Source organism: Sciurus carolinensis, chromosome 10 (assembly GCF_902686445.1).
Source record: "Sciurus carolinensis chromosome 10, mSciCar1.2, whole genome shotgun sequence".
In the NCBI taxonomy this organism is placed as follows: Eukaryota; Metazoa; Chordata; class Mammalia; order Rodentia; family Sciuridae; genus Sciurus; species Sciurus carolinensis.
Genome location: NC_062222.1, coordinates 105,726,484 through 106,014,841, shown reverse-complemented (window position 1 = coordinate 106,014,841; position 288,358 = coordinate 105,726,484). Strand labels below are relative to the sequence as shown.

General features: G+C 36.9%; 1 protein-coding gene across 1 annotated transcript; it reads left to right on the top strand.

Annotated features, from left to right (window-relative positions):
- Nucleotides 1-98,697: 98,697 nt before the first annotated feature.
- Grxcr1 (glutaredoxin and cysteine rich domain containing 1) lies at nt 98,698-213,492 on the top strand. The gene is made up of 4 exons (XM_047565651.1): nt 98,698-99,081; nt 168,183-168,425; nt 203,143-203,208; nt 213,313-213,492. The coding sequence occupies exons 1-4, from the start codon at nt 98,698-98,700 to the stop codon at nt 213,490-213,492; spliced, it is 873 nt and encodes a 290-aa protein (XP_047421607.1).
- Nucleotides 213,493-288,358: the final 74,866 nt, after the last annotated feature.

The window sequence follows — 288,358 nt, the reverse complement described above, 5'->3', positions numbered from 1 at the left end:
CTTAGAAGATGGAAAGATCTCCCATGTTCTTGGATAGGCAGAACTAATATTGTCAAAATGGCCATACTACCAAAAGTGCTATACAGATTCAATGTAGTTCCAGTTAAAATCCCAATGATGTACCTTACAGAAATAGAGCAAGCAATTATGAAATTCATCTGAACAATAAGAAACCCAGAATAGCTAAAGCAATCCTTAAAAGGAAGAGTGAAGCAGGGGGTATGGCAATACCAGACCTTCAACTATACTACAAAGCAATAGTAACAAAAACAGCATGGTATTGGTACCAAAATAGACACGTAGATTAATGGTACAGAATAGAAGACATGGACACAAGCCCAAGTAAATACAATGTTCTCATACTAGACAAAGGGGCCAAAAATATGCAATGGAGAAAAGATAGCCTCTTCAACAAATGGTGCTGGGAAAACTGGAAATCCATATGCAACAGAATGAAACTAAACCCCTATGTCTCACCCTGCACAAAAATCAACTCAAAATGGATCAAGGACCTCTGAATCAGACCAGAGACCCTGCATCTTATAGAAGAAAAAGTAGGACCAAATCTTCAACATATCAGCTTAGTATCAGACTTCCTTAACAGGACTCCCATAGTACAAGAAATAAAAGCAAGAGTCAACAACTGGGATAGATTCAAACTAAATAGCTTTCTCTCAGCAAAGGAAACTATCAGTAATGCGAAGAGAGAGCCTACAGAGTGTGAGAAAATCTTTGCCACTCACACTTCAGATAGAGCACTATCTCTATTTAGATATTTCCAGAATATATAAAGAACTCAAAAACTCTACACCAAGAATACAAATAATCCCATCAACAAATAGGGTAAGGAAATGAACAGACACTTCACAGAAGAAGATCTACAAGTAATCAACAGATATATGAAAAAATGTTCACCATCTTTAGTAATAAGAGAAATGCAAATCAAAACTACCCTAAGATTCCATCTCACCCCAATTAGAATGGCGATTATCAAGAATACTAGCAACAATAGGTGTTGTCAAGGATGTGGGGAGAATGGTACACTCATACATTGCTGGTGGGGCTGCAAATTAGTGCAGTCACTCTGGACAGAAGTGTGGAGATTCCTTAGAAAACTTAGTATGGAACCACCATTTGACCCAGCTATCCTACTCCTTGACCTATACCCAAAGGACTTAAAATCAGCATACTATAGAGATACACGCCACATCAATGTTAATAGCTGCTCAATTCACAATAGCCAGATTGTGGAACCAACCTAGATGCCCTTAAATTGGTGAATGGATAAAGAAACTGTGGTATATATATACAATGGAATATTACTCAGCCACAAAGAATGATAAAATTATGGCATTTTCAGGCAAATGGATGAAATTGGAGAATACCATGGTAAGTGAGATAAGCCAATCTCAAAAAACCAAAGAACGAATGATCTCGCTGATAAGCGGATGATGACACATAATGGGGGGTTGGAGGGGGGCACGAATGGAGGAAGGAGGGAATGTATAGAAGGATAAGAGGGTGGGAGGTGTGGGAAGGGAAGAAAAAAATAACAGAATGATTCAAAAATTATTACCCTATGTAAATGTATGATTACACAAATGGTGTGCCTCTACTTCATGTACAAACAGAGAAACAAGATGTATCCCATTTGTTTACAATAAAAATTAATTTAAAAAATAAATGAGTGATAGGAATTCTAACAGAGTAGAGAAAAGAGACTGGGAAAGGAAGACTGAAGGGAAAATGGGAGATGGTGAACTGAAATTGAATTTTATGGATACATGATTTTGTCAGGGTGATCCCAGCTACTATGTATAACTGTAAAGCTCTAGTAAAAAAAAAGAACTACTATATAATCCAGCAATTCCACTACTGGGTATATGTTCAAATTAAATAAAATCAGTATAGCAAAGAGACATCTGCACTCGCAGTTTATTGCAACTCTATTCATAATTGCCAAAAAATGGAAAATCGATGTCTGTCAACTGATGAGTCGATAAAGAAAGTGTGGTTTGCATACACAATGGAATACTATTTGGCCATGAAACAATGAAAACCTGTTCTTTGGGACAACATGGAGATCATTATGTAAAAGTGAAAAAAAAATGACTTGGAAATATTCCACATATGTGGAATCTGTAAAAGGTGATATAGAAATTGATAGTAGAATGGGGGTTACCAGACACTAGCAGAATAGGGTAGGAGGGGATGAAGAAAGGTTGATTAAAAGGTATCTTGTTGTAGTTAGATGGGAGTGAGAATTTTTGGTGTGCTTAAGGTGACTAAAGATGGTATTTGTGTACTGTTGAACTTAAACAGTAGAACAAAGGATTTTGAATGTTTTCACCATGAAGAATTGATAGATGTTTTAGGAGGTAGATACGTTTAACCTGATTACACAATGTATATGTGTATTGAAACATTACATGGTACCTCACGAACATGCACAATTTTAATGTGTTTTAATGTATCAGATAAAAATGAATTTAATTTAAAAAATGAATAAAAATTCTAAAAGGAAGGGACAAAGGATGTCATAGGTTGAAACAACATACATTATGGTTGTCTACTTACCAACAGTATAATTGGCAAGTTACCCAAATTTTCTGTTGAATTACTCAGTTTTCTTATTATAAAGTGGTGACAATAATTTTTTGTACTTTGTTGGATTACTGTGAATGCTAAATTACATAACAATTTCAGGTGTATAACAATTGCTTAATGACTATTAGGCATTGCAAGGCAAACACTCTATAACTGAGCTCCATTCTCAGCCCTTTATATTTTACTTTGGAGATGGTGTTGTTAAATTGCTGACATTGACCTTGAACTGTTAATCCTCCTGTCACTGTTCCTGAGTAGCTGGGATTATAGGCCTGAACCACCACACCTGCTTTAATTTCTAGTCTTTTTTTTTTTTTTTGAACACACATTTGCTGCTTTACATCCTCACAGTATCCTGTTAGGGAACGGTAATGGATGTTAGTGCCCTTGTTTTATAAATAAGAAAAACTGGTCTTAGGAAAAGTTGTCCAAAAGCCAAAGCCTGGTGTCTTTCCAATTCCCACATGCTTCCTTCCGTAGAGTGCAGCCTGTCACCAGATTAGTATCAGTTTAGGAAAAAAACAAAGCAAAACAAACAAGGAACAACATTGAAAAAATGTTTTCTTCTGTGATAAATTGATAGATCTAGATAACATTGAGAGAAAACTTACACAGCAATAGGATTGTTGGCTCCCTGCTTGGCTGCAGGTTAGTGTGACTCTTGAATATATTTTCTAGAAGCAGATGTCCCAATGAACGCTCACAGGATGGCATCTGCAGTGTAATGCGGTTCTGTAATCTTATAGTTTTTTTGCAGAGGGGTTCAAATTTTAAAATTGTGTTCTGAAAATACAGCTTTGATATAGTTAACCTGTTAATAAAATGTGAGAGTACAACAAAACAACCTGTCATACACCATGGAATTTTCCAAAGCAGTTCACTACTATGTGTGTGGGCAGACGAGCGTTTGTCTTCCCTCTCAGCTTGACACCTAGACTCCTACGCATAAGGTGGGCCAGGCTGTTTGATAACAAGCATGATTTTTCGACCTGATAGTTTTCCTGTCTCTGCAAGGTGTCTTCCCTGCCATGGTGAATACTTACCCAGTCTAGGAAGCTGAAGCTCTTCTCAGAAAGCGGTAGGAAGCTAGCATTGTCCAGCTTCCCATGGATGGGGCACATTTTATTTTTTTTTCCTGCTCTTTCTGGGGAAAGCAGAAGTGCTTGTAGTAAATAGTCAGCATTCTCCAACTGTGTGCTGAAAACAAGCAAGGAAGGACCAGAAACCATATTTAATTTACTTTAGGACCTATGGAGTGATTTCTTGTGAATTTTTATGATTCATTATGCTTCTTTTATAAAGCATCTGAAGTCGATTTTGAAAACTGCCTATATTACTAAATATCTGTTGATACCTCCAGGCTGCTTGGTTCTACAGCATTCTCTTCTGCACACATTTTTTGCTGCCTTTGCCTGTGAGCTCTTAGCACTGGAGTCTGCCTCCTGTGAGACTGTGGACTCCAATGAGAGCTACTAATTATATCACATCCATTTTTTGCATCCTCAGTGCTTTTCAAAGTGCAACCTATGGACCAAGAGCATTGACGCCACCAGGGACTTTGTCAGGTGTAGAATGTCAGACTTCGTGAATCAGAATGAATAACTCAATAAGATCTGTGGGTGCTTGGAGGCACACCTAAAATTGAGCAACACAGCTCTCCAGCAGTCTTCCCATGGTGCATGTTAGATAGCAATGAAGATAGTAAAGCATAATAAAGCCTGTGAGGTAGATAATTATTGATGGAATCCTCTTCACTGCGATTTCTCCCTCCCCCAGCACTCTTTAATGACCTCAGAGAGTGGAAGCAATTCAACGCTTAAATTTCCAGAGATAGATACAGTTGATCATTTCAGAATCTACTTGCTCAACTTGGAAAAAATAAATTTGAGTAAGTCATGAGTTAGTGGCAAGGGATGGGGAAAGAGAGGTGCTGCACATCAAATTCGGGTTTGTGATTATCATCATGAGCTTCAAGAAGTAGTAGGAGTTCTAAGGCACCAGCTCATTCACTTGTTTCATTAATCAAGTTTTTGCTCATGCTTTATTCACCAAATAAATTACATCACAAAATACACACATCTTAGTTCATGTGCTGTTATCAAAATACTAAGCCTGGGTAATTTATAAAACATGTAAATGTGTTTTTCAGTTTTGCAGGATGGGACATGAGTATAATAGTGCTAGTAAGTTTATCATATCCTCTGAAGGGGAGGAAAGCTGTGCCCTCACATGGTGGATACTGAGGAGAAAAGGCAAGGAGATGGACACTGTGAAGACTCTCCTTTATGGGTCTTCATGCCATTCACATGGGGAAGAGTCTTCAAGACCTAATCACCCAGCTTTTATTACTACCATACTGACCATTAAGTTTCTTTCAACCTCTGAATTTTTGAGGGGACACATTCAAACCATACCAATACACAAAATATACATGTAAAACCATCTCACCCACCTCCACAAACAAAGTTAAAAACACGTTGTTAAGCCATGCATGATATCATAAAGGAATGGATTAATCACTGTTAATTTGTTATATGTATGGCATAATAATTGGATTTAAAATTTTAATTATAGCACAATAGGAAGTGACTTTAACAGTTGAATTTTGCTAGTGGTCCTTTCTCTGTTTCTCAAATTTTTATGTAAGTGACTGGCTATTTTGTTTTCCCACAGGGTTAATTCTGGCGATTGTTCTGATTGTATGAACTCAAAGTTTTGTTTCTTTTTTTTTATTATTATTATTGTATACAAATGGGATAAATATTGTTTCTCTATTTGTACATGGAGTCAAGGCATACCATTTGTGTAATCATAGGTTTACATAGGGCAATGATGTTTGATTCATTATTTTTTTCCCTTCCCCCCACCCTTCCCACCCCTCTTTTCCCTCTATACAGTCCTTCTTTCCTTCATTCTTACCACACTCCTTATCCCTAACCCTAAACCTAACCCTAACCCTAATGCTAACCCCTCCCACCCCCCATTATATGTCCTCATCTGCTTATCAGCGAGATCATTTGTCCTTTAGTTTTTTGAGATTGGCTTATCTCACTTAGCATGATATTCTCCAATTTCATCCATTTGCCTGAAAATGCCATAATTTTATCATTCTTCATTGCGGAGTAATATTCCATTGTATATATATGTCACAGTTCTTTATCCATTCATCAACTGAAGGGCATCTAGGTTGGTTCCTCAATCTGGCTATGGTGAATTGAGCAGCAATGAACATTGATGTGGCTATATCTCTGTAGTATGCTGATTTTAAGTCCTTTGGGTATAGGCCAAGGAGTGGGATAGCTGGGTCAAATGGTGGTTCCATTCCAAGCTTTCTGAGGAATCTCCATACTGCTTTCCAGAGTGGCTGCACTAATTTGCAACCCTACCAGCGATGTATGAGTGTTCCTTTTTCACCACATCCTCGCCAACACCTATTGTTGCTTGTGTTCTTGATAATCGCCATTCTAATTGGGGTGAGATGGAATCTTAGGGTAGTTTTGATTTGCATTTCCCTTATTACTAGAGATGTTGAACATTTTTTCATATATCTGTTGATTGCTTGTACATCTTCTGTGAAGTGTCTGTTCATTTCCTTAGCCCATTTGTTGATTGTATTATTTGTATTCTTGGTGTAGAGTATTTGAGTTCTTTATATATTCTGAAAATTAGTGCTCTATCTGAAGTATGAGTGGCAAAGATTTTCTCCCATTCTGTAGGCTCTCTCTTCACATTACTGATAGTTTCCTTTGCTGAGAGAAAACTTTTTAGTTTGAATCTATCCCAGTTGTTGATTCTTGCTTTTATTTCTTGTACTATGGGAGTCCTGTTAAGGAAGTCTGATCCTAAGCCAACATGTTGAAGATTTGGACCTACTTTTTCTTCTATAAGATGCAGGGTCTCTGGTCTGATTCTGAGGTCCTTGATCCATTTTGAGTTGAGTTTTGTGCAGGGTGAGAGATAGGGGTTTAATTTCATTCTGTTGCATATGGATTTCCAGTTTTCCCAGCACCATTTGTTGAAGAGGCTATCTTTTCTCCATTGCATATTTTTGGCCCCTTTGTCTAGTATGAGAAAATTGTATTTATTTGAGTTTGTGTCCATGTCCTCTATTCTGTATCATTGATCTACCTGTCTATTTTGGTGCCAATACCATGCCGTTTTTGTTACTATTGCTTTGTAGTAGAGTTGAAGATCTGGTATTGTGATATCCCCTGCTTCGCTCTTTCTGCTAAGGATTGCTTTAGCTATTCTGGGTTTCTTATTCTTCCAGATGAATTTCATGATTGCTTGCTCTATTTCCGTAAGGTACGTCATTGGGATTTTAATTGAATTGCATTGAATCTGTATAGCACTTTTGGTAGTATGGCCATTTTGACAATATTAGTTCTGCCTATCCAAGAACATGGGAGATCTTTCCATCTTCTAAGGTTTTCTTTAATTTCTTTCTTTAGTGTTCTGTAGTTCTCATTGTAGAGGTCTTTCACCTCTTTTTTTAGATTGATTCCCAAAAAGGTACACTCATACATTGTTGGTGGGGTTGCAAATTAATGCAGCCACTCTGGAAAGCAGTACGGAGATTCCTCAGAAAACTTGAAATGGACCCACCATTTGACCCAGCTATCCCACTCCTTGGCCTATACCCAAAGGACTTAAAATCAGCATACTACAGAGATGCAGTCACATCAATGTTAATAGCTGCTCAATTCACAATAGCCAGATTGTGGAACCAACCTAGATGTCCTTCAATTGATGAATGGATAAAGAAACTGGTATATATATACACAATGGAATATTACTCAGCCATAAAGAATGATAAAATTATGGCATTTTCAGGCAAATGGATGAAATTGGAGAATACCATGCTAAGTGAGATAAGCCAATCTCAAAAAACCAAAGGGCAAATGATCTTGCTGATAAACGGATGATGACACATAATAGGGGGTGGGAGGGGTTAGTGTTAGGGTTAGGGTTAGTGAGGGGGACAAGAATGGAGGAAGGAAGGACTGTATAAAGGGAAAAGAGGGGTGGGAGGGGTGGGGGGAGGGAAAAAATAACAGAATGAATCAAACAACATTACCCTATGTAAATGTATGATTACACAAATGGTATGCCTTTACTCCATGTACAAACAGAGAAACAACATGTATCCCATTTGTTTACAATAAAAAACAAGAATGTCATTTGATAGACTATGACATAGAACACTACAGAATCAAATATTTATCTCTGTTTTAACTTCATTCACTCCTTCTCTAATACTCTTCTTATATAGATCCAAATTTCTTTTTTAAAATTTTTATTGGTGTATGAGAATTTTACAGAAAATATGCTTTATTGTGGACAATTCATAATGCCAATAACATAATTTGATCAATTTCATTCCTCAGGAACTTTGCCCTCCCCTCTCCTCTTCCTCCCCCTGAATCCCTTCCTATACCCTACTGGTCTCTTATATTCTCATGTATCTTTTTTGTATGTAGAAGAATATGATTTAGATTCCTTTTCAAAAAAAAAAATAACTTATTTTAGTTGGGTTGCGTTCTGTTCAATATTTTGTAGCGAGCACTGTAGTAGGAGTTGGGCATACAAAGGTGAGTTTGACCCTCACCTTTGTGAGAGTTTGTGCTCTCGAGGAACTTGTGGATTGGTGAGCTAGACAAACACACAGGCAGAACATTTCAGAAGAATAATTGTTACAATAGAAGAATATTCTGGATACTCTGGGTCCAGGAGGGGCATTTTATAATTGAAGAAGAGTTAGGAAAGTCTCCCCTTGGGAAGTGATCCTCGAACTATGTTTTGATTGAGCGGTGGCATGTTAAGGAAAGAAATAGCTGCTAGAAACACTTTTTAAGTAGAAGGCATAGCAGAACTAAAACTGCTGATGGATGGTGGAAGCAGCATGGTCGTTTGGGAACTTTGCCACGAAGCAAATTATAATGTAGGAGAGGCAGACAATGAAACTGGACAGAAAAGCTGGAATTGCAATATGAAAGTCTGTGGAAAACAATTGAAACTCACCATACTTAAATTGTCTATAGACAAATGATGCCATGAATTGTACGTTAGAAACAAAATTCATTGGCTCAAAAGAAAAATGCGCTCATTTTCCAACTTATTGTGAAATATTTGCTCTTTCTCATTAGAGCATGTTGAGTTTCCTTAATGGGGGATGGCTGTAGGGGTATATCCTGTCACAGTGTGCCGGGCAAGGAGGCATGGACATTGTGGGCAAGAGGTAATCCAATTAGCATCTGAACCAACACTGTGTTTGTAAAGGGGTATTATTTTGTGTGGACCACGGTGACTTAGACATTCATGACTATAAAGGTGAGAGTGGTCAGCTGACCTATGGAAAATGAAACAAGCAGATTTGCTATGCAGAAACTATCAACAATTCATTGCATCTTTACAGCAATGGATATCAGAAGGAGGTATATTACCACTGTTTATTACATCTCATGATGTAATAATGGTGATATACCTCTACTTTTTTCTTGGCAAAGGAAATAATTTATACTAAGAATTAAACTGTATGAGGGTGAACAAGTGTTAAGTTTTTATTTCTTGTTGAGTTAAAACAACATTTAAACACACAGTGGGAACTCAATAACTATTTGAAACATTAGTGTATGATCTAATTCATTAATCTGCATCTGGTTAGACTGGTTTTCTTTGCAATGGCTTATTAAGTAGATTTTGTCATTGATAAAAATAATGAAAACTATAGGGAATAATTACCGTAGGGGTCTGGAGGTGAGAGGCATCTTCTAAAGATGGTCTCTGATAGGCCAGAGAACTCATTCTCTATTAGGTAAAGTAAGACCATCGTGCATTAAATTTGAATTGAAAATAAAATATAAAGTGTTAATAGGAATTCTGGGAAATTATCTAGGTGTTCTGAAAATTATATAAAATAAGTTGAAAGTTGAAACATGCTTATTGATAAAATCCCCAAACTACAGAGATCTGGTAATAAACCTTGTATGGTACAAGTTTGGTTGAAGAATAGACCAATAATAGGTCATTAGGAACCAAAAAGAGGGCTCAGATTTGGCTCATGTGTACATGCCACCTAAGTGGATTTACTGTCTGGTTAAGAATCATACATTTCAGGGTCCCTTATTTGCTGGCAGAAGAGCTCTTCCAGGATATCCATATGATTATATATTTTAATGAAATTCTCAAGAGTAAGATATTTTTGTTGTAATTAGTTAAGACCTCTGGCTTCTACCACTCTGACCCCCTGCCTCCAAGTACACTTCCCTTTTGTCTCTCTCTCTCTCTTTCTTTTTTTTTTTTTTTTTTTTTTGTCTCTTGATACTAGAATAACTATGGACAATTTTGGAATCCAGCTAACAGAAAATTGAGTTGGGAATGTGTCATTTTCATTGAAATTTGGGAAATGCACAAAGAATCTGAAGACACAAGTTAGAGAAGAAAAAAAATAAAAAGGTAACAATCGTGTCAAGATACTCAAATAATTGGTAATTAGAGAATCAAAAATTAATGAGATATCTCTGTTGTAATGATTACCCCTTGCCAGTTGGATAATGACAAATATTGGCAGGAATATGGGGGTTTAGGGGTCCTCATGACCCGGTGGGAGTATAGCCTGTGTATTCATTTTGGAGATTATTATCTTCTTTAATAAAACTAAAGGTACTTGTTCCATATAGCCCAAGAATAATTGTGTGTGTGTGTGTGTGTGTGTGTGTGTGTGTGTGTGTGAGAGAGAGAGAGAGAGAGAGAGAGAGAGAGAGAGAGAGAGAGAGAGAGACACACTAAGGATTGAACTCAGGGGCACTCTACCACTGAGCTACATCCCCAGTCTTTTAAATATTTTAATTTTGAGATGGGGTCTCACTAAATTGTGGAGACTGGTCTTAAACTTGCTATTCTTCTGTTTCAGCCTAAGAACAATGTTTTTGATTACGTATCCAAATGAAATTCTCATATATAAACATGTTGATTGCAATGTTATTTCTGGAAGCAGAGAAGTGAGGCAAACTGGTTGCCTATCAGTATCAAAGAGTATAAATAAAATGGAGTGGTATTCAGCAGTTGGAAGTAATGCTGTACTCTCATAACAATAAGAATGGGTCTTAAAAACAGGACTGAAAGAAATCAGTGGGAAACAGGATATTGATGTAAATATGCAACACTTAAGAAAAAACTGAAAGCAAATGCATGTGCTTACATGATCCCAGAACAACATGTGTGCTACAAGAATGCACCAAAATAAAAGAGCTAAATCTTAATCACTGTGAAAGGATTAACAAATAAATCTGCAACTTGGTTAATCAAACTCTCTTTTTACCTGAGGCAATTCTGACTTTACCAAGACTACTTTGTTATCAAAAGAAGACATAAAGTGGTCAATAGATATGTGAAAAAAAAAAAAAAAAAACCCAAAACTCAACATCACTAATCATCAGGGAAATGCAAATAAAAAACACAAAAGACAAAAGAAAAATGTAGGCCATTTCAGGCAGTCTCTCTAGGTTAGCCCTTAATGTAAGTGATATCTTAGACTAGCTTTCAGTTCTGGGCTGATTTGGGTGGATGAAGCTTTCCTTCCTTTTGGCAGAGATATGAGCTTCAGTGCTATTAACAGCTAGCATGGTAAATAATGAAAAGTAAAGGGAAAGGATATGTAGAATTTCTTGGATATGGGTCATCTCTTTTTTTACCTCCTAACTTTCCTAAAATGAGTGTGTATTTCCTGTGTGTAATAAACTACATTTCAAAAACAAATGAGAGAGAGAGAGAGAGAGAGAGAGAGAGAGATTGAGAGAGAGAGAGAGAGAGAGAGAGAGAGAGAGAGATTGAGAGAGAGAGAGAGAGAGAGAGAGAGAGAGAGAGAGAGAGAGAGAGAGAGAGAGGGAGAGAGAGAGAGATATCGAGCGAGAAGATACAGATTTGGTACCACAGTATCTTGGGCTTCTATTTAAGTGTGAATTTTAAATCAAACCAATCTGGCCAAAAGGAGTAACTACAGTAAGATTTGAAGTTCCCATTTGACTGAACCCAGAATACTTGTGCAAAGTCTTGAAGACTTGAGAGCTTGACAAGTTTTGAGATCTGCAAGGATTATAATAAACTATAAGTTTGGTAAGGGGGTGCTGAAGAAGTTAATAGGCATTGTAAGAAAGGAATGAGGAATATTGAAGCATTTATGCAATAAATTGCTACTGAGTGGGGCACAAAGACTGGTATGAGAGTGTATATCAACAAGAACTAGAGATGTCAGTTATGAACTCAAGTAGTGTTGATGAGGAACATGACTGTGGACAGCAGAGAAGGTGTTTGCAGATTGAATCCACAGTACTGGAAGGACAGTTCGATGGGAAGCTGAGAGGAACGAGTTAGAGATGGCTCTCCTGTTTGTGGTTTGGCTGTCTTGGAGGAAGATGGTGAGGAGATTTTCTACTGTAGCGTTCTTAATCAACGTGCAAACTCTACTGGATTACTAGTCAGAAACCACTGCCACTCTAAATTCCACTGGGTATTGCAACAGTAGCATTTTTAAGTCTGGCCGGTTAATTGAGAAGTGGATCAGGCAGTCTGTATTGGAGCTAAATGTTTATGTATCCAATGTGTCCTTCCCTCTACACAGGAAATAATACCCAAGCCTCTGTGTTTAATTAAAATCTTCATATTCTCTAATGCTTTATTTTTATTTGCTCTCACACTGCAATAAGGTTTTAGTTTCCAAATTCTAGAGTCTACTTGGCATTTATAATCTTGCAATGCAAACACACTTCAATTTAAGACCATTCATCTTCAACTCCAAATGGATATATAAGTTAGCTCTGACTTGGTGTATATACTGGCTTTCTCTGTGTCCTAATACTGATGATTTAATAAAATCTTCAAAATGATCTTTATTGCTTGCTTGGAAATTAAAATAGCTCTTGAGGTGTTTTCCTTCCGGCTAAACCAGAAGTGGGAGAATGTTTAAATAATAGATTTTCCTGAGGCCCAGGATCTCCACAAGTCTCATAAATAAGCTCTCTGCCTTCCCAGGGATGACTGGCATCAATTTTACACAGTGGTGAACACATGTGGGGACAAGATCTTTTGTGATTTTCAGAATCATTTGCACCTGCATTAATTGACTTGAGGCTTTTACTTTAACTACCTGTTCCTCCACCCGAGAACTGTTCGTCCCTGCATAATGCATATTCCTACACTTCACTGCAAATGTTTGTTACTTGGCTTAGCCAGATGGAAAGTCATACAGTGGCTATGGTTATTGTCTAGAAAAGAGATAGCTTTTCTTCGCATGTCTCTAATGTCTAATCTCTTACTATTCTTCAAATAGTGCAACAGCAAAGTGAGTCATATATCTGGACAAATGTACAGGATGACAGGAGTATGAAATCCAAGAAAATTTTTGATGACTTTTCAAGTATTGGGACAAATACATATTTTAATTTATTGTGGTGTGCCCAGAGGTTAGTTTTATGGAATTTACAGAATTTACTATGGTCCATAACTTACTGGGCTCTAGCACTGATGGTTGATTTACTGTTCTTTCAGTTACCTAATTAGAATAAATCATTCATAGTTTTTCCTGATAAATGACCTAGTTATCATGCTAATCATAATGATCTAAGTCTTCAATGTTTTCTAAAGCATCCTGCCTAATGGGGTTATTAAATACATGTATAATCATGACCTTATAAAATTCAGAGGTGTTCTTTGACAGACTTTTTTTTATACTTAGACTTTTAGCAACATCAAATGTAAGATATTTCTTGCCTTGAACTCAATTAATTTCTTAAATGTCATTTTCTTTTCCTAACATAAAACTGTGAAGTACTGTAATAATAAAACAGCAATCAATTTCATTAGTAAGACCAAGAAGTGAAATAGAATTTCATACCTGGGCTTGCTTTTAAGGACTTTGACTTCAATATGCGCATTTTTCTATATGGTGCAGGAATTCTCTTAAAAGGTGAAACAAGTAAAGTAACTGATAGTCATTGCTATATGGTCAAATCTTAAATGTTCATTGGAGAAGCAATTGTGCTAGAGATTAACCCATTATGTGCAAGGTTCATGTATCTAGGACACCTGTAAGAACTTGAGAAATTTTTATAGGTATCCTATATATAAGACAATGGGACATAATTGGTAAACTATTCACACTAGAGACATCTTTCCCCTGCTTTTTGAACTACTTTGTTGATAGTCTCCAGCCCAAATCATTACAATTGGATATGTATTGAATTTGTGGAATAATTAAGAAGAATTAATATCTTTGTAGTGTTAAGTCATCTTATTGAAGAAAACAGAATATTATAGTCATCTAGGATGAACTTTAGTAGTTTTTATGTTTTCTCAGTAAAGTTATTGTGTTTTCTTGCTTAATTTATAGATACTTTACATATTTTTTCCTTTTTTTTTTTACTACTTTTGTATTTCCTTATTAATTATTGTTGGAGCAGGTTAACACTTGATTTTTTAAAAATTGTTATGTCCAACTACATTCCTGAACTTTTAAATTTCTTCCTTATTTCTGATTGCTTTATCAGACAATAATTCTGTAGTTTTATTAAGAGATGCTGATATCACATGAAAAATGATCATTTTTCTTTTTTTAAGTTGTTTTTTCTTTTTAGCGTCATGGTGACACTGGGTATTGTTCCAACAATGGAACAATTGCTGCACAGTTTCTGACAGAAGAAAGCTGCTCAGTATATGACAACCAGAAAGCAGAGAAAAAGAAGGGGCCAGGGACAAGATATAGTCCCCAAAGGCATGCCCCAGTGACCTACCTCCTCCCGCCATGCTCCCCCTGCCTATAGTTTCCTCCACCTCTCAGCACACCATTCAACTATCAATGGATTAATCTGCTGATAAGGTCAGAGCCCTCATGACCTAATCACCTTCTCAAAAACCTCACCTCTGAACTCTGCTGCTTTGGGGTCAAAGTTTCAACACATGAGTCTTTGGGAACACTTCATATCCAAAAACACCCATGGTATTTCCTTGTTTTAATTTTTCATTCCTCTGATGACATATAATGTGGAACATCTTTTTACTTGCTTATTTGGCATCTGTATATGTTTTCTATGAGATGTCCATTTAAGTCTTTGACTCATTTTTTAGTTGTATTTTTTTCTGAGTTTTAAGTTCTTTGCATATTTTGGATTACAGTCTTTATTAGTAAAGTTTCTGTTGCTGTGATAAAATACCCAAGAAAAATTTGGCCCAAGATTTATTTTGGCTCATGGTTTCAGAGGTTTCATCCATGCTTGACTGGATTCTCTGTGGTGAGGTATATACCATGGCGGAAAAGCATGGAAGAGCAAAGCTGCTCACCTCATTGTTGGGGGCTGTGCCGGTCAGAACGGCGCCTGATCCCACCGGCAGTGAGGACGCGCACTCAGGTGATTTATCACTGGCCGTATTCAGTTAAGTCCACGCGCACAACTCGTGCACAGGTGTTCCCGAGCACACCTGCTTGGGCCTGCTCGTTTTAACCCTTGCCGTGATGGGGCAGCTGGCTCCTCGCCTGATTGCAACTGGCAGGGCCCGCCCTCTGCCTCCTGGAGGGAATATAAGCGGGCAGTGGGCAGAGGCGCGACAGTAAGAGCAGCAGCGAGTAAGGAGGGAAAGTAAGGCGCCACAGTAAGAGCAGCAGCTAGCAGAAAGCAGAGAAGCCATTAGCAGAAAGGAAGAAGAAGAAGCGGAGAGCAGATAGGAGCAGTGAGTAGGGGCAGCGGTGGAAGGCAGATCACAGAGTGGAGAATTGAGAACACACCTCTAGACGCACCCTTAGTTCACAGGATGCAGGACGCACCTTTAAGAAGAAGCAGCAGAACTAAGAAGATAAGATTTCTGAAAGTGTAGTCTCTCTCTCTTAAGCAAAGTCTCTCTCTCTCTCTCTCTCTCAAAGCAAGCAAACCTCATTTCCTCTATCCTCTATAAACAAGCAAGCAAGTAAGGAAGCAGCTCAGAAATAGAAGTGGCTCAGTTTCCAGTCCACCACCCATAAAGACCCGCACAAATTGTTGCTGCAGGTGGTGACAAATACCCGCAGATTTGTCACCGCAAAGAGCCAGTGACACCTCATGGCAACCAGAAGGAGACAAAATAAAAGATGGGGTCAGAGACCAAGTATAGTCTTCGAAGGCATGCCCTCAATAACCTGCTTTCACCACTTAGGCCTTACCTTTTAAAGTTTCTATCACTTCCTGGTTTAGTTAGCTTTTTCATCACTGTGACCAAAACAGCTGATCAGAACAAATTAGAGGAGGGAAAGTTTATTTGGGGCTCCTGATTTTAGAAGTCTCAGTTCATAGATGATTGAATCTATTGCTCAGGGCCCAAGGTAAGGCAGAACGTCATGGGGGAAGAATCCAACAGAGGAGGAAAACTGCTCAGTTCACAGTGAAGGCAGGAAGAAGGGAGAGATGGAAGTGAAGGGGCCACAGGGAGGGTGCAACTTTCTAGGACACACTCCCAGTAACCCATGACCCCCAGTCATACCCCACCTGCTTAGAGTTACCATCCAGTCAGTCCATTCATACTAGGATGGACTAATTAGGTTACAACTCTCATGAGCCAATCATTTTTATCTCTGAGCATCACTACATTAATGGGAACTTTTGGGAGGACACCTTATACACAAACCATAATGCTTTTCAATAGCACCATCATCTGGGAACTGAGCCTTCAACACATGAACTTTGCGGGGGGGCGTTTAAGATCCAAACCACAATAAAGCCCATTATCAGATGTATTCTGCAAGTATTTTCTCCCAGTCTGTGGCTTGCCTTTTTATTCTCTTGACAGTGTCTTTTACATAAAAGAAAAATTTGGAGACTGAAGCAGTAGTATTCTCAGTTTGAGGTCAGCTTGAGCAATTTATTGAGACTATTTCAAAACAAAATAAATAAATAAAAAGGACTTGAGATGTAGCTCAGTGGTAGAGTACCTCTGGATTCTATCTCCAGTACTGAAAACAAGTTTAATCTTAATGAATTCAATTTATCAGTTCTTTTTCATGTATTGTAAATTTGGTGCCATATAAAAAAGTTATCAACAAAATCCTAGGTCATTTAGATTTTTTCCCCTATGTTATCTTGTAGGAGTACAATAGATTCTCATTTTACATTTAAGTTTGGAACCATTTCGAATTAAATTTTGTGAAGGGTGTACCTGTCTAGATTTATTCATTTATTGCCTCTAAGGTGTTAGCTGTTCCAGCACCATTTGTTGAGAAGGCTGCCTCTTCTTTATTGCTTTGCCTTTGATCATTTCCCAAAGATCCACTGACTATATTGATGAGGGTCTATATCTGGGTCATCTATTCTGTTCCATTGGTTTATTTCTCCATTTTTTCCTTGTTAATATCATATTGTTCTGCTCTGCATTGCTTTCAAGTAAATCTTGAAATCCAACAGTGTCAGTCGTCCAAATTTTTTCTTTTTCTTGTGCACTCTATTGTTGATCTTTTGCCTCTCCATATAAATAAATAAATAAATAAATAAATACTAGCGATTGAACCCAGAGTTGCTGAGGCTGGTCTTGAACTTGCAATTCTCCTGCCTTAGCCTCCTGAGTTGTTAGGATTAGAAACATGTGCCACCATGCCCAGATCTCCATATACATTTTAGAATCCTTTGCCAAAATCCACAAAATAATTTTCTGGTATTTGGTTGGCATTGTGTTAAATCTAAAGATCAAGTTGAGGAAAACTGACATCTTGAAAATATTGCAAGTTCAAAGTCAGCAACTTAGTGAGGCTCTTAACAAGACCCTGTCTTAAAAATTAAAAAGGAAGAAGAAGTCATATTATCCCTAGAAGACTTTCAGAGCAGATACATAAATCAACAAAGTAGCAGGATACAAGATCAACATTCATAATTCAACGTTCTTCCTATATAATAATAATAAATCTGCTGAGAAAGAAATCAGGAAAAGTACCCTAGTCATAATAACCTAAATAACAAAACAACCCTCCCACCAAAAAACCAAAAACACAAACAAACAAAAATACTTTGGGATAAATCTAACCAAGGAGATGAAAGAGCTCTAAAATGAAACCTATAGAACACTGAAGAAAACAAAAAATAGAACTTGAAAAGACCTCCCATATTCTTTAATAGGTAGAATTAATACTGTCAAAATGACCATACCACCAAAATTATTATCAGGTTCAATGCAATTCCCATCAAAATACTAATGACATTCTTTACACAAATTTTTAAAAAATCCTGAATTTCATTTGGAAGAATAAAAGACTCAGAAAAGTCAATGCAATACTAAGTGAGAAGAATGATGCTGGAGACATCACAATACCTGATCTCAAATTATACTGCAGACCTATAGAAACAAAAACAGCATGGCATTGTCATCAAAATAGATGTGAAGACCAAAGGAGCAAAACAGAAGTGGAGACAAAACAATGTAGATAGTCATCTGATACTTGACAGAATTGTCAAACACATGGATTGGAGAAAAGACAGTCTTTTAAGTAAATGGTGCTAGGAAAACTGGATATTGATATGTAGAAGTATGAAAATACATACCTATCTCTCACCCAGCATAAATGTCAAATCAAAGTGGATCAAAGACCTAGGAATTATACCAGTAACTTTGCTACAAGAAACATAGGGTCAATACTCCAATATATTTGTGCAGGTACCAACTTTCTTAACAAGACCCCTAAATCTCAAGAAATAAAACCAAATATCAATAAGTGGGATGACATCAAATTATATAGCTTCTGCACTGCAAAGGAAGACAAGAGTGTGGTGAAAGCACCTATAGAATGGGTGAAAATTTTTGCCAGCTCCTCCTCTGACAGGATTGATGTCCAGAAAATATAAATAACTCAAAAAACTTAGCACCAAAAAATCCAAATGACCCAATCAATAACTGGGCAAAAAAATGAAATAGACATTTCTCAAAAGAAGAAACACAGATGGCCAGCAAATATATGAAAGAATTTTTCAACATCCCTGGCAATGAGAGAAATGCAAATCAAAACTACATTGAAATTTCATCTCACTCCAGTTAGAATGGCAATCATCAAGAATACAAATAATAAATGCCAAAAGGATGTGTGGGGAAAGGTGCACATACATTTTGGGGTTGCAAATTAGTACAACCACTTTGGAAAGCAGTATGGAGGTTCCTTAAAAGACCCAGCCATCCTCCCCTTGGTATTTATCCAAAAGAGCTAAAATCAGTATACTATAGTGATACAGGGTTAGCAATCTTTATAGCAGTGCAATTCACAATAGTCAAGTGGTGGAACCAGCCATTGTGCAATGGAGTTTTGCTCAACAATAAAGAAGAATGAAATAAGTGAAATAAACCACACATGGAAAAACAAATACCGCATGACTTCACTGATGTGGAATCCAAAAATGTTGAACATAAAGAAGTAAATAGTAGAATGGTGGTTATCAGAGTCTGGTGGGGCCTAGGGATGTTGAAATGTTGATCAAAGGAAACAAAACTTCAGTTAGGAGGAATACATTCAAGAAAGCTACTGTATAACAAAGTGACTATAGTGAGTAATAATATAATATGCTCTTGAAATATGCGAAAAGATTTTAAGTGTTCTTACCATAAGAACAATAACTCTATCAAGCAATACATTTATCAATATCTATACATCTATTTATCTATCTGTCAAAACATCATGTTAAGCACAGTGGATGTATATACATCTGTCAATTTAAAAAATAAAATAAAACATTAAAAAAAAAACTACTGTGGATATCACTTCCATTTACTTTCTCTCCACCAAGCAACTCGGAGTTTAACCTTTAGATTAACAAGGAGAAGCAGTTTAGCAATGCAGTATCTTTAGGCTGTAATCTACTGTGTTGGGTCATGAGGGAAAGGGGATTACCCATTTGGTCAGGTAGTTCATATATTTTCATCTACTCTTCAACTTAGCAGGATGACTTGAACAGATGTTGATTTTGATAATAAAGGCCAGGATGTAATTATCTCAAACTAACTTGGGAGAAAGGCAGAGACACTTGGATTTTCTTATCCTCTTACTACCCATGTTGGTTTTCACAGGCCTCAGGCTGCATTCATCTACCTTCAAACCTACTCCAGTTAAAAAAAATCAAACTTTTGGACCCAAGGGCTTTCATGAGTCTGTGGGTCCTTTTGTGTGTGCTAGTCCCTGTAATTCATTCTCCCCTTTTGCATTTGTGTTCTTCTATGTTTGGGTCAAGGAACTCAGCAGCCCAAACTATTTTGCCATCTGCTCTGGAGTTAGGAGACTACAATTGTGCTTCCTCTCGGGTAATATGCTGATTGAGCTTAGCAGTAATGACATGCCCTGGAAGCATTTAGGCGCAGAGAGGAACTTTCTGCACTTGGCACATTCCCAATGCTGTGACAAAGGACACAGTCACAGTCGACTGCTTGCTGAGATTTGACCGGAGACTTGCTATTAACTAGCCTCAAATAAAATTTTAAAAGAAAAGGATATTTTTCACATTGGCATTAATAAATTGTGCCATAGGAAGTGGTATATACTTGTCTTTTCACTTGACAGAGAACACAGAGTCCTTTGGATTGTTCATGGCTTCATCAACATGTTTTGGCAAAAGAAAAGCTGACATTTTAAATTGATGGCTAATGCTAGGAATAGTTTACTAAAATCAAAATGTATCCAGTAAGCTAATATCAGTTTAAATATTAGTTATATAAAAGTAGTCTTCAAATTATATTAAAGCAAGCAGTCTTCAAATTATGTCAAAATATCCTCTGAAGTTTGTTCATTCTGTTTTACTTCATTTGAACTTGATGATCATGTATAAAGTACTAATCCTCATGACCCCTGATAGTTATCAAATAAAACCAATCCATGATTTTGTAGAGGGCACTAGATCTTTAGTTGGGGTGCACGTGGAAGTATAAAGCAAGATGTGTGATGCTTTTCATTTCAACCTGTTCTAATCTTTCTAAGGTACAAGTACTAGGATTTTTCCTTCACCAGCATTCCTTTGGGTATGAAAAACTTTACTCCCTATTAGGGGAGGTTCATGATATTTTGGAAATCATTGTGAAAGGGAATGTGTCAGTTTCAGATCAGGGAAACTGAGGTAGTTCAGATTAGGTTTAGTCAAGTCTCAGCTACAGATGCACATCACAATTGGTAATCTGAATGCAATAATTGCTAGAGTATTCTTACCAGTGAATACCCTCACCAGATGACAAGAAGAAAGCTAGCAACATGACTCTTCAACAAAGGTAACATTAAAATATTCTTCTAAATATACTAATTTCATAATGCAACAAATGTTCATTGAGCATCTGCTATTTGCTAGGTACGATTCTAGATCTTAAAGGATACCACAGTGAATAAGGTCAAGTTCTCTCATTAACAAGCAGAGAAAAGTGAAGTAAGCATGCATTAGAAATAAGTTCTGAAACATAATAAAACAGGGTGGGAATAATGGAGAGTGACTGGAAGCAACATTTAGCTTAAACAACAAGGAAGACCTTGTGTTTTCAAGAAGAGAAATAGGATTACTGTGGTCTGAACAAGGTGGTGGAAAGGGAAAATGGTATGAAATAAGATTGAAGAGGTAGGTAAGTCAGTTCATTCAGGGTTTGTGGACCCAGAAAAGGAACTTGAATGTTATTCCACGGATAAGATGAAGCACATCCAGTTCAATGGCAGTCTTTTTTATCTGTCCTCTTAAAACGTATTTAAAATGTGACCATTTCTCACTATCACCCCAACACTTTCACTGCTTGTAGACCCTGTTTTTTTACTACCACTCTTTCTGTGGGATCATTCCTAGCATTATTTAAATCAGGGTAATGATAGGGTAATATTAAATTAAAAAAAAACAAACTTGTAACTCTGCAGTGTGTAGAATAGATTGTGGAGAGGCAGGTGTAGAAGCAGGGCTGTCTGAAGGTTATTTTTGGTCCAGGTGGAAGATAACATTATCATGCACTAGGGTGGCAGTGGTGGAGATGGTAACAAGTCGGCACGTTTGGGGTGCAGTTTGAAGGGGTAGTTGCTAGAACTTGTCTATTGCATTGGATATGAGAAACAAGTGAGGAATGAAAGGTAACTTGCAGGTTTTGGAATGAGCAGGAGACCGATGGGACCATTTATTGATGTGAGAAAGACTGATGTGATTAAGTTTGGAGTGAAGAGACCAAACTTAGTTCTGTGATGCATATTAAACATTCAAGTTGTATTGTTAAATAAGCAGTTGGATACATAAATATGGTTTCTAATGAATTAACAACATATATATGACATTTAAATCCATCTAAATGAATTATATAACCCTGGGAGAAGCTAAAGATAAATGAAAGGAACCTGGGGCCCAAATCCAGGGGGAATGCCAACATTTAGAGTTTGGGTAGAGGAAAGGGATCTTGCAGAAGAAACTGAGGATAATCTAGTGAGGTAATAAAAATCCTGATAGAGAGTTACATTCCAGACCCTAAAAAAAAAAAAAAAACCAAAAAAAAAAAAAAAAAACCAAAAAAAAAAAAAAAACAGGAAAGAGCTTTAAGAAGAGAACAGCCAACCATGTAATTTCACCTGAGAATTCATGTAAGTGAAGACCCAAAAGTGGTTATTGTTATTTGGCAAGATGGAACGTATTACTGACTTTGATGACAGTGGATAGAGGGACAGGATGCAAGTTGAGAAAGAGTTGCTACTGGCTGGGATTTAGCTCAGTGGTACAGCACTTGCTTAACCTGCTTGAGGTCCTGGGTTTGGCCCCCAGCACTGGGAAACAAACAAACAAACAATAACTCAAAAAACAAAAACCCCCCCAAAAAATAAATAAAACACCCCCCCTCCAAAAAAAAAAAAAAAAAAAAAAAACAAGAAGAGAAAATGGTGTTAGCTATTATAGAGCTATTTCATGAGGAATTCTCTTTAAAGAGAAAGTAAGTTCAGGTGAGGGATGTTTTTGGTTTGTTTGTTTTTCCTTCAGAGGAAGGGGATGCTGGAATATGGTTGGGAATGATTCCACAGAGAAAGTAGTAATTTCAGGAGCAGGACCTTTGAGAAAGCAAAAGGGATTGGATTTAGTAGACTAGACCTTGGTCTTTGCAGAAAGAGATTGTTCACTCCAACAAAAGAGAGAATAGGGTAGGTAGGGAAATATGTGGTGGTAAGATTTGTTGGAAAATTAATAGAATTTCCCTTTGGTGGGCTTCTTATTCTCAATGAAATATAAAGCAGGCTGAGAATGAGGAGGGGAAAATTGTCTTGGAGGTTGGAGAAGAGGAGAGGTCTGAAATAATTATCTTGGGAAGTAGAGAAGTGAATGTGTGGGGGAGCGTATAGGGTTTTCAGGCCGTGTTGAGATCAGTGGTACTGACTCTTAAGTGGGATCATGCAACAAGGCCACAACCACCAATCAGACCAGAGAAGACTTTAGTCTACTCCTTAGAGACAGGGTCCTGTTATGGCCCTTTCTGACTATGATGCTTCAGGAAACAGTCCCTGAACTTGAGGGGACATGGGCCATGAGGAACTCTCCTTCTCTCATTCTCTGTCTAGATTCTTTTCTGTGCACTTAAGGTCCTGGCATCCATGTGACAAGATTCTGTTTCCAGCATCTATAAGGAATATTTTTCTGAGTCCTTCTTTCTTAGCATGAACTGTACCACAGGTATCTGTATTCCTAGGTCCCTGCTTGAAGGGATGTGATAGAACTTAACTATAGAGACTTACATATCCACATGTGTGCACAAGTTTCCCAGCCTTGTTATGTATATCTGTGAGTGAGGTCTGGTCTGTGGGTTGAGGGTCAGGGACTGTTTTCTCTGTTTCATCATATTTCAGTCAGTGTGGAACTTGAAGGATTCTGAGAATTCTAAAGTTGCACTTGGACTTCAAGGAATATATTTGGATATATTTGTAACAGTATTATGCCACCCTAATTTTGTACTGCCTAGGTGACCTACCTGAATTTCTGCCCCATTCTAATCTACTTTATCTTTGATGCTTATTGACCAGAAGTTCCTCCTGAGGTGAACTAGCTGAAACTGGTTAGATCTAAGATGACTGGTCAAGTGACTGTCAGACAGCCTCTAGCCTCAATATAATCCCATCTGTATGCTATATGACACATTCCCAGAGCCATGACAGTTGCCAGTTGCCATGGAAATGACTAGAAAGAACTGCAGAAGGAGTGAAAAGAGGTGGCACCTGAATTCCCAGAAACTCTCCAGCCATTTGCAGAAAAGACATCAACATTCCTTCACTTTATTAGGCTATCCTTCCTTTTCATTTTTTGACCTTATATATATAACTTCTGTATCCACAATGGGTTGAGAATTCCATTTGTGAGTTTATCTCCCACTTCTCCTGTTCTTGATCAAAAATAAACCTTGCTTTTTGGTTGATTGGCACTCAGTCTTGTTCCACAATTCCAAGAAGGAGAAGGGGTCAAAAATTGATAACAAAAGTAGGATAGAACTTAACTATATTTAATAGTTTGTTAACTTGAACTAAATATTTTAAAAAAACATTTAGATATGTCATATACTCCTTCTTGCTCCAAGCTCTATAATGTTAGGGGTGCATCTGAGTATGACCAGAGATACAGAGTCATGTCATCCAACAGAACTTTGTCTAATCATAGAAATGCTGCATAGGTAGGTTCTAATATAGGAACCTCTAGTTACATATGGTTATTGAGCCCTTGGAATGTAATTAATGAGACTACAGAAATGAATTCAATTTTATTTAATATTAATCAATTTAAATTGAAGCAAGTACAGGTGTCCAATGGTCATCATTTTGGAAAATGTACATATGTGGACTGGCCTCTTTTCTCAAGCAGCTTCCTGGTATTGAAGACTAATTCAGTTTAGTTCTCAATGAATAGTGACTCTGTTCCTCTCTGTATGGTCCCACCAGGTTTGGTTAGGTTTCAGGACCAGGTGACATTTTCCAGGATCACACCATGTTCTATTTGGTCTTGTTGTGATTTCTCAGTCTGGAAGAACGATTTCAATATCCCCAGGGTCTTTATAATTTGAAGTCCTGCTCTATTCCTTGCAGTTTTACAGCATAAATTGTACATCACTTCCCCTAGGACCTTCCCTTTTGAAACTCAAGAGCCTTTTTGTGTTTCGTTCTCAAATGAAACTTGCAAATCAATGTTTTTGACTTTCAAAGATACTGCTTCTGATGAGGCTTTCAGGCCTAAATTTTTTCTTTTTAACTTAAAAATACCCTGAAGACTGTGTCTTTCTCTTTGCTTTTTGTTTTAAAAATTCTAACTCCTCAAGGTTGTTGAAATTCCTCTATCTCTAGAAAGGTTGACATATGCGTTTTCTGAAAAGTGTAAAATTTGATATTTCATCATAAATTATTACAGAGGGAAAACAAAGGCGCTATTTTTGTGTCCTTGTTGAAGCTATCCTGATACTGATGAAAGACACCCACCACTGTGGAAGGAGAATGAAGCTGAGGTGAGTTGCAGGAGAGATAGGAAGAGGCGGATGAGGTCATTATTCCCCTATGACTAGCTACTGCCAGAGGCCTTGGACTATAGGTTCTTCTCCCTTGCTGAAGTGTAGGAAGGCTCATTTGTGAACTCAGCAGGAGATGTGGACAAAACCTTGAAGGAAGTGGTGAACAGTCAGTCTTAGAATCCCTCCATGCCTTGATTTGAATTGCTGGGACCACAGGTCCTACATTCCCAGAATTTTTACAATTCCTCATTCCCTTGCTCCTTGACTTTAAAGCACTTATAGTCTTGTGGTTGGGATGTAGCTCAGTGGTGCAGCACTTGCCTAGCATGTTGGGGTCCCTGAATTTAATCCTGAACATAAAAAAATAAACAAAAATTCTTTCTATCTCTCTCTCTCTCACACACACACACACACATATACACACACACACAAATGCACTTATTGTCAATTTAGGGAGAGAGGCACTAAACAGTAGATATATAAAAATATAATGATAAATTGTCTCAAGAGTTATGAATTAAAAGAGAAGATTGTTAGGGAGTATCTTGCAGCTTTAGAAGAGAGGATGAATGCAAAGTTGTGTTATATAGCATAGGAAAATTGAATAAGATGTGCAAAAATAGAGTGGGAGGAAGAGATTTCTAGACAGAGATCTTGAGGAACCACAGGGCCTGAGTATTCAGGAAGGAGAAAATGGATATAATTTGTCACTGAAATAATGTGAGTGATGAAGTTGGAGGGAAGGTCAAGGGTTCAGGACTGACAGGAAATTGGACAATTATTCTGAGTTGAGAGGGGAACTCTTCAAAGGGTGTTCTTCTGGTCCTAACAGGATCAAGTTTACACTTTCCAAAGATGACTTTGGCTGCTGTGTGAGAAGATGAGGGGGCAGAGGGTAAGAGTGAAGATGGTGAGAGGTCATTTAGGAGGCCACTGGAAGAATAAAGAATAAAGCCAAAGATGGTCATGAGTTCACCCAGGGTGCAGGCAATGGAGGTGGGGGAACTGGATATATTTATGACATTCATGACATATTTTGGAGTAGAGTTTTTCATCCTTGGCCCTCTTGCCATTTTGGGCCAGATAATTCCTCTCTGTCTCTCTGTCTCTGTCTCTCTCTCTCTCTCTCTCTCTCTCTCTCTCTCTCTCTCTCTGTCCTGCTCACTATGGCATGTTTGGCAATATCCCTGTTTCCTCTGCCAGTAGTATAGATCATCCTACATTCTCTCTTTCCCCACCAAGTTTTGAAAACTCGAAATGTCTCTATACATTGCCAAATATTCCTTAGGTGATAAAATTGCCTTCAGTTGGGAATCACTGTGTTAAAGATACAATACACAAGAATGAACAATGTATTAGATGTAAGAGAGAAGGAATGGGAGGTGTCATGCATAACACTGATTTGGACAGGAGAGTAAGGTATGCAATTTATGAAAATGCAATGATTTGAGCAGGAAAGAATATTTGAGTTTGTGTGTAAATTCGAAGGCATCATTTTAGGCATGATAAATCTAGATGCATGGAAGACTTCAAGAGGGGATGTCAAGGAGACAGTTGCTTATGTTCACCAAGAGACCTTGGCTGGTAATATGAAGAACCATGGGGTTGGGATCTGATCACTGAAGGGGAGAATGCAAATAAGAACAGAAGAGGCCTAAGAACTGCACAGAGAGAAATCTAGTATGCAGAACTCAGGAGAGTGTCATGGAAGGGAAAAAACATGTTCCAAGGAAGGGATCATACACAAAATCAAATGTGGCTAAAAGGTCAAGTTATCTTAGGACAGAAAAGTATCTTCTAAAGTTTACAAAAATTGAAATAACTATACAACTTAACTGGAGGTTAGAGCTGTGGTAGAGCAGTAGGTGCTGAAGCCATAATGGGGTGGGTTGAAATGAAAATGGAAGCTGGTAGATCACATGTGTAGATGATTATTTGAAGATTTTTTTTTCAGCCAAGAGGGTGGGAGAAGGAATTAACTAGAAAATGTGAAATTGGAGGGGCCTTTGTAAAAGAAGAAAAAGAGTAAAACATGATTAAATACTGCTATAAATGATACAACTAAGAAAAGAAATGGGTTAAAGATAAAGAAGAGAACCTAATAAGAGATTCACCAAAGTCCTCTACTGTGTGTGGCACTTGGGGCCTTTGTCAGGGAGGAAGATGCTTTCTTCACTGCAAACAGAGAATAATTATATTATTAATGATGATGATGATAAGTCATGATAATGCTTGATATTTATTAAGGACTTATTATGTTCCAGGTCTCTCAGATGATTTATCTTATATAATCCTCTCAAAAAACTTGTGAAATAAATCTTATTACTCTACCCACTGGAGAGATAATAAATCAGGGTTAGCCAGATTCAAATAGCAGAGCTTAGAATGCAATGGAACCCACTTTAAAAACCCTGTTGAGTCACCTTACTCCAGAGCTGTTCACAGAAATAGAAAAACGAATCATATCAACTGAGTCCCCAAAGAATTATTAAAATAGATGAGCTCTTGGCTCTTACCTTAGAGTTCTTGACTTGAAAGTTTACTTCACATGAGGAAATATTCCACCATTTCCTATGATTGACCATCCTGAAGTGATGACTGGCTTCCTTCACCTTTTATTTTTTAGTATTTATTTATGGTTTTGGGGAAATTTCATAGACTAACAGGGAATTGGTCTGAGTTTAGATAGGGTAGGCTGATCTTTGGGTAGAAAGAGCTATGAGGGATGCTTCCTCAAGAATCATTTTCTGGACCTGAAGCCAAAGTGTTCCTGCTCTGGGCTCTGAATGCTGATTATAGCCTTCCAGCGGCTGTTTACTGGGGGCTGGAGAGAAAGGTTGGTTGATGCTTGACAGAGAGGAGAGTGCCATTATCTTGCCTCACCCTATTCTTTCTGTTTATGATTCTAGCTTCATTCCTAAACCCTGGTGATGATTCTGGTCTAACAATCCTTGATCATGGTATTGGCCAGAACCTGACCCATCTTAATTCTTGGTTTTCTTTTCAATTTTCTCATGGAGAGAGAGAGGAGTGAGGAGAGAGAGGAAAGGAGAGAGGAGAGAAGAGAGAGAAGAGAGGAGAGAGAGAGAATTTGTAAATGTATAAGGGTATGTTTGTAATTTGAGGGTATCTGTAATCTAAGGGCTGTTATAATAAAATAGTTGTATTTTGACCATTTTCTGTGAAGAGTCAAAAAACCAGAAAAACAAAAACCAACCAACTAACCAAACAAAGAAACAAACAAAATCAAACCAAAAAGCAAAAAAAGAGTTCAAAGTTTTATCTGGGCAGGGAAATTTATAATTTTTCTCCTTTTATCTTAAGAGTGTTCCTTGGATAATTTGGTTCCTTTTTTAGTTTTCGGGGCAATGACACACAAATAAATTAGCTTTTCCACCCCAATTGTCTCTTTTGGTAAGAAAAAGAGTCCTCCTGTCAAGGTGAATAAAGAGGCTGCAGGAACCCAGAAGGAACAGAGAAATGGGAGCTGCACTGTGTAATTTATCTAGACCTGCTAACACACTCCTTTTAATACGAACTGAACAACAAAAAGAAGACTGAAAGAAATAGAGGCTGAGGAAGAAAACATGCCTCAAAGTGAACCTGTGAAGAACCACTGTGTGGCTCCTGCGTTTAGCATGCAGAGGTGCTTGAGTCAGCAGTATCTTTGTGAACCTTCTGCAAGATCCCCAGCTTCTGAGCATCCGCAGCTCCACTAGTGTGTAAGACACAGCTGTGGTCCTTCAGAGGGCAGGACACTCCTTTGTTTTGAATTCCCCAGAAGCAACACTTAATTCCAGATTGGAAAAAGGGAGAGGTAAAATGGGACACCTATTAAAAATGTATGGGTTAGGTAGACTGGCGGGGTTCTCACATCTTGTTGTCTGAAAGGCATCTACACATAAGTACCCATTTACTTGTATCACACACACAGCTTTTGGACTGTGCAGTTACAATGCTACATTTGTTTTTAGTACTGAAGGGAGATGATCTGCTTGGAGGGTTTCACTTTCCCATTCACTGGGCCCCATAACAGGGCAGGCTTGTCCCCCCTGGTGACAGCTCTTGGTTACTGCAGAACTCTGGAAACCTTCACAGGGATGATCAGGGTGTAAAAACTTGAAGTCCCAGGGGAAAACATTTTTCACATGGGTGTTAAAAACTGAGGACCCACAATAGAAGATGCAGGAAGTTTACAACACTGGATGTTTAGAAAATTCATGCCTGCCATGTCAAATGTTTGGAGATACCAGGACCATAAATGAAGCATTGCTACAAATAAAAAGCTGACCTTTCTTTGATTTTGAACCAGAGCTTCACACCATTGCAAGCACTTTGCTTATTCATAAACCTGATGTTGGAATCAATAACTGGGAGCAAAGCCAGTTCTTTCATGAGCTCTCTATGGCCAGTCAAATAACTGACAGCAATATTTTTGAATGATTTAAGAGAACCCAGAGGACTCTTGAACAGCAGGATGTCCTAACATAATTAGCTTTCTTCTGACACGTCAGAGCTGCTGGTGAATTTCAGTGTTTTCAAAGGTTCTTTCTGATCTTGGAGGAAGCACTGAATGAGCTGTTAACAAGCTTCTTGACTCTCAGATTTGCACTGAGTTCAACTGACATTTCTTTTTAAGACTTTAAAGGATCATCAATTACAGCAGGGTTTTTGGTCCCAGAGTAGTGGCAGCCTTCAGCTGCAGTATATGTGCTCAGTAAATGTGCATTTTGACAAACTAGACTTTTGTGACTAGCCCTCTCATTTTGGAAGGAATAAAAAAGAAGGTCTTTAGACACTTGCTTATAAAATCAATACACAATTTACAAAAAAGAAAACATTCCAATAATTTGAGTTCAAACTGAGACTTTGAAAGTACTTTATAGTCTTTTTGTAAATATTTCACATATCTTTTCAGATCCTCAGACAATACCATCACATTTAATCTCTGTATACTCAGCAATGACATTTATTGTAGTCACAAGTCTGGAGTCCTTGGCTCAGCAAGTTTATTCGTTTCAGCGTTTCAGGTCCTAAGTCTTATCTGTTCATACAATGAACTTATGCTGTCAATTGGGCAATAGTCAAATTTGATCACATTAGAAAACATAAAGTAGTTAGAAAAGAATGTTAATGCTGGTTCTGAATAAGTTGTTCAAATTCTCAGTAGTGTAGTAGAAAGAACATTGGCTTCAGAGTTCCCCACTCAGTGTTAAAATATTGCCTGCAAAAAGCTGGGTGAACTGGGGTGAAATATTTAACCTCTTTGATTCTAAATTTCAATGCCATTGTATTTGTGGATAAAAAGCATTTACCTTCTAGGGTATCATTTATTCACTCCAGAAATACGGACTGACTAGCTAGCAACTCTGTACCAGGCACTATTCTGAATGTTGGGATACAATGTTTGAAAAGTTGAATAAGATAGGCAAGAGTTCCTATTCTAATGGAGCTTGTTTTTTTTTTTTTTTTAAGCTGGGGAAAGACAGTCAATGCATTATTAAGTAAACAAGTTTTGAACTGGGGATGTAGGTCAGTGGTAAAGCACATGCCTAGCACGTGCAAGGCCCTGCTTTGATTCCCAGTACTGCAAACACAAAACAAAAGGCCAGTTCTGATAGTGTCAGACCACTGTATGTAGGATATACAACAGGATAAGAAGGCAAGAAAGCCTTGGCTGATAGGGACAGGATCCAGTGTAGAGGGTGATAGGGATATGGCATGGAGGGTTACCTGAGTGGCACTAACCTTGGGAGGCATCAGGCAAAAGCATTATAAGTAGAAGGAATAACAAATACTCTGGAGTAGGAAGAATCTTGGAATGTTTAAAAACAGAAAGAAGCTTGGCACTAGAGGAAGGCAGGGGCCCGATCAGGTACTTTCAGCCATACTAGGGATTTGAATATTCTCTAAATACAAAGGAAAAGAATTGCAATTTAAAAAAGTATAATGATAAGGAAAACTGTTGGAGACTTAGTATGAAATAAGGTGATTTAAAATTATTTGTATTAGTAGTCATATTACATATCACTATTTACTTGCAGGAAAAATTTTTGCAGTTAAGGATGACCTTGTTGAGGTGGCAACATTTTAAAAAAAGTTAATGATGCATAATAATTATATGGGGTGGGGAATTCATTGTATCGTATTTGTACATGCATAAGGCATAATTTGACTGATTTAATTTCTCAGTACCTCCCCTTGTACTCCCATTCTCCCTCTAACTGGAAACCTTCCTCTAGGCTACTGGCCTTCCTTCTGTTTTCATGAAATTCATTTTTTTCCTTTTGTTTTTCCTCTTTAGCTTCTACATTTTTTCCTATTTAATCATTTAAAAATATTTTTTATTTGTTCTAATTCATTATACGTGACAGTAGAATGCCCTTTGACACATCACAAATAAAGGGAGTATAATTTCTCATTCTTTTGGTTGTACATGATGTAGAATCACACCCGTCATGTAGTCATACATGTACATAGTGCAAATGTCAGCACAGTAAAAAAAGGAAAAATGATAACTATTTTCAATGGTGTTTGCTTCAAACTTGTATATCTTTCAGAAGTGTTTTGGGGACCCTCAAAGATCTGCCGAATACACTTTGAGAAACTACTGTATTTATCAATCTCAGCTTCTGACTCAGGGCAGCCTACTATGAGGAGTAGCTTCTTTCTAATTAAATTATAGTTTATACAAACTTGTTATGGTTTAGAAAAATAAAATATGAAGTTAGAATTTCTACCTTAAAAAAAAAGGATAATGATATAGTTTGCTTTGTATTTGGAAATTTAACTTTGCTATGTAGCAAACATTATGGGATGGGGTTAAGAATGGCAAACTGAACAGTCAGGAAGCAATGGCTGTACTCTAGGTAAGAGACGATGGCAGTGAGAATCAGCCAAGTAATAACAGAGATGGAGAGAAATAGATGCATTTGGGACTTATTTCAAAGGTGGAAAAGTCAAGACTTGCTGATGAATTGCATGTGAGGGATGCAAGAAATTATGAAATCTAGGATAGATCTTAGGTTTTTTTGTTTGATGGGGAAGGACTGGGACAAAGAAACTGAGAGTTCCATTTGGATGTGTTAAATTGTATTTTGGATCCAAGTAGAGGTATCAAATAGTTATCTCCAAATGGGAAGTTAAGACACATATGCAGGCTGGACCTCAGGGCGGAGCTCTGGGCAGGAGATAAATTTGAAAATCATTAGCTTTGTAGATTCAAGGGCTGGAAATATGACTCAGAGAAAAAGAAGAAATAGAAAACAGAAGAGAATCTAGAACTATCCCCAGGGCATTTCAATATTTAGATGACATATTAAAAATAAGGATTTAGGTGAAGGATTGGAAAAGAAGTTGCTAGGAGATGGAAAAACAAGCAAAATGTGTTTGTATGTCTGGGAGGGTTTAATTATATTTGTTAGTATTGAGAGGTAAAGATGAGGATAGAGAAGCAGACTTTAGAATTTATTAAGTGCCTCAAAACAAGAACATTGTCAAGGGCCCTTTAGTCTGGGGACAGAAACCAGACTGGGGTAGATTGTTTTGAGAGTTATAATCCACACAAGTGTCTGGAACACAGTATGTGCTCAATATATGGTAGCTATTACTCAGAAGTAATAATTTGCAGGTAGATTTTGTGGGTTTTCTTTAGCAGCCATTCTCTTTCCTGGTCACCTTCCTCTAGTCCCTACTTCTTTTTCTTGGCAGTCTCTTCATTCCCTAAAGTTGTTCAAATTTTCCATCTTCCAACTGCCTAGAGGTAAGTCTAGGTCACTCTAGTTGTCTTGTATGTCTTGCCAGACACAGACATATGACAATCCTGGCCAGTGGAATCTGGGGCAATCTGGAGAGGGCTTCTGAGAAAGGATTTTCTTTGTTATCAGAAGGTTATTCTTGGGAAGAAATGCTGCTTCCATTCACTGTTAGAACATCTGTTTGGAATATCTGGAATTTCTGCAGGCATCAGTCCATGATGGGGAGAGGAACTCTCATTTAGAAGTTATGGATGGTAGAGTGGAAACAGAAGGCCAAGTCTGGAGACTTGTGTCTCATTCTCAATGGGGAATTAAGACATGACATTTGAACCAATGTGTCTCTGGATATGAGTCCCACAGGATTCTGAAGGCTGCTGCTATTACAAATTACCTACTGCCAGGCACTGTTCTAAGCTTTACTTACTATTTTACAGAGGACTAAATTGAGGTCAAATGAATTAAAGTGATTTGCTTAGAGGCATATAGTTAACAGTGTGGATTCAAACCAGATAATCAAGTTGCCATGTTAACATTGCTTTTCTGTGGGTCATAATAAATAGGTCACATTAAATATGGAAATAATGTAAGTATGTTTATTTTGTGTCCATAATCAAACTAATGAGTCATTTTGGACTATTTTCCAATAGCGACAACCAATTTGGGTCTAAGTTTCTCCTTCTGCCAATCACTGGGTCTTGGAGCGCTAAGGATAATTATGTCAGCAGTCTGTGGTCAGTATGGATGTTGAGTGACAATGTTCTTGCCTGGAGGCACCAGAATTCAGGTTTGTCAAGATCCATTTGGCACAAATAATGCTCAAGTTATACATACGTATGAAATAAAAATAATAGCTATTGTTTATACAGGGTTTAGTACCTAATTCATCCTTTATGTAGTTCATTAAGTACATTGTTTCACCTAATCTTCACTGAACTTGAGCCATAAAGAGATTATTTTCTGCCTCGTGCGGTGGCACATGCCTGTAATCCCAGTGCTTTGGGAGGCTGAGGTAGGAGGATCACAGGTTCAAAGCCAGCCTCGGCAACAGTGAGGCACTAAGCAACTCAGTGAGACCCTGCCTCTAAATAAAATACAAAATGGGGCTAGGGATGAGGCTTAGTGGCCAAGTGCCCCTGAGTTCAATCCCCAGTACCGCCCCAAAAAGAGAGAGATTATTTTCTGCACTTTGTGATTGAATAAAAACCATGGAGAGTTTAAGCATTTCGCTTCACACTACTGGTTTTTAATATGTCTGTCTAATTCCAAAGGCCATGGTCTTAGCTATCAAATGAATACATTCAATTTTATCTAAATTTTGCATAAACCTGGATATCTAGCACATTCAAATAGGGTGTTGTCCAGCAAGGGGTTTGTGTGGGGAAACAAGCCTGGAAGGAAATATACTAGTTGAATGTTTGCTTTTCTCTCTATTGGAAATTACAGTTAAATTTTGCTCTCTTTAATATATTGCTATAATTAAGAGAAAAAACTTTTATGTGACATTTTAAAAAAATACCAGGTTCTTATGGCAGATCTGTGGTCTATAGGTGCTGGATGAATTTATTAGGATAACCTAGGACTACTTCTCCACAGGCCCCTTGGCCGATTGGTCAGTCATCCTTCCTTTGTGTCCTGTTACAACTTCCATTACTGCTCTAGGTCAGGAGACATTCACTTCCACTCTTCTTTCTGTGCATTATTTCTATGTAAGACTTCTTTTTTCTTTCTTGAGCATTTTCTTTCCATCTCTATGGACAAGACTGAGTAAACTAATTTTTCACGTTGAGCTATTGTGAGCTATATATTTTGGTTTCTATGCTTGGCTCCAGGCTCATAACTCCATTTCCAAGGCAGGTCACTGAATTCAAAATTTCACTTCTTCAAGGTAGCTTCTGGAAATTCAAATCTTCCCCCACCTTTTACAGTCATAAAGAAATTATGAGACATGTCCTTGTCTAATAGTAAGCCATAAGACACTCCTCAACCCAGGGGGATCTTGCCCCATATCTATAAGGAAAGAATGTTGAAGAATCTGGATCACCCATATTGGGTTTCCCTGCTATGTCTGTTGTCAATCATGAATATACAATGAAGTCTTCATAAATTCTGCAAAGGACAGGGTTCAGAAAGCTTCTGGATAAGTGGAGGTTCCTGGCAGGTGGTGCACCCCTATAGAGTATAGGAGCTCCACGCCTCTTCTCCCATGCTTATTACTGCACATCTCTTCTTCTTTGTCCTTTAAAACAAATTGGTAAATTAGTTTCCCTGAGTTCTGTGACTTTCTTCAAGCAAATTAATTGAACCTGAAGAGTAGATCATGGGAACCCAGATTTATAGCAGATTGGTTACAAGCACAGGTCAAACTGCCTGGTGCTTGCAACTGGCATCTGAAGTCAGGGATGGACAGCTTTGAGGACTCAGTCCCAACCTCTTGGATCTGACACTATCTCCAGGTGGACAGTGTAGACAGAATTGGATTGGAGGATGCCCCATTGGTGTCTGCTGCAGAATTAGTCGCCTACTTTCTGGTGGGGAGAAAAACGCACACCTTGTAGGGTCACAGAAGTCTATTGTGTGGTTAGTGGTGGGAGAGCAGAGAAAAAAATAGGTGATTTGTTTTTCCAACATACATGTCTTTTCTCCTATTGCACTTAAAAAAGTTCTAAAGACAAACAGAAACCAATTGCCCAATTATTTGTTTTGTGTTGGATTAATTGGTACACTAAATAAGCAAAAATGAGAATTTCCTTTTTCATCATATGTAGATAAAACAGGCATGTGTGTTGGGTAGTTGGAATTCCTCATTGATGAGCTCTAGCTAATGCCACACACCAACCTCAAAACATTGGTTGATTAGATTACTTAGCAAACAACCTCAATCACCTCTCACATTTCTATTTCATCAGTGTTTAAATAGCAAACAGAACCTTGATAAGACCAGGGGATTGCAAAATGGATTTCCTGCATATGTTATGAACAGATTCTTTTTTTCTGACGACCTAGTTACATTTCAAAAGTTTTTATGCCTTTCACAACTTGTGTACTGCTCCTTGACATAAAAACTTTGAAAGATGCTTACAGAATGCCTTTCATAATTTTGTAAAACACAAGTGATTGGATTGAAATTGATATACCTCTGCAAAGAATTTAAAAGAAAAACTTACAACTTAATAAGTATTCCAGCCAGGATATGACAATCCATCTTGTGATAAGAGCTGAAATACTGTCAAATTCCAATAACTAATTGTGTTATGGGAAGACATTAAAATTTCATGATATGCCCTGAAATCTGAGATGTAAGATGGATATTTAATGAATGACACTGCCCTTAGCTGCCATTGTTCTTTAGATTTGCTGTAAGTTTGCACATAATTATTTCTAGAGTTAAATTCAAGCTCCACTGCCACGTTGTTTATTATTCCTTATCAATACATTGACAATTTTGGCCATAAAACTGCTGTTTTCTACCCCCTTAGAAATGTAGTGCAAATCAAAAGAACTTCCGGAGTGATATGGGGAGGAGTGCTAATCTTTTTCACTCTCTCCAAGATTTTATGCCTAAGTCTCTCTCAGGGGAAATGGTCAACAGGGGAACCTAAAAGTTGGCTCTAAGGTGAAGCTACTTTTTTTCCCTTTCAAAGAAGGGAAAGACCTGCAAGTTCTCCTACAAAGATGGTGGTGTGAGGATGTGTGGGTGAAGGGTCCCAGAGAGTTTAGTTCTGTTTAGCTCAAAGATGATCTACCTTCATTTTATATTATGCAGGTGAAAAAAATGAGCTCTTGATTATATGCATTAAATCAATAGTATCAAGAATATAATTTCAGGTCTGGGGATGTAGCTCAGTTAGTAGAGTGCTTGCCTCACAGGCAAAAAGCCCTGGGTTCAATCCTCAGTAATGCCAAAAAAAAAAAAAAAAAAAAAAAAAATGTATATATATATATATATATATATATACACACACACACATATATATATAATTTCAAAAAGAGAGAGAGAAATGAGAATATATTCATACCACTCTACCACAAAATTTCCTTCATTTAAATTTTTTGATGTAGTTTCTTTCAAATTATTTTATGCATATAAGCATTCAATTACATATGTACATAATTGAGACACTTATAAAATTCGTCCTATAAAATTTTGCTTCTCTTTTGCACATAATACTATTTTATAAAATTTTATAATTTGATCAATAAATATTTGGAAATGTTTTTCTATGTAAGTATAAGCTGTAGTATAAAATTTAAAGATAAATCAATATAGTTTATCATTTATAAATTTTAGGGCAGCTAGACATTCACTTTTTTCATGATAAATAATACAGTACAATGTATAATAGCTAGCATATATATAGTAACTATTATGTGCCATGCTCATTTTTTAGCTACTTGTTATTTATTAAGCATGTGAATGTTCCATTCATCAGACTTTCAAGATTGACTATTTTGATATTCATTGTATAGTTCAAGAAACAGGCACAGATCAGCTAGCTAATTTGCCCAAGACCACATACCTGGCAATTGGTAGAACTAGAATCCAACCCAAGTTGTCTGCCTCAAAGGCCTCCAGAGTCACTATGGAATTTCATTTCATCTCTTAAAATTTTCTTAAGAATAGATTTCTATAAAGTATAACTAATGGGTTCAAATGTATTGAAACTCTTAATTCATTTATAGGAAAGATATACCAATCTATACTCTCACATCACTTTATAGGGAAGCTTGTTTTAATTTTAACAAATTAATAGCATAAGCAAAATGTTTGGTTAATCTGATAGGTGAAATTTAGTATTTCATTTTGCTTTACTTGAACTTTTTCTGATCATAATGTTTTAGACTGCAACATGAGATTGAATTTACCTGTATTGAATCCCAGCAGTGTCTAGTTATAGTATGTTGTGGGAATTAAATGAATCAATATATGCAAATCATCTAGAACAGGTCTTCTGTTCTAGATGATGGGGATTTGTGAGTTGGTGCTTTGGGGTTCTACCAAAGGGGAGAATCAGGGTAGCTCTTAGAGGGTAAACTTCAAGCAAGGCAATGAAAATATTTATTGGTTAAAGTGGATCATTGACTGAATTTGGATCATTTCAGTAGGAAGTCTCCAGTTAGGGTTAGTTAGTGATTTCTGATTGGTTAAGATCCTTTCCAGTGAGTTGGGTTTCAATTTGCTTGCTCAGTCAATGACCTTGCAATTAATTATTTTAACATTAGAAAGTATTAGGTGAATTCCGGATGTGTTATTCATTTGGCATTTAAGATAAACGTTGTTTCTGGTGTTTGTTGCCCACTTGTATTTTTCTTTAGTAAATATCTGGTTTGTGTACTTATTTTTAGAAATTCATTGATAAGTGATAATCTATGCCATTCTTTTACAATAATATTGCAGTATTTTATGTTTATTAAGGAAAGAAGAGACTGCCCATTAATTGAATTGGACTAGCATTTGAATGAAGCTCTTAACATCTACAGACTGCTTTTAGGAAAAACAATGCTATACTCTAGAGAATGCTTTCTCTTGCTTCAGCATCAATGTGCAGACCAGAGCAGGTATTGATTTTATAATTTGACGAGAAAGATGAAGGATAAGTTAAGTTTTGGTGTAATGAGAAATATAACAAATACATTTCATTAAAGAGCTCAGAGGAACATGCAACCATTTCTTTGAATTACAGAATCAATAGCGAATTTGACATTTTGTCATGAAAACACTGAAGTGCTACGGCTGGTTACTAGTTTTGGGGAAAATGTGCTTGGTGTATAATTAATAGAGACAAGCCATTACAGAGAACAAAAAATAAAATTCAATCAAATATGTGTACATGTCCACTGCTCAGTAGAAGAGATAGAATAAAGTGTGAATCATTTTACTTTGGATGAAAATAGTTTGTGTGAATAATTGTATTGTGACACTTTATACCCAGTTTACCAAGGTGCTAAGCATCTCCGCTAAGTTATAGAAACATTTTTAATAACTTTACAGCGATCAGTAGAATTAGCATGGAGCTAGTGATAAGATATTTAAAGCAGAAAAAAGGGCACAGATTTGTAGGTCTGCAGAATGCACATGAAAGAGAACTAGCTCACCAAATTCTTGTTCTGATCGGGTGTAGGCACAGATGTGTTGAACTCAAAATTAGTGAAGAAGAAACCCAAGGAAGGAGAAAGGGTCCACTGAGGTACACAGCACTGAGGACAGCAGTAGTTAATGCTGGAGCATGTTCTCTGGTCATGTGTTGTACAGGGCACTTTACAGACTACACTTCATTTCAATAACCACAGCGTCCCATTGGGAAGGAAGTACTAGGGCAATCACAGCAGCCTGCAACCCTTCAGAGGCACAGTCAATACTCAAAGCCAGATCTCTTTCCAAAGCCCATGTTCTTATCCACTTAGATGTGCTGTCACGACCGTCCCTAACCCTATTATTGTTTGCCAATGCTCACTTTTGTCCCATTCATTCATTCACCATTCATTTTATATCAAAATAGTTATGGGTTTTTTGTATGCACCATGCTCTCTGCTACATGTCATTAAGATAGCAAAACATTTGTTACATACATTTTTTTCCATTCATGGATTTTGCAGTTTATCTAAAGAGACTGAAAATATTACAGAAGTAATAATAAGAATTGTCCAACAGTATTTATTAATCACCTGGGAAATGCCAGCCCCATTTCTAGGCACTTTCTGTATAGGATCTCTCTACAATTTTTGCAACAACCCTTTAATATGGTATTTATCCCCTCCACTTGGTGTATAAAGAAACGGGATCAAACTCATTTCATAATTTGTTCAAATATTAATCAGCTGTGAAGTGTGTGATCTAAGATTCCAGCCTTGGCCTGCAGAATGTTCCACTGCCTCATTACCACCTCATGCTGCCTCATTAGTGTGCCCCTGAATTCTTCAATGGATTTCTCATCAGAGAAACCTCATCATCTCACAGTCCCTATGTGACCTTCCTCTGCATTTTTTGGGGCATTGCTATGTTGCTGCTTTACTTCTAGGTCACTACCCTGGCAGAATTCTGTCTTCTACAAAAATTGGTTCATTTCTGTACAAAGTGAACTAATGTGCTAATACTGTCTCTAATAGCCCTTATCCTTACTTCCCACCAGAAACACACACACACACACACACACACACACACACACACTCACACACACACATTGACCTTAGGGACATGCATTAATTGAATTAATATTCAACGTATTAGTTAAATAGTTTCAGGAAAAGTCAGATAATAGAAGCTTTTGCTTTTCAAGGCACGTATATGCAAATACAAAGCAATTTCCAATTGCAACAGCATTTAGCCATACTGCCTCTAAATCAGTCTTCTTTTAGGATGCCTCATAATCTTTGGTGATGTGACACAACTAAGACACATCTTCCCAAATCATTTCAATCACTCCTATAAATGTGTCATAACCATATGCCAGCTCTGGCAAAGTGATAAATATCTCCTCTATTGTAAACTGTGTGCTCAGACTTGTGGGGATGTCTGTGTAAGGAATACATGGGTTAAAGGGAGCAGTTCTTTCCTTGTATACTGTGAGTTCTCTGAAGAACTTTAAAAAAATTCCACATACAGTGTTTTGATTAAACAAGTAATGCAGGTACCTTAAAGGTCTCTACTTGGGAGTGCACTTGACCAACAACCTTGCCAGGCAATATAATTGACCTGCTGCATAACATAAAAAGTTACTTGTTATGTACTGTAATGTGTCTCCATCAAATTCGTATGTTGGAATTCTGTTTCCCAAAGTGATGATATTTGGAGGTAGGGCCTTTGGGAGGTAATTAACTATTCAGATCATAAATTAGAGGCCTGATGAATTAGATCAGAGACCTTATAAAAGGGGAGTATTTCTTCTCTTTCTTTCTCTCCCTGACTCTGTCCTTTCTCTATATTGGTTATGTGAGGATTCAGAGAGAAGGAGGTTGTCTACAAGCCAAGAAGTGAATCCTTAACAGTTATTGGATTTGAATTTCCCAGCTTCTAGAACTATGAGAAATAAATGTTTTGTTTAAGCCAACCAATCTGTAGTCTTCTATAGCAGCCCCAATGAAGTAAGTCATTGCAGGATTCCTCTGTAAGCCCCAGTTGACACATTATTACAGTCAGAATATATCTACAGTGACTTTAATGTGGCATCTATGATAGACATTCCATCAGTTGGGTCTATGTCCCTTCTTCTTGAAGTGTATGGGTTTGTGACTACTTGACCAATAGAGTATGGTGAGATGACACTGTGGACTTCCAAGATTGATCATAAAGGTCATTCAGCTACTAGCTGGCTTATGGGAATACTTTTTGGAGCCCTGTGCGTCCATAAAAGAAGTCTTAACACCTGATACACTCTGACAATCTCAGATGAGCTCAGCCTTCTACTTATCTCCATGGAAGTGTTAGACATGCAAGTGAGGCCATTTAAGGTCCTCCTGATAAGCCCATCTGTTAGCCAAATACAGTTGAGTGACACACTGATGTCATGTGGAAGTTTCACCCACATAATTCTTGCCTGCAATTACGCTTCACAAAATATCAGGGAATATAATAAAATGATGTTTTAAGCTACCACACTTGAGGTCAGTTGCTATTCATCAAAAGACAATGAAAATATTATTTCATACCTATGAAGGTTATTGTGAAGACTTAGCTCAGGGTCTCATTTCTAGTAATTTCTCAGTAAGTATTAGCCATTACTTTTATTTATCAAACATTTACTATGGCCACAAAACTGTGTAAACTGTTTTGAACAATAGAAAAGTGGTATAAGATCCATTCTTTGCCATCTTAAAATTTGGAAGTGATTCTAAGAGAGATACCTCCAAAAAGATAATGGATTCATTACTAGAGTAGTAGAAATTATATATGCTCTAAGAATTTAAAGAAAGGAGAGGTAAGTCACTGTTAAGAGGGTGACTCATGAATTGCCTTTGAGGCCCATCTTTATGTTGAGGGTGGGAAGATTTATTGATGAGAGACTGTGCAAGATAATTTATCTGACGTTTTTGGGAAGTTATATTTTTAATTCCCTTTTATACATCGAGATAAGAGAGGTGATACATATGTTTTGATCTTGATCATCTTCTATTCTCCTTTATTCCTGACCTTGAGCTATGGGGATGATGAGCATGTGGCATCTGATGGTGAACAGATGTGATCCAGAGCTTCTTATTAGTCACATACACTACCAGTCCAGGGGAGGAGGATACTGCAGGTCATGGAAGTCAGGTTTTCCCTCAGGGACAGAGAAAAAAAAAGTGGGGGGACTGTGGAAGGCAGGTTTTGCAAAATCAGTAAGGTCAAGTGCCCTGGTTCTCATGGGAGGATATGACTTGATTTGTTTGAATTATTTCTCAGACTTGCCTGAGACCTGCCACTCAGGGTCAAGCAGAAACCCAGTGGTAAGAGGGTTGTTTGGCTAGTAGATCATATACATAAAGGGGAGAGGGAAGACAAAGAAGGTGAACTTGCTGTTAAGACCATTGAAGACCCTCCCAATGTTACCCAATACATAAATAGAAGCAGCAAATGCTAGCAAACCTTTAATGTCTGGCCTTAGATCACAGTGTAACTTGCCCAAGGTACCTAAGCCAACGAGAAGCAGAACTTGGATTTGTACCTGGTGTGCTTGCCCAAAGTCTGTTCATTTGGCTCAAAGTCCATGCCCCGAATGCAAATGAAATGGTATTTGTGAATACCACTGTGTGTGTGCTGCTTCTTTGTTATCCTTCTCTGCTTCATTGAATTTGCTCTTGTCCCAAGGCACCTGACATCCTAAATATGCTCATGGGTATTATAATACAATTATATAAGATGGCACTACTGGAGGAAGCTGGATGAATTGTACCATGGAACTTTCTATGCTATTTTTGCAACTTCCTGTGAGTCGATAGTTGTTTCAAAATTTCAAAATTTAAAAAATTGCCCCTTCACAGCATTGAAAACAAAACAAAGCAAAACAAAACAAAAGGTGGTCCTGGTGTCTAAAGTTCTAAACTGTGGCCCAGATTTGTAAGCAGTCCAACAGAGTGTGGCCGATCTTACCATCTCCACTAAGAATTTTTGCTATTTTTCACCCACCTCATGCCTCATGTTCTCGCATCAAGCCTAATCCCATGGCAATTATTAAATCCCCCTCTTGCACACACTCCCAACTTTGTCTCTGTCTTGTACTTGTCTCTGTCCTTGTACTCATTGTCTAAACCACAGGTCTAGTTAAATCCCATGCTCACCTCTCCTGTGTCTTCCCCCTGGAGACCTGGATTTTGCTGGAGAAAAGCACATAGCCAGGTTGGTGGGTATCACTTCAGACTCCATCCTGACCCTCTAATGATCGATTATTGAGACCTGGCAATTATTCTGCACTTACTTTCTCACTTTCCCACTTTTCTGATGTCAAATGTATGCAGTTCTTTCCTCAAACCCCTAGCACCTCTTTTCCCATCCTCAATCTTCACTTTTTTCCCCCCTAACAGACTTCGTTAGAGTGATTATGGGTTTATAGGAACATGGAGAGGAAGGCACAGAGATATCCCCCATACCTGGCTCCCACTCATGCATGCTTCCCCATCACTAATATCCCCACCAGAGTGATACATTTATTATGATTAATAAGCCTACATTGACACATTGTCATCTTCCAGAGTCCATAGTTTACATTAGATCTTACTTGTGGTGATGTACATTTTATGGATTTGGACAAGTGTGTAATGACACCTATCCACCATTCTAGCACCGTGCAAAGTAGTTTCCCTACCCTTAAATGTGTCTGTGCTTTGTACTATTTACCCTTCCCTCCACCCACTCTGCTTAGTGTTCAAATAGATGCAACTGGTAAAGAGCTTCTACAAACTCTAGGACCAGCATGTGCACCTGCAGATCCTGTTTTCCTTCTTCTTGGCGCAATTGAACCTTGCATGCTAAGTTGAGCTTGTGTGTTAAACTCACTCCCCTCACCTATTCAAAGACAATGCTAGGGCAATTCTTCCCCTCTATCTTGTGGTTTATCAGTTTTCCCCTCTACTAGATCACTCCCATCAATGTGGAAATATGCCATCATTTCTCTCATTTGAAAAAAAGAGCTTTCTTTGCTTCACCTGTCCTCTTTTAAAAATTTTTTAAATTTTATTTTTACAGCCTGCATTTTGATTCATTGTACACAAATGGGGTACATGATTTAGTTTCTATGGTTGTGCATGATGTAGATTCGTACCATTTGTGTAATCATACATGTACATGAGATAATGATGTCTGTCTCATTCCACCATTTTTTTATATCCCCCGCTCATTTGTCTCTCTGTAACCTAAAGTTCCTTCATTCTTCTCACCTGTCTTCTCGATACCTGTTCCCACTGTAGCACTCACAAACTCCAAATCCTCTTTTCTGTCTTTTGAACTCTAACCAATCAGGCTTTGTCCCAAAACACCCTGGGAAAAAACGGTCATCAATAATATCTTCACTGCTAAGTTCAACGGTCTATTCAGCAGCATTTGAAAGCCACCCATTCCTCCTTGAAGCATTGATTCACCTTGGCCTCTAGCACTGGGATCCTGATTTTTTTTCCTGGGCAGGTGGTTGGTTACTCTCTTCTCAATTTTAGATTTTCTTCCTCTACTACACATCTTAATGATGGAGTACTGCAGAGTTTAGTTTCTAAACCACTTCCCTTTCTGTCTACACTAACTGCCTCGGTGATCTTATGCATCTTTGAGGCAGTAAGCATAAGCTAGGATTCCCCCAAATCAGCATATGCTTGGATCTCTCCACTGAACTACAACTCCAGAAGATCTGCATTTTCCTGCCTAATGGGAATATCAACATTAATATACAAAAGTCAAAGATCTTGATCTTCCTTGCAGTTTTCTTCCACTTGGTTAAAAGACACTGCATCGTTTCAATGTTTCAGAACTTGGTCTTAACCTTAAAATCTTCTTTTATTACATTCTTCAGCAAATCAGTCCCAAGTCTTGTTGGCCCTGTGTTCCCTCCCTGCAGCGTTACCACTCTAGTCCATGGCTCCACTGTGGGTTATTGCCCAGGCTGCCTGTATGCGAATATCTTCTGCCCCACCTCATGTTATCTCTTCCCACTTTTTTACTCCAGCCTGTTTCAGCAGCTGGCTGTTTGCAAGTGTACCTTGGTAGCACCTCCCCTTAATTCATCTCTTGTTGTCCTCCAGCACTTCTTTGCCATTACTGAGTATGATCCTGATGCCTATGGGAACCTTCTCAGCCATCTGTCAAAGCTGAAAGTTCAAGAGAATTAACTCTTCATGGGGCAACACCCAACCAAAGGGGGATGACAGTTGGTGGGCAAAAAACTCCCCCTTTTCCTTTTGGGTGTACAGTTCTGGGGAACACTTTTTGTCCTTCTCAGTTGCTTCCCTGTGTGGAGCCCCAGCTGTTCCCAGTACATAACTTCACAATGTACCCTTAATTGACTCCATTTCCTTGTTTCACATTCTTAGGTCCCCAATTCTCATCCTGATGATCACTTTACAAAATGAGCCACTTGTGACCAAGTCATTGTCTCAGGCATTGCTTTTGGGAAAACCAGACTGAGCTACCTACTAATTAATCTCCTTCCATTCCTGTTCCACAATTTATTCTTATTTGAAAAGCTAAGGTGATCCTTTTAAAACATCGGTCCATCACCCCACTCTTCTGCTTAAAGCCCAGGGACTTCCTGTCTTATTCTGAGTAAAAGTGGAGTAGTGCTCTAGTGCCTTCACAGCCATTGGTTACCCTGCTCTTCCTCAAATCATATGATCCTCTCCACTTCTCCAATCTCTGTGGGTCACCTCGCTCTAGTATCACTGGTCTCTTTGCTGTTCCTTGAACCTGCTAGCCATACTTACATGCCAGGGACTTTGGACTCCTTGTCCCTTTTCTCTCAATTACATGCATGGCTCAGTCTCCTCCTGCACCTCCTTCAAGTCTTTGTTCAAATGTTACCTTCTCAGGAAGGTCTACCCTAACCACCTTAGTTAACACTGAACTATTTAATAATAGCCTTTTTTGCCTTTTTTTTTCTCCTTAGCACTCAACTCTTTTACATTATGTATTTAATAATTTTTAATATTCTCATTTTTTCTTTCTCCACAAGGATGTAGGAGACTAAGGACTTTTATTTTCTTTACTTTTATATCTAGAATAATGCCTAGCATATTTTCAGCATTTGATATTTCTTTTTTTATTGAAAACAAATGGGATAAATGTTCTTTCTCTGTTTGTACATGGAGTAAAGTTATACCATTTGTGTAATCATACATTTACATAAGGTAATGTTGTTTGGTTCATTCTGTTTTTATTTTTCCCTTCCCCCTACCCCTCCCACCTCTCTTTTCCCTCTATATAGTTCTTCCTTCCTCCATTCTTGCCACCCTCCCTAACCCTAACCCTAACCCTAACCCTAACCCTAACCCTAACCCTAACCCCTCCCACTCCCTATTATGTGTCATCATCCGCTTATCAGCAACATCATTCGCCCTTTGGTTTTTTGAGATTGGCTTATCTCACTTAGCATGGTATTCTCCAATTTCATCCATTTGCCTGTAAATGCCATAATTTTATCATTCTTTATGACTGAGTAATATTCCATTGTATATATATATACACCAGTTTCTTTATCCATTCATCAATTGAAGGACATCTAGGTTGGTTCCACAATCTGGTTATTGTGAATTGAGCAGCTATGAACATTGATGTGGCTGTATCTCTATAGTATGCTGATTTTAAGTCCTTTGGGTATAGGCCAAGGAGTGGGATAGCTGGGTCAAATGGTGTTTCCATTCCCAGATTTCTGAGGAATCTCCATACTGCTTTCCAGAGTGGCTGCACTAATTTGCAGTCCCACCAGCAATATGAGTGTACCTTTTCCCCACATCCTCGCCAACACTTATTGTTGCTTGTGTTCTTGATAATTGCCATTCTAATTGGGGTGAGATGGAATCTTACAGTAGTTTTGATTTGCATTTCCCTTATTACTAGAGATGTTGAACATTTTTTCATATATCTGTTGATTGCTTGTACATCTTCTTCTGTGAAGTGTCTGTTCATTTCCTTAGCCCATTTGTTGATTGGATTATTTGAATTCTTGGTGTAGATTTTTTTTGAGTTCTTTATAGATTCTGGAAATTAGCGCTCTATCTGAAGTATGATTGGCAAAGATTTTCTCCCATTCTGTAGGCTCTCTCTTCACATTACTGATAGTTTCCTTTGTTGAGAGAAAGCTTTTTAGTTTGAATCTATCCCAGTTGTTGACTCTTGCTTTTATTTCTTGTGCTATGGGAGTCCTGTTAAGGACGTCTGATCCTAAGCCAACAAGTTGGAGATTTGGACCTACTTTTTCTTCTATAAGATGCAGGGTCTCTGGGTCTGATTCTGAGGTCCTTGATGCATTTTGAGTTGAGTATTGTGCAGGGTGAGAGATAGGGGTTTAATTTCATTCTGTTGCATGTGGATTTCCAGTTTTCCCAGCACCATTTGTTGAAGAGGCTATCTTTCCTCCATTGCATATTTTTGGCACCTTTGTCTAGTATGAGAAAATTGTATTTATTTGGGTTTGTGTCCATGTCCTTTATTCTGTACCATTGATATACCTGTCTATTTTGGTACCAATACCATGCCGTTTTTGTTACTATTGCTTTGTAGTAGGGTTGAAGATCTGGTATTGCGATACCCCCTGCTTTGCTTTTTCTGCTAAGGATTGCTTTAGCTATTCTGGGTTTCTTATTCTTCCAGATGAATTTCATAATTGCTTGCTCTATTTCTGTAAGGTACGTCCTTGGGATTTTAATTGGAATTGCATTGAATCTGTATAGCACTTTAGGTAGTATGACAATTTTGACAATATTAATTCTGCCTATCCCAGAACATGGGAGATTTTTCCATCTTCTAAGTTTTTCTTTAATATCTTTCTTTAGTGTTCTGTAGTTCTCATTGTAGAGGTCTTTCACCTCTTTTGTGAGATTGATTCCCAAGTATTTTATATTTTTCGATGCTATTGTGAATGGGGTAGTTTTCCTAACTTCTCTTTCTGAAGATTCATCACTTATGTCTAAAAATGCATTGGATTTATGAGCATTGATCTTGTATACTGCTACCTTACTGAAATCACATATAAGTTCTAAAAGTTTACTGGTGGAATTTCCTGATTCCTCTAAATATATAATCATGTCATCAACGAACAGGGATAGTTTGAGTTCTTCTTTTCCTATTCGTATCCCTTTAATTTCTTTGGTTTGTCTAATTGCTCTGGCTAGAGTTTCAAGGACAATGTTGAATAGAAGTGGTGGAAGAGGGCATCCCTGCCTTGTTCCAGTTTTTAGGGGGAACACTTTCAGTTATTCACCATTTAGAATGATATTGGTCATGGGCTTCGCGTAGATGACCTTTACAATGTTAAGGAATGTTCCCACTATCCCTATTTTTTCTAGTGTTTTGAGCATGAAGGGGTGCTGTATTTTATCAAATGCTTTTTCTGCATCTATCGAAATAATCATGTGATTCTTAACTTTAAGTCTGTTGATATGGTGAATGACATTTATTGATTTCTGGATGTTGAACCAACCTTGCATCCCTGGGATAAAACCCACTTGATCGTGGTGCACTATCTTTTTAATATATTTTGTATGCGATTTGCTAAAATTTTGTTGAGAATTTTTGTGTCGATGTTCATTAAGGATATTGGTCTGAAATTTTCTTTCCTCGATGTGTCTCTGGTTTAGGTATCAGGGCGATATTGACTTCTTAGAATGAGTTTGGGAGGGTTCCCTCCTCTTCTATTTCATGGAATACTTTGAGGAGTATTGGAATGAGTTCTTCTTTAAAGGTTTTGTAGAACTTGGCTGAGAACCCATCTGGTCCTGGACTTTTCTTTGTTGGTAGACTTTTGATGACCTCTTCTATTTCATTGCTTGAAATTGATTTATTCAAGTTGTGTATGTCCTCCTGGTTCAGTTTAGGTAATTCATATGTCTCTAAAAACTTGTTGATGTCTTTGAGGTTTTCTGTTTTGTTGGAGTATAGATTTTCGAAATAGCTTCTAATTATGTTTTGTATTTCACTCGTGTCTGTTGTGATATTTCCTTGTTCATTCCGAATTTTAGTAATTTGAGTTTTCTCCCTCTTTCTCTTTGTTAGTGTGGCTAAGGGTTTATCAATTTTGTTTATTTTTTCAAAGAACCAACTATTTATTTTGTTAATTTTTCCAATTGTTTCTTTTGTTTCAATTTTGTTGATTTCTGCTCTGATTTTAACTACTTTCTGTCTTCTACTACTTTTGGTGTTGGTTTGCTCTTCTTTATCTAGGGCTTTGAGCTGTAGTGTTAAGACGTTTATTTGTTGATTTTTACTTCTTTTGTTGAATGCGCCCCATGAAATAAATCTTCCTCTAAGTACTGCTTTTATAGTGTCCCAGAGATTTTGATGATGTGTCTTTGTTCTCGTTTACTTCTAAGAATTTTTTTATTTCCCTCCTGATGTCTTCTGTTATCCATTCATCATATAATAGTATATTATTTAATCTCCAGGTATTGGAGAAGTTTCTGTTTTTTATTCTGTCATTTATTTCTAATTTCAATCCATTATGATCTGATAGAATACAAGGTAGTATCTCTATCTTCTTGTATTTGCTAACAGTAGTTTTGTGGCATAAAATATGGTCTATTTTAGAGAAGGATCCATGTGCTGCTGAGAAGAAAGTGTATTCGTTCTTTGTTGGATGGTATATTCTATATATGTCTGTTAAGTCTAAATTGTTGATTGTGTAATTGAGATCTATGGTTTCTTTATTCAACTTTTGTTTGGAAGATCTACCTAGTGGTGAGAGAGGTATGTTAAAATCACCTACTATTATTGTATTGCGGTCTATTTGATTTCTGGAATTGAGAAGGATTTGTTTGACGTACATGGATGAGTCAATATTCGGGGCATAGATATTTATGATTGTTATGTCTTGCTGATTTATGCTTCCCTTAAGCAGTATGTAATGTCCTTCTTTATCCCTTCTGATTAGTTTTGGCTTGAAGTCCACATTATCTGATATGAGGATGGATACTCTGGCTTTTTTGCTGTGTCCATGTGCATGGTATGTTTTTTCCCATCCTTTCACCTTTAGTCTTTGGGAATCTCTTTGCATGAGATGAGTCTCTTGCAGACAGCAAGATTTGTTGGATTTTTCTTTTTAATCCAATCTGCCAGTCTATGTCTTTTGATTGATGAGTTCAGGCCATTAACATTCAGGGTTATTATTGTGATATGATTTGTATTCTCAGTCATTTGACTCATTTTTGTTTTTTGACATGATTTGGTTTCTCTTTTATTTGTCTATTCCTTTAGGGTAGTTCCTCCCTTTGCTGATTTGCATTGTTGTTTTTCATCTCTTCCTCATTGAATATTTTGCTGAGAATGTTCTGTAATGCCGGCTTTCTTTTTGTAAATTCTTTTAGCTTTTGTTTATCATGGAAGGATTTTATTTCGTCGTTAAATCTGAAGGTAAGTTTTGCTGGGTATAAGATTCTGGGTTGGCATCCGTTTTCTTTCAGGGCTTGGTATATGTTGTTCCAGGCCCTTCTAGCTTTTAGGGTCTGGATTGAAAAATCTGCTAATATTCTTATTGGTTTCCTCCTGAATGTAATTTGATTCTTTTCTCTCGCAGTCTTTAAAATTCTGTCTTTATTTTGTATGATAGGTATTTTCATAATAATGTGCCTTGGTGTGTGTCTGTTGTAATTTTGTATATTTGGAGTCCTATAAGCCTCTTGTACCTGGTTTTCCATTTCATTCTTCAGATTTGGGAAATTTTCTGATATTATTTCATTGAACAGATTGTTCATTCCTTTGGTTTGTTTCTCTAAGCCTTCCTCAATCCCAATAATTCTCAAATTTGGCCTTTTCATGATATCCCATAATTCTTATAGATTCTGTCCATGATTTCTTACCATCTTCTCTGTTTGTTCACCTTTGTTTTCAAGATTAAATATTTTGTCTTCTATGTCTGAGGTTCTGTCTTCCAGGTGTTCTACCCTATTGGTTATGCTTTGTATGGAGTTTTTAACTTGGTTTATTGTTTCCTTCATCTCAGGTATTTCTATTTGTTTGTTTTTCAGTATCTCTAACTCTTTATTGAAATGATCTCTTGCTTCCCGTATTTGGTCTTTTAACTATTGATTGGTGCGATCATTTAATGCCTGCATTTGCTCTTTCATCTCTTCCTTCAATTCCTGCATTTGATCTTTCATCTCCTCATTTGCTTCTCTGATTGTTTTAATTATGTACATTCTAAACTCCCTTTCTGACATTTCTTCTGCTGTGTTGTCATTGGGTTTTATTGATTTAATATCTAGGTTTGTTTGGGACATTTTGTTCCCTAGTTTTCTCATATTGGTCAGATATCAGTGGGACTCTGAGATATTGCAGATTTCCTCTTTTGACTTATAGTGTCCCTGTAGATTTCCAGTATATCACCTCCCAGCCTTCAGTAGCCTGAAGTCTTGGAGGAACTTGATAATGCAGAGCTTCCGAAGAAAGCTGCCCTGGCCCACTACCGGGTCTGGGTCCAGGGCGGGGGGCTGGTTCTGCGTGGAAATCCTCTCACTGGGCAGTCCTGCTCCTAGAAGCTGGCAATAGACAGGGCCTGCCCCTGCGTGAGGGAGCCAGTCTGCTAAGGGAAACCCTCTCCCTGTCCTGCAATAGTCCCAGAAGCCACCTGCCTCCCGGGGCCCACTGCTGGGTTCAGGTCTTGGGGTTGGCTCTGTGTGGAAAAGCTCTCACTGGGTGGGCCTGCTCCAAGAAGCTGGCTGTAGATTGCGCCTGCTGCTGGAGGGAGCGGGGCTGCTTGGGGAAGTCTCTGGCTGCCCTGCCCTGGTCCCAGAAGCCACCTGCGGGCTGGGGCCCACCGCTGGGTCCGGGGCTTAGGGTTGGCTCTGTGTGGAAAAGCTCTCACTGGGTGGGCCTCCTCCTAGAAACTGGCTGTGGATCAAGCCTGCCGCCGGAGAGAGCAGGGCTGCTTGGGGAAGACTCTAGCTGCCTTGCCCTGCTCCAAGAAGCTGCCCCTGTCTGGGCCTGCAGCCCGGGTTGAGCTTTACCCAGTGGGAGAGAGTCACCCCGCGGCTCTATGTTGATCTGAGTCTCTCAATACCTGCCCTTCTTGAATCCTGGGTTCTGGAGCAACAGGAGATGCAGTCACCCTCTAGTCTGCCATCTTGGATCCCCCCTGATATTTATTTCTTAATGAATGAACAAAAGGTTGTCTTTGTGGGTTCCAGAAAACTAGGCAACCATTTAAAAGATGATTGCATTAAGGGAAACAGACATCATCTCATCTCCTTATCTTTACCTTTTATTCCACTTATAAGTCTCCCAAATTCAGAAAGCTAAGTTATCTCACAACAGAAAATTCTATAGAAGGCTCTTATATTTATTTGTCACTGAGCAGTCTTTTTATTTGTCACCCTGAGAGGCACAACTGAATAGAAGTTTAGTTTATTAAAAGAGACATTTATTATAGACATTCCTTGGCTTGAGGATAAGGAATTCAGTTGTATAAATAAAGCGATAGAAGTCCTAAAGATTCCATTGTCCAAATGTCTTTATTACTTTAAAAATTGAAATCCACAATATAAATAAACATTACAATTACTGATACAATTTAATACCTGAGGGCTAAAACATGAAATTAGCTGTTATTTCTGTGCCATTATAAATTGTTTAAAATAGTGTTTTGTCCCATTTTATTTTAATAACTTTAACTGATTTGTCTTTCCCAACAATTTGCCTTTTGTTCCAGGAAAGTGAACACAGGCTAATGCTTTGAACCTTGCTAGGTTCTGTCATAGTGTGTGAAAGATAAAAGCACTTTTTAAACACTTGCTGAAAAACACTAATGATGCAAATGAATTCTCACACCTTCACGCTATATTCCACAATTCTCTCGACAATCTTACTCCAGAGGTGCAAAGTACAGTTTGAGGTAGGAGAGAGTCAGCACTTTTTTTTTTTTTTTGTATGGGGGAAGGAAGATGTAATGTGGTTTGTCCCCACCAAAACTGACACTGAGGCCTAATTCCTCAAAGTGTCAAAGTTGGGAGATGGGACCTAATGGAGAATGGTGGGGGCAGAGCCCTCATGAACACACAAAGTTGTCCAGGGGGATAGATAGATCCCTTTCTTGTGGAACTGGGTCATTGTGAGAATGAGTTGTTATTAGCAGTTTGACTTCTTGGCTCTCTCTTGCTTCCTGTCTTGCTATGTGACTCGCCCCGCCTCACCACGTGCACTGTCTGCCACAAGGCCCTGGTAGAAACCGAGTAGATTCTGATACCATGCTTTTCGACCATGAACTGAATACTCCTCTTTCTCTGATAAATTACCCAGTCTCAGCTATTTTGTTAAGCAACAGAAAAGAGACTAAGATTAAGACAGATGTTTATGAAACAGGATATGGGAAAAGAGAGCCGGGATGATGACTGAATCAGTTATATTTTCAGCACAAGTGTGAAGTAGAGCTGGGGGGGAAAAAAAAGGGAAGAAAGAAATCGATAGTCTAAGAACCACTCATGTACCCATTGGAAAGTGATCCTGCAGGCTCAAAGCTGTGATGTGCCAGGCTGAAGACTGCCCTCTAGAGGTGAGCTCAATGAAGACTTGTGGTCACAATAAGTCCTCAACTCAACAACTTGCTGGACCCATAGAGTTCAGGAGGCAAAGAACATTCATTGAGATGGACCCATCGCTGATGATGCTTGTACTTTATCTGTATATCCCAGATCAAATCTGAAGTCCGATTGAAATCCCCATTCACTAATTCCTCTTAATTCCATGTTTTTCTTTCTTTGTCAAATCCTGTCATTCAGGATACAACAGGAATATTATTATTTTACCATTTTATTGAGTTGCCTCATATTTAAACAAAAATGTTAGAACCTCACCATCCTTATTTAATGGTCTAAATGAGCTTAGAGAAAGTCTCCAAAAGTTGACTTCCCACTAAAATATCTGTGATTTGGTGCTATGGTTCAAATGTATTCAGACAATATGCTAGGAATTATTTTATAATATATGCCAGTTATCTTTTCTGCATGAAAATAAATTTTTATTGTGTCAATATCTTCCATGGCTAATTCAAATAACCACTTAAAAGGAAAATCTGTACTCTTCAAAGCTTTCTCATTCTTATGTAATTACAATTATTGCTTTTTGGTAAGCTATTGCTACAAACAAAGCTAAGATTTTTATGGTGTAATTTTTTAAAGCTAGAGCATATATCTTAATTAAATAATCACAAAATCATTTGTATTTACAATTTAAGATGTAAATTAAAGCCAGTAATTTGGGTCTGACTCATTTGGGATATACTTATTCATGTCTTTATAACATCTAGAGCATGTGTTTGATTTTTCATTTTAGAAACTGTCTCAACATCATTTATCACTGATTAGGAATTTCTGAAGTCAGCTCATTTCACCTATCCAGTTCTACATTGTAATGCATTCAAAATAACTTTAGTTTATACTTGTTACATGTGACTAAAAGCAAGCATGATTTAATGCTTTGGTTTGGGATAGGGAGCATTTTAGAACACAAGTAGGTTTTCCAAATGTCTGGTTATGATATCTGCTACGGTCTGAATATTTGCTCCTTGATCCTCCACATTTCATGTGTTGAAATCCTAACTCCCTTGGTAATAGGACTAGGTCGTGGGGCCTTTGGAAAGGGATTAGGCCATGAGGGCAGAGTCATGATCTAGTACTCTTATACAAGAGATCACAGAGAACTAGCTGGTTCCTTCCTACCATGTGAGGTTACAGAAAAAAGTGCCACCTATGAATTAGAAGACGGGGCCTTATCAGACATCACATGGCAGACTTTGATCATGGATGTCTCCAACTCTGGAAATGTAAAAAATAGATTTCTTTTGTTATAAGCCATTCACTTTATGAAATTTTTGTTATAGTAGTTCAAACAGATTAAGACATATCCTAATATATAAAGGCCATTGGTGTAACAAATACAAAAATTCCTTAAAGAAAGAAGAATGTAAAAACAAGGTCATAAAAGTACCTTATAAATGGGTATCCTGTAATTCTGCAGATTACAGCAACCTCAGAATTTCTACTTTAAACAAAGTTCTATTATAGCATTCTTTTGGACTTAGGCCTCACTCGCTTAAGTAGCAGGATGATCACACTCAGATCATTACTGTCTGGACAGATAAGCTGAATGTCTCACAGGTGTTCCTGATACTACCCTTCTAGAAAGGGAACAGTACAAGAATATCCCAAAGGGGAAGAAGGACAGGGAAGAATGTGTTCCTAGGAATGGAGCGCTTCCTGATTTCTGCGGACATTGTTGCATGAGGCAAGTGCCTGTTTGTTAGCCCACATGCAGTTCTCAATAAGACTGTCGCTCCTCATGTCTGTCTTCTCCTTTGCCAACAATGACTTGCAGTTCTCTTTTAGACTTTCTTTTTAAAAGGACATCATCCTGTCCTACCCATGGAGTTAGTTTGTGGTGGTGACAGCAGCTGATGAAAGATAAGTTTAGGCAGGTTGCCAGAAGCCAGCTAAACACTGGTGGAGAATGGTCCAGGTGGACAGTCATAAAGCCAAAGTGTTCAAACCAGCAACAAGATGTCTAGAATAAACAGAGGCTGGCTTGCTTAAAGCCACTCTGAGGAGCAGCTGGCAGAGGCTGTGACGTTCATTTCTTTTGACCTTTGTCTCTTGTCCTCTCTGAGACCACCCTTTTGCAGGTCTTCTCTTCTCTTTGGGGCATCTGTGTCCTTTCCAGGGTAGCAGATTTCCCTGCCCTTCTGAGGCTTGGATTTTCTTCTTTCTTCTTTTTGTATGACTTTCTTCCTAGAGCCCTGGGGAATTTTTTTCTAGGTGATCTGGTAGCCAATATGTGCCAAGGGGTTAGTGATTGCTACAGGATAATGTGTCACCTTTTCCAGGTTGAGTCCATGAAATATACTGACTCATCTTGAGGAAATAAGAATTTCAGGCAGATCAGAAAGGAGAACAATTGGGGAAATCATCTGGTCTTTATTGCACCCAAAATCTCACCTGGTAAGTGTCTCTGTAAAGTGTTCATCATTCAGAGAGGAGAGCTACACAGAATCATAGGATTTTATAGACAAGGAAGGGTTATCATTGTAATCATTTCTTACTATTCAGATGTTTCCTGGCACATGTTATCTATGACGGGTGCTCACATAGTTCTGGTTAATAAACGACATTGAAAGGAAAATAAAAATTTTAGTCCTATAATGACATCTGCTGTCACTATTTGTGACATGCACAGAATGCAGTAGTTGAAGGTGGTAACTGAAAATGAAAGGGACTTTTTACAGATGTTGTGGGTCTGAATGCTATAGGATTTTGGCCTTTCAATTTGTTTTATTCTAATTTGGTGGCATAGGAAAAGAGTTTTCAGAACAGAATCTATCTATGAATGGGAGAAATAAATTGACTATTTATGGAATTTTTAAGGCTGCTAGGAAAATCCTCTTCCACTGGTTAAAATACCTCTCTTGCTTTCTGTAGCTTGAAATTCTAAAATGGGAGCTCTAAATTTTTTTGCCTTCCTTTCCCTTTAAAAATAAAATAACAAAACAGATTTACTTGGGAAGTTATTTGAAAAATCCCCATGCTGGAACCCTACCCTCAGAGCACCCACCTCTGTTAGTCTGGATTGTGTCCCAAGTATTGGTATTTAAAAAAAATTCCTGGACAATTTATTATGCAGATAATGTTGATAAACACTGTTAGTAGGATACTACCCTAGTCCATTTTATGTTGCTATTACAGAATACCTGACTCTAGGTAATGTATAAAGAAATAAGGTTTATTTGGCTCATAGTACTGTGTGACTGGAAAGTCCAAACAGCATGGCTCTTTGGCCACCCATAGCATGGCGGGAATGCACGAAAGGGTGGCACATGCAGAAGAGTTCAGATGGCAAGAGAGGAAGTAAGAGGGGATAGACCTGCTCTTTTATAACAACCAACTCATAGGAACTAGTCCACTGCTGCAGGATTTAACCCATTCATGAGACCAGCATTAATCCCTTCACAATAATGGTCATGACTAGACCCCACCCACTAGGCCCCTCCACTACCTTTTCATACCACACATCGAGGACCAAAGTTCCAGCATATGAACTTTTGGGGAACACATATGACTAGAACTATGTCCTAGTCAGAGCATACACTAAGCTATTCATCTCCACCACAGCTACCCCAACAAGGGAATTTAGTTTCTGTTACTTTTAAATTTTATATCTTCCCAAACAACAGATAAACAGAGGGGAGAGAGGAAATTGAGTGATCAATTTCCACGTTGTGGAAAGGCTGGACCTTGTTAGTATTAATGACAAACAACAAGGAAATGACAAGTTGTAGGTTTCCCCTCCACCCTTCCTTTCACTCTGGCGTTTAAGGAGGCATCCATATGTGGGTTAAAGCCCTAGGAAATGGTGTGCACTCTGATCTGCAGGCTGCGAAAAACATTTCAAGGTGCCTCTGTTACAGTTGCTGCTGCTCTGCAAACACATCTGGGAGATGCGTGGTGGTCGTGGTCGCTCCTTTGATTTGAAGTTCCAGATTAATGGGCCTGAAAATTGAATTAGCTCAGTGACTGCTCAAAGAGCTGTGGTGGAATGAAAACAAGTCAGAATAGTTACAAAGTGTGGCAGATGCTGTTGAGCTTGGTGTTTGCAGCATTCAAGTGAATCTGAAATATTAGTACAGTGTGAGCAAATCAAAATTATAGTTACAGCCCAAATATTAAAAATATTTTTAAGTGAAAATGTCATGGAATGAGCAGCTAATAAGTAGACATTCCTTTCCTCCCAGCTATAAATTCTTTGTTTTTCTTTGCCTACATGCTTTTCAGGTTTTTGAAAGCAGTAAGAGACTGGTTAAAGAAGTCAACTGAAAGTGGGTAAAGGTGGTCTTTGTAAGGAGCTAACCTTTTAAAGATGATTTGAAAACTATTTGTCCCTCAGAAGGAAAAGTTGAGACCTCTGATAAAATTGGTTCCCTGGAATGGATTTTCTGCGAAGTTGATGGAGCTGAAGTTTCAGGTCTGCTCATTTGAGCTACCCTTGGCCACACATTGTGTAGAATTGAATAAATAAAAAGATGCATTAGCAGCAATCAGTTAAGTTTTCTCCCTTCTCACTAAATTTTCATTGAACATAACTTCCTGTCATGGTGTGTGGTATTACAGGTCTTGCATGCAATTCTGGGATCTGGCTAAAGGATTTAGGAAATAATTTGCATAGTTTGCAGTCACTTAAGAGTATACTTAAGTGATTGTTAGTTATTCTAGTATACAAATGCCTTACAGGAACACCACTATTAGCACTACAAAGAACCACATGACCTAAAGCTGCAGTGCTAAGATATAAACCTAGCTCCACGAGTATGTTGGTAAAAGGTTAAGCAAACTTTGACATGTGTGCAGCCAGAACTTACCCTAAAGGAAATTCCTCCAACTGTCAGACATGTGAAACTGTACATGAAAGATCCAGTTTATATTGGTGTATAATTAAAGTAGTAGTTCTTTCCAATAAGTAGTATTTCATCTTTTAATGGTTATTACATTACATAGAATTTGTCAGAATTCCTGTGTTCATAAGACACAAATCTATAGTATTATGATAAACTGGTAAAATTGCATAATCTATGCATTCTTATTGGTCAAATAGAACCCCAGAATATCTGACATATCAAGCCTTAACAAAGTTTTGTAGTTCCAGGCCAAGTAACAGAAACACACACCCTGCCTTCAATAAAATGAAACAATCAACTATTCTAGAGAAAAGATGGAACTATTCCAATCTCAAAATTTTCATATGAAGAGAATGCAGCCAAAGGTGTAGGGGAAAGGTATTGTAGAGGTGTTCTTGGTAGTCAATAAATAATCACTATATTATTTTTCTGGATTTTGCAATGCTGTGGTTTTTAGTTCCTTAAAATTAACTATTATAAATAAATAGCATTTTTAAGTTTTATCTTGCAGTTTTAATTTTGTATTCTTTTCATAAAGAAGGAGCTTCCAAATTGTGTATTAGTATGGAAAAATTCTAGATCTGACTCTGTCTCTTTGCTGGAGAAATATTAACAAGGTCTGAGCAAGCATGGAGTATAAGTACCAAGGGAATGGTAGCCCCTCAGTTGACTCTCAGGAGTCAGGAAAGTTAGGTTCTCTTCTGAACTCTGCCATTTTTGACCCAGCTGCCTGAAGGATGGAAGAGAGGAACAAGTTATTTATTGCATGAACAGTAGTAAAATACTAGGATCATGCCAGTGCTTCATCTACATTATCTTATGTAATCCTTGCAACAGGGTTATGAAGTTGGAGGAAGCAAAGATGAATACAGATAAGAACCTGTACCAAGTGAGTGCCCTGGACTTAGAACCTCCATAGATCTGACTTTATGATGATGATTTTTACCATGAAACACAGTTGGGAGATTCCAAGGTTCCTTAACTGTAAAATGAGAATAATTACATATCTTTTACCTGCCTCCTAAGGTTGTGGCCAGTATCAAATATTTTATAACTGAAATATTTTACATATTATTCTATGTATCATTTATATATTATTCTACCAAAACTTTACATATTATTCTATACATATGAAATAACATTTATATTTGTCAACCTGTATGTAGTCCACATAATTTGGGGCATTAAATCACTTAAATAGCTCTGAGATACTGCAGCAAATTGGGATATTCATTGTATTTCACAGATGGTGACATGGCATTATTTTCTGAGCCCATTAGGATTAATTGTGTCCTGTTTGAGCCCTGAAAGAAAAAAAATTTTTTTTTTTTCAGCTTAGGAGCTCCTGACTCCATACCAGAGTGAAAAACAGAGGTTTAGAAGGATAGTCTCATTGGTGAAAAGTTACCAAGTTAATTTAGAACTGAGTTTGAAGAAATGACCCTTACTACAGAACAGAGTGTAGGAAGTCATCTTCTGTCAAAAAAGTTATTGAAGTTTTGGTCATTTAAATAAACCTTTTTTTCCTTCTCTAAATTGATCCATTAATAAATCAATGTATTTATTACCACTTTATTGAGTTATGACTAACAGACGAAAAGTTGTAAGAGTCTCAGAAAAATACATTAGAAGTATTAGAAGTTCAAATATAATGTTACTACCAGAATTTGGAAGAAGGTAAATCCAAACTGGCCAGAACAAAATCTATTCTGTTGGCCAAAATGGGTAAGGAACATTAATTTCTTACTGAGAAGGAATTTATAGTTCATGTCAGAATGAAATTGCAGGATTATTTGCAGAAAACTCTGTATGTTAATGAATATTTAAGCATAGTAGTGTGTATAGATTTTCCATTTCTGACTATGCGATTTGTCATACCCTAGCAAACATTGTTTTTAAAACTTTAAACAATACGAATTGAGTTCTATTCCTGTTTATTTTAATGGGTGGATTCATATCTAATTATTGTGGTCAAGATTCTGATTTCTGGAAACAGTCAGTCTGAGGGGGAAGAGCTGCTTTAACAGGCTTCATACTGACCCTGCTACCTGGGAGGCCAGTTGGAAGTACAGCATTTGATAGGTAGGTTAAATATGCTGATACTTCAAATTGAAATTGAAAAAAATATATTTACAAACTAATATGGTTGGGATGGAAGGAATTGTTTTCTAAGAAGTTATAGCTAAGAATGGTATATTCATTCATTAATACTCTCCAAAGCAATTGTTAATGTTCTATGTTCTCTAGTTCTTACTTTGCTATTTTATTTAATATTTTATAATTTATAGACGTTATAGAATTATAAAATGTCAAGATAACTTCTTAGAAGGCATAGTGTAAGTTTTCAGATTTAGTAAACTAAATTACTTATTCCCTGTAAACAGAACTATGTCTGGTTTTATTTAACATTAGAACCTTAGCTAACTTTGTTGATATCTAACTCCATTATATATAGGTAGGGAAATAATACAAAGATCGAGTAGGGCAGTAAAGGGCAGTTTTAATCTTGACTTGATTTTGTTTATGTTAGTGAGGGAATTTATTCCAGTGATGCTTTATTATCCATTTGAAATCAGTGTCCCTGACAATGACATGGCTTGTCTGCTCATTAATCCAGATCTAGATAAAAGTTACTTATTTCATCTTTTTCCTTGTCTAGATCTTTTCTTCTAAATTACATTTTGCCTGGTCCTGATATTTAATCTCTGTTTACGTTTTGCCGTTTTACTGCTTGTGCTCTGTTGCAAATCATATTAAATCTTTCATGGAAAGTGATAAGGTATAAAACAAATAATACTGGCTGTTTCAATTCATCTTGCCTTTCACTTTTGTTTTTATCTCTTTCACCTACCCCATCGTTATTGGAATTCTGATGAGATGGTAGCCTGAATATCCCTCCCTCTTCCCGTAACACCCATCCACTTCTAACCAGCCACCAATCACATCTCCTTGGAGGAAAAGGTGCTCAGACTGGAGGGTTTGTGTGATGACTCTCCGTGCCATGCTGTAAGTTTGGGACGACTCTCACTTCTGGGCCTTGCTGTTAACTTGGGTTGACGATCTGAACTCTTATTTCTGAAGGGAGATTGTAATTCAGGGTGCTTAGAAAATAACTGGAGAGACTGAACGAAGAGGTCTTGCTTGGGCTTCTAGAAATGTCTTAAGGAGGCCAGGTGAGGCCTCTGTTGTAGGCTTGCTGGAAGCAAGAAACCTCCACTGTCACAGAACCTGCCTCTCAGCTCTTGGAATCTAGGAATGGACACTGGAATGTTGATGTAGGAAGATCTAGTATTTTCATGACCTTACTCAAGAGTAGCCATAGTCAGGAGGCACAGGAATCTAGTGTTTGCTGTGTGTCTGTCTTCACCTAATTGACTTCCAGGAGATGGCACCTACAATGATGCCAAAGTGGAGAAAGATAATCAGGAGAATGAAGCACAGAGCTGACATGGGAAACAGGGAAGGGAAGTAGGGCTTAGGTAGAGCAGGAGGATAAACTTATAGACTAAAGACATTAGGGGATACAGGATCTGAGGACAGATGATCATAATGCTAATCTAGGTTACAATTATCTTTGATTGTCCTGAATTGTTTTGAGGTGCTTTGAGATGATTTAGGACCAACAATGATGGGTCATGCCATAACTAAATCACTTCATTTATCCCAATTAATGTTGACTATTGAGACTCTCTCATTCCCTTAGCATAAGAATCTTTAATTATTCTCTTCCCAAATTCGATTCACCAATTGACTGGAGTTGGTACTCAGAAAGTAATAAAACCTATTTGGCTACATTGCTTGCCAATACTTGTGAAGCAAACTTAAATAATGTCATTGTTGTGTATCATTGAGTTGCTCTTGTTTAAAAAAATGTGATGACTAAATTCGTGGACTGCACACAAAGCAGTGGGCTATGAATACCATTTCATTTTAGGAGGCAATGACTGTCTGTGCATGGTTACAGCTAGAAAAGAGAAAGCAAACAAGTGACACAAGGGGTGGGATGCTGGCCATAAGTTGCCTGTGATTCTGAGGGGTTAATCTACTTCAATAGGCAGAGTGGTCTTACAAGGATTGGCTGAATTTTCTTTTTTTGATTGTTCATTGACATTTAATGAGTACTTATGCATCAGGTACTGCACTAGGTATTTTGCATTCAGTATATTATTTCATTTAATTTTAATATCAACTAAATGAAATATCATTATTTTTCCACTTTACAGATGAGGAAAGCAGGACTTTTTGATATTCTGACCCTCTCTTTGTTCATGGGCAAGATCTTGGCTCTCATTCCTATAAATTTATTTATTTTTATTTTTTAAAATTTTGATTCATTGTACACAAATGGGGTACAACATTTGTTTCTGTGGTTGTACATGAAGTAGAGTCACTCCATTTTGTGTAATCTTTTTCTCAGCAAAGTAAACAATCAACAATGTGAAGAGAGAGACTAGAGAGTGGGAGAAAATCTTTGCCACATGTACTTCAGATAGAGCACTAATCTCCAGGATCTATAAAGAACTCAAAAAACTTTACATCAAGAATACAAATAACCCAATCAATAAATGGGCTAAGGAAATGAGCAGACACTTCACAGAAGAAGATCTACAATCAACAGATACATGAAAAATGTTCAACATCTCTAGTAATAAAAGAAATGCAAATCAAAACTATCTAAGATTTCATTTCATCCCAATTAGGATGGCTGAATTTTTAGCCCCACTGACTGATCTCAACATTAGTACTTCTGTCTTATCATCTTACATTGTTGATAGTCTTTAGAAGCTTAAACACTCATTTTCCGAAAAACGTTATGAAGAAAGCAAATGTGAATGCACTATTGATGTAGAATATGTATGCTATGGACTGAATTCTCTCTCCCCCAAATTCACATATTGAAGTCTTAACCCCCAGTAGCTGCACTTATTCAGAAATAAGGTTGTTGCAGATATAAATAGTTAAGCTGAGAACATCAGGGTGGGCCCTAATCCAATATGTCTAGTGTCCCTAGGAAAAGGGGAAATTTGGACGCAGGTATACACACAGGGAGAACTCCATGTGATGATCAAGGTAGAAATTGGGATCCTGCATCTATAAATTGAGGCATGCCAAAGATTGCCAGAAACCACCAGAAGCTAGGGCAGAGGAATGGGACACATTCTCATAGCCTCCAAAAGAACCAACACTGCTGACACTTGGATCTCAGACTCCCAAGTTTCAGAACTGTGAGACAACACAGTATTGCTGTTCATGCTACCCATTTGTGAAACTTTGCTACAAAAGAGTTAACAAATTAACACTAAATATAAGACTCTTAAAGAGTATGTGAAGATTGCTGAATTGATAAAATAAAAATTTAGAGAATGAATGTAATGCCATTATGTATGCTATACATACAGTCAGGGACCACTCAATTGGCTATCAGCTTTCCAGATGGTGGAAACTTTGATTGCAAATCTCAATATGACTAAAACAGCTGTAAAAATTTTATAATGCTATAAACTAGTTTTAAGAACAATAAAAAAATATTTAGCCTCTTAGGATGACATGAAACATTTTGATTAGAAGGGAAACATTTGGAGGCAACCTTCATCAAGAGAATATGAGGCAGCAAAGAAAGATGAATCAGAAGTAGAAGATTCATGTCATTTCAAAAAAGTGCATGTTGGGCATATTGCTTCATATCTCACCTACAATGTTCCCTCTGGTATCATAATGAAAATATGATCAACTTGAGAGTAGTGTCTACAATAAAAATTACTTAGATTCATAACATTTTCATGTGAAAATATGGGTCTACTTTCAAGTAGAAATAAAAAATTGCTTGTAAATAAATCCACTGGTGAATAGAGTCTGTGATGTTTGTCCCAGAGAATATATAAAGAGGCCACACTGATATTCCCTCCTTTGGTCTTCTTCTTTTCCACCTATAACAAGGTCTTATATACAAAATGACTCCTAGAATATTTTGTAGTAAATCTAGGGCATTTGATTTTCAATATAAGAGACAGTGCTCTTATTAATTTATAAACTTCCAACAAGTATACTAATAGTGTGAATTGTAGTTTTAAAAAACTTCATTTTTCCTACCTGTATACCTACACTACTGAATAATTTTGGTATGTGTGTGCACATGTATGTGTGTGTGTGTGAAATATATTTTCATTTTTTTCACTAGTGTGCATGCTTTGAAAGTAAAGGACCATTTCAGAAATAAGAAAACACTTTAAATTTTCTTATCACAGAGGAAAATCAAGATTATATTTTTGCCTCTCTTTGGAGTCTATATGCTACCCCAAAATTACCATTTTAGTGTAGTCAACAAAAACTTAAGTCTAAGTAGGAAATTAATAGAGAGAAAACAATACGAAGATTATCTTGGTGTAAGTCCAAGAAAGATTCTAGGAATTCTGGAGTTAATTTGATCTGGAACTCAAAATAGCTTTAGAAAGGTTTTGTTGGTCAACTTTCCATTACTGTAACAAGATACTTGAAATAATCAATTAAAAAAAGATAAAAGGTTTATTTGGGCTCACAGTTTTGAAAGTTTCAGTTCATAGTCAATTAATCCCATTGCTTTAGGGCTTGTAGAATGGTAGTGTATCATGGTAGCAGCCATGGTGTAGAAAGCTGCTTACCTCATGTTAGCTGGGAAGCAAAAGAAAGAGAAAGGAAGAGACAGACTCCTACTATCCCAATTAATGACACATCCCAATGACCTAACTGACTTCCTTCCATTAGACCCCATTGCTTAAAGATTCTACCACCTTTCTATAGTGCCATAGACTGGGGACCAAGTCTTTAACATGGAGACCTATGGGGGAACACTCACACAGAGCATAGAATTAAGTATTTGTATAAAAATAGCTAGTAGTGTCTAGCTGTTGTTGATGGAACATTTACCTTGTGTAAGTCATTGTGTCAATGTCTCATTCCTTTATCATGCATACATGGATGGCTTGAGGAACAAAAGAGTCATGTTGTGAAAGACTTTGGAAACTTGAAAATTGCTGATTTAGATGGCGGTCAGTCCCAGAGTGAGAGTCCCCTGACTACCAAAATACATACCATAGGTTGTTTTCACATGATTGACTGTCTTAACTCACTATTAATATTATTATTAAGAAATGTCAAGAGTTTCTCATCAATGAAAAATTAATGATAGCAAACAATGGGATAAAAATGGAATTTTTCTGCTTTGGAATGTAAGACTTGAATATAGTATATTATTGACATTAAGGCAGGTGGAGTTTTCAGGTAAATGATACCATAAGTCTCAATCACTATGTATGCATGTTAATTTAGATGACAGGTAGGAAATCAGAGGGTATGTGTGCAGACTAAAATAGTCTTAAATATTTCTTTTTTTTTAATTTATTTTTTATTATTATTGTATACAAATGGGATACATGTTGTTTCTCTATTTGTACATGGAATCAAGGCATACCATTTGTGTAATCATACGTTTACATAGGGCAATGATATTTGATTATCTTTATTAATAGTATTTGACTAGGTTTCTTTGGTATTTGTTAAAACAAAAGTTACTCAGAATAAATATCTTGGGATATTTTGAGATTGATAAAAGTTGTTGCATGTATGCAGGAATAGTTCCTCATTTGCATTGCTGAATAGTATTCCAGTGTATGGTAGATCACAATTATTATATTCAAGCACCTGTTGAGGGACATTTGGGTTGTTTCTGTTTTTTGGCTCATGTAAACAAAACTTTTTAAACATCCATGTACAAGTATTTGTATGCACACATACTTTTATTTTTTTTTTGGTTAAATACCTGAGTTATATGGTATGTATATGTTTAATTTATGAAACTGTCAAACTAGTATTTCAAGAAGGCAGAATAGAGAAGGTGGTTTTCCTGGCTGTTCTGTGAAATGAAACTGAGAAATCTTGAAGACATTGACAAATTTCTAGAAACATGAATTACCCAAATTTAATCAGGAGGATATAGAAAATTTAAACAAATCAATTTCAAGCAATGAAATAGAAGATATCATCATAAGCCTACTAAAAAAGAAAAACCCACGACCAGACAGATTCTCAGCTGAGTTCTACCAGACCTTCAAAGAACAATTAACACCAATTCTCCTCAAATTGTTCCATGAAATAGGAAAAGAGGGAACTCTTCCAAACTCATTCTATGAACCTAGTATCATCCTGATACAAAATTAGACAAAGACACATCAAGGAAAGAAAACTTCAGACCAATATCCCTGATGAATATAGATGCAAAAATTCTTTAAAGAATACTGGAAAATTGCATACAAAACTATATTAACAAGATAGTGCACCATGTGGGGTTCATTCCAGGGATGCAAGGTTGGTTAAACATATTGAAATCAATAAAAATAATTCATCACATTAATAAACTTAAAGACAAGAATCACATGATTAGCTCAATAGAAGCAGAAAAAGCATTTGACAAAATTCAGCATTCATTCATGTTCAAAACACTAGAAAAACTAGGGATAGTAGGAGCATAACTCAATGTTGTAAAAGCTATATACACTAAAGTGAAGGCCAACATCATTCTAAAGGGAGAAAAATTGAAGGCATTTCTTCTAAAAAACTGGAATAAGACAAAGATGCCCACTATCACCATTTCTATTCAACATAGTCCTTAAAACTAGCCAGAGCAGTTAGGTAGAAAGAAGAAATTAAAGGAATATTAATAGGAAAAGAAGAACTCAAACTATCCTTATTTGCAAATGACATGATTCTATATCTAGAAGACCCTAAAAACTCCACCAAAAAACTTCTAGAACTAATAAATGAATTCAGAAAAGTAGTAGGATAAAGATAACACACATAAATCAATTGTGTTTCTATACATCACTGATGAATCAACTGAAAGAGGAACTAGGAAAACCATCCCGTTCACAATAACCTCAAAAATATATATGTAATATTCAGAAATCAATCTAACAAAAAGTGAAAGTCTTCTACAATAAAAACTACAGAACACAAAGGAAAGCAATTGAAGAGAACTTAGGAGATGGAAAGATCTCCCATGTTCTTGGATAGGCAGAATTAATATTGTCCAAATGGCCATACTACCAACAGTGCTATACAGATTTAATACAATTCCTATTAAAATTCCAATGACATTATTCACAGAAATAGAGAAAAAAAAAAAGACCCAGAATAACCAAAAGCAATCCTCAGTGAGAGAATTGAAGGAGGAGGCATCACAATACCAGACCTTATATTATCCTACAGAGCTACACTAACAAAAACAGCATGTTATTGGCACTAAAAACCAACACAAAGACCAATGGTACAGAATAGAAAACATAGAGACATACCCACATAAATGCAGTTATCTCATATTAGACAAAGTTGCCACAAATATACATCGGAGAAAAGATAGCCTCTTTAACAAATGGTGCTAGGAAAACTGGAAATCCATATGTAGCAAAATGAAATTAAACCTCTATCTCTCACCCTGCACAAAACTCAACCATAAGTGAATGAAGCACCTAGGCAGTAGACCAGACTCCCTGCACCTACTTGAAGAAAAATAGGTCCTATTCTCCATCATGTCGGCTTAGTAACCAACTTCCTCAATAAGACTCTTTAAATGCAAGAAGTAAAATCAAGAATCAGTAAATGGGATGGTATCAAACTAAAAAGCTTCTTTACAACAAAGAAAACAAGAATTTGAAGAGAGAGCCAACAGAATGGGAGAAAATCTTTGCCACCTGCATTTCAGATAGAGCATTAATCTCCAGGATATATAAAAAACTCAAAAACTTAACACCAAAAAACCTCAAACAACCCAATCAATAATTGGGCAAAGGAACTGAACAGACACTTCACAAAAGAAGAAATATGATCAGTTGACATCTCTAGCAATTGGAGAAATGAAAATTAAAACTACCCTCAGATTTCATCTCACTCATCAGAATGGCAGTTATCAAGAATACAAGTGAAAATAAATGTTGGCAAGGTTGTGGGGAGGAATGTACACTCACACATTGCTGGTGGGACTGCAAATTGGTAAGAATGGAGTCATTACACCCAGTTTTCCCACTCATCAGCAGATATACAAAGGACTTAAAATCAGCATATTATATAGCATACTGTAGCAACATGGCCACATCAACGTCTACAGCTCAATTCTTAATAGCCAAACTACGGAACCAATCTAGTTGCCCTTCAATAGATGAATGGATAAAGAAAATATGGTATATATACAAAATGGAATATTGCTCAACCATAAGTAAAAATGAAATTATGGCATTTGCCAGTAGTTGGATGGAACTAGAGACTATCATGCTAAGAGAAATAGGCCATTCTCCAAAAAAAACAAAGACTGGAAGTTCTCTCTGATCTGTGGATGCTAACACACAATATGGTGGTTGGAGGGGGGAAGAACAGAAGTACTTTGACATAGGAGAATGAAGGGAAGGGAGAAGAGATGGGAATAGGAAAGACAGTAGAATGAATCAGACATTACTTTCCTATGTTCATTTATGAATGCATGACCAGGGTAACTCCACATTATGTACAACCACAAAAATGGGAAGTTATACTCCTGTATGTATGTCACCATATGCTCTATTGTCATATATAACTAAAAAGGAGAAATAAAAAACCTTAAGAGAAGAATAAGACTGATTTTACCAAAAAAAAAAAAAAAAAAGGAAAAAAAAAAACTGTCAAACTATTTTCCAAAGTAAGTGTGCCAATTTACACTCCCATCAGCAGTGTATGAGAATCCCAATTGCTCCACACACTTGCAAAGGCTTGACATGTCCAGTGTCTTTAATTTTAGACATTCTCTTGAGTATATAGTAGTAGTATCACTTTGTGGTTTTAATGTTAATTTTTCTAACGATGGATGATGTTGTGTGTGATTCATGTGCTTATTTTCTTGCCCTTAGTTAATCTTGTTTGGCAAATTATCTGTGCAGACAATTTCTCCATTTTAACAGTTTTTCATTTTCTTCCTTTGTGTTCTGGTAGATCTTTATGTATTTTAGAGAAAAATTCTTTATCAGATATGAGATTTTTAAATATTATCTTGTAGGTTGTGATTTGGTCTTTTCTTCCCTTCAACTGTCTCTTTGGAGAGTAGAAGTTCTTCATTTCATTACTTTTATACTTTATGAATTGTGCTTTTGATGACTAATGCCTTTCCTAACCCAAAGTACAAACATTTTTTATGTTTTATTTTAGAAAATTTATAGTGTTAAATTTTATGTTTATGACTAAGATCTCTTCCTGAGTTAGTAGTTGTATGTGTCCAAAGTATAGATTGTAATTCATGATTTTTTTAATATCCATCCAATTGTTTCAACATTTGTTAAAAAAGATTATTCTTTTTCTTCTGAATTGTGTTTGAAGCTCTATGGAAAATTAACTGACTGTGTAGTCTTATCTATTTCTGGACTCTCTATTATATTCTATTGATCCATTTGTTTATCTTGGAGCCAAAATTTTGTATTGATTACTGTAGTTTAATAACAAATCTTGAAGTAAGATAGAATTTTGTTTCTTCAGAGTTGTTTTGGTTATTTGGGGTACTTTGCATTTCTAAGTGCATTTTAGAATTTCCTGACAATTTTTACAAAAGAGCTTCTGGCATTTTGATTGCAATTATGTTGAATCTACAGATCAGTTTTGGAAGAAAGTTACCTTAACTAATTGAGTCTTCTAACCCACAGTTATGCTATGTCTCTCCATTTGGTTAGGTCTTCTTTATTTTTTTCAATAATTGGTAGTTTTCAGTGTTAGATCTTGAACATCTTTTAATAGGTTCATCTCTAAATAGCTTATATTTTTCTGCTATGATAAATTGTACTTTTAAACATTTATTGCTAGGATATAGAAATTCAGATGATGCCTGAACATTGGTCATTTATTCTACAATCTTAAAAACTCACTTGGATGTAGTAACTGCAAAGATTTTCAGCCTAGATATGTTGTCTAGGCATCTGCAAATAACAAGGTGCATCTATGGGTGGTGGAACTAGGAGGGAAATTTTGGATGACCACCATACTTACATTCTTGTAATTTGAATTGTTTGATTGATTGTGGAGTTAAGGATTAGAAGTATAGAATTAAGATGTTTGGCAAAAAGAAATGCGACTAAATTCAGTAATGACTATATTAATTCTAGGTCCCCATCAGAAAAAAAAAATGGAAAAAATGGAAAAAATGGAAATGGCAATAGGATCCATGTTTTGGGGAACTATCAGGAATGAAGATATTCATTTGGGAGTCATCACCTTAGATGAGGGTCTGCTTTGTAGAAACATATAGAGCAAAAAAGAAAAAGAAGATAGTCAAGGATAGAACTCTGGGGAGACTTATGTTTTATTTAGAATAGAGAGATTTGGATATTTTCATGGACTAAGAGCAAAGAAAGGAAATTAGTTTAGAGGAAAACTTCAATTTCCTTTGCCATAGCACTTTGTTTAGACTCAGTATTATCTATTGAGTCCAAGAGAAAGCATATTGCTTCTCACTGGAGGTCATAAATTTTGTCTTTGACTTTTACATGGACTGAGAGTTCACTAAAAAATGAATTTGTTCCTTATCCTGACATTGCATTTCTGAAATTGCAAATCCAAGGGACAGATTTTAGATGATTGTGTCTACCTATATGTCATCATAAAAAGTATGAACTAAAATACCTTTTTGTAGTTACATAAACAATGCATACATAATTTAGAAACATAAGAATATAAAACAAGTAAAATTAAAACCCAAACAAAGCATCCCATCACTGTTAATACCTTAGTAGATATTAATTTTGTCTGTCCTGCTTTGTAAGCTTCTTTTCTTAGTCAATGATCCTTACCTTTCCAGTTCAGTAAATTTTTATCTCATCTAATATCCAGATCATATTTAAATTTCCAAAATTGGCTTAAAAATGTCCTCTGTAGTTGTTTGTCATTATTGACTAATCAGCAAACAGATCACTGTGCAGTGATTGAGGCTAGGTCATAAAAGGTAATAGATCTTCTGACTTGTTCTCTTGGGTCATTTGTCTCTGAAGCCTGAGCTTCATGTGATAAGTCTGAAACTGTCATGTTATAATGAAGTCCAGACCCTGTGGAGAAGTTCGTTTGGAGATTTGGGATAAGTACTTGTGTAAGTATTTGACATGTGAGGAAGTAAACTTTTGAGATGACTCCAATCTCCACCATTGTCTGACGACATCGACCTGGGAACACCCAATTTGGAGTCACCTAACAACCAAACTCTCAGAACTGTGAAAGTTAACGATCAAGAAATGATGTTGCTTTGAGTCACTAACTTTTGAGATAATCTGTTATGCAAAAATAAGAGAAATGGAACACCCAACTACTCATTTCTGGGTTATGTAAGCACCCTTGATTTTTTTATCTTAGTTTATCTTTCACCAGGTTAACCATTTCCTCTTTGAAACACTGTGTTAGTTTTATCACTTTGAAAAACTACCTGAGAAAATCAAGTTAAAAAGGACTAAAAACTTATTTTATGACTTGTGGCTTCAGAGGTTTCAGTTCATGGTTGCTTGACCCATAGGTTTGGGTCTGGCGTGAGGTACTCTATCATGACAGAAATGCATGACAGAGGACATCTGTTAACCTCATGGTGCCCAGAAAGTGACAGAGAGGAATGAAGGGGACAGGGTCCCAGTAGCCCCTTCCAGGGCTCATGCACAATGGCTCAACTTCTTTATGGTATCCCCCACCTTCTGAAGCTTCCACCACTTCCAACAGTGTCATCAGCTGGGGGTCAAGTCTTCAACACATGGCCTTTGGGGACATGTAAGATTCAAACCATAACGAATACGTAGGGTCATTTCCATTTTCCTGACTAAAACTTTACTGATAACCCTCCCTGGATGGGCCTACACACAACAAGGAAAGGTTGAAAAAAATCTCAAAAACTTCAGATCACAGGCTGATCTTTTAGCAACAATGGAATATGATATTTATCACCAACTGGCTTTATAGAAGCAGCAGAGTAAAAATGTTTCTACTCTCTTAGAAGTTATAAATACAGTCTTTTCAGACAGTATAGAAAACTGCTGCACTTGAATAGGTACAAGACACAAGGATTTTAACATTTATTATTTAAAGTTCTTATAAACTAAATTAATTCCTTAGAGATATCTTTTTTTCTTTACTAAAGCAAACTGCCTTTCATTCCTGTGTTTGTCTACTCAAAGTTGGAAAGATTTAAAAACACACTTTTAACTTCATTTCTACTTTAATGTCTTTTCCTGAAGGAAGTTATGTGTAATCATACATATACATAATACTGTCTGTTTCATTCTACTATCTTTCAAAATGCAGTCTGTAAAAATAAAAAAGATTTTAATAATTAAAAAAAAGAAAGTTACGTGTGTGTGTGCACACGCATGTGTGCACACTGTGGAAATACAGTGAGGGTGAACCTGGCACAAAATGATTCTCACTGCTTAAAATTTGGCTTTATTCATGATCTGCAGTATATGTGGTAAGATGCCTGCTGCTCCCAAAATCTATCAAGCATTCCATGTAGGGTCCTTAAGACTAGGATCTTAGATTTATGTACATGGAGGAAGTAATTCCAAAGTGAACTGCATGGGCTCTTCCTCTCAGGATGTCAAATTCTGCTGGACACCACAGGGGGTCACATCTTACAGTCTTGGTATACTCAGGTCCCAGGCTGGTTGGATTCCAGGAAACTAGATTTTGGTGCTGTTCCATGGAAAGAGTTTAGAAACTTCTCAAAACAGGATTTGCCTCAGTCAATTCCAGGTACTTTGTGGGCTGGGGCCTGCTCTTATAGGATACACTGATGTTCATTCTGATCTCATGTTTCCCTTGTTCATTGACTTCTTTGACCCTCTGATTTTGGTCTGCATGCTACACATAACCCAGGTGGTCTCTGACCACTGAGGTCTCTCTCATTTCCTGGAGTTACATGACATAGTAGAGAGTACAATAGGAGACTCTAGTTCACAAGACTGCAGAAAACCAGTCAGTTTTGCTTCCCCAAACATAGACTCAGTGCCAGTCTCCAGTAGGCACTGAACTACAGCTTTATCTTAATTTCCCAATTGTTGGCCCTGCCTATGCAACTGACTTTCTACCTGTATCGAGTTCATTGAATCAGTCTCTGGTTGTACTGGAGATTGATCTTGGCCCTGACCCTGGACCCTGACAGTCTCAAAGCCTGCCTAGTTCTGGCCTACATTTTGCTTGCTCCCTCCTTACCACAAATGGCTGAAATCTGTTTCCCATGTATCTGGGCCACAGAATCAAGTCTGTTCCTAAGAAGTGAAGACTCAGAATCACGACCTGTCCCCTACCTCATTCCAACCACGCATTGAAGTTGACCCCTTCCTGGACTCTTTTTTAGCCATGAGTCACCTGCTTCACCCCTCACTGAATACAGGTGCTCATTTGAATGTCAGATTTGCATTTGCTACACTCTGGAGCCTGATTACTCTTTTTGGTCTATGTTTCCCTACCTGATGCTTTCCATTCCTAGTTTTCTTTCCTTTTCCTCCCATTCTCTCCTGCTCCTTGTTTAAGCCAGCCTGAATGAGAATACTCTTCATTCTTAACATTTTCCTTGGTATTTATGCAGCTTTACCTTTATTCTTGATCTAAATTAAAGCACATAAAACTTTGCATTGAAATTTGAGAAGGAAGAACAATAAATGCCTAGGTAAATTTGCAAAGCCAGATGCTATGGAGCCCAGCAGGTGTGGAATAGAAGGGGAAATAATGGAGGAGCAGGTGACCAGCATGTATCAGAAGAAACTAATAGGAAAGAGGATCCCCTACAATACTTTTGACCTCAGGAGGGAATATATTCAACAATGTACAGAGTGTGGCAATAAACAAAGTGAATTTAAAACTTAGCCTGACTGTAAATATGATCTCATAGGTATTCTTGAATGTTGGTAGTGTGGAACAGAGGTAATGGAACAATGTCTCCACTGGACCCAGTCTTAGTTTGAGAGATATCCCTATTATCCATGAGGGTTCTCTGATTTTCACCTTTGAAAATAGATGGAACTGAATTTTACTTCTACCGTTCCTTTCTAGTTTTGACCCTCAGTGAGCATTGCTCCTGGCTCACCCTCACAATTGGATCTGAACATTATGAATTCAGCAAACTGCTGTTTTCAGGCTCTTTAGAAGTATACAAATCTGAGGAATGATAGAAAAATTATAATTGTTGGGAGATGATGGAATATAAAGCAAGTTACATAATTCTGAAACCCTAATCATTGTTGTGCAGCAATTAATTACTGGTTTCATACAGATCATAACATTTGGATATCTGGTTTTATGAGAGATCTGTTACTACCAAGATGTTTTACAGTCATTTATCACTTTGGGCAATTTAACTTTTTTCCACATGATGCTTCCAAAAGGGTCTATTTTATCCCTTTTCGGTACTGGGGATGGAACCCAGGGGCACTTTGCCACTCTTTTTAGTTTTTATTTTGAGACAAGTTTCCTGAGTTGCTCAGTTTGGCCTCGAACTTGTGATCCTCCTGCAGGTGTGCACCACCATGTTGGGCTTCCAAAAGTTTCCTAAGAGATATTTGAGTAAAATCTTGCTACTGAACAGAGGCTGTAGAGGAACCTTGTTAATAGAATAAAGTAGCATTAAGGATAAGAAGATTTTTATGATGGATCTAGAGCCATCAGTACAAATTTTGTTTCAGTCAGAAATGTGGGAGAAAGAAAGGAGCATCAAGAATTTGGTCCTTCAGTTCTCATACCACAGTGTCTTTAGGTAGAATGCAAGATTCAAGCAGAGTTGCATTTGAATTCCAACTTTGCCTTAATAATTTGGGGTAAGGCATTTAATGTCTCTGAATCTGGGGACAATATTACATATTATAAAGACTTATTTTAAGGATTAAAAGAAGTAACATATGGAACATATCTTTGTTACACAAGAAATAATAAATGTAACTTTTATCATTAATATTTATTTTTTACAAAGCATCCAAAATCAAGACTCTTCAAATAGTAGTATACCTCTATAGGCTAGAGTGAATTTCTCACTTCAAATTACAAAAGTATCCAACATCTTGTCTTTAATTACATTTCACAATTTAAGATAAAATTTGAGTTCTGAAAAATCAGGGAAAATGTAGTTCACAAATGGAAAGAATTAAGAATATTTCAGCATTCAAAGCAGCCAATATTCAAACCACTTAAATACCTTTACATCTTCTCAGGCGAAAAGGAAGTTTTCAGTTGCCTGTCCCAGCTATGGTATTATTTATAAAATAGCAACAACAAAGTTTAAGGCATATTTCTATTCAAATAACTAATCCCAGTTATTGCACAAGGCTCAGTGGAACTTTTTACTTGCCTTCTCACCTTGTTTTACTTGTAAACTGAGTAGATAATTAACAGAAGTGGTAAAAATATATCTTTGGGCAAATAGTGCTTTGGGCTACACCTGTTCTAAACTGTAGCTGTAAAGTATGTATCATTTTTATAAAGAAAGTGAGGGAAACCAGGTGACATATGTAGCATATTTAGAACTCTCAAGAACAAAATACTTGGGCAGATATTCTAACTTACATTCATGCCTGGGGGTGGGGATGGTTAGGTGAACAGGAAAAGCAAAGACTTAGAATTTTATGATGTCTTCTAAGTGTTTATGGATGTTCAATAATCTGTATTTAGAGTTATGTACTATGTTTTGAATAAACAGACTGTTATCCAGTTTTCTTTCTATTGCTGATGATATTAAGCAAAAGAATTAATTGTTTTCCTTTAAATGTGCAAGTGTGATTTTTGTTTGATTTTACTGGGTAGTAGCTTTTCTTCAACATTCTTAGGAATGATAACAGCACCGATTACTATTAACTTCTGTAGATACTTTTTATGCCTGTGTTAGGGATCACTCCTCTCTGCTTCCATATTCGCTGTACTTACTTCACCTCTGTCACCCTGCTGTCAAACAATGCTGGAAGTTTCCTGAGGGCAGGAGCTTCAGGAGTTTTGAATCCTTACTGTTCAGCATGACGCATGCTCTGAGAATTCCAAAGTATCAGAAATGGCTTGGGGTAGGGTTTAGGCCCAAGTTAACCTTTTTCAAATCCTGTGAAAGTTGATGTGGTCAGGGAGAAATTGAAGTTAAATTAGTTCAGCAGTTCTCTGTAAGGGAAGCACACTCCTCCTGGGGACATTCTGGGAAGCCTGGGGATATTTGCTGGTTAAATGATTGGGTAGTTGTGGGTAGTTGTGGGATAGTCACTGTTATCCTTTACCAAACTCAGATTCAGGGATTTTAGATATCTTGCCACACATAGGAGAGTCCTGCAGAGCAAATAGATATCTTACATCTTGCACTACTTTTATGGTATCTTAGCTTAAACATGAACTCTATCTATCATAGAAACACAAAGGGCTTTTTATACAGCTGTAATACACTGTTATTTTCTAGGAAATTAAATGCCTATTAAATGAGAAGAGTGTAATATTTTGTTTGCAAACTTTATAAATTCATCATTTCAGAAAATCATACCATTGACTGACTGTAATATTAATCACACAAATGAGTAGTTGCTGTGACATATCCATGTCAGTTTGTATGTGTAATAATGTGCAAACCATGACAGTTTGTCATATCTGGTGAGTGGTGGTTCTATATATTGGTGCACAGACAACTTCAATATATCTTCTGTAAGTCAGGTCCAAGGGTTACATAATGCAACATGTTTGGTATAGTAGTTCTCTAGGGCTGCAGTGATAAAATTCTACAGACTGCATGGCTTAAATAATAGGAATTGATTTTCTCACAGTTCTAGAGCCTGGAAGTCCAAGATCAAGGTGCTAGTAGGGTTCATTTCTCAGAAAGCTTTTATCCTTGGTTTGCAGATGGGCACCTTCTCATTGTGTTGTCATTGTCTCTTGATGGGAATGTGTTTGGTTTCTCTCTGAGAACTAATCTCCTCTTAGAAGGACAGCAAACATATTGCATCAGGACTCGCCCTAACAGCCCCATTGGAGCTTAATTACCCCTTTAAGGGTTCTTTTCCCAAGTGCAGTCACAGTCTGAGCTACTGAAGGTTAGAGGTTCAACATATACTGACGCCGTCCAGCTGAGTCAATTTGGCATGGGGACAAAAGAGTAGCGAGGCTCTTGAATTCGGAACAGTTTATTGATGAATCAGGAAACCTGGGAACTGGAACGGTGAACCTGGAATCTCCAACCTTGAACCTCTTAAAAAAAAAAAAAAAAAAAAAAAAACCCGGCGCTGGAGGAGAGCCAGCCTATATCCCCTCCAGGAGGCAAAGGGTAGGGCTGACGCCAATTATGCAAAGATTAGGCGAGAGCTAGCTACCCAATCATGGTAAAGGTCAAAACGAGCAGGCATGAGCAGGAGCACCTGTGCACACGTTGTGTGCGTGGACTTAATTGGATATGGCCAATGACAAATCACCTGGGTGTGCTTATGTAAATCAACCTCCTCACCGGCCATCCGCAGGGCATAGCCCCCAATAATATACTTTTGGGGAATGCAATTCACCCACAACCTTTTTTTTTTTTTTAATGAACTAGTGTCCTTTTTTTCCTTCTTCATGCTAGAATCAAGGTATTATATTGCATTTTTGTGTGAAGGTAGGTACATATTTTCAAAATTATTTTTCAGAATCTTTTACCTAGAAGTCTTCTCTGTCTTTTTCAGATTTTAGAAAGGTAATTAAATGCATGCATCTGATCAAATGTAACATTCCCAGTAAAATATGGGGGTACCCTGTATATCTAAATGCATTGATTTTGCTAGAGCAAATATTCACAAATAGGTGGGATAAGTGGAATAAGTTGCCCTCATCAGTTTAGGTCAGGATATGCTATCATGTAAGTTTTGTTAACAAATTTTGATAAAAAATTTAAGTTTTCAAAACTTTTTGGGCTTTAGAATTTGGGAGAAGAAATTATGGAATGAATGTATTATCTTTGTGTGGGATGGGATGTAGTGTCTATGTCTTTTATTTCAGAAGAGTAAAAGGGGCATTCAAATATTTGGCAGGAAGGGAAGTTTTGGCCAGGATATATTAGGGGGACCATTGGTAGATTTGAAGAAACTCAGACTTTTAAGTAACCATATACAGAGAATCACTGACTGAATTATGACCAAGACAGCCTCTGAAATGGTTCTCTGAGGCTGGAATTCATTCATAAAATATTGAAACGTACAAGCCAGGTAATTCATCTCCACTTGCTTTTACAAGGGATTGCTCTTGGGGCCATTGGTGCTTTGTTGATATGAGAATGTTATTTAGGCTTCTAAAAAATGAAACATAAAACAAGAATACAAAAAGCTAGATGAGCTCTCCAGATTGTCAAAAAGAGGTTTTGTCCTTTTCCATTTCCCGTAAAAGCCCAGCTGTGCCACCTTCTAAAATTGGAAACTATTCATGTGCTCACCAGGTGCCAGGGCATAAAAATCAAAAGTGGAAAAAGCTGAAACAAGATATTTCACAAATAGAGGAAATGGGACTAAGAAAAGAGGTAAATTAAAAGATGGAAAGGGAAAATAACCATATGGAAATATTTTGGTGGGGTAAATTGCACATAGAATTTTATTTAATAGAGTGAATTTATTGGATAAGAAATGATCATTAATTTACCTTAATTGTTTAGTTGGGCTTGCTGCTATGTATCCATTCATTCAAATTCTTTGGCTTATATTTAAAAACATAGGACTCAAAGCCACTTAGTAGGGAAGTTTGGAATAAAACCAGACCTACCAATTCTGAGTACAGTTTTCTTTCACACCAAGAGGTTGCACTCAAGTGGAGACTGAGAATGTGGGGAAAAGACATAATTGTTTACAGGAAGCACAGGTGTTTTCTGTGTGTTAGGGAACCATATGTAGAGACCAAGGAAAGGGGGAGGGTTGAAGAGCATAAATTCTAAATCTACTGAAAAAGACGAGTGATATTGGCAGCGGTGGAGATGATTGGAAAGAGGAGAATGAAGAAGAGTGAAGTTCTTCTTTAGATATTTTACTTAGGTGACAGAATCACACTACTTAAGGGGCATGTAGAAATAGCTTTGAAGCATCAATATGTTTTCATTCAAATGTTTCATTTTCCTAAATCCGATCTCTGATATTTATCACCTTCAGACAGATAAATTTTCCTGCGACTCAGGGGTTGTTGGGTATAAGCAAGAGAAGGCTACTCAAACCAACTCATAGGAGTTTAGCTAGAGGTTTACTGGGGAGGACATAAGGCCAGTCTTGAAAAAAGTCAAGAGTTGGAAACCAGTAGGAATAAAGGAAACTACTTTGTCCATCTAATTTACTTTTTGAAGCTCATAGAATTGCTATGTTCTAACTCCAAGTAATCTAATTGGGGCATCCAAGGAATAGAATTGTATGACTGATAGCCCAACCTGTAGAGCTGCTAGATGGGAACCATGAAGAGTCAAGGTGAAGGACAAAAGACTTGAAAATATATCTGCTGAATGACATTGGTGGAGTACTCTACTGACTGTGTGGAGGAAGGTGTGTCTAGAGCAGCTTGGTGGAATTATATCCAGACAACAAATTTGCAAACATATATTACTTTATTAGAATGTTTGAACATTTTAAGCAAAGGCTGGGTAGGGACTTAGTTGATTAAATTTATGATTTTATTGGATAATTAAATAAATATGAATATTTAGAGAATTTGTCTCATTTTTTCAGCTTTAAATTCATTCAACTAACTTTTTTAGAAGTTCTTAAAGGACCAGTCATTGTTCTGATTGCTGGGGTGTATTATTTATTAAAATTGTATAAGTCTTTGCTCTACTGGACCTTACATTCTAGTGGAAGAAAATGGACCAGAAGAGACAGGTAAACATGAAGAATAATAAAGCAGTTTAAAGGAAATAGTGGCAGCAGGGTACAATTTTATCTAAGATATCAGGGAAGGCAGCAATGATAGGTAGGGTCACTCTATGATTGATTGTCTAATGAGAATACTTTGATATGAAAGCTTGCATTATTTTGTTATTTTTCTAAGATAATGTGCTTCACCTGGGAATGTTCCAGGCAACTTAGAATGTATGGTCACCCTACTGAGAGTGTGGTGGCCTTGGAGCAGAGACCAGGAGAAATTGGGGAGCAGATAGTCTGAGGCAGAGTGGTCCAAGAAGAAGAAAATCTTGAATCATTCCACATTGATATTGGTCTGGGTGTTGGGCATTTTTAATTTTAGACAGGAGAGGATACCACCACGGTATTGCCTTTCCTAGGAATGCCACTTGAGGGACATTATGAGGACTTATGAGGACTGGTTAGCCTACCCTGTCAGAGCCTGACACTGATATGGGGGACTGCATGTTGGAACTGAAGCATTGCTGGTTGTCTGGCAGCTTTTTCCAACCTGTGTGCACAGAGACAGGTTGGGATGGTTTCCAGTGAGGCTGCTCAGCAAAAGCCTCATGTGTAGCTCCATTTTGAGAAGCACTTTCAAACTTGAGATTTGGCTTCTTCAAAATCTGATGGCTGCAATCTATGAGATAACTGCTGTGCTCTCTTCTGGGTGTGCTCCTACAGGAGTTTCTGCTTCTAGGGGTACTGAAAAAGCTTGGATTGCTCACCCTGTGGCTGTTGGCTGTCATGGTTCAGATCATGGAGCACCCTGCAGCAGCTGTCCTTTTACCACACGTTCTGTGTATCCTACTCAGCTCACTTGGATCATATTCTGTCAAGAAACCCACTCTGGGGTTAGGGAGCTGGGAGCCTAGCAGGATGAGGAGGTTGGGCCATTTATGCCTCTGTAACTTCACTTCCTCCTTCTCATCACACGGTTCCTATGAGCACAAAGATATTATGCTGGATAACAATAGCAACAACACAAGAAGAAGAAGTTGTTACTCACCGGGGTCTACTTTTGACAGAACCTTAATACATTACTCTATTTCTCACCCACCTGTGACACAGGTATAATTTGGTTAGGTGGGTCTGTGTGAAGTTACTTATGCTTTATCATTTTGACCTGCAGCAATAACTATTACATATAGTTAGAACTAATATGTGTAATGAAGGAAAGGGAAGTTCAAGTGAAAACTTGAACTTCACAGACCTTGACACACATCTTGGCTCACAGCCAGTATTTGAGTGCAAGGTATTTGGTTCTCAAGTCCAGGGTGCTCCCATTGGTTCTTTCTTTGAAGGGCTTTCAGGCTAGAATGCACAGATGCAGAGGGATTTGTAGAGTCTACAAAATCCTATAATCCTGTAAAACACTGACCTCATGCTGAGATATCTGGAACAGAGCATGAGACCCTAATATCTCAGCTTGTGAACACCAAGAAGGCATAGTAGAGTATGAAATCTAAAAGGGAAATGAGTCAGTCAATTAGCACAGAGTCTGGATAAAGGTATCTGTGAGGACATTGCTGTAGTCTGAATGTGAGACAGGACCCTTCTGGAAGCTGGGCACTATTTCCCAGTGGAGGTTCCTTAAACCCCAAGTCACTTATGTTGGGAGTCACCTAGGCTGGGAAACTGAATTCTACTGCAATGGAACTGGAACCAGTAATAGGAATGAGACCAGATATCAAGAAATATCTCTCTGCCTCTTTGTCCTGCCCCTACTTCTGTTTTCTCTGCACATCTGTATCCTTTTCTCTTCTCTTTAAGTTTTCTCAGTTTTTCCATGTATATGGTGGAAAATTATTACTCCAAGATTGTCCTTAAATTCCATTGCCCATGAAGACAATGACAATCACTTCATCCCACTTAAAAATTCTCTGGAGAGAGGAGACAATGGGTCATTGTTGGGTAGAGGTCTCCTGAGGTCAGGATAGAGCCTGTTTTAGTCAGTTTTTCACTGCTGTAACTAAAAGCATCTGAGCAGAACAACTATAGAGGAGGAACAATTTATTTAAGGGCTCACAGTTTCAGAGGTCTTAGTCCATAGAAGACTAGCTCCATTCCTCAGGGCTCAAGGTGAGGCTGAACCATCATGGTGGGAGAGTGTGTAGGAGGGAAGCAGCTCACATGGTGATCAGGAAACAGAGAGGGAGAGAGAGTCTCCATTCTCCAGATACAAAATATGTACCCCATAGCCACATCCCCAATGAACCACTTCCTCTGAGCACACTCCACCTGCCTCCAGTTACCACTCGTTTAATCCCATCGGGTATTAATTCACTGATTGATTTCATCACAACCCAATCATTTCTCCTCTGACCGTTTTTGCATTGTCTCACAGCTGAGATTTTGGGGGACACCTCACATCCAAACCTTAACAGAATCCATTACCTGCAGCTACATCTCAGGTGAAATATACATACTCTGAGGAGGAGACAACATGCAAAGGAAAAGTAGACATGTTTTCTGGACTGGACATCAAGCCAAATCATAAAGTTAGAGATGTTTCTTTACATGCTTCTCTTTTCTTCTGGTGTGTCACTGCTCACTCAGGAATCTTTACAGTCTTCTTCAACATCTCCTCCTGAGCTATCCCATACCACAGGAAGCTGTGGTGCTGTTTCCATGATACCCCAGGGGAGAGTGGTTCTAGAATAAGACCTGTTCTGATCTTACATAATGTGCATAGGAGTAGTTATAATCAGTAAGACTTTCAAAAAGATTATAGGCATAAAAATTTCAACAATCCTTTATGATTTGCAAGTCATTGTAGAGTCAGTCATCCTTGACTGTCCAGAAATGTTCCTGTTTTAGTATTAACAATACCTAGTCCCCAGAAATCCCCAATCTAGGGCAAACCAGAACTATTGTTCACCTGAATAGTCCAATGAATGCCTTGTTTAGCTCTCTGGATTAGTTATTGAAGGTAAAGAAGCCCGTTTTCCTTCTCCTTCTCATAAAGTGATTCAGTTAATCCACACTGTTTATCCCTGAAAATCAATACATGCTAAATGTTTTGTATTTTTCTTTTAACTGAGATTCAATAAGCATCCAACAGTGGCAAGTATAAATTGACTCCAGAGTACTTATGTGTGAGAAATATTTCACTGTAGAACTTGCTTTTCTCAAACTTTCATGTGCATAGGAATCCTCTGGGGAACATGGTAAAGGCAGACTCTGATTTGGTAGATCTCAGTAGTGTGTCAGAGGGTCTACATTTCTAGCATGCTCTCAAGCTCCATTATGCTGATAGTTTGAGCACCATACTATGACTGGAAAGATTTTATATTATACAACTTATTGCTTAGAAATCCCACATCTGACCAGTGAAAACTTTAATTGGAGTATCATATCAAGGTTGCCTCTCTAGAATCAAATAAGAATGAGGTCTCAGTTGGTGATGGGAAAATGAATGGATGGGTCTTGCTTACAGTTTCCCTAAGCAGTGAGAAAAAAAAAGAGAGACTGGGATCATTATAAATTTTTCTGCAATACAAATGTATCTTTTGGGCATCAAATTTAAACTTGCTTCCAACAATCATTTTATTTTTATTCAGCTCATATTTGCTCTGCTATACATACAGAACCAGCTGTGCTGCAGGTAACAGATGGCTGAGTTTGCAAATAATTACTGATGGAATATGCAATCTATTTGCTGTCAACATTATCACCTGATTGAAAATTAAAATTTTCTCTCACTTAGAAGCTTTTTGGATAATGGTGTTGCAAAACCAACTTCGTTGTATCCTATTTTTATCACCTGATGTGTGAGACACAGCATGTGAGAGCTGTTTGGAAACTCAAGCATGAAAGGACTGCAAATATCTTACTCACTTTATAATGAGTGAGTGCCACCTGAATAGCTTAGCAGAAAGTGCCTCTCTAGATTGTAGTTTGAGCTGTTACCAGTCATCTTTTAGATTGCAGAACATCACTTGATGATCTTTGCAGATTTCTAATAGGAATAGGAAATCCACAAAAGAATAAACTTATGGCAATAGTTCATTTTCAGAGGCCTCTAACTGAGACCCTTCTGAAGTGTGCCTACTGTGCAGGCTGGCTGGGCAGACTTTGATCTACTTTCAATGGATGCTTGTAACAAAAAGTTAGCTCAGTTCACAGCTAATGTCCTCGCAGCCTGCAGAATGTTATTAAGGCTTGATTGCAATCTCCTGACATGATAGAACTGAATTAAAGCACAGGAACTGCCTGCTTGGCAGCTCCACTGCTCCACCGGAGAGCTCAAAGAAGGCCTGAGCATTAGGGAAGAGAGAATGCTGACAGAAGCTGGGCAGGCAGACAGGCTGTTTAATTCAAAGGGGTGGATGTTAATTAATTTATTTTGGGTGAGGGAGATCTGATTTCTAGGCTAGACTACAAGCTGTTGCCAGTGTAGTAAGGGACAATGTCCTAACAGCTGCAGGAATATCATGCGTCGCTAGTCTGGGTGGCTGACCTCCTATCTTATCCATCTTCCTGCATCCAGACTGTGTTGTGTCGGGTGGATGCCAGCAGTTCATTTTTCTTAACTTTCAACATTACTCTTACTGTGTGTGCCTGTCTAGTTGCTTTTCTTTGCTCCCAGTTTCTCCCCAAACTCTCCTGGAACCTCAAAATTATCCATGGCAGGTGAAAAGATGGAAACTATGAATGAGTTGGAAGTTGTCACTCTGGCTAGAATGGCATAATTTTAAGCACATGAAATCTTCACTTCTTATACTTTTAAGATGGTTGAAATGGTATCCTGAAAAAAAGGCAAGACATTAAAATTCACCAAAGAAAATGTTAGGCATTCAGTGCCCTGATTTCCTGTCTGGTCTTCTGCTTTTTCACCGCCAATAATAATTTTCCCTCGGTGCCATTGTTTCACATAACAAAGGACATGTCTAATGATGTCGTCCCACTTGTAATTCTGTGGAGGCCTTTATTATAGTAATTATTTTTCAAGGTAAAAAATGGAATGAAGTATTATAAAATACAAGCAGAAATGAATGGAAAACTTTGGGAAATCTTTAAAATTATTTTGATAAAATGGAAGGAGAACTGGATTTCTGTACATATCTTGTTGAAGCAAGTCACTTAAAAATCTAAGGAATCCTGAACATGTTTATTAAAACTTGTTAATCTGTAGCATTCGAAGGGTGAATTTTAGTGTATGTAATTTTACCTCTATGAATTTGATTTGAAAAATCTAAGGAATAGCTATGCTTTACTTATTCAATATGAAAATAACGAGTACTTATCTGAAAATACTAAAAAATCACAAAAGTAAAAGCAACTGTCACATCTCAACCACGTATGTATTTTGTGTACAGTGGAGTGAGATAATTGTACTCTTGTTCATGAAGCTCTGTCATCTCTGGTCTATGCCCACAGCTTCCCTTCCCTTCTCCGTTCCCTCCCACTCTGATTTTGCTCCTCTATTTTACATGTACCTACTGCAAATTTGTCCTTTTATATTACAATTGTAAAATATTTGAAGTTGCCTTGTGAATGCATTTGCTTTTACTCCACATAAATGTTATCACTTGTACAGCCTATTCTATTTATAAAGCATTTTATCCAATTCTGATACTATGCATTAAAGATATAATTGGGTTATTTGTAAATTTATCTCTTTTATTTATGTCAATTTATTTATTCATTTATTGATTTCAGTTTCTACATAGCATTTGCCAGGACCAGTTTCTCCAATTCTCAATAGCTCCACACAATATTGAAATAAGTGTCCTCATAATCTTCCTTGAGGAATCTGAGACATCTTCTCTGAGTTATATACCCATGGGTGGTATTGTTGGGTCCTGGGATTCAGAATGTCTGCATACACCCACTGGTAATTTTAGGAGGCTCTCCACTTTACATACATCCTACAACATTTATGTATTAATTAATTTTCTCTCAGTATTAAAAAACAGAAATTCTGTTGTTATACAACTTACTTTCAGAACTGTTTAACTGTGAACTTTCTCCATGTCTTAAAATAGTATTCTAATGTTTATACTTAATACAACATTCATTATTTGACTGTCATTTTATTGATAGCCTTTTTGTAACATTCAGGTAGAACACCTTCTGAAGTAGGATGTAAATCAGTCTACAGTTAAGGTAGCATAATTATCAAATTAGTAAGTTAAGGCACCCACTGGTATCTGGGTGTGGCTAAGGATCTACTTCTCATCAATCTTGAGTATTCCTAGGTATAACTCTTTGGTTAGAGGAGATTATTATGAAAAATTGAACACATTAAAGCAAATGATTGAATAAAGAAAAAGATGAATTAAAAAGAAAAGGAAACTTGACTTCCAGAGCAATTCTTTTATTATCAACTCTAACAATCTTGTGGCTGTTCATACATTTAGTCAATGGAAATAAAAAACAACCATAAAAAAATCATGTTTCTTTGTAGGAGACCCAATATAAATACCTAGGCTCAAAGGACAGAAATATGTTAGGAGAAAATGTAATTAAAAGAAATAAAATTCTCCATTTTCAGTGTTACTTTTCATATGTTAAAACTTCTTACAGTTTCCTTTTACAGTTTAAGTACATTGAGCTAGTGTGTATATGATCTTTGACAGTGATTCAATATTTTTGGCTATCTGACGTACATATGATCATTCCTCTCTTCTCTCACTCCATCTTTGCTGTGACTCCTTGAGTGGCACTTACAGATCAGTGAGTTGCTAAAAATTAGCTTTGGAGAATTCACAAGATCTTGCACAAGATCTTTTGTGCAAGATGTCTGATCTGAAGATAAATGCTTGAAAAGCATTTGCTGAATAGATGAATGGGTTAAGATGTAAGGGAAAAAGTGAAAGAAAAAATGGGGACTGATTTTCTGACTTTTTGAAAGGTAATTAGCATCCATCACACAAAAATTAAATTGATACATAGACTTAGATTAAGAATTCTTTGAGCCCTTAACCTTTAGCTTAAAGATTTTCTATGTGTATAGAATACAAAATTATGCATGAAAAAGGATTATAGAAACCCAAGTGCAAGAGGAAGATAAAGTGTTGACTGGGATTATTTTCTGAAATGAAACTTCATTTGTCTTAAATGTGGGAAACTTCTGAAAAAGATGAAATAATTTTCCATGAAAGTACTCTTTCTTTAATTATTTATTTAAAAAAATTTTTACAGACTGCATTTTGGAAAGTACTCTTTTTTTTTTTTGATAATGGAATGATACTTGCAATGCACTGTAGCTTGCATCAGGATAAAATAATTTAAGTTATTCATGAAAGAAAACATATTCCTCAATAAAGCAGTTCAAAGCAGACTATAAACTCAGAAACATTTCTGTCTTTTCCTGTGTACTTATTTGGAACAAAGAATTATGTTTCTCAAAGAAACACTACTTTTGGAGTACTACCATTCTAAACACAAATGATGGTAGGTAGCTTGGGAAATTTTGAAGGTTAAAATTAAACATTCATGTTCAAATGTTTGTGTGTTGGAATTTGAACTGGATGGTAACTTGAAGAGGAAGAGGAGAGCAGGCCACTTTCTGCATGGGCGAGGACTGGTCTTGTTCATATTTGCATGTTCTAGATCAAGAGCAATACTAATTCCATGAAAAGTGCTTGAAAAATGTCTGCTAAATAAATGAATGGTTGGAGAAACTAAGCAATTGCATTTATAGGGGGAAAGTGAAAGAATAAAGGTGGGGATTGATTTTCTGACTTTCTGAAAGGTAATTGGCATTCAACTTCAATTCTAATGTTTCATTTATTTAAGACATAAAATAGTGGTATTAAATAATAGGAATAATTTCTTTGCATTATTCTTTACTTTCTTCAACCTGGAAAGTTAACATATTAATATTTACCTCCTATCTTTATTTTTCCTATACCTTTCTCCCTACCCCTTTTATAACATATAATTTATTTTATTTGCTATATAAATGACTGTATGCATTTTTGTAGCCTTAACATTTCAGAACTAAGACTTGGATAGCATAAATATAAATAGAGATAATGATAATGGTAACTATTTTTTTTAAATCAAATTGAATTCCCTATAAGCAAGCCTCAATAAATTCTTCATAAACATTTGTTAACCTGTATGAAGTCATTATTAACACTCACTTGGATTATTACTACTTTAAACAAAATAAAAGACAATTTTCCTCCAATATAAGTTACAGCCACTGTGCTCCCCCAGTTCCTCATTCTATCTGTTCATGTTTGTTAGTGCACGACTCAATCATTTAGTCCCTGTTTTCCCATCTGTAAAATGGGTACTTCATAATCCCCTGTTCTCAGGAATGTTATAAGATAAAGCAACAGGAAGTCTGTTGCACCCATTCATTCCTTCCCATCCTCATCCCTGCCAGACAAGTTCCTCCCACAACAACTCATTTGCATTTGTGCTATGAGATGCAATTAGTATTGTCTTAGTGGTTTCAGAGATGCTCCATTCTGAAATAACAAAAAGACCTGTGCCTGTTCCCATAGAGGAGTGACAGGACCTGATTCAGTTGCTACACAGAGTGACAACCAAATGGAGCTGGGACCCTGTGAGGAGGATGGAGTGGTTGGCAAGGAAGAGGGTGGGGGAGAGTGAAGAGGAAAGAAGACAATCCTGGATGTGTCTCTGAGACTGGCTTCATTAGATAGAAAGGTGACCCCACGAGACAGCAAGAAATAAATGGCTAGTGCTCTGGATCCCACTGTGTTCCTGATAGATTGATAGCAGGAGTACCTCCTTTCTGGTAATGAAGTTCTTTCTTGCCTGCTCCTCTGGATGTGGCACAGGATTAAAGTTTACATGTGTATGAATATTGTAGCATATGCCCATATTTCATTGAATCTATGATTCTATCCACTGAAAGATGCATTTTATTTTATAAATCACTAAAAAAGTTAAAAAAAAAAAAAAGGCCCTGCTAATTTAACCATGACATTGCATTATATTATCACTTGAAATTTTCATCTTAGATATCTGAAAAAACTGGATGTATTTATACATAGACTTCTCTCATATATCACTCTTGAGCGTAAGTATAGTCTAATAAATGTTAAATAAATTGGTATGATGTTCCTGTGCTCAGACGCAGTCTTCTGAACTGCCTTTCAGCTCAATTTAATTGCTGTGTGTGCTTTCTTACTCAATACATTTGGTCTTTCCTGTAATCAAGAACATGAATGATACATCATTCCTAAAAATTGTGCTTTGCTACTGTCTCTACTGTCAAGTCAGTGAAACACAGATTGTGAGTTTTTTTTTTTTTTTATGTGTGTGTGTGTGTGTGTCTGTGCAAGGGATTGAACTCAGCAGTGCTTAACCTCTGAGCCACATCCCTAGCCATTTAAAAAAATATTTTATTTAGAGATATGATCTTGTTGAGTTGCTTAGCGCCTCACTAAGTTGCTGAGGCTGACTTTGAACTTGTGATCCTTCTGCCTCAGTCTCCCAAGCCACTGTGATTATTGGTGTGCACCACCTAGCCCAGTCAGACTGTGAGTTTTGAAGCACATATGCAGGCAATGAAAACTACGTCTTGATTATCATGTGTTGATTCTAAGGTGAGATGCACAGCAATTTCAGAGATGTTAAATATGAAAAAATAATGTGTGCCTTAGAAGTGATGAAATATGACAATAAATACTCAGCAGTTCTGAGATTCTAAGGCTTCTAAGGCAGCATTCTGGGTTGAGCCTTTCCTTTTGATGTTCTGCGGAACATGTTCCAGGCTTTAATGATCTGGGGAAACAAAGGATTTCTAAATTAAAATTACTCTGAACCTTCAACTGATGGATAGCAGGATCTCAGATTCCCCATCTCCAAAACTTCCCTAATTATTTCAAGAAAGAGGGATGTAGAGAACCTCATGTGTTAAACCACATGACAATCCATGAGCTGGTCCCATGTGGCATGATAATCCCCCTTTACTTGTGCTTATTAATATCCACCCGAAACTGCCTAGACATGCATGAATGTCAGCTGCTGCCTCCCCCTTGTGAAACCATGATGTCCCTGCCAAGGATTCTGTTATCTAACGTTCCCAGGGACTGCTAATCCCCAGGGTGCCAGAGGTGCAGGAGTTTGCAGGCACAAGTTGAGACAATGATTTTCTTTTCAACTACTTGTCTCATTTTATCCTCTGGGTTCCAAAGCAGTAAGGCTTATCCTTAGAATCCATGGAATTTTCCAAGAGACTCCCACCTTCTGGCTGACACCCCTGCAAAACATAGGGCTTCAAACAATCCCAGGGCTGCAAGAGAGAGAGAGAGATGCTCAGATATCACCTCCACTATTCCCTTGTGTCCCTCAGCTAAAATCTCTTGAATTTCCTGACCTTGACAAAATATAGTGACTAGTGCTTTCTGCTTCTGCCCTCCCCTCCCTGAAACTTCTTTAAAGCTACAGTACAGGAGTGATCCTTGTATATAGTAATTTATTCAAAACAAAGAGGCAGAGGAGGCATAATGATCCCTACTCTATCATGCTAGTTTTAGTCCAGCAAGAATGATCTTTTGTTTAACTTGCACATATATCCACTTCTTCATAATAGATTTGAGATTATAAATGCTTCAAGAGCAAGCATTGTCTCAAATATTCTGTCTGAATATTTCCTAGTGGTGGGGAGTCAATGGAAATGATCAATGAATTTTTCTTAAGTTTCTAATATGACTGGTATATTCATAGTTGGAAAAGGTTCAATTTACAAACAGAGATCAAGACCAAATCTAATGAATTATATTAGAGTTCCAAGTTTACATATGCAAAAGCCTTGGAAATGGCATTAACTCATTTTGCAAGAGATGCTGCAGGGCACAAAAATATCTATTAGTGTTCTGCGAATTCTCTTCTTCAATGTGTAAGTGGTATTTTGGGAAAGTTGACTAAACTCCATGGTTTCTGGAGTGATGTGCTTTTCCCAGCCAGAAAGCTCATTATTTATATTTCATCATGCTTTCTCTTCCAGGGAACTTTCCTCTCACTGGTCTCTGCTGGGTACTTGTAGAGGCCTCTTCTCTGTTCTCTTAAAAAACTTTCTAGTTTATTTGTGGATGCAAAACTACAGTTCCACTGGAAAAGGAAAAACATCTCCAGCTCTCTAAATGAACACAGGTTTTTGTGGCTTACTGGTTCCGTTTTCCTTTTCTTTACCAGTTTTAACCTTCATCTCAGACTGCAGAATCGACAGTCCCCTGTTACCTTGGCAACGATGATAGGATAATAGAATTAGAATGTCCCAGGGCACCATTCTCACATCATGCTCTTTGGAGAAAAGAAAACAACACAATTGTGAAATATATTTTTTAATACTTTAAAGGTACAGTACTACTCATTTAAAATTTATTGCATTTACTGGTAAAACATAACATATGTTAAAATGTCAGTAATCTTAAAAAATTCAGCCAAAACAATAAGACAAGAAGCCTCTATGAGGTTAGGGATATTCAACTATGTATTTTTCAGTGAGCTTTACAAGTTTCTCTTGGCATTTCATTTTCATCAATTTAAAACTAATGACTGAGAAAAATTTATTTGCAGGGTACTCTGAAAGTATTTCCATTTGATCTTGAAGACTTGACTATTCCTAAGGATGTTCACACGTTCCACAAGTGTTCTAGCTATAGAGAAAGAAGCCCACAGCTGTGAGTCTTGGGACTTGTACTCCCAAACCACCACATTCAGCACTGACATTCTTCTGAAATCTGCCCTGTTTTGGAAAACTACTTTTATTTTCTGTGTTGACTTCACATTATTAAAATAAATACCTGAGATAAAGAGAAAAGACTTATTTTGGATCAGATTTTTGAAGGTGTCAGTCCATGATCATTTGGCGCTATTGTTTTGGGGCCTGTGGCTGGTCAGCACATCATGGTGGAAGTGCACAGTGGAGGGAAGAAGTGAAAGAGAGTAAGGAAGAGACAGGGTCCCCTTATCTCCTTCAAGGGCACACCCTTGATGACAAGTTCTCTCATTATGACCCAGCTCTTAAAGTTTCTACCATCTTCCAATAGCACCGCTCTGTAACATCCGGACAAAGCCTGTAACATGTGGACCTTTGAGATTCAAATTACAGCATCTCCTAGGCTGACATTTCTTGTTTTCCTTTATCTTCCTTCTTTCCTTATTCTTTTTTTTTTGCAGTCCTGGAAACTGGACTCTGGGTACTATACACGCTAACCAAGTATTCTACCACTGAGCTATATCCCCAGTCCTTACACTTACATTTCTACTAGTGCTGTGAACATACTTCTTTGTTCTATTGTTTCTACACTGCTTCAGGCAAAATTTCTGGGAGCCACTCTGGTTATTAAGACATGTAGTAGGACACCTTGAGTATCTCTGGGTCTGTCTTAGTTGATTTTTGAATGCCTTGTTCATTCATCCTGTCCAACCTTTACCCCACCCCATGGCAGTTGGATTTCCTTTTGGTATGACCCAGCTACACTTTAGAGCAACAAACATCCCATATGTCGGAAATAAATATGCATAGTTCATTCACTGATTCTCTCTTTATGAGAAATTAGGAGATATAAAATTCATATACTAATATTTTATAGTAATAATACAGTTGTTTAAAAATCTCTTACCATAGATGTATTAATAAATATTCTCCACAGTGATGATCTGACTGAAGAAGAACCTAAAAGTGATTTTCCCCCTTTCCAGCTTAAAGAATCTTAGCCACACAATACATGAGAAACTCCCTGTTTAACATGAAATACCAAAATAGATTTTTATGTTAGAAAATTATGCTTGGAGTGGGGCATGGTGGTGCACGCCTGTAATCCCAGTGGCTTAGGAGACTGAGGCAGGAGGATCACTAGTTCAAGGCCAGCCTCAGCAACTTAGTGAGGTCCTTTCTGTTTAAAAAAAAAAAAAAAAAAAAGGGCTGGGATGTGACTCAGTAAAACACACCCTAGGGTTCAATCCCTGGTCCCCCCCAAAAAAAAGAAAATGAGAAAAGAAAATTATGCTTGGACTTGTAACTATGTGGTGGTGCCACAAGGACTAGAGGTTTGAACTACCTAGCTTTCTACGTTGAAGGATGCCAAGTAAGGTGTTCAACAAATACATAGTTAACTTGGTTCTTACTCTTTGATTTCTTCTAGGACTCGGATTCTGTAGGCAGTGTACACTATTTACATTCCAGCATTTGACAGTTTCTGTTGTAGTGTAGGTGGTATCTCTAATGAGATGAGAGAATTTTATGACTAACATCTCTCTGCTTTCCCAGGAAGTAAACATTATTCACCATCTAGTATATGGACAGAGCAGGGAGCAGGACAGAAGGAGATGGATGTAATGATTTCTCCCCCTCCTCAGTGTGAAGTCAGTTTGGTTCTGATATTGAAGTCTAACTCAGCTCATTCTAATTCCGCAAACATGCCTCTGATTTCAGTTTATATGCAAAATACCCAACAAGCATGGGATTCAAAGATAAAAATTGATCTGTGAAAGGCTATTTTGGGAAGTTGTTGCTCAGGGGGACTCTTTATTGATCCTCCTTCATCTTTGACTGTGTCAATTTTTAGAGAATTAACATAATTATTTAAAAGAAATGCTGGGTGCACACTGAGCATACAGATGAGCAGCCCCAGGAGTCTGAGCCCACATCTCTCAGGATCCATAGTGAGTGCCTAAGCGGGTCCTGAAACCCGGGCATGTCACATGTAAACACCAAGAAGTACGGAGTCCTGGAGGCTGCTGTAATTGGGAGTTCTCCAGGCTCTAAGAGATGACAGATCGGTTCAAGCTTGAAGTCCTAGAATCAGACCAGAAACATGACAGGAATACCTCGATTTCCTTCAGTGATAGTCAGACTTCCTTGGCTCCATTTTTCTCACTGTCCTCCAGACAGGATTGGTGTTTAGCTAGTTTAGGCACCTGATAAGAATTGTAACTCTTCTGTTGAGCACCATACACACTACTTCATATACACCTTCTATTCAGTCCTTCCAAATGCTCTGTGATGTGGCAACTACCATACGACAGATGGGGAAACCCAGGCTCGGAAGAGTTAAGCAATTTTCCAAGATTACTTAGAGAACAGCAGATGCAAGATTCAGACCAAGTATCCTGTGTGCACAGCCTCCATTCTTAACCACCAATCCAAAACTAAGAGATCATTATTTCTTTTTATGTAAGAACAAAGTACTTTTTCCAAGCAAGATGTTTCTTGAATAAACTCAGCTTCTTTTCTGATTAGAAGTTCTCTGCATTTTAACCCTCGAACTGTGAATTCGGATGTATGGACTTGTGTTGGTTAAGAAAGAACCAACATTCAAAAAGCAGAAAAGTCTCAGGGATAGCTTTTTTCCCCCCTAATTGCATTGATGGTTTGTAAATCCATGTTCCTCCTTTAATCACCAATGCCATTAGAAAATGAAAATTGATAGTCTCCCTCTATCCAAACAGAAGTTCTGAGAACAGCTACCGAGGGGTGAGTCAGGATTTCTGCTCTTCAGTGACAAGTGTTGCTGGAGGAGATAATTACTTTGCCTACTGGCAGAACTTCTGCTTCACATCAGCGATTGATTTCTAGTGTTTTCAAGAGCAAAAAAAAGAAAAAAAATAGTCAATGTCATGGCTAAAAGGTAGCAGAAAAAGGTATGCTGCATACATTGACTAGGGATTTTAAAATTATGCTGGAAAACCAGGAACATGGTTAAAATTATTTCTTACCATGGTGATCTTACAGAGGTGATCACAGAGAGTATGATTCTGAGGGCAATATTTTGGAGACAGAAAAAATACAAAAAAATTTTTGATTCTATACCTTCTCTATAATAAGAAAATAGAAATTCTAATGAAAAAAAAAAAAAACTGACACAAACAAGAAATACCCAAGCCTAAGTTATAATTGCTATAGGTTTCTGTTTCTACTGGTAATTGAAGCAGGGGTATTTTTAAATCTTTGAATGTATGATTAATAGCATTTTTCAAAGTTGTCCTAGTCTGATTATTACACATTTTGCCCTCTATAGAGCTTCTGGGGTTTATAATTTATTATTTTAAACAAATAGATGCCCATTGATGTCAAACCTAGTAATTCTTAACAGATTTCTGTGTTGGTAATTATGACTTACAGGTTTTTTGTTTCATATTTCAAGGAATGACATCAACTAAAGGTGAAGTTGGAAAGGAAAAGTCTTGCTGGTTTTGTCTTCTTTGGAGAAGAACTTTATAAAATGGAAGCCATATTTGTCTTCAGCTGCTCTGCTGCTTTTTAATTCTTTGAGCAAATTTATTGACTTTCTGCCTTAGGACCTTTGTATATGCTACTGCAGATAAGAAATTATCCCAAAGCACTCCTGTCCACCTCTGAAATTTGACATGTTCAGCATCTTCTAATTTTGGTAGACACCAGTATACCAATCTCCTCTTCGGAGAAGCATACTGTGTCTATTTGATCTAAAGTAGATTCCTTTCTTTAATAATTTCTCATTGAAATCCACACTTGTTTTTTGAAATTCTTGTAACAATTTTTATTACATGTTTATTTCTGTACTGTGTGTTCTTTATCTACCTGTGAAAAAGCGACAAAACCAGTAGTGAAAAGTTACTATCTTGACACTCAGTGACCGGGAACTAATTTTAAATAACGAGAATGGAGAATGTTGAGAATAATCCTGATGTCACCTATTGGAGGTGATGAGAAATTCATTTATTTCAAAGAATTGACAATGATCTACAGAAGTCTCTATGCATTGGAAATGCACTGTGTTAACTAAAACTATTTTGTTTAAGCATCACATCACCAATGGAAAGTGATTTCATGTATCATTATATTTACTGTATTTCATGTATCATTATATTTACTATACTGTCTTGCTATGTTTTATCCTTGAGTGGTGATCAGTAGATACTTGGGGAATACTCATTGCTTGAATGAATGAAGAATTACAAAAATTTTCCACAAAGGAGAACAACTTAATTTTATTTTAGCTTAAGATTAGTGTGTAAATTATAATCATTAAGGGCATGTTATGTATCAGGGCATGTAGTTCCTCACATTAGCTAATGTTTCCTTGTACTTGTGGCAGGATACTTTTCAGTCTACTGTACTTTCAGTTCATTCTTAGAAGAGAGAAAACTAGTATTATCATTTAAAATATGTAATCATACATGTATATATCCTTTTCACATATTTTTTTAAAAATCCCAAATTTCTAGTGATTCTAATAAATTGTTTCTATCCTACAAATATGTATTTAGAATAGGATCTTGTATAGTTGTTGGTTCTAATCAGGCTAAAAATAGTTATTTTCACTTGGAGTACACATAGTACATTTACACAATATCACAGGCACAATGAGTGACTATAATTAAGTGATGATATATTCCAGATATTTTGCAAGCAACTTTCTGAAGTAAATGCTGTTATCTTCCATTATACTTGTGAAAATTTCCATGAAGGCATTTGAACCTAGGTTCCTTTGAGTCCAAAATATTACTCATGATATTGCATACCGTCTCCAATTCAAAGCACTAGGAATAAAAAGCTCTGCAGATTAAAAGGAGAGCTTGGGACAAAAAATTAATTGACTCACCCAGAATTTTGATTTTTGTTCTTGATTGGGTTAATGTGCATACCTTCCCCAATTGCTACTGTGTATTCTGAAAGATTTGGACATGTGGACACAAAATTGCATAATTTTTTTCTTGTACCACAATGAGTACATACAAGAGAATTAGTACTTGTTGTGATATGTATGTAAGAGGTGTATGTAAGAGAACTATTACTTATTGTGACAAGGAAAAAAAAATGCAATTTTATGTCCGAATGTTCAGATCTTTCAGAGTACATAGTAGTGGGTGGGGAAAGCATGCATATTAGCCTATTTAAGTTAAATTCATGCTTTCAGAAATAGTGATGTAGGAAATGACTCAATATCTAATATTGAATGATAAAGCAAGATATTAAATAAATGCAGGCATACATATGAGAGCATTTTCATCAGATTCAATTGTGATCACTGCTTTAACATACACACCCTAAGTTTCAGTCTCCATTGCTTAACAAAATAAAAGTTGATTTTTTTTTTCTTTTTGGCTCAAGACAAAATCAAATGCAGAGCGGTAGTGTTTATGAATTTCTCTGTGACTCTGAAAAGCTCAGTGTGTGGTTTGAAGAGTTCTCTGAGGTCACAGGACTAAAATATGGGAAAGGTAGAGAAACAGAACCAACAGGACTCCCACTCTCTTTAACTGCTTTGGTCCATAAGTGAGTCATCACTTTTGCTCATGTCTCATAGACACAAGCCAGGCACTGGTTTCCTCTCTGTAAATGCAAGAGGTTGAGCAATGTAGTTTTGTAAGCATCGAGCATCTCTGTCACTCACACTGCAAGAAAATACACAAAATTATCACTATCTCTAGTGAGGTTTTCATGATTTTCAATCTCAACTTTGTGCAACTGAGCATTTTCTAAGAATACTAAATTCACAATTAGATAAAAACTACAAATATTAAAACTTGAGGTGCTATGGGCAGAATGGCCGCTGATCCTTCCAGAGGAGGTGCAGACAGCTTGGGGCCCTCACAGTGGAACACATTGAAATGTGTTTTATAACTTAAGAGCTTCAACAAAGTGATAAGAAAATACACTGAGCCTGACCTGGAGACCCCTTCTCTATGCATGGGTGGTTTGGATGTAGTAGCTATCATTGCTGATCACTTGGATTGCTTTGGCTGATCTGGCTGGCTTGGGGGATTTTCCATTCTTCCCTCACTGTGCCATTTTTCCTTTCCAAAATCTTCCCTCTAGCAGAGAATAATGCTTTCTGCTAGCAGAAGTAGAAGTATGACTAACCAACATTTCTCTTTTCTTACAATGTGCTATAAAGATTTCTGGAGCAAAACTACTTGAACATGGATATATAGGTTGAAAATTCATCTTATACAGTGTGGATGAAGTCATTGATTATTCAGTAAGAATATTGCTAGCTCTATACAGTCATGGAGCAGGTTTACTGCCTTTCTCTAAGATCACCTGGTGAAAGTGAAAAAAGAAATTAGCACTGTGAGAAGACGATGACATCTCCTATCCCACACCTTGGATTCCACTTTTTATCTCTGACTTTTACTCTCTGGACAATAAACTCTAGAGTCATTTGTGCTGCTAAGATTTTTTTCAACACTTACTATGGGCTTCAAAGTTTGTCCTTCATTTCCTTGCCCTAAACTTACTTTCTGTTTTATTGCGTGCCACTTTCTTGCACTTGTCCTGTTAAGGAGTCCACCATGGTCATTCAATATTTAAAGGCCAGGATCATTTTGCAGGTTTTAGTTTAAAGGTAACCATAGCACACACACACACATTCATTATTAATAGCAGAGATGCCCTGTATGTTCTTGGGACTCTTCTTTCCTTTCAGTGTTAGTTTTACAGGAGTGCTGCTGTCACTAGATTTCAGATCTGACATTGCTCTGGAAAATGGATGAACTAGCACATTAACAATGGGTCCAGAATGATGTAAACTGTTCATGTGGGTGGAGGTGACCATGCTAAAAAGGGAGATGAAGCCGGACAGTGACAGGCCACGGAAAGTCCGGTTTCGGATCGCATCATCTCACAGTGGACGAGTTCTGAAGGAGGTTTATGAAGATGGGCAGCCATCCGGCTCTCTGGATTCTGAATGTGCCAGTATTTGTGGGATAGATGGACTAAGTGATTCTGATGGACAGCAAAATGGCCATGTAGGATCAGAAGGCGACGAGCAAGAGAATGATCAGGATAACTTGCTGGTGCTGGCAAGGGCTGCCAGCGAGAAGGGTTTTGGTACAAGAAGAGTCAACATTTTAAGCAAAAATGGCACAGTGAGAGGCGTCAAATACAAAGTGAGTGCTGGCCAAGCCCTATTTAACAATTTGACCAAAGTATTACAGGTAAGTCATTACACTTTCCTCCTCCTGAGCTTTGTTCCTCACTGGCCATCTAAATACCTCTCAACTCTGCAGTTTAAAGCAAGCCTCTCTTATTCATGATTCCTCCATACTTTATGAGACACTTCCCCTCTAAGACATTGTCTCAACAGCCACTGATGGAAAAACAGGGTCATTATTCTTGGCAAACCAGACGGACTTCTCAAAGCCATGTTTCTAACGTGTATACGAGTTTTTCTTCCAGTGTAAGGACTAAAACCAAATCTCTGCTTCTCAGGCAAGAAAGGAGTAAAACTCTAGAGTTCAAAACACTTCAGCAAAACTGAGAAATTAATTTCTTCCTGGTTTATCATTCTTAAATCACCAGTGTAACATTTGCCATCACCTGTGTAGAAAATGTTGAGTGCTTGCATTCAGTGGGATTGAATTTGATGGGAATGTCACGAAGATGCAAAGGTGCCGTGACTTCTTCCCATTCCTGAGGAAGTGGCAGGTTTTATCTGAGGTGCATGTCTTCATTATTTGTCTATAATAACTCTGGTGCAGCATTTGAAAATTCTATTCTCTATGAGTGTACAGACTAAGATCCTGACTTTATAGTCAAAACATGGTCCTTAAAATTAGGCCCATTCCTCCCACTAATATAGGGATGCATCATTCAGATTCTAAAGCCATTGACAATGATCTAATGATAAGTGTTAAAATGTCTGGGAGTATTGGCAAAATGAGTTTTTTCCTTAAAAAGACATAATTATTTCAGGAATGGAATTTATAATTACTAACAGTAAGGTAGCAAACCAATAATTTCATTGCAATTCTGTATTATGATTCTCAGTATTTAAATGAAATGATCTCTTGTGATAAATTATTCAATGCCTCTATATTACATAGAGATGCAGGAGTGTTTGGGGGAAAGAATTTCAATAAAAACTACTCATATATTTTATTTCAAAGGAAGTATTTGAAAAGATCAAATCATGAGAATTTAAAAGCAAATTTAAGTTTTAATGAAAATAAAAAAGCAGTTAAGACCACAGGTTCTTTTTATATATAAAACTTACCCATGAAGAATTTATAGATTAGGGGTAGGTATGGGGACAAAAACCAGAAACTAATGACTGTTTTAATAGGTTGGGAACAATCTTGTAGAGAATTCTAGAAATGTGATTGTTAAGATAATTTTAGTGAAATGAGTTTCACCTAATGTAAAAATTATTACTGTTAATGTGTAGACAAGGAATTTTTGTACAATTGAGTTTTAAAATGTTTGCACTCATTGTAATTCATTTAGTTCATTATTATTTGAGTAGCTTTCTGATTTGGAGGGTTGTTTATAAAACTGCTCTAAGTATATTTAACTCCCCCCCAAATTATGATTCATGAGTAAATATCTTAAATCTTAAAAACCTACAGGAGGAAAAAAAATATTCTCCTACCTATTCCTTTATCCTTATAGTGCTATAAATTCACGAATAAGAAGTGCAGGAAATTACAAAGTCAAAATTCTAATACATATTTCTATTCATAATTCTGTCACTGTTTTATGAGAACAAGTCCAACAAATCTTTTTCTAATAATTTAACATAATTCCATTTACCCATGGCTTTAAAGTGTAGTAATGGTTATTGGTAGAGGTCTCTCAAAGTCTTTGATATTTGATCAGCTTTTTTTCTTGCATGCGATTCTTCTTAATAATGTGGGTAAATCAACGAGCATGTCATAGGTAATCACAGATTTTGGTCATTGTCTTTAGTTTCATCACCACCACCACCACCATCATCAACACCATGATCAAGTGAATGTTCTCTGATCTCTCTAGAACAATAAATAAGTTAAAGGAGCTCCTGCAATTGGATCAAGGCTGCTAATGACACTATTCAAAGGGCTCCATTCAGACTCCATTCAGATAATTGTCTGTATGAACAGGACCTTTTGAATTGTACAGAGCAATATATAATTGTGTAGAGAACTGATTTGAATGTTTGCCATTTGCTAAGGGATGGGCATGTTATAAGAGGCTAACCCTTGTCCTAGGCAATTGTCTTAGGATGACTGAGCAGTTTTCCACAGACATCTTAACAATGCAGAAGTAAAAGCCGAAGCTACTGTTGGATTATTCTAATACTACCATTTATGACTCTTTCTTTGGATCTTTCTGTATTTTCCATATACCTTGCAAAGTGAGCAGCAAACTTGACCTCATGTAACTTAAGAATTTCCCTCCAGGTTGAAAAAGTGAGCAGTTGGTATCTTTGATATCTGATTAGGATTTCAATGCATGACTAATCTTATTGAAAAGGAACAGTGATTGAAAAACAAGTCAGACTTTTCTTCAGTTTTAAGTTATAATGTCTTAAAGCACTCAATTTGAAACTTGAGAGGAAGCACTAAATATAAATAAAATCTTTCAAAGGCCCTGAAAGTCACTTTTCTTCCTCTATGTTAGTGTCCCACTCTGCAATTCCTATATCATAAAATACTGGCATATGCCTTGCAAGAAAAAAAAATCAACTGTGCAGACAATCATCAAAATGATTTGTTTTAAAGCATTTTTACTTGTCAGCTGTACTTATTTAGAAAGTTGTCTATAAAAAAGATATCAGAACCGATTTCAGTTGATTTACCCTATAGAATCTTGAGTAAGTGAGGATGCACAATATTAGTTGTGGCTGTTAAGGATAGCATGGGACCAGGGGGCAAACAGAATGGTCACTTAGTTGCTCAAGGGAAATGCATGGAGGGCAGTTTGTTGGTGAGTTACTCAGGGATTCCAGCTTGTCTCAATTATGACTTTTCAGATGTGGTCAGATTTTTCTTTTCTCCTAGAGATCGCATGAATGCAAAGCCCAGGAAAGGCTAATTTGGAAATCTGAACACCTAAAATCTCTTTGTGATCTGGAAATGTGAATGTATTAGAAGGTCTTTAGGTTATTCTTACATATACTAAAGTTGAAAATTATTGATCTAGAGCATAAAAGGAAAATCCACTCAGTTTCCTAGAGTAAAAAAGAATTCCTGAATGTTTCTTATGTCTTTACTATTTAATAAGGAAAATGAAGAAGATATGTATTGATCTATGATTTGTTCTTTGGATCAGGTTAGATTACTAAAGGACCTTTTCTGAACAAAGATGAATGTGAATTATCCTGACAGTCATGTTTCCTATTAATATCCTGTTTTATCAACTAATTGATTGGGAACAGGTCCAGAAATTTTACCAGTACACTCCAATTTATAAGTGCTCAGTTTAGTACTTTTGAAGAAATTTTACTCTTAGAAGATGTTTCTATCTGGATAGATTTTATACTTGATTACCAGAAAATTTTAGAAAAAAATATTTTCTCTTTAAAATTAGTCTCTGTTTCATCATGCAAAACAAATTAGAAAACTATTGTATAGTTCATAGATCTCATTACCCAGCTTGCATGATTGAATGTGAAATGCAACTTGCTCTTAGAAGTCATGGATTTCTTTCATTTCTTAGGGTGGCTCAATGATGCAGATAATTAAGTTCGTTTATTTTTGTTAATTTATTTTTATGGGATTAAATTTCAGGCAATAATCTTTTCTTGACCTTACCATTAAATTATGAGTATTCGGTTAGAATTTTCTACTGTAATTTCCATAATTTTAATTTTCTCTCCTCCAAATTTAAAATTACTGTATTATAGAAAAATAAATCCAAAGAAGGAAAATAATTACAACACATACTCCTTTCAGCAGCTCCTTTCTAAGAACTCAAACATGCAGCACCTGTCTGTGTATATACATGCATATCTCTGGTTAGTGTAATTGCATTTAAAGCATTCTAACATTTCAAGATAAATAAAATTAAAATAATAGCATGTTTGCCAAACATTTGCCTTTTGCACAGGGCTTTCACATACATTATTTTACCTAATTGTACCCAAAATTTGGGAAATAAGCAACGAAATTTTTGAAATGCCTATTTTTTGATAACTGTTAGAAATAAAAGCTACTAATACAAGAACTCTAATTTTTTATACTTTGACTTTTTAGAAAGCATAAAATATGCAAAAGTCTCACATGACAAATATGAATATTTGTCTGACTATATCATGTTATGATAAAATCTGGTCTTCTGAACTTCAATATTTGATTGGCACGTTTTAAAATGTGTCATTTGTTTCACACTTGATGGTCATCTAGAGAAGTTTTTTTTTTTTTGAAAGAGTTAAAAGTTTTTCTTCAGTTTCAAATAGTATTTTAAAAAATTTATCAGAAGTCATTATTTCTCTTCATTATTTCGTCAGATCATCATGAGTTTGGTTGGCACTGGGAGAGGGTAACTTGGTTACTTCAAGCAGGACTATTGCTCAGTCTTGTTCACTGACTCAGTATAGATGGTATTAACAGAAGTTTCTGTTCAATTTTCTTGTCCATCTCTGATTCACCAGAGCTAGCTCTGGTAATAGAATAATATTCCAGGGAGAACAAGGCGACTCTTTGGTCCTGGTGGTTTATTTGGACCACTCTATAAAAAAAAATAACAATAATAGTAAGTCTCAACTAAGGATTTCCTGAATGCCAGGCAGAGTTCACATTATTATGTGCATTGACACGTTTATTCCTCACAGCAACCGTGAGCTAGTATTATTATTAATAAATCAGTTATGATTTGAACTCCTTCTCTGTGTAAGAAATATTAAGTTGTAGATTTCAAACATCATTTACCAGAGAAATTCTTATATCAGTTTTGTCAAAATGAAATTATTGTCTTTTGAACTATGAGGAAATAGTCAGAAACTTTAGAATTTTTGATATGATTCCAAATGGTTCAAGAAGCTACACTAAGAAATCAGGTAACTTGTTATCCAAAAATTAGGAATGAAAGAATACCCAAGACGCGTTAGCACTACTGATAAATTATGTTTGCAGAAAAATAATTATGGACTGATAGACCTTAGAGTCCTGTGATCATCTTCCACATGCCAGCCCTTTGCAACTTTTGGTCACAGCATTAATCACTGATGCTGAGTAGGATCTAAGCAAATCTCCTTTCTTTAAATTAGTGAACTTAGTAAAATTCACTTAGCGGTTATTTCCCTCTGTTCCATTTCTTTTGCATTTAGAGATTCCTATATGGAGAAGGGCTAGAGTTTTCATGGTGAATTGTTGCCAGCTTGCTCCATTCCATTCTTCAATGTTTCTCCAATCATTTAACAACATTTTATTGCATCTCTACTATGGAGCAGACACTGTTAGGTAATGTGAGAAATAAAATCCATTTCTGCCCTTCGCAGAATATTCAGCAGTGTGTTGTTAATGGCTGTAGAAAGCAACTTCTGAAGAATTCAGATATGAACTTGACTTTGCTTTCCATCTTGACTGCGACCTTCCATCTGTTTTCTTGTTGACCTAACAGATTCTGCTACTCATTCTGTATTTCTCCAATGTTTTAGTTTTTCTCCTTTTATATTTTCTCTTCTTACCATCATTTAATTGAATCTTTTTCTTTAGCTTTCCCTTGCTTTCTTTCCAATTTAATTCTATCTCAAGGATCAGGGACTGAAGGGCAATCTGAACTAAGAACTAAGTTTTCAACTTAGTTCTATCTCAAGGATCAGGGACTGAAGGGCAATCTGTAGTATTAATGACTCTTATCTTGATCCTATCAGTCTCCAGAAGTCTATAACAGTGACTGATATGAGTACTGACCTACCCAAGTCCTATGAAAACCTTTTCTCTTTAACTCAATTAATATCTAAGTTGGAATATCTTTCAATCTCCCCTGTCCATCAAAATTCTAGTATTATCATGGCATTTTAATTTTTGCAACTTTAGTTTTAATTGCCTGAGCTTAATCTTATGAGACTATCTGAACTCTGACTTCAGAACAACACACTGAGCAAACCCATGGATTCCACATGCTGATTTGCAATCACCTAATGAACTCTTACAGGCAGCCCATGGTTACCACATAATTAGGAAATTATCACCTGGTGTTTTCAAACTTTATTTAATTAAAACACCTTTATTAAGACATAATTCATATATCATTCAATTTTTCAATTTAAAGTATAAAATCCAATGGTTTTTAATGTTTATAGAATTATGAAACCCTCATCAAAATCAATTTGAGAATATTTTCATCCTTCAAAAAAGAAACGCCACAATCATTTCTAGTCATTTGTCTCTCTTATCCTCTCCTGTTCTTTTCCCACAAACTGCTCGAGTCTGACACACCACATAGTACTTTCTGTCTTCTTTTATTTGCCTATTTTGGTCATTTAAAAGACAATCCTCCTATCTAACTATAATTATATATCCATTTACCAACATTTATTTACCTTCCCATCACTGTTAATCACCTACATGTCTGGTAATCAGGGTTCTACTCTCACCTTCTAGGAGATCAATTCCTTATACTCCACATATGAATAGAGTCATGTGGTATTTGTCTTTCCTTGCATGACTTAATTTCACTTAATTAGTCTTAATTAGACTTAATTAGTCTTCAGTTTCATCTATGTCATTGCAAATGACAAGATTTCTTTCTTTATATGGTTGAATAATATTCCGCTGTGCATAGATCCCACGTTTTCTTTATCCATTCAACTGATGGAGACTTAGGTTGAGTCCATGTTTTGGTTATTATGAATAGTGTTGTAATAAACATAGTAGTATAAATATCTCCTTGTCTGGAGAATGCTCCATGTGCATTAGTTGAGGAGAATATATATCTGTAGCAGTTAGATGGAAAGTTCTGTATTGTCTGAAAGGTTTATTTGGTGTACAGTGTAGCTTAACTCTGATGTTTTCTTGTTAAGTATCTGTCTAAATGATCTTTCCATTTCTGAAAATGGTGTGTTGAAGTCTTCCACCACTATTGTATTACAGTGTACCTCTTCCTTAATCAGTGAACATTTGTTTTATATTATTAGATGCTCAAATATTGGGTTCATATATATTTTACAGTTGATATAGACTCTGTCTGAATTGACCCCTTTATTATTATATTAATCTTCTTTGTCTCTTTCTACAGTTTTGTCCTAAAGTCCATTTTACCTGATATAAGTGTAACTACTGCTGTTATCTTTTGATTTCCATTTGCATGGAATATATTTTTCCATTCCTTTACTTTCAATCTGTGTATGTCCTTACAGGTACACAGCAGGAGGTTGGGTCTTGTAGTTTAATCTATTCAATCACTCTTTGTCTTTTGATTGGAGAATTTAATCCACTTATATTCAAGCTAATTATTGATAGATAATAACTTTTTGTTAGTTGTTTTCTGGTTGTTTGTAGATTCTCTTTCTTACTGTCTTTGTGATTGATTTTCACTAGCAGCATGTTTTCATTCATTCTATTTCTTTTTAGTGTATCTATTATAGGTTTTTGGTTTGTGGTTATTATGAGACTTACAAGCAAGGTATTTTAAGTTAATAGCAACTTTGATTAAAAATAACTGGGTGCTGGAGTTGTGGCTCAGTGGTAGAGCACTTGTCTGGCACGTGTGAGGTCTTGGGTTTGATACTCAGCACCAGATATAAATAAATAAAATTGAACAAAAAAATACATTGACAAATAAAAATATATATTTAAAAAAGCTTTAAAAACAAAACAAAACACTCCATGCTTTTATTCCATTGTTTCCTACATATTTTGAATTTTGATGTCATAATTTACAACTTTTAGTATTGTATATCCCTTAACAAATGATTGTTGTTATTATTATTTTTAGTAGTTTTGCCTTTTAACCTTCATAATAGAGTTATAAATGATTTACATACTACTATTACAATATTACAGGACTCTGAAGTTTGAGCATTTACTTTAACTGGTGGGTTTTATATTTATAGGTGATTTCATTGTACTCATCAGCAACTTTTCTCTTGGCTTGAGGAACTCCCTATAGGGTTTTTTTATGAGACAGGAAAGGTGGTGAAGAACTCCCTCAGTTTTTGTTTGTCTGACAAAGTCTTTATCTCTCCTTTAATTCTGAATGACAGCTTTTCTGGGTACAGTAGTCTTAGTTGACAGTTTTTTGTTTTTTCCTTTGGCACTTTGATTATATCCTCTTGCTCCCTCTTGGCTGTAAGGTTTCTGCTGAGAAGTCTGCTTCTAGGTGTATTGCATTTCCTAATATATTATTTGTCTCTTTTCTCTTGCCTCCTTCATGATCTTCTCTTGGTCTTTGATCTTTGGAAGTTTGATTATAGTATGTTTTCTGGTGGACTAGTTATGATTAGTGTCTTTTTTGCATTCCTGCACCTGGGTTTTTGTATTTTCTCCAGGTTTGGAAAGTTTCTGCTATTATTTCTTTAAATAAGTTTCTGACTTCTTTTCTCTCTCCCTTTTGAATGCTAATGACTTGCATGTTTGCCCTTTAGGTGCTATCCCATAAATCCCATGATCTTTCTTCATTCCTTTTTATTCTTTTTTCTTTTTCTTTTCTGGTTGGATACTTTCACATGTTTGGGGTTACAACCAGCCGGCCCATCCAGAATCCCAGGCTAGACTAACTAGTAAAGGTCTGTCACCACCAAAGAACACCTGCAAATGCTGGACGGGGTCAGCACCTCATCAAATGTGCAGGCATCAACATAAGGACACAAGAATCATGAAAACTCAGAGGAATATGACACCACCAAAAGAATCTAATGAAGCTCCAGAGATGGACCCAGAAGAAAAGGAGATTTATGAAATGACAGACAAAGAATTCAGAATAATCCTCCTAAAGAAGTTCAGAGAATTACAAGAAATTACAGATAAAAAATTAAATGAATTTGGGGAAACAATTCGTGCACGGCATGAGACATTTGACAAAGAAATAGAGATTAGAAAGTTCCAAATAAAAATCCTAGAGATAAGGAATACAATAACTGAACTGACAAATTCCACAGCAGGTTTCAACAGCAGACTTAATAAAGCAGAAGAAAGAATCAATGAACTTGAAGACTCTACATTTGTTTCCAAACTTTAAAAAAACAACAGCAGGACAAGGAAAACATTCTTTCAGTGGCTTGTGCATGCTGGCAGAGTTTGCTATTTTCTATGAAACTCAGTATTTTAAATTTTGCATAAAAGTAATAGAGACATTTCATAGTTTATAAACTGACACACTATATAAATACATCAGTTTCTCAACCATTATTGCCTAGAAGGGATTTACAAATTTATGAACTGAATAAAATATCATGTGTAAATTTTTAAAGGAATTCTATTTACAAGCACAAACATACTCAACTAAGATTTAAGAAGTCTTTGTTAATTTTATTTTTCTAATAATTCATTATCTTACATAATTGCTGGCAATGATTTTCTCCATTCCTCTGTAGTAGTATTAGACATTGACACATCTTTGCTAAGGTCATTTGTGCACAGAATGTACTTCCACAGCCTTTGACATGACTTCATGAAGTCTTGGCTTCACGACTTCCTTTGACTGATGAGATGATAATAGATATGGCACAAACAGGCACTTGAAGTGAACATGCATGGTTGGGCTTACCCCTTTTCACTCCTTCCATTATCATGAAAAAGATATGCCATGGGAAGTCTACTGGTCCCAGAAGCAAGAGAGACAAAGAATAGACCTGTACCCAAATGACAGTTGGAAGTCAAGTCTCACATAGCTCAGCATAGGTCAGCCAGAAGTTAGCTGATCTTCAGACTCATGAGTGAGTAATAAATCTTAATGTTTTATTTTTTTCAGTTTGGGTAGTTTGCTAAGTAGCAGAAGCGAACTACACACTTCAAGATACTGAATAGCTTGCTCCAAGTTATATAGATAGCAAGAGCATACAACTTATTTTAATGGCAATTATCTGTATATTTGACTTCAGAGGTTGGGCCACCTATTCATTGTATGCCTAAATCTTCTCTGCAATGTCTCTGTCAAGGTCTTATCTAGACTTTGGTGGGGATTTCTCAGGGCAAAGGATTTGAAAGGAAAAAGCATTAAGTCTTCTCACTGTCTTCCAAATATTGAATGTACTAGAACTGATCATACCAGCATAAAGGTCATTCGTTATCCATATTTATTAATATAGTTTAAGATTAAATTAATATTTTTGGTGGCCACCTCATGCTACTGATATTGGTTTGTGACTTATTTGAATATCTTTTCTTACTGATATTATTCACAAGGTCAAAACTTACATAAAACACCTTCTTTTTATTTCATATAATTGTTTTGTCATTTTATTTTCTCTGTTTATGTTTAGGACTCTACTTTGTACAAAATTGATTTTATTGTGTAATCCAGGTTGTTACAATCTTTTTGGGATTCCCACCTTGTGCATACCTGTATTTAAATACATTATTGAGTCAAAGGAACACAATTTTTATTATGGCAAATTATTAGTATGGAAAAATAAATACTAGGTGAGTAAAAAAGAAATTAATTTAAAGAAAATTTAAAACCCCTAATGAAGAAGTAAATGCTTTTTTAGTAACTACTAGAAATCTATACATTTAAACTAGTTGTTTTAGATAAAGAGAGATAATTGATGTAAAAATTGTTGTGACAGACTATCAGCCTCAGAGATTCTACCAGTTCCCCCTTTTCTTTAAGAATGATTCCTACATTACGTACACATACCATACCAGAAACCTTGTTCAGAAGGGGAGTCATTTGTCCTAAGGGTTCATGTGCCTTGCTATGATTTGACTGTATCCCCTAGAGTTCATGTACTGAATACCTAATTGCTCACATGGCTGTGTTGGTAGATGGGACCCAATCCTGGGGATGGAGCTCCATGGATGGATTAGTTCCTTTGTCATGGGATGGGTTAGCTATTATAGGATTCAGTCTGCTGTTTTCTCTTGTAACTTCCACCATGTTATGAAGCAAAACAAGGATCTCATGAGATACGGCCTTATGGTCACCCAATCTTAAACTACCCAGCCTCCAGAACCATGCACCTGAATAAACTCATTTCCTTTATAAAGTATCCATGTTCAAGTATTGTGTTATAGCAACAGACAAAGAAATAAGATAGAAAAATGGTACTGAGAAAGGAGGCTGTTGCTATACAAATATCAGAAAATGGGAAAGCAGTTTTGGAACTAGGTAGTGGGTAAAGGATGGAAGAGTTTTTAAGTAAATACTGGAAAAAACCTGAAAGTCATGAATGAAAATTTTAACAGCAATTCTGGTGAGGGCTCTGGAGAAGGAAAAAGACTAAAAAAGTCTGAAACCACTTAATTGGTCAATATCAGAACACTGATATAAATATGAACAGTTAAGGTCATTTCGATAAGGTCTCAGCTGGAAATGAAATGTATATTATCGGAACTGGAATAAAGTCCATCCATGTAAAGTTTCAAAGAGCTTGGCTGACCTGTGTCCTTGCCTGAGGGCTTCATGGGAAGCAGGGCTTAAGAGTGATAAAATTGGACACGTGGCATAAGAATTTCTAATTAGCAAAGTGCTTAAAGAACTGTGTGGTTCCTTTTTAGTCCATGCAGTGAGATAATAGAGCAAAGGAATTATTTTAAGGCATGATTTATAATTAAAGTAAAAGTAAAATTTGGAAAATTCACAGCCTGTCCATATAAAGCATGAAAATAATATTCAAGAGGAAAAAACATGTCTGTGACTGAGAATAATGTTACTAAAGAGATAAACATGAGGGGCTGGGATATGGCTCAGTGGTAGAGCTCTTGCCTAGTATGTGTGAGGCACTGGGTTCAACCCTCAGCACCACGTAAAAAAAAAAAAAAAAGATAAATAAAGTTAAAAAAAAGAATTGAGGAATGGAAACCTCATAATTGGCATTGTTAGTAAAAAAAAAAAAAAAAAAAAGAGAGATAAACATGAATAGAAGGGAAGTACATGATAACCACCAAGACAATGGGAAAATAGCCTAGAAGGTATTGGGAAATCTTCTAGGCTGCCCCTCCCCTTACATCCCCAGTGCTCTTGCAGGGCAGAGTACTTGCAGAATACCCTCCACGTGGTCACTACTGTCCAGGGACCTCAGGATTCTGTTCCCTGAATTCTGGTGCTGCACTTGTCGGTTTCAGTTATGACCCATTCAGCCACAGGTGTGGTTTGGGCTGCTGCTCTGGAGGGTGTAAGCTAAAGTTTTGGCAGTGTCCATGTGATGCTGATTCTGCAGACATACAGAATGCAAGAGCTAGAGTGTCATAATTTCCTCCCTGTAAATTTCTAAGGACATTGTGTAACAACTGTGGGCTCTGCTGCCATAAAGAGTTTCTTCCAGGCAAATGTCTAGTGGAAGCATGGGAGTGGGGTCCTGTCCTTAAGACTCTAGGACTACAGATCCATGGTCATTGTTCAATGCCCACCTTGGAATGCTATAGATACCAGTGGGAAATACTAATTCAGGAGAGTGGAGGCATGGACTGAGCCCAGCAAAGCCACAGGAGTGTGATTGCCCCAGTGTTCCCAGGAAACATCACATGGGGTTTTGGAACTTAATTGGGCCTGTTACTCTTTTCTTTTTGCCTATCACCCCTTTTCAGAATGGAAGTGTCTGTCTTCTACCTGTCCCACCATTGTATTTTGGAAGTAGACAATTTGATTTGATTTTGTAGGCTTGCAGTTGGAAGGAATTTGCCCGAGTCTCAGATTTAGACTCAACATGGTTCTTACCATGAAAACAAGTTATGTGTTCCCCACAGATAATAGTTATCCTTTGAGTTAGGAATTTGGGGTTATTGGAATGGAATGAATGTTTTGTGCAGTGTGAGAAAGACAAGAATTTGGGGGTCCAGAGGAGCAATGCTTTGGTTTTAGCCATCACCCAAAAGTTTATTTGTTAGAACGTTAATTTCTCAATGTGGGAGTCTGGGCAGGTACATCCTAGTGGGAGGTATTTTTTGATGATGGGGTTGAAGCCCTCATAAATGGATTAATGCCTTTCTCAAGGGAAGAATTAGCAATCACAGGAGTCTGGTCACCTTTTCTTCTTGTGTTTATATGCCCTCTCTCCCCTTCTAACTTCTGCCATGTTATGAAGCAGCATGAAGTTCTCACCAAATCCAGCTGTCCACTCTTGAACTTCTTGGCCTCTAGAACTACGAACCTAAATAAATTTGTTTTCATTGTAATTATCCTAAGTATTCTGTTACAGCTATAGAATATGGACTAAGACAATCCTAATTTCTACAATCTGAGGGTGACAACTATTATCTGTGGGGAACACACAACTTGTTCTCATGGTAAGAACAATGTTGAGTCATTTGGGTCAACAATCAACAGTGGTGGTGGTGGTGGTAGGGTTCTAGAATTCACGGAGTTTTGTTTGCAATACAAAGGTAGAAGTAGAAGCATTAAGGCTGAAGTTGAACACTTTGAGTGCTTGTTAACTGGCATAGTAATACAGTAATGCACATTTTTAAAATCAAAGAAGTATTGGAACATCTACTGCAAGGATGCTGTATAAACCAATATTCCCTTATTGAGGATAATGCCTCTCTTTCTAATTAAACTAAATAATAGAAATCCAATTTCTTGATTTCCTTGATTAACCTTCAAGTTGCAGGTCTCTTTCTCTAATTTGGAATATATGTATGCATTTGGAATATATGTATGTGTGTGTGTGTGTGCGAATACAAACACACACACATACACACACACACACACACACGTATATACATTTTTATGTATTTACATCTTTCTTCTTCTGAGTTTGTGCTTCCTTACTCATCCTTAGGCAGTTTCACGCCTCAGTTACTCAGTTACGAGTTGATGTCATTAGGAATGTTTGTATATTTCTATGAAGGAGTTTTGGGGATGAAATTATATCCTCAAATAAATGACTTGGTGCAGGAAGCTCTTGAGAATTGAAACAGAATCCTTGAAACCTGTGCTGGAGATCAGGTAGCTGCCTACTTGGCCTGATAAGAGTCCTTTCCTCTCCCCTTCTTTCTGTTGAAGGTGTAAATGTGATGCACAGCCAACTACTGCAGGATACATCATTTGACTGGATTTTTATAAGTCAAATTTAAAGTGGCTATTGGCTCCTGTCTGTAAGAGTGGCCCACAAGTTCTATATTAGTCATCATTTGTAATCTTTTCCTCACTCACTGTGAACAACAAGATATGCAGACTTAAAAGGGGCCAGAGAACTTAGGGATGGTCCTGGTCCATGGATCCACCTGTGGCACTGCTCCTAAGCCACATAATGCTGCACTCAGGCTTCAGGATGCTCCCAGGGCCCTTTACATTGGTCCTCTCGCAGGATGCCCAACCCTTGATTCTTCCACCTCTTGAACTCCCCAGCTTCATTGCCTTTATATCCAGGCTTTTGAAAACTACTCTATCAATATTCCCAGGAACAAGAGAAAACCAAAGGTTTTAGGAACCAAAACCCTGCTTTAAAATAAAGTAAAAATATCACAATTCTCTAGTTGTATCTTAAATGATTAATGTGCTCACTTTCCCTCCATTAATGAGTAAAAGCACTGTTCTCTGGATGGAGATGACCTGGTTTCAAATGTAGCCTGCTCTTTCCTAGTTGTCTCTTCCAGGGAAACGTACTTCTGTAAACTGCATTTTCTTTATTGAAAGGGTAGATAATGACAGTAACTATTTCCTATCAGATAAATGAGCTATTGTGTGTTAAGCATTTTGCTGAATGTTTGGCACATTATATGTGCTCAGTAATTCCTATTATTGTTTTTATTATGTATCTCCCAAACAAATTGTGAATCAGGTACTACTAAGCCCTCTGTTGAACCATGAGGGTGCAAAGATGAATAAAGCATGATTTCTGTCCTCAAGAAATCTAAGTTGGTTCTTATGAAATACACAAATACATAGTTAATGCAAAATATGAAAAGTACTCATGAGTTTATTGGAGGATAAAGAGAGGAAATATGACCCAATTCTGTGACTCTTACAGAGACCTTGTTTCTTTCTTATAGCATCTGATAGATGTAAAGCTGTGTAAGAAGTCTTGGGTACTCCTTAAAAGGCTTCATGGTACTGAAGGCTTTCTTGGCAGAACTCACTTCCCTTTAGAATATCTCTGCTACTGCCTCTAATCTTGGCTCAGCTTCTGCTACACAAACCTGTTTTCCTGAGGCCAAATTCCTCTGTTTGAGATCCTGTCTTGGATCTGGCCTCTACCTGGGTCTTTGTCTTTGTATTGCTGAATTTTCATCTCCCTTGTTTACTAGGCCAAATGTGTGCCAGCCTCACTGTGCTGCACTTGGCTCTATAGCTGTGAGCTCAGCAAGCCGCCCACGTGCCTTGTGTCTGAGTATTTCTCTGGAACACCAGTCCCCCTTCTGGGTAGAGGCTGACTCAGTCTCTTTTTTAGTGATAACCTGGGTTGGTTTTTAATGAGTTTTCATACCAGTCCAGGGAATTAATTGTATTCTTTGGGATGTGTTCTGCTACAAGCCACCGAGGGTACTGCTAATCATGGCTTAAAATTCCTAGAGGTGCATTACATTATGTATGAAGGTGTTCAGAAGAGGCAGATGCTGAGGTTATTTGGTGGCTTGATAAGATGATAGAGAGCAACTTATAAGAACAGGTTTTTCCTGCTCTTCTTCTCCATCATCCTTGGCTTGTTTCTGATAATCCTTGGAAATTCAAATAGCTGTGACAACTTAAAGCCAGACCAGAGTCAAAAATGGAAAGAGAGAGGTGGCACTAGTGAATATTCCTTGTAAATGTAATATTATTGTTAGAAAGGAAAGAAAGTTTCAGAAACAACCAGAAGCTTTCACTTATGTTTTATAACTTGTATTTCACATGGTCATTCCTTTCATGTTTCCTTTCTTTCTTTTAATTTTTTAAATTGATGTATTATACTTTTACATAATAGTGGGAATCATTATGCCTTACTCACACATGCATGTAACATAACTTGACCAAACTCATTCTCCAGTACCTTCCCTTTGCCATCCCCGCTCCTTCCCCATCCATTTGCTCTACTCTACTGATTTATCTTCTATTATTACTATTATTATTTTAATTAGTGCATTATAAATGTAATGGTTTGGATATGAGGTGTCCCCCAAAAGCTCCTTTTGAACATTAATGCAGGAATGTTCAGAGGAGAAATGATTGGATTTTAAGAGCTGTAACATAAGAAGTTCATCCTAATTTTAATGGGTGGTAACTGTAGGAAGATGGGGAATGACTGGAAGAGATGGATCCCTGGGGACATGTCCTGGCAGGGTGCACCTTATTTCCTGACCTCACCAATGGAAAAAGAAAGGGAAAATATATATTTATATATATATACATATATGTGTGTATAAACACCCACAAACACACACACACATGATCCTTTTCACAGTAGGAGGCTAGGAAGGTGAGTTTTTCTGGACTATCTCTGTAGTAGAAGATGGCATGGGAACAAGGGTTAGAAATAGCTGTTGACTAAACAAGAAACTGTGTCAGCCACAGCATTACCCAAGAGGTTGAACCTGACTTAATTTTCCTTTTATTTTACGTAGCCTACATTGGCTCATACTACTTGACTTACAAAGTGCTTCAATTATGACCTTATTTCACAACCTGTGTACATGTCTTTTGCCTGTACTTGGTTTTATTCTACCTTTTAATTTTATTTTAAAAAAGTTTTAGTACTCATTTCTTTTGATATCTACTTATCATCCACATTTTTCAAGCCCAGAGTTTTTTGTTTTTTTTTTTTTTATCAGACAGGTTTAATTATTTTAACAGTACAACTGCAGAAACTTCAAATGACACTAGGAAGGATAAATAATGTTCTATTAATGAACAACGGTAAAGTGTTAGTGTATTAGGTATCTGTTTATCTATCTTATCTGCCTTAGTTCTCTGTTCTATCTACAACAGCATTTTAGTTGTATAATTTTAAAAATGTGCATGCTACATTTGACTTAACTAGTACAACCTAAAATAGAAAGGATCTCCCCACAAATTGTGCACATCTATATTTCTTTCTTCCTGCTTACCTACACTAGGTTAAAAAAAAAAAGCAAAACACAATTACTACATGGTCACGGTGCTCATCCCTGCAGCTCCTTCTTTTCTGTCTTCTCTCAGAAGCCAATCACCTCAGGAGTCCGGTAGTCAGTGACTTGGAACTCATTTTGCATTTGACCACAATGATGGCTCTCTCTGCATACAAAGTGGGACAGATCTGTGCTCAGCAAGTCTTTGAAGCAATGGTCTCTCAACTTTCCTGGTCCTGCTAGTCATAAACAAGCTGGTTTTTATTTTTGAACTATTTAAAAGAAAATTGTTAGTATAGGAGCAAACTTTTTGACTACTAACTTACATGTGACAGAAATGATCTCAGATATCTCTCTTTTAATATTGTTTCTTTAATCCTCATAGCAAATTTGCAAGGTGGATATTAGTCCATCTTCCATGATGTAGACTGACAACACATTCAGATAATTTAAAAGACAATGAAAAGTCATTTTTTCTCTTTGGTCTTCCTTTTGATCTGAAAATCTTTCTGTTATAATCCCTACTTCCTTACTCCAGAGATCTCCTTTGTCTTAAGTTCCTTAGAGGCAGAACCTAAGACTGGATTTATGTGAGAAGCGATTTCTTAAGAGAACAATCTCAGAACAGAAGGAGCAAGGGAAGCAGGTTAAGGCAGGGAAGAAAGTTAGGCAAAGTAGTGATTTTGGCTAGAGACCAGCATCAGCCCAGAAGTTCAGGAATACAAACTGCTGTATATATTTGGTTCTGCTTTGAGGCTTGGGATACATACCTGTGTCAGTCTGTCATTAGCTGCTGGCTGTGAGCTTTTAGCAGCCAATGTTCACAGTAGCTGAGGAGAGGCTTGGCCAGCACTGTGAAAGGAGTCTGGGAGCATCCGCCATAGTCTGCCTCTTGAACAGTTGGACTTCTTTGCTCCCATTCATTAAGTCCATTACATCCAGGCACAGCTTTGCAATAGTCAGTGGGAGAGTTAGTGGGCTAGGTTATAGCTCCTACACTGCTATTGGTCTTGAAGTGATTGCCAGTATTTATTTTCTCCTTCTTTTACTATCCATTTTATACCCTCTTGCTTTTAGCTAGCACATCTATCCACTGCAGTGGCTTACATGTTTGGATGACCCATCTTATCAGTCCCTGAAGAATATGAACTCTGGCCCACTATGCCCTTAGTAGGTAATGGTGGATGAAATTGTCCAATTACATTTAAATCCATGCAAGTTCCGAGACAGGAACCTGAGTGCCAAGCATATATCTCCCTGAATCTTGTCTAGAGCAGTAGATCTGCTTCCTCAAGACAATCAGGGTCAGTTACCTTCGCCAGTATGAACTCCTTTTTATGCCAGCTAGTTAAATGCCATGATGAACCCCAAGTGTCCAGATGTCAAGTAGATTTAATTTTCCTGGAACTCACTGTGCTATTTGGAAAAAGAGCTTCTTTCTGGGTTTGAGGACTTACACTAAAAATGTCTGATATTGCAAGGATTCCTCAGGGGGGCACCTGGGGGTGATGGAGAATGAGGCCATTCCTACATCTTCCCATTGGATCCTGGACCCATGAATTCTAACTATTGGCAATATAGCACCTTGTGATAACTACTGGTTTAGGTATAAGTGGCTTCCTGAAGAGTGATGGTACCTTTCCCTCTTTGATTTGATAGTGAATTGCTGCTCTGCCTGCCTGACTTGTGATTTTATGAGTGTGACAGTATGCATTCATGAGTGGGTGCTGATAGGTAGTTCCGATGACTTGGTAGGATAGATGCTCAGTTTCTTCCATGGCCCATGGCCTGCCAGAAGCTGCTTTTCACATGCTGTGCAGTTTTCTCCTGATTATGGCAAGGTCTTGATCCAGAATCCCGGGCATTTCTTCCATGATCTTCCTATTAAGTCTGGCCAGAAACTCCACATGGTGCCTTCATCTATCATAGACAAGGCTAGGAACATGAGATCTGCTGGGTTGTATGAACCAAGCTCCAGGGCTCCTTATACCTCAGCCTGGAGCTGTAGCCAAGTCCTCCTTTTTGTGGGCTCTACTCAAAACCAGTAACCTTTTATGCCACTTGATAAACAGACTCTAACATCAGAAGAAGCCATCAAGTACTATTATTCTTTCTTAGAAGTAGAAGGTATAACCAAGCACAGTAACACATGCCTATAATCCCAGCTACTTGGGAGGCTGATGCAGAAGGATAGCAAGTTCAAGGCCAGTCTCAGTAACTAAGCAAGATCCTGCCTCCAAGTAAAACATAAGAATGGTTGGGGGATGTGTTCCAGTGGTAGTGTCCCTGGGTTCAATCCTCAGGATCACAAAAGCAAGAAAGCAAGGAGGAGGTGCAAAACACAGTAACTTCTTTCCTTATAAGAGGTGCTTCCAGCATTCCCCAGATCAACAGATTCCCAAATAATGCTCTAGGAGTTGTAAGTATGTTAGTATTTTTATAAGATTTATCTCCTATGTTTTGGAGTATCTATGCTTTATGTATCAAAGCATCCAGATACTTAATATTTCTTGCTCATCAGATCTTATTAAGATGGTCTTATTAATATTAAAGAACCAGCATGAAGTTCTGTGGATCATCAGTTCCCAGCTGCCCTTTCACCCTCCAGTCTCCTGGATGAAGTGGCCCATTTATCTGAGGCAGCACGTGTCTGTTTGGAGAAAGGGGCAGTTGAGAATATTTGGTAGTCAATATTCAAAATTGATGGGGTTGATTCATCCACCTGGTGATGGGAAGAGGCAAGGGACAGAGACTAAAGCATCCAGAACATGCTTTTAACATAAAACTGCATTATCTGGAGACAAGGGAGGAGTAGTGGTGAGTGAGAAGATTTGAAACTCAGGATTCTGGGATCCTTCACGGACACACTGCATTGAAAAGCAGTGAAAGGCAGATGCATCTTGAGAGGAAGAAGAAAGGGGAGGATTGGTTGCCAAGAGTTCTGCGTAGTCACAGACCCTCCTTGTGGGGAGTGGTAGTGGCGTACTGGGAAAGGATTGTTCAACATTAGGAAATTCAGATAATCAGTTTGACAGACCCTTGGCACTTTCAATTGGCCATGGTGGCAGTTTTATATCCCAGAAACCAGCAAATGCTACAAATTAGATATCTTTTTCCTATGATGGTAGTTTAATAGCAACACATCCAGGAATGAGAATACCAAAATACTTTTCAACTGAATGTCAGAAGAGGAAAAGATGAAAAGTAAGAGATACCCACCTTCCCCCTAAACTATACCACCGCCACCTAACCCCCAAACTCTACATCCTTACTATCCTGGATCAGAGCTAGTCCTTGCACATTTTTCTTTCCTAAAATTCAATCAGAAAGTGCCATCTGGTTAGCCAATTTTTAGGTCTATATTGTTATTTTCTCATTAAAAAAAAAAATCCATCTACCTCCTGGGTTTGATTAGTAGCTTCATGTCATGTTGCAGTAGATGGGAAGAAACTCTTCTCATTTCCTTTTCCAGCCTTCGGTCTTAACAATCTGATCATGTTCCCCCTTTGTTAAAAACAAACCAATGGTTCTCTGCAGCATTTACATTTAAATCAAGTTTCTCAGTTTGCTTTAGTGGCCTGAGTTTCTCTGACAAAACAAAGGTGTGAAATAAGGACTTCCATTCAGTCGCTTTAGGCTTACTGAGGAAGTAATTCCAAGGCAGAAAGAAGGGATGGAGAAATGTGGAAGAGGGAAGGAGAAAAAGACCATACAAGGTACCTTGACTACTGCCATGGACAGCTAGGGTTTGATTCTCTGGATCCTCTGGGGTATTCTGAGGACTGTCTAGCATTTTGGAATCCTCCACACCACCCCCTAACAACAGGGTGAAACATTGATAGATTCCCTCTCTGATTTTATGAGTGTTGCTCCAGGAGATCTCAATCCTCCCATACTTCTGTGCTACAAATCTATAAGCTGAGTGGGCTTCTGCCAGAGCCCCCCCCATCAAACAGTCAAAAACAGCCCAGGGCAGAAAGAAAATCAATGATGTGTAACTTGAGTTCTTGGAGAATTTCTAGCAGTACAAAGTGATTTGAAGCTTACATGTAGCTGTTGTGAAGTGGTGGCTGGGGTCTCACCTGAGGCCTGGAGGAAGTGACATGGAGCAAAAGAGGCAGCTGATACACCCAGCATTGGGAGATCCTGTGGTTTCCCATTCTGACTCCTCCAGTCTCATTCCTAGACAGGCTCACCCTACAGCCTTCACATACCAATGCAGGTGTCCTAACTCTGAAGAGCCATTTTATATAGCCTGATTAGTTTTATTTGTTGATATATACTGATCTGTCTTCTAGAGAGGCTGCTACTTTCTCCTCTCAGTTAATTCAGACTTTTAAACTGACCTCAGCTGAGACTTTTGCTGGAAGTTTCCATGCTTTCCTTCAGTTAGTGTTCAGTGATTCTACATTCCTTGTAGTATAGCTCCACTGAAGTACTTATTACAATGTGTGTAGCTCTAAGACAGAAATTACTTAACTTCAGTCTTTGAGAACTGTGTTTTGTTTTTTAATTTCCATATCTTGAGTGACCAGGGTATGTAGTTGGCTATGTAATAAGCGTTCCTTAAATACTCATGGACTAAATGAATGAGTACAATTTGATAGTGCATTGGATAGCTGGTATATTACCAAAAAAGAAAATCCAGCCTCTTTTAAAGCCTTCCCAAAGCAATTGGAGCATGGGCATATTTTGAAAGAAGACTACTAGGTATCCCAATATACCTCTGACACATAATTAACAAAGCAATAACAGTGTCACTTGATTTGTTAAGGAAATCAAGCAGTGAGTCAATATAATGAACATGGAACTCCTGCTTTCAAAGAATTAGAAAGACAAGACCCAAACAAATAATATGATGAGTAACAAAGGAGGAATCAAAGAGACATGAAATATTACGAGATTGTATGGGCAAGCAGGAAATGAGTAGCAGGAAATAGATTTGCTATAACTGAGGATTCTAAGATTTTCTGGAGATAGAAGGACAAGGAGGTTTCTAGGAGTTGAATTTGGTAGAATGCATACTGATTTACAACAGTGACTCTGAAAAAGCACTTAGATTCAAATATCTATGTCACACACTACCCATTGTTTGTGTAATCTTGAGCAAATTTTAGGTACCCCATCTATAATTTTGGGGGGTTAGTGATTATACCTAATTCATGTGGTTGACAATCAAATTAATTAATACATCCTTAGATAGAATAATGCTTGGCATGTAACACTCGTATTACATTTAGCATAGCTTGCCTTAAAAAAGGGAAAAGTTAGTCTTTTAGCAGAGTTGTAAGTTATGTTTTGAAGCCAGCGAAGGGGTTAGTTTACTTGTAGCAGAGGGTTTGTGTGGGGAAATGGAGGTAGATAAAATTAGACAACTGTTTAGAATCTTAGCAAGGACTTCAAAATTTGGATACATTCAGTAGTGGAAACAAAAAAAGATAGGATAATTGTATGTCTTAGTTTTTCCTGGATATTATCGTTTAATAACTGTCTAATTATTAGAGCTCCCATGTTAGTGTCTTGTTAGATTAAAGATGTCTAAAACAGGGGCATTTAAATAAGAATCAGTGAGAGTTAGGAAAATTATCTAGCATAAACATGTAAGATACATTGGAGAACACTTTGCAGGTTGGGAGGAATCTGCATATTTATGAATGGAGGACATGTTTTTTTCCCCTCTCCCTCCATCTCCCTTTTTAGTAGTTACTGCTTCCTCCAACCAGTCTGCAACCACCTCTTGGATGGTGAGTTAAGACTTTTGTTCTGTGGTAATATGGGTATGTTGTAGATCCAGTTACCAAAGGAGGGGTGTGACATGGCTCAGGTCCTGTTTGCCAGCCTCTATTGGTGTCTTGACAAATCTCTTTTAAGCTGTGTTTCTAGGAAGCCAATGACTTCATCTTCTTTGTGCCTATCATGACCTGTTGAGTCCTAGCCTTGTTCCATTTCAGACAGTGAGTCTGGCTTCAGTCCTGTCTACTTCTTGGTTTCTGTTTCATTTCTGGTTCTTGACATGATGTTATTATTTTTTTTATGCTTTACTGTTTTCATTTATCTCTCAGTACTGTGTACTTGGAACTATGCTCTGGGACACCTCTAAACCATCTCAACTGGACATCTCTCAGAAAAAAAGTTGATTTTGAATAGATAATTCAACTTCTAGACAAATTACTGATCAAGCATAGAATGAATGTTTTCTACATGTGCTTAGACTTAAGAGATTTTACACTTCTTACAGTATTTTAGGGGGAAAAAGATTACTCAAGCATGAATTTTTACAAGGCATAAAGTTAGAAAGCAGGGGGCAAGATTTGGCATTCAAGAAACAATGACTCCAACTCTGGAGAGCAATAAATAGAGACACGGGGATGAAAGTGTTTAGTAAATCCAGAGAACAATTGGCCCAAATTGGATTAATAATCTAAATGGCAGCAAGAGGGAGGTCTTCAGGCACAAAGAGGACTACCTAAGATACACATGCACATTATCAAGGGAAACTACAAATCCAGGTAAAACCACCCAGGCCCAGAGCAAAGTCATGGTTCAAATATGAAGCAAATGAATAGCTGTCCTTTGGTTGAGGTGGTAGTTCCCTTCCCCTTTGTTTTTCTTCCACATTATTAACATTTTGAAGAATACAATTATTTTATAGACTATCCCTCAATTTGGATTCCTCTAAAATTTTCTCATGGTTAGATTCAGGTTATGCCTTTTTTGTCTAGGATATTACATAAACAATGTTGTATCCTTCTGGAACTAACCTAACTGAACACATATGATGTCTAGTTTCTCTCTATTAGTGGTGTGAATTTTGATCACTTTAATATTGTATTATCTAATTTCTCTACTGTGTGGTCATCTTCCCCATTAAAATCAATAACTAAGTTGTTGAAAGATACTTGGAAGGTGTGTAAATATATTGTTCCCCATTGAACTTCTACAACCATGATTAATTCTCTATTAATGGTTTTTGTCTGCATCAACTTTTAAAATTGTATTTGTAAAATGATGATTTTTATGTACAGATATTGGTCCTGTAAGGGAGACCCTTTGATTCCTCTTTGTTTATGATTTTATTTATCCATTCATTTATTATCAGTATGTAGACTCATGGATGCTTCTTTACTGGGTTATCATCTATCACTGTCCTTATTTATTTTTGTGCTCTAACTGCCCCAGTTTTGGCTGGTGGGGACCTCTTAAAACTGGCACTGGTGTCTTTTCGACATGCCCCTGTCAATTTTCTGAGCCCTTCCCTACTTTTGAGCACAAGCTGTTACAGACTTATTTTGTCCCTTTCCTGTCCTGTCTACAAATCAGCCATGTCTCTTTGCTGTAGAATTGTATTAGGGGAACAAAATATGGGTGGTAAGTTTTCTTATTACTACTGGTATGTCATTATCATCTGTCCTTTCAGGAGACAAAGCTAATAATAATGTTGGAGCAAACTCTGTTGGAATTTTGCATTTATTTTTCACTTTTCTTAATTTGAAGCTCATGCTATTTTCTCACTCTTAATAATACAGAAAACATGGGACATCATGGTTTCATTTTTGCTCCTTGTTGATCTTATGTTTGTTTGGGAGAATGGATGGTATTATTCTATTCAGAAATCCATGATTATCCTAGTGCTGACCAGAACCTCTGAGTAGCACCTCTAAGATTCCAGAGGTGTCTTTGTCTCCAGGAAAATTAAAATTTAAATGGAGATTTTTGATGAATTAGTGTATATGCTGATTATAAGTTTGATAATAAAAATTTGTATTCTCTCTTCTAGTAATATTTCACTCTAATAGTGTGTGATTGCTTGAGGGTCAAAGATGGAAATTTGAGAAATGAAACCAAGAATTGCCCCTTTAAAAGGAACACTGATAGGAAGATAGCTTCTGTAATTTGCTTTTAATTGTTGCCTTCAGAGGCTGCTGATGTTTTTTCCAATACATTTGGCATTATATATGCATATACATAAACATAAAAACAATATTTAAAAGTGCAATTCTTGGAATTTATGAAAGTTTAGTCTGATTTTATTGCTGAAAGCAGAAATACACTGGAAGAGAGAGAGAGAGAAAAAAAAAAACAAAACTCTGTCCCATTTTCTCTAGTATTGATAGCACAAGCAAGAGCTTAGTGTTTCATTCCAATGAGATTGTGGCTTTCATTAATCTCACACTTGCAGCTGATGAATGAAAATTGTTTTGTTGCCCTAAGCAGATGACTCCTGCAGAGTAATTAATCCCAAATTAAGGGCTGTAAAATGCTGTATATCTGCAGCTCAGCCAAAAATCACCAGTGAGGCCTTTCCTGGCAGTGACTTGTGACTTGCGTAAGAAGAGTGACAAATAGAGCCATGTTTACATATGTTAATTAAACAGTGTCATAAACAGGTACCCAGGGCTTCTTAGCTAAGAGTTTTTAGGGGGAATGAATTTTACTGTGAAAGAAGCTTTCCTTGCAGAAAGGTTACTGTAGTGCTTTTGGATGGAAGAGGATCAGTTAGGATTATTGAGCACAAACGATAACTCTGTAATAGGGATTAATCCTATTAATTCCTAATCAGTGAATCAATCTTAAATGGATTAATCCACTAATTAGGTTACAACTCTTGTAGTATAATCATTTCACCTCTGAATTTTCTGGTATTAACACGTAAACTTTTGGCAGGACCTCTATCCAAACCGTAAGAGCATAATATTTAGTTTTTCAATGTTATGAGATCTGATATGGAAATTTATAAGTGATAGGCATTTTAAGATCCCAGCACAGCAAGAACTTAATTTTATCTGAGTTTAAAGTTGTTTGGATATGACTTTATGTGCACATAATATTTCTCCAAAATCTACCCTGGCCTCACCTTCATTGGCCTCACCTTCATGAAGAGTTGAAATTAGAATCACATTCAGGTATTTCTTGAGCCTTGCTTTCAATGCCTGTGCAGCAATTCTTGTTCTAACATAGTTTTATTTTTCTCTCTGGGAACACTAAAGCCCCCAGAAATAAACAGGCTCAGGCTCCTTAACCAGTCAGCAGAGGACCAGTAGCCTCAGTATCACCTGAGAGTTTCTTAGAACATAGAATTATTTTTTGTCTACATTCAAACTTACTGGATCAGAGTGTAAATTACAATGAGATACCCAGATGAGACATTTGTAAGTGAAAGTTTGAGAAGTACTGGTCAAGAGGATAAAACCTCTCCCTGGATGTCAGTACATTTTGTGCTACTATAACAAAATACCCAAGACTGAGTAGCTTATAAAGAATAGGAATTTATTTCTCACAGTTATGGAGGCATAGAGGTAAAAGTTGAAGGTGCAGGCAGATTTGGTGTCTGTTGAGGGCCATTTCTACCTCTAAGATGGTGCCCTGAATACTGTATTCTTCACAGAGTGGAGGGAACACTATTCCTCACATGACAGAAAAACAGAAGGGGACAAAACCATTCTCAGAATCCTTTTCTATTGTGACATTAATTCGTTCAGGAGGGAGGAGCCCTCATGACCTAAAGACCTCCCAATAGGCCCCACCTCCCAATTCTGTTGCATTGAGGATTAGGTTGCCAGCTCATGAGTCTTGCAGGGAACAAACTCACAGCATTTGACTTCATGGTATTCCCTCCTTTTCTCCACGTTCCAGCTCTATTTTCTGCCTCCTATTGTGGCTGATGTCTTTCCTGTCAACATCCACTACTTCTGCTTAACCTGAGTGCTGCCACTCCAGGTACCCATGGGGCCTGTGCTGAGGTTGCTTGTGCTTGACATGGAAGGAGTGAAAGCTGACACCAAGGATGTTTGTTCCATCTCTGCTACCTCCCATTATTGTTGCAACAACTTCTTGTTTTGACCATCTCTTTTGCAGTACTTGAGTTCTGTACTAGCAGATTTCTCAGTTTAACACATGAAGAAAGCTTGACAAGATTTGTCTATTGCTCCTTCCTTTAGTCAGTTTGTTGCCATTGAGACCAAAAGATCTGACAAGAACAATTTTAAAGAAGGAAAAGTATATTTAGTGCTCATGGTTTCAGAGGTCTCAGTCCATTGATGGCTGACTGCATAGCTGTGGGCACAAGCTGAGGCAGAACATCATGGAAGAAAGGTGTGGATGAGGAAAGCAGCTCAGAACATGGCTGCCAGGAAGCAGAGAGTTTTCTTCACCAGGGACAAAATATATAGGCCAAAGGCACACCCTCAGGGACCTACATCCCCTAGTCACACCTTACTTGCTTCTAGTTACCACCCAGTTAGTCCCTATCAGTGAATTAATGCTCTGATTAGATTAAGGTTCTCATAGCCCAATCGTTTTACCTCTGAATGTTCTAGTATTGTCTCACACATGAACTTTTGGGGAACACCTTATATCTAAACCATATAGTCTTATGTACATATAACTTCCTAAGGTGAAGCTATTTTAGGGTCAAGTTGGAGTTCATCTAGCTGCCATTTTAGTAATAGCTAGTATAATACTTGGGGTTAAAAATAACTTGTAGTAGTTACTAATATTTTAAAACCAGGAGATTTTTACACAGAGTCTGAATTGATAGCATCTCTTGACAAAATCTGGTGACATGGAAAAACTGGATTGGCTTTCCCCATGTGGTACCAGCTGGAGCTATGTAGAGGTTGGTCAGCGAGATAGGGCTGCACCTTCTAACACAGCACTGCTCCCACTGCTTTGTATCATTTGCCTAACTCCAAGTCCAACCGTCCTTAGTGTCTATCCTCATGTCTACTCTATTTTCTTAGATCTGACTTCTGTTCCTCATGTTTATGCTGCTTACTTATTTCCTGTGGGTATTGAATTTGAAGCCATGGACCAGGTGGTTGAAAAGCTTATGCTTATGCTTTTATAATGGCATGCTATAACACTTAATTCCTTTCCAGGGTGAATATGGGGTGTTGTGATTCTAAACACATAAAGATTGGAACCTTTCAGATCATTGCCTTCAGTGTTGACGACTCAACAGAATGTGGACCTTTGGATACAGAAACCCATCAGGCCATGTTTTCTTGGTTGTTCTCACTGGATGCCTTAGAATACAGTGTCTTTTACTGTGTTAGTGGGCACAAGGTCATTTCTTAGAACATGCCACACCCTAGGGGAAAAAATTAACTCTTAGAACTCATGCTTCTTTATATATGGAGACTTAATTTTTAATTTCTAAGATGTTAAATTCTATGATGGTTATTCTGTTTATATTATTAATTTGGAAATCTGTCAATTAACTTCTATATCTTTCAGTTGTCCAATGTATTCTACTATTTGGTTTGTCAGGAAATGTGGAATGTGTAGAATTATCAGATATGTTTTCTGTATGCCTGTGGAGTTTTTTGTTCTATGAAAAGCATCATAGTCTTTGTGGCCCCAGATCTCCAAGAGGGGAGTAACCAGTCTTGCTGGTGTCTGAGGAGCAGGCAGGAGGCAGAGCTTTCCCATGATACACTTCTTCAGTATGACTGACAGAGTTCGTTACAGGGCAATGGACATACTGGTGGATAACTTCTAGGACTGACTGCCTTACTTTGAGTGAGCAGTTGGCAAAGTGGAAGGGGAGGAGAGGGAGACAAACACGACTCACAGAGAGTGAGTCTATACCAGCAAGCAATTATCTCAACTAAGGAGAACTTTTCAATATGTCTAATGATATGTCTGTTCAGTCAGCCAAGAAGTCTTTCATTTCACAGCTTATGATAAACCGATGTGAGAATTAATTTGTTGCTGCTGCCATCACACTTAATGCACACATAGGGAAGAATGGCATTTGAAGCCAAGCATGAAATTATGATATATATGTTGGTACAGCATGTCATGTAGAAACAGCAGATAGCACTGCAATGCAAACATGCTGAGAGGAACCAGAAACTTAGAGAATTTGTCAACATTGGGGAGGGAGAGAACGCACTCAGAGGGTGCAGAAGTTCTTCTGCAGATCCTGACTCTGTGTGGCACAAGTCACAGGGCTCCCCCGCCTTAGCAGCTCAGTAAATCCAGCAGTGTCTGTTCCCTTTCCTCTCTTCCTTTTCCTCTTCCTCTATCCCTCCCTCTCTCCTTTTCATTCTTTCTCTCCTTCATTCCTTTTATTTTTCTTACAAAATTTCTTAAATGCATTTATTTTATTTATTTATTTTTTATTGTAAACAAATGGGATGAATGTTGTTTCTCTTTTCGTACATGGAGTAAAGGCATACTATTTGTGTAATCATAAATTTACATAGGGTAATGATGTTTGATTCATTCTGTCATTTTTTCCTCCCTCCCTCCTCTCCCCCCCCCTTTTCCCTCTATACAGTCCCTCCTTCCTCCATTCTTGCCATTTTGAGGAATGAAATGTTTCATTTTCCTCTTATTTCCTATACTAAGTCATTCCTCTAATCCTGAATAAATCCTTACTATAGTGCCCTTAGTATTTCTTCCTCTCTCTTTTTTTCTTTGATCTTATTTAGTAAGTAGAGAATCATAGTTGTTTTCAGTCTACTTTGCCATGGGATTATCTATTATTCAGGCTTGCAACCTAGACAGAGGCACCATAAACATACATTGGAGAAAATATAGCCTTGCAACAATTCCTTTTTAATCTTCAGCACAGAAAACAAGTGCCAATGAAATTTCCACCCAGGTTTTATTTGCACCCATATGTCCACCTTTTTACCTATTTTTATATTTTCTTTTTTTCTTTTAGTATCTTCCCAATTTGAGAATTCAGAACTATATCATGGTTCTGGTAAGATCCCAAAGCAGGAAATACCACAATGGAGGATAGACAGTGAATAATTTTCTATTTATAATTTGGCAGTGAGGGGCAGGGGAAAACCTGTATATAGGTGGATACTGTAATTGCGCGCGCACACACACACACACACACACACACACACACACACACCTTTCTTGTCCTGGATCTGTCTCACACTGATAGCAACCTGCTACATCTGTGTGCAGTCATCCCAGTCAACAAGTTCAATCTTTACTTCTTACTATATGTGGCAAACAGCCTCCCCTTAGCTATTCCTGGGCCTGAAGTTTGTATTCCTCAGGAGAATAAATACAGGAAGGAAGTTCATGTAGGCTCTGGAAGTGAGGCCATTTGGAGACAGAATTCTGGAGTACTCAGTACTCAGATCATCATCTAGAAGAGGGTGCAAGTTTCATACAGATATGTCCCCTTGTCCTTGTAGGATAAGCATGGTTGTAGGAGGACAAGAACAGGTACTGTAAAGAGCAGGTTAGGAATAGCAGCTCCTCTTGCCCATTTGTGAGAGGCACAGGGAATTCTTAAGGTTTTCCACTAAATGACCCCCAAATATGGGAAATCCATTTCTCCTTACTATCTTTTATTGTCACTTAGCCTTGGTGCTGGAGATAATTCCCTATAGGCTCTTGCTGATGGAATTGTCTCACTTGGAGACCTATGTTCTTGGGTGTGGTACCCCCAAGATGCCTCCATGGTACCTGCTTCACCTGTGGGATGGTCATATGCCTTTCCCTCACTACTACTAGCTCTCTCTGCTTCTGTTTTTCTCTTGACCTGATTTCAGATCAGCATAATTGCTACATAACTTTGAAACAGTTGCTGATCTGCCTTTTCACAGGTACCTGTTGATCAAGATAAATGATTCCCTTGGACTTCTGTTGGCTTGATTTGGTGAAGTCACATTCTTTAACTCTCCATCAGGAGGAAGAGGAATGAATAAGTAATAATTCTCCCCTTCCAGACCAACAACTGCAGACTCGAATAGTCCTCTGTTCCCCTTTATCTTCTGCTGATGCAAGGTGGGAAGTGGCAGGGGGATGGCAGGTGGTGGAAAGATAGCTGAGCTTATTTATTTGTTTCTTAATTAGCCCAAGAAGGGCCGTTGGCTCATAATTACAAGGTAATTTGTGCTCTTGTATTCTCAGTTACAGTCACAGTAATCCATCCAGGGCCAACAGGAAAAGCTGTCAATATCCTAATAAGCATGAAAACAAAAATATTCTATTAGAGTAGGTAACATTGCCATTTTTATAAAATGGACTATTTAGTAAAATATTTACTTTGATCTTTGCCTTTTATATATAGAAATTTTCTTTAATTTCATAGCTATACAAAGAGCATAATTGTAATAGGATTAAAATGTGTTTTGAGCCACATGCAAGTTACCAAATTAATCCCTTGTCTTTTTTGCCTCACTCCATATTTCTATGCTCCATCTGTCACCATGCGAGAAATGTACACAGTGTATTCCCCCCCATAAACACCAAACCCTCAAAAAATCTCCAAAGAGTTTTCAATGTGTATTCTTGGCTCCTTCCCTCCTCTCTCTTTTTCTTCAGACATACATGATAGATATTTCTCACTTCCCAAGTATCATTTCATGGGCAACACTAAAGGTGATGTTCTATGTCTGCTGTGTTGCCTTTGCCCCATTCTTTCTCAGTCAAGGGGACAATTTAGGAATACTAATGAATAACACAAAGTGATTATGGGGACAACTTTGAATTCTTTCTGCTTTAAATTAAAAGGAAAACCACTTACAACCATCATTGCTACACTTGGCAATAAATTGTTGCCACAAATTATACAAGGGATTATGATACTATGGTTGTCAAGCAACTCCGTGGGTGATCTAAAGTAGAAAAAAATCTATAGCAGTAAAATTTGATTCCTGAGTAATTCCTGAGAGGCAACCTAATTTATGATGGGTCCCAGATACAGGAACCAGGCCCTATAATCCACTTTCAAGTTCAATAAGCATTCATTGAATATAGGGGTACTTTCACATAGTTATAGAGATATGTGAACCCAGTAGAAATGCTAAAATAAGCACCTGTGTGTTTACATGCATGTGGATGTATGTATGACACACCAGGAATGATGATTTTACTTATATTGTCACATTTAATTCTTAGAACAACTCTGTGGGAAAAGTCAAGTTAATTCTATTTATAGATAAGGAAACAGCTGCAAAGAATTCACTTAATCTGCCTGAATTTATTCATTTAGGAAATAATGAAGCCATATTGCAGCCCAGGACTTTCTAACTCCAGAACCAATATTCCTCACAACTATCTCCTCCTCTCCCTGGTTTCTTCTTTAATTATTTAATTTACTTAATAAAAACACATGGATCAACAATTATGTGCCAATTATCTTTCTAGGTACTGTGTATACTGCAGTTTATGTCTTCCTGGAGCTTACTTTTTATTTTGACTGACAGGTAATAAGCAAATAACTAGGTACGTACTCTCAGGTAGAAATACATACTATGAAGGACTTCTCCACAATGTAAGGAGATGGAGAATGAAGGAGAGGAGTAACAAGTGGAATAGGAACCAGGACGCTCTTCTAGAAATGGGAGCTCAGGAACTCTAAAAATGGATATGCTTCCCAAGGCATTGGTAGTTTTATTGACGTCTATAAGTTCCACTAATTCTCTGTAAAGAAGGGGCACTTGTTAGTAGAAACTCTTGGTTGTCTACTTGGTAGAGGAAAATTGCAAGTTTGAGCCCATCCTGGGAAACATAGTAATACTCCATCTCAAAATAATAATAATAATAATAATAATAATAATAATAATAATAATAATGATGGTTGGGGATGTAGCTCAGTGGTAGAACACTTGTATAGCATGCATATAAGGCCCTAGATTCAATTTCCCATACCATAAAAGGAAAAAGAATGAAAGAAAGAAAACCTTAACTTTTCTGCAATTTGTTTGAAGCTTATATTTTTCTTATATAGCCATATATGCATGTGCTTGGAGCATCTCCATAAGGAAAAGTTTGGGGTCTGTTTCTGAAAGCATGGGAAGACATCTGAGTGTGTTTTAAGAACATTTTTAAGTTCTCATATTGCAAGTAGGCACAGATCCTGTGTTTAGGTCAATACCTCTTTGGCCAAGATCAAGATGACATGTTTTGGAAAAAGAAGGAAGTTAGGTGGAAGAATAACAAAATTAGATGGGTCAGTGAAGATTTTTGGAGGGGACTGGTAAGGGTGAATTGCTAATGGAAGCAGAATGTGAAACCTACAAATCCAAAAGAAACCTCAATTTTGTTTTACTTAGGAATATAATAACCTTGGATCCAGAGGAAAATAAGACGTGAGGCATTTTAGAAAGTACATGAGGGCCCTGAATTAGTGTTTCATTTAAGAATAAGTTGCAACAGACCAATTAACCAAATTTTGGTAATTTCAATAGCCTGTTATTTTTTCCAACAATTCAATTATCATTGTAATTTAACATTTTCCTTAAATGATTTTCTCTGAATGATGTTCTCAAATACAACCAACTTTAAAAAAATGCAGAATCCATGCATGTAAAAACTTTACAGTCCATTTCCTTCTTCACAGTTGGAAATGAAATGGAATAACTTGGACTTGTGCCCTTCCCTCTTCCTTGCAGGGAACTTAATGAGTTGGAAAGTGAGAGCGAGATGGAGAAAGTCCTTGGTTTGATAGAGGGTGTAAATGAAGAGGCAGGGGTTGTACTATGACAGCTGATCCAGTTAATCCCTCCAACAATTTTCAACACCTCCAAAGGTCAGATTCTGAAGCTGAGTTGGATGTAAGAACTTCAATGTAGAACCTAGGGTGGGAGAACTTCATATAACCTCATTAAATGTTGCTAAGGAATAAATTGCTCTGATTGAACATTTCCAATTTCCCCAAGAGAAAAGATTTCCCTCTCTCTGATTCTTTCTACTTGAAAATGCTTAACGGATGTACTTTCTTTGTTGCTGCTAGGGAGAGAACAGAGGTTCAGCATTGCAGTTCTATTATAGGTTTTCATAAACTCAGACAACACCAACTAGGATCGGAGAATTGCAGTACAGAGTTAAACTTATTTTGTTGCTCTCTTTATTCAGGTTCCTTTGAGCTCAACTCTGGATGAATATATGGGTAAAATGCTCTAAGCATCCACTAGAATGTTAATTCCATAAGGGTATAAATTACTCTCCGCCTCATTCACTGCTGTTGTCTTCAGTGCATGCAGCAGTTCCTGGCATAGAGCAGATGTACGATAAATTTAAAAAAATAAATGGACCATGAAGCTAATCCAATATAAACTTTCAAAATTCAACTAATGCCTGTAGAAGTGCACAGTCTCTGGCACGTAGAAAAAAGCTTGGTAATGTTGATTCTTTCTTTCCATTCTTTCTTTTTTTCCCTGCTATAATAAGTACAGGATGATCAAACCACTAAATTTTCATAAGAGTGTAGGAAGTGATTTATGTCAGGTGTAAACTCTAACACAAAATCTGAAAGGCTCAGAGAAAAGTGTTATATTTGAGTTAATAAGAGGAATATATGCAATAAATATCATATATGTAAACCAATCTTCTCAAAAGATGAACAAGGGTTTTATTTTTCTCCAAATAGAACCCAAATCCCAATATCCTTACCTAACACTTAACTCTTCTTTGAAAACTCAATGAATACTTGATAGAGATGGTGTTAGGTGGGTTTTCTAAGCTGGGGAAGCTCTTCGCCTGGTTTTTCCCCAGTACCGTGAACTCTTGAGAATCTTTTAGAATTAAATAGACTGTGGGACAGAAGTGACAAAAAGTTATAAATATGGATCTTACTGAAGATATTTCAATGTGCTTCTGGAGAAATTAACACTATCATCAGTCGGCAGGCAATGTTTTGGGGTCTTGGAAATGGGACTCTGTTTAGATTGCTGCATCCATAATGGACACTTGACAGGAAGAGGGAGCATCAGAGTCATCTCTTTCTGTTAATTTATCCTGTTTTGCAGTCTCTAGACAATGCTAAGTTTTAAAGATCGCAGTTCAGCAAAGGTCAAAATGAGAAGGTGGCTGGTTTATTCTTTTTTCTTGTCTGTGTAAAAAGTGCACTGAATGAGTTGCACTGGTCATAATGTGAACCCAAAATCTGTACTCCTTTTCTCTACCACTTTTGAAGTTTATGGATAATTCTTCATAAGTATTGGAAAAATTTCAGGCAGGTTGCATTATAGTTATATGTCCTTTTAGAAAGTGTTGTGATTTGGATCTTGGATGTCTCCTGTCTCCGAACCCCAGAAAGGCCCTGTGTTAAAGCCTTGGTCCCTAGGTAGAACCTGTATGAAATTGGGTTCAGTGGTCTTTAGGTTATTACGAGTGGGCCCTCAAAAGGCATTTAGAGATGCTGGCCCCTTCTCTTTCTTTCTTTCTTTCTTTTTTTTTTTTTTGCCTCTTGGCCATAATGAAAGTGGTTTTGCTCTGCTGCATGCTTCTGCCATGATGTCCTGCCTCACCACAGGCTCAGTCAATCAAGGACTGGAACCATTAAAACTCTGAGTCAAAGTCAATCTATTATGCTTATAAATTGATTATGTAAGGCATTTTGTGTATTGAAATTGACTAACAGAAAGTGAAAGGCCTTTTTGCTTAGTTATGTACAATATATAATCCAGTGTAATCATTAAAACTTTGAACTTCATTCGAAATTTATTTCTTCTATCCTCCAGTTGGGGTCTTTCCAGTCTGGAAGACTGACAGTGGGGAGTGTAGGGAGTGGGAAAAGGGGCTTCTTCTCTAGTTCCCCAACTTGTTCTCCTCATGACACCCAAGTAGCTTTCCCCTGTCCTCTGTAGGGTTTTTGGTTGACAGGGGGAGCATAAGTCTTGTGATCACATGTAAACTTGTGATGGTATCTCCTGGGAGTTTCACCTTTACAAGGCTGATTTTTCCTCTTATGATGTATTTTTGTGAGTTTATCAGTGATATCTATTGTGGGCCCTTTCAACACTTGTTCTCTTTTTAAAAAGGAGTTACTTCTAATGACAAATAAAATGTTTATGTATATTTATGATGTATGACCTATTTTAAAATGGCTAAGTAATTAACATATGCATCACCTCATTCTTATTTTTTTGTGTGTTTTTATTAAAAAAACATGTTGTATTATGATACACATGGAAATGCCCATATACATATACACACATATTTGTCAGATCTGCATAATTTGGTGAATTAATATTTTCTTTTTATTTATTTATTTTTTTTAATTGTATACAAATGGGATACATGTTGTTTCTCTATTTGTACATAGAGTCAAGGCATACCATTTGTGTAATCATACGTTTACATAGGGCAATGATTTTTATTTTTTTCCCTTCCCCCCACCCCTCCCACCCCTCTTTTCCCTCTATACAGTCCTTCTTTCCTTCATTCTTACCCCTCTCCTTATCCCTAACCCTAAACCTAACCCTAAACCTAATGCTAACCCCTCCCACCCCCCATTATATGTCCTCATCCGCTTATGAGCGAGATCATTCGTCCTTTAGTTTTTTGAGATTGGCTTATCTCACTTAGCATGATATTCTCCAATTTCATCCATTTGCCTACAAATGCCATGATTTTATCATTCTTCATTGCGGAGTAATATTCCATTGTATAAATATGTCACAGTTTCTTTATCCATTCATCAACTGAAGGGCATCTAGGTTGGTTCCACAATCTGGCTATGGTGAATTGAGCAGCAATGAACATTGATGTGACTGTATCTCTGTAGTATGCTGATTTTAAGTCCTTTGGGTATAGGACAAGGAGTGGGATAGCTGGATCAAATGGTGGTTCCATTCCAAGCTTTCTGAGGAATCTCCACACTGCTTTCCAGAGTGGCTGCACTAATTTGCAACCCCACCAGCAATGTATGAGTGTTCCTTTTTCACCACATCCTCGCCAACACCTATTGTTGCTTGTATTCTTGATAATCGCCATCCTAATTGGGGTGAGATGAAATCTTAGGGTAGTTTTGATTTGCATTTCCCTTATTACTAGGGATGTTGAACATTTCTTCATATATCTGTTGATTACTTGTACATCTTCTTCTGTGAAGTGTCTGTTCATTTCCTTAGCCCATTTGTTGATTGGATTATTTGTATTCTTCGTGTAGAGTTTTTTGAGTTCTTTATAGATTCTGGAAATTAGCGCTCTATCTGAGGTATGGTTGGCAAAAATATTCTCCCACTCCGTAGGCTCTCTCTTCACATTTCTGATAGTTTCCTTTGCTGAGAGAAAGCTTTTTAGTTTGAATCTATCCCAGTTGTTGATTCTTGCTTTTATTTCTTGTGCTATGGGAGTCCTGTTAAGGAAGTCTGATCCTAAGCCAACAAGTTGAAGATTTGGACCTACTTTTTCTTCTATAATATGCAGGGTCTCTGGTCTGATTCTGAGGTCCTTGATCCATTTTGAGTTGAGTTTTGTGTAGGGTGAGAGATAGGGGTTTAATTTCATTCTATTGCATATGGTTTTCCAGTTTTCCCAGCACCATTTGTTGAAGAGGCTATCTTTCCTCCATTGCATATTTTTGGAACCTTTGTCTAGTATGAGAAAATTGTATTTATTTGGGTTTGTGTCCATGTCCTCTATTCTGTACCGTTGATCTACCTGTCTATTTTGGTACCAATACCATGCCGTTTTTGTTACTATTGCTTTGTAGTAGAGTTGAAGATCTGGTATTGCAATACCCCCTGCTTCGCTCTTGCTACTGAGGATTGCTTTAGCTATTCTAGGTTTTTTATTCTTCCAGATGAATTTCATAATTGCTTGCTCTATTTCTGCAAGGTACATCATTGGGGTTTTAATTGGAATTGCATTGAATCTGTATAGCACTTTAGGTAGTATAGCCATTTTGACAATATTAATTCTGCCTATCCAGGAACATGGGAGATCTTTCCATCTTCTAAGGTTTTCTTGAATTTCTTTCTTTAGTGTTCTGTAGTTCTCATTGTAGAGGTCTTTCACCTCTTTTGTGAGATTGATTCCCAAGTATTTTATTTTTTTTGAGGCTATTGTGAATGGGGTAGTTTTCCTAATTTCTCTTTCTGAAGATTCATCACTTATGTATAAAAATGCATTGGATTTATGAGCATTGATCTTGTAACCTGCTACTTTACTGAATTCACTTATGACTTCTAAAAGTTTTCTGGTGGAATTTCTAGGTTCCTCTAAATATATAATCATGTCATCAGCGAACAGGGATAGTTTGAGTTCTTCTTTTCCTATTCGTATCCCTTTAATTTCTTTGGTTTGTCTGATTGCTCTGGCTAGAGTCTCAAGGACGATGTTGAATAGAAGCGGTGAAAGAGGGCATCCCTGCCTTGTTCCAGTTTTTAGGGGGAACGCTTTCAGTTTTTCACCATTTAGAATGATATTAGCCATGGGCTTAGCGTAGATTGCCTTTATAATGTTAAGGAATGTTCCCACTACCCCAATTTTTTCTAGTGTTTTGAGCATGAAGGGATGCTGTATTTTATCGAATGCTTTTTCTGTATCTATTGAAATAATTATGTGATTCTTAACTTTAAGTCTGTTGACATGGTGAATGACATTTATTGATTTCCGAATGTTGAACCAACCTTGCATCCCTGGGATAAAACCCACTTGATCGTGGTGCACTATCTTTTTAATATATATTTGTATGCGATTTGCTAAAATTTTGTTGAGAATTTTTGCGTCGATGTTCATTAAGGATATTGGTCTGAAATTTTCTTTTCTCGATGTGTCTCTGTCTGGTTTAGGTATCAGGGTGATATTGGCTTCATAGAACGAGTTTGGGGGGGTTCCCTCCTCTTCTATTTCATGGAATAGTTTGAGGAGTATTGGAATGAGCTCTTCTTTAAAGGTTTTGTAGAACTTGGCTGAGAACCCATCTGGTCCTGGACTTTTCTTTGTTGGTAGGCTTTTGATGACCTCTTCTATTTCATTGCTTGAAATTGGTTTATTTAAGTTGTGTATGTCCTCCTCGTTCAGTTTAGGTAATTCATATGTCTCTAGAATTTTGTTGATGTCTTCGAGGTTTTCTGTTTTGTTGGAGTATAGATTTTCAAAATAGCTTCTAATTATGTTTTGTATTTCACTCGTGTCTGTTGTGATGTTTCCTCGTTCATTCCGAATTTTAGTAATTTGAGTTTTCTCCCTCTTTCTCTTTGTTAGTGTGGCTAAGGGTTTATCAATTTTATTTATTTTTTCAAAGAACCAACTATTTATTTTGTTAATTTTTCCAATTCTTTCTTTTGTTTTGATTTCGTTGATTTCGGCTCTAATTTTAACTATTTCCTGTCTTCTACTACTTTTGGTATTGGTCTGCTCTTCTTTTTCTAGGGCTTTGAGCTGTAGTGTTAAGTCGTTTATTTGTTGATTTCTACTTCTTTTTTTGAATGCACCCCATGAAATAAATCTTCCTCTAAGTACTGCTTTCATAGTGTCCCAGAGATTTTGATATGATGTGTCTTTGTTCTCGTTTACTTCTAAGAATTTTTTTATTTCCCTCCTGATGTCTTCTGTTATCCATTCATCATATAATAGTGTATTATTTAATCTCCAGGTATTGGAGAAGTTTCTGTTTTTTATTCTGCATTTATTTCTAATTTCAATCCATTATGATTTGATAGAGTACAAGGTAGTATCTCTACTTGTATTTGCTAACAGTAGCTTTGTGGCATAAAATATGGTCTATTTTAGAGAAGGATCCATGTGCTGCTGAGAAGAAAGTGTATTTGTTCTTTGTTGGATGGTATATTCTATATATGTCCGTTAAGTCTAAATTGTTGATTGTTGAGATCTATAGTTTCTTTATTCAATTTTTGTTTGGACGATCTATCCAGTGGTGAGAGAGGTGTGTTAAAATCGCCTAGTATTATTGTGTTGTGGTCTATTTGATTTCTGGAATTGAGAAGGATTTGTTTGACGTACGTGGATGAGCCAATGTTCGGGGCATAGATGTTTATGATTGTTATGTCTTGCTGATTTATGCTTCCCTTAAGCAGCATGTAATGTCCTTCTTTATCCCTTCTGACTAGTTTTGGTTTGAAGTCCACATTATCTGAGATGAGGATGGATACTCCAGCTTTTTTGCTGTGTCCGTGTGCATGGTATGTTTTTCCCCATCCTTTCACCTTTAGTCTATGGGTGTCTCTTTCTATGAGATGAGTCTCTTGCAGGCAGCATATTGTTGGATTTTTCTTTTTAATCCAATCTGCCAGTCTGCGTCTTTTGATTGATGAATTCAGGCCATTGACATTCAGGGTTATTATTGTGATATGATTTGTATTCCCAGTCAATTGACTCATATTTGTTTTTGACATGATTTGGTTTCTCCTTTATTTGGCTATTCCTTTAGGCTAGCGCCTCCTGTTGCTGATTTGCGTCGTTGTTTTTCATCTCTTCCTCATGGAATATTTTGCTGAGAATGTTCTGTAATGCTGGCTTTCTTTTTGTAAATTCCTTTAGCTTTTGTTTATCATGGAAGGATCTTATTTCATCGTCAAATTTGAAGGTAAGTTTTGCTGGGTATAAGATTCTTGGTTGGCATCCGTTTTCTTTCAGGGCTTGGTATATGTTGTTCCAGGCCCTTCTAGCTTTTAGGGTCTGGATTGAAAAATCTGCTGATATTCTTATTGGTTTCCCTCTGAATGTAATTTGATTCTTTTCTCTTGCGGTCTTTAAAATTCTGTCTTTATTTTGTATGTTAGGTATTTTCATAATAATGTGCCTTGGTGTGGGTCTGTTGTAATTTTGTATGTTTGGAGTTCTATAAGCCTCTTGTACTTGGTTTTCCATTTCATTCTTCAGATTTGGGAAATTTTCTGTTATTATTTCATTGAATAGATTGTTCATTCCTTTGGTTTGTTTCTCTAAGCCTTCCTCAATCCCAATAATTCTTAAATTTGGCCTTTTCATGATATCCCATAATTCTTGTAGATTTTGTTCATGATTTCTTACCATCTTTTCTGTTTGGCCAACTTTGCTTTCAAGATTAAATAATTTGTCTTCAATGTCTGAGGTTCTGTCTTCCAGGTGTTCTATCTGAATTAATATTTTCTAAATGACAAATGCATGTTTTACAAAATTTATATTGTAAGAGAGAGAGTTCATTCAATATTTAGGCTGTCAGATTTGCACATAACAGAACTCAAAAAGCCCATTGTTTTGGTTTTAAACTCCACACCACAAGGTTTCCTTACAAGACTCCCACTCATCAAGCTCTGTGCATTAGATAATCTATTGTTTAAACATATTTTCTAGGACCATATTATCCTACTTCTGTGATACACTTGTTTATCATGATAAGGTAGTTTATTATGTAATTTTGACCTCTGTCACAGAGAAAGCACATAGAAAGGTAAGTTGGATTTAAATCATAGTTCTGCCACTCAATATTTTCTATGGAGGAAAAACAGTTTCTATGGTTCATTGGTTTTGTATAGAGTAGGTGATTGATAACTAATAAATGATAGTTATTTATTGGCAGACTATAGAGAATAAGGTATTGTTTACATATCTGTGGGGTTATTGGAAGATAAAAGTGCTTCCTATAAAGTGCTTAGCACAGTCTCTATTGCAGAAGAAAGATTTAATAAACATTAGCTCTTATTATTTATATTAGTGTTACAATTTTCAAGAATGTAGTACTTTGTTACTAACTATAGTCATCATGTTGGCAAGAGATCTCTTGAACTTTGTCCTCCTGTAACTGAAACTTTGTGTCCTATAATTGATATCTCAACTGCCCTCCTCTGGATGCATCATGCAATACCACATTCCTGCATAGACTTCTTTGTTGGCCTCTATCACCCAACAATTCATTTCCCATCCCTTGAATGTGTCTCTCTACAGAAGTACTATTGGGCAGGATTCACAACAGCTCCAGGTTGCTCCCTGTTTGTGGCCCACAAGTCGTCTACAAGGATAAAAGACATTTACCCTTCAGATTTGGTTTAAGTGCAGTTTGCTCTCCAATGCTGCATCTTCATTATGCACCCATAGCCTCACAGCCAGTCTCTTGCCTGCGATCTTTCTGTAATTCACAAGGGAAATAGGTCAAGTCAAACTGTCTCTGTTTTCTTTTTTAAACTCTCCACCTGAACCCAACTAGGTAAAGGATAGAAAAACGCCACAGCCCTCCCACAATGCATCCAAGGGAATTCTCTCTCTTTTCCTTTTTTATCTTCAACCATTTCATGCAGTTCAGGTCATGAGTTTAATGACAAAGTAACTTTATTCCTTGTTTTAGTCAGTCTTTTCACTGCTGTGACAAAAGGATCTGACCAGAACAATTTTTGGGGAGGAAAACTTATTTGAGGCTCATCGTTTCAGAGCTCTAAGTTCATAGAAGGTGGGCTCCAATCCTTGGACTCAAGCTGAGGCAGAACATCCTGGCCCAAGGAAGAGGGTGGAGGGAAGTGGTTCACATCATGAACAGGAAATAGAGAGAGACTCTGCTTTCCAGATACAGTTATATACTCCAAAACCACACCCCAATTCCCACCTCCTCCAGCCACACCCTATCACTTCAGTTATCACTCGGTTAATCTCATCAGGGAATTAATTCACTGATTGGGTTAAGACTCTTAAAACCCGATCATTTTCCCTCTAAACCTTCTTGCATTGTTTCAAACATGAGCTTTTGGGGGACACCTCCCATCCAAACCATAACATTCCTCTAGCACCTACTCTGCATGTGGATCACTTGGAGATGCTGTTAACATATAAGATCTGATTCAACAAGTCTGTGTTCTGTCCTGGGATTGTGCATTTCTAACATGCTCCTGGGCGATGTTCTTGTTGCTGGTTCATGCACCACACGGACCATCTATTTTAGAGAACGTCCTTTAATCACCAGCGGGTGGGGCAGGCTTTGGCATCTTCTTATTTATTTTCACTTTTCAGTCATAGTAAAACTGTGACAAAGAGAGTCCCATTTCAGCATCAAGTCGAATGACGAAACAATGGTCAGGAACCCCTTTGCCATACTGAATGAATGATTTCCTATCTGGCTATTCTATTAACCTGCCAGACAAAATTTTCTGAGTGTCTTCTCGAAGTCAGGGATACTTCTAGAACTTAGGGAGACTGCTGTGCTGGGATATCAAGTCAGGGTTCTAGCTTATTCTTTTAATTCTCTGCTTTGTTTTGGAAAGCATTAAAGATGGAAGAGTGGTGACCAATATCTTTCCTGATTATCACCCACAGAAACTTGAAATGGGGTTAAAGGGCATGACAAAATACATAAAGCAAGTTTAAAAATCAATCTCTCTCTGATAAATAAAGCATTTGGAGAAAGTTTATCATTAGGTGAGAATTCTCACAATATGAAAGACTGTGTGCATTCTGAAGGATCCATCATAGGTGGCTATAGAATAAGTGAATAGGTTTTTGAATGTCAGTCTACACAAGGCACTGTGCTATGAATCAAAGGAATGTGAAACATCTCTGCCCCCATGGTGTTTATAGTTTATCGTTGAGAAAAAATGTACTTTCTTTTGCCCTGAATTATAATCAAGGCTAAGGCCAAGCATGACAGGAGTTGAGTGCTACCAAGTTTTATAGAGCTGGTGGCACTTGGGGCTGCCAACCTTCCAGAGGGTTTATTGTGAGAATGTACTTCTCCATTGACCACAATCCTACTCCTGAACTACTGAAGGTGGAGAGGGAATAAGGGCATCTGATGTTTCCTCTTTCCTAAGCTAAGGGAGAGAAGGGATCATTGGTGGGGGTAGTGAAAGAATCATCTATGATTCTAGAGAGCCACAAAGAAGGAGAGACTTCAACTTTACTCAATGATTAGACATGTGCTCCATGGAAACCTAACTTGCCAATGTATTATTAAAACATAGGAAAGGAGAATTAGGGATGGATGGCATGGTGAGAGATTGTTAGGAAGAAAGGAAGCCAAGACATACCGCACATGTAGTTCTCAGCTTAAGTAGATACTCCACATCCTTATTCCTGGTTTTTGAGGATAACATAGGAAGTGGCAGTCTTCATGGAACCAGGGAAAAGAAGGAAAATGAGGAAAATAGTGGGAAAGTGGAACATGAGCCAGAATGACATTGCCTGAATCCACCAGCTGGGATCAATTGGACTAGGTGGTTATATCTTACAAAGACTTCCAAATCAAAGTGGGCCTTCGATAGTCTGCATTCATACCTACCTGTCTCTCATGTAACAGGAACAACCGTCTTGGCCCATCAAGTAGATACTTAGTAAAGTGTCATATTGTTATAGGGTGCAATTTAAGAACAGACCAGTCCCTACTGAGAAGTCCAAATTTGAGAGTCTTAATTAGCTGGCCAGCTGACTGTCTCACACAACACCCCAAAAATGGCTACTGGGAGAACAGCCCCAACCATAAGGTTGCAGGGGTTTTTATACCATAAGTCAGTACATCAATCATAAATATCTGTTGATATGATTCCAAACTACAAACTAACATCATGAGATCTAAAATCATAAGCAGATGGGGAAGTAGGTCAAAATGTCCTTCCTTAAGTACAAATTAAAGAATGGTTACTAACATCTAGACAATCACTGTTGACATGACTGTTGACATGGTACATTGTTTAGGAAAATAGGAATCGAAAAAAGAACAATTTTTCATTATACAAGGATTGCCATTTTGTGTTGCCAAACATGTCATGCTAAGCAACTGATGATGGGTGCAGAGGCAGGGTGCTCCCATGGGAGAAGCATGTCCTACAAGACATGGAGTCTCACGGTAAAATGGAGTCTGTTTATTCATTGCCCATATAGCCTGGCCTATAACATTTCCATGGAGTCAAATATGTCAACCCATCACAATATTTGCCCTTTTATGTCTTCCCACCCAAATGCACATATTAAAACACACCCCTCACCAATGTGATGGATTTAGGCGGTAGGGCCTTTTGGAGGTGATTTGTTCATGATGGTGGAGGCTTCATGATTGAATTAATACAATTAACCTGAGAGGGGGTTTGTTATCACAGGACTAAGGGTTCCTGACAAAAATCATGACAGATTTTTCTAGCTTGGACCAGGAGACAGATGCGGGAGGAAGGGAGTTCCAGATTTCCCCTAATCACAATACATCTTGCTTTCTCAGCAGATGTGGCATCATGAACAAGGGTCTCAAAACAGGTAATTGGGGGCAAAATTGTCATATTTTTTTCTGTGTCATGAATTATTGCTTGCCCTTCTTCTTTGAGATGGTTTTCACCAGATGTGTTCCCTTGATCTTGAACTTCTTAGCCTCCCAAACGGAGTCAAATAAACTTCAGTTGTTTACAGTTTAGCCAGTTTATAGTATTCTGTTTATAGCAGTAGAAAATAGACTGAGATACCTGTCTCATTATTAGTATGTTTTCTGTTGCTGTAACAAAATGTCTGAGGTTGGGAACTTACAGAGGAAATATATTTAATTCACAGTTTTAGAGATTCAAGAGCATTTGGAGACTGAGCACATGTTCAGCTCTGGTAAGGGCCCACTGCATTATAATTTGGGGGGGTAACATCAGGAACACATGGGGAAAGAGAGATCAGAAAGACAGGAAGCCAGAAAGATAGGAAAAGATAGTTTTGCTCTTTTTATAACAGTTCTCTCAAGAACTAACACATTTGGAAAGAGCAGCATTATCCCTTTTGCAAGCAATGCCTCTGGTGACCTCATGACCTCCACTAGGCCTCATTTTTCCCACTTCCACCACTTTCCAACATTGACCAAGCTTCAAACACATGAACTTTGGGGGAATAAACCACATCCAAAGTTGAATTGAATTGAATGTACCTTATTTATTTTGTTAAATTTTTCTAGCTTTGATCTCTGAAATCCCAAATGGCTCTTTTGACCTTTTGACATACCCACATGATTGGGGCTTTTGTTTTTGATGTGAGCACATTTTTATATTTAGTCCAATTTCTGCTCTAATCTTAGAATTGTCATTTTCTCTAAAAAGACCAAGTTCATTTTTTTGGAGAACGGTATTAAAAATACCTGGGTGCTAAGGGTGCTGAGTGTGCTCATTGCTCCAGGGAGAGTATTTCTTGTTGTCACTCAGTTGTCAGAGTGATAAAATACATGTGTGTATACCAACCTGTGTGTGGCACTTATCTGTACCTCTTTTTATCTGCCAGCACATAAATTAAGCTAAACATAAATTCATACCTGTGCCTGCAACAGGAATTATTGTCACATGAATTATTCTAATCTTCCCCACCTTGTTTATTTCTAAACATCCATCTTTAATAGTGAAAAACCTGATTCCCATCATCTATCATTCATTTACTTGTTTAATTTCAGTGTATATGTATGACTGTTACAATATATATTTTAAATAATCTATATTCATGTTCAAATATGACTGTATAGTTGCATGTGTAATGTAAGTACCCTAATAGAATATCTATTATATTATTCTTAATTCTTCTTTCCTGTCTCATATATTGGATTTTTGAAGGTAAAATCCATGAAATTTTGCAGTAACCCCTAAGATAGTGGTCTTCGGGACTTTCTTTCTTTTACGGTAGTCTATCTTTGGTCACCAGTATGTATATTAAAATTATCTCTCATATTCCATTTGATATGAAATCAAATGATGTACCCATTAATAGATAAAAAGGTAAAGTATAGTATACATGAAAATGGAATGTTATTCAGGCATAAAAATAATGAAATTCTGTTATTTGTGGCAACATGGATGGACATGGAAAGTATTATATTAAAGAAAATAAGCCAGGAACATAAAAACAAATAACATGTTCTCACTCATATGTGACAGCTATAAAAGTTGATCTCATAGAAGGGGAGAGTTGTGTAGTGGTTTCTAGAGGCTAGGAAGACAGGGGGAAGGAGAATGGAGGGTGTCGGATACTTAGATGGAATGAATAAGTACTGATGCTCTGTAGCACAGTAGGGTGACTATAGTTTACAACAATTTACCATGTATTTTGTAAAAAGAACTTGAAAAGAAGGGTTCAGAGACTCTGAAAACAAAGTAATAAATGATTAGTGTTTAGTCAAAGAGAAATACCCATTACTCTGATTTGATCATTACAGATTATATATATATATACATATATATAGAATAACCACACTATGCCCCATAAACATGTACATTTATTATGTGTGAATTAAAAAATTTACAGAAGTAGGAAAAAAAAAAAAGAAACAGTTACCATTTAAGTATTCCTACTAGCTATGGCTTCTTAGACTTCTGCTTCAAATGAGTACTTCTCAGCTACATCTGTCTGGAAGGTACTTGAAAAATCATCTTGTCAGAAATCATGAGCAGACTAAATATTGAATTTGACTTTCAAAGGTTTGGTTGTAAAACTGTTTTAAAATTATTTTTAATCTGAATGCCCTTTGAGGAAGTATACAAATCTAGCTCTTCAGAATTTCCATTGTTCTCTGTCAAATTACACTGTCATTTTGCCTCCCACATTTGATTACCTGCTTAGCTCCTGAAAAGCCTTTCATTTGTGGCCCTTGATTAAATCTGTTGCTCTCATTTAATACAGAGCCAAGTGCCTTCCAGATGGATCATACAAAAGTTGTGACCGAGCTGGAAATAAGATCTGAGACTTGAGTTTCCTAGCCCCACACTCCATGGTGTCTGCTTTAAATGGAATTTCTTAGATCAAGTTCCTATGTAATGACAATAGACTGCAGGGCTTAAAACCAAATAGTCACATTTTGGTACACGTCAGTGGGGAAAGAGTGTAAACTCTCAAGGACAAAATCATCCTCCCTGTTGAGAATCCAAATAAAAACAACACAGAACAGAATGAAACAGAAACATGGGAAGGTGTGTGGCAATGTTTACACTTCCCCTTACCCACTTTTCATGATACGGGTCAGTTTAGGGAAATTTGAGAAGTTCTTCCCTTATTAATCTGGCACATATCCAAACCCAGGGCAGCAACTCAAGCACATCGCTTCTAAACCTCCTTATGAGGGGTTCAACACACAGCTGCTCCTTGTGCTGTCTTTAAAAGCGGGAGTAAAGCTAAAATTTTTTGTGTGGGACTACAGTGTTGTAATAGGAAACTACTCTGGTGGTAGGCATGGTAACAACAATGAAATCATTTTTACAAAATATAATGGGAAGCAAAATGATGTGATTCATCTATCACTCTAGATCTGGTAAACTGGTGCAATGTGAAGCCTATACACATAGAAAAGGTGGATGGGCTGTGATTTATTTAAAATGAGATGAGGGTTTTAAAAGGGAATTGAGTTTTGGTGTAAGATTTCACTTTTTCCTTCATATTTTCTTCATGAAATCAAAAAAGGGAATACGACAGGATAGGTACTTGATCCTGACTCACCGTCAGCCTAGTGGGAGGTTTTGATTAAGACTCTTCCTCAATAAGAATGAGAGAATAAGAAAAAAAGATGACATTCTCATCCCTCAACCATCATAGGACTGGGAAAACTTCCTGTAGAGTGTTTGTTTACTCTCAATGGGACATGAATAGAGTATGCTATTTAAAAATTCATTCTTGTGGCAGGAAGAGCAATTTCAGGGTTTGGTGATTTGCAGTTTGGACTGTGCACCAGAAACACATGGGGCTCTTATTGAAGTAGTAGAGTTACTACTGCACCCCAACTATGCGGTTGGGGCCTGGACCTGTATCCCAAGATAGTTGATGCCATTGATCTGTGGATCTTACTTTGAGAAGCCATGATGATAAATTTGTCTCTTATAGGAATTCTAGAAAATTGAATCTCTACCTGCCTATTCTTAGCTTTATTTTAGGAACAGAAAAGAACACAAAAATAGATGATAATAATGATAATTTGAAATACTTTGAAGACTTAAATCTTGCTATTAAAGTATTTACAATCTGCTTGGTAGACATATGCCATTAAAAAATGGCATAGAGGCTGGGGATGCAGCTTACTGGTAGAGTACTTGCCTAGCATGTACAAGGCCCTGGGTTCAATCCCCAGCAAAACAAGTAAACAAACCACCACCACTACCACCACCAACAACATAAAACCATGATTTGTATAGTTTGAAGAATAAGGAGAGAAAAGGAGCATATTTGAGAGGATGAAGAAGGTGTAAAGTCCTCAATGGAAAGACAGAGATGTGACAAGTTCATAGAAAACATTTCATTCTTTAGTTGGGAAATAGAGATAACAGAGCTTAATTCTATTTTTCTGTACTTCAGCTATCTATTATATGGAAAACTGTTTTATGTCTCTGAGTCTCAGTGTCTATGTCTTTCTAAAAAATACAACTACAGAATTGTAACACAAAAAATTACTTAATCTCATGATGGGCACAGGGTAGTTGCTCCATGAATGCTATTTTTGTTATCCTTTAAAGATGAATTTGGTGTAGAAATAAAGAGGAAATATACTGAAAGTGAAACCTCAGTAGTTAAATTCCCTGGGACTGTTTTGGTAAGTGTTCTGATATTGAAAAAGTAATTCTGGGGTTTTGACTTCAAGTTCAGGGTTCAAACTTATAAGACCATACAAATCACCAGAAATATATGATAAAGAAAAAGATCTCTGGGCCCAGTGCCAGAGTTTCCATATCAGAATCTCCTGGACAGGGTAAAAGACACCTAGCTCAATAAACATCCGTGTGGCTCTTAGGTTAGGTACCAGTCAGAGAGCATCTCAGACTCAGGAAACAATCAGGCCAAAGTCATATGAATGGGAACACAGAAAAATGATTCATGGAAAATGAGAACTAGGCCTCACTACAGGTTGAGTACCTTCCTTTATTCCTTTAGGAGATGTTTTCCAGAATCTTGTATGTGCCAGATATTTCTCTAGGTCAGTGGTTCTCAACTGGCATAAATTTGCCTTCTAGGGGTCATTTGTCAATGTCTGGAGACATTTTGGTTTTCACAGTTTGGAGTCTGCTACTGGCATCTGGTGGGTTGAGGATGTGGATGCTGTTAAAACACCTTACAGTGGATAGGACCGTTAACCATCTCCCATCCAATAATCATCTGCTCCAAAATATCAACAGTAGTAAGGATGAGAAGCCTTACTCTTGGTGTTGGTCAGGAAGCTAAGTAAGCTCCATGCCATAATGAAGCTTATATTCTTCTAATGGGAACATAATTGGGAGTCATAAAAGGTAAGGGGAAATTTAAAAGTGTGGGATAAAGTATAAGGAAGCATGTAAGTCAAAATAAGAAGTTTGGATTTTATGTGGCAGGGAATCAGAGCCACTTAATATTTATACACAAAGCTTTTAGAAGGAAGGTTTGAAGATTATGCTGAATGGGTAGAGAGGAAATTGTGTACTAGGGAGAAAGTAGAATTAGACAAGACAGAAAGGATGTAGTCATCTAGGCAAAAGGTGATAAGATTTGAGAGTGGCATAAAGTGATAAGAAGAAAGCAATAGAGATCAGAGAGAAAATATTTTAAGGACACTTCCCAGGAAAAATTGGCCTATGACTGGGTCTGACCAAAAGGGAAAACTGGGTGGAAGGTGGCTCCATGATCCAAGAGAAAATAAACAGACCAAAGCCAGAGAGGGATCAGAGGGAACAGGAAACTGGGGGGAAGTTCAGAATGTAGACTACCTAAGTTTGAGATGATGTCAGGATTTTAAAAAGGAAATGCACATTAAACTGTCCCACAAATGAGAAGAAAAGAAAATAAATATTAATCTGGCAGAAGAAGAAGGAAAGTGATGGTTTCAGGAAATCAGATAGATGAGTCCTTCAAGGCAGTAACTTATAGAAAATAGATCAAGGTTCAGCACTGAGCCTTGAGGAACGCCAGCAATTAGCAGTCACTTATGCATCTTTGTAAAAAGTCCAGTCATGCCACCCATTTTATTTAACCCTCATCAGGATTGGGTTACATCAATGTAGGTATGTTTTACCTGTTTTATGAATATGGGAACCAATTGACTATAGGTCATCTTACTACAGAGTATCAAAATGGGATTCACAATTGAGGTTTCCTACCTCTGAATTCAGAATTTTCAATGCTATGAGCACCAGCAATCAACAGGAAGGATATTACCCAGGCACTCCTGAGATCTGTGCTCATTCTATTCAAGCCCAGGAATATGTGATTGTGGAGATGGGCTTATGTCCCAGTTGTGTGGAAATTTACTACTTTCCTTTCAAAACACTGTTTCTGGAAACTTTTTGATTTATAAAAATCAAAACAATCTGAAAAATTCACTGATCTGCTGGAATCCTGGCTATTGAATCAGTCAGTGTCTTGGTTCATGTTATGGTCTGAATGTTTGTGTTCCTTCCAAATTCATTAACTGAAACCTAACTGCCAAGGTGATAATACTGAGTTGGACCCTTGCAGGGTGATGAGGCCATTCCACTTCACTCTCATGAAGGAGGTTAGTGCCTTTATAAAAGAGGTCAGCTCATATGTCCTTCCACGTTGTCAGGACACAGCAAGAAGTGGCTGCTTATGAGGAATGGGTCTTCCCCAGACAAATAATCTGTTGCTTGGTTTACTGATCTTGGACTTCCCTGCTTCCTGAACTATGAGAAATAAATTTCTGTTGTTTTTAAGTCTATGGTATTTTGCTATGGTAACCCAAAAAGACAAAGACAAATTGCTCATAACAGAAACATGAAAAATTAAACACACACACGCAACAGAACTTAAATAAAAACACAAAAAGTAATTAATTTATTGACTTAAGTCATGATCATGGCAGGATGAAGATGAATAATGAAAGTGGAATTACTGTCAGATCCTTTCTCTCTCATCTCTTTCTTCCTGAACATGCGTGCTTGAGGTAAGAACACTAGGTCTGACAACTCCTATGCTTACCCTCTCATTGTTTTGGAACCAGATAGAAAGATGCTTTGTCCTTCCCATGTCTAGTTGAAGAAGTGACTATGGCTTATAGGTTTGTACTAGAAATTTCAACAGGTGCTAATGGCTGGACAGCGGGTGATGATAAAGAGCAGCAGGCTAGGGTTTTCTTGGGCCTGGTGAACATCTGCACATTTAACCATATATCACTGGACAATAATGATGCTCTGCTCTGTTTAAGGAATGGTTAACCTTCTAATCCCCTTCTTCCCTCTCTCACAAATACATATTTTTGAGCACCACTTCACAGTCTGTGGTGTTTCTGAAATCATTGGCTTTAATGAAACTACAACATTATTTCATTTTAATTGTAAGCACAAGTCTTTTGGCCCTTTTCTTCTTCAACATGTTATTCAAATAATAAAATGAGGCTGTGAGATATCTTTTGGCAAGGAGTTTAAATGCATTGTGGGGTTTAGGGTAAGAGGTTGGCTGTTGTGCACAGTGAGCCTGCAGTTTTTGGCCTGGCAATGTGGTTGCAATTTAATCAGAAGCAAGTGCTATAAAATTATCGTGTTCAGAATGATATGCAGCCACTGGAGAGCCAAGCCACATCAACAATGTGCATTTCTGTCTCAGCTCCTGATAAGAGCAAAATTATATTAAAAAATTTGATAAAGAGGGAAAAATGCTTCCTTGAGTGACAATCACTGAAGTGATACCAGTGAATTACTGTTGATTTATTTATTTTGGGTTAAAATACTTTTGTGATTTTTCTTTTTTCTTCTTTATCCACCTACACCAGCCTAGATTGTGCTATTTCATTACAATGGAAAGTGTATATATATATATATATAAACATTAGCACCAGAGAGCCTTAGATTCACATTTTGGTTGACTCTACTCAACAAAAATGCATGGGTATCTGTCCTAATGCATTCTGGCTGCTATCACACAACACTTTAGACCTGTAACTTATATAAAATAGACATTTATTCCTCACAGTTCTGGAGGCTTGGAATTCTAAGATTAAAACATTAACAGATTCAAGGTCTGGTGAGGCTTGTTCCGTGAACAGTGACTATTGCTATAGCTACATGGCCAAAGGTTCAAACTAACTCCTCTTTTAGAAGGACAACAATTCCATTCATGAGGCCTCTGTCCTCATGACCTAATTACCTCTCAAAGACTGACCTCTTAACACTATGGCATTGGAAATTAGGTTTCAAAATATGAATTTTGGGGGGGAAGTAATATCCAGGTCACAGCAGTGTCTATATCTATTAATTCTAGAGTATACAAAATTAACTAACACAAATGTTTTGTCTTGAGAAGTCCATAGAGGTGACAAGTCAGGGTGGGGAGCCCAGAAGATGGGCAGGTCTCTCTACTGAAGGGAGGTCTGGAAGTTCCTCAGAGGTGCTTCTGCAAGATTGAAATTATCCATTGAAGAAGATGATGTTAAGTGAGCTATGGAGAAAAGTGTGTTCCAAGCTTAAAAATCACAAGAGGAAAGAAAGAGGTACCAAAAGACATGACATGTTTTGGAAGAGAGCAGGGATTTTGTGTCTGGAGAATTTTGCATGTAGAACTTGATAAATATTAAATCACAGAACTTGATAAATATTAGTGAAATAATAATGAACATATAGAGGGGAGTGTTATAAGAAACAGGGCTAGGGCAAAAGGCAAGAGCCACATCAAAGAGGATTTTTCTTTTGATGATGATTATTATTTTATGTTGTTTTAGGTAGCATTTTCACTACTGTGACTGGAAGAACTGAAAGGAACAATTTTAGAGAATGAAATGTTTATTTGGGCTCACAATTTCAGAGGTCTCAGTCCATAGATGACTGACTCCATTGCTCTGGGCACAAGGTGAGGCAGAATACCATGGCAGAAGAGTATGGCGGAGTAAAGCAGCTCAGGATACGGCCACCAGGAAGCAAAGAGAGTATTCCTGACCAGGGTCAATATGTATAGGCCAAAGTCAAGTCCCCAGTGATCCACCTCCTATAACCAGATCCTACCTGTCTACAGTTATCACCCAGTTAATTCCAATTGGGATTAACACAGGGATTATGTTAAGATTTCCATAACCCGGTGATTTTACCTCTAAACTTTTTTGCATTGACAGGACTACTTGATTTGTAGAACATGGGTTTGGTAAATGTCAGCTCAGAAGGAATCGGAATGATTCCCAGACTTTGGGCAATCAGTTGAATAGACTTAGTAGCAAAGATGTGTTAGCTTCCGACAATCTGAATTCAAAGTATGGTAATTATGTCCAAGTGCAGATGCTACACAGAAAGCTAGAATTCAGGTCTGTATTTCAGGAAAACAGTCTGAAATGAAGATATACATGTGGGGTTTCATTAGCCTTGAATTAGCTGTTGAAATTTTAGAAAGATATCAGAGAGAAGGAGGTAGCCAGTGGACCCAGCTGAGAGCTCATGGGAAACAGAATGTTTAAGATAAAGTGACCATTGCTACAGTCATAATTGTAGGAGAAAACCTAGCAAAGGGAGCGGATGTTATATACATCAATGTGAAAATTTTCAAGATTTTGTGACCTTGAGAAAGTTAGAAATCTCCTTGGGACTCACTATTTTTTAGTGTCAATAAAAAAGAATAAAAGTATCTATTACATAGTATGTTGTATGTTTATAACAAGAATAAATACATTCAGTAGACATAATGCCTGAAATATAAGATTGACTCAATAAATAATTTTTACTTTTCCAGTTTTGACTAGATTATTGATGAAATTATTCACATAAAATCTACCACTTAATGAGACTTATTATTTCATTCAATAATTTAGTTAGATCTCTTTCCTAATGGCTGAATCTCCAAAACTTAATAATCAGCTCCAATCTAGTAACAAACCAAGCAGATTTGGATGAAGGACATTTCCAGAAATAAGTATTTTCTTCCTTCTGATAGTGACTCTGTGATCAATCTTGTTTAAAAACACCTGCATTCATTTCTTATTTGAATCTACAATGAATAATAAGCATTAAACTTCCTTTACAGAATTTCACAAGACATTCCAAGTAGTATAGTATATACCTGAAAAGACATGACTTTTAATGTTTTGAGCATTAGCCTGCACATCTGTTTGTACAATTTCATGTTCCTCACAATTTAAGTGCTTTTATTTCAAGGAATCTAATTTGTGGACATTTCAGAAGCAATGGGAAGGCAATATTTTCTTCCGTTTGAAATCTTGAGAGTTATTTGTTCTCTTTGAAGTTGAGCTAAAAAATTACCTAGATTCCTTTGTAGAACTCACAGACAATTTCAACCTCTGGCTTTATGCAGAAATTTCAAACATTTTCACTTGTTTTTTCTTTTTCATGTAACACAAAGTGCCTCCCTCATTTGGTCATGCTTAGGATCTGGTTTTCATAGCAATTTATAAGGCTTATTTGATAATTGAAGGCAAAGCATATTTCAAAGTCAGAGATAGAAAAGAGTACAAAAGAGAGATGGATACAGACTGATAAAGAACAAGCAAACCATCTCCCTCACTTTAATTCACTTGCTTCTCTTTTCTACCCTTTCCATTTCTTAAGTTGCACCTTGAAGAAAAATCCTATTCACAAGTGATTTTATCAAGGGTTTTCAAAGAACAATGTGTTTCATGCCTGCCTTGCTAGAATTACCTTCCAATTCTGTTTCTAAAGCAATCTGAAAAGCACAAGGAGGAAGATCTAGGCAAATAACCACAAGTTTGAGTGTGTTCTTGATATTGTCATAAATTTACTTGAGTTGCACTAGACAATTTTCAAGTTTCCTTTCTGTTTTAAGCTTGTCATTTGAAGTCCTTCCATTCCTGTAACTAGAATCTAATACTTTATCTACCTATTTGTGGTAGACCATTGAAAAATAGCTACCTACCCTCCTGCAAAATCTGTCTGTCTTCTAATCCCCAGACCCATGAATATAATATCTCACAATAAAAGGGATTTGAAGATGTAAATAAGATAGAAACATTGAGATGGGAAAATTATCCTGGATTATTGGATGAGCCCAGTGCATGTGAAGCATCATGGCCAAAGGGCCTAGTGGAGGAAAATCTGCTAAGCTCATGGTGGAATAAGAAAGCAGAGAGAGGGAAGGAAGAGAAGGGCTCCAGGGAAGACGAGTCCTTCCAGGACACATCCCTTATAAAAGGGAGGCAGGAAGTTCAGAGGCAGAGAGGAAGAGGAGACTGGGTAGTGCTTCTCTTCAAGAGCCTTGAAGATGGAGGAGGGGAACTTGACCCAAAGATACTGTAGCCTCTAGAGGCTGGAAAGGGCAAGGTAATGGATTCTCTGCTGAGTCTTAGAAGGGACTGTAGCTCTGCTGACACCTTTTGCCCCTGAAACCCAACTGGGATTTCTGATCTCCAGAATTCTAAGATAATATGTGTTTGTTGTTTTAAGCCACTAAGTTTGTGGTAATTTGTTACAACAGCAGTGTGAAATTAGTACACTATTTTAAGTTTCTATTTATGGAACTTGAGGTTTCACAAATCTCCCTCAGTCACTCTAACTTCTTATTCTTCACCAAATGACATAAGGTGTAGATGGAGTCAGAGTCAGTAAATAGTTAATAAGGCCATGTGAAGATTGGAGTTCTATGATTTACATGAATCGAATACCAGCTCTATAATTTGCTAGTTACCTGACTTTAGGCCATAAACATACTTCTCTGTGCCTCAGTTTTTTCATTCGTACAGTTAACATAATAATAGAACTTATATTATAAGGCAAAAGACTCACAACTTGTAAAGCAAATCTTAGCTTCGTACATCAACCTCCAATTGCCCCATCAGGGTTCTCCAGCAGTCACCATCTCCAACCCCACAAGTGCAGCATTAGGAGTTAAGTGAGTTAAGTGAGGTTGGAGCCATGATCAACGGTGTAGTCAGAAGGACAGATCAACCTCAGAACCTGAGAAGGCCACAGGAATGAGAAGTGTGCCTGCAGCTGGGTTCAATTTTCTCAACTTTTGAGTTTTCTGGCTTTGCTGTTCTCAGTTCTCAACCTATTATGGGAATTCCACAGAGACTGAGATCATTTCTTTCCATCACCCTGGAACTTATGAAAGCATCAAGCTGAAATTTGGTACAGGTAATTCAGTCCCTAAAGTAAATTCTTATCTCATCCAAATCCACTGAAAGGGATTGGCTATATTTAGCTGATAATTCAAACATTTTCCTTGATGTAGTAAAATGAGAACATTTTAAACTCTTATATTGTTTGATATTTATTCATGATATGCATGCATTTGAGAAGGTGGAAAAGAAGGACACCTTTCCTTTAAAGAAAGAGCATCAGGGTTTTTGTAAAGAAGATGAAGGGCATTATGAAAATGGCTAACAGTGCTATCTAACCACTGATTCTGAGGTCATTCATTTTCCAATGTTTTAGGCCTTTTTATTTTGGATTTGCAATTTTAATATTTGAAAGGATGAGATGAAAAATAATATTTTTAAAGATCTTCATTTGTAGGATGTTATTGATTCATTTGCTGCCTGACTTTTTAATATTGTAAGTCCATCATGTTGGGATTGGATGCTCTTGAATGTGGTAGTTTGGGCATTCACCTTGATCTTCATTTTGTCTGCAGAGGTGAGCAAATCTAAAATGCCAATAAATAATGTTTATAATAATTTCTATAGAGGTCAAAGTGTTCATATTGTAAGAGAGATACTTTTGTATAAGCATGGTTTCTAGGAGAGATTTCTGAATTAGATCTAGTTTCTTTTTTCTCATACATGTATTTTGAGTAATAATGACACTGGTGAGCTTGTAAAGTTTTATAATTAACACGTGTTTTCAGGTGCATTTTATATGTGATTCTACAACACCATTATGGGTTAATGTGTTAGTTAGTTTTTTGTCTCTGTGACTAAAATACCTGACAAGAGCAACTTAGGGGAGGAAAAATTTATTTTGGCTCATGGTTTCAGGGTTTCATTTTTGCAGATTCCATTGTTTTGGATCAAGGTGTAGTGAAGCATCATGGCTGAAGAGCCCAGTAAAGGAAAAACTGCTCAGTCAAGGTGGAATCAGAAAGCAGATAGAGGGGAGGGGCGGGAAAGTCGTAGGAAAGATGAATCCTTCCAGGGCACATCCCAGTGACCCACCTCCTCCAGCCATACCCCACCTGACTACATTATCACAGAGTTAGTCCATTCAAACTAAGATGGACTGTTTAGGTTACAGTTTTCACAATCCGATCATTTTCCCTCTGAACATTTCTGCATTAATATGAGAGAATTGAGGGTAACAACTCATATCTAAACCATTACAGCTCATATTAGAGAAGAGGAAACCTAGTCCAGAAAAGTAAACTGCATTCCCCAAATTCATATAACAGTTATATTATTCAAATTTCTCCAGAGAAACAGAATACTATTCAAAGTGTGTTTACCTCTACATCTATATCTATAGCCACATAAAGAGAGAGGTATCTATATCTAGGAAGATATTTATTATGTAGTATTGGCTCATGGGATTATGGAAATTGAGGAATACTACTCTCTGCAGTTTGCAATTTGGAGACCCAAAGAATCCAGTTTGAAACCCTGATAGCCAGAAAGCTAATGGTACAGTTTCAAGTCTGGGTCTACAGACCCAAGAACAATAAGCACTGAGATCAGAAGACCAGTGAACTAACTAAAGCAGTTAGGTAGAAAGAAAAGACAAAACCAATCTTCTTCTGCCTTCCTCTTCTACGCAGGCCCTCTGCAGATTATTACAAGGTGCTCACCTACATTGTGGGGAGCCATATATTTTCAAGTGCTAATTTCAATCCAAATGCTAACCTCTTCCAGAAACACCCCCACAGACAAACTCAGGGATAATGCTTAGTTAGATATCTGGGCATCCTCTTGTCCACTAGAGTTGACATATAAAATTATAAAACTAACTACCACAGCTATAGTGCCAGTAAGTGCCAATGACTTGATGACTGTTTTTTTTTTCCCCCTGCAACATATTGCTTCCTAAAGAAAAGTTTGATTCAAGTAATCAAACTGTGGGTCTAAAGTGTCTGTGTGAACAAACTACTCCAGATTCCCTAAGTTCAAATCTAAAGGGGGTGATGCAATGTCAATGAGTGAAATTGTCTAGATAGAGGGAGCTGACATGAGATACAGCACCAAGAGACTAAAGGGGGTGGCTCGTGCCAAACTCCAGCTATCGCTTCTGTGCAGGAATGTATCAAAACTAGTGTTGTCAGATATTTTGTGTTTTCAAAAGATGAAAATCTAGATTTTTATTTGAAACCTTCCTGTGCTTGATTAATGCTGAATTGATGGAAATGTGACCCCCTTCTCTGTGGTGGGTGAAGGGGGTGTCTTCAACTTTATGAACTCAGATGCATTATAAAAGCAGCATTGTTTCAGTTTCACTGTCTTAAACTCACACACACACACACACACACACACACACACACATTGCTTTTTTATGGAGGTGTGTGGATGACTCATTAGGTGCATTGACTTTACAATTAGTGTCTGGGCTAATTCAGTAACTGCTTTGGACAAATAAACAGTTCCTAAGGATGTAATCAAAATTTGTTCATATGCATGATTTTAGAAAGTTGACAAAACAGAAAGCACTCTCTACAGAAATTTTTGCTTGCAAAGATTACGCTCATACATTTCTTCTATGTCCCAAAGGGCAGTGAATTTGGAGAAGGAGAAATCTTCATAACATTTGTTAAGTAAACATACTTAAACATACTCCATCACTTGTAGAATTGGTGGCATATTTCGAACAAAAATGAATGACAATTTACAACATTTATTTTTTGATCATTGTGTAATTGTGAGGTTAAATTTTGCCATTCAAGCTTATAAGATTGACATCTGTGGATTTTGACATTTTGTTTATGGAAATAGTGGTAGTGGTGCTGATAGGTGTCATTCACATTTTACACTAACAATAGCACATCATTTACTGAGTATTTATTATGCGTTAACCTTCATGTTAAGGTTTTTCTGCTCATTCATTGCATCATTTAATCCTCACAAATCTCTATGGCGTAGACATTAGTATTCCTGTGTACTTAAAATGGGATTTAAAGAGTTTTAGTACCTAATTCAAGATTGTTTAGTTACAAAGAGAGAAGTTCAAACCAAATTCTAATTGAATGCATGGAAAAGAGGCCAAAAGGTACTTCTGGAGCATCTATTATGTACCATGTTATATTCTGCATTCTTAGTTCTAGGGAACAAAACTAAGTTGCTGCTTTAATGGAGTTATATTTTATTTGTGGGGAGAGATAACAAAGCAATAAGTGTACACCATATAATGTTCCACAGCACTGAGTACACCAAAGGAAGGAATTAGGTTAGAGCACAGAGGTGCTATTTTCCATAGAATATACGGGAACTGGTCTGAAGGATGACATTTAGCCAGAGATTGGAGTGCAGTGGGTCATCTAGGATTGTTCCTGTGACAGTACCTCTGTGATACATACAATTTGCCACTCAGCTCTAGAACAGTACGGCTTGGTCATCTGTAATTAACAGGGCGATGTAGCATCTTCTTGGGGAAAGAACAAGGACTAGGGGACAGACTGAGGCTCAGATTCTGACTTTGCTGCTTTTCCCCTAAGTTACCTGAGTTCCTTAAGTTTATTTCTGTGCCTTAATTTCCTCACCTATAAAATCTGTATCATAATTTCCATTGCTTATGGGGATAAAGATAAAATATGTGAAGTCCTATTTCAAGTCTCTAGAACTGCATCTAAATATGCAATAATCATGCAATATATGACATTGCATGTATTTTTAAAACCTTTTTTTCTTATAGAGAGACATAGTGAAATTCCTTCCAAATGTCAACACTTCCACCATAAAACACAAAACATGTTTTGTGGTCCAAGTGTGGGAAAGGGCACACAGTATAGAAAACCATGATTCTCCTTTAGGACTGAATGAAAAAAAAAATGGTTGTAATGGAAACAAATCCAGGAAATAAAATAAGAGCAGAACCTGTGTAGTGAAGTGGGCTTTCAAATCACATTACATCCAAGAATGAGAATTCAAAGTGATTTGAGAGCAAGGTGGGCAGGCATTTATTTAGCTGTTTAAATTTAACATCAAGAAGCACTCTGGATACACATTTAGCAAAGGGGTTCAGAATAGCATGGAGAAGGAAAGAGAGCAACAGATGTAAAAATCCTCTGCCTGTGCAAGGGTCCACAGCCCTGAATCCACTGGTGTGGGCCTGCTTCTTAAAATTGCATCCCTGGAGCCAGGTTGGCCTGTTGCCTGGTGATCAGGAAATCTGGGTCTGGTCCCAGTTGCTGTCTGACATGCTGTCAGACTCTGAGTCAATCACTTTGCCTCTTTGCCTTCAGGAGGATCAAAAAAGATCCCTACACCTTATCTATCTTGAAGGAGTTTTTTTTTTTTTTTTTTTTAAGACTCAAGAAACAAATAAATCATTTAAAGTGTCCCTGTGTGTTGTGTCTTACAGTTAAATGTAGTAGCATAATTTAGCAAGAGTCAAATCTCTATAAATAACAACTCTTACCTCCATCTTGTGGGCAATGGATTCTATCTCCTGCAGTGTGTGAGTTAACAACAACTTTGTTTTGGGGAGCTGACAGCTGAACAACGGGGGTTCAGAGGTTCAGCTTAGAGTTCACAGACTTTGGGATGGTGTGCTTCTCGGTTATCTAACTTGGTCATCCTTTATTTAATTCTGTTACCTTGTCAAGGTTCATTTCTGAGCCCAGGTTTCTAAATCCATTAATGAAGACAGGAACACCATGTAAGTTATCGTAAGGATTAAATGATTGCAAAGTGATTAGCATTATGTCTTCCACTGACATTTAAAAATTAAAAAAAAAAATTTAAAAAAATGTTTTCCCTTAAGATTAGAGTTCCTGGAGTTGTCTGGGAATTTCTAAGTCCTTGACTTAGGGATATGCATGGGCGAAAAGCTAGGAGACCTCTTCCAGGAGAAGTGGGCCAGGCGGAAGTGGGAATAGCCCACTGGGTTTGCTGCAGTGGAGGAGCTGAGCCTGCTCGGCTGTGATCCTCTGTGAGGGACATGTGGGGACTAATTCTTGGCCTGAATTCCAGGAGCAATTCCAGTGGGAGTGAAGCCTTCAGAATTGTCTTAAGATATCAGGTTATGAAGGTACTTACTGTTCCATGGGGCCATGGTTGCAGGGTGAAGCAGGTTGAGGACATAGGTGGACTGCTTGGTAACCCTTATTCTCACTGATAGCAATTTCCATCCCTAACCCATGTGTGTTTGCTGCAGGTTGTTGTGAGGCTTCCAGGCATCCCTGATTCATCTTTTTAATCAACCGAGAAGAGGAAATGACCTGCCTTTATCACTCTCTAGGTGGCTCTCTGAGAACCAGCAGGCTGCAATCCCAGTGGCTTCTCCACACAGCTCACCTGCTTCCACCCCTCATTACATGATTCCCATGGTAACCCTCAGGAAGCAAGAAGAGGAAAGGCGAGCCATCCAGAAGCTATTTTTAGATTTCTGGCCAGATGCTTTGACAAATCTGTGGAAGCAAAGAAAATGGAACAGATGTAGAAGAGGATTTTTTTTTTTCCAAAGACAATATCATTTAAATTTCATATTATAAAACTGGAAAAGATCTTGAGGAATTATCTGATCTGCCCCTACCTCTAGGAAAACCTACTTCAAAACCATATAAAAATGTGCAATAAGAAAGATCTTTTTGGGACATTCTGTTGAACACCCTATTCCAATACACAACCATACTTTCTATGCCACGTTTGCCCCATATTCAGCCTGTTTCTCAGACCAGGGGGATGAGTGATGAGACTGAGAATGGTTGCACAAAATGTAGACTCACAACTCAGGCAAATCATTTATTTAGACTGTGCTCCTTCTAGCACTACCTAGGATTTTGCAGTGCACATCTTGCGCAACTATATGCGCTGTCCCTTCTGCATTCATCTTTTTTGAAATGTAAACCTGATTCAGTGCAGGCTCTGCTATCCCCCACAAAAAACTTTAGGAATTTCCCATTGTTCTAGATCTTTAAAATATCTATAAGACACAGCATGATATTGACCTGCATATTGGTCTAGCATAATTTTCTAGTTTTCTTTTGTAGATTTACCTTTGTGGATTCAGGAAGTGATCTTTGAAGAATTTTAAACAAGCCACCTTTCTCTCATAGTCTCTACCTAGTTAATTTCTGTGACTCTTTCTTGTGCTTCCAATCAGAACTCAAATGTCAGAAAACACTTTCTTGACTTCTAAGATGAGACGACACGGATGCAAATTGTTCTCACTACTTGTGCATTTCTTTTCTGGTACTTACCAGTTTGTAATTCCATATTCATGTAACTTTTCAGATTTTTATTATTTTATACTATGAGCTCCATGTTGGTAAGGAATTGTATTATTTGTACAAATTATTAAATATCTATTGCCCAGCACTGTGTTTGGCAAATACATTTGCTGAATGAATGCCTAGCCATTATTTTAAATGGACATTTTAAATAACCTAGGTGATCATAACTGAGTTCCTCAAAATATAATGCATCTAGTTCAATGTCCTTTCATGATAAAAGAATCTCAATTAAACAGACTTAAGAAGGAAACTTCTTCACCATAATAAAGGTCACTCACAAAAAGCTCACAGCTAACCTCCTGATGGGTAAGATCTGTACATGACAAGGCTGTCCACTCTCACCATTTCTACTTAAGACAGTCCTGGACAGACATCCTAGCTGGAGCAATCAGGTAAGAGAAAGAAGGAGAAGGAGAAGATGACGTGAACTTTTAGAGGAAGAAGTAAAATTATCTCAATAGCGTCAGAAAAAAGGAGAACCTTGGTGCTTTTCCAAAAGCTGCCACATCCCCAGTGAGCTCCTGGGCTTCACTGACTCATGACTGTGAGCATGAAGAGGCGCCATGGACTCTGGGGTATTTGCTTGCTTCCTCTTAAAATTAGTGCTTCTTAATTTAAAGCATGGTGAGCATCCATCTTGGTGTCATCATTTACCTTGGTCTTTTCCACAGACTTATTTTTGTTCACACTTTTGACTTCAGCACTTCATGGTGTGAAGTTAGTATTTTTTTCCATATTGAGCAGTACCACCTTTCAAGCCCTACAATAGTTGTTTGCCTCGTCTCTCTGACTCAGTCTTCTCAGAAACCCTGTTAGGCACTTATTGTTATCATCACAATCATCTTTTACAGATGAGGAAATGGAGGCTAAGTAGTTTATGTGCTTCCTAAAGAAGAATAGATGGCTGGGGACAGAACCTACATTTATCTTTTTCAAGTCCATATGCTATCTAGTGGAAATAGATTGGCACTTTATGCCATGCTATAGTTGGATCTAGAATGTAATCCAAGGACCCATGTGTCAAAGGTTTGTTCTCCAGGGTGCCACTAGAGAGAGGTGGTGGAATATTTAAAAGGTAGGGCCAGATGAGAGGTCTTTAGGTCACTGGGAGCATGCCCTTCTTTCTCTTCTTTGCTTCCTGGCCAGGAAGTGAGCAGTTTTGCTCCACCACACACTTCTGCCATGATCTGGTATCTTGCCACAGAGTCAAAGAAATGAGTTCACACAGTCATGGATTGAAATCTCCAAAACTGTTAGTCAAAATAAGTCTTTTCTCTTTCATAAATTGATTATCTCAGGTATTTTGTTATAGTGATGGAAAAGAAGATACTTTCAAATGCATTGTCAAAATGGTCTTTTAAAACATTTTTAATTAGGCACCACCATTCAGGAATCAGGAAATTTCCTACAGAAATCTAGATTTTAAGTTTCTATCTAAAATAAATCATGTCTAACTGTTAGCACAAAAGACCTGGAGGGATGCAACCCTTACAAATCATCTCAACTGTTTATTCAGGAACAAAATTTCACACAGGAACAGGGAATGCAGGGATGAAATGGTGCTGGTGGACCCACTTTCATGGTGGAAAATGAGCCACTGAACAAAGAAAGGGACTGGGTTTATATAGGTTATTTCATGGGGTGGTCTAGTGAACATATCAGTGTTCTTGGGTACTCAGTAATTTGGGGTCAATGAATGTATCAGTTTGAGGGCTTAGGAATTTGACCTTCTGGGTCGAGGGTCTGCAGATCTATCTTTGAAGAGGATTAATACTTTCTGGGAATTGTCACTTGGGATGCCCTTCTTCCCCTCCTTTGCCTCCTGGCCAAGAAGTGAGCAGTTTTGCTGTACCACACTCTGCTGCCATGTTTGCAATTGGCAGGATCATCACTTCCTCCCTGTTCATGGTTGGCATCTGGAAGACCTTTGTCTTGGGAGGTGAAGACTGTCAGTGTATAGCCTTCTTTTTAACTCCTTTTTCCCAGGCCACATTATCTTGGGGATTTCTCATTTTCCACATCTAACGCTAACAACACTGGGGCCATATATATGTGTTATGGTTTAGATGTGATGTCCCCAAAAAGCTCACATGTAAGACAGTGCAAGAAGATTTGGAGGAGAAATGATTGGGTTATAACCTTAATTTAATCAGTGAATTAATCCCTGATGTGATTAAATGAGTGATAACTGGATGCAGGTGGGGTGTGACCAGAGGAGGTGGGAATTGGAGGTATGGCTTTGGGGTATACATTTTGTCTCTGGAGAGTGGAGTCTCTCTGTTTTCTGATCATCATGTGGGTTTCCCTTTGCCACACTCTTCCACCATGATGTTCTGCCTCATCCCAAGACTCAAGGAATGCAGTCAATCTTCTATAGACTAAGACCTGTGGAACTGTGAGCCCTTAAATTAACTTTTCCTCCTTTAAAATTGTTGTGGTAAGATTCTTTAGTTACAGCAGTGAAAAAGATGACTACTACAGAAATTGGTACCAAGAAGTGGAGTTGTTGCTGTGACTAACCTATGTGCTTCAGAAACTTTTTGAGCTTTTTGAAGTTGGTGGGAGGAATTTTGAGATGTTTAGCAGTGCAAGTTGGAAAGGCTTTTAGATTGTTGTAAATGGAGCTTAATGGATGATTCTGGTGGGAGTTCAAAAGACCAGAATGCCAATAGGATTGTGGACAGTGAAGACAGGGTTCAAAAGGGTTTAGAGGAAAAGGAGGACTCTGTCAGTAATTGGACTAGAGACCATTTGTGTTGTGTTCTAGTTGAGAAATTATCTGCATTTTGCCCTTGTTCTGAGACTCTGTGAAGCTGGTTTTAAAAGCAAACATTTTCTTCATCTAGTGGAAACAATTTCTAGACAGCATAGCATTCAGGCAGTGGTGTGAATATTGTTGGCAGCTTTCAGCCAAACTTATTGTGATAATCAGGAGCAGAAAGCAGAGCAGAAAGATTAGAAAAAATATGAACTTGAAATGCAGGAGTAAAACTAGGGCTAAGGAAGTTGCAGTTGTTAAAGACATTATTGCAACTAAAGAAATGCTAAAGACCTTGCACAGAGACAGTAAGAAAGATGGCTTGAAGACATCTCAGGAACTGACAAGACCATATCCATTTAGGATCAAGGGAATAAAGGTGAGAATTCTCTTGAGACCAGTGAGGCACCCTTCTTGCACAAGGGAGACTAGAAAGGTTTTTCAACATGCTCACTCAGAGGCTGCTGCAGCCAGCTCTCTGGAGGCTTGGCTACTGCTAAAGATGGTGGCAGACCTTGGTGTCAACCACATGGTGCTGGTTTTGCAGGAATGCTAGAATTAGGGGGTCATGGAGGCTTCCACCAAGGAAGGTCAAAGGAAGGCCTGGGAGGCCAGGCAAAGGTGCAGCAGGGTCAGAGACCCTGTGGGAAGCCTCCGAGATGTCCAAGTGTGGAGATATGAGTAAGAAGCCAAAGCTGCAGTGGAGACCCCTGACATTAAGAAATGCCAGTAATGTGGGACATCGTCCTAAGAAGCTGAGCAGAGATAAGCCAACAGAAGGACCACTTGGGTTGCAACAAATAAGGCCAAGGGGCAGAGCTACACAAGCCCTTTAAAGAGAACATCACAACACTGTGTGTCCCGGATGCTGGACATGGAGCTACAGGACTTGTTTTCCCAGCTGAATTTCAGTCTTGCTTTGGTATTATCCTTTCTTTCTATGCCACTAATTTTGTGAATGAAAATGTTCATTCTGTACCATTATATATTGGACCCTTGTGAATTGCTTTTAATTTTACAGGAACTTACAATGTGAGATTGCATTGAGCCTCAGAGAAGACTTTTGACTTGAACTTTGAGCAATCTTGGAACTGTTGAGACTATGGGGACTGTTGGGAATGGACTAAATGTATTTTGCATTATCATATGAGTGAGCTCTGGGGAGCCAGGGTGGAATGTCATGGTTTAGATGTGGTGTCCCCTCAAAGCTCACACATAAGACAATGCTAAAGGGTTCAGAAGAGAAGTGATTAGGTTGTAAGAGTCTTAACCCAATCAGCGAATTAATCCCTGACAGAAATTAACTGAGTGGTAACTGAAGTAGTAGGGTGTGACTGGAGGAGGTGGGAACTGGGGTCTGGCTTGGGGGATGTATATTTGTATCAGGCCAGGAGAGTCTGGTTTGGCTTACATCATCATGTGACCTGCTTCCCTTGCCACACTATTCTACCATGATTCTCAGCCTCATCTTGAAACCCAAGGAATGGAACAGGCCTTCTATGGACTAAGACCTCTGAAACTGTGAGCCCTCAAATAAACTTTTCCTCCTTTAAAATTGTTCTGGTCAGATTTTTTAGCCACAACAGCGAAAAAGCTGACTAAAACAGCATGCAAGCCAACAATTGCCTGAAGCTGTGTAATGTTTGTCTCTTATAGATGCCATTTCCCTGTCTGTCCCTAATTTCTCTATTAATCCTGACCTACTTTCGTATTTGTGACACCTGTTTAGCCCCTTCAGGTCTCTGGGTTTTCAAGTTAACCTCTACATTCTGTCAAGGGAAGAAATGATTCTTACATCTCGAATAAATTTTATTAGAAAAAAATTGTCCTTTTTCTCCACAAAGTAGAGATCACCGTATTGATGTTTTCATAACAGTAGATGTTTTTAGTACTGTCTGTGCATTTATATCTTGGCAGAATAATCTGATTTATTTAAATACAAAGTGGTGATGTTTAGTGTGGCTGATTTTGATATTTAGCTGTGTGAGGTGACTTCTGATCAAGGTTTCGAGTTATGTGGTTGTATTTTTGTTTAAAGAATTTTTTTAAAATTTCTACTTTTTAGTTCCATACAGTTTATAAATACACTTTCCTCTGATAATATAGCTTTGCAAATAGCAAAGCAGTTGAACTAGCACCCATAAATACAGGTGGGGAGACAATTAACATTCACTACTGTTTTTCTACATAAACAACTCTTTTGAATGTCATTAAAAAAAACAATTTCAAATAGACTACATATTATATAGGGGCAAACAGGCAATTAAGTGAATCTCTTGAAACACTGTATAATAAGTAGCATATTATTAACATTTACCTGATTCACAACAAAATGAAGACATCCTAAAACTTAATCTTTTTAAAGAATAGATTTATCAATAAGATATTATATACTTTTATTACTCTATTAAAATACTTTTTCATACCACACAGGAAAGTTAAATGTAGGTCTAGTCATAAGCTTAATAAAGGATCCTTTTTCATTAGTTTTTATTAATAAAAAAAATCACAATTAGGTCACAAAGAAATCCAGACAAATTATTAATTACATAATTGAAATTTAGGATGGAAACTTGTAAAATTAGTTTGATATGCAGCTTAGTTATAAAACATACTATGTGGCTATATTTTAACAACTATAGCCCTGTGAATTCTCATGTATTTCTTGGCCTCAGGATGTAGATATACTCTATTCATTCTCTTTCAAATACGACTGTGATGAGGAGGAAGAGCTTTCCTGCTGGTTTTGCTCTGGCGTGGCCCTGTAGTTCAGTCTAGCAGTGCTGTGGAGTTTCCCAGGCAAGCAGTCACTGATTCTTATTTAGCAGGAAACAGAGATTCTCCCATAAGACATTATTTGCCTTGGTTTTGAGTGCTGCTTCCCTCTGCTATGGTTATATCTGAATCCTTTTGTTTGTTTTACTTTGTTTTGTTTAAGTGCCTGACTTCAATTCCCTGCTCCCTTCTGTTGGCTTCTGTGCATTACCTTTCTGGTACAGTCAATCCCTTATGCCTGGTGGCAGAGACTTCTCACTGCACGTTGGAGCCCTGTCACTCAATAGAGCATACTTACCTATGCTGTGCTACTTCACCCTCAGAGAGACCCTATGACTGAGCTCTTATTATTCCCAGGAAAGCATGGCTCAAAAGACAATGGAAATTTACCAAATTGATATGTACAAGAATTTCCAACTGGTCAAAACTTCTAAACTTGCCTATTCTGTGACATATTTTACTTTGGGTTTAAGGTGCAGATATGGAAATGGCTAGAAAACATCAGACATGATTCAACCATTCCTTGTGTCACCCTGTTGGTCTGGTGAGACTTCGTGAGACTTTGCCAATCTTAAGATACACCACCACTTGAAAGGAAAGAAATTAAATTGTGTCATTTAATGATACTGCTAGTCCTATCTCTATTTACAAATGTTCGAACTTAAAAAGAGTCTTTGAATGATAAATAAGATACCCATTCAACTTTTATTGCAGGTTTTTAGTGTATAAGACACTTGCTAATTGTCTTAGAATAATTAGATGTAGGAAAGTAAATGCAATTGTGTTTACACTGCAATTTTTCCCCCCTCAGCAACCATCAACTGACCTAGAATTTGACCGAGTAGTGATTTATACCACTTGCCTCCGTGTGGTGAGGACAACCTTTGAGAGATGTGAACTGGTTAGAAAGATCTTCCAAAACCATCGAGTGAAATTTGAAGAGAAAAACATAGCTCTGAATGGTGAATATGGAAAAGAGTTGGATGAACGGTGCCGTCGGGTTTCAGAAGCTCCGTCCCTCCCGGTTGTGTTCATCGATGGCCATTATCTGGGGGTAAGTACTCAGCCAAGGAGGAGCTTCTTTGTCGTAGATCTCAAGCAGTGTTGATAGAAATATGTAAACTCATATAACAAGATGACTTCCAAGATAACTATCGGGACTCCTGATATTTTTTGAAGCTCAAACCAGAGATTGAAGCATTTACATCTGTCCCCAATGATGTGCTGCTACAGTGGTCAACCTTACAAAAGTACAGTGACGTAAAATCAGCATGAAATTACATTTTTGAACAGGAATCCATTTTTTAAAATGTTCAGGTTACTGGAGTTTTGCATTGTGAAGATCGACATGGAATAAAACCATTTTTTTTTCCATTACAAATAAGAAAAATGCAATGCTTATGCATTTGTGTTCTCTTAATTCCCCCATTATCAAACACCCTGTTTCTAACCCAGTGAACCTAAGATGATGGTCTTGAAATGAGATTGATAGGAATGGGGTCTGGGACCCGAATTTTATCTGCTTATCGTTTAAAATTATTCTTGATTTTTGTAATGCACTGTGAAACATAAATTCAGGCTTATGGTAAGCAGAGAGAACTCCCAGAGCAGCAACAAAATAAGCCCAGTTCATTTCTCTTTGAATAATACCGTTAGTGTAATTAACCCCCATTGATCTGTGTGAGCCTGCTTGGATAAGAAGCCTAAGGCGAGAGCTTTGGGAAGTGTGCTCAGACAGCCAAGAAGCCAGGGACACCAGCCACCATTCAGGGGCTGCAGCTGAATACATGGTCTATTATCCTAGAATGGAGAGACTGTGAAGGGTACTTGGACCTTGTTTTATCTAGTTTCTGATTTTAATGCTTAGTTTTTCAGAGAAGATGGAGAAATCCGGAGCAGGAGAGGACTGTGTTTTGTTGCAGGGAATGTGTATTCTCATGTCTTGTCATAGCTGTTAGAGGCAGCCTATCATCTTATGGAAGGATAAATGCCAAGAAGCTGTGATTTCATAGTGAGTACATTATGTACTCTTGTCCTAACCAAAATGGGCTACATTTTGGAGTAGGGGAATTTTGAAGTATTGATCCTGCTTTTAGTGTATTTCAACAAATCCCCTTAGGTCCCAGAAAACCATAGTAATAGTGATAAAAACAAGGATAGTACAATAACAACACTATACTGTTCCCTCATCTTTCCACCAGTCATTTTAGCTAATCCTCAGGATAACTTGTGTAGCATGCTGGTTAAGAGGGGAACACTAGTGTTGGGTAGGCAGCCTTGTTAAAATCCTGCTCCTACTTTTAACTTGACTGTGTGTTGGTTTCCTTATTTATAGAATGGGAATAATAACCGTTTATCTCACAGGCTGAAGGTGAGGATTTTATGAAGTTAATATATATAAGTACTTAGTTCCTATGCCTGTTCAATGTATTGCTTTTCCAAGAAATACTAATAATCAATTATCCTCGTTTTGAAAGAGAAACATTAATTTCTCTGCTTCAGGTGACACAGCTGGCCAAGAGGCAGGGCCAGGAACAAAATTAGATTTGTCTGACATTCTAAACCCTTGCTTTCTGGAACATCATCTGGAGGAAAGGGATTTTTGACTGTTTGATGATCTGGTCTTCATGCATCCTACAAGCCTAGGCACTAATTGGATGCTCAAATAAGACTGTAGACAGAATGGTTGAAGTATGCTGTATGTATTGCTTCCTCATGTTCTTTCCTCATGGATCAGTAAGGTGGGGAACACGTTCCCCCTCAATTGCCTTTTCTCCATGATCACTTTATTTACACACTGGGCAACCTTGGGGTGGATAATGTAATTTGAATCCAATGCTCCAAACCTGGAAAGAGTCCAGAAGTGGATTTTTCGCCTCCTTTTATGTTCGTATGCTAAAGGAAGAATTACTGCTAAACCTATAATTCAAAGTAGCAAATGATAACTTATATAATAAAGAATAATTATAAAACACACCTCCCCTTCGACTACAATAGCCCTTTTATTGAAATTCCAGTGCACGGTTGCAAGGAATCCAGTGCTTGCATTGTGGAGCCTTTTTCCTGCTGCTCATGCATCTGAAATGGAAGGATGCCCTCTGCTGGGTTGTGGTACATGGTGAAACGTCGCTTTTAGGAAAATAGACTGCCTTTGGTAATTTCCCTAACATCTGTGGTGTGTTAAATGGTCACATGAAGCCATTTGATTGAGTTCAGATTTAGATGGGTGAGAAAACTCAAGATGTGTGAATCATCTAGACAATAGTTTTCTTTAAGGAGGTGAAAATAAAGAAGCAGGAACAACCAGAGAATCAGGTGAATAGACAAAGACAGAAAGAGAGGCACATGGAGGCAGTTGCAAGGGACACCTGGAGGGGACTGGGACAGCAGGAGAAGATTTTGCACCTTCTTCACTGTTTCACTGTCCTCACCACCAGAAGCAGGTGGGCAGTGATGGAGGAAGCCAGTTATCTTCCTGCAAGTGAAGAGAATGTGTTCAATGGGCAAGAATAGAAGAGCTGACCAGGAAACTAAGCTCTTTTTTTCCCCTGACTCCATCATCCGCCAAACTTAAAAACAAAGATGGGAAGAGTCAAATGGAAGAAATTGCTTTAGAAGACAAATCGACGACTGCCTTGGGATGCAGGATTGTGGGGAGAGAGGAATTCAGGTTGGAAGGGGCTTAGGGGTGCTGTTGTGTTGTTTCAGCACTGGAAAATCTTTCCACAAAAAAGATCGCGTTCCAATAGCTTATACAGATGTTCTTAGAAATTTAGTAGAAATAGATTAGAAATGATGACCTGTCTGGTCCAACCACAAAAGTCTACAATGGAAATCCATGAAAGCTACATTGGATGGAGCTATAAAAAAGATGTACTTAAGTGGAATGTCTGGTAACAGAATTCATAGAAGGGCTGTTGATCTCCATAAGTGTCTTACACTATCTGATATTGTGACTGTGTGATAATTCCACAACTATTTAAAGTACTGTATTGTTCCATTGAAGAAAGAAGGCAATTATTATTGAGCATAACTAGTTTATGGACTAGAAAAACAGACTCTAAGCCCATTTCTAAGGACTACTCACAAAAATTCTCAGCTGAGATGGGCAACTTCTGCCTTAATCAAGAAGCATGGACCAGCTCCAGAGACTCACTGCCTTGACAGTGACTCAGACCAGCAGAAAGAACCATTTGTTCTCTGCCCTTCCCACTATTCAATTCTGTTCCTACATAGAGTTTCCAGTGAGTTTATTTGAACTGTGTTTACTAAATAAGCCCCAAACTTAAGGTGAGGGAGTCTGGAAAACATTTTTTGGTTTTCTAGCCTCTGTAGTACAATAAGAACTTCTGGAAGAAAACCGGCTTGAATACAGAGTGAGCCAAATCACAGCACCTGTCAGATATGCTGATTTCATTTATCATTTTTAAAGCAACTTTATTGGGGTAGACTTGTACCCATTTAAAGACACAATCCAGCCTGGTCTGGTGGCAGTACCTGTAGTCCTTACTCTGAAACTGAGGCAGGAGGATCACTTGAGTACAGGAGTTTGAGACCAGCCTGGGCAATATAGCAAGACTTGTCTCCAGAACAACAAAAAGTATGCAGTTTGATGAGTTTTGACAAATGTGTATATTCACGAACCTACCACTACATTCAGGATGTACAGTCATGTGCCACATACTGATGTTTCATGTAGACCACATACACCATGGTGGTCCCCTACAGTTATAAGGAAGCTAAAAATTTTCTACATACCTGGTGACATCATGACATTATAGTGTAGCAGATTCCCCACTTCTTCGTGGTGATGCTGATGTAAAAAGACCTACTTGATTATCATATGTTTTGACATAGTTTTGTTTTTTGGTGCCTAAGTTTCACTGATTCTTGAATGTTAGTTTGCTTTTGGTTAAATTTAGAGACTTTTCAATCATTATTTTTCAAATATTTCATCTCCTCCTTTTTTCCTTCTTCCTCAGGGACTCTATTTATATGCATATTAGACTGCTAGAGTTTGTTCCATAGCACACAATTCATTTCATTTTGGATAGTTTCTATTGTTATATCTATCTCCTCAGTCCCTAATCTTATCTTCTATAATGTCTAAAATTCCATTAATCACAGCAGTGTATTTTTAAATCACAGACTTGATAATTTTATCTGCAGAAGTTCCAGTTTTAAAAATAGACTCTTTTTCTTTAGAGGTAATTTTAGGTTCACAGCAAAATCAAACAGAAGTTATAGAGATTTCCTGTACACTTTCAGTCACAGGCATAGCCTCCTCCATCATCAACAACCTCCACCAAATGATACATTCTTTACACTGATGAACCTACATTGATGCATTATTATTACTCAAAGACCATAATTTATATGAGGATTTACTTTTGATATTGTACATTCTAAGAGTTTGGATAAATTTATAATGACAGAGGAAGGGGGGTATAGCTTGGGGGTAGAGCACTTACCTAATATGCACAAGGTCTTGGATTTGATCCCTTACACTGCAAAAAAATACACCATTAAAAACTTATAATAACATGTATGTACCATTATAGTGCCATTCAGTGTCTATACTAAAAAAATCATCTGCATTCTGCCTATTCATCTTCCCTTCCCTCGACTCTAGAAACTACTGATATTTTTACTATCTCCATAGTTTTGCCTTTTCTTCAGTGGTGTATAAATGGAAACAAACAGTAGGTAGCATTTTACATTGGCTTTTTAAAATTTAGTAATGTGCATTTTAGTTTCTTCCATGTATTCATGGATGGATAGCTCATTTTTTTTAATGCTGAGAAATATTTTATTGTTTAGATATGCCAAAGTTCATTTGTCCATTTGCCAATGGAAGGGCATCTTGGTTGCTTCCACATTTTGATGATAAAGAATAAATCTCTAGTAGATAAAAAGTGAAAGTAAAGGTTTTTATGTAGACATAAACTTTCAACTCTTTTGATTAAATATCAAGGAGTACTATGCTAGCTTGATTTTCATCACTATGCCAAAATATCTGAGAATAACAGTTCAAAGTTTATTTAGGCTCATGGTTTCAGAGATTTCAGTTCACAGTCAACTCTTTCCATTGCTTTCAGCTGGTGGTGAGACAGAACATCATGGTGCAGAGGATGTGGTACTATAGAGCTGCTCACCTCATGGCAGTCAGGAAGCACAGAGGGGGCAAGAGAAAGGGGCTAGGGAGAAGAAACATACTTCCTTATCTGATAATCCTAATATCTGTGCCAATTCTAAGATGATTTTAATTGGTTGATACTTTTCCTCATTATGAGTCACATTTTTCTACTTCTATTCTTCTGTACTAATTAGCTTCACATAACTAGGATGAAATATCTGAAGCACTGACTTCTAAATAGTAAACTATTTAGCTCATAGTTTTGAAGGCTCAAATGTATGGCATATGCATCAGTTTAATTCTGGTGATTGTGGCAGATGGAGGCACATCATGGCAAGACTACCTGTGGGAGCACAGCAGTCATGTCTTGAGTCTGGGAGAACCTGCAGTCCTTACTGACCTTTGAGGGGACACCCACATTTCCTAAGGACCTCCCACTAGGTTCCACCCCTTAAAGGTCCATAGCACCTCCCGGTACTACCACCATGGGAACCAAGATTTACATTGATGTTTAGGGGACACTCAGATTACACTCAAACAACAGCTTCTTGGTAATTTTTGATTGGATGGCACATGTTGTGAGTCTTACCTTGTTAGGCAAAACTATTTCATGCTGAAATATTTTTTATTCTTATTAATACTCTTTTTTTTGTTGTTGGAATAAATGAAGTTACTTGGAAATAGCTTGATATTTTGGGTTTTGTTTTTGATGTTTTGTAGATAAGGAAAGAGTAGTCTTCAAGGCTAATTACTTTCAGGTACTAAGTCAAGACCTGTGGAGCACATGACCCTTCTACTTCCTGCAACCATTAGTACTGGTTCTTCTTCCTGGAGCAATATAAATAAAAACTGTTTCCTTGTTCTAATAACTATCTTTTATACAAGGGTGTTGGTATGTTTTCACCCTAAACTCTTACTGCATGGTTTTTTGAACCTCCAAATATTATTCTCTACCCTCATCTTTAATAACACCCAGAGCAAATCTCTTTGAAAATGGTTTTAATTCCTCCTATAATGGAGTCTAGATTTACTTTAAATATCTCTACCTTACAATTGACCACAGTGAATCTGAGACCAGGCAAAATTTTCACATGAATTGTTTTTCAAGTTAATTTCCATGTCTTCTTGGTTTTTGGATAAATTTTACTATGCTTTCCCCAAGTCTCTTTCTCATGTATGTATGTGTTATTACTGGGCAATGATTAAGGATCAAGTTACTTTTTGTGAAATATGCACAGTGATGTTTTATGATTATAACTGTGTGTGTGTGTGTGTGTGTGTGTGTGAGAGAGAGAGAAGTAGTCTAACCTGGTGCTGGTATCATTCCTTAGATCAGAAAGCTAATGATTGATCAAATTTCTCAAACTTCCATCTCCAAAGAAAGGTGGTATGGACCGGGACAAACCATAGTTAAGGTGTTAAGATGTAGCTGTATTTGTTAGTTTTTGTTATATAATAAACCACTCAATTCTTAGTAGCTTATAAACAATTGTTCTGTAGGTTGCAATGTTGGTGGAATTTGGCGGCTCTGTGCAGTCTGCTGGTGGCTTGGCCATAGATGGATGACATAGGATGGCCTTAGTTATGTATCTTGAGATTGGCTCTTCAGAGTTTCTCCAAGTGGCTTTCTTGAATAGACTGTCTGGGACATGTTAAATGGTGGTAAGGGGTTTTCAAGTGAAAGAGGCAAACATCAATGTTCAAGCACATTTCAAGTCTCTGTTTGTGTCACATGTGCTTTTTCCATTGATTAGAGCAGGTTGCCTAGTGAAGTTCAGATTCAAGATGGAAATAGACCCCGAGTCTTGATGGAAGGTACACTAACATCATGCCATAGGGGTGCTCATGCAATGAGACATGAGTCGTTTGTAGCCATTTCTGCAACAATCTACTAAAGTGCAGGATTTTGATTTTATCTAATCCTGGTTTTCGCCTGCATTAAATGTGCTCACTGATCTGAAGCCTTTTCTTAATGTATGGTTGCATACTTTTGACTGACCAAAGTTAGTTAATGCTTTAATACCTCTGAACCCATGCAACTGGTTCGTGGGACAGTTAGGCATTGAAAGCCCTACTTTGTAGATTTAAATCAAAGTACCCAATCCCCTACAAATTTCTATTATCAACACACCATCATCTTGTTCCTTCAGGAATTTCCCAACATCACCAACAGTATCTAGTGGTACCCTGGGTCCATTAATCAAATCTCTACCTGCAGTGTCTCAGATTTATTTGTCATCTTTTCCCTCAAGTCTGAGACTCATAGAAGAAATGCAGAAATACTATGGTTACAATTTCTTTATCTCATATTTTGGATGCTGCTGTGAATTCAATGACATGAAAAGTCAATAGCAGTAAACTGTTTATGCTCAATTCAATTTTCACTCCTGAAACTCAGAGTCAATTAAAAAGAGAGAACTTTTGAGGCATGCAAACATTACGTATTCTTACATTATAGACCAAGGAATAGTTTCCTCCATAGAGTTTGTATTATAAACTAATAAAAAAGAGTTTATAGTCTGTCTTTATCATTTCTCAGATTTAAGTCCATTATCACATTAGGTCAAGACTTTGGCATTCTGTGTTTTTTTCTGCTGTGATTCTCTGTGCCAGATACTTGTAAAGTGACTAGTAGGTTCATTATTTAAGAATTTGTATAGTAAGTCAAAATTTAAGTCTTAAAGTTGGTCCTCTGGACCTAAATACTAAAAACGTATAAAGCAGTAGTGTCTATTTATAACTTGACCACAAATTAAATGAGGACTTAGATCATGACATCTAATAAAGATCTCTAGGAGCCAATTTACCTGTATCTCAACTTAGATGTAGGTCATTAATCATTCTCAATCTTATTGAGGAAAAAATGTATGTGTGTATATGTGATGTTTTCTTATTTGGATTTAAAGATACTGTAAGAATTTGAAAAAGGTCCTTTTTTAATCCTAGAAAACAAATAAAAATGCATTAATGAATAGAAACAAAGCAAATGGAAGTTAATATTTTTTGTACTTGGGATTGAACCCAGGGGTATTTTACCACTGAGTTATATCCCTAGCCCTTTTATTTTGAGAGAGGTCTCACTAAGTTGCTTAGGGCTTACTAATTTGCTGAGACTGGTCTTGGCCTTGCAATCATTCTGTCTCAACTTTCTGAGTTATTGGCAATACAGCCATGAAACACTGGACCTGGAAATAGAAATTTTAAAAGCTTCCATTTCTAAAGAACTTGAAATCGGTATCTCCATAAAGAAAAGCTTTGCTTGGTAATGAACTCTGCTTCTCTTCTTATGAGCATAGAGATTTAGAGTCCTCTCAGCCACCAGAGGGCTCTCACAATATAAGAAAACATTAAATGTATAAGAAAACACATGGAAATAGAGGAAATCTTTTGTGATATATCTTTTTTAGAGCCCAATTAAAGTTCCATGTCTTAACCATATATATTACATAACAAATTTCAAATCCAGATTTCCTTTAAGAAAAGAAAGAATTAAGAAGAGTAATTTTAAATTGATAATTCAAAAGTTTAAAAGAAATATCACAAATATTTTACTATGTGGTACCTAATCTTGAATCAAATATTTACATCATTGATTTATCTTTTGATTAGAAAATAGTAAATGAAAAATACATGGATTTTTTTCTGAGAGTTTCTGGCCCTTAGGACCCATTTTCTCTAAACATCTAGTTTGTTACCATGATGTTATATATAATTACAGCTGAGCAAACATCTCACACAGGGATTGACAGAGCAAAGCTTCTGAGCCAAGCCGTAGGCATGCTTATGCCCAGGTATGATCGGGATGCCCTCACTGTGGTTTGGCTTTGTTTTTAATCACTCCTTGGACTCCTGGTTTGATTGAGCTCAGCCCAAGGTACCTCTCTCTCCATAAACAAAAATTAAGCTAAAGACCTGGCCATATGTCTGATCCTGATGGTGTTTATTCTCTGGGTTAGATTCAAAGAATGAATATAATGAATAAAATGAAGCAAACCATCTGTCCAGCAGTACGCCCTGCAATGCTGAGATGAGGGCTCCTTGTGTGCTCCCTCTGTGGGTGTGGATGTGACCTTGCAAGATATAGAGTTACTGGGCTCCAGGTGCCCATCCACTTTTTTGGTTTCCAGCACCTCTCCCTGATTCATGTGTCCATCTGAGGCATCAAATGGACTGGTTCAGAATTTGTGCTTTTCAAATGACTCTTGGTGGTGCCCCAAAGTTCCTGCAGCCTTTTCATTGGGAAGAACCTGATGGGTAATGTAAGTGAGAAGGATTTCAAGCTCTCCTCCCAATGCTAACTGTATCTTTACACATTCTTCTATTTATTTTACATGTTTTTCCCTTGAAAGATTTTACAAAATAAAGCATAGGTTTCCATTGTACAACTTGGGGAAAAGCAAAAATAATTGCCAGAAGTTTTTAAATTACTGTTACATTGTTTGTATTTTCTGGCACTTGGGTCCTACTGTTAATCTGCGTGGGGAGTAGTGCTCGCAATCAGGTGGGGTAGGTGGATATGTGTTTTTGCACAGCCTCCAGGGTCTGTTAAAAATTATTTACCCTGGAAACCCCGGAAAGAATAGGCTGTACAGTCATCGAGCAAACAGTGAGCATTCTCTGTGTGCAGCACTTCACAGTGTTCTCTAGAGAGTCACAGATTTTTAAGCACACAGTCCCTGCCATCTAGGCTCCAAACTTAAGGAATGTGTATGTGGGAGTTTGGGAGGGTGGGGGTGGACCATATGGACACACACTACCTCACCACAGACTTTGCTAGTTGTGCTATGTGCTAAATTAATGGTGAAAAAAAAAGGTTTATTTAGAAAAGGAGAGAGAGAGAGAGAGAGAGAGAGAGAGGGAGAGGGAGAGAGATGTATTTTAACTAGGGCAATGAAGGTTGATTCTAAGAAAGTAGCTTTTGAGCTGTGCTTTGCAAAATGAATAAGGTTGCAAAAAGGAGTGAAAATATGTTGCTGATTCTATGCCTCATGTTTTCCTAGCATGATGTTTCAAGAGAACAAATCTTGTCTATACCTGCCTTAAAAGAGATTTTGGTTCCTTCTAAAGAGTTGTGATTCAGTTCAATTGTAGGAAAGATCTAGGAGATACAATACCAGATCAAAGATCTTTAGGGACTCAACACATTTTCCTGAAGGAGTTTCAGATCAATTTAGACTTCTACAAAGTATCAGTGTCTAAGGACAAAAGGTTTTATTAGGCTTGTCTGACAGCTTAACTGAAGGAGGATGGTAATCAGTTACCTTGCTACTTACCATCCACTGTAGCTGCCAAAGGACAAAAGGTGTCAGAGTCTACATCTGGGCAGGAGACCTGATCCTGGGCTTCAGTCTTCTGGTCCTTTCTTGAGTGATTCTAGAGAGGGTTTAAGAAGGTGACCTGAAGGCCTGGAGTGCAGATTGCTTTCGGCAGCTGGGTGCTTGCTGAGAATCCAGCCTCCACTCTGTCTACTGTGTTCTGTCCCTGGGGAAAATAGGACAAGACCTACATTTTCAGATTTTTTACAAGTCAAAATGAGAAAGAAATCAATTCCCTTCTGTCACTAACTGAAAGCACTGATGCAGAATGACACAGAATCTCAGTCATTTCTCAGGCAAAAGGTATAATAAAAAATAAAAAAAAAATATGTCCTATCCTGAACACTGCCAAGTTTGGTCAACTGTTTCTATTTGGGGAGGGCAGAACTCAGGTTAAAGGGAGATTATTGACAATAAATAGTCGTTTAAGGTCACTTTTTCCTCTAGATTCAAAAGAACATTTCAGGGACTGGGGTTGTAGCTCAGTGGTAGAGTGTTTGCCTTGCATGCCTGAGACACTGGGTTCGATCCTCAACACCACATAAATAAATAAAATCAAGGCATGTGTCCTTCTACAACCAAAAACAAACAAAAAATTAATAAAAATAAAAACATTTCAGAATATACTATGATAAAGTTATTAGAAAATTGGAATAAAAATCTAGCTAAATGTCCAGTAGTAGGTCTATTTTTCTTTTGAAGAGGAAAACTAGGTACATTTTCTTGAACTTCTCTCAATCACTGAATAGTTTAGTATTTGTAAACTGACTAACTGACAAATGAATGAGAACCTATCATGCACGTGCTAGTTGAGTCTTTTGTGCATTGAGGAGTCATGAAAATTGTGTAATCTTTCTTACCGGAAACTTCTAGGACTGAAAATATGAGATAAATGTAGTGCCCTCCCTGGAAGATAGCGTTCTTTAAAAAAAAAAAAAAAATCTATTATGTGGTACGTGATCAGAGGAGAAAAGGTCAGTGGAGGCTGGACTTATCAGAAGAAGGCTTCTTGAAGCAGCAGAATTCTATTGTTTCATAATGCGTTTCTCCATAGATCTAGCTTTTCTCACTGTGTGACCTTGGGCATATTTGTTAAGTTCACTGTACTGTAGTCTTTACATCTATAGGAGGGGACAATCATAGGCTGGGCTCTGTTGCAGGAAGCTGGCTGGCTTTGCTTATAGGCTTCTAAAGTCAGACTCTGGTGAAAAAAGATACCAGGAGACACACCCTCTATTTCCCACCATCACTGTGAATTGCCCTAAATGGATTTTAGAGTTCCTTAATTTAAAAAACAATCTTTTAAAATGGTTTTGTAATTTTTTTTGAAGGGATGTACTTTATTTTTTCATCTTTCTCCTGCCATTGAGAATTGAGGCTCACTGTCTTAGTAAACAGTATAAGAAACATCTTTGTGAATATAATTTTTGCAATGACACATCTTTTGGAGAAGTTTTCCAAAGTGAGATCATTGAGGCCAAGAGCATGAACACTGGAAGCAAAGGGCACAAAAACATTTTAGCACAATTGGGATTGAGCTATTGCTCTCCGCCCTACCATCTTGACTCTGTTAAGCATGACTTAAAATTTATTTCTTTAATGAGTTACACTGTAGTCATTGAGAGCCACCATAACAACTTGCCAAGGACTGGGTGTGGGGTACTAAACCAACGTTTCTGAGCCTAGAAGTCAAAGATCAAGATGTCAGCACTTTATTTTTTTCCTGGGTTCTCTCTCCTTGGCTTTCAGACAGCTGCCTTCTTACTGTGTCCTCCCAAAGCTTTTCCTCTGTTACTGGTGTCTCTTTTTCTTATAAATTAATGTTATTGGATTAAGGTCCCAACTTTATGAACTTATTTAACTTTATCTCTTTAAAAACCCTATCTTAAAGTATAGTCTTAGCTCTTCTTGTGTTGCTATAACAAAATGTTTGAAGCTGGTTACTTTCTAAAAAAAGAGGTCTATTTAGTTCACAATTCTGAAGCTTCAAGAACAAGACATTGGCATTTTCTTACCTCTGCTTAAGGGCTTCATGGTGGTTGGGATCACAACGATAGAAGCACACGTGGTAGAGATCACATGGCAATACAGGCAGCAGGGGATCAAAGGGGTCAAACTCAGACTCACTCTTTTTAAAACAATCCAATCTTGTGGGAACTAATGTGCCTTTAACAGACTTGACCTGTTCCCACAAGACAGCGTTAATCCATTCATGAAGTCAGAGCCCCATGACCCAAATACTTCCACTAGGACCTACCTCTAAAGGTTCTATCACCTCAACACAACCACACTGGGAACCAAGCCTCTAGCATATGAGTCTCTCAGGGACAAATGATTCCATAGCAGAGTCACATCGAATGTAAGGGCTTCAGAGAATTTTGGCAGAGGACAGAGGTACAGCTTAGTCCTTAACAACCTACGATAATGTAAACTCCTCCGCGTGATTTCCATGGGTTTACTTCTACCTCTGTGTTGTTGGGCCCCTGTGGGCTGTTCGTGTTTTATCCTACAGTAGTCTGTACGAAGAACTTCATTATCTTGCTCAATAAATCCACTTAATCAAGCATGTCAGGGCTTTATTTGATCCAGAAGAATCATGTTATGCCCCACTTAGACATTTTCTATTTCTAAGACAATATTCACCTTTCTTTTTCTTTTTCACGCTCTACAGTAACGACCAAGTGCTTCCTCTTTTGCCATAAAGCTAAGAGTTCCACAAATACCTCAGTCTCCTAAAGAAGTATCTTCTATTTGAAAGCATTTTCCTGCTAAATATAGGGTCCTTCATAAAAAGAAACTCTGAAGCACCAATATAATATCATTTCCCATAATTATAGTAATGATTTCTAAATATTTTCAAAATTGTACAAATATTTGATTTAATAATTGGATAATTGCTTGAAAACTTTAATAGCTTTCAGGGAAGTTTAGTATATATTAGTTCTATGATTTTGCTCTCTGTTATTTTCTCTTCTTGATTTGCTACTATACTTTTAATTTGTATTGTTCAATTTCTAGAATTATTAGTTCATATATTTATTTATTTTATAGAATAAAAATGAATGGATATTTCTCATAAAATGATTTACATTGTTTGTGTAAGTTTGATTTGTAACATTTAAATTTTTATTATAAAGTAGGTGGTAATTTAAAATTTTCCTTCTTTGGCCTAAATGTTCTTTGGAGAATTTGTAAATTTCCAAGAAACTGAGCATCTTTGTTCTATATTTAAACTTTTGTAATTTTACTGCATCATGACCAGACAATATGCTCTATGAGATGCTTATTATTTGGAATTTGTTGATATTTTCTTTACAGTTTAATATATGGTAAAATTTTGTAAAATTTATATAGCTTATTGTAAAGAATGTGTAGTCTCTGTTTTGGTATATGTACACATATATGTATGCAAATAAATACCAAATATTTTAAAGTTATTTCTTAATTATATCATTCAAATCTCATTAGTTTAACTGTTTCCATCAAACACATCAAACATTTGTAGTTTTTTATTGATCATCTGTTATAATTTAGTTTTTTATCAATTTGGCTTCGTATGTTTAACTGTACAGAGATGTATTTTTGACTAATCTATATTCATTATGACTTGATCTTTTATTATTGTAATATAATTTCCTTCATTGAATTAATGCCTTTGACTTGAATTTTTTCCTTTTGTGTATTAAAACTCACATGGCCTACTCTACATCTCAGTATTTTATTGATGCATAGTTTTAATTTGTCTTATATTTATAGGCTCATTCTATAGTTATTTCCTTGCTAATGTTAAGAGTGGCTTTTGTAAATAATGATATAATTATATTTTATTAAAAGTTTTTTCAAATTTTATTTTTATTATACATAAATACATATTTAATAATGTATCCATTTTATTATTATATATTCATAATGTATTTATTAATGTTCTTAATGCAATATAATATATTATAATGTATCATTATACTACATATATATGTTGTCTATAACTATCTTTCTTTGCAGTTTAAGGGAAAAAGGAGGAGATAGTAGGTGAGGTGGTTACAGTAATCTGTGATTTTGTGATGAGGCAGCCAGGAGTAGCTTGGAGCACTGCTTGCCAACTGTCCATTTCATTGCCGTTGCTCATTGTTTCCTGTGTCAGGGCCTTTCTCTGTGGCTGGTGCTGTACAACCTATTTCTCACGATTTTTCATTATCATCCTGTTTATGTACTATATGCAAATCTGTATATCTGTGGCTATACATAAAAAGAGTAAGATATTTTGTTAATTCCTACTCATCCCCAGAATCCATTTTCACTTTCTTGGAGACAATATTGTCCTCATTGAAAATCCATGCTGTTCAGAGAGGTCTCATTACTGCCCCTCACTTCTAAATGACCAAGCATTGGTGACCTCTTCTGAAGGTATTTTCCTTTTCCTCCCAGACACATGACTTATCTGTATTGCAGAGTGATAGCATATTCAAACCTGTGTCCTTTTTTTTTTTTTTTTTGGTACCAGGAATAGAACTCAGGGGTACTCAACCACAGAGCCACATCCCCAGCCCTATTTTGTATTTTATTTAGAGACAGGGTCTCACTGAGTTGCTTAGCATCTTGATGTTACTGAGGTTGGCCTTGAAATTGTGATCCTCCTGCCTCAGCCTCCTGAGATCTGGGATTATAGGTGTGTGCTACCAGATGTCAATTTTTAAATCAAGTCTTAAATTCTTTCCCCCCAATCCCATGGAAGATCTGGTAGTGGTGGATAAAAGAGTTGGACTCATGGACTTATGTCACCATCTCACCAAGAAATCCATAATGTTTTTCTCAGAAGATTCTAAAATAGAGCAGCCATGAACATGACATTGAAAGAAGCTCTGTAAATGCTACAAGTTAAGCTTGGGATAATCATTTTATTGGAATGCCAATTCCTCTGTCCTTTTTCTTATTAATTACAACACAGATGATAATGTGATTTTATGCTTTATGTGCTATAAGATGTATAATGCTGCCAACTATTTTTTCTACCTTTAAAGATTGCTAACACTTTATGATCCAGATAATTTATTTATTTTTCTCTTGTCATAATTCCCTTTCTTAGAACTGCAGTGCAAGGGTGGAAATAGTTTAAATCAGATTCATGCTCAATACACTCACAGTAAGCCGTGCTCTTGCCTGAATAACCTCAGAGCCTCTGTCTTTGTTTCCATAGTGGCACTTAGGAGCCCATAGTGCTTAGCTTGATTCAGGTGCATGACATGCTATGAAAATGACTTTGCATTGTTCTTAGCTGTCAGCACACACAGAATATTAAGTTCAGGGCATTGTGGGTGGGAGTAAAGTTCACAGGTTGTGGTATAATTATTTAAATATGAAATATAAATGAAACAGGTTCCTTAAAATGATTTAAAATATTTTTTATAAAGATGTCAAATTTTTTTTGCTTCCTTTGATTAACTACTATTTTTCCATTTCTTAATTTTCTTAGTCATTCTCAATTTGGGGAGGAAATTAATAAAATGTATTTTTTTTCCCCAAAGATACTGTCTTCCCCTCATTTCCTTAGTTACTAAACACCAACACAGCACAAGTCATTTTAGCTTTGAAACAGCAAATGCTGCTGTAATCAGTGGTGGGCTTCTTCCCGCCCTTCCTCCTTCTTCTTTCCTTCCATCCAGGACCTACTGAAAATGTACTCCTAGCCAGATGGGAGTCATGCCCTTGGTAAATTTCAGAAACACTCCTGTCGTCTTCCTTGTTGTTTGTCTTCTTTTTGCTCTACTTGGATCCCACGGTATTAATTCCTTGACGTGTCTCTGCCTTGAGTTGAAAAACAATGGGAAAATAGAGTGAGGAACTAGACTTTTAGTTTTAGTGTCTTGTATCAGCTTCTGAACCTAAAATCTGGTGCTTAGTTACTTTCAACTAAGAAATACTTATTAGGATCTTGAAGCATCAGTGATTGGGATGGATGCTTTGTGTGTTCTGAAGGGTGGGGAAGACCACATGGTCTTGTCGCCATCCCATCTCTATCTCTTCCATAAATAGGAAATGTGAAAGAAAATCTATTGAGGCATCATGAGCAAAAGTCTTCATTCTATAATTTCAACAGATGGCTTGGAAGAAGCTTTGCTCTTGGCAAAGGAGAATTGTTTTTCCCAGTGCTGGGAATCAAACCCAGGGTGTTGTACATGCTGTATGTGAGCTGTACCCCAAGCCTGAGAAAATGTTTTATAGGGCAGTAGCAGTATAGGTCAGCAGAATTTCACTAAGTTTAAGAAGTTTGTGGTCAAAGGTGTTTCTTGAAAGAGGGAATATTACTCTTGCAGATGAGCACCAACTGTTGATCACTTTGGGTATCAAGAAGTGTGGACGAGTTAGGGTTTAAGCCATGTGTGGGAGGGGAGAGGACCCAAGTACAAAGCCATCCCTCCTTCGGTGTTTCTTATTCAAGACAATTATCAGGAACTGATGAACAGGAGAAGACTAAGAGACAGAGATTCTACTTAACTTTATATAGAGTTCTAGGCAATTCTAAGAACATCAAAATTCTCAAGTAGATTGGCGAAATTTCCAAAATGAATGAGGGGCCACCACCCTGCCTTGCTCTGCTCCAGCTCCTACAATGTGGGGACAATAAGTTGCACAAGCTAATTGTCTGATTTGGTATGAGGCATTCAGGATAAGCAGGCGCCACTTTTACAATGCTGGTTAAATCTTAATTTATTCATTTTTTACCTAGTACTTGCAATTAAACTTGAATGTAATTTGACTTTATATCATCTTGTTGACACATTTAAATGTATTAAAACATTTCCCTCTTTATTGTCTATCAAAGTCGCCAGTGTAGGGATGTGCTTTATAAATAATGCTGGAGATACCTGCTGAATTATATTCCTAAGTCAAAATACCAGAAATGGGAGTATTGAGCTCTAGTTATGTTGTAGCAATAGTCATCAATACATTTTAGTGTTTTTGTTTTGGACAATTTAGAATGTACATTTCATTATAGCTTTCAATGTGCTTATTTTTACATGCATTTTATTTGCATGTGTAGAAATTATTCATTAAAAATGTTTCTTGTGAAAATAACTTTTGTTTAAGGATCAAAAAAGCATGTGCTATGTTTTCCCATTTTTACTTTACTGGAAATATATATTTGCACATTTGTATACCAACCACTAGGAGTCACTACTTTACCATATCCTCGCTGCAAGGAGTTTGTACGGGCAATCCTGTGCACACAGAAGAGTTGGTGGCATTGAGGAACGGCACACTTGGTGCAAATCTTATTAAAATAACAATGTGTATGCTGTCTTGAAGAGAACATGGAATGTATGTATGGCAGTCTTTAGGTCAATAAAAGTAATAGGTAAATTAGACAGTGACACATTTAATTTTCGATGCTTTTTCCCTTCTGAGGTAAGGGATAGCATGTCACTTGAGTAGATTATTTTGTCCATAACAAATTAGAGTACCATCTTTAAAGAATTGGAAGAGTTGTGTGAAGGATTCTAGGTACAAGAGCCTTGCAGCCAGCTGAGGATATGGTCTTATTGAATCAGGGGACTTAGAAGGTGTTTGAAGCAAAATCATAGTTTATGTGTTCAGGATTGATACCTGGCAAAAGCCTTACTGACTGCCGTGGGTCTTACCAGAGAACACCTCAATTATAAATTTCCTCAAGCTTTCTGATTTCTTCATTATGCTGCTTTATCTAAGGTGACATTTAATCAGTTGAGTGGATAGTATTTGTTTAGACTCCAGAAGCATGCAGAAAAAAAATATATATATATATATATATTTAAGTATGTTTTAAAAGTGAAATTTAGACATCAAAATGATTTCTTTAGAAGCAAAATTACTGAGGAAATGAAGTGAAAATGTAATTTGGTGTATAAATCCTGCTTTAGATGTAGTGCTGTAGACATCTATCTCTAACATAAATAGAGTTATGGTTATCTGTCCTTGTGACTTGTGGTTTGCTCTGCTGTGGCTAATACTGTCTGATTAAAAATATACATTATGACAGGGTAGAAATAGCTTTGGTTACAAAATGACAGGGGACAAAGCAAAGACATAAATTTACTACATCCAGTGCTATTTTATGACTGTAATAAGTCATCTTTAACTTTGACCTAGAGTTACTTGGCAAATAAATCATTACAGTTTTTCCAACTTGTGCATCTTGATGCATGGGACTCTTGGTTTGCACAATGAAGAAATCTTGACTAATAATCTATGAATTTTGTGATGCGCTATGTAATTCTAGTAAAATAACAGATTTGTCCATGATTGAGTTTTATTTTTGCTTCAAAAACTGTAGTCAAGTATTCATTTCATTGTGAATTTATATAGGAAAACCAGAAATAAAACATTTAGATTTATTTCAGAGAGCTGTCATCCTTAATTATGTACATGTAATATACCTCAAAATTGCCACTCCAGATGATAAAATAACATACTGACTGCATAAAGCATAAACTCTAGTAAACACTGTAACTTTTTGTATAAAACAAGTATATTAATAAAATGCAAACAGATGACAAGATAGATGTATCCTCCCCTCTGTCTCCTATCTCACAATGTCTGGTTACAAACCCTGGTAACTAAGTACTTTACATTTTACTTCCTGAATATTCTTTACTTCTGTTTCTTTTCCTTAATCCCAACCACATTGATTCAGTTTCTTGTCATGTTTACTTAATAGCCATTTTGAACAACTTATTAAGTACACTTTCTCATAGGTCATCGATACTTTAATTGATACCTATCTGTACAAATGTTTGATATTAAAAAGAGGTTGTGACCTGCAGGCATGGCACATTTGGGGTTGGTGACGTCTTACAGATTTGGAATACTTTATGCAGTCCCTCTGCACCCCACTACCTTTTGCCATCTGTGAGAATTTTCAAATGTTTGGTGTAGGTTATTATTGATCACAAAATAGATTGACAAATTGTGCTTTTAAGGAGCAGAAATGTGTATATTTACATAGGCAGTGTCCTACCTAGCTGATATTCAAACACTAATTAAAATCTATGGCAGAAGAGAATAATAATGAAGCTGTGATGTCTGATTATCTTTTTTTTTTTTTTTCTGTGTGTTTTGATGCTTTGAGATGGGGCCTTGCACACAGTGGTGTGCCCCTTGCCAGGGTGAGCTCATTCCTAGAGTTGGCAAACAACCTCCTCTGGAAGGAGCCTTTGAAATGCAAACCAACCAATCAGAGGCAAAACCATGACCAGCTCCTGGATGGGATTCTCACACTCAGGGCCACCTTCCCCCTGCCCTAAATCAACCCAGGTCTGGAATCAGACATGTAGGGACAGTCTGTATTTCCCAAAGCCCATTGAAATTATCCAAACCAGCCAATTCTAGGCCAGCTGACCCTGCCTCACCTTGCCTTCCCATGGAAACCACAGTGAAGGCTCCCGGTTGCTTTCCCCCTCTCTCCCTCTGCCTCCTGACAGGCCCTGATGCTACCTACCTCTACTCCCTTGTCCCTGGCCTGGAGTGGTGTGCCTCCTCCTCTTCAGAACTGTGAGCACAAACTGTCTTTTCCATGGCCAACTGTCTCCTGATCTGCTGGCATCATCACAACTGAATAATCATAAAATCTATGTTTTAAAGTAGAAGAGAACAACATTTACTGAGTACTTTGTAATAGGCACAGTGGCAAATGCTTTTCACGAGGGATCTTCCTAGGTGCTACCAGCTTTACGAGGTAAATAGTATTGTAGCGTCATTTTGCAATTAAAGGTTCTGAATGAGAGAGGGTAGGGAACCTACCCAAAGTTCTATAGCCAGGAAGTGGTGGAGTAAAAGTTTAGAACAAGACTTTATGAACTGGAGTCTGTACTCCAGCCCTCAAGCTCAAATATGCCACCACCAGGCTGAATTCTGCAAAATCTAGCAAACTTGTTCCTGTTGTTTCCACTCCTTCTTTTAATCTCTTGGCAGATTCTTTTTTTAATATAAAAGAATTTGAAAAGACTACACTGAAATGTATACTCCATTCCTAAAGAATGCTCCCTGTGCATGTGACTGAGTAGAGTATGGCATTCACCATTCTTGAAGAATAGCAAATATGGAAATCACAATTTCTAAAGACAATTTCACAAAAGTACAAGTGAGTGGACAAATTGTGAAGATGTCAATGACTAGGTTAAAAAAGTTGTCAAAATGGCTAGGCTTCTCAAGGCAAAAAATGTCTTTCCATGACTCTTAATAAAAAAGAAAGAAAGAAAACCCAGTGGAATTTGCATTTAGGTGGTCATGCTTAGACTTCACACTCGTGGCATTTCCCGTAAAAGCATCACTGGTTCAGGACATTTCACATCTCCTGATTTCTCCATAAGGCAGAGAGTCTTGTTTTAAGAAACTTTCACCTTTGAAAATGTAAATTTGAGCAGAAGAAATATTTTTCACCTTTTTGATCATTCTTGATGATAATCATCAGTTGAAATTTTGTAAATTTTGAGAGCTGACTTAAAAAGAAATTAAACTAGTAGACTTGTCTTTCTCAGCTGTGAAATACAGCTCACCATGTCAATTCCGTACTTGGTACCTATGTTATTAAGCCACTCTCAACTGTCAAAACATATTTTAAAGAAGCAGAATTTAGGAACAAATGACTTAACTGACCCACAACTCAGATGACACAAGGGACCCCTGACCATGCAGGATATGGGTACCAGTAACTGAATCACAAAACTGCATTCTTGGTGCCCTTTCAAAATCCTCACCAAGAGTTTTGTGAGTTCTTGACTGTGAAGTGGGGTGAGGGCAGAGGGCTTATGTGTTTATGGACACTTCTAACTCAAGTGTGATGTCTTTCACATCTTCTTTGTTCAGTTCTTCCCTGAATGGAATACCTGCAAAGTACCTGTGAGTGGAATTTACTCAAGAGTGAGAGGGGGCATGGGAAAGGTAGAGGAGGGACTTGCCTCGTCCCTAAGACAACTTCTAGTTAAACGTGAGCTTCTCCACAGTCCTTTTGGCTGCAGGCTTCCTCATATACCCTTGGTTTGTCCCATGTTATCCCTACACACCCCCCCAACTCCCCACTACCCAGTCTCTTCTGTCCTCTCTCCATTCTTTGGAAGCCAGAGTAAGGACTTCCCTGGTCCCCAAAACGCAGTGCAGAGAGATTCTTCTTTGTGACTTTGGGTTCTTATGCCCTCCCACTGTGAGGCTCACTCTTTCACTCAAGAAACCCAAAGTTCAGGGCCCTCCTCCCAAGCAGCTTGTTCTGCTAAAGATAACTTGCTAGAAACAACTATTAGGAATTTTTAAAACGTCATTTAAAGTTTATCATACACTGAATTAAGAAAATAGCTCTAATTCACTAATGGCTCTAAAAAGTAGATTAAAAAATCTCAAAGCATATTGTTGGCTCAATTGTCTGTATGCATCAGTAAACAGAAAATAATCCTTCTAAATTCCTGAAATGGTTTGCTATCAGATGGTTGCTAGAATTTAGCTTCTACCTAATGTAACTTTTGTTATCTTTTGTGATTCATGAGCCCACTCTGTTTGTTATTATCAAAATACAGGGGGAGAGGTGGTGAGCAGTGTATTACCAATGCATAATTTTTTCAACCATATACTTGGAATGTATGCACTTTCCTCTTTTTTCAATTTAACTCTTTTTTCTCAGAGATGATTGGATGACTTTGAACCAGAGCCAAATTTCCTTCCCTGGGGGTCAATTAACTATGCTTACACTAAAATATACTTTCAGTAAGTCTCTATTTCTTTGGTTTGTCTTAAATATGCTTGTCTCATTCTTCTTATTATCGAATTTACCTTGAACAGGAGCTAAAGTGCATCACACCCCAGGAGATGGTAACTTGGCATTGGGCTTATTGCTAGACTTTGCAAAGTATCAAACTTGCTCTCTTAATTGAATTTTGACTATCGGAAAATATCCAGTTTAGAATGCTGGACTTAGGAATCAGTGACAACTATTTATTTGCCACTGTGAGGAAAGGTATTTGAATTATGTGGCATTTTCCTGGAAAGGAAATATTTTTTGTTCACATTTAAAAAAAAATAAGACCTTGGTGGTATAAGTATCTCACTGGAAGCCTCCAAATGGCTTGCTTGTAGTTGGACATATCTGTGACATCCTGTTTATGTTTCAGTTGTTTTTCTCCTGAATACTGAGTTAGATGTAACAATGCTGTGCTTTTTCTTGCTCTCCCTCTTTTCATCCAGTTTATAAATCCCTGGGGCAAAGAGATGATTATTTATTTTGGTCTCATAGAGAGAGGAGGTACTGAAGTTTATGATCTGTGTTGAACCATGGTTTAGTTTCTGAGGTGTTTTCCAGTATCTTTAATTTTAAAATACACCTGCAGGTTGTGGTAGCTTTGGAGAGGCTGGCTGGATGCATTTTATTCTTTGTACGATAGACTTCAGCTTTCATTCTTTGCTCCTTTTTCTGTGGACTGGTGTATTTCTATTAAGAACAAATAGCTGAAGTCCATCATTTTTGACAATGATGACAATGCCATGTAGTTAAAACTCATGTTGTTTAAGAACAAAGTGCACTTGCAGGAGAGGAGACTGTGACCAGGTTACAGACTATAGGTGCCAAGAAGCCAGGCCACAGAATTCTCCAGTCTGAGTACTGAGTTCTCCTCACATTACCACCTAAGGTAGCTGGTATATGTGAGGGGCTGTGGGTCATCAGACGAGGTAAGGGGCAATTATGTGACAGGTGTTCCTTGGTGATCAGTCTTGAAACTTCTTATCCATAGTGGCAGCCAAAGCTGTGGAAAAGAACCTACAGCTTGGTCTTTCATTCCGCAAATTTTTATGAGAAACTAAGATGAGTTCAGTCCTATGCTGGGCACTAGTTATATACAGGGTTAATTTAAGTAAATGTCCCTGCTCTCACAGCACTTACCTTCTCTCAGGGTGGGAGGCAGTGAAGGAACTGGTAAATAAATATGTACTCAATTATAGATGAAAATTTGCAGTAAGGTTAACTGATAGGATCTGGGGTTGAGAGCAGTTGGGAAAAAGGATTATTTTAGTGATTAGAGAAGGTTTGTTTGAGGACTTGAGACTTGAATATTATTAAGAGGCAACCATAAAGAGATCCTGGGAGCTGGGCATTCCCTATGTAGAGACCTTGTACATTCAAGCATGTGTTGGTGCTGTAGGGCAGGAAGGAGCTGGGCATATTCTAGGAGCTGAAAGAAAAGCCTATGAGGAATTCATGAACGTGAGACAGAGACCAGGTTGTGAGGCAGGGCTAGAGAGTTAAGTGGGGGTCCTGTAGACTACTTTCAGGACAGCAGCTTCTGGTATAAATAGAAAACAAAGGTATGCAATGTTTCTAATCAGGAGAATGCCAAGTAAAGTGGTCATTCATGACTTTGTGAAAAGATCATTCAGGCCTCTTGGAGAAGAGATGGGAGGTCAGCAAGAATCAAAGCAGAGAGACTTGGACCCTTGCAATAGGGTGCTAACAGCAGAGGAGATGAGAAAGGGACACATTGAAAATAGACTGCAGGGGATCTTACTGATGGATTGAATCTGGGGTGAAGAAGAAGAGGAGTCAAGGTTAATTGCTAGAATGTCTGTGTGTGCCCTTTGTAGTTTACTTAATACATGCTTAAGCTTTGGGGCTCCAAATTGTTTTCAGGTGAGGATTTATGCTTTGGGTCTCAGAGGCTGCCCTTTTATACATTCTTATAAAATTCTTTGGTTTTCCTCTGATACCTTATAATAACTGGTTAATTTTACATTTTCAAATATTTTGCCCTCTTAAATTTATTTTTAAAGTGTTTCTTGAGCTCTATTTGCCTTAATTTTCTTACTTTGCTGTGGCTTTGGTTATAATACCTTATTTTACTAATATCTCTTCTCCAGTTTTTATTTGCTGGATAATACTTAGTTTTTATTGATTACCTGTATTTTTTTTAATTCCTGGAATATATTCTTAAATTTTAGCTTATAATGCTTCAAGTATGTTTTCCTTTCATTTCTTTCTTTTTTTGTTGTTTAGTATTTAGGAGGTTGTCTTTTATCTATGATCAAGTTTTACCTTATTAGATGGCCGTAATCCCAGTGGTCAGTAGGTCTTTTTGTTCTTATTAGTTATATATGATAGTAGAATGTATTTAGACATATTATACATACCCATACATGGAGTGTAACTTCTCATTCTTTTGGTTGTACATGATGTAGAATTGCATTGGTTGTGTAATCATATATACACATGGGATAGTAATGTCTGATTCATTCTACTATCTTTCCTATTCCCATTCCCCATCCCTTCCTTCATTCCCCTTTGTCTAATGCAAAGTACTTCTATTCTTCACTATCTCCACCCCTTATTGTGAATTAGCATCCTCATAGCAGAGAAAACATTTGGCCTTTGGTTTTTTGGGACTGGTTTACTTCACTTAGTCTGTTGTTCTCCATTTCCACCCATTTACTGGCAAATGCCATAATTTCATTCATGTTTATGATTGAGCAATATTCCATGGTATATATATACCACATTTTCTTTTTTCATCTGTTCAACGGCACCTAGGATGGTTCCATAGTTTAGCTGTTGTGAATTGAGCTGCTGTAAACATTGATGTGTCTGCCTCACTGTAGTATGCTGATTTTAAGTCCTCTGGGTATAAACTGAGGAGTGGGATAACTGGGTTAAATGGTGGTTCCATTCCAAGTTTTCTGAGGAATCTCCATACTGCTTTCCAGAATGGTTGCATCAATTTGCAAAGTCCCACAGGCAATGTGTGAGTGAACCCTTTCCTCCACATACTTGCCAAAATTTATTGTTACTTATATTCTTGATAATTGCCATTCTGACTGGAGTGAGATGAAATCTCAGTATAGTTTTAATTTGTATTCCTCTAATTGCTAAAGATGTTGAACATTTTTTCATATATTTGTTGACCAATTATATTTCTTCTGTGAAGTAAGACTGAAGATTTTAAAAGACAACTTTCAGGGATGCAGTTAAGATTAAATAAATGATTGTAAAACTTCTTAAACAATTAGATGTCTCCTGAGGGTCTGCTATTATGTCATTACTCAAACTCCCTCCTCTTCCACCAAGAAATCCTCTTGGCCTTACCCTACCCCGTGAACATGGAAGATCCCCAAGAGATGAATTATAGAAGTCCTGTAACTTTGAGAAAATCCCAAACTTGCGTTTTTTTGGAGACCACAGAGGCCATGATAGAGGGCAATGACAATGGAGTACCAGATTGTTTTTTTTATCAGTCTTGAGTTAGAGACCTGGGTTTATTCATATTCCCAGAATAATTACTTCCTTGATTTGCCTCTTCAAGTAGAATACTGTTATGTAGGTAGAGTCAGTTCCTAAAGAAATGGAGGAAAAGGCTTTAAAATACCCACCAATATTTCTTCTGGAAAGGCTTATTATTGCTGCCCCGTTTTATTTCTTTCCCTAAACATTGTAGCTAACATAAATGGTTTAACTTTGGGTAGCACCCAAGAGTTTGTGCAGTACTTCAGCTCTCTAATGTCATCCTCATCCTATCTCTATCTCTGCCTCTCTATCATGGCTATTTCTACGTGTGTCTAAATATGTATGTATATATGCACATATGGACAAACATGTTTGAGCCCATGAGGGCTGCTATAAAAACATACCATAACCTAAGTAGCTTATAAACAACAGAAATTTATTTCTTATAGTTCTGGAGGCCAGGGGCTGGACACTGAAGCCTGGGATATAGAAGATCAATCAAGGCACCAATGGATTTGGTGTCTGGTAGGGTCCACTTCCTGATTCACAGATACTCATCTTCTCCCGGTGTTCTCACATGGTGGGAGAGAAAATGCAGCTCTTGGGGGCCTCTTTTATTAAAAGCACTAATCTCATTTATGATGGTTTCTACTTTCAAGTCAGAATCACCACTCAAAGTCTCCTCCTGTTTATACCATCACATTAAGGGTTAGGATTTCAATATGTGGGTTTTTTTTTATTGTTATTTTTTAGGATGGGGTACAAACATCTAGGCTATAGCAATCTCTTTGTCTATGCATCTATGTATCTACATAGCTACCCATCATCACTTTGAACCATTGACTAGTGGTTCAATTAAAATATATACCTATTTGTTTGTCAGATAAACCAGAGTTGGAAGTGGTCCAGAGGTATAGATATCTCTGCTCTATGAGTGGTTGTTCTATTTTATTACAACTTCCTTTGGGGCAAGTTCTACCCTCATGGGTAAAAATGCTTTGTCCCTATCACACTTTTTCCAGATTGCTTAAAGTTAAAAAGTTAAAAAGAGGAAGTATAGAAGGAGCAGGTTGCTTTTCAGGGTATGTCCTGGAAGATGCATGCATTACATATGCTCATTTCTCACCATCAAGGATTTACTCTCATGTCTACACCTAACCCCTCCAAAGCCTGGATAATGCAGTTTGCCTCCAAATGTTATGACTGAATACATTGCAGAACATACTATAACTAACAGGAAGAAGGGATGGTGTGGGGATAATTGCTCTTCATTATTAACAGGAGGAGGAAAGTTCCAATAAAAAAGATTTCTGTAGGTCATTTAAAAAGGAAAGAAAGAAAAAGTTTACAATGATATTTTCCACAGGTTTTTTTAAAATTAGGCTCAATAGAAAGTCCATTACTTATATTCTGAAAACAAGAATAAGTCAATATTGTTCTTGTTACTTAAGCTTTCTACGTGTCAGAAACTATACTAAGCATTTAACGTGTTTTATTTCATGTGTGCTCTAAACCCCCTAGATGTTAGAGATAGTTTTCTCTACAAAAATTGAAGCTTTGAGGGGTCAAGCAACTTGCCTAAGCTCATGCTGCTGATAAAGAAGAGACAGACTGGGCCCTGTCTCAATGTGGCTGAACCCACGATTCTTCTCAGTGCTGCAGTCTTTCCAATATACCTTGTTACCCAAAGGACTTACTTTTCTTCAGCCCAGTATTATAGGAAGATTGTCATCATCATCATCATCATCACCATCATCATCCTCATTTTTTCTCTCTCTCTTTTGAAAACATGTAACAAAAACTCAAATAGGGATGGACCCTAATAGAACAAATTAATCTGATTCGTTGATGGTTATGCTGGTTACTTTCTGTTTTCCCTCCAAGATCTATTTACTCCCCTTCCCTGGTCTACTCTGAGCTCCAGGAATGCAAACTTTATAGACTGTTTTACACAGGTGCCTTTGCCCTCTGATTTTTGACTGACTTCCAGTTAGTGGGATTCTGGAGCAGGAAGTCTGAAGCAGGCAGGGTTGAGGGATGGGAGTATTTATTTCCTCTGATAGTGCTGTGTTCCTCTTAGCCGCTTTCCTGTGGATACCTCTCTTATGAGTTTCTGCAACATCATATCTTCCCCATGGACCCTAGACCTCAGGTGTTGAGAGCTTCCGGTTGTTGATAGCTCCTGGACATTTGGACCAAGTCTATAGGTTTACATAACCTTGTTCACGTTTCTGAAGTGGGGCCCTTCTTTAAATGTTTCTTAATAAAATTGGGCATGCTGTCTCTTTCCTGCCAGGATCCTGAAGCTAACCTGGGTTATTACTGTGAGTTAAAAAAAAAAAATTGTTAGACCATCCAGTTCTCTTTAGTGTTGTACTGCCTTATAGAAATAGGATAACTTTTATTTCATGACCATGAGCTTCAGTACACTGCAGAGAACTCTAGGTGGAAACTGGGATTTTACAAAAATAGTAACAAATAATACAAAAATTTTCATGGAATATAATAGGCTGAAGTGATGGGTCTTTAGTAACCAATCTATGTTCAAACATCCCTGAATCCCATCTGGGCTGAGAGTCCATTGAACTTGGAACTCCTTCCAATGAATGGAATTTTAATTGACATTTTGATCATCTAATTATATTTCTCAATTACTGTCACAATGTGAATCTTCCTCCAAATATCTACATTGTCCCAGAAAAACAATCTACTCAATCTCCTTCAGCAATGTTGATCACTAACTTTCCTCATTCTTTTGACTTTTCAGAGAGCCCTGGCAAAATACTAGCTACATATCTCATAATAAAGAACACTTTAGGCATTTTACAACTTATCTGAGAGTTTTCATGGCCTGTAAAGTTGTCAAATTTCATGCCCATCTTTTCTTTTTAATAAGTCACAAATTCATCTTTCTTCTCAATATCTTGCATGAGCAATAAGCACATGTTAAACCCAAGTACTCCATTCACCCCTTCCCCTTTTTACTGTGTTCTATTTTGATTTATAGTTACGTCTCCAAAAACTGGGAGAGTCTTATTGGCCTCCACTATTATTTCTTTATTTTTTGTCTGTAGACAGGAAATATTTGTGGACTAACTTTTATGTACTTGACATTGATTCTTAGGAAATTTATGGTTGTTAAAATATATAATTGATATTTATTCCTCTCTTGGAATGCTTTAGACTCTATATATATATCATCTCATGTAATTCTTACAATGACCATGTAAACATTATCATGAGCCTTTTAAAAATGAGGAAACTAAGTCTAAAAGTGTTCTAATTACTTGTCAATGTTAACTTAACTTGTAAGTGGAAGAGCTAGAATTTAATCCTGGGTCTTTTTTTAAGTGAATTTAACGAATGCAATCTAAAATCTGTTTATGCAAAGAGAATTCGGGGTCACAGCAGACAAAAATATTAAATATATTACATAGAACAGTACTCCGATTTCTTTTAACCCAATCCCCAACATGACCACTTAAAAAAATCTTAATCTTGATATCACTTTTATATAATTTGATAATAACTTAAAGAGAGTTGGCTTTTTTTCAACAAAGAAGCAAATAGTACATCCCCGTGACAATTTATTTTGATGATATAGTTTATTATAAAAATCAGAATTGGCCTCCATTGGAAATCATTTTTTACAACTACACTAAACACAGTGGCTCAGCACTAATTATATGAAACTGAAGTTCCTCTCTTTGGTAGGAATTTTCTGATACCCAAAGGTCTTTATCATATAATTGCATAAAATAAGTCAAGGAGCTCAGTTAATTTTGCTGTTAATTCTTCCAGCAGGGACACAGGAAAACCATGCTTTTTAGAACGAGATTATCCACAGGAGCCTTTATTGTGTTTTTTAAGACACTGGTGGGATATTGCTACTCTTGCTTTGAACAGTTTCCAGGCCTAAGTATTTGATGTAGAACTCCAGAGACTCGGTGGAGTTTGTTCAAGCACTGGAGAAGATCCAGAGCTGATTCCTGAAGTAAATTCTGTCTTTTTCAGCAGGGCTCAGGTGGCCCATTTCCAGCCAGAGTTGATGTAATCTCCCATTTTCGGTGTGCATGACAATCATTGCAACAAACATTTATTGAGCACATCCTTTGGCAGACATCATGCTAGTTTCTGGTTGAGCTCTTTCAATGCCAAAACTCCCATCTGCTCTCCTGATTACACAGCCAAAGGGTTCTTTATCAGCTAGTACTAGATAGTCCTAGACTCCTGGTGCTCATCAGAGAGTGCAACCACAGTACAGCCTCCGTGGTTTGCTCTTTGGTTTTTATCAAGTGCCCAACTGAGAGAAGTGATAGGCAAAGGAGGACACCATTTACATAGTATTCGTCTTCTCACTCTTTGAGTTATCTGTCATTCCATTATGAAATCACAACATCATGGTCTCTTGCACCTCACAAAAGTTCATTTTGATATATTCCCTGGCTTATTTTTCATTTTTGAATCAGTAGTCATCAGAAGACATAACTGCTTAGAATTAATGCTGTATTTTCTACAAAAATGTTGAAGACATTAATGTAGTAAATACTTATGGACTGTCTATGGTACATGAGGTACTATGTACTGAAAGAAAGTCATAGCCCCTGTGATCACCACTGGGCTTACTGTCCAGTGAGGTAAATGCGATGTGAGAATACTTATAGAGGAAGACATGGCTGATTTTGCTAGGAAAGTAAAGGACAATTTAATGAGAAGGTGACGTTTTAATTATTATATTGAAGAATGTATAGGATTTTTCCAAGAGAAAATGGGTAAATGGATAGAAGAAATTTCAGGCAAAGGATGGAGCATGTGCAGAGGCAGAAAATCTCATGTAGTGACCTGGAGCGTCCAGGAGAAAGAAAAATTTGGGGTATCAGGGCAGAGTTGCAAAGATTGGTGCAATCGATAGTGAAGGAATTTATTGGCCAACAAGAAGAATTTGGGTTTTACCATAGTTAGTAGAACACATTCTAACAGGTAGTGTGGGGTATGTGATAAAAATAGGGGAAATAAATGCAGTTAGGCAGTTAAGTTAGAAGGAAAAAGAGGCTGGTTAAAGCTAGCAGGAGGGGTGTAAACATGCACTGGTTGGATTTAAGAGCCATTTCTATAGTAGCATTTATTTGGAGACAAAATTTTTATGAGTTAATGAAAAAGCAAGAATATCTATTAAATCAGCTAGTCTATCTGAAATAGTATGTAAGGTATCATTTAGACTACTATGCTAAGAAAAAATTTGCTTTGAGAAAGTGGGTTAAGAATCAAATTTAAGACTCAATCATAATTATCATTTTGAGATTTATTTAGGACCTTTTCTATGTCCTGGATTTTTATTCAATTTTTATTTTATCTCATGATCATAGAGATCTTTTATTGCAATTTTCTTTCTTGGTAAGATGAGGTGGTATTAGAATAAATAAAAATAAATCAAAATAATAATAATATATATGTATATATGTATAAACACATGTGTATGTATGTGTATACGTACATTGAAATTTACGAGATAGGTTCTTTCCTGGTATGTAAAACGTATTCTAGATAACTGAGACAGCAATTAAATAAAAAAGGAACTAGAATTTTTGATAGCAACTTTAGCTCATTCATTGTGGATGAGAAGCCATTGAAGTAAATGTTTTCATTCTCTTGAACTTCTTGAGCACCTTGTCAAAAGTGAGTCCTGTCCCCAGATTCTCACATTCCCAAGACTAGCAGTTCCCTGTGCCATCTCATCTTCACTAATTCAACAGTTTTCTCAGTGCCCAGTCAGTGTGCATAGCAGATTGGATAGAGCTGCTTTCAGAGTGAGCTCTGCCAGATGCCAAGATCTGACGGGGGCTTGTAGTGACCAATTGAAGGGCTCTGGCATACTCATCCTCTTCAAACTTTAGCCCTTTTAATTATAAAATTTAGATAGTAATGCTTAGTTTGCACCAATGATTCAAAGAGTCCATGCCTTTTAAGCACTTAATGTATTGCCATTCTCATTATTTTCAGGGTTATATTAATTTTAAGAAGAAGTTGATTCTAAATCCATTAAAAATATGCCAGACATATTTTCATAGACATCCTAGAAGTCTGGTGAATTACACCAGATGATAGAATGATTAATTAATTTCTACTAGTGTGGAACTGATTGATGGAGTTATACATAAAAAGTCAGAAACTCACGTAGGATATCCTTAGACAAATACCAAATGGGAAAAGGGTGTTTCCTAAGCACATCAATGCTTAAGGAAAAACACTTTCTATTGTGGATACAAGGCCAAGTTATAACTGGAATGCTTTTGATAAAAAAAAAAAGGAGAGAATGAGACCTTTGGAATATGCAAATACAGTGGAAAGATCAGATTGAGAGTTTTCCTGATTAATGCTCCAAAATTCAGGATGGACGCTCTTATGATTAGATGAGGTGTCCTCCAAAAGCTCTTATGGGAGACAGTGTAAGAATGGCTTGAAATGATTAGCTTATCAGAGTGGTTAACTGAATGGCAACTGTAGGCAAGTAGAGTATGGCTACAGGTGGGTTTCTGGGGACATGTATTTGGGGTTTAAATTTTGCCCCTGGTGAGCTAAGTTCTATTTCTACTTCCTGGTACCGTGTCCTGAGCTGCTTTCCTCTGCCACACCCTTCCACCATGATGTTCTGCTTCATCTCAGGCCCAGAGCAATGGAGTCTGCCATCTCTGGAGTGAGATTTCTGAAAATGTGAATTTCAAATAAACGTTTCCTCATCTAAAATTGTTCTTGTCAGGTCTTTTTTTGTCACAGTGGGCAAAAAAGTTCACTAAAAAAGGAGCAATTTATGATTTTTGCAGTTAGGCTGAGTACCTCCTTCCACTACTGCTGCTGTTAGGATCAGAGAGGGGGATCATCTGATTTTCTTTTCCCCCAACTCAGAATCTTGCATGTAGAATCACCAAAGGGGCAGAGACTTGGGACCCAGTAGGGAGCAGGAGATTTTGGCTATTGTTACTGCTTAACATGTGACAGAGACACCAGATGACAGGTTCCAAGGAAGCGTGCTGAGGACATGGCTGGTGGAGCATGGAGCCCATGTGAAGTAGCGGCATTGAGAGAGGGAAGTTGGTATCAGCTGCCTCTTCTCTTACTGGGCAAACCCTTTCCAGCCTTGGGCACTTGATATACTTTCTGTCCTGTAGGCACAAGGGTATCTTGAAGATCAGGAACCATTATGCCTTTTGGTACTTTGCTTGATGTGAGCAAAGCTTGCATTTCTCCTGTGAGGTGGAATCTACTTCCTTATTAGTAATGCTGTTGAAATTATTTTTCTGAGACAGAGCAAATTTCATATAATTAAGAATAATGAAACAGGTCCTTTCTTGGCATGTCACTGTCATCTATATAGTGACTAAGGCAGAGTGTTATGATTGAGAAGGTGTGTGGAAAGAGGCACATGGAAGTTCTGGTACATTCATTTTGTTTGAATTCATCCCTGTGTGTTTTCTTTCATTTGTGGAAAATGAGGCATATATTCTCTTTACTGCCTTAGTTCCTGTACCAAATTCCCTAGAGACTTCCCATTTTAGCTTAGCTAATTCTTAAAAGAAATAGAATGTAACAAAACTAAAATATTACCAGTTATTACTAAGTTTCAGACCCTGATGCTTTGTCATGTTGTTTCATTACCTTTGTTCTTATTTTAGCTGTGTCACGTTTGTATTACTGTCAAAACTACCAACATATAAAGGAATATAACCTGCCTGGCAGAGCTATATATATTCTCTGTCGCCCTGTATATTCATTCAAAGTGTTTTTTAGTATATTGATTTGATATTTCTTATGGTGATTAAGATGACATGAGATAAATAAAATAGTGTGAAGCTAAATAAGACCAAGGACTGGAGTCGCCTATGTAGCACTACAAAACTGCCTGCTCTATCTTAGAAACCTTGCACAATCTTCCTGGTCCAAGTCAAACCTTCTCTATTCCTCCAGAAGCAGATCTCCCCCAATCTATCCCTTAGCCGCCATTTTTATTTTCAAGCCCACCATTTTTTCTGCCTCTTTCATTTGGTATTTGTTTTCCATTCTATATCTTGGGTTACTTTTTTGTATGTTTACATAAAATATATAATTATAATATATAATATATAATTTAAGGATCTAAGATCCTTTTTTACTTTTTAAAATGGATCTTTGTGTTTCCCACCATGCTTAGCAAAAATAGGAATCCAAACATATTTATGGTGTGATGGTATTCCTCGCTACCTGGTTCATGAATCAAGAATGGATTGGACACCTACTCGGTTAAGCAATGCAGACACAATGTGAAAAAGTCATTTTCCTTCTTCCTGCACTGTGTGTGTACATTGGGAAATGGAGTGGGAGAACATGACATTGGAAAAAGAGAAAACTGGTGTAGTACAAAGAAACACAAGAGTTTGTTGGAAAGTGCATACATTGTCCCTTTTCTTTCACAGTAAAGTTTCAGAAACTAAAAGCAGCTCTGGATCAAGTCCCTGGCTGTTTTAAGTTCCCTCTATACTTCTTCCTCTGGTGACCTTGGAATTATTATTTAATCTCACTGAGACTCCATTTCTGCTAATAATAGTCTACTACATCAAATGAGATGATATTTGGTGCATGACTCACAATAATAATTAGTATTGGTTATTATCATTATTTTCATTATTAGCTGTTATTTTTACACGCATGAGTCTGAGGAAGGCCATATGCAAGACTGCTTGGAGTAGGGCAGAGACAGCCCAGGGTCTGGAGTTTGTTCTATGGCTTTCTTTCCCAGATGGCAGAGCTGACTACCGCTGCTTGACCACCTTTGAAGGGTGTGCTGGATGCTGCCATAGCTGAACTTGTGACACCTGCAGCTGCCCAGAGATCACCCCTGCTGGTGTTCTCACCCTCTGTGCACAGTGAGCCTTACCAGAGGGGAGAGAATGTGAGAATAAAGAAAAAACTTCTTTTTGACCTCCTGGTTTTAAGTTTACTCAGATCTGAAGGGAAGAATCACATTCATTGTTTTCTGAGTGAAGCTTTCCTGGCTAGAATTTTGTTTTCTCAAATACTAATACCATGGATTTTCTCCCCCTCTACCCTCTCTTGTTAATAGGGTGCTGAGAAAATTTTGTCAATGAATGAATCAGGAGAACTGCAAGATCTCTTAACCAAAATTGAGGTAATTGTGCTTTTAGCAACTTATTTTTAGTAATCAAAATGTTAAGCACATTTGATTGTAATTGGGTTTTCCTCATTGAATTTCTCCCTGTGTTGTTACAAATACGTAACAGGATACATGTGATGGTTTTATTCGAATATCACCTGCCATTAGGTTTGCTCCAGCTAGAGTCACTTTAGTATTAGGGTCTAATAATTTCATACTATTACTTGAAAATTTCTCTCAGCTTTATTTGAGCCTAATTCTCTGTAACAGAGATGTTGATGAGGTGTTGCAAGTCTGGCAGTTGTCTTAAAACACACTTTAAAATTTTGTTTAAAACTTTTATTTTCTCCATGAACTAGCTCATCATTTCTAAAGATGAAAGAAAAAGTTATCTCTCCCAAAACCACATTTTATTTTTTCCCAAACTTCTAATGAAAAAATCAGAGAAATACTTTTTCAAATATATAATGCATCAGATTACTATGCAACCAAGAAACCCTTAACACTTCTCTGCTAAATTATTGTTAGCCTGTTTTGTCCTGTATGTAAGAAGATCACATACTTTTATCATGCAGACTGGGACCCTTTGAGAATGAATGTCCCTTTCCTGGATGAACTAGGTTGGCCAGATGATTATCCACTCTCTCCATGCCACTATCTGCTCTTCTTGGTCCAACCTCCTTTGTTAACCTTATTTCTGATTCTCTGCCAGACTTTTCACTTCAGTCAAAAGAAAACACCAGGTAGTTTCTTGTGTTTTCTTGGTACCTTTCCTTTATGCAAGCTGCTCTGTCTACCTAGAGTGCTATTGTTCTAATTCCTCATCACCTTCCCCTTCCACTCCTTCCATCTTCAAGGCCTATCTACACTATCAGTTCTAAAAACTCTCTCCCATCTTTGGATTCCTACAACTCTTTATGTTGAGTGCTTAACAAATTCTTCCTCACATTACCTTTATTTGAGAAGGTATTTGATTCATATACCAAATGAACTATACTTTCCTTAATTGTAAGAATCTTGTTTTATTTATACTGTGATCTTGCCCAGAAGGAAAACACACTGTATTTATTAATTCAACAAATATTCTGAGTGTCTATTCACAGGTAGTATGCTAAGAGACACAATGCTGCCCTGTTAAACAATTGGTTGCATAGAGCAATAACTCAGAAAAGTTTTGTACTAACTCATGTCATAATAAAATAGTATTGCATTTAGATACTGTGACCCAATAAAGATGATAGCTAGAGAGGAAGTGCCTAGGAGGCAAGTTACCTGGGATATAGGAAGGGAATGTACCGTGATTACTAAATTAAAAACCATAGGGTCTTTTCAGAAAGCCGACCTGCTTAAGTAAAAGTGGTTTAAATTTCCTTGGTTTGCACAATTTATAACTTATGAAGCACTATGACTTGCAAATCAGAGGATGTTAGCTGAAACCTCAGCTCTGATGGCTATGTGACTTGAGGCACATTTTTCATCTTGCAGGATCTTAACATCTTCGTCTATCAAATGAGGGTGTGTACCTCCTGATCATCTAAAAATATCTCTCAGCTAAAACATTAATATGAACCAGTTAAATAAATCCATTCAATTTGTTCCCATATGCATCTCCAATCCTATGACACCATTAAGTTAGTGTTTATCCAATCATTTAACTTGGTTATTTTGTATTATGATTATCTCTGCACCCTTTAAATTTATGTAAATAGCATTGTATATCTAATTTGATTTTAAAGTATTTTCGCTAGGTAACTATGAATTTAAGAACAATCTACATTGCTATGTGAGCATTTAATTGACTTATTCTAACTGCTGCTGCTTTTCCATAGCAGCTGTGTCCAATAGAGCTTTGTTTGATGATGGGAATATTTTTTAACTGATTGTCCAAAACAGAAGTCTCTGGCTGATAGTGGCTATTGAACTATGGCTAGTATGATGGAGGAACTGGATTTTAATTTAATTTAGTTTGACTTAAATCTAAAGTCAATTTCGCATGGGGCTAGTTGTTCCCGTTTCAGACAGTGTAGCTCCACAGGGCCCACCCACATTTTTTCTCTCCACGTTTCCACTGAAAAACACCCAGGTGTCCTCCAATTCTCTCTTTCAAACAAACAGTGCTGCAAAGAACAACCTTGAATGCATTCCCATTTGGGTTTCCCCAGAGTAAAAATGGCTGGATCCTGGCTTATGCATATGCCTAAATCTAGATGGTGCCATATGTCTTTTTGGAATGGTTGTATCAGTCAACACTTGCTCCTATAAAGAAAGAGGTTTCTTGTGTTCCCACATTCCTGGAAATATTTCATATTACCATTTTCAAAATTTTGCCAGAGCGGAAGGTATAGAGCTATATAACCTTATTGTTTTATTTTATATATTTCTGATTACTATTGAGTTTGGACAGATCATTGTATGCTTGTCACTGTTTTACAATTTTTATATGTAAATTTTGTATTTTTATACCTTGCCCATTAAAGTCTTGGAATTATCTTTTGGGGGGACGTTTGATTTTCAGAAGATTCTTTTCTAGTCTAGATATTAATTCCAGTTGTTTTAGTCATTGACATAATTTCCTTCTCCTTTTACAGCTTCTTTCATGTATTTAATCCAAAAGAAATCCTCTCATAATGTAACAAAATTTACCATTTTCCTTATGTTTTGTGTCTTTGACCTTTAATTTATAAAGTACCCTTCAATCTGACAGTTTTAAAGATATCATTCTCTATTTTCTTTTATTAACTTTGTCCGGTTTTTTAACATCTAAGTCATTAATTTATATTCTACTGCTATTTTCTTAAATATGGGTGAACTAACTTCCTAACACCATCTACTGACTAATCTATTATTTCTTTATTGCTTTGTTGTGCCTACTTTACATTGTAATGAATCTCCTCATGTACTTGGGTCTTTTCTCTGAGCTTTCTGTTCAATTCCATTGATCTGTTTGTTTCTTACTACACCAATATCATACTGTTTTCATTTCCATTGTTTAACAGTGTCTTTTAGGGTCCTATAAGATTAATGAACTTCAATTTGTTTTATGGATCAATAACTGACTTAGATAGCTTTTATTTTTCTTCTTTTGAGTTCATAATTCTTGAATTCTACATTTTTGTGGGGGGTGGGTGTCGGGGCTTGAACTCAGGGGTGCTCAAGCACTAAGCCACATCCTCAACCTTATTTTGTGTTTTATTTAGAGACAAAGTCTCACTAAGTTGCTTTAGGACCTCGCTGAATTGCTGAGGCTGGCTTAAACTCTTGATCCTCCTGCCTCAGCCTGCCCAGCTGCTGGGTTTACAGGTGTGCACCACCGTACATAATGAATTCTACAATTTAACACTACCTTGCTAGACCAATGTAACCACTCTCTCTCTCAGATTAAAACACTTTGGAAAAGAGTAGAAGTTTCTCTGGGAAGCTGAGTGAATATGACTTGTCGATGAAGGTTGGCAGTGCCTCACAGGTGAAGAACTGGCCAAATGCAGCAGAAGCAAGTGGAACAGGTGGTAGTAAATAAGAAGGCCAAGTTTCATACAGCTGGTCATAACAATGAAGTTCTGCTCCTGAGGTGACAGTTTGCAGGTCATCCTAAATAGAATATGAGCTCCAGTAGATGCAGATTCTCATCTCTTTTGTTCTTTCCCTTCCAGCTGGTGCCTAGAACAGGGATTGGCATGTAATGGGCACTCAAACATTTGCTGAGTGAATAAATGAATGATTCCTTTTTCATTCAATGTTTTGAAAGAGATAAAGCAGTTAAGAGGTGAAAATGAAAATTATTATTTCATATAGGAGAATGCATGGATGAAAAGGGTGTTTTTAAATAGAATTTGCTAATGTATATTTTTATGTATTTATTTATATTAATAAAAAGGCTGGAGGTTAGAAACAAAGAGTTATCTAAGGATTTCCCCTATTTTAATCAGCTTTTTTGCTGCCGTGACTAAATGATGTGACCAGTACAATTATAGAGGAGGAAAGGTTTATTTGAGGGCTCATGGTTTCAGAGGTCCTAGTCCATAGAAGGCCTATTCCATTCCTTGGAACTTGAGGTGAGGCAGAACATCATGGCGGAAGAGTGTAGCAGAGGGAAGCAGCTTGCATTGTCAGGAAGCAGAGAAAGACTTCAGTCTCCAGACAAAATATATATCCAAAGCCACACCCCAATTCCAGTCTTCCCCAGTCACACCCTACCGCTTCAACTAATCCTATCAGTGATTAATTCACTGATTGTGTTAAGACATTTACAACCCAATCTTTTCTCCTTCCTACATTCTACCTTCCTACATTGTCTCACATGTAAGCTTTTGGGAGACACCTCACATCCAAACCATAACACCCCCTAATGACAACCAAGACAGGCAGAGAGAACCAGGGGAGCTCTGAGAGGTATTAGTATACCACTGATTCTGGCAGACATTGGATTGAAGTTCTTAGATGGCAAAGCAACTCTAAGTAAGCTTTTGCCTGACTTTGTAGTTTTTTTTTGAAAATATGAACAAAAGTTTTATTGCCATCTCTGCTGAGCTAGTCAAGAGAGTGTGTATTTTCTGTCCTTATTAAGAAACTTAAAAAAGGATTATTTAGTCTGATTCCCTCATGAGGTTTGGAGACCAGTTATTGTTCATTAAAAAGAGTTAGAATCCCAGCTATACACTGAGATGCCTGAAATGGCACAGTGTCTGTGACAAGACACTGGAGCTATCAAAGACTGTCCTGAGCCTTCCTGCAGAGGTAGAGTTCTGGAGGATAGCCCCTGTCAGTGTGAGTGGGTCTGGCATATTCAGAGGCTATGGTAGCAGAGTCCTGCCTTCTCACTTGGACACTCAGGTGATGTCATTTGCTTCTCACTGAAAACTGATCACCTATTTAAGCACGTTTACAGCAGTCCATCCCATCCGGCTCCAGAATCAGGCTCCTATCTTCAGGCATCTACATTTGGGATTATAAGTTACAAATTTCCTGTATCTGCATTTTGTGCAGTGGCTCTTTTCCCCAAATTTAAAATAAGAATGCTGGAAACACTGTCAATCAAGAAAGATTCTGCTTATCTTTTTAGCAGCAATGAGGTGTTTTAATAGGCAATTAGAAAGCATTTGCTGAATTAAATTGTTGTATCTAGTTTAAAATGTACAGAGAGAGATGATTATATCTCAAAGTGTGCGCTGGTCGATAATTTGTTACATGAATAAATCTACTTATAGATAATCTGGATGATGAGGTTTATGATCACAGGGACTCAAACAACTTTCTCTTTGGTAGGGTGATTAAGGGACTTTCATATCCGACTAGAATAGGATTAGATGATCCGAGGTAAATATAATAAGTGTTTTATTTCCTGATCTTAAAGAGGACACAAAGATTCCTGATTTTGGTATTTTGATTCTATATTAGAGGACCTGAGATAAACTCTCTATATTCCCCGAATTTGAATTTGTACCGTGAAGTTGACAATGATTCATGTACTCCACCCTTGAGCCCTTGTCCTATGGGTCTTTTGTTAAACATCTGGAAATTCTGTATGCTTCAATTTAACATATGCTGCAATTTAATGTACGCTTCAATTTAAATGACTGGAATGGATCTATTCAAAGATCTAGGAGTAGGGCTGAGAGGTCCAATTAGGAGAACAAGAAAGTTTCTATGTCATTGCTGTATCACCACTGCCTTGAACAGTGACAGGTTAGTGGACATGCAGTAACTGTTTGTGAAATGAATTAATAAGTAAAAAGATCTCACTCAGTGAGTTATTTTAAAATGTTCTTCACCAGAAATATATGAACAAAAAGAGGAAAAGGAGGAAGATGATTTCTTAGTCCTTTTTTCTTAAATTTCAAAGAGATATGCCCCAACCCAAAACCACTGTTCAGTGGAGGAACATTCTTTGGACTGAGACCTCCAAGGATGTGCTATTCTCAACCAGGTCTGCATGGTTTCTCTTTTTGCTGGCAACCTAGGCACTGAAGAACTTGTCTTAGATTTCTGAATTGCCTGAAGGTCAAAGTTTCTGTTGTCAACCTCTTCACTGAAAGTGGAAGTCTGCTTTGTTACTAATAGTTATGGCTGTATTGTTAACCTCAGTTATTTCTCCATCTTTCAACCTGAAATATGGTCCACATTCTTTGGAAATTTCCTAGCTATTTTTTTCCATTGTGCTGTGAAGAAAAAACTGAAGCCTTGAACTTCTTATGAGTCAGGAGCATCTATTATAAGCAAGTTCTTTGTAGAGAACACTTTAAATTGGAACCAGAGTTTCAGTGTAACAAAAGTGTTCTTAGAAGGAGGTAGCTAGGAATGACTGACCTATTTATTTTTATTACAAGAAACCACTGCTTTAGATTGTGTTGGATGATGTAATAAGAATGGGATTCCAGGAGACTGAGAGAAAGTAAGTGCCATAATGGGTGACCTCAAGACCCTCCTTTGCCCCACATTCTGTGTTAGTCACATTATTTGTCCTTCTAATTATCTTACATTTGGATACTCCCATGTATATATCATTTAAACCAAAAAAAGAAAAAAAAAGATGCTGAGAGCTCAGCTCAGTAGTAGACCTTTTGACTAGCATGCATGAGACCCTGGGATGGATCCCAAGCACTGTAACACAAACAAACCAATAAATAAAAACTAGCACTACAGAAGAAAACCCATGGATTTTGCTCATGAAGGCAACGTCCCAGTCCAATCTTCTAGTTGTGACCTGAATTTTTTCCCCCATTAAGAGGCTTTGATTCTGTCCTTGTAAAATGGCAGTGTCTATCATATGGGGTGGGTGTGAGTTTGGACGTAGGCTTCATGCACTGGCTAACTGTCCCTTTCTTCTCCCACATGAATGGTTGAAATAGCCAGGTTTTCTTGAGAATGAAAGTGGTCCCTAGATCTTTCCAACACTGCCCTAAACATATTAATTAGCACTGCATTGAAGCACATTTGCTCTTCCTTCATTATAGTGGCAAGACCTTAAATCAGAATGTTAATTATAGAACTTGTGTTAAATAAAATGAGTCTAAATGATAGAAAAATTGCTTGTGGTTATGTTGTGATCATAAGCAATTTAGCAGTTAATCAATATCCCTTCAAATAAGAATTTATTAATGAAATACTTACTAATAATGACTAAACTTATTAAATGCCTACTATGTGCCAGGGAATGTTCTATTCACTGTGTGTGAATTAATCCTGAATCTTCTCCCTAACCCTTTGAGTAGGACCGACTGCATCACAGAATTGCTTCAATTTTGAGGACACTTTTCTAAGATGACTGATCTATTTGTGATTCCCTTTAAGAATTAAAATGTACCTTTCAGTATTGATATGTTAATTTTATTTTAGGAAAGGTATTTGTTATGACTTTTACATACATCGTTAAGAAACAGTAGACTCTTGGTACTAGTGAATTTAACATTTGGTACTTGTACTTTTTGAAAATAAGCATTGTAAGTCATATTGTAGGTTCATGGTTTAAAAATGTTTTAAAATTTTGTTGAGTTACATTTTGAATTCTGTGTGCACATAGCCTGATGTCTGGAGTGAGGATATAGGTAGAGAATGAGCCTAGGAAGCTGCCTAATACATTTTATTTCAGCTTTTCTATTCTTAGGTTATGGGGAAACCATAGACTATTAAAAAATTTGGTCATTTGCATGTGCCTTGGGACATAGCAGGAGTTGATATTCAGTTAGTATACATCCACACAGCTATACCAGTTATTTAAAAAAATTAAGCATGCTTTAAGTGTTTTTTAAGATACTGAAATAATTTATATTGATTGATAAGTAGCTGCTGCACAAACATGTCTGCTTTTGTCTGACGTCCCCTGCCCTACAGAGTTGCCAGGTAAAATACAGGATGCCCACTTACATTTAAATCTCAGATAAAGGATGAACAATTTTATGGTTTAATTATGTTCAAAGGAGTATTTAGAATATAATTATACAAACGTTATTTTTGAAATTCAAGTTTAACTGAGCAATCTGTATTTTTATTTGCGGTATTGACCACCCCATTTTCCTAGGGTGCTATTTACCATCCAGCAGCAATGAATGAGATTCTGGACTCAGAGGCCTTAAGATCTTTGCTACAGTTCTAGGTTGGCCCAACATCTGTTCTTTGTAGTTGGTGCCCTTGTTGTAGAAGTCATAAACCATTTTTAAAATATATTTTTAGTTGTAGGTGAACATAATACCTTTATTTTTTTATTTATGTAGTGCTGAGAATCAAACCCAGTCCCTCACACATGCTAGGCAAGTGCTCTATCACTGAGTCACAATCCCACCCCCATAAACCATTTTTAATGTAATCTCTCTTTCTAACTTTATGTCAAAGATATCTCATAATCTTTCTAAAATTGAATAAGAACACCATTACTTACTAATTCTCTTTTATTTAACTTTTAAAATATTTTCTTTTTATCATTGCTGGATTTGCTTTTATTCCAGGTATTTTTCTAAAGACTTTTTAGTATTATAAAAATTATATCTCCAGTGTACCTTTTTTGGTGTCAATTCTTATACAGAGCAATGACAAAAACCCATTTAAAGAAATAACCAAATTGCTACATACCCTCAATCCATCTTGTTGGAAGACCTCTGAATCATTGCAATATTGACAAAGTTCCTGGTTCATGTCATTCAGATTGGCAACTACTACTTTCCAAGAAAATAATTCTATGCTGTTAAAAATGAGCTATTTCATGGGTTCTGCCATCTTAATATGATAGCTAAGTCAAACTGTAATTGTAAGTGAATCTTGCCACATACAGAAAATGCATATCTGAAAAATAGACTGGGAATATATAAATTTTAAGTCAATCATATTCTTAATGTTGTTTTCAGAGGATGTCTCACAAGCTACTTATTATGAGAGAATTGTATTTATTTCCAGGGAAAACGTTATGTGTGTTAGAGAAATGGCTGGTTAAATACAGTTAGTCAGGTTTCTTTTAAGATGGATTTTTGGAGACTTTAATATATGTGATTTTGTATATCTAGAGAAAAGCTGTATGCATGAGCAAGGGTGTTAAGCATGTTCCTTTGAGAATGTCTTTGTGTGTATTTCTACATTTCCCAACTTGTTTTAATAATTATTCTCTTTACAAAACCAGGCTTTTAAACATTGATGCTGATTACCATTTTACAAATCAGAGGCTGAGCATTCATTCATTCTTTTCTCTTGGTATTCATTCTATTATGGTTCCTAATGTCCCCCATATGACAGAGACCACTAGTGGACTCTGACAAAGCCTACATGCTCAGAAAAGCAAAGAGAAATGTATGTGAATGATTTTCAAAATATTGTCATTAATATGCTGCCTAATGATTTTTCACTCTACTATTAGGATACTTAATGTTTGCTTGAGATAGAAAGGCTGATTGCTACTGTGGGATATTTTATAGATGTGCATAAGATTTCTAAGCCTGTTCCTTTAAGTATAACATGAGGATAATGATACTTGAATTATGTTTTTATTTAAGAAGATGACTATATATGTGGAAGATGGAGTGGGGGAAGAGTCTATAATATATAGACTCATATATACATATTTGAAAGTGCTTATATATAATATATTTGAAAGTGCTTTGAAAAGACTAAAGCATCGTTCAAACTGGCAATGTAATGATGGATATCATGGACAATGGCTCCTCCACATTTTAGCTTAGAGTTTCCTGATTTTACAAATTCACTATTAGAGGTACTGTTCTATAAACGAAGATGTAAAGCTGTTAAAAGATACTAAAGGGAAAGTTAACATATTTTCTTTTGTGGGAAGGTAAAAGTAGTTTCCTTTAATGCAACTATCTATTGCCTGATAGAGCAATGTGATTTGTAAAAAAATCTATTCATATGATGGAACTCTTGAAGGTCCATACATTAAACCTCCAACTTACCAGCCTTTACAAGCCACACCTGTGCTATAGGTGGCTATCAATGGGGCAAGGAAGGAAGACTTTGCCCATTTCCCCCCATGTCTCAGGTGTATTAATGTCCAGTGCGTAACCATATTACCTTGGGCCAATGTTATTTTATAACCTCTCACAGTACAGAAAGATGGGAAGGCTGATTGAGTTGTTTGTGCTAACATACGTTCTCTTCTCTCTTGTCCCCTTGTCACCTACACAGAGAGTGCAGCATCCACAGGAGTGCCGCTCCTGTGGAGGCTTTGGTTTTCGTCCATGCTCAGTGTGCCATGGGAGCAAGATGTCAGTATTTCGAAATTGCTTTACAGACTCTTTCAAAGCCCTGAAGTGTACAGCTTGCAACGAGAATGGTCTTCAGCGTTGTAAGGACTGTGCTGGTTAGTCAGAACTTCTGCCCAGGAAAAGATTCATTTTAGTAACTGAAGATTATCATTTGGTTTATACTTTTTTTTTTTTTTAAGAAAACCATGTTTTTGGATTAATCAATAAAATTTGTATATTACAATTGCTTTTGTTTTGAATTTTTGCTGTGATTGTTTTTATTGATTTATTAAATAAATATTTATTTAACAAGTACTATGTGCCAAGCCCTGTGCTAGACCTTGGTTTCTAACTGTCATTAATAGAGTACACAATACCATTCCAAGATACCCAGTCTGGTTTGTTAAAAGTGTTTGATTTTCTAAAGAGAAGACACACGTAGCTAATAGTGCCTATTGTGATGTGACACTGTTTTCCAGGATGAGTTAATGAAATTCCCTAGATACACAACACATTTCTAGGCATACCTCAGGAGGGGGAATGAAGAGAGCCCTGGACAGTGGGGAAGAATATGATCATATTTACATTTAGGCTTAGACATTTTAAAATAGAATAATCTTGAAGAGGAGGATAATTTTGATTGCGTTCTTTTAAAAATTGTATTGTGTTTTCAATGGACAAATACAACATCTGTTGACAGAATAACTTTTGAAAGTAAAGATATTATAAAATGAAGCAAACTCCAGTCATGAGACACTGCATACATCATGAGAAAGCAATGGTCCCAATCTCCAGGTTATGAAACCTAGAATTAAAAAGTCACTGCAGAAAAGTTCTAAGTTTCTAGTCTGGAAAAACTTGGATGCAGTTACATGAAACATTTAATAAACCCAAGTTTTTTTTTTTTTTTTATGCCTATGTGTAAACAAAAAGACAAGACTAAATTTGTGCCTGGATATTTCAATCCAACTCTGAAGTGCACAAAACACACAGACTTCTGTACACATCACCTGTTAATTGAGCATCTTTTTCCCTTAGTTGGTGGGAGGGAAGGCAAGATGACCATGCAGAACAAAGACGTGGGAAGTAGAAATAAACACTAGACATTATAAAGTCATGGTGAAACCAAAGCTTCAATTAATGCATAGCTCTGGGGGTAAAGACCACTGTTGTCGATGATCTTAAAGGTACATCGCAAGTGTTATCAGGTGGAGTTTTTGGTGATAATTTGAAAGTTGCCAGAAGATTTATCTGAATTTGTTTTCTTTTATTTATTTTTAGGAGGATTTATTTTTTAAATGTTTGCTTTGTGCCATTGTCCCTAAGAGCCCTTCCTATAGTAAAGAACATCAGTGAGTAGACAAAAAAATTTGCTGGAATTGCTGGCTGCTGATTGATCATCTGTATACAGGTCTGTGGCTGATCAATGATATTAAGGAATCACTTTCATAAAATCTGTGATAAGGTGATTAAAATATTTTGTTTCTTGGTTTTCTAAAAGTCAGCAAATAAATATTGGTGGAGTACTTTCTGGTTAGTAAGAAGTTAGTCAGAAGCTTGTACTCTAATTAGGAAGTAAGTATTCAACAAATAAATATAAGCAGACGAGTCTTATAAATATTACAGAAGCAGCACAGCATGCTTTGGGAATGCAGAATAGGAGGAGCAACAAATATGATTTAGAAAATGGTTAGAAGATTCCTTGTTGAACAATTGACACATGGGTATTTGGAAACCAATTAGGCAGAGAGCAAGGGGTTAGGCTTCGGTTGAAGAAATAGCATGCATGAAGCCTGAGCTCAGAGAAAAAGTGTGTGAAGAACTGTAAGAAATTCAATACGAGGAGTGACAGGCTCATAATAGTAAAGAAGTTGCTAACAGCCCAGGTCTCCTGGTAATAATGTGTATATACTCCAAACAAAATAATGAAAAACAAACCCAGTTATTGAAGACCCTGGAAAGCAACTAAGAGCAGAAAAGAACAGGAGGGGATTCAAGCACTGAAAAAAGGGAAATAAAATGAATCCCAGGTTAACCCAGTTTTTCCTCTGAAAGCACTTCCTAGTTTGCACAGAACATAGTTCACAAAGGACAGTGCAGTCTTAATGTTTTGAAGAAAGAACTAAGGGTTAGAGACTGGAGCTGCCACAATGTTTGGAATTGAGGGGAGAGTTCAGAACAATGAGGACACCAAAAAGGAGAGCCCCAAATCTGCTCATTAATTCAATAATTATTATGATGATTACTAGGGCTAATTTGAATTAAAATATCCTCATAAAAAGGCATGTAAAAATGCAAATGGACACCACAGCTGAGAGAAAATATGTAGAATATAAATATTTGTAAAAAAAACCTAAAAGCTAGAATACATAAAGAACCCTGAAAATTAATGAACACAATATAACCGAGAAATGGAACAGACAACAAATAATTCACAAAAGAAGACATATGAAAGGTCAAATCCATTAAAAAATGACATCATTAGTTGTCAAGGGAATGAATGTTAAAGTCACAATGGGATGGTAGGACATAAAACTACCATCAGTATTTACAATGGCTAGAATTAAAACATCTGAAAACACCAAGGGTTGGTATAGATGTAAAGCAACTGGAATTCTCACACACTGCCAAAGGAAATGAAAAATGGAAGCACCATGTAGGAAAACCATTAACCAGTTTTTAATAAACATACACCAATTAGATGCTAAACAATAATGCCCCTAGTTATTTACTCCAGAAAAAGGAATACATATGTCCACATGGGATAAGAATTTCACAGAAGCTACTTTCAGAATAGCTAAAAAAGTGGAAGTATCTCAAATGTTCATCAGTGGGAGGACTGATATGCAATTTGTGGTATGGTATGTTAACACAGAGGCACAAGACCTGGTAATAAAAGGGAACAAGGTACTGATTCTGAAAATAACATGGGTGAATCTCAAAAACATTACATAGAATAAACTAAGCCAGCCATGGAGGGTGTGAACTACACATACAATACTATGTTACATGAAGTTAAAAATAGGTGAAATTAAACTGTAGAATTATTGCCCACAGGTGGGAGGAGGGGAAGAAATTAAGCTTAAGCAGAACTAGGGCAGTGAAACAAGATGGGGATAGTGGAGAGTGGATTTATTCTATCAAGACAGAAGGGAAGTGCTTTGCATCTGGAGATTTCATCTCTCTTGCAACATGGTGTGAGATTCCAGTAAGTATTAAGTAGGGCTTATCTAGAATTTTTTTGACTTTTCAGGCTCTGACTCTGTTTCTGAAAATTCAACCATTTTTAGTGTTCTGGTCTGAGGTGTAATCAAGGTGGAGAATTAGAATAACATGTGGGCATCTAATTTTCAGTTGCTCTCTTGAACTTTGGACTCTACGGACAAAAGCTCACTGACTCTCAGTTGTGTACACAAAAATTTTACTCCTTTCTACATCTTATTTATTTTTTGTCATGCATTGGCATGGGATTTAAATGTTGTGTTTTCTGCTAATTATTATAACTTCTAAAGAGAACATTAGGAAAGACTAACTTAAAAAAGCTAGTCCAAACGTGGGATAGAATTTCAGGGGTTAACAAGAGTAATAGTGTGATGTGATGGACTGACAGATCTGGCTCTGTGGGAATGTTATAGGCCATACTATGGGGGAAATGACTAGACAGACTCCATTTTGCTCTGAGAGTCCATGTTATGTAGGAGATAAGCTTTCCCCATGGGAACACCCCTCCTCTGTACCCATCAACAATTACTTAGCGTGACATGTTTAGCAATACAAAATGACAATTCTTATGTAATGAAAAATTGCTCTCTTTTGATTTCTATTGCTCCTAAACAATGTACCATGTGAAAGATGATTGTGTGGATGTTAGTAACCATTCTTCAGTTTTTACCTAGGTAAGAGTCATTTTGACCCACTTCCCCCTCTGTTGATGATCTCATGATGTTAGTTTGTAATTTTGAATCATAGCAATAGACACTTAGGATTGATGTGATTTTTGGTATAAGAACCCCTACAACCCTATGGTGGGGGCTGTTCTCCCAATAGTCATTTTTTGGGGGCATTGTGTGAGACAGCCGGCCAGCTTAATAGAGACTCTCAAATTTGGACTTCTCATTGGTGATTGGTCTGTTCTTAAGTTGCGCCCCATAACAATAGGATCAAAATAAGCTTAAAGTAGGCTATGTTTAAACATAAATTCATGTTACCTTTCTGAGAGAAGTTGATTTAGACAATTCACATCTATCTGTTTCAGTTTTACAACAAATAAATAGGAGAAAATAATACTTGGTTTTTTTATCCCACATTGTCAGTGTGCAGGATTAATTAAAACATACAAAAAGTACTTAAAATAAGGCACAATGAGAGGCATGGAATTATTTCATAAATAAAAAAAAATTAGGCATTAGCAATATATCTTTTTATTGGCCAGAGAAGGAAATGAACTAACATTCATAGAATACCTTCTGGCGTTATACTAATTTGTTGTTTTTTCAGTGTCCATGTGAGCTGCCTTTATTTCTTGTGTAAAGTGGGAAATCAGTGAGGCGAACAACAAACTGGCTCAAAGAAGAACCCTTACAAAGCAAAAGAGTTGGAATGAAAAGAAAGTCTGTCCTGTGTTCCTGACTCTTAAAACCTCACACGTTGCTCCCTGCAACTCTTCACTGATCTCGGAAGTCAAGCAATGCTGGTTGTTGGCAAAGGATACATAAAAATGAGATCAGGGCTGGACTTGGACCATTCATTTAAAGAAAGGATTAATGGAGGAATCTTTAAGAATGATCTAATATATTTAGCTACGTTTTTATTTTCAATATTTTTGTCATTCCAAGTTCTTTTTTCTAAATAAGCTAAATGATTGTCTTATTGATTAGAGTTTTGTCTTGTCTTTCATGAACAAACCTCACACGTAATAAAAAAGACAGTCTGGGTTTCTTCAAAATGGAGTGAAAATTAAAAGAGTTTCTACCAAGCAATCTGACTGTAATACTGTTTTAGATTTTTGTGATCATTTCTTCTGAACTTTCCTCATCAACAATTAATTTGACGGTGTTCTTTTCTTAGTGTTTGACTTGGTAAAGTCATTCCTGAGGCATTAATTTTAAGTTTCATAGAATAAGCAGTATGCTTTTTCTTGTATTTAACCAGTTTTTGTAATATTTAGTTATAATAAATTATTTCATTTAATTAAAATTAGCATGTTATTTAGTTATACAATTATACCTATAATTATAAATATAATTATAAGGTCGCAGATTTGAGAAGAAACTAACCTGAGTCTTGAGATACATATTTGCCTGAGGGTAGCAGAAATGAGCAGTCTGGCAGGAGTGTTTCTGCTGGTTGTAAGCATTCAGTAGACAGGAGGCAGCCAAAGGAATGTATTACAGAGGGACCAGGGAGTATCTGCCAACCTGGAAAGTATGTGCAGTTGAAGTCGGCTAAGAAAGAAGTATTAGCTAACTTTTATGTCCATAACAGTAATGAGGGGCCCATGGATAGCATGCTCAAAGTCATTCATTGTTGCCTTTCTCCCTGGTCTTCCTGCTCATCAGCTGCTGGTATTGCTTAGATACCACAATGTATGCAGTGTTTGACTGGAGAATCAGTTACTTTGGGAAACAAGTACTATTCGCAAGGATGAAACACTTCCAACCTTCCACACGTAGGGACAGTCTCAGTGTGCACCCTGCGGCAGAGAATTCTGCTTTGTTAAAAGTGACTGCAATGGGTTTCTATCAAGAAGCACTCTTCTTCAGAAGAACACTGGTGTCTTTGGAAAACATGGACAGGCTATGTCTGAGAAATTCTATTCATTGAAAGAAAAAAAAATTCAACCGTAAGGAAGTATCTACTTCTGAAAGCAAACTCCTCTAGAGAAAGAAGGAGTACCCATTCTGATGGAGACTTTTGCTCTGGTACTCTATATCTTAACCGTTTTTCGTTAAAACTAGCATAGAACAGACTAAAATTCAAAATGCATGATTTGGTGGCAAGGTGACTTTGAATGAGGAGTACATAGGTTTCGTAAAAGAATGTAAGATGTCCTAAAATCACTGCTTAGGTCTAGTAAAACTGGAGTCTTCTCTCAATATTAATCAACATCTAGAAAAATCCATATTGATTTTCTGCACCTCACATGCCTCATTAGCATTCTGTGTCCTTAAGTTCTTAGCATTTTCCCTCTATATTTTCTGTACTTTCCCTATCACCTCGTTAGAAGAATATCAATATAAATGGTTTATGTGTGTTCAAACTACGGTACACAGAGCAGTTAGAAAGTAAAATGTTTTCACCATCTAGACAATGGTGCTGTGATTTGCTGTCAATTCATTGTAATGAATGAAACATGCTAAGGCTCATAGAAAATAAGGGTCCTTAAATTTTTGTTTGGTAAGTTGCTGACTGTTTTGTTCCTTGTTTCCTGCAATGCCTTTGCATTTATGAATGAAGATGTTGTGAAGTCTTAAAACCCAAAAAGGAGCACTGGTACAAAATCTAAGGTGCTGTTTTCTCAGTGACCATGTGGCTTTTGATCACTATTTGCTTTCACCATTACAGGTCTAGTTTGAGTTTCTTGTTGCTTGGATTTTATCTGGAGACAGAGCTGTCAATAAATTTTTGTATCACATTTTTGTTTTCTGGTTAGGAAATATTATAGCATGGCTTATTCTAAGACAAGAGGTATATAACTGTTTTTCAGAACATTCTTTCCCTAAGGTGCGAGTGTTCTTTGTATATTTTCGGTATTTGCTATGAATCCTTGTGCTGTTATAAAAATGAAAACAGCTACTGGTAGTTGGATTCCTCTTCCTTACATATCCTCTTCTCATTTTCTTTTCTATATCTGCAAAAGTAGGAATTGGGGGAGATTTTAAAGCCTATTTATGAAGAAGAAGTACTTGAGTCTGAATGAAATATTTAAATTTGCTAGTAGTGTTATGGTGATAATTATAAAAAAGTCCCTGAGTTCCTGGAGTCAAGACTGACCACATGCATGTCAAGAAATATGCCAAGAATTCTGAATGAAACACAGATAAATTTGACAGCTTTGCCTGTCTCATGATTGAGGAGGTATGACATTGTAAAGATAACTAGAACACAAACTGTGTCATGCAGATCATTTGTTATTGGATGTCTTGTTTTACAGGATGCTTGAAGGAGCAGAATGTATGAACTTGAGAGCGCTCTTGGTGGACTTAGATTGAAGCAGTATCTTTCCTAATGGCCAGATTTTCAACAGTAAAGACATAGGTAGCAACACTGCCCCCTATCCAATCCAGCAGGTGGAAAAACAAGAGTTCTTAAAATAGGTAAACATATTCAGAGTGCCTGGCATTTTCAAACATTCATCACTGCTTCAAGTGATCCCAGTGACGGCTGGTGGATTACTGTGGTTAGGAGTGATCTGGATTAGGCTCTGGCTTCTAACTATCTGGTTTTGAATTCTAGTTCTACCATTTACCAGCTGTGTGATTTTAGGCAAGTTACCTCTATCTTCTACACCTCAATTTTCTTATTTGTAAGATGAGAATAATACTAATGCCTAACTAATAGGATTGCTGAGATGATTAAGTCAATACACACAAAGTAGCTGTTTCAGTACTTGCCATAGGGTTTGAGATAAATGGTGAAAAGTTTTGAAGGGGTAGGAGTTTTTATCCTGTAGGCGATGAAGGCATTGGCAGTCAAATTATTTATTTCATGAAACATTTATTTGGAAAAAGAAAATAATGATGTATTAAGAGAAGCAAGGGAGCTGGTAAATAACAAATTGAGATTTAGGGTGCACTATATGCTTTTAATCAGTGACAATATATGACACTGGTTTTTGTATTGTTAGAATACATGCAAAAATTCCTGAGTCCCAAGAGTCTGAGAACCAAAAAGTAGAAGTGGATTGGACCTTCTAAATATCAATCAATATTGCAACACAAAATATTTTCACTTCCCAAACCCATCATGTTGAGCTCTTGATACGCAGATGAGGAATACTTCCATCAGGGTCCAAAAGAAGGGTTCTGTTGAACCAGAAGTTGAGATTTCTGCAAGACCATTCTTGGCTTCTGCTGCCATTAGGCTCACAAAGAAAAAGCCACTCTTTGACTGACTGATTCTATTTGTCAATTGAAAATAAAGTTGCTTCAGGGAGGAGGGGTGTGTGGAACCCAGGTAATATCAGCCATATCCAGTGATGAAGACTAATGGAAGATTTTAGTCAGGCAGTAAAAGCTCTTGGAAAGAAAGAGTTGGATCACCCACTAGGAGAGGAACCCAATGCACTGAGGCGTTGACGTAGGGCACACTTAACATGGAAAAAGGTGAGGAAGTTTGTAAATACAAACCAAATATCATGACCTTTTGCAGAAAGGCAGAGAAGGGTGATTATACTTGTGTTATAATTCCCCATTATCTCTATATACATCCCTACCCGTATGGATCCACATTCCTAATTCCTACCCGCCCCCCCCCGACTTTCCTCCGCTACTTGATAGTATGGAGTTGGTCATTAACTTTATAACTGGGTCCATGTTTGACTTCAAATTCATATCAAAGACCCATCAATTGTCTGCATTTTTCTTCTTTCTTTCTTTTCTCTTTCTTCCTCTCTGGATCAGTTTAATTCCTTCTCTAGTTCAGCTATAATTTCTTTATGTTATCTAGGGGTAATATCCAAAAATTTGTGGGTTCTTGCTTTGGAGGGATTCTTGCAGCAGCCTGAAGCTGCTCTGAAATGCTTTTTAACATTATATTGGCATAGTGTTGTGCTTTGGAGAATAATACATGGCAATGGGAATGTGAGATAAAAAGTATAGATTTAGTTCCTTTACTATGACCTGGATAGCAATCTAGAATTCAGTAGGAAGAGCAACTCAGCAGGAAGACAAGCATTAGTCATCAAACTGTCAGAATATGTCTTTAGCAAGAGTTCTTGTGGCTTAGAGGCCATGCCACCAAAGGCATCATCAGGCACTGGTTCAGGAAGCAAGGTCCCTCCAGGACTTTGAAACATACAAGTCCTTGAAGAAACCCCCAAGCAAGTGATATTGACCATCTGCTAATAAGAAGAATAGAGATTTGAGCAAAAAAAAAAAAAATCATTACTTCTCTAAGTGAAGGAAAAAAACAAGTCTGATTTTATGTTAGAGTTTTTTGACATCGTTTAGAATTTTCCACACACAGATATGTCTATAACCGAGCTTTATTGTTCCTCAAGGAGAAATCTCCTTGTTGTTTGCCAACTGTTCCCTGATGTCTTGTATAGAAGGAAATGGAGAGAGCATCCTAAATCCCACTGAGATACTAAAAGGAGGCATACGGATGAAGCTCATTGGGATATTCATCTTGGAAGATTATTGAAAAATAATAGAACAGACTTAGATACCTGTAGATTACAAAATAAAAGAAATAAACTACCTCCCAGACCTGTATGTGTGTGTTTTGTAAATAGCATTGGCACCATGTGTTTTGAAATTTATGATGCCCTAGACCGCTTTTCTTCTTACAAATCTCCCAAATCTCCCATTTTTTCCTTCTGGTGTTCCAAATTAGCATGTTATAAACATCATAAATGTAAAATTGGGTAATAGAATATGTGAACAATCTTTGTTGTTTATTACTATATAGGGTGTTAATAGTTTTTCAATCATTCAAGTACATTTTGGTGTTTGTTTATGCCAGGAATTTTTAACTTAAAATCTAAGCAGATAGTGTCAATAATATGAAAGATACTCATCATTATTTAAATAAAAGAAAAATCTTAAATAAAAGCAACTGGAATGACTTTGTGTTTCATATATCATCTGGTGCTTATTAAAGAAAAGGACATTGAATTTAGATATTATTTGGTAGATTGTATTAGTATTGACATCTGATCTTGTGAAACTAGATAACTTTAAGTTTTAAACTGAATTATTCAGTGATTTTTTAATGTGCTTCATTATACGATCATAATGATCCAAAAAAGAAAAACAGGAGAGAAAGTCCCATGTATAAATATTATTTCTCCTCCATTATAGTTTCCCTGACTGTATAATATTGCTCCTAATAATTCTACCAATTTTTTGCATAGGAAGTCATAACACAAAGCCCTCTACTATTTATAGGTGTGTGTGGGTAGGGGGTAGGGGAATGTGGTATAGATTATCAACTTAAATATAGATTGAAATATTTGATATCTGAGTTCAGAATAAAACTCACATGCTTAGATGATTTGTCCAAGGAAATGAATGGTAGTTTTTAGTAAGGTGTCTTTTTCTGAGATCTAATGTGGGCAAAGTCTTTCTTTTAAATTCTTGCTGCTTCTTATGTTTGGAGCTTGTGTACCATTTTGGGGGATGACGTGAACTCTTCTATAAAGAATTCTAAGTTTTATTTAATTTTTTTTCTGGTCAGATAATAATCTCCTGTGATCCTCCATTCTCCATTGTTCTTGGGATTTCTGGTGTGTTTGTTCTTGATCTTTTTTTTCTTCTTTGAATCTGAGTCCAGAGCCTGGGAATGGAATCCTTATATATCTTTTAAAAATCTTTTTTAGATGTTGATAGATCTTTATTTTATTGATTTATTTATATGTGATGCTGAGGATCGAACCCAGTGACTCACACATGCTAGGCAAGCACTCTACAACTGAACCACAACCTCAGCCCTGGAAACCTTATATTTTTCTTAGTATTTTCTCTCAATCCTCAAGCTGTGGTTACAAGGAAATTCAGGTAATGAACTATAGTGGTTGCTAAAAATGTACTGTTTATTGACATTTAGAAAGTGTACTAAGAAATTCTCTAGTAGAGTGAAAAATAAACGTGGTTTTCTGAAAAATGTCTGTTTTTTTGGTGAGAATCTCTTAGAATTATTTGTATTATAATGTCTACATAGAATTACTAGGAAAATTTTAAAATTAAGGCATAATTAAGTATATAACTTTGATTTTCAAAGTAGTGAGGCTAATTAACACATTGAAAATTTAATGTAACTGAAATAACAGTAATTTTCCCCCCCACTTTACTGACATTTTTCAAATTCTTGTCAACATAGCAGATCTGGGGGAAGTGTAATGACATGATTTTTTCATGACCTGAAAGAGAGTTGTGGAAGCTCATGAAATATTTGCTACTATTTTTCACTGCTTGAGGTGCCACATCCTAGAAGTTTGCTTTGTTTTAATGTAGATGTTGTTCTACAATAAGAAAACGAGTTTAGAAAATTACTCCACTTGAAAAACAAATTTTCACTTAAAACTCTAGAAGGGCTGAGACAATGTAGCATGAACAATTGCTGGGTGTCAAGTTCTGCAGAAACAGATTCACAGAGGAAGATTTTGATAATTACCAGTCTACCATCATTAATATCTTCCAATTAACTATAAATTTTATTTTTAACACTTTCACAAATCCTAGCCAAGAACATAATAAAGTATCAATGCATATGCTTATTTGAATGGATGAAATTCATATAGAAGATTTTGGTTTCAAAGTAAAAAAAAAAAAAAAAAAAAAAAATGGGTTTCAATGGCTGGATTTCAAAGACCGAGCAAGTTCAAGCTGGATGAGCCAGTGAAGTGTGAATGAAAGACTTACAGCCTTTGGCCTGCTCCTTGGGAGCCCTTGCCTGGCTGTGCACATGCTTTCCAAAGCCATTCATCACATATTGAATTTCTCCAAACATACAGACGCTTCTGCCCCATTGCATAGCCCACCTAATGCTTTATTCATTTGTTTTGATTTATTTATGCTCTCTATATTTCTCCCAGTGCTCTGATGTGAACTTAATACAAATTCAATATCTAAGGCAAAATCCAGCAACCCAAGCTTAATTTAATGAGAGCAAAAACCTATGAGGAAAATATGGAAAGATGAGTCAGGTTTTATACTATAATGATATCAACATGGAGCAATGAGGGTTTCAGAGGATTTCCAAAAGTAAAGATCTTTTGGCCTCTGAAACTTTTAGAGAACACGGTTAACTTTTTGTTTTGGATCACATCCAAAGGAGAAAATATGAGAGAAGTTAGCCATTTTGAAGGTAACTGGTAATGACTATCAGTCTTAAAGACTAAATTTCTTTCTTTCAGGGTCTAGGATCAAACCCAGGGCCTTGAGCACGCTAGGCAGGCACTCTGCAACTGAGCTAAATCCCTAACCTCTTGAAGACAAATTTATAACCATTGTCAAGTTTCATTCCCAAAAGTTTATGGATATTGTTGCAGAGAAAGCCCTCCATGGAGCCAAAGTGACTGCCGAGATCCTCAGTCACCAGTTCTTTGTTATCACACTAGAAGGATTTCAGACAAATTGTCCAGAGTAGCAGACATGAGGTTATTAGAAGGGATAGGAGAAGGTATAAAGAGAACACTCTCAAGGGAGAAAGGGAGAGAATGGATCTTCTCAGGACAGGAACAGCATGCCCCTCCTGCCCTCCAATTTTATTGCGGGGTCTCAGGGGAAGTTTCCAGAGCCGTGCCCAGGTCTACCTCTTGATTTTTGACTGATAGCAGGACTGCATCAGACTTTCAAGTTCTCATTGTGCATGGTTTTACCTCAGGGAGATTTTACTATTATAATGACATACTAAAAATTCAAAGCAACTCTGAGTCACATTGGTCTGCACTGATAGGTTCTCGTTGGATCTTGTTCTTACAGATTTTATTGTTGTGGCCTTGCTTCTAATTATCCCTGAATCCTGGAATCTGTTCTGCATAAAGGTCCCAAGAGTCCTCCTTTAGGGTAACCATACTCTTTTTTTTTGTGTGGGGCAAAGAGGAGTCCTTGGGTCCACATTTCTTCTGCAGGTAAGTTGCTTGCTGAGGAATGTAGCATATGCCACTGAATCAACTCAGGTAGGGACAGAGTAGCCTCAAGAACATTTTCCTTCAACAAAATACATGTAGTGGTCAGCACAGTAAACTCAGTCTACAGAATTTTCCCCCTAACCTCATGTTCCCGACACTCCTGTCTGCCTGATATCCATAAGATGTTAAAACATCATGATATTTTACCATTCTAAAAAGATATATAAAAAAATGAATGTGAGAATTTTTGCTTTAATACATTTGAAAAGATAGGTTACATTGGTCGAAGTGATCAGACTACACATCATGCAAGTAGAGGCAATGTTTGAGATGAAATGAAATACCTGTATACCTTCAATTTAATTTCACTGTCATTAAGAGCATAGACTCTGAAGGACAGGTGCATTTTACAGCATATGAAAAACAGGTAAATATGATTCAATTAGTTAATTTTTTCAGTAATAATTCCATCAAGAATGCAGAGACTACATATATATAGCCTGTATAACAACAGTTTAAAATATGAATTAAGAAGTGTACAATTGTTGGGTGTGCTGGGATCAAGTAAACTGACTTAGAACATATCAGCATGAAACATCACATAGTGGGTCCTCAAGACCTTACCAGGAAGCTGCTGCAATACTCAGGCATCTCCACGAAGCTTCCTTCAACATATTCAGGCTACAATGGTGAGACTGGGGTTCCTGAACTCACTAGGAATCACTGAGTCTTAGATCTGACGCCAGCTGCCTCTGGAGAATAATAGATCCCTTTTTCTCTTTTATCCTACAAATTTAATGTGAATGTTGATCATCACCAGACTCTGCCTAGAACAAGGAAGAGAATTGTGGGAATCACAGCCCTCACCTTTGCAGTTCTTTCTTGTAGTCCTGTATTAGGGGATAGAAGTTATGGTATACAGTGAATCCTCCAGTCCAGTTTTTGAAGACAGATATAAAAATATGAAAAATGCTGGCAAGGTAGAAACTGAAGGGAGAAAATAAAGCATCCAATTTACAAAGTACATGACACTTTATAAGATGGAAGCTTAGTTTTTACACTTGTGTAGACAAAACAGAATTCTAGGAGGCTAATATCTTAGTATTTGGCAAATTAAGAATGCAAGTTATTAAAAGAACTGGTCTGAAAGAACCATTTACTTCAAAATGCATTACCTACAGGTTTCTGTGGTGGGCATGATTTGAGTATCTATTCTGTGCTCATGAAAGAATAAATTCTCCTTTGATATGGAAACTTGTGACAACTTCAGTCCTTTAAGTCATATAATATTCATGAAATCCCTGCTTACAGTTTATTGGGCCACGGAAAGGCATTTGACTCAAGCTACAATGATAAGATTCTTCCTCCAGGGAATTTCAGGTGAATCTGGGCTTCTCTTGACATACCAGATCTATCCTTGGGAATTCGGGGTTAACCAAATTCTTCATGCTGTTATGAACTGGTCAGTCAATCTACTGAGGGAGGAAAATTCAGAGAAAGTCCAGAGAGAAGCAGGTTTAAGAGGTGTAGTGAGACCCTCTTATAGTTTCTTCTGGAGACCTGCAACTGTTGCCCTTGGATTCTATGAAATAGCTCTGTGTCCATATGGAAAATTCCATCCCACAGGCCATCTAAGCTAATTTCCCCCTTCAAAGTTCTTTACCCTGAATTGGTTTTCATTACTTGCAAACATAAACCGCTAACAAATAATTCTCCTTACCCACAAAATATTATTCAATTCAGAGGTTACCTCAATTTGATTCAATAGAACAAAATAACTTTTGAACAAAATAATTCCACTATTATTTATTTTTCCTCTGATTCATTTAGTCATTTCCATTATCTTATTTCCCATATCCATTTCCATTATCTTATTTTTCTTATTGCCTTGTGATTTTGGAACATTGGTCTTCTTCTTCTAATTTCCTACCTCCCCAATAAGCAAGAAGATGAGAACAGAAATAAAATCTGAAATTCAAATCATGTGGTTTGGACTTATTAAAAGCACCAGAAAATGGGAGATAATTAAATTTAATGACAAAAACAAGGTTCTAGTAAGTCTTCAAAGTAGTCTGTTTTTAAACCTGTGGGGGCAAATGAAGCACAGTACTATCTTTTAGTAATATAATCTAAGGCATACTCCAGAGAGAACTCGTTGAATTTCACATAAAATGACAGATTGCCAACTCCTCTTCAGTAAGGTAATTGGCCACATTGGTATTGCCATATTATTGCCAATATAAAATATTGTAATAGTGTGAAAACTTGAGCTAGCAGTAGCAGATTTAGCAAGTAAGTTAAAAATTTATTGCAATTGGCTTTCATTTAAGGTAAAAGGACACATACCACTGTGGAACAATTTCTTGTTGGTACAAAACTTACTGAAAAAAAAAAAAAACTAAAAAGTGTGTTGTGGCCAACATTACTTCATCAATTTCATAAGGAAAAAATGGCCATCACTTCTTGTATTATTTCTGGACATTGCTTTTGTATTATTGCATTAAAGCTAATTTTATTCACTTAGGTCAAGACGCAAAATGGGACCACAAAAGCATTCAACAGGAAACATTTATGACTTAAATAATTCAGGCAGCAGAAAAAATTAGATTGCTGAGTTTCGTTTAAATAATTTAGAGGGGGCTCTTAAGGGCACTGAATAATCTGGGGTGAAATTATGGTGCCTAATTCTTTATATTTAAATCTTAGAAGACTTTCCTTTTTTATTCTAGTGCAATGAATCTGAAAATAAAGAAATGATTCCAAAGGGGTAGGTTTTGAGGAGACTCTTAAAATAAAGGGCCCAGCTGGAGTAAAACCTTGTTCTTTTCCTGCAAGGCTCAGGTCACATAAATCAGTTTCTTTTTTCAGACACCACATATTTCTTTTGTAAAGAAAGACCACTATTCCTTTGAATGTTTGTACATTGCTCTTAAAAGATAGTACTTCAGCAATTAAAATTGTTGTGAGCTTTAGGAAAACAATATGTACTGTTTGGGTAAACAAGGATTATGATAAAGCATTTTTTATTGAATGTTTCAATAAATACCTTAAAGAATATATGGATAATAAAGTTACAGGCTTGTTTTCCTTAACCACATCAAGAAAGACATTTGTTTGCATATTTAGGTTAATTGAATTGTTTGACTTTAAAGCATACAACACTGTTTAACAAAACAGAATTAAAATAAATTTAAGACAAGAGGATAAGGAATGCATTAAGTAAAAATTGACATAATGAAATAGTTTGGTGTAGAAATTTATTTTTATAATAGAATTTCATTAATTATGACACATTAAAATTGAGAGATAAGTAAATTAAATACTAGACGATTACATTTGCTAGCTGCTTAAGTTACAGTAAATGAACAGGTTAATTATTATTTCATGACTTCATTGAATATACCTCCATAGAGAATAGCTACGACTTTTTAAAAAATTTGTTTTTATTGATATTTTTATTTGTTGGTTTATTTCCTTTGTTGCTATGTTTATTACCAGTGGTATTTTATTTTCAAATTAGTTTAGGTGACTGTTGAAATCAGTAGCCACCTGCTTAATGGTGTCTTCCTACAGAATGCATTTCCATGGCCCTAGAAAAGTTCCCTTGTCTGCTTACTGCCAGTTTTCTCTGACCTCTACTCTCCATGGTCAGTCAGCTACACATCTGGTTTCTTTTATTATAGGTTAATTTTGTTTGTTCTGAGATTTCTCATACAAAATCACACTTTTTTTTTTGTTTGTGTCTGCCTCATTTCATTAAAATATAATGCCTATGACATTCATCAACGATAGCATGTGTGGGTAGTTTGTCTCATTTATTTATCAAGTAGAATGTTGTATGAATAAACTGTAACTTGTCCATTCACTTTTTGATGGGCATTTCTGTTGTTTTTAGCTTTTTATTTTTGTCATTTAAAAAAAATTTAAAGATAACTTTAGTTCTGAAATAATTTCAAACTTAGACAAAAGTTAAGAGAATAATACAGCTATTCATGTTCCATTAATCATTTAAGAATTCGTTGATGATATGGTTTTTCCATCAGCTTAAATACGTCAGTGTTAATCCTGTAAGCAAGGACATTCCCCTATTAAACCACTGGTTGTTCCAAGTGTTTAACCAGAATTGCATAAGGAAATCTCTTTAATGTCTTTTAATCAGAAACAATTCCTTAGCCTTCCCTTGCCTTTCAATATATTAGTTTTTTTTTTTTTGTTTGTTTGTTTGTTTGTTTTAATCCTGTAGCATGTTCTCCAGTTGGGATTACCTGATGCTTTGTCATGATTAGATTTGTTATATTTAATTGTTTGTCCTAAAGTGGCCTCCCCACTTGTTCTAAGCTTAACCTAAAGGTTTCTCTTTACTCAGTGAACTTCTACCCAACTCGATGGAAAAATATAGAACGAACACTTTGTTGTCGAATCAGAGTTGAAATAATTAAATGAACTCAAATACACACAAATATATAAATGAATAAATAAACACAAACATGAGATATTTTATATATTCATATACCTATCCATAAACATGAGTATATATTTAAATATTCATTTCAAGGTGTACTTATACTTTAAAATTCTGTACATAATGTAACCTTATGAGAAGTAGCCAAATCTTAGTTATCACAGCAGCCCTTCTTCAGTCAAGTAAGATAGCCAACTATTCAAACCACTGTCAAATAAGGTAAGTGTCAAACTTTAACCAACACAATTGTTTTTGTCCTCAGTTTTGTTTACTGTACTTCACTATTGTTTTTCTGTCGATAATGCTCTCGAGCCCTGTGGCAGTACCGGAGTCTCTCTGAACCTATTCTTATTTCAGGAGATTGCTGGATTCGCTGATCCTTCCTTTCACAAACTCTGGTGAATATAATATTTCTAAAGTTTTATTTTTAGCAGGCCCAAATTAAGCATTTTGGGCAAGTTTATTAGCAAAGTGTTCTTTTCAGGTAATGCAGAGTTTTAATTTGTTTCATAACTGGTGATGCTAACTTTGATCACTTGATTAAGGTGACATCTGCTATGCCTTTCCACATAAAAATTACTCATGTGTCCTTTTGTGATTAATAAATGTTTTGTAGGGAGGTACTTTGGTACTATGTAAATTCCCATTGCTCATAAAATTTTAATCTACTCATTTTAGCATCCCCTGATATGTCTTAGCTAAATTAATATTATTTTGCCAAATTGTAATTTCTTAATTCTATCATTCATTCTAAATTTATTAGTTAATTTAATGACAAAAGATAAACTTTTCTCTGATTTGTACCTATTTTATTTGTTTATTTATATCTCTATGGATTCAGGGACTGAATTTTCTAAATGTGGTCACAGTCTGTTTAAGGTAGCTTTTTTGTTCTTTAAACATGTCCATCATTTAAGCACTTTTTTTTTGTTTCTGATAATAAGCTCCAAACTTAGTCTGGAATCAAGGAGTCCTGTTCCTTTTAGTATGGACAGATATTTAGAAACTCATATTTAGGTATCGTTTGTTTATTGCTATTGGTATGTCATTGCTCCAGTACCCTTCTCTGTGGACAGAATTTCAAAGTGTGCATGTAAGTATATATACTCATATTTATGTACATGCATAGGCATATGAATATATAAAATATCATCTCATTTTTGTTTATTTATTCATTTATATATTTGTGTGTATTTGAGCTCATTTGATTATTTCAGCTCTGGTTCAGCAACAAAGTGTTCATTTCATATTTTTCCTTTTCACATTTATAACTCTCTGATGAAACACAGACTCCATCATCGTCAATATTTTATTTAGTGAATTTGTTTTCCTGGCAGGTGCCAATCTCCCATTGCCACTGTCACCGCCCCTTTGCCCATTGTGGGAGTACTCTCTTCACTCTGCCTAGGCTCAGTTAACAATCTCCAATACCACCGAAGGGTGCAGAGACATGGTTCTCATTTTGTTCCAGTTTTAACACCTTATGTCAATCCACTGGCCCCAGTCCTGACTGACACCTCTCTTACTTGCCTGGTCCTAATGATTAAATTATTCAAGAAGAAAAGAAAGAGGAAAAGTCAGCAGCATCAGTTATGTTTAATGAGCTTATTATCCCAAAAAGGATATTTTTAAAAAGCCGTTTTCCAAATTACTACTTCAAGGTAACTACTCAGTAGAAAAAAATGAACTATAAATTTTTTCATTTTTATGTAAGTAATGTGTTGGTTTATATATTTATAAAAAGTTGGTACAAGTTCATAACTACTGGGTTATATGAATTATAGAATCAGAGGTTTAGAACTAGAACATATTGATTGACAGTCATCATCTAAGTAAGTCATTTTAAAACTAAATCAAGAGGGGAATGACTGTCCCAAAGTAACACAATAGGTAGGCATTAGGTTTGGTTAACAAATCCAGAAATTTAATTTTTCCACACAGTCTGTATTTAGTTTTATCTGGATATCTATGGGCACCTTTCAGAATGGTTCATTATTCTTGCTGTAAAGACAATAATAAAAAATAACTACTAATTTCTGAATGCCTAAAATGGGGCATATTACATTTTAGAAGTTATTATTTCATTGATTTGTCATTAATCATTTGCTGTTTGTGTATTACAATACAACTGACCACAGAGAGGTTAAGTCACTTTCCACAGTAATACTTTGAAGTAGTGGCAGAGAAGGATTCAGTCCAGATATGTTGGATTCTAAATCTCTTCTACCATGCTAGAAAGCCCCTTTATATTTTGTGCAGGTCCTCGCATCAGCTAATATTATGAAATTGACTTAATTAAATGGGGATTTCTTGGGTCATATACTTGTAGAATCTGGTTTCAGCTGCAGCCAGATCAAGCCACAAACTCAAAGTAAGGTCTTTTTCCATGTCATTTTTTTCCTGTTTCACAGCTCAGCTCTGCTTCGAGACTCTTGTCTTCATTCTCAAGCTCCATGAGGGACAAACTGGTGGTAGGTGCTACAGTCTATTTCAACCATATTTAAAACCAAGGGAAAGAGATGGAGGTCTCTCTCCCTAAGATTCCTAGAAAATGCTCCACTGTGTTTAGTTGACTCTCAGGATAGGTCATGTGTTCCTCCCTCTACTAATTACTGCAAGCTTTTTGCTGAAACCACATTCCCAAAATTGCTCTGCATGGTGATGTGGTAGGTATAAAGTAGCTTTCCATGGGAAATTAGCAGTACTACTTGTAAGAAGACTGAGGGATGTGAGAGGGAAAAAACAATAGTTATTTTTTTCACTACAACTCATCATAGAGAACTGTTATTAAGCAGAACTTCTGATTCTAATCAAATTTCCCTGACTTACAACCCAAACACCATTATACCTCATACAGTATTATTTCAATGCTTCCTAATGCTTGACAGTCACATCATGGCTGGAACATGGTGTCCAGGGGTCAGACAGTGATGGATCGGTAGGTCATACCTCCTCAAAAGCCTGCCACCTCTGTCAATATCTCGCTGCAGATTGTGCTCACCTTTGCCTCTTGATCTTTCTCCATGCTCATCTTTTGACTTCAGTTCACTTCTTCCCTTTGGGATCTGCCTTCATTTAGTTGCAGATTCTTTCTGCCTTTTCTATTGTTCCCTCTTAGAAACAGAACATTTCAAAAGCAAAAAAGAAATCAAGTTGTATTTTTCTCACTTTTTTCAATATGCTTCTTAAAAATGACCAGTTCATTCATTAAACTTCATACTTCACATTTCTTCTCTTTTTTTACTCTTAGTAGATACAGGAGTTTCTGTGTCCAGGATTAATCAGGTCTATATGCCCATCTTCTCATAAGCAAACATTAAACAAATTCTCCCAGAGCAAGTTGTGTCCTGTGAACTCCTGAATAGTCTCAGATTTGGTGATTTGGGCCTAATCAAAAGTACAAAAGTTAGGAAATATTTAAGTGTAAAATTTGTTTTTATTTAGTGTATTAACAGGAAATAATTATTGAGAATAAATCAAGGAAAACTAAGTGGAATTATTTGTTTATAAATTTACCTCACATCAGATGTTAAAGCCAGTGTTTTTAGCATACTGCTATGGATTTAATAACTTTGTTCCCCAATTTTGCCAGATATGAGGATCATATAGGGGCTGATTTTTGGATCCAAATGTTATGGTAGCTCACAGTATATGGACTGAAAGAATCTTTGCCAGTTTTTCTTTTACCTATTTGCATGTGCAAAGTAATAGTCTAGAATTTTCCAAACACTTACTCATGAGACCCTTTTGTTATACAAATAACAGATGAATAAGTTATTCTACTTGAAGCAAATATATAATTACATATCCTTAACACTGTTTTATTTTCTCAAAACTTGTATCATGACCTTAGAGCATTAGGAAAGATTATAATGTTTATAGCATCCATTAGCACTTTATCATATCGTGTGAATTAATTACCAAAATTTTAAAGATAAATCCTTTCAACATGTCATTAATAATAAAAATCATTATAAATCAGCACATTCAAGGATCCATGATCATGCTTGCTAGTCAGATAAATAGAAACTTTATGTTAGGGTGAATTGCTTAAGCCCCATATTCTGAATTAAGGTTACCTGGTAACTGAAAGGGGATAAGAGGATGATCAACTAAAGAAATGACGTAAAGAAATCCTTAGATAGGCTATTAAAAAGTTTGTTTCTCCCTCATAGCACCTGCTAGTTGGGACCAAACTATATATACCATTTAGTGCTCAAAGTATGATGTGGATGCTCTGTTCTAAAAATAAACGAGCAAACTTTAGGCAGTCTCCAAAGTTGGTTTAGAGTCATAAGCTTTAAACACTAATATTTCTTTATAATTATGATGTTAGTAAACTAATTTTAATTTGTGTTAGTCATGATACAAAGTCATTTAATAGACTTAAAAAGGCATTAGTAGTAATTTTTGCAGTGTACATAGCATGAAGGAAGATCATCTTTCATTTGTTGCAATGTTTGAAGAGCAGTTGGCATTACCTGGCACTGCCTGTGAGTTAAATCTCTAGGTGTCTCTTTATACCTATGACATACTTTGAATCATGAATGAACAAAGCCAGAATGTTTTGTTATAACATAGATTATGTTATAACATAGATTATGTTATGTTTAACAGTGGAAATTGTGTTAGCTTATTTTGTATTCTCATCAGTATCTACCATATTGCTTGGTTCATAGAAGTTGCTTGATAAATATTTGTTGAGTTGAATCTGCAATTACCCCATATGGAAGTTCTCACTGAACTGTGTTGTGATGACATGTTTACATTTAATCATTTGCTAATGATTTAACTCATTGAGGACCTGTCTTTTAAACTCAATCTCCAGAATTAAGCTTCAGGCTTTCTGCCTACCAAGATCAATAAATATTTGTTCCACAAATGAATGAAAGGTGAATTAATTATGATGCTCTTAGGAAAGGCCCCTAATGTGAGAGATGAAGTAACTGGAGCCAGAAGTCTATGAAGGATTTTCTCAAAGTCAGAAAACAAATCATAAGATATTAAAATTTAGGTATTTGTCTTTTTACTAGCACAGCTTATGAACCACATGTACAGACCTGTTTTACTTGTTATTTAAAAAAAGAGAAAACCACTTAATCCTACAAGCTGTGGCTTAACATTAAGTCATATGTTTCAATTGCTGATTGCACCAGAACAATTTCTACTTGGGGAGAACACAAATCCATTTTTCTACCTGTTAATATTTCCCAATAAAACAGAGAATATTTGAAAGAGATTTAAATAATAAGATATTTTCTGCCTTATTATTTAAATCCGTATTGTTCATCCTTGTTTCATCTAGCTCTTCTCAGAATTTGTTTGACTTTGGTCACAGAAAATCCCTCTACCCTGGGAAACATCCTTCACACTGTCCTGAGTGTGAATAAACAGTTTTGCCTTGTTCTGTTTCACCTCTGAATGATCTGTTTAGCTCTTTGCCAGTGTGGAACTGATACTGCAGAAGCAGTTTACTTGGTGTGTTGCTCCTTATCCAAGACTACTAATGTTCTCCTCATCTGTGAAAAGTCCCAATGTCTCAGGGTAGGCTTGTACTCTACAATGCCCATGATGGTAAAACTTAGCACATGGTGGTTCTTGTCCTTCATACTAATATCCATACTGGTTCTACTAATTAGAATCCCACCAAAAGTGTTCCTTTTCCCCCTGCATCCTATTCACACCAGCATTTATTATTTTTTGTGTTCTGACTGAATAACATTCTAAATGGGGTGAGATGAAACCTTAGTGTAGATTTCTTATTCATTTCCCTGATTACTAAATATATTGAACATTTTTTCATGTATTTCCTGACCATTTGTATTTTTTCTTTAGGAAGTGTCTGTTTAGTTCATTTGCTGTTTGTTGATAGGATCACTTGTTTTTTTGGTGCTAAGATTTTGAATTCTTTTTTTCTGAATATTAATACTCTGTCATAAGAGTAGGTGGTGAAGACTTTCCTCCATTCTGTAACCTCTCTTTTCATTCTCTTGTTTGCTTTAGGATAAGAGACCCCAAATTGTCAAATAAATTCTGAACAATAAGACTAACACTGGAGGCTTCACAATTCCCTACTTCAAATTATACTATAGAGCTCTAGTAGCAAAAATGGCATGGTACCAGCATAAAAATAGACATGAAAACCAATGGAATAGAAGAGTCAAAGACAAATTCATACAAATACAGTTATCTGATACTTGACATGGACACAAAGACATAGATTGGAGAAAAGATGGTCTTTTAAGCAAATAGTGCTGCATAAACTAAATATCTGTATGTACAAGAATGAAACTTGAGCCATACCTCTCACACTTCACAAAAGTCAACTCAAAGTGGATCAGAGACGTAGAACTTAGACCAGAAACTCTGCAACTGCTAAAAGAAAACAGGGTTGTAACAAGGACATAGATCCTTCACTTTTGCCTGCAAATGACTGATGGATAGTTAAAAGCAGGATTAAAGAGTTAACAATTCTGTATCCATTGCGCATGCAACTTCTTTGTTCCAAGCCACCTTGGATGCCAGGAACAAGGTCTGATTAATAAACGTTTGTAATACATGGAAGTGACCCCCAGGAAAAAGCAACTGTCTTACTCTGGACAAGGCTCCACATGACCAATTCTGAGATAAAAATGGGAGGACCAAACCTGGTCATGACTGTCTGCTCTGGCAACTGTACAATGCCTCCAGCAATGAAATGCCCTACCCCTTGCCTTCATCCTGCTCTCCGTAAATCCTCAAAACCATTGTTAGCCTCCTGGAGAGAGGATTAAGCACATGGACTTCCTTTGGCTATTGAATTCTTTGCTTCTTGGTGGGGAAAACTCTGAAGTAACTTCAACTTTTCAGGGAAGTCAAGTCTTATTGTCCAGAGATAACTTGCTTAATAATTCACTTTTTTTTTTTTTTTGGCATCCACTTTCCTATCCCCATTCACTATGCTTATTTCCTGGAATTTCTGCTTAATAAAACAGTACTTGTGCTTGAATCCTTGCTTCGGGCCTGCTTCTGATGGAATCACAGAATAGGTATACTAGGGGGAACAGAGAGGAGAGATTCTGGATGCTTGTCCATTCATCTCATACCATACCTCCAATGAGTTTGCCTAGACCTGACTGAACAATTGTGGTTCAGTGGCCTTCTGAGTTTGCATAGCAACGAATGTCAGTATGAACAGAGATTGAGATGTAATGTGAGATATACTCCCAATAATCTTCAAGACAGGCTTTTAAGAATTAAGTATCACATTCAAGTGATAGTAGTTATTATGTATTGATCGTTTCTAGTGGTTCATAGATTCTGAGGTAGGCATTTAAGATACGTATCTTATTTTATCCTCCCAAAGCATCAAGAATTGGCTTAAGAGGGCATTTTCTTTGGAACGAAATGACCTTAATATCCTGTAACAACTTTAAATTGCTAACTAATTCCAGAAAAGGACATTCTCATCTATGCCTGTTTCCTCTCATTAAATCCTACCTCATAGGATTGTTAATATGCACACATATTAAGATGATGCATGTGATGCATTTAGCCCAATATCTCACACTGTTCAATCAATATTAGCTATAAAAATAGCTAACATAAAATGCCATTGTGAGAGTAATGATAGATTTTATTTTAAGGTTGTAGTAATCATGACTAAAGGACTCAAGGAACCTACTAAGGTTGTATAGTTATCGCTCTCACTTTGAACTCCCACAATTATCCTCCTCTTGCCATACATACTGCTACTAATTTATCTTGGTCATTCTCATTTTTTTTTTTTTTTTTTTTGCTCTCTACCACTAAGCCACAACCCCAGCCCCTCTCATAAGATTTCTGAGTTATCTTTCTCTTATTTACATCAAATATATATATATATATATATAATATATATATCACATTTTCTTTATCCATTCATCTCTTGAAGAGCACCTAGGTTGGTTCCATAGTTTAGCTATTGTGAGTTACAAATATATGAACAAATGTTCAAAATAGGGATTTCTTTAACATAAGTACTGTGATATAATAACAATTGACCTGATAATCGAGGTATCTATTAGGTGACTAATGAGCTGGTAGCATACACAGTGTGGATATGCTAGACACTGTGACAATTTACATTTTGGGCAAAACAAAGTGAGAATGTGCAAATTTTCTTCATGCTACTCAGAATGGTGTGCAATTAAAAACTTATGAATTGCTTATTTCTGGAATTTTCCACTTAATATTTTCAGATTATGGTTAACCACACTTAACAGAAACCATACAAAGGGAAATTTTTTTTTTTTTGAAATTTCTGATAAGGAAGTACTTCATAAAAAGAACCAATTGTTTTAGCCATTGTATTTTAGGAATGAAAGTAAGGTTTTCTAGAATATTGAGAACTAAAGGAAACTAAGATCCAGCTCTTCCCCAGCTCCCAAAAAGCATAAAGACTGCTCCCACAGAGACTTCTTCTCCTGGGTGAAAATGTATTTTAGGACAATTTGAAGCACAGCAAATTTACCTTTGATTGGTGCCCCTCTTAAATGTTTCCACATTATTCTGTCCTTACCTTGTTGTCACAGTATGTCACCATTATTACTTACAGTGTGCTTCCTCCAAGGACCTGTAAGTACCTTAAGTATAGAGCTCATGTCTTCTTCACCATCATTTAACATATTGCTTTGCATATAGCAGGTGATACATAAATATTTTCTAAATATATTTGATATTATTTATTAATATAGTACTAATGGAAATAAAAATTTAAAATGTTATTAGTAGAAAATTTTTTTCTCAAAGATTTCTTTTTTTAAAATTTTTGTAGTTGTCAATGGACCTTTATTTTATTTATTTATACATGGTGCTGAGAATCAAACCCAGTGCCTCACACATACTAGGTAAGCGCTCTACCACTAAGCCACAACCCCAGCCCCACTCATAAGATTTCTGAGTTATCTTTCTCTTATTTACATCAAAAATTGTGATACATATATTTCAGACATTGTGGCAATTACTAGGACTACATCAGGGACTAACAGGCTAGTACCCTATACAGTGTGGATATGTTTGACAATAGAATGATTCACATCTTGGGCATCAGGAAATAAGAGAAACATTGCTCTTAACTTCATGGAGTAGAACCTACAATTTTATAAAGAAAACAGATCGAAATGAACATAACTAAAGGTACAATTATGAAAGAAGAAAATGTATAGTTAAATCAGAGCATATATCAGAGACGCCTCAGTTAGCTGGAGAGGTCTGAGAAGTTTTGGAAGTGGGGGTGGGCTGGGTTGAGGGAAACATTTTCACCCAGGAGAAGAAGTCTCTGTGGGAGCAGTCTTTATGCTTTTTGGGAGCTGGGGAAGAGCTGGATCTTAGTTTCCTTTAGTTCTCAATATTCTAGAAAACCCTACTTTCATTGTTTTAGCAACAGATTTTCTCTGTACCATTACATAATTATTTTCAATATCAGAGACCTTTTATTCACCTTGAAAAAAATCAAAAAAATTTAAAATATGAAAATCTTAATAAAATAAAGTTAGTTCTAGCTGACTCACTTAGAGGTAATTATTTTAAACTTCCTAGATTTAAAAACTCTTTTGTGAGCTCAACTTTAATTTCAGGGGTTTAGAGGAAAAATAATTATATGCTGATTGCGATCTCAAAATGTCACTGAGAATTATTAACCAGAAAGGAAAGGGATATTGTATTTAAATACTTTGTGCCAGAATAAAAGAAAAAATTGGAACTTATTCTTTTATATTTGAGCCTTATTATCTCTAAGTGACTCTGTCCACATTATTTAATGTTTCTAAATACTTAAGTAAAAATCTAAAGTGATTCAGACTTTAATAACTATATGTACAATAAAATTTTAGCAGTTTCACTGATTTGGGGTACTACTGAAATATTTGCCACTTTATAATGTAAATATTTTTTAAATAATATTAATAGTTTGATGTTACAAATGAATAGAATGAACTTATAATCTCCTTGTTTTTAATTTTCAAATTTATAGCTAAAATTTTTGATCAATTAAACTAAATGAATTAATAGATATAAAGTACTTAGAAAAGTACTTGGCACATAGTGGACATGAGTTCTTTGTTTGATCTTCACTTTGCCACACATTTTCCCTTTTTGTTTTCCCTGTAGCAGGCTCTGAGATGCAAATAATGAGTTTTTGTTTACTATCAATCATGAACTAGAATTGAACCTAAAAATATAATGGTCCTATATCTCTCTTCCCAGGAAGCAGAGTTCAGTGACAATGATGAAACTAAAACCATTAGACCTTGTACTTTTGAGTTTTTGATTCCCCAAAATACTCACAATATTTCTTTCTTTTCCCTGTTATTATTTCTAAAACCAGTCAATCTTATTGTCATGACACTTTAGTGATAGTATAATAAATAGGTAACTTCTCTACTCTGGGGCAAAAGGTGTCCCCCATCTCCCTGAGACTAGAGAGAGAAAGAGAGATTTTCTGTTATTCATTTTATGCCTTCTTCTGGAAGTCTGGGTTCTTAGTGATTCCTTTCATCATGGTTTTACTTGGGTGAGCAGAGGGAGTGAGATCTATTCTTCTCTTGAGTCAGTCCCTAGAATAAAAGACACAGAAATCTTAGAGATATGGGGGTGACAGATTTGATGATAGGAGAGAGACTAAGTAGAAGCCAGTCATATATCCCTGGAATTCCAAGCTCTGGAATACTTGATGATTATTCTACCTTGGGAGGTAAAAACAAATAAACAAATAAACAAAAAAGTTTATTGCTGCATCTGGGACCAGGATAGAATATAATGAACCCTGGAAAAATCAATTTCACTGTTTATTTCTATGTATTGAATATGTAGTTGAAACTCAATTCCTATATGTATGTTCTAATTTTTCATGGTAGATCGAAAAGAAGACCCATAGTTGTTAAGAAAGGTGGGCTAGTCATCTGTGACCAGGTGACTGTTTTCAGGGGTGAGTTGGGAGGTTTGGGAAGGGAGGCAGTGGGCCACTGAAGGTTTCAGGGACGGTAGAAAGAAGTATGAGTGACACTGATTGTCAGCGAGAAGACAATCAGTGGTCATATTCAGTTAAGGAGACACAAAGTGAATTGTGGATTGAGATGCTGAAGTCCACCCTGAGAGCAATATGCAAAAAAGTGGAGATCGAAGTCAATGGCAAGAAAGAAGGCCACTGTGCTTGAGGTGGACGTATCTGAAGGACAGATGATAAAGCTGTCACCAAGAACACAGGGAATGGGTTAGAGATGAGAATTGTGAGCTTGGAGTTGAACATATCTAAGGAGGGAGAAGTGTCCTATTTTATAGATGGGATTGCAGAAGCATTCAGAACTCACTCAGGAAAACAATAAACATGGGTGGTATAGTGGGAGGACCTCTGAGTAAACAGTCTAAGAACCTGGCTTCCAGTTTTGGTGAACCTCCTATCAACAGCCGTGTGACCCTGGACAAGACAGTGTATATTCTGGGTCTCAGGTTTCTTATCTTGGTAGATGGGGATTTTATTGGTTGGCCTGCCTTGTATATCTGTTGGGGAGAATCAAAGAAAATAATATATATAAAATATTCAGTAAAATGTGAAATTTTATTTCAGAGTAATTATTTGAAGCTGTCACTCCTGATGCCAGATTAGCTAAAGTAAATGGAGGCATAATTTGACAGACAGTGGGAAGGAACCCAGGGGTGCAGCACAGAAATAAACCTTAAGATGTGCATAACTGCTCCCACTGGATGGCCAGCTTTATTAAAGTCCCTGTGTCTCATTTCTCAGGTTGTTGAGTTAGAATACACTGAAAAAAAGAGAAGGGTGAGGAGACACTTCTCACCCCAACTAGGGTTTTACCTCAACAAAATTGTACTCAAGATTGATAATGGGCTGGAGGATACTCTTCACCTCTAGATAGAAACGAACATTTAACAAGGTATTGTTTTCATATATCTCATGAAGTAATTGAAGGTTTATAAAAGTAATAAGTATAGATTTACAACAAAAGTGGATAACTCTGTTTCCTGATACCATGAGTTCAAATCCTATCTCCTCCCCTAACTATGGATACATGTGGGGGTGAAGTTTCTAAACTGCTCTGTGCCTCCATTTAGTTATAAGTAAAATGTGAATAATAATAAATTCATAGGGTTGTTGTAATGATTAAGAGAGTCAATATATGTTAACCACTTGGAAGAGTGCCTAACATACAAATATGATCTGTTGTATTCTACAGTTATTTATTGTTACTAGCAGGAGAATTCTGGTTCAGTGGGAACCCTGAAAACTAGTTAAAAGATCTGGATTCCTGCCAGTATTAGTTGGGTGAAAGAAACAGAAGCAAAAATCAGCCTAATTAAACAAAATATAGATGGAATTTACTGGCTTAAAACTTGTAAGTTCCAAGAGCTTGGTTGGTTTGGGGCATAGCGTGGTGCTACATTCAAGAGTTCAACTGAGATGGAGGCTCTTCCCTAAGATGGAGTCAGGTTGGTTCAATTGAGTCCCTTCAGTGAGATTGAGCAATTTAGTGAGACCCTGTCTCAAAATAAAAAAAAAAAAAATTAAAAGGGCTGGGGATGTGGCTAAGTGGTTAAGTGCCCCTGGGTTCAATCCCTGTACTGAAAACCAGCAACAACAACAGCAACAACAACAACAACAAACACATGATGGAAGACCTTGGAAGGTGGAGATGCCCCCCAACATAGTTAGGGCATTATTTTCCAAATAGATAATAGATGCTGAGCACATAAAAACACAGCATATGCTCATTACACACCCAACTCTGAATATTACTAGCTATGTGACCTTGGACAAGTGACACAAGCATTCCGAATTTTACTGTGTAATGAGGGTTAATCCCTGCCCTACCTAACTCATTATGTCCATAAGAGGGTTATATGATAGATTGTGGGATCCCTTTGTACACAGTCCTGTAGGAGTGTGAGGAAATGATATTATCTTCTGCTTGGCTTCTCTTGGGTTTAAAACATCTGTCGCCTCTACTATTTCTTATTCAATTAAATTGATGTACTTAAAAAAAACTCTCCTTCTTGAAATCATTCAGGAAAATATTAAACCAAATAAAAGACAGCCTGGACTTGTGTAGGTTCTATTAATCATATCTATCCAACTCAGCACCCAGTCATTCATCATTACGCTTGTTGATTGCACATCAGCCATTCTTCAATTCATTTCAAGGGAGCCCTACGAATACTAATTCATCCTAATTAGTGAGACTGTGCACCTCTGTCACAGTGCAGCAGACATTTGCTCAAGACCTGGTTCCTTCTTTTTGTCCCTAGTGCTGGTTGTACTTTAAATGGCTCTGAAGTTTACACATCAGTGAGTTTGGCTACTCATAGTACTCTCTCAGGAAAAAGTCGCCTTTTATTTATATCTTTAAAAGTATTCTGTGGTTTTGTTAGACATGGAAATAATGTGAGTACATGTGGGTACCAGAACTGTCCTCTTTGACACAAGGTGTCCTGCAATGCAGCACCAGCAGCCTCTTTGGATGATCATAGCTTATTATTGTTGTAACCATCATGATAGATGAACAGTGACTTGTATGAAAACAGATCCTGTGCACATCTCTTACGGAATCCTCAGCTAAACATCCTCATGGGGTAGGATCTTTATTTCTATTCTGTAGACAAGGAAAATGAGACTCAGAGAACAAAGTGTTTAGCACAGGTATTCAAAGATATTTTGGCTCTTGTAGGTTCCTGTGAATTTCCTTTTGCATTTGAGTCAGCTGGACAATTCTACAAAAAGCTTGTTAGGATTTTGTTTCAGATTGTGTTGAATCTTTAAAAAAATTGAGGGATAGTTGACATCCTTACAATACTGAGTCATATATTCCATAAACAAAATATGCCTCCTTTTATTTAGGTTTTTTGATTTATTTCAGAAATTCTTTATAGCTATTGGTGTACAGGCTTTTCCCTCTTTTGTTAGATCCTTTCTAAGCATTATAAATGTTTTGGTAATATTTGTTATATTTTTTTTAAAAATTTCAATTTAGAATTGTTTTATCTTCTTATATGGAAATACGATTTGCTTTTATGTATTGAGCTTACATTTTGCAAGCCTTCTAAATCTACTAATATATTTTAGTAGCTTTTTAAATGTATTCCTTCGTATTTTCTAAGTAGAAGAGATTTATCTCTGTATAAGGAGTTTTATGTTTTCCTTCCTAATATGATTGCTTTTAATTTAATTTAATTTTTTAATTTATAGTTCATTTTGTTGTTCCCAGTGATTATGTTAAGTCTCTGTGCACAGAGAATTAACCATTGTTCCTAGGGAACTACAGGATTAAGTTCCTGTAAGCCTCTGGTTCCAGTATTTTCCTTCATCAATCAACACACAACTTTGTTTTATGTGTGTTTCTGTGTAAATGTACTTTATTTAACATGTATTATTGATTCATTAACATTGACCTAACAGCCAACACTCTGACTACAACTCACGCCTAAAAGAAGCTTATCTAATGTACATGTTTTATCTGTAAGTCATGTCAAGTCTTCTGCTCCGTAGGAGCACTAGACAGCACTTCAGCAGTATGCTTGGGGAACAGACTGCATTTTGATTCTTTGTACACAAATGGGGTACAACTTTTTGTTTCTATGGTTGTGCATGATGTAGAATCATAGCATTCGTATAATCATGCATGTTCATAGGGTAATGGTGTCTGTCTTAAACAAGGAAATTGCCAACAAGTACAACAGTGCACAGAACGTGGCATGGAGTAGATCATGAAAAAGAAACGTGGTTATGGCATGTGCTTTAAAACTAGAAGGCAGAGCATTGCCTCTGGGAACATGCATACTGGTCAGTTCAAATTTTTTGTCACTCTGAACATATTCGTGACTGATGTGAAAGTGATTTAGGTTTGGAAATGGAATTTTTTCCCACTCTGGTATTTATTATTTTACTTTTCTGCTTACTTTGGGTTTCTTCAGCTCTTCTTTCCCTAGTTTCTTAATGATAAAGTAGAGGTCAATAACTAGAGACTTCTTTGATCTGACTGTTTTTTATGAAATTGCTAAACTGTTTTCCAAAGTGATTATGACGATGTTAAATTGTCTCCGGCAGCATGAGTGTTCTCATGATATTATATCCCTCCAACACTTGGCATAATGAGTTTTTATCATTTTAGTTACTCTCATAAGTGTGTAGTGGTAGCTCTTTGTGGTTTTATTTGATTTCCTTAATAATTAATGATGTTGAACATTCTTTTACATGCTTATTTGCCACTCATATATCTTCTTTGGTGAATATATATGATATACACAATTTTTTTCTCCCAGTCTTTGACTTATTTTCACATTCTCTTAGTTTTTTTTTTTCTTTCTCTTTTTTTCAAAGAGTAGAAGTTTGGGGTATTTTTGTTTATTTTGTTTTTGAGGCAGAGTAGTAGTATGTTGCCCAGGCTGGTCTCAAATTCACGGATTCAGGTGATCCTCTTGCTTCAACCTCCCAAATCACTAGGACTACAGGCATGCCTGGTATAAGTAGATATCCTTTATTCATTCTTTTAAACATTCATGCTTTTAGTTTTGTATTCAGGAAATTTTTGCCTTAACCAAAGTTATAAATATGTGCACATTGTCACATATGTGAATGTTCATAATAGGTGTAGTGAAAGCTGGAAAAAGCACAAATGTCCATCAGCAAGTGACTGGACTTACAATACTGTGGTGTATCCATAAATGGACTACAATTCAGCAATTAAAAAGGAGTAACTTACCAATATGTGCTACACTATGGATGAATCCTCCCCAAATTATGCTGAATGCAAGGAAGAAGACAAGAAAGATTACAAGTTTTATGATTTCATTTATAGTATTTTAGAAAATAAAAAAGTAATATGTTGTGAAAGAAATAGATCAGTGGTTGTTTAATGATGGAGAAGTGGTAAGAATAGGGAGGGAGGTATCAAAATGGGGCATGATGAAACTTTTGGGGGAGATTTACTATCTTGATTGCAATAATGGGTTTCAAGGTACATATTTTTATCTTGGACATCACAATTTATCACATTATACACTTTAAATTTATGTGTTTTACTGTATGTAAATTATTCCTTAATAAAGTTGTTAAAGTAATTATATGGAATTATAGTAATGTTTCTTCTACATGCACGCAGAGGAGGAAACTGCCAAGTTTGAATGGAAAATTAGGAATAAAGAATATAATTGGTTTTTGAATGGAGTCCAAATATCATGCTTATTCACTGATTCTATAAATTTTAAAACTGAAAATCTAAATAAGACTCAGCAGAAAAAAAAATACATTTTATGTTTTACATACACTTCTCTGGCTTTTATCTCTGATGGTTCTGCCAAGAATATCCCAACCACATGTATGGCAAAGTCACACTTTGAGAAGATAGCAGAGAATGAGTCGAATTAGAGCAAATGGTACAGCTATGATAACGACATACAATTTTTCTGTTATATTATGTGGCAGTTTTATCACAAACCTGAAAGAATTATGCAGGGCTTTTTTAAAAGGGGTGAAATAGAGCTGTAGAACACAGAGGAGAAAGTAGGGTAATCTGGGAGAGATGGTTGGATGATAATTCCAATTTACTGTATGTTCTGTATCATCATGAAATTTGACAGCACAAATGATAATATAGCTCAAAAGAGTTCTTTTAATCTACTGTTGAGATTAGAGCTGGAAAAAGAAAACTAAAATTGATAGAGGATGCCTAATGCAATAGATATGTAACATTCCATGGTACTCTGGAGGGGATAGTGATGGCCCTTCATATTTCCATGTCAGACTAGAATGAACTCTATGACTCTCTCTGCTTAATTGGCAGGAGGTATCACAGTCTTAGGGTTCCCCATTGTGGAATGATTAAGATTGCAAGAGGCTGAACTAATCCAAAAGGAAGATCCAGTGGTTTCTCATTCTAACAGGAAAATCCTTGAGTCTACAGCTGCCATTGAAGTCTTGGTTCTAGCTTCCCCAAGGCTAATTTGGAACTCCTGTGTGTCTGTCACTGGTGTTTCATGACATAGGAAATCTCCTTCCTGGATTCTTTGCCCACAGAAGGAGACATCACAGGTTACAATGTTCCCTTTGACTCTTTTGGCTTTTGCCTCTATAGCAGGAGACTTACGAATCTCTCTGGAACTCCTACTGTCTTTCCCATCAAATCTTCACTTGTCAGAGGTGCTGGTCCAATGATGGTTAAAACTGTTCACCTGGTGAAACCAGCAGAGATCTAGACCTTCCTAATGCCAGGGGATAAGAGATAGATCCCTTTCATGCCAGAGCTTTGATGACTCATTCTCCTTTTCCTGATACGTGAAAAATGTATTCTATCTCTTCTCCCACTGCCACCAGCTGATTTTTTTTCCCAGAAAATTTAAATAACTGACCAGGAAAAACTGGTGTTATAAAAAAAATCAAGTCCTATTACCCCTTTTGGATGTAAGAACACAGAATATCTTCCCTACTCCTTGATCTCCTCTCTCATTCTTTTCTGACTCTGTGTTCTCTTGCTTTATCAGTAAAAATACATATTTAAAAAAATGCCTGGCTTGATAGCCAGTTACACAATAGAAAAGCAAATTGTTTATTAGAAAGCCTCTTACTACATTTGAGTGGTAAAGAAAGTAGGATTCTAAACCATACGTGTGCAACACAAGTAAGAGAGGTATCATACGTTCTCATATGTGGAACTAAAAAAATTAATCTTATAGAAATGGAGGGTAAAATTGATGTTACTGGAGTCTAAGAAGGGTAAGAAAGAGGACATAATGAGAGAATTTGGTTATGGATACCAAAGTACAGTCAGATCTGAGGAATAATTTCCAGTATTCTACAGCTCAGGAGGTTTACAACAATGTTACATACTTTATAAAGAATGAGAAAAGAAAAATGCAGTTTCCTAATACAGAGATATGATAAGTGTTTAAAAGCAATGGAGCTGGCCTTGGCATGGTGGTGCACACCTGTAATCCCAGCAGCTCAGGAGACTGAAGCAGGAGGATCACAAAGCCAGCCTCAGCAACTTAGCAAGGTCCTAAGGAGTTTATTGAGACCCTGTTTCAAAATAAAATATAGAAAGGCCTAGAGATGTGGCCCAGTGGTTAACCAGCCCTGGGTTTACTCCCTGGCCCCAAAGAGAGAGAGAGAGACAGAGAGAGACAGAGAGGAGAGATGGAGATGTTAATTACTGAGTTGATTATTATACATTGTATGCATGCATCAAATTATCACTCTACCACATGCATATGTATTATTATATATCAATTTTTTAAAAGAAATCCTTAGCAGGAAGAGTGAAGCAGGGGGTATAGCAATACCAGACCTTCAACTATACTACAAAGCAATAGTAACAAAAACGGCATGCTATTGGCACCAAAATAGACAGGTAGATCAATATTACAGAATAGAGGACGCAGACACAAACCCAAATAAATACAGTTTTCTCATACTAGACAAAGGTGCCAATAACATGAAATGGAGAAAAGATAGCCTCTTCAACAAATGGTGCTGGGAAAACTGGAAATCCATATGCAACAGAATGAAAATAATCCCCTATCTCTGCCCCTGCACAAAAATCAACTCAAAATGGATCAAGGACCTTGGAATCAGACCAGAGAACTTGCATCTTATAGAAGAAAAAGTAGATCCAAATCTTCAACATGTCAGCTTAGGATCAGACTTCCTTGGACCTTGGAGTCAGACCAGAGACCCTGCATCTTATAGAAGAAAAACTAGGTCCATCTTCAACATGTTGGCTTAGGATCAGACTTCCTTAACATGACTCCCATAGCACAAGAAATAAAAGCAAGAATCAACAACTGGGATAGATTCAAACTAAAAAGCTTTCTCTCAGCAAAGGAAATTATCAGCAATTCTAGAGAGAGCCTACAGAGTGGGAGAAAATCTTTGCCACTCATACTTTAGATAGAGCACTAATTTCCAGAATATATAAAGAACTCAAAAAACTTTACACCAAGAATACAAATAACCAAATCAACAAATGGGCTAAGGAAATGAACAGACACTTCACAGAAGAAGATGTACAAGCAATCAACAGATATATGAAAAAATGTTCAACATCTCTAGTAATAAGAGAAATGCAAATCAAAACTACCCTAAGATTTCATCTCACTCCAATTAGAATGGTGATTATCAAGAATACAAGCAACAACAGGTGTTGGCGAGAATGTGGGAAAAAGGTACACTCATACATTGCTGGTGGGGATGCAAATTAGTGGAGCCACTCTGGAAAGCAGTGTGGAGATTCCTTAAAAATCTTGGAATGGAACCACCATTTGACCCAGCTATCTCACTCCTTGGCCTATACCCAAAGAACTTAAAATCAGCATACTACAGTGATGCAGTCACATCAATGTTCATAGATGCTCAATTCACCATAGCCAGATTGTGGAACCAACCTAGATGTCCTTCAATTGATGAATGGATAAAGAAAATGTGGTATATATACACAATGGAATATTACTCAGCCATAAAGAAAAATAAAATTATGGCATTTGCAGGCAAATGGATGAAATTGGACAATATCAAGCTAAGTGAGATAAGCCAATCTCAAAAAAACCAAAGGATGAATGATCTCGCTGATAAGTGGATGATGACACATAATGGGGGGTGGGAGGGAGGCATGAATGGAGGAAGGAAGGACTGTTTAGAGGGAAAAGAGAGGTGGGAGGAGTGGGAGGAAAGGAAAAATAACAGAATGAATCAAACACCATTACCCTATGTAAAGGTATGATTACACAAATGGTATGCCTCTACTTCCTGTACAACCAGAGAAACAAGTTGTACCCTATTTGTTTACAATAATAAATAAATAAATAAATAACAGGAAAGAACAGGAGCAGTGTGACAGTTGTACCATGCTGGCTAAGCCGTCCTCGTCAGAGGTGATGTATGTGATCAGCTTGTGTGTGTGGAGTCCAAGTATGTGGGGAAGTGTCCTGCCTGTGCTGCCCTGAAGTCCAGAGCTTGCATGAGAAATTCATCTAGAGTAGGACTTTTCTATCACAACTGAAAAAGTCAGCAAAATGTGAAAGTATCTTTCAAGTATTGGCTTTCTTTTTATTTATTTGTTCTAATTAGTTATACAAGACACTTTGACCTATCATACATAAATGGAATATCATTTCTCATTCTTCTGGATGTATATGATGTAGAATCACACCAGTTGTGTAGTCATATATGTATATAGGGTAATAATGTCTGATTGATTCTACTATTCTTCCTCTACCCTACTCCCTCCCCTCCCTTCACTCCCCTCTACCTAATCTGAAGTACCTTTATTCTTCCCTAGCCCCACTCCCTTTTTGTGAATTGTCATCCACATATCAGAGAAAACATTTGGCCTTTGGTTTTTTTTTCTGACTGACTTGTTTTGCTTAGCATGATATTCTCCAGCTCCATCTATTTACCAGCAAATGCCATGATTTAATTCTTCTTTAAGGCTGAGTAATATTCTGTTGTGTATATATATCACATTTTCTTTATCCATCTGTTTGTTGATAGGTAACTGTTGGTTCCATAGTTTAGTTATTGGAATTGAGCTGCTATAAACATTGGTGTGGCTGCATCACTGTAGTATGAAATTCATTTGTTAAAATAAGAGGCCCAGAATAGCCAAATAAATCCTTAGCAAGAAGAGTGAAACATGAGGCATTACAATACCAGACCTTAAACTATACTACAGAGCCATAGTAACAAAAATGGCATGCTATTGGCAGCAAAACAGACACATAGACCAATGTACAGGATAAAAGACACAGAGACAAACCCACATAAATACAGTTATCTCATACTAGGTGAAGGTGCCAAAAACATTCACTGGTGAAAAAATAGCCTCTTCAACAAATGGTGCTGGGAAAATTAGAAATCCACATGTAAAAAAATGAAATTAAACTCCTATCTCTTACCTTGCACAAAACTCAAGTATTAGCTTTCATTGCTTGAGTACTTTCATACATACTTTCTTCAGCTGAAAATTTTCAGTTACCTTTGGTTTTTAGTCTTTAGTATCTCCAGAGAGTTAGTTGTGTATAACTGACAACATGAATCTTGTTCTAATAGAATTACTAGCAAGTTGCATCATCACTTGCTCCTGGTGAATGGCCTTTCCAGCCTGTGACACATCCTAAAGTTCATTGGGACCAAAAACCATGACTCTGAGTCAGGTTTAGAAATTCCTTATCTATGCCTTTTTTTTTCTGTTCCTATGTCTGGCCATACATGTCCCCTTAAATTGTGGAATGGTTGTGGGGATAAGAGAGCTTACCATGAAGTGGAGGAGAGAAATGAAAGTAAAACAAGGAGAATTCTGCAGCTTTTCTGAAGAGTTGCTTAGGCTAAAATTAGCTGGTGGTAGACAAATAGTTATCCATGGAATAGACTCAAATTGGGTAGCAATGCAAATTTTCATATTGCTTTGTATTTTCCTCCAGTTCTTCAATTCTTTCTTTAGAAAGAGTCAATCTAGGCCTAAGAGGAAAAAATAACAGGTAATGGTGTATATGACCATTGTTAACTCTTATATTTGGTTGCTGTCCTCAGGAAAGGCAGGGATTGTAATGGAGGTTTTTGTGTTGTCTTCATGCTGAGTTCTTGATGAATATTTAGCTCAAACACAAGGAAATGAAAAAGAGAGGACTTTCTCTTTGAAATTCCAGGAATTCTTTGCATCTTAAGACTAAAATTTTGTGAGGTATTTTCTGTTCAATTGAGATGCATCATGCTTAAAATGTGGGCTTGAGGATTATGTTCTCATTTTAATGAAAGTTGGCAACTTGAGATACATGAGCAGAGTTCAGAGTAAGTGGAAATCTCTGTGCGTGTGCCTTGAAATTCAACGTACACAACTGTTCCACTGATGGTGTACTTTTGGAGATAACATGTCTGTGTAAAGAACTTGGATAATTTATGTTTGCAAATCTCTTTGGCACAGTCATGCTTAACAGTTAACATTATGTTATAAATGTAGTTTATTTCTAAAGATCATACAAAATAGAATTATATCAGTCAACATCAAACTCCAGTAAGAAAATCACTTTAAGAACACTAAGATTTTAATGCAGGGAAATGGTCACACAAGAGATGGAAAAGCTACACAGACAAATGGCATACTGAGATGATCCAGAAACTAACTATAGTGAGAGGCCTGGTACACTTTTAGAAGAAGAGAGTGTTATTAGAACCCAAGGGCTATAGCCCTGTTTCCCTGTGTGCTTCCCTACTAGTCAGCTGGGACCACAACAGAGAGACCATGAGGGTTGAAGGAGTGGGAAAATTCCCTGACTTTTCTATACTTGTCTTCTTCCTACCTACCCCTCTTCTAAAGAGGTCTCCTATTGTTGATCCTATCTGGATGTCAGTTGTTTGAAAAGTTTGTGAAGTAAGGATTATGGGGGTCAGTTCTCTGTGATAGAAAGCAACACAGAGGTGGAGAAGGAATGGATCTGAGACCAGATTGATCCAGGATCACCAAAGGAGGACAGGAAGGTCACTTACCTACTGATGTATGTTAACAAGCATAAGATGTAAAAGATATTTCAATTAAAAAATGAGTTAAAATAGATAATTATATTACTTATAGATATGAAAAACAGGGAATAAAAGACTAATAGTAAATATTTAAAATTTTAAAAATTATTAAAGGAAAAGGAAATAAATAAGAAAATTGACGAACAATAATGTGAAAAAAATGAAAGAAAAAAGAAAGGCAAAAAGAATGTTGCGTTTTGAATTCTAGGATGGGTAGAATAGATATGGATATGTGGTATTTGTGATGTCTTCTCATTATGGAATTATCAAATGAAAGATGAAAGAATAATAATTATTCAAAGAGAAGAAACTTGAGTAGTATTCTTCTAGATCAAGGGTCTGCAAATTTTATCTGTAAGGGTTGACCTAGTAAATTTTAGATATTGTTCCTGTGCAGTCTCCGTGACAACTACTCAATGCCAGTGCAGTGTTGACACAGCCATAGATAAGATGTAAATGAATGAATATGGTTGTATTCCAATAAAATTTTATTTCCAAAATTGCTGGAATTTGCTTATGAACTAGTTTGCCAATCCTTCTCTAGAAAATTTTTTGTTATTAAAAAACATCATTTCTTCTAATTTTTGTTGGTTAACTTAGAGACAGACAAATCCTTCACGTTCAAGCTCATATAGCAAGCTCTGCTTTGGTCTGAGCTTCAGCTATGCCATTTGCTGACCGTGTGGACTTTGACAAATTAATCTCTCTGAAAATGGAGGTTCAGAGTGGACCCTAACAATCAGATCCCTCATTCTCATTTCAATTTACTTTATGTACCAGTTCTGAATCTCTCTAAATGTTAATTTTAAAATTTCCATTTTTTTTCTACCATATCACAAATAAGGGATTCATAATGTCAGTTCAGTCAAAATGGTCTGCTTTCCTTGCTCAGGGATCCATTCTCAATTCTTGACAGCTTTTATAGAAAGGCAGGGGCACTCTATTCAATTGGTTTGTATGTTACAGTATGTAATGCCAGACACCCAATACACCACGATGACCTTAGAGTTCAAGACAGGGCCATCACCCATGTGAACTTTAATAAGTATTTACACCCCAAAATAAACATATGGACGCATTCAAAAGTGAAACTATACTTGATGAAACCATATCATACCTAAAAGTTAATATTCATATCTGTATTTATTTATTCAATGATACTATAAATAACATTTTCTCTTTTTTGATTGAATTCAGTCAGAACCACAGAGATTTTCTGAACTACTTTCCTAGATAAAAAGGTGTTTGGAATAATCTGAGTTATATATATTTTTTTAATTGTAAACAAATGGGGTACATTTTGATTCTCTGTACATGGAGTAAAGGCATACCATTCATGTGATCATACATTTGCACAGGGCAATGTTGTTTGATTCATTCTGCCATTTTTCCCCCTTCCCCCACCCCACCCACCCATCTTTTCCCTCTATATAGTCCTTCCTTTCTCCATTCTTGTCCCCTTCCCTAACCCTAAACCTAAACCTAACCCTAACCCTAACGCTAACCCCTCCCACCCCCCATTATGTGTCATCATCCGCTTATCAGCGAGATCATTCGTTCTTTGGTTTTTTGAGATTGACTTATCTCATTTAGCATGATATTCTCCAATTTCATCCATTTGCCTGCAAATGCCATAATTTTATCATTCTTCATTGCGGAGTAATATTCCATCGTGTAGATATGCCACAGTTTCTTTATCTATTCATCAATTGAAGGACATCTAGGTTGGTTCCACAATCTGGCTATGGTGAATTGAGCAGCTATGAACATTGATGTGGCTATATCTCTGTAGTATGATGATTTTAAGTCTTTTGGTATAGGCCAAGGAGTGGGATAGCTAGGTCAAATGGTGGTTCCATTCCAAGCTTTCTGAGGAATCTCCATACTGCTTTCCAGAGTCGTTGCACTAATTTGCAACCCCACCAGCAATGTATGAGTGTACCTTTTTCCCTACATCCTCACCAACACCTATTGTTGCTTGTGTTCTTGATAATAGCCATTCTAATTGGGGTGAGATGGAATCTTAGGGTAGTTTTGATTTGCATTTCTCTAATTACTAGAGATGTTGAACATTTTTTCATATATCTGTTGATTGCTTGTACATCTTCTTCTGTGAAGTGTCCATTTCCTTAGCCCATTTGTTGATTGGATTATTTGTATTCTTGGTGTAGAGTTTTTTGAGTTCTTTATATATTCTGGAAATTAGCGCTCTATCTGAAGTATGAGTGACAAAGATTTTCTCCTACTCTGTAGGCTCTCTCTTCACATTACTGATAGTTTCCTTTGCTGAGAGAAAACTTTTTAGTTTGAATCTATCTCTGTCATTGATTCTTGCTTTTATTTCTTGTGTTATGGGAGTCCTGTTAAGGAAGTCTGATCCTAAGCCAACATGTTGAAGATTTAGACCTACTTTTTCTTCCATAAGATTCAGGGTCTCTGGTCTGATTCCAAGGTCCTTGATCCATTTTGAGTTGAGTTTAGTGCAGGGTGAGAGATAGGGGTTTAATTTCATTCTGTTGCATATGATTTTCTAATTTTCCCAGCACCATTTGTTGAAGAAGCTATCTTTTCTCCATTGTATATTTTTGGCACCTTTGTCTAGTATAAGAAAATTGTATTTATTTGGGTTTGTGTCCATGTCCTCTATTCTGTACCATTGATGCACCTGTCTATTTTGGTACCAATACCATGCCGTTTTTGTTACTATTGCTTTGTAGTAGAGTTGAAGATCTGGTATTGCGATACCCCCTGCTTCGCTCTTTCTGCTAAGGATTGCTTTAGCTATTCTGGGTTTTTTATTCTTCCAGATGAATTTCATAATTGCTTGCTCTATTTCTGTAAGGTACATAATTGGGATTTTAATTGGAATTGCATTGAATCTGTATAGCACTTTAGGTAGTATGGCCATTTTGACAATATTAATTCTTCCTATCCAAGAACATGGGAGATCTTTCCATCTTCTAAGGTTTTCTTTAATTTCATTCTTTAGTGTTCTGTAGTTCTCATTGTAGAGGTCTTTCACCTCTTTTGTGAGATTGATTCCCAAGTATTTTATTTTTTTCGATGCTATTGTGCATGGGGTAGTTTTCCTAACTTCTCTTTCTGAAGATTCATCACTTATGTCAAAAAATGCATTGGATTTATGAGCATTGATCTTGTAACCTGCTACTTTACTGAATTCACTTGTAAGTTCTAAAAGTTTCCTGGTGGGATTTCTAGGTTCCTCTAAATATATAATCATGTCATCAGCAAATGAGTTTATATTTTTTGAGTAAAATTTTAATATAATAAATGCCCATCATATTAAGTGTAATAAACAGAATAACAGTTTTTATAGTCTGTTATGGTTTGGATATAAAGTGTCCCCCAAAAGCTCCTGTGTAAATGCAGAAGGTGAAATGATTGGATTATGAGAGCTATAACCTAATCAGTCCATCATAGTTTGAATGGACTAACATTATTTTATTATGAATTTTTAAGTTTGTTTCTGGTCTCAAAAATAAAAGAGTCCCAACTGCCTCTTGTGGCTATCAAAAGGATTAATTGTGAAATAAAACCTTTATACCATCAAATCAGGGTACACAATAAATGATATTATTTTGTTTCCTTTCATTATTCAATCTTTTGAAATCTCCATCTTTTTGAAGCCAGTGGTATCATCTAGAGTTTACAAATAAGTGTCTTGAATATGAAGTAGACAGTACCTTTGCCATAACAAATTGATTTTAGTCAGTATTAGGTTTAGGGATCTCTAAACCTCAGTTTAGAGATTTAACACTATCTGTTGTAAAAGTATTTTAAAAAATACAGAAAACTTATGACTGGAAAAATCTCACTGAATTATCTAATCTATCACTCATTTAAACAAACATTTCTCCTTAAAATATTGCTTACAAGTCTGACTATCAAGCTTTAAAGGGAATTCCAGTCCCCATTTCTAGACCAGCCTCAATGGTCCTTGTCTCCTGCTTCTCTTCAGAGTTTCCTCTGATGAGGAGCCGTGTTCCAACATGTTAAATAAAGAACTGTCTAATGCAAACTGTACTACTATAATTCCCACAGAAACTCCATTAAGCAAAGAAAAGCTGTCAAGTATAAAATCTGTTGATCCTCAGGGATGACTTGGAGGACATTTTTCCTTTAATGACTTTATGCTTTGCCAAGCCATAATTCACTTATATTTCTGTCAACAGCTTCATCAATATGTGTGTTTGACTTTTCTGAAAACGACATTATGGCAACTTCCCTTACTATGTAGAGTTATTGCTTTGAAATCTCCATGTGGGGAAACAAAAGCTTTTAGTCAACTCTGCTGTGAAGGAATACATCAGAGAACTTGGCTCCTGTGTCACAATAAACATTTTAGGTTCTTGGGAAACCTCAGGGGTGAATTAGACAGACAAACTGAGTGATTTTAATCATGAAAAACTAGCAATCCCCCTACAATGCTTTCCTTGGATTGCTTTTGTAGCATTAAGGAATTAAATTTTATAACAAAAGTTTAGTCAACATTCAGAGTTAACAAAGTAATGGTATTATTGAAAAAGGAAGCAAATAAAAGGGACTAGATTTTTATTACCTATTTTTAACCTTTGAAAATAATTCAGGAAATACTGAAGTTATGAACTATAAGATGACTACCTATAAATAAAAAGAAATATTTTACTTCACTAGAAAGTAGATTTAAGTAAATTAGTATTGTAATGAACATTTATATTTATGTGTAAAAGACTTTATAAAATGAAAAAAATTATGTATTCATGTATATATGTATGCATATGTGTAAGTATACGTACGTGGGTATATTTATATGTATGTATGTGTGTGTGTGTGTGTGTGTGTGTTTATATTGGAATACACACACACACACACACACACACACACAATGCACAATTTGTGTGTTTATCTGAAAGGAAAATCCAGCTACCAGAAGTGTCACTGGAAAATATAAAGGGTATTCTGGGACTTTTGCCAACTTTTTAGTTACTTGTATTTAGACCTGGTGGAAGTGAGTGTCAAACAGTAATTTGGAAATCTGTGTCATGATTCTGCTGCTCGGATATAGCCTTCCTGGAGTATGACACTTGATGCTTCTTCCTGTGAGTTAAGAATCTTCTTTTTTTTTTTTTTTCTTTTCTTTAAAGAGTTATTTTCAGAAAGAGTTCTGTGCCTGCTTTAAAGGACTACAAGGGGATTTGAAGCACCGTTTGGACTAAAAAAGAGCAGAGAACAATGAGGAGCAGATGTTGAGAGGAGGGATGGCTTGCTTGTCAACGGTTTATAGAAATTACAATGAACTTATGAGACCCGAGGGAGAAATGACATATCTAGGACATCAGAAGTTGCTGCTACCAAATTATACTACAATCCGCAGACTATGAGGAAACCCAGATATGTTATCTTTCTGTGAAAAAGTTCTCTGCACTCAGTCCTTCCTCATTTTCAAAGTGGAAAAATTACTTTCAAATATGGAAAAAGATATCTCAGGTGTGGGGTTTCCAAGTCAAAGAGCCTGAGACAGGGATTCAAGTACATGTGTTTTATTGAGGAAAGGATAAGGATAAGCATGTGTTTTATTGAGGAAGAAAACAGGATCAGCAGCTTTGTAATGATGTGGTCCCAACAGAAATCTAGATTCTGCCTGATCCCACAGAAAGTTTGAGTTACAAAGTTGGTACAGCCTTGAAGCAACAGGCAATCCTGTGCATCTTTGTGTTAGTCAGTCATTGGCTGCTGGCTGTTACTGATGGGAGTGTAGGAAGGAGCAGAAGGGAAGGAGGCAGGATCTCATTAGCAAGGTGGCTGCTATTACTGAGCTAAACTCTCCGGAGAAAGGTGGTACTATGAAACATTAGCAACCCACACTCAAAACAGGACCTGGGCAGGGTACTAGAAGTGTCTACTAAAGTTCTTCATTAATATACCTTGATATTCCAGGTTGAGTGAAAGACCATTGGAAGTACTGCTACATTCTAGTTCCTCCTCCAGATCTTGAAATTTTATCCTACTGATCAGGAAGTAGTCGAAGCAATTTGCTCTCACACACTTTTCAAAGTCTTTGGCAATTTTTATTTTAACACCAAAAATTTACCCTTTACATTTTCCCCCCCATTTTCATTGTTTACAGCAGTTTCATTATGGTACTTTGCTCTGTAACAACTTTCAGGCTATGGGGAAAAATTAACACATTCTACACAATGTTCCTTTCATTCTTGAGGCCTGCTGGTCTTTTATTTGAAAAAAATAGTTTCTTAGTATCACTGAGTTTCAGAATTGTCCTGTCTGATTGTTAGTTCTAGAAAATGAAGACCAGAAGGTTTTCCACTCATACATGAAGCATCTGGATATTTACATTAGTGTGCTTGTGATGAATTAGAGGAATCTGATGATTATTCCATTCTGGAAACTAATATTATTATAGCATTTGGTGTGGAAGTCTATGTCTAAACACTGACACTGTATTCAAGATGATAGTTTCTGAAAATATTTATGGAAGAATTGGCAGTCTATTTCTCATTCTTACAAAAGGGAAGTCTTGATTCATTAAAAAATCAATGAATGATTAATTTTATTGCTATGTGATCTTGATGCTATTGTAACTGGAATTGTTCTCTTGAATTCTTTAATAGATCATTGTTAGTATATAGAAGTGCTACTGATTTTGTGTAGTTTGTAGTTTTCAACTTTACTGAATACATTTATTAATCTTAGCAGCTTTTTGGTGAAGTTTTAATGTTTTCTAAGCATCAGGTCACACTACCTGTAAACAGAGACAATTTAACTTCTTTCTTTCTGATTTAGATTCCTCATTCTTCCTGATTGTTCTGGCTAGGACTTCTAGTACCATGTTAAATAGAAATGGTAAGAGTGGGTATCCTTGTCTTATTCCTCATTACAGAGGAAAAGATATCAACTTTTCACCACTGATTGTGATATTTATTAGTTGTGGTTTTGTCATATATGGCTAGTTTTATCAAAGGACATCCCTTCTATGCCTAATTTGTTGTGAGATATTTTTATCATAAAAGAATGTTGAATTTTGTCAAATACTTATTTATTCATGTATTAAGGTGATTGTGTGTTTTATGTCCTTCATCTATTAATCAAATTTATTGATTGATAAATGTCAGACCATCCCTTCAGCTCAGTTATAAAACCTTCTTGATTATCCTAAATGATTCTTTTAATGTTCTATTGGTTTTGGTTTATTAGTATTTTTATTGAGAAATTTTGTATCTATGTTCCTCAGGGGTATTTGTAGTATAATTTTATTTTCTTGAGGTATCTTTATTTGGATTTAACATCGAAGTAATTCTGGTTTCATAAAATGAGTTTGAAGAATTCCTCTTTAATTCTTTGACATAGTCTGAGAAGTCTTGGTATAAATTCTCCTTTGAACCCAGGGGTACTTTACCACTGGTCTACATCCCTAGTCCTTTTTATTTATTTATTTTTAAAAATTTGAGACAGGTTGTTCTAAGTTGCTTAGGGACTTAAGTTGCTGAGGTTGGCCTCAAACTTACAATCCTCCTGCCTCAGCCTCCTGAGTCACTGGATTCATAAGCGTGCATCACACAGGCCTGGTTTGGGGGGATTTTCATTAGTGATTCAGTCCCCTTAAGTGTTGTTGGCTTGTTCCAATATTCTGTGTTGTAGTCAGCTTTTTTTCTGCTGTGAATAAAGAGTTTGATAAGAACAATTTTGATGAAGAAAAATTTATTTGGGGCCTCATGGTTTCAGAGGTCTCAGTCCTTAGATGATCAACTCCATTCCTCAGGGCTCAAGGTGAGGTAGAACATCATGACAGAAGAGTGAGGTGGAGGAAAGGAACTGCAAACGTGGCACCCAGAGAGAACTCTGATCAGCGAGGACAAAATATAATCCGGGGCTAAGTTCTGTGTTACGTATTTATTGAACCTGTCTATATGCATAGTTTAGTTCTAGGTGCAAAATACTTGCAATAGATAATTCCCAATCCCAATAACTTATACTTTAGTAAGGAGAAATGGATATAAAGCAGGTATGCTATATGCAAGAGGTAAGTAGTCATGTCAATGTAAGAATTAGTTTGCGGTGAATAGGTTGTACAGTGATTAAAATAAATGTAGATAAAAGAAATTCAAGATTTTCTGGAAGATGAAAACTGTAGAATGAGGTTGGAAATCATTTGGCAAGGTAGGAAAAAAAAATAGGGAAAAAAGAAAGAAAAAGCCACCCAGCAGAGAAAACAGAAAAAACAAAATAAAAACAAAAACAAAAAACAATGGTAGGGTAAACCTGAGTCCTGTATGTCTGAGAGAGAGTGCAGATGCATGTTTCTCAATTTAAAATAATGGGAGAAAAGTTATGTAAGAAGAATGAGGTCACCTTGTAGAACCCCTAGGGTATAACTGAATGCTTGCTGTAGAAAATTACATAAAATTTTTCTATTATTATTACTGTTATTATTACTAATATTACTGACTCTTTCCCTCACAGAAATAGGAACTGGGAGAAATTGGAAGCAATAGACTGATTTCTCGCATTATGCTCTTGGAGACAATTATGAAATTCCAAGATGATTGTAACATACTGCAAATAGAAATTATACATATATTTTTTGGATAATGTTTCAAGTCCCCATAGAAAGGAAGAGAGAAAGAAAGGGTGTCAGAGAAGAAACACAAGAAAAGAGAAACAAAGGAAAGAAACAGAAAAGACTGAAGAACCTGACACTGTATGAGATAGAAACCACTTAAGTGGTCAATATATTGTATTCTCTTATCTTTTAATCATATTTCTATAGATGTCATATTTATTGCATATCTATTTTAGTTTCCAATGCTAAAAATAAATTTTTGATTTAACTAAGTTATAAAAATAACATTGTTTCTAAAGTACATGCTAAGATAATGTTGTGATGTATAATTCTCATTCACAAACATTTGCTGCGATTTCTGCCGAACACATGCAACCTCATTGCTTTTAGTGAATACTTATTTGTAAAATCAACTTTTTTTTTACTCACATTTGTATAAAAAAGGGAAATTTATTGTACTACAATGGAGGGAAATAGTATAATTGTGAAAATTAAAAATACCTGTTAAATATAAATAAAACATTTTAAAATGAAAATAGCTATTAAATATAAGTAATATCAATTCTAATAAATTTTGTCCACTGAAAATCATGTAAAGTAAGGTAAATGGGACTGTTTATAATGAAATGATATTCAGGTTGGTTAATTTGAGATGAAGATAAGATTTTAATCCTAGAAAATCAAAATTATCCTATGTTTCAGTTTTGATGGGATTCCCAATCCAGTGGCACAGATAATTGGAAAGAACCAAGATATTAAACTGAAAACTGTTAGGATTTATTACTAAGAATTAATACCCAGAGAAAATGATACAAATGATTTTTTTCAAAATAGAATTTTGGTTGATGAAGTCATCTGATAGAACTTATTTTTTTCCTGTTTTATTTCTGAATTGGTAAAGTTTTGGAAAATAAGCAAATTGTCATATGGTTTGGGAAACATAATCACTTTCCATTAATACCATGATATTTCCATTTAAAAATTCTTTAAAATGCTTTAGTATAATGCTTGTAAAATGTTTAGTGAATTATTCAGAGGAGTTCATTAATAAGCCATTTAGACACCAAGGATCTAAGCCAGCTCAAAGTAGTATACCCCATAACTCCAGTTTCTGTATTATTCCATTTACTTGTTCCTGCTCACAGAATGCTGACATAGTCATTCTTGTAAGAATAATTGCAGTTTGTTCCAATGGGCAAAAGCATCTGCTCTATACGCACATTTGCCAAGCCAACGGCAGACGTACAAAGCACCTGCAGCTGATGTTTTTCTCCAGAAAGACTTAATATTCTTACAACTCAAACAGAAGACTAAAAATCCTTCTACATAAAAACCAATGAGCCCCAGTATGAAATAGTGGTTTGTTTTGACTGTACTTCTTTTCATAAAACTGAGAAACAACTTGTGATTCAGTGACCCATCTTTAAACTGACTTAAGATTTTACTAGATTCAATGAGAATAGTCTCTGGAGCCTGGGATTTGAATCCTGGTTCTCGCTGTCTGCTTGTCTTATTAGGAATGGTAAACTTTGGCAAGTTGACATGTCTGTGCCTAAGTTATCTCTTTAGTAAAATAGTGATGATATTAAGATCTTAGTGGTTTAGTTGACTAGCCATGTGTACATCTTCTGATGAGCCTCTCTACATATATAGGATCTTATTAGAGTTAAGCAGACAGTTAAATTCTTATGTCAAAATTGAGTGATTTGCTAGAGTCAGTTCATACCAGCTGGAAAGAGAAGATTGTTATACTTTGGTTTACAGGGATCCTGAAAAAAGAGACATTATTTTTTAAAAAATATGTAAAGTTACAAAAATAGATAATGTTAAAACAATTTGAAAAGTAAAATTACTTTAAAATTTATAAAAATAATTTATATCAAATTAAATTGAGTTGCTTGAAACTCATCATGTCCTAATTATAGTACTACATATTTCTGTTATCTATATTCTTAGGTAAGATATTTTATATATATATACATATATATAAAATCTGTGTGCTGGAAACACTATGTAATAGAGTGCTACAATGGTGGTAACCAGAAATCATCTATGGTGAGAGAATTTACACCATAGAAATTGGAAAATTCTACAAATTAGGGCTGAGTTTATTATTTTGATGATTATCTTGTCTTCAGAAAGTGATGATAAAGAAGATAAACTTAAAAATGTGTCATTTATTTGTTCAATTATGAAGAAGTCATAAAATTTACTTCAAAAATTCAAAACTAAATCTGATTTAAGAAGAGTGTCACTCATACGATTGATAAAATTAGTGAAATTATAATATAAGTGGAAGGAAACAGAATTTCAAATAGTATAAATAACTTATCCTATCAGGTGGGTGGTAAAGCTAGGACTTGAAACTGGTTGTTGCTTTTAGTTCTCATTCAAAGTCTGTGCTTTTAGTTCTCATTCTTTATTGCCAAAGAGATGTTCCTATCATTGATATTAGAGGTAAGAGCATGGCGCTACATACTGAAAGTTTTGGCCTCCCTAAATTCATATACTTAAGGAAAAATGGGGTTATGTAGATCATAGGGAACAAAATTGTAGTTATGTAGGTTGGGCAAGTCTAGAGCTCTGTATAGTATGATGGGACTACAGTTAATAATATTATATATTGGAAATTCACTTGAAGAGTAGGTTTTAATTACTCTTACCAGACGAGCATGTGCATGCACAAGCACACACACAAAGAAAGGTAGATATGAAATGGTGAGTACATGGATTTGTTGACTGTAATAATCTACTTCACTATGTGTGTGTGTGTGTACAGTGAAATAGATTATAACAGATTTTAATGCAATAAATTATTTAGAGTATATATATATGTAAATATCATGTGTACACTTTAAATGTATACAATTAATAAATTAGAAAAAATGAAAGTTCACACCTTAAATCCTAACTCTCAAGGTAATAGTATTGGTGGGGGGTAATTAGGTGCCTCGTGAATGGAATTAGTGTCCATATGGAAAGACATGAGATAGTTCACTTTCTCTCTCTCTACTGCCAGTCATGTGAAGATAAAAGAAGAACATAGCCATCTGCAAACCAGGAAGCTGACTCTCACCAGAAACTGGATAAGCCACCACTTTGATCTTGAATTTTCCACCCCCAGAACAAAATAACAAAATTATTTTGATATTAAAAGTATTCCAGTATAGATGGTATGTGAACATATATTTAAAATAGTATGTTTATTTACTAAAACCAGAAGTAAATAAAAAGGAAAAATAGAGCCAGGCGAGGTGACACAGCCTGCAATCCCAGCAACTGGGAGGCTAAGGCAGGAGGATCAGGAATTCAAAGCCAGTCTTAGCAAGTTAGCGAGGCCCTACATAACTTAGTGAGACCCTGTCTCTAAATAAAATACAAAAGGAGCTGGGAATGTGGCTCAGTGGTTAAGCACTAAACTGGGTTCAATCCCCAATACCACAAAAAGGGAAAAAAAAAAAAAAAGGGAAAAATAAACAATGTAGCCTGCGATTCTTCAGATCAGAAATTAGGTCTGACCACAGTTGGTCAGTTATATTGGTCTGAGATGGACTTATCTGATATCAACTGGCCTGGTCTCACCACATGGGAGGCTAGCTGAGTGTTGCCTCATTTTGCAGGGCTGCACTTACATGTGTGGTTGGCTCAATATAAGCTAGTGTGTAGAGGTCATATGCTTGTTTATTCTCCATTAGGTTGGCAGGGGCTTCTTCATGGAAGAATGGCTTTGCAAGAATGACAGGGGAAGAAAAACCCCACTGCACAGCAATTGTCAAGTTTCTGCTGGCGTTGCATTTATTAACATTCCATTTCTCCAAACAAATCACATAACAAACTGAGTCAGATGGGAGTGCATCCAAAGGCACAAGGCTGAGGGTCTGGGCAGAGGGAGGAATTAAATCCCTGCCATTTTGAAATTTATGATAGGCCTGAAAGGACTTTTATTATAACAATGATTTTGTTATAGCAATGTTGTATTATACTTTGACCTTTTTGAATAATACAGGAAAACTACCTAATGATATGTCATTAAAAATCATTTATACCAACTGATTCAAGTAGGGCCTGCTTCAATTTAGTTAAGAATAAAAATATAGAAACTGGCTAGCAATGTATATTCTACTTGGTTATTATTCTTTCACATTCACAATTTGAGAAATATGTATGAAGTGACAAATATTGCCATTGTTCTTTCACTTAAAGCACCTAATCTAACTAAGTCTAGTCAGACAGGGTTGGGAAAATTAATACACAATTGAGTTTATTATACATTTTCAATACAATAGTTTTTGGCAAAATACTTTAATCTTAAATGCAATTTGCCAAACTCATGGATCTCCAGATCTGGTTAATCCAATGTATGGAAAATTTCTACTATAAAAGAAAATTGGCAAAGTTGTGCTGTGAGAGAAGTCATCACAACCACACTTTTGTCACATGAAGTCTGATTTCATTTGCAATTAATGTATTAATATTTAAAATAATTCTTAAAAGAATGTTTTAGAAAGACCCAGATAAGTTTATTATTGGACAGAACTTAAAATAAATGATGAAAAACTGTCTAGTCAAGAATGAAATCTGGCAAGTCTAATTAATTTCATTTATAAAAAAACTTGAGCTATCTGTTTTTCTTATTACACTTAACATAACAGCACAGTGCAGTGTGCTGCGAAAATCACTCTATTTTATATGAGGCATATGATGAAGGCTTGGTTTAGTTTCCTATACTGCAGACTAGTGGGCTGATTTTAATGAGAAATCCATTGTTTTTTAGTTCTGGAGGTTAGAAGTCCAAAATCAAGGTGTTAGCAGGGTTGGTTCATTGGAGGGTAGGGGGCAGAATTTGTTCCATGCCTCTCTACTAGCTCTGGAAGCCTCGGGAAGCACAGGTATTCTCTCTCTCTCTCTCTCTCTCTCTCTCTCTCCAAAATCAAGATGTTAGCAGGGTTGGTTCATTGGAGGGTAGGGGGCAGAATTTGTTCCATGCCTCTTTACTAGCTCTGGAAGCCTCGGGAAGCACAGGTATTCTCTCTCTCTCTCTCTTTTCTCTCTCCTTCCTTCCTCAAAATTATAAAAAGTTTAATGCAACCATTTTGATCAATAGTTTTGTTGATAGGTGATACTACATCTATGATTCACATAATAGATTTTAAAAGAAATACACTGAAAATCATCTGTTATTCAATAAACATAGTTTATTGAATAATAAAGTTTTCTGTTTATAACTGCGACCATTTATTTTTTAAAACTTTTAATTTTTAAATTATAAATCGACAAATTATATTTTTTTATATTTTGGGAGTACAGAGTGATGTTATTATCTATGAGTACCATGTGGGGTAATTAAATAAAACTAATTAACAGATCCCTCACCTCAAATATTGTGATTTTTTTGTGGCAAGAACAATTAAAGAAGTGGAGAGCTAAATGGTGTGAGAGGCTGAAGGGGTCATGGAATAGGGAGATGATGGACAAAGGGTACAAAGTCTTGAACAGGAAGAAAAATTTTTTTCTTTGAGATATGTGGCACAGCATGGTGAACATTATAAATAATAATATATGTATGTTCTGATATCACACTGCAAATTTCAAATATTCTCCCTTTTTCTTCACATCATCTTTCATTTGTATTTGTTTTTATCTGTGTCCCAAATTCCCTGTTTTTAAGGACACAGTCATATAGTTAGGTCCATCCTAATAATCTCACTAATGACCTCACTAACTTTGTAAACTTAGGTCTACAATGATGTCTTCCAAATAAGCTTGCCTTCCCAGGGACTGGAAGCTAAGGTTCTCAATACCTTTTTGGAGGACACAATTCAATCCATAATAGACACGGTATGTTTTGTATTAAACCATCTAATGATAAATTCCAAAGAATTTATAATAAATTATAATAAAATTATAATTTATAATTTTAATAAATTTGTATACAGATCTAAATCAGTTGTTTGGGTTTGGCAACAATAAAATTAGAAGGATGAAAAAATTTTAAAAATCTATTATTTTTGTTATACATATTGGAATCTTATTTTCCCTATATCTTTCATCCAAGGAAACAATACATACTACTAAATATTAATAATCTGGTAGCTGGTGAAGATGTTAATTTTTTTCTTTGTAATAAGAAGCAGATAAGCTTATTATAATAATATAGTGAGAAAATATTTCATGATTTCATTTTGATATGACAGGTTTTAATTATTATTATTATTATTATTTTTTTTTTTTGCGGTACTGGGGATTGAACTCAGGGCCTTGTGCTTGCAAGGCAAACACTCTACCAACTGAGCTATATCCCCAGCCCGGTTTTAATTATTATAATGAATTCACAGTACTAACTCTGAGAGTGCTTACCTGAAAGGTTTACCTGTGTGTTTTATTCACCATACCAGGGAAGTCATGCTGGTCCTTGAAAATATTTGCTACACTTGAAGACCCGAGGTCACAAGCTTTCCTGCTGTCTCTGCTTGAAGGTATGTTTTGTATTAAACCATCTAATGATAAATTCCAAAGAAGAGTCTTGAGAATGCATAAATGGTTGATTAAAAGTCAATTTTAGAATACAGTATTTTTCCAATGCTCTCTTTGCTTCACTGATGAATATCTTCCTCAAACTTTACACCTTCTTTGACAATAGTCTGGAATATAAGAGCAAAAGTCAAACAAAAATTGTGCTTACCCCCATGTCTCATCCATATGCTCAGAAGATTGTAACTCCAGTCACACTCCATTCCTATGTTACTTGAGATATGTATAAATAAGGGGGACAGAAAGAAGCTTAATGTGTCTGTGGCATTTTGGTTAATAATTCTAAAACAGAAATCTAAATTGAATATTTCGTACTACCTATGTGTTGGGAAGGGTGAGTCTTTGGGTTCATTTTATGTTGTACACAATACCTAAGTCTTGGTACTTTTTAAAGAAAAGAGGTTTACTTCCTCACAGTTTTGGAAGCTGAAAACCTAAGACTGGGCTGTCCCATGTGTTTGACCTCTGGCATGGGCCCCTTGGCTACATTGCCATATGGCAGATAGCATGCGGGCAGTGTGTGAAAGGAAGAGACTACATGGAAAGAGGGAAGGGAAGAGGAGCTGGTCTTGTTCTGATACATAATATCGCTTTCAGGTGTACTAGCTCAGAGTCTCACAAGAATTACTCTAGTCCCTAGAAGACAGCATTCCCAAACGATCTGACCACCTCCCTTTAGGGCTTTTCTCATGAGAATCCCACCATCTCTCAACACAATTACAGTGGATATCAAGCTTCCTGTAGATAGACCTTTAGGGAACAAATCACATCCAAACCATAGCATGAAAGTGATGCCTTCCTTTCACAAGAAAAGATAGAAAAGGGGTGTTATGAATCTGCAAATGTTCTCAAGTTTTTATAAATACAAATTATGAAAATTGAGAATCCAGAAATTGATTTCCTTTTAGACTGTGTCTGTGTGCAAATCACTGATGCATGATTACCGGACTCAGTAATCATGGTCATTTCATAATCTGGTCATTTTAACTCCTGGTAGAAGTCCATACTGAAGTAGATTCTCTTCTGAACCAGCACTCTCTTGGCCTGTGGTTAAACATAGTACTCCAAAGTCTCTCCCTGAGCACTCCAAGTGCAAGATATAAAGAGCCAAGCACCAAGCACACACTAGTACCTCTTGTTTGTACTCCCATCATCAGTATACTCATGCCATAATGGACTGAGCCTAGCAGGAGTTTTTCTAATGGTCCTCACATTCCTTCCTTTCAGTGTGCAAGAAAAACAGGGCTCTCGACATACATATATGGATATTTAGGAAAATGCTCTTCAAAGTAGAGTCTGAAATATGAAGTGAAGGGGTGGGAAGAGAAGAACAACGAGGGTCTGATAATTTCTATCACCCCTCTTCCACAGTGTCTTGGGATGGAAAAAGTAGATTGAGGATTTCCCCCTTTCTCTGCATTCTTTCTTCCTCCTTCTAGTTTTGGAATGCAAAATGCACAGGCTAGCTGACATAGAAATCAACAGAACCTGGAACACAGGAGGCACGAAATAAGTAGTTGTTGAATGATTGCTTGAATAGTGAAAAAACAAAAATGAATTCGTTTATATTTTGAAGTAACAGGTAGAATCTGATTCTTCATGCTCAATTATAGGCACACCTTGATAATGGCTTTAAAATGAATGATTCAACTAAAAGTTCTTTATTGTTAGTTAAAATGTGAAGGTCATTTCAGTGATAACAGGCCACAACAATGATCCTCGTTGTAGTGAAAAGCAACAAGGAAATGGAAATGTAAAAGAAGGAAACACATTCACATACTTTAGAAAAAGTTCTCATTTAAATTTATATAACTTAATTTTTTTACACTATCCTGAATATTCGTAGTCATTTAATCATTTAATTAGTTTAAATTTTGCTCTGTGAAGAAGTTAATTCATGTTTACTTTTGGCATTTCCAAACAAATGTTTTAGTCAGCTTTGTATCACTGTGACCAAAATACTGATAAGAGCCACCATGAGTAGCAAAAGTTTGTTTTGGCTCAGTCCATGATCAGCTGACTTCATAGCTTTGGGCCTGAGGTGAGGCAGAAAGAACATCACGGTGGATGGAAGCTGTTCAGTTCATGATAGCCAGGAAGCCTAGAGAGCTTGAGTTTAAGGAACCAGGGATAATATAATCCCCAGGAGCACAACCCTGGTGACCTGCTTCCTCTAGCCACACCCTACATACCTAGAGTTACTCCCCATTAATCCATTCAAATTATTAATTTATCAAATGCATTAATCCACTGATTGAGTTACAGCTCTCATAAACTGATCATTTCACCTCTGAACCTATCTGCATGTCTCACATACAAGCTTTTTGGGGGACAACTCATATCTAAACCATAACACTAAATATTACAAAACTGGATATCTTTAGTCCTCCTTTCTCAACTGCTGCTTTACCACTACTTTCCATCCAAGCTAACGACAACATCATTCACCCAGTTGTTTCAACCTCCTTAGTTCCTCTTTCCTCCATCTCATACAAAACCTGTATTTCAGACCAGTCATTCCTCCTCAAAACCTAAAAACATACTTTGGATCTCAGGATATTTTTTTAATGTCTTTACCATTACCAGCCTTAATCTAGGTCACCATCATATCTTAACTATTATTTTACTAATTGGAGTCTGAAATAGCACTTCATACCTGGTTACTCTATTGCATTATCCCCTACCTTCATTACATTCTTTAGAGTGATTGTCATTCTAGTAAAATATATTATGTTAGGTTTTTTTCCCCTAATTGTATTATTATTATTATCATCCCTCTGGAATGTCAGTTCCACAAAAGCAGAGGCCTTGCTTGGGTGTTTCACTGCTGTGTTCTTGTTGACAATACACGTAGTAGATATAGTAAACATACAAGATGTATTCTGAAATAAATAAATGTCCAAATCAAATAATCCTGACTATATGAGAAATCCTTTAAGATTTATTGAAAAGTGGTATGATAAGGTAATTTATTTTGGACAGGTTATTCTGGCAATGAAAGTATTGGAAGTGGGAAGCAAGTTTACAGAATATTGTAATATTGGAGACATAAAATGTTGACGGTCTTAGCTAAAGTAATGATGTGGAAAAGCAGAGGAGGAGGTAGATGTAGGGAACATTTATGAGGCAGAGTTTATGTGATGTGATGAATGATCAGAGGTGAATTCGAAAAAAGAAGAAAGCTAGGAAATCTAGTTGGAGCCAAGTAGTGCTGATGACAGAGAGAAGGAATGCAAAAGACAAAAATTTTGGAGAAGTGAAAAAATAGAAATATCATCTTTGAAATATTTCCAGAAAATCAGTTGGGGATATTTAGAAACCAGTTGGAACTAGAAGTTCTGAATACAAGAAGGGTAATGACTGGAGATTCAGCTTTGTGAGTCATTTGCTTAAATACGAATGTTGAAATTAGGTCAAGAGAATCGAGAAGAGAGGAAGAAAAGACTAAATCCTAAAAGCCATTAAGATCTTAGGAGTGGGATGAGGATTTAGAAAAGGATACTGAATCTGTATTTTCTTTCAATAGCATTCAAATCATTCCTTTCCGTGTTTCATTATCCCATTCAAATTGCACCTTTCTGAATGCATCCTATATTTTCTCTCTTACAATTCCTTTTTACTCTTTCTTCTACCAAGATTGCTTTTTTCTCCACTTCCTCTCAATAAGTAGTGTCTGTTCTTCCATACCCATTATAAATATTTCCTATAGACACCTTTGAACCTCTTCAAACAGGTTTATCTTATCTATGCATTTCTTGAGAGAAAAAAGAAGTCTTACTTAATACAAGTATTCCATTAGTGCTTCATGACCGAATCCATGGTAAATTGCACTAATATCCCTAATGGCTCACATTTCCTGATTCCATGCCCTCTGTCTTTTATTTTGCAGTGTTCTCCCATTCTGACCCTGTGCTCAACCATGCATTTTTTTTTGGTCAGTGTAAGGTGGAAGTAATGGTATGCTTACTTCTCAAGAGAGAATTTCCATGTTTCTGCTTTCTCCTTTGCTTCTACAAGCTTTTGGGAACGATGTACCACTAGACACAAGAAAAGGACGTGGAAATATTTTGAGTCACTCTAGTGAATCCAGCATAGATCAACGCAACCTGTAAAGCATGAAAAAAATCCATTTTTGTTGTGTTCCATTAAGGTGTCATGATTGTTTGCAAAGATTTTATAGCTATGATTCTTAAATTTTTGAATGTATGATAAGTTTACCTAAAAGATATTTAATACATAATCTGCAATACCAAAAGCAGGGTTAATTAGTCAACATGTTTTGACATAGCAAATTACTGTCCCCTCCTTGATACTGTTGTTTTAGATATATTTTTCATCTCTTTCTCTCTCTCTCTTTCTCTCATGCTTTATTGAGGTAAATTGTTATGCAAAAGATACATATTTAATGGATACAATGGATACAATTCAATGACTTTTTACAGTTGTATACACCCACAAAATCATCACCACATCAAGGCAACACATTTATCATCTTTGAAGTTTTCTCATGCCCTTTTCTGTTTGTTTATTTGCTTGTGGCAAGATCTACCCTTTAAAAAATTTGAAGTACACACTACATCATTGTTAATCATAGCCATTAGGTTGTACAGCATATCTCTAGAAGTTATTAATCTTGCAAAACTGAAAATTTCTGTCCATTGAATACTAATTCCATATTCCCCTCTACCTTCCGCCCTTTATAATCGTCATTCTACTTTGCCTCTCTTGGGCTATTTTGGATACTTCATATAAGTGTAATCATGTAGCATTTATCTTTCTTGGATTTGAAGACATACTTCATTATGTCTTCCAGGTTCACCCATGTTGTCACATAAGGTAGTATTTCTTTGGTAAACCTGAATAATATTCCATTGGTATACATACATGTTTCTTTATCCATTTGTTGAATGTTTGTTTCCACATTTTGGTTATTGTGAATAATGCTGCATCAAATATAAATATTCAGATATCTCTTGAAGTTTCTAATTTTAATTCTTTTGTTTGTGTAGCCACTCTTTAGTAACCATGGAAGATTGACTGATGTTACCAAAATCCACAAATTCTCAAGTCTCTAACATAAAATGACAAAGTATTTGCATATGACATTGCACTCCCTTCCATATAAGTCGAATTATCTCTAGATTGCTTTTAATACCTAATATAATATAAGTGTGTTGTAAATAGTTGTTATGCTCTACTGTTTAGGGGATATCATGGTTAATTTTGGGTGTCAACTTAACTGACTTAGAGAATTGGTAAGACAAACTTCTGGGTGTGTCTGCGAGAATGTTTCCAAAGAAGATCAGCGTATCAGTTAGTGAACTGAGTGAGGAAAACCTACCCTGAATATGGTCAGCACATCGCATGGATTGGGGACCCAGATGGAAGGAAAAGGGAAAGACAGGGAAAACTCACCCTCTTGGTATTGTTCTCCCTTTCTGGGCAGAACTTTTTATAACTTAGTTATCAGAGTTCAGGTTGCAACAGTTGTCCTCCAGAAGGCTTTCAGAGATTTGGTCTTAACCGATGCTGCAAGATCTCTCTTTCTCTCTCTCTCTCTCTCTCTCTGATACTCTTCTCTCATAATTATATTGTATTCCTTTTTCATTGTGGTAACAAAAAATTCCTGACAAGAACAACTTAGAGGGGTAAAAGTTTATTTTGGCTCATAGTTTCAGTAGTGCAGTTCATGGTCAACCACCTCCATTGCATCTTGGCCTAAAGTGACACAGAGCATCAGGATGGAAGGGTGTGGAGAAGAAAAGCTGCTCAGCACACGACAGCTGGGAAGCACAGAGGGAGAGAGGAGCCAGGGACAAGATATAGTCCACAAGAGCAAGCCCCCAGTTACCTACTGCTTCCAACTTTATCAGCCTTCTTACAGTTACTACCCAGTAGTTCATTCAATTATTAATTCATCAAATGGATTAATTCACTGATGAAAACATAGCTCTCATAACCCAATCTTTTCACCTTTGAGCATTGTTACATAGTACAACACATGAGCTTTTCAGGGAACATTCTTTGATAATACACACACACACACACACACACACACACACACACACACATTACCTGTTCTGCTTTCTTAAGGAAACTTGGCTAATACAGGGAATAAAACAAAAAGTCTGTACCTGTTCAATACAGACACAATTTTAAAAAATTTTATTAAAAAATTCAGTTCTAGGAACTGATCCCAAGGCCAATCACATGCTAGTCAAGTGTTCTAGCCCTGAGTCACACCCCTGCCCTTCTTATTTTCTCTGGAGACAATGTCTTGCTAAGTTGCACAAGCTGACCTTTAACTTGTGATTCACCCGTCTCAGTCTTCTTAGAAACTTGGATGATAGGTATGCACCACTATGCTCAGAGGTAGATTCATTATTGGTTGAACCTGTAGATATATGTTGACTGTAGGCTTAGAGGTAGCACTGTTGGATCATCTGGGGACCCATTTTTTAATTTTTTTGAGGAAACTTTATACTGTTTTCATAAAGCATAGGGAGAAAACTTCTGAATATTTGTCTTGGTAATGATTTCTTGGATATAACCTCCAAAACAGAGGCAACGGAAGCAAAAATAGATGAGAAGGATAATACTAAACTGAAAAAATCTGCACCACAAAGGAAACAATCAACAGAGTGCAAACACAACTAGACATTGAAAGAAATTATTAGCAAACCATGTATTTCATAAATGTAGGTAGTCAATATTTAACTTCTGCAATTCAATAGCAAAACGCCATATAATCCAGTTAAAAAATGGCAAGGCATGAATAGACAATTCTTCAGTAAAGACAGACAAAAGGCCAATAGATATGTGGAAAGGTGTATAAATCAACATCAATAATCATCAAGGAATTGCAAATCAAACTCTATGGAGATATCACTTCACACTTGTTAGGATGACTATTATGAAAACTATAAGAAAAACAAAAAAATAAAAATAAAAAATGTTGTTGAGGAATTGGAGAAAAAGAAACCTTAGTACGTTGTTGGTGGGAACAGAAAATGGTTCAGTCACTTTGTAGAAAATAGTATGCAATTATTTTAGTGCAATGATTTTATGGTAATACCTGACACAATTTTGAGATGGATTTTCTTAAAAGGATAAAATGGAGTTTCTATAACATAAGAAAAAAATTGAGGTTTACCCAATGACACAGGACAGAGTCATCTTTATAATTCTCTGAGAATAGACTTGAACCAGCTCATAATAACTAACATGTTCAAATGAGCACTGACCTTCAAAACCCTCTTATTCCATTATTTTAATAATGTTGATAAAGGTTAAGAATTTTTCTTTGTCAATTTTGAAGGCAGTTTGAGATTCAGGAAAAAGATCTAGGTTGTTGATTTTATATTCACATTATGTGAGTGCTGAAAATAGTGCTATTTTATTAAAGCCTTATTAATTCATTTCTGGTATGACAATCATCTTTGTGACAAAATAACTGAGAAAATCAAATTATGGGAGGAAATATTTATTTTGGCTCACAGTTTCAGAGACCTTAGTCCATTTTCACCTGTCTCCATTCTTTCTGAGCCTGTAGTGAGGCAGTATGTCATGATGGAAGTACATGGAGCAACAAATCTGCTCACTTCATGGCAGGTACGAGAAAGGGGCCAGGGACCAGCTACAGTCCCTGATGTCATGCCCTTCAGCCAGATCCTTCCTCCTACAGTTTCTAACACATACATTCAGTTGTGAATCCATCAAAGAATTACTCCACTAATGAGATCAAAGCCTTCATGAGCCAATCCCTTCCCCAAAGCACCACCTCTGAACATTGATGCACCAGAGGCCAACCCTTCAACACAGGAGGCTTTGGGGAACATTCCAGATCCAAACTATAACACTGACCAACATAGCCTTAATTCTCTCGCCGTGACTAAACTTTAGCCAGCTCTCTTGGTGACTACAGGTCCTGGCTTCACTTTTCTTAGAGTACTTTGGTAAAGCTTATGAGTTCTTTTTTGCCCCCCAGAGATGCAAATGTCTCAGCCTTTCTCAAATTTTTGAAACTGGGAATGGCTTCCACAATGACCTAGGAGCCATTCCCTTGAAATGTCATCTTCATGAAAGGCAGTATCCCATTTTTCCATCTCCATGGGTGGATGGGATCTTAACTTGGGTAAATACCTATCTGTAGACACAGACAATCTCATTAGACTGACCAACTTCTCCTCTGATCTCCTCCAGTGCTTTCTCCACCAGGGGTCCTGGTGCTGTAAATCCTACTTTGTTTCAGAGCAGTTTAGCCTGGTCTTCCTCTCTCCTTTGACATCAGTACTGAGTAAAGTCTTCTATGCCTGCTTAACTCAGACTGGTGCAATCTTCCTTTGAAAATGCAAAACAATTAAAATCAATTTTCTCTAAACTAATTGACCCCTGAATGTATATCTACATTTTTACAGTTGTAACAAAATCCTATATGAAGAGGAAAGTGAAAGTAATTTCATACAAAAATCTTATCTGAGAAGTTCTCACAAGCTAAATTCCCTTTGCTCTCCTTTTATTTTTATTTATTTATTTTTTTGGCAGGTGGGGGGTTGTTCTGGATATTGAACTCAGGGGCACTTAACCACTGAGCACATCCCCAGTCCTATTTTGAATTTTATTTAGAGCCAGGGTCTCACTGAGTTACTTAATGCCTTGCTTTTGCTGATACTGGCTTTGAACTCTTGATCCTCCTGCCTCAGCCTCCCAAGCTGCTGGGATTACAGCTGTGCACCATTGAGCCTGGCTTTCTCTCATTTCTCTTTTTTAAATCTTTTAAAATTTTTTACAGACTGCATTTTGATTCATTGTACACAAGTGGGGTACATCTTTTCGTTTCTATGGTGGACACAATGCAGATTCATACTATTCATGTAACCATACATGTACAAAGGGTAATGATATATGTCTCATTTCTTTTGAGGATTTTGTGTTTAGCCATTTAAAACATCAAATTGGTGCTTTAAGATGTGAAGTCATATAATTTTGCACAGAACAAACTTTTTCTTTTTTTTACCTCTTGGTTTATCCCCTTAAATTTCACTAATGTTGTCTGACCATAGACACTGAAGATGGTAAAAAGAGAGACACGGGAATTTTCTTCAGTGTACCTCTGGAATGAATGGTATTTTGAATTTCCTTTTAATATTATGTCACACATTATTCAGGAGATGAAATATTTAGGGTAGTCAACTGCATTCCATGAATGTGATCTCTTTTAACCATGTCATAGTTAATTATTACCATTGAATAGAATACAAACAATAATGAGAAAATTATTTTTGCTAACTAGTGGGAATTTCGAGGCTTTTTGCAGGAAATTAAGATCCTTCAGGGCACCGAGGACGGGCGCCATCACTGGTCGGTCGCAGTCGCAGAGTGTGCTGGCAGGTGAGTCAGGCCGCCTGCATTGTGGAGGTAGCAGGCGGGACCCAACCTGCCTGCCTTGCGGAGGTGGGCGGCCAGCAGCCAGCCCGCCCAACCTCCAGGACAAGCACAGACACCATCACTGAGCGACTCCACCCCACCATCACGCCAAGGTCTGTCGCCATCACGGAGAAAGCCAGCAGACGAGCCAGCCTGCCTGCAGCCAGCCTGCCTGCATCACGAAGCTAGCCAGAGGCTTCTTTATAGGCTGGTGCAGGCATTTTGAATTATTCCTGAGGGCGTGGCCATCATCATCGGAAGGGCAGCTCCTTCCTGAGACACCTACAGGAGGCTAGAGGCCCTTTGACAAGACCCAGGAGTCAAGAAGAGGAGGTATTGAGAGACTTGGGACCAACTCAGGGTCACCGGGTGAGTCTCTCCCACTGGTCAGGATCCCCAGATGGAGCAGTAGACCTGAAACTCAGGGAACTTCGTGGAGTAGGGTGGCCCAGTGGGACTCCCCTGCTGGAGCCAAGAACCCAGTCAACCGGGAGCATTGCAGAGGAGGGCCACATAGTGAGAGGCTTAGACACAGAGTGAGGGTCCGAGGCCCAGGCAGTAGCTCCAATCCCCAGGGAACATAGCAGAGGAGGGCTGCTCAGAGAGGGAGTCCCTCACAGGGACAGGCTCCTCAGCCCAGGCAGTAGATCAAGACCCCTGGGAACACTGCAGAGGAGGACTTTCTAGTCCAGGTGGTAGTTCTGGAATGAAGGGAACTTGTCTGAGGAGAGTTGCCCAGTGAAACTTTCCCACTGAGTGAGTCTTTCCCGCTGGGCAAGGCTTTCCCACCAGGGCAGAAGAACCAGAGACACAGGCCCAGATCAGACGTGCCCCAGTCTGCAGTCTAGTCCCCCTTTGGCTGACCATCAGTCAACAAGTGGAGGCACCTCTGCCCGCTGACAGGGAATATACCCCACCTGAAGGCCACCACCCATAGAGGAGCAGCTTCCTAGTGGAGCACCACATTATCAAGTTCCTCCAAGACTTCAGGCTACTGAAGGCTAAGAAGTGAGTTATTGGAAATCTACAGAGACAATATTAGTCAATAGAGGAAATCTGCAATATCCCAGAGTTTCACTACTAGAGGGGTAGATACCTGAGCAATATGAGAAAACAAGGGAAGAGAAGGTCCCAAACAAATCTAGATGATATAGCAATAAAATCCAATGACAGCATGGCAGAAGAAATGTCAGAAAGGGAGTTTAGAATGTACATAATTAAAATGATCAGGGAAGCAAGTGAGGAGATGAAAGAGCAAATATAGGCATTGAATGATGAGATGAAAGAGCAAATGCAGGCATTGAATGATTGCACCAATTGACGGTTAAAATAGCAAATACAGGAAGCAAAAGATCATTTCAATAAAGATATTGAAAAAAAAAAACAAACAGAAATACTTGAAATGAAGGAAACAATAAACCAAATTAAAAACTCCATAGAAAGCATAAGCAATAGGATAGAACACCTGGAAGACAGAATTGCAGTTATTGAAGAAAAAATATTTGATCTTGAAAAGAAAATTGACCAAACAGAGAAGATGGTAAGAAATCATGAACAGAATCTACAAGAATTATGGGATATCATGAAAAGGCCAAATTTAAGAATTTTTGGGATTGAGGAAGGCCTAGAGAAACAAACCAAAGGAATGAACAATCTATTCAATGAAACAATATCAGAAAATTTCCCAAATGTGAAGAATGAAATGGAAAATCAAGTACAAGAGGCTTACAGGACTCCAAATACACAAAATTACAACAGACCCACACCAAGGCACATTATTATGAAAATACCTAACATGCAAAATAAAGAAAGAATTTTAAAGGCTGTGAGAGAAAAGAATCAAATTACATTCAGGGGGAAACCAATACGGACATCAGCAGATTTTTCAGTTCAGACCCTAAAAGCTAGAAGGGCCTGGAACAACACTTTTCAAGCCCTGAAAGAAAACGGATGCTGTAGGGGATGCACCCTAATGGCGACTGCACCCTCGTGACAACCTCTTCCTCATACGTGGCACTGCCTGATCCACCAACAGTTTACCCGGACTTCTTCATACTGCCACTCTCCCCCGGAAACTGAAAAATGTGTTCTTACCCAGCAACTTCCTGATTGGCCTGCTCATCTCCACCCCCTACTGTCTGGGATTGGTTAGCAGCAGTTCCGTGAACGTGATCAGCTCGTGCTTGCCATTTAGTCCTATGGAACTCTCTCCCTTGTGAATTCCCCGTGCCTTGCTGACCTTTAAGTTGATTGGTTCCCACCTCGCCCCCACCCTACATAAAAGCTGTGTAACTCCCTCAATAAATGAGTTCCTGCTGTGCTTCGTGCACTGACAGACCTCCCGGCTCTGGTGGGTTTCCATTGCCGCCGACACTCATCATCAGCCCCGTATTCTCCTCAGGCAGGCCCTGAGGAGGTACATCGGACCTTGTTGCTCGACAGGGAGCAATAGGATGCCAACCAAGAATCTTATACCCAGCAAAACTTACCTTCAGATTTGACGACAAAATAAAATCCTTCCATGAAAAACAAAAGCTAAAAGAATTTACAAAAAGAAAGCCGGCATTACAGAACATTCTCAGCAAAATATTCCATGAAGAAGAGATGAAAAACAATGATGTAAATCAGCAAAGGGAGGAACTACCCTAAAGGAACAGCCAAATAAAGGAGAAACTAAGTTGTGTCAAAAAAAAAAAAAAAAAAAAAAGCCAAATGATCGGGAATACAAATCATATCTCAATAATAACCCTGAATGTCAATGGCCTGAACTCATCAATAAAAAGACATAGACTGGCAGATTGGATTAAAAAGAAAGATCCAACAATTTGCTGCCTGCAAGAGACTCATCTCATAGAAAGAGTTTCCCAAAGACTAAAGGGGAAAGGATGGGAAAAAACATACCATGCACACGGACACAGCAAAAAGCCAGAGTATCCACCCTCATATCAGATAATGTGGACTTCAAGCCAAAGGTAGTCAGAAAGGATAAAGAAGGACATTTCATATTGCTTAAGGGAAGCATAAATCAGCAAGACATAATAATCATAAATATCTATGCCCCAAACAGTGGTTTATCCATGTACATTAAACAAATCCTTCTCAATTCCAGAAATCAAATAGACCACAACACAATAATACTAGGTGACTTTAACACATCTGTCTCACCAATGGACAGATCCTCCAAACAAAAATTGAACAAAGAAAACTTAGATCTCAATAACACAATCAATAATTTAGAATTAATGGACATTTATACCATCCAACAAAGAGTGGATACACATTCTTCTCAGCAGCACATGGATCCTTCTCTAAAATAGACTATATTCTATGCCACAAAGCTAATGTTAGCAAGTACAAGAAGATAGAGACACTACCTTGTATTCTATCAGATCATAATGGATTGAAATTAGAAATAAATGACAGAGTAAAAAACAGAAACTACTCCAACACTTGGAGATTAAATAATACACTATTGTATGATGAGTGGATAACAGAAGACATCAGAAGGGAAATTAAAAAATTCATAGAGGTAAATGAGAACAAAGAAACATCATATCAAAATCTCTGGAACACTATGAAACCAGTACTTAGAGGAAAATTTATTTTATGGAGTGCATTCAATAAAAGAAGAAAAAAATGAACAAATAAAACCTAACACTACAGCTCAAAGCCCTAGAATAAGAAGAACATAGCAACACCAAGAGTAGTAGAAGACAGGAAATAGTTAAAATCAGAGCTGAAATCAATGAAATTGAAATGAAAGAAACAATCAAAAAAGTGACAATAAAAATAGTTGGTTCTTTGAAAAAAATAAACAAAATTGATAAACCCTTAGCCACACTACCAAGGAGAAGGAGGGAGAAAACTCAAATTACTAAAATTCGGAAAGAACAAGGAAATATAACAACAGACATGAGTGAAATACAAAACATAATTAGAAGCTATTTTGAAAATGTATACTCCAACAAAATAGAAAATCTCAAAGACATCAACAGCTTTCTAGAGACATATGAATTACCTAAACTGAACCAGGAGGAATTACACAATTTAAATAGATCAATTTCAAGTAATGAAATACAAGAAGTCATCAAAAGCCTACCAACAAAGAAAAGTCCGGGACCAGATGGGTTCTCAGCCAAGTTCTACAAAACCTTTAAAGAAGAGTTCATTCCAATACTCCTCAAACTATTCCATGAAATAGAGGAGGAGGGAACCCTCCCAAACTCATTCTATGAAGCCAATATCACCCTGATACCTAAACCAGACAGAGACACATTGAGGAAAGACTATTTCAGACCAACATCCTTAATGAACATGGAAGCAAAAATTCTCAACAAAATCTTAGCAAATCGCATACAAAAATATATTAAAAATAAAGTGCGCGATCAAGTGGGTTTTATCCCAGGGATGCAAGGTTGGTTCAACATCCAAAAATCAATAAATATAATTCACCATATCAACAGACTTAAAGTCAAATGTCACATGATTATTTTGATAGATGCAGAAAAAGCATTTGATAAAATACAGCACCCCTTCATGCTCAAAACACTGGAAAAAATAGGGATAATGGGAACATTCCTTAACATTGTAAGGGTCATCTACACTAAGCCCATGACCAATATCATTCTAAATGGTGAAAAACTGAAAGCATTCCCCCTAAAAACTGGAACAAGGCAGGGATGCCCTCTTTCACCACTTCTATTCAACATTGTCCTCAAAACTCTAGCCAGAGCAATTAAACAGACTAAGGAAATTAAAGGGATACAAATAGGAAAAGAATAACTCAAACTATCCCTATTTGCTGATGACATGATTATATATTTAGAAGAACCAGGAAATTCTACCAGAAAACTTTTAGAATTTACAAATGAATTCAGTAAAGTAGCAGGTTACAAGATCAATGCTCATAAATCCAATGCATTTTTATACATAAGTGATGAATTTTCAGAAAGAGAAGTTAGGAAAACTACCCTATTCACAATAGCTTCAAAAAAAAATAAAATATTTGGGACTCAATCTAACAAAAGAAGTGAATGACCTCTACAATGAGAACTACAGAACACTAAAGAATGAAATTAAAGAAAACCTTAGAAGATGGAAAGATCTCCCATGTTCTTGGATAGGCAGAATTAATATTGTCAAAATGGCCATACTACCAAAAGTGCTATACAGATTCAGTGCAATTCCAATTAAAATCCCAATGATGTACCTTACAGAAATAGAGCAAGTAATCATGAAATTCATCTGGAAGAAAAAGAAACTCAGAATAGCTAAAGCAATCCTTAGCAGGAAGAGCGAAGCAGGGGGTATCGCAATACCAGATCTTCAACTCTACTACAAAGCAATAGTAACAAAAACGGCATGGTATTGGTACCAAAATAGACAGGTGCATCAATGGTACAGAATAGAGGACGTGGACACAAACCCAAATAAATACAATTTTCTCATACTAGATAAAGGGGCCAAAGATATGCAATGGAGAAAAGATAGCCTCTTCAACAAATGGTGCTGGGAAAACTGGAAATCCATATGCAACAGAATGAAAATAATCCCCTATCTCTGCCCCTGCACAAAAATCAACTCAAAATGGATCCAGGACATTGGAATCAGACCAGAGACCCTGCATCTTATAGAATAAAAAGTAGTTCCAAATCTTCAACTTGTTGGCTTAGGATCAGAGTTCCTTACAATGGACTCCCATAGCACAAGAAATAAAAGCAAGAATCAACAACTGGGATACATTCAAACTAAAAAGCTTTCTCTCAGTAAAGGAAACTATCAGTAATTCCTAGAGAGAGCCTACAGAGTGGGAGAAAATCTTTGCCACTCATCCTTCAGATAGAGCATTAATTTCCAGAATATATAAAGAACTCCAAAAACTCTACAGCAAGAATATAAATAACCGAATCATCAAATGGGCTAAGGAAATGAACAGACACTTCACAGAAGATGTACAAGCAATCAACAGATATATGAAAAAAGTTCAACATCTCTAGTAATAAGAGAAATGCAAATCAAAACTACCCTAAGATTCCATCCTACCCCAATTAGAATGGTGATTATCAAGAACACAAGCAACAACAGTTGTTGGTGAGGATGTGGGGAAAATGGTACACTCATACATTGCTGGTGGGGATGCAAATTAGTGGAGCCACTCTGGAAAGCAGTGTGGAGATTCCTTAAAAATCTTGGAATGGAACCACCATTTGACCCAGCTATCCCACTCCTCGGCCTATACCCAAAGGACTTAAAATCAGCATACTACAGTTATGCAGTCACATCAATGTTCATAGCTGCTAAATTCACAATAGCCAGATTGTGGAACCAAGCTAGATGCCCTTCAATTTATGAATGGATAAAGAAACTGTGATATACATATATATATATATATATATATATATATATGAGTATTATTCAGCCCTAAAAAATAATAAAATTATGGCATTTGCAGGCGAATGGATGAAATTGGAGAATATCATGCTAAGTGAGATAAGCCAATCTCAAAAACCAAAGGAGGAATGATCTAGCTGATAAGTCGATGATGAAACATAATGGGGGGTGAGAGAGGGGCAAGAACACAGGAAGGAGGGACTGTATAGAGGGAAAAGAGGGGTGGGAGGGGTGGGGAGAGAAAAAAAGTAACAGAATGAATCAAAAACTATTACCCTATGTAAATGTATGATTACACAAATGGTATGTCTCTACTTCATGTACAGAGTAACAAGATGTATTCCATTTGTTTACAATAAAAATAAAAATTAAAAAAAGATCCTTCAGGTCCTTTCAGAGAATTTTATTCTGATAACACATTTAGAGTTAGCTGTAGTTTCTAGGGTGTCTCTAAATAGTTTTCTTTTTGGAGACCAGTTATATTTTTATAATTTTAGGAAAAGAACCAAAATATTTCTGGGTTAAATTAATCAGAATTGACCAGAGAAAATAAGTGCTAAAAATTACCTTTATGAGATAAAAATGTACTCATGCACGGTAATGGAACATTTTAAAGACTGAATTTAGAGAAGAGAGAGCTTTGTTTTCATACACACAGTTTAGAAATAGAATGAAAAAAGGTATGTTCAATAGGCCTAAAACACCGGTTCTTTGAACCCAGCTATGAGGCCTTCTTCATTGGTAACTTCAGAAATTGAAGCAATAGTCTTGGCAATTATAAATTTAAACCAACAATTCAGTAATTATAAATTACTTTATATATATTTTGCAATTAGTCTTAAAATCACTTCCAGATGATTATAGTGGGCTGAGTTTTAGCTACTCTCCTAGTGTGGTTTTCCTAAACATGGTGCAAATGTTGAGTGGAGTAATCATAGAGTTTGAGAGAAATCAGGGACTGGTAAAAAAAAATCAAAAAAACGTGAATGCTAAACAGTAAACTTATAACGCAGCTACCTTGATAGAAGGAAACAGTGCAAAGCACTTTTCTAGCTTTTCTACGGCAGCTTCAGCAGGTGGCGCTGACGTGCTTCTTATAGCAATGACCTGGGCTGCAAAGGTGGAGATATGGGCTGAAGAGGTACTTGGTTCTCCTCTCTAGGCCTCCAGGGAAGAAGATAAATGCAGTGCAACAAAAATCAGCCATACACCTCTTTTAGTATATGTGAACTGCACATGCATATACAGATAAAAATTATATTTGTAATTACAAACATAATAGCAAGTTATTGCTGAAGAAAATTGTATAATAATTAAAAGAAATATTTGAAGCTCCTCAACTTAAGTTTAAAAATATTTTTTGCGGCCCTCAGTTTTCCCTAATTTATCTTAAGTTCTAGGCTAATCCATCTGCCAATGACTACATTATTTTGTAAATGGATAATTAAAGAAATTTGGCAGCATGCTACAGAGCATTGCTTCTCCAACTTTAGTGTGATACAAGCCATGTAAGGATCTTGTAAATGCAAATTTCCATTCAGTATATCTGAACAGGGCCTGAGAGTCTGCATCTCAAACAAGCCCCCTAATGATGTTGATGCTGTAAGTCCTCATTTATACTGTGGGTAGCAAGGACTAAAGGGATTCCCATCAGATCTACCTTCAAACCCTGGCAATCTTCGTTAGCTATGTGACCTTGGTAAGGCTGTTTCTTTGCTTTGATTCCCTAATAATGAAGCAAACAAAAATAGGTTAATATTTCTCTTACTATGTCTTCGTAGAAATCATCTTAGGGTCCTATAAAGTCCCTCATTACCTACCAAAAGATATTGTTACATTTTGTAAGTATTCAGATGATAAGTCAAGCCTACTGACTTGAAAATTTTAGATAATGTCACACAAAACAAAAATTATTAGCTAAATGCAAAAGGTTTGTTTAATTCATATTTTAGTTTCTAGATTAGCCCCAAAATGACCATTAAAATATGGGTGAGTGAAATGCAAGTTATATGAATGAAAGAATTGCCAGCAAATCTAAAAACTAATAGGAATACTTCACTGAAAGAATGGGGAAACAATTCTGAATGATTTAATTATGCAATTATGACTTAAAAATAAATTTCCAAGAAGGAATGAGAAAACACTGGAGTCATTTAATTGTGTGATCTTAGTAATAAGTTAACATCCCCATGGGGATATAGAAATCAGTCAAAGCAGCTTCCTTAGGACCTATTAGTGTCAGTGGGACTAGCCTGTGCTAACAAATATCCTTCTCCTTACATTCAATCTTATGGTCAGTTTGATACCTGGTTTCTTGTTTGACCTGAATAAAAGTTTGCCACCACAAACTGTTGGTCCATATGTATCTCAGCAGTAGAGCGACAACAAACAGCAGTTTTCCTGGATTAAGCACTTGCTACGTTTGTAATTAATGCTTGAATGTTCAGTAACTGAAGAGCTTCAATAAATGACTTCTCAGATGCTCAGGCGAATTGTAGCAGGATGCCTAATATTTTATACAGAAGTGGTGTATTCATTTATTTGGTCATTTGAGTAATTGATCTCTCTTTTCTTAGTGCTAACTTTGGAATTTCACTGCGGGTGGTCTTATTCCAGTTTAGGAGTTTAATAACTTGCATTGGCCCAAGTGATTTAACCTTTCTGAGCCTCAACTTCTTTTTTGTAAATTGCAAATATTAGCAGAACCTAACTTTATAGGGTTGTTGGGAAAATGTGGTTTAAGACATGGATACATAGTTCTAGTACCTGGTAAGCCATCAATCTATGTTCATTGCTAGTATTAGTCATTATTGTTATAGATAATTATTGTACTGAACTACAGAAATGGATTCTAGTTCATTCTCTGAACTCTTAGATTGCTATTACTTTGGGGTCATACTGACACTAAGAATTCAACTTTCAACTACAAACTATCACTACAGCTTCATTTACTTTAAAAATGATGTTTTTTTGTGGAGTTATTTAAATTTTGGCAAAGATGTAATCCTCTCTTAATATGGAGTCATGCTAACTAATCTAACGCTTTAGGTGATTTTGTAAACATTTTATAATATTTTTGATAATTTTCTGTTGTGATTTAGATGTGAGATGTCCCCCCAAAACTCATGTGTGAGATAGTGCAAGAAGGATTATAGGAGAAACGATTGAGTTATGAAAGCCTTAACTCAATCAGTGCATTAATCCCTTGGTGGAATTAACTGGTAACAGAAGGAGAATAGGGTATGGCTGGAAGAGCGGGGGTCATTGGGGGTGTGCCTTGGGGATATATATATTTTGTATCTGGTGAGTGGAGTCTCTCTCTCTCTCTGCTTTCTGATCATCATGTTAGATGCTTCCCCCTGCCACACTCTTCTGCCATGATATTCAGATTTATCTCGAGTCCCAAGGAATGGAACTTGCTGTCTATGGACTGAGAACTTTGGAACTGTGAGCCATCAAATAACTTTTTTCTCTTCTACAGTTGTTCTGGTCAGGTCTTTTTGTCACAGCAGCAAAAAAGTTGACTAAAACATTCTCATTATAATAAATACTAAAATATTTTTCTTATAAAAACAGTAAACATCTCTTATATTTTTCACATTAACCTTAGAGAAACATGACAAGCTGAATATTTTAAAGATGAATTATCCTAAAGGTGAATAGAAATGCTGAAATTCAATTGCATTAGTGGGTTTTACACATGCCCTATGCTTTGGTAGACTTAATCTTCTCTAGGACTCACAGCAATTCCATAAGATAGATAGGTAGGTAGGTGGACATTCTTCAGATTTTCACAGTGGAGGAATTAGATTTAAAGCATCAGTACAGTTCTTGTTCCACAGTCACGCAATTTATAGGCAACAGAGCAGAATCTCAAGCCCAGGCCTCGTCACTGCAAATCTGTACCCTTTTCAAAGCCACAGAGAGGCTTTGGCTTTAACTATGAGGTCTGAAGTGTGCTTCCAGAGGACATTGAGTGCAACTCTGTGAGTAGGAGTTGCAATTACGTAGTTTCCAAGATGTACTAAAGGTAACATCTGCCATCCTACATACCTACTTGACAGACATTCATTAGAAAACATCCCTTTTCTCCTGCTGATGTTGTCTATGGCTTTGGGATGCACTGTTACTGGACATCACAGCCCACAACCCACTAGATTTAATGATAGCCCAGATAGGATCCAACCTTACCTATTCAGAGCATAAGAGATTGTAGTTGAAATCAATTTGATCATTTCATTAGGCCAACACATATTTCCTGAACACCTAC

Coding starts and splice junctions, on each gene's coding strand:
- Grxcr1 (XM_047565651.1), top strand. CDS start 98,698: ATGCTAAAAAGGGAGATGAAGCCGGACAGTGACAGGCCACGGAAAGTC. Junction 99,082..168,182: donor ATTTGACCAAAGTATTACAG/GTAAGTCATTAC, acceptor TTCCCCCCTCAG/CAACCATCAACTGACCTAGA. Junction 168,426..203,142: donor TCGATGGCCATTATCTGGGG/GTAAGTACTCAG, acceptor TCTTGTTAATAG/GGTGCTGAGAAAATTTTGTC.